The sequence below is a fragment of the Dromiciops gliroides genome, chromosome 1 (genome assembly GCF_019393635.1).
Source record: "Dromiciops gliroides isolate mDroGli1 chromosome 1, mDroGli1.pri, whole genome shotgun sequence".
Taxonomy (NCBI): domain Eukaryota; kingdom Metazoa; phylum Chordata; class Mammalia; order Microbiotheria; family Microbiotheriidae; genus Dromiciops; species Dromiciops gliroides.
The window spans coordinates 231,146,959-231,435,316 of NC_057861.1; the positions used below are offsets into that span (position 1 = coordinate 231,146,959).

At 39.4% G+C, this 288,358-nt stretch overlaps 1 protein-coding gene and 1 pseudogene across 1 annotated transcript; both read left to right on the forward strand.

The window, feature by feature from the left end:
• Positions 1-39,911: 39,911 nt before the first annotated feature.
• MYOM1 (myomesin 1) lies at positions 39,912-228,449 on the forward strand. Its single transcript, XM_043976239.1, is given in 39 exon segments — positions 39,912-40,168; positions 48,858-49,222; positions 64,805-64,945; positions 73,071-73,284; positions 73,760-73,917; positions 84,985-85,077; positions 91,316-91,404; positions 92,536-92,598; positions 94,025-94,189; positions 99,234-99,395; positions 111,424-111,565; positions 119,494-119,693; positions 121,345-121,401; positions 135,268-135,392; positions 148,997-149,180; positions 149,517-149,691; positions 152,240-152,361; positions 154,175-154,582; positions 157,790-157,986; positions 161,595-161,721; positions 164,455-164,639; positions 174,301-174,415; positions 188,008-188,164; positions 189,627-189,713; positions 189,715-189,731; positions 190,648-190,692; positions 199,233-199,369; positions 201,694-201,838; positions 203,325-203,384; positions 203,673-203,740; positions 206,715-206,828; positions 208,800-208,887; positions 210,449-210,487; positions 210,590-210,695; positions 217,423-217,586; positions 220,947-220,983; positions 221,220-221,242; positions 224,449-224,504; positions 227,650-228,449. Coding segments are annotated over 38 exon segments (5,058 nt in total). The 5' UTR covers positions 39,912-40,168; positions 48,858-48,923; the 3' UTR covers positions 227,944-228,449.
• A 21,373-nt stretch (positions 228,450-249,822) lies between these two features.
• LOC122747645 lies at positions 249,823-257,112 on the forward strand (annotated as a pseudogene).
• The last annotated feature ends 31,246 nt before the right edge of the window (positions 257,113-288,358 follow it).

Consider the following 288,358-nt stretch of genomic DNA (forward strand, 5'->3'; position numbering starts at 1 on the left):
GGAGAGACAGGTATACGTAAGTCCATGGTTTGCTTATGATGGTGACTATGTAGAGCACAATTACTAGGCACAGTCCAGTATTCATCCTCTCTCCCTCCTAATTTAACCTAATTTAACTGAACTTATTTATCTTTTTATCTCACTCAGTTGAATTCACCTGTGGCCTAGCACAATCACTGGCTGTCTCAGAACCATGAGATATGGTATGATAACCTTTCCATAACATTTTCAGGTGTCATGAACACATACTAAATTTGGCTTTGATCCAGACACATGGTGGTAAAAAGTGTTACACATTGCATAACTACCTCAACCCTCTATTACAAGTCTAACCATATAAAGGAGGGAATGTAATGGAATTTATTAATTTGATCATTGACAATGCTATGCTAAGGTTTTAAAAATACAGCAATTCAAACAGTTAAAGAAGATAATCCAGCTTTCCAGACCAGAGTCCAGAATCCAGTTTTCCAGACCAGAATCCAGTTTCCTCCTGATGACATCTTACCACTTCAAGAAGACAAGAGAACTCAGAGACTTTATATGAACTGTTTTGCTTTATTAGCTTTTACTATCTCCTTTCTGTTATAATATATACTATCTGTAACATGTACTCTCTGCAGAGGCTCTCCCTTTGCAAGACTAATGTCAAAGCGTCGGTTCATGAGGAAAAAAAAAAAAATCGCCCCTCTGGACAAAACTTTCCTCTCTTCCTTTTCTGTATTGTTGTTCGCATATTATTAGTCAGCAAAAGTTATTATATTCTTTTTACTGTTCCATCAAGGAAACATTCCGTTTCTTGAGGAAGCAAAGGGGGGAAATGTGGTAAAATATGAAAGTTTTTAACAGTCGGTTAGGATAACTGAAAGACGCCAGTTTTTCAAGGACCACCCTTTTGGGGAGGAGATGAACAGTCCGCCTGCTGCGCATGTCAGACTGCCTGCCGGGTACAGTCCGCCTGCTGCGCATGTCAGACTGCCTGCCAGGTACAGTGCGCCTGCTGCGCATGTCAGACTGCCTGCCGGGTTTTTTTTTTTGACTTCCGGGGTGGAGAAAAGGAGAGAGGCCTTTTTGCCTGCTTGGCGGGACTCCTGACGGCGCGGCACGGACTCTCTCTCCAAAGGTGGCCTTGTCGGTTGGTGGCCTTGTCGGTTGGTGGCCTTGTCGGTTTGGTGAGTTGTTATAAGGAATATAGACTAAGCTTAGACTTAAGACGATTTGTATTGTGTTTCTACTTTCCTATCCTTCTAACCAACATCACCTTGTGACTATCATAACTATAAATAAAAAGGTCTATCTAGAAAACCAAAACCTGCTTCCATTTACTAGTTTGGGAGATAAATTAAGGGAAAGGTTAAGTAGGGGAGATTTATGATCTAATATCCAATTTTAAATCTCACACTCCAATGACACTTAGTAGCCCTGAAGCAGAATCAGAGAATTGAATTGTGGGGATTGTTCAACATTGAGGATTTACGGGTTGGAAATGAAAGATTAAAGGGTTAAGTGATTCTATGTATAGTAGCTAATAGAAAATTGAAGTAAAAGAGATCTAGACTAGATATGGAGGTCAGTTATACAGGGGTCAAAGGATCAGAAGTCATCAGGGTGAAGAAGTAGTGAAAGAGAAAAGGTAGAAGAACATGAAGTTGGAGTCAGAGAGTAGAATTTCCAATGTGTGATCCTGCTCATGTGTGACTCAAGTGGGTTGGAAAAGGACAGTATTGGAATTAAATATTTTTATGAATTGAGGTCATTTTCTTAGAGTGGTCAACAAAATGATGGCTCTAAAAATGGTCAGGGGTTGGATTAGAGTGGAACACTAAGTCAGGTAATTAAGAAAATTGGAAAAATGATCTAGAAGTTGATGGATGGTGGGAACAGGTTGGAGAAAGGGATGGTAAAAGCAGGTTGCATGGAATTTAGAAGATGAAATGTCAAACAAGAATAGTGGTTCACTGGAGCCTCTCCTCATCATTCTGGACAGAAGTAACTCTTCCCATTGTACCCTCTAAAACATCATTTTTATCCCAAGTGTATCAGAGTGTTATGGTGAATAAGGAGCTGGCCTTGGAGTCAGGAAAGCCTAGATTCAGGTCCCATATCTGACATATTTGCTGTGTGACCCTGGGCAAGTCATTTAACTTTTCAGTGTCTCCCTTCCCCCCCCCCCCAGGCTACTCTCAGTTGCAGAATAGTTACTGTTATGTGTTTATAGAAGGAATTTCCTCATCAATTTTCTACACAATGAAATCACAAATCCTGTTTCTCCTTTTTGTGCCCAAATAAAAGCACTTACCAAATGCTACTCTATATTTTACTTGTTTGTAGAGAAAACTGTCTTTCTATATTGTAGGCTCCTTGAGGGCAAGGACTGACTATATCTTTTTGTTTGTTTGTTTTTTGCGGGGCAATGGGGGTTAAGTGACTTGCCCAGGGTCACGCAGCTAGTAAGTGTCAAGTGTCTGAGGCCAGATTTGAACTCAGGTACTCCTGAATCCAGAGCCGGTGCTTTATCCACTGCGCCACCTAGCTGTCCCCTGACTTTATCTTTATATTTATGGAAACACAATTTTGTATTTCTTGACCACTATACAGAGATAGCAGCAACTGGCTATCGCTGCTAGAGCAGGCCTTGATTACTGTGAGAGGCCATATACTTTGTGAGTAATATTTCCAATATGCCATGTGAGAGAAGGAATGGGGAGTCACTACCTGTTCCCTGAGACTGTCTGGATACTCCCTAGGACAAGGGAGGGGGTTGGGGGGGCTGGTGGAACAGAGCCTAAGGACTCAAGGGGAACTTGTTTCAAAACTGGAAATTATCGAGAACTATGTTGATGAATGAGTGAAACTGAGAACTGTTTTGTCATCATTCTGTCCGGAGCATAGTTGAACACCTATACACAAATACCTCCCCACTCTTCCCTTTCCCAGAAGCTGCAGGTATGGGTAGTTTAGTCATTTCTTTCCACTGTGACTTTCGTTTGTTTGTTTTGGTGAGGCAATTGGGGTTAAGTGACTTGCCCAGGGTCACACAGCTAGTGCTAAGTGTCTGAGGCCGAAGCCCTCCTGAATCCAGGGCTGGTACTCTAGCTGCCCCCCACTGTGACATTTAAAAAGGTTCCAGAGACATAATTTCTGGGTAATTTAACCATTGGATTAATAATGCCAATATTTTAATAACAATATGGTTATTTGGCTAGCTCTTTCTTAGACCAAAGACAATCATAGTGGGCTCATTGCTTACATGTTCTTTTTTTTTTTTTTTACATGTCCTTTTGGAAGAGGAATGTTCCCCAGGGTGGCCATCAACTCTGATTGCTTGACAATTAATGAGAGATTGGATATTACAATGAGGGGCTGGACCTGAACTTTGAGTATGTCATTTACTTCTAAGTTAATTAACCACAGCCTTGAGCAATCTATTCAAAGAATTTATTCCTATCCAAACCTGAGTGTAACACAATGGCTGCCCCACACGGGTGGGATCTGGATAGAGGAGAAGGTTATTTCAACCTTCAGAGACTGAGGTCTTGAAATGAGGGTTAAAGAAAAAGGAGGAAATCTAAATTTCCCCAAATCATTAATGATTAATAATCATTTCTTTCATCACCATCCTCAAGAAACAAGAATAAGAAGGAAGAGATTTGGGTACATGATGAGCAGATGGCTCTGTGGAGGAGAGCTTAACTTTTCTCCCAACCTTTTTACTCTGTGTAATACATTTTGTGGCCACAAAAAATTTAGTATCTGAGTCTTATGGATGGTGAGATTGTGACCATAGAGGCGAGAGTTCAACTATGAAGAAGGGGCCCTAAAGCTATAGATTTCATATTTTTTATTATTTGAGTAGTGTTCTGTATTATGGCCTACCTAAATTCTGAAGCTGGCCAGTATGTATTTAAATTGCTCATTGTTGAGAGTTGAAGTCCTGAATCTAGCAAAAGATGGGAGGGGAGGGGTACAAAACAGCCCAGGTGTCTGGCTACAGGCAATATATTCTCTGGTGGCCAAAAAGGACACTTCAACCTCTTGGAAGCTATCCCACACGTGCACAGGCATCCCTCGTGGTTTTTTTTTGCACTTTGCATGTATCGATTTTTGTTTTGTTTTGTTTTTGTGGGGCATGGGGGTTAAGTGACTTGCCCAGGGTCACACAGCTAGTGTCAAGTGTCTGAGGCTGGATTTGAACTCAGGTACTCCTGAATCCAGGGCCAGTGCTTTAGCCACTGCACCACTTAGCTGCCCCATTTGGTTTGGTTTTTTTACAAATTGTAGATTTGTGGCAACCCTGTGTTGAGTGTCTATCAGCACCATTTTCACAACTGCATGTGCTCACATCATATCTGTGTCACATTTTGGTAATTCTTGCAATATTTCAAATGTTTTCATTATTATTATTATATCTGTTATTGTGACCTGTGATCAGCCATCTTTAATGTTGCTATCATATATGTTTTGGCACAAACAGTGCCCATATAAGATAGTGAACTGTAGTGGCAGCTTAGTAGGCCTGGGTCCAGTTAGGGATACTCTGACTGTGAGGAGGACACTCTGACCATGAGAAATAATACAGTTAATCAGCTTGCTGGGGTCGGTTAGAAGGTACTCTTTCCTTGGAAAAGCAAAGCAGTCAATTGGAAAATCAAAGAAGTTAATTAACCAGATAGTGGTTAGTCAAACAGATAACTAAGCAAACACATCATGGGTACCCAGAAAGTTGGGTACCTTGAAATTTATAGCAGGAGTCTAACTGGAACCCAGATGTTCTTGACTAGGACCAGGTAGTAACATTAACCTTGTGGCCCCCAACTGTTTCAAGCATCCCTACTCTCCAACAGCTGTAACTTTTCAGTTTCAAGTCTCCCCCAAGTCCCCTATAAAAGAATTGTCTTAACTCTGGCTGATTGAGGAACATGCCAAAAATCTGCTCCTTCCCAGGAGTTAAAGTTCAGACTTCTCCTGGCCATATTCCCTTGTGCCAAATAATAATAAAAACTTACTTAAACTTTGATGGGATAGTGTGTGTGAGTAATTCTTTGATAGAGGGATATTTTCCGATCTAGTTTCATGGCATCATATTTTCTAATTAATAAATATTGTCTGTGTTCTGACTGCTCCAGCTACCTGTAGTTCCCTGTCTCTCTCCCTCTCCTGGGGTCTCCCAATTCCCTGAGACACAACAATTTTGAAGAATATTACATAAACGTAGTTGATAAAGCAGCAGCAGGGTTTGAGAGGATTGACTCCAATTTTGAAAGAAGTTCTACTGTGGGTAAAATGCTACCAAATAATGTCACATACTACAACCTCTGTAGTCTTCTTTTCTTTTTTTTTTTTTTAATTTTTTTTCTTTTGGGCTGGGCAATTGGGGTTAAGTGACTTGCCCAGGGTCACACAGCTAGTAAGTGTTAAGTGTCTGAGGCTGGATTTGAACTCAGGTCCTCCTGAATTCAGGGCCAGTGCTCTATCCACTGTTTCACCTAGCTGCCCCCTGTAGTCTTATTTTCAGAAATTGCCACAGCCACCTCAAACTTCGGCAACCCTGATCAGTCAGCAGCCATCAACATCAAGGCAAGACCCTCCATCGGCAAAAAGATTATGACCTGCTGAAGGTTCAGATGAAGGTTAGCATTGTTTAGCAATGAAGTTTGGTTGTTTTTTTTTTTTTTGGTGAGGCAATTGGGGTTAAGTGACTTGCCCAGGGTCACACAGTTAGTAAGTGTTAAGTGTCTGAGGCCAGATTTGAACTCAGGCCCTCCTGAATCTAGGGCCAGTGCTCTATCCACTGTGCCACCTAGCTGCCCCTGATGAAGTATTTTTTGATTAAGTTCATATACATGGTTTTTTAGACATAATACTATTGAACACTTAATAGACTATGGTATAGTGTAAACATAACTTGTATATACACTGGGACATCAAAAAATTCATGTAACTTGCTTTATTGTGATATTCAATTTATTGCACTGGTCTGGAATTAAATCTACAATATCTCTGAGGTCTGCCTGTACCATAAAGGCACTAAGGTGGATGCTGGGCAGGTGATTTAAGAGGAGCAGCACTAGGTGGCTTTTACACATTAGGTAGATAGCTCACATATCATATTCCCTGCATAGATAATTAATACAGTAACATGTTATCATCAGTAGACTTACAGAAAGTACTATATACACCAATTGCTAACATTATACTGTAACTACTTCAGAGGCTCAAATATCACCAGTGGAATGCATAAGTGTCATGTCTATGTTCTCTTCTGATTTCCTTTGATGCTATTTAAATTTTTTTCTTATTATTTTGATTATAAAAGATTGTTTATTAACCTAACTTGCTAAATTAATCTTCCTCAGACTAAAAGCAGTAATGTGATTTCCTCTTGCCTACCACATCAAGTTCAAACTCCTTAGACTAATTTTCAAAGCCTTCTATAATCAGTTCCGCCCAATTTATACGAACTATTTTTCATTAATCACCAACATAATACCTCAACTCTACCTGACTGGCACATTATTACCTGAAATATTTTGGACCCATTTATTCCTTTGTACTTATGTTTTTGTTCCTGTTCTCCTTGGAATGTCAAGTGGCTCTGCTTTCATGAAGCCACTCCTCAATATTATATTTATCTCACATTTTTCATTTCTCTGAACCCCTAAGGAATTTAGAATCTACATCACCCAGCTTAAAATAGCAGATATGCCTCTGTGTCAAGATAATGGAATGTGATAGATGAGATTTAGCAGATACTCAGGAGCCCACCTGGAGATTAATTTAAACTGATTGAATTGGATAAAGTGACTGACTGCTGACTGGATTACTGGCTGATTTCTAGTTAACTAGATTGTAAACACATCTGGCTGGTACTTAAGGGTACTTAATGAATTTGACACTAGCCAATCAGCTTGAAGAACCTCCCATTTCTGGGAGGGGAAGAGGAAACAGGAAGCTGAGGCAGAGGACTTGCTTGGGCCTCTTTGGCTACCAGACATGGGCGCGGTAGCAGTCGACTTCAGAAGTGGGAGCTTAGGAAGTTTAGGATCACCAGGTTATAGGAAATCTGTTCTCAATCTTTCTCTTTCTTTTACTATCTTTCAATAAACCCTTAAAAAACCCCTAAACTCGTTTATCAGTGATTTTAGTCAGTTTCCCCCCAAAACTGGGGGGACAGATTAGAACCCACATTTAGAATTTTAAATTACACACCCCTATAGATAGGAACAGATTTCTCATAATATCATGGGCATGAGGCACAGCCATTGATGGGAGGAGAGCAGAGATTGCTGGGAAGAAGCAGTCCAGACACATGTGAAGACGACTGAGGAGAGGGGGTGGAGGGAGAGAGAGAGAGAGAGAGAGAGAGAGAGAGAGAGAGAGAGAGAGAGAGAGAGAGAGAGAGGCTGTTATTGGACAAGTATACAGGGTTCTTGAATCAAACAAGGGGAACTGTTGTTCAGTTGCTTAGTGTCCAACTCTTCATGACCCCATAGACCATAGCACACCAGGTCTTTTATTCTTCACTGTCTCCCAAAGTCTATCCAAGCTCATGTTTGTTACTTCCATGACACTTTCTATCCATCTCATCCTCTGCCATCCCCTTCTCTTTTTAGCTTCAATCTTTCCCAATGTCAGAGTCTTTTCCAATAAGTCCCATCTTCTCCTGTGGCCAAAGTATTTAAGCTTCAGCGTCCATATTTGCCCTTCCAATGAATAGTTTGAATTAATTTTTTCAGTATTGACTGATTTTATCTCTTTGCTGTCCAAGAGACTCTCAAAAGTCTTCTCTAGCACCAGAATTTGAAAGCTTCGACTCTGAGGTGTTTGGCTTTCTTTATGGTCCAACTCTCACAGTCATACGTTACTACTGGAAAAGCCATAGCTTTGACTATAACTGAACTGTAGAAGCTACTTTAATCTGCATAGAGGTCTCAAAGCTATAAGGAAAAAGAGCTGAGAGAGATATAGTATATACACTGGGCATATATAAATGCCAGAGCGAGCAAGTAGACTTCAGAGAAAGCAGATGAGATACAGACCCAGCCTTTTGCTAAGATCTACAGATCTACTTGCAAGGCAGGCTTTTCATTAAATGATGTTGACTAGTTGTAGGAACCTTCAACCCAATTAAGGAGGAAATGGGTTATCATTCCTTTGCTAATGGGCTCAGGTACAGATCCCATTTCTGCTCTTTCATATTGTAATAAAAATGGTATATGTTCAAATGTTTATTAGGAGCTTGTTGCTTGTAGGGAGAGAGCTATAGAGGACCCAAATTCAGATGTTCCCATGGACATTGTGGGGTCAAACAGAAGTCAAACAGATATTTTTTCTACTTCTATTTTTTTTTATTTTTTAGTTCTTTAGGTTTTTTGAGTTCCAAATTTTTCTCCTACCCTCCCTTTCCTCCCTGCCCCCTTCCTGGGGCCAGCAAGCAATTTGATATATTGCACATTACAGTCATGTTAAACATATTTCCACATTAGTCAAAACAGACATTATTAAAGTTTCCCTAAATAAAAAACTATATTCCAAGAAGAGGAATATCTTCTTCAGCAGGAAGCCTAAAGTAACTCACTTTTGATAGATTACATTAGTAACAATTTTAAACTAACTTATTTTGTTCTGTATTGTTTCATGTGTGTTTGCCTTTAAAACACATTCCATGTATGACACGCATGGACCACACATGCATAGGCATGTTTCCCCACTAGAAGTTAAGATTAGAACATTTGCTGGAGAGGGTGGAGGGTGTCTATAACTGTACAATCCACCAGGTGGCACTTGAAGCTAGAACGATACCATGTCATTGCAAACAATCAGATTCACTTTACACCCTCTGGATTCTCTATATAATACTTAACATTTCAGGTTCAAATGTAAATCTAAGAGTATTCATTAATTTGCTCAAAATCATACTTATCAAAAAATATCTGGCTTCCATTCCCATTGGACTTCTCCAGTCTTTCTTTCTCTTCTCACTGTAGCCCTAAAAGAAATTACTCACTCAGCATTCAGACTAAATGAACTTTATTAAATTGCAATACTCTAGGCAAGAGGTAATAAAGGTCTAAACCAGAGCTATGGCTACATGAGTGGAGAAAAGAGAAAGGATACAAGAGATATCGTGGAGTTAGAATTGATGAAATTTGGCAACCTATTGGACATGAGGTATATTATTATTATTATTATTATTTGGAGGGCAATGGGAATTAAGTGACTTCACACAGCTAGTAAGTGTCAAGTATCTGAGGCTGGATTTGAACTCAGGTCCTCCTGAATCCAGGGCCAGTACTCTATCCACTGTGCCACCTAGCTGCCCCTCACCACCTAGCTGCCCCTGGACATGAGGTATAATGAGGGAGGATCTCAGGTTGTTACCTCAGGTGCCTAGAGGGATGATTTGAGTCCTCAATAGAAATACTAAAGACTGAGGGAGGTGTAGTAAATATTTAGAGGTGAAGATAAAGGTGCTATTTTGGAAATATTTGAGTTTGAGATGCTGATGGTGGGGATGTCCAGCAGGCAAAGTCAATGATATGAGACCTAAGAGAGATTAGGAATGGATATATAGATTCCAGAGTTATCTATGTAGAGATAATCATTTAACCCATGGGAACTTAGAAATAACAAAGAGAAAGACTGTAGAAAAGATGTTAAGATAATTTCCAGGATAAAACCCTGAGGAAACACACACCAAAGGAGCTGGAGATGTGATGATGATCCAGTATCATTGGTTAGATAGAGAAAAGAACCAAGGACAGAGGAATGTCAGGGAAGCTATGGATAACAAGTCTTCACTCTTTAGCCAACCTTTTAGCAATCTCTTCATACTTGGCTTGGCTGGTATTCAGAAGATATGTAGAGTCCTCATCATTAGGGCCATACTCTAAGTTTTTCCATTTTCATAGTAACTGCCCAAAGAATGTGCTAAGTTACTAAACTTAGAGCATTCAGTCACACATCAAGATGAGGTAGCAGAATAGGGCACAGGAGCAATAGTTCATAGTACCATTTAATAAATACAATCAAAGATAGTTAATTATGAAATAATTTAGCAATCAACACATGCTGCCACTCTGCCCTCTTGTCTCTGCCCTTGGGATTTCAGTTCCCATTGCCAAATGCCAAGAGGTACATCACAACTCCCTCTGTTAATTTAGCACTTCTCATCTTTTTACCTTTAGGACTGGGGCCCTAGCTTCAGTCATCAGACCGGGCAGAGATATTTATATAAAAGAATCTCAGGTCTTTTTTTACATCAACTGTTGTTTAGACATGTTTCCCTTATCTTGTACCATTTTTGAAACTAAATATCTCTTTTTATCTCTACTAGATTTCATTTTATTATGGTTGGTCTGTTATTCCAACCTTCAAAACCTTTTTGGATCCTTATCATCCAACATGTTAGCTAGCCCTTCCAACTTCATGTCATCTGCAAATTTTATGTGTCATATATGTCTTCAATCAAGACACTGATAAAAATGTTAACTAGAACAGTGCCAAGGGCACATCTGTGGGGCTCTCTGCTAAAGACTTCTCTCAATATTAATTAATGACTATTATGAATCTAAGCCATTCAACTGATTCTGAATCAATTTAGCTGTTTCATCATGTAGCCAGTATCTCTCTTCCCCTTATCCATGAAGATGATATGAGACACTTAGATGCTTTGGGGAAATCTAGACCTACTATGTCTCTGGCATCCCTTGGTCTACCAGTGTAATAACCCACTCAAAAAAAGAAAACGGTATAGCATGACCTGTTTTGATACTGGCTTAGTTAACATTTTTTTTTCTAAATGTTCTAGACCTGATTCTGACAAATTAAGACTTCAATTCTTTCTTTTTGGCAGCTTGCAATATTTTCTCCTTGACCTGAGAGCTCTGGAATTTGGCTCTAATATTCCTAGGAGTTTTCCTTTTGGGATCTCTTTCTGGAGGTGATCGGTGGATTCTTTCAATTTCTATTTTAGCTTCTTCTTCTAGAATCTCAGGGCAATTTTCCCTGAGAATATCTTGGAAGATGGTGTCTAAGCTCTTTCCTTGATCATGGTTTTCAGGTAGACCAATAATTTTCAAATTATCTCTCCTGGACCTATTTTCCAGGTCGGCAGTTTTTCCCAGAAGATATTTCACATTGCCCTCTATTTTTTTATTCATTTGGATTTGCTTTATTGTGTCTTGGTTTCTCATAAAGTCACTGGCTTCTATTTGTTCAATCCTCATTTTTAGGCAATTATTTTCATCAGAGAGCTTTTGTACCTTCTTTTCCATTTGGCTAATTTAACTTTTCAAGCTGTTGACTTTTTTCTCATGTCTTTCCTGCATCACCGTCATTTCTCTTTCCATTTTTCCTCTACCTCTCTAACTTTATCTTCAAAGTCCTTTTTGAGCACCTCTATGGCCTGAGACCAATTCATATTTTTCTTGGAAGCTTTAGATATAGGGGTCCTGATGTTGACATTGTGTAATTTAAGATTCTAAAATTCCAATTATTACAACATCTTCCTCTGAGGGTGCCCCTTGGTCTTCCTTGCGACTGAAGAAACTTCTATGGTCCTCACCTTTCTCTGTAGGCTCATCTTGCCTTTCTTTTACTTGACTTTTAGCTCCTTAAAGTGGGGCACTGTTTCCAGGCTGCAGTATCCCAAGCTTAAGAAGTCCCAGGTAGTATGATTTAAGGAGAATCAGGTTCTTCACTCACCCAGCCTGTTCCCTAGTCCTTAGATGACCCCGGACCAACTTGCTAATCAACCAGCTTTGTGTGTTGTGGTTGTTAGCTCTGATGAGCCTGTGCCCCTCCCCAACCTGGGCCACTGCTACTCTAGCCTACCTCCTGGTTCTCAGCAGGGGTGTAAAATCCAAGTTCTGCCTTAGCACCAGCATAGACCCCTATAAGTCTCCCCGCTGCCCAGGGCTCAGCCCATTCACCAGACTGTGAGCTTAGTTCTAGACAACACTGGCACTTCAGCTGATTCAGAGGCTCTGGGGGTCTGCTTCTCTGGTGAGGTCTTCCTGGGACTGGATCTGTGTCAGGGTGATTGTGGGGTTGGGCTCCACTCCTGTCTCAGCACAGCAGCTCCCTCCTTCTGAGCTTCCAAGCCATTCTTGGTTAGAAGATGATTTCAGCACATTCTTCTGTGAGTTTTGCTGCTCCGGGCATTTTCCTATGGTGTTATTTGGATGTTTTTTGGAGCGATCGTGTCATGAGTTCGGGAGCTCACTCCTGACAAATTAAGAGAAGCCTAAAGAAGTGAAAATGACAGAAGCCTTTGGAGACAGTGACTATGCTATCTTAGAGGTTCTGATAAAGACATGTTTAAGAGAAATTTTTCTAAAACTTCAGAGACATGAAACAAGGGAACAGTCCAATGAAGACTCATCTTTTTAACAATGATAATACATTCAAGAATATTTTCAGCCATCAAAATCAAGCTTGTTGGTCTACAGTTTGTAGACTCGAAATTTTTTCCTTTTATAAAAATGGGGACCACATTTATTATTCTTTAGTCTTATGACACTTCTTTCAAACTCCATGATCTTTTGATGATAGCATACAGTAGCCCAGAAACCATATTTTTAGGACTGGAATGTAGTTGTTTTGGCCTGGTGACTTGTATTTGTTGAGGACAACTAAGTGTCCTCTTACTACCTTTTTACATATCTTAGGTTTCAACTCTTTTAAAACTACTTTTGTTCTAAGAAGTTAGGTGGTACAGTGGATAAAGCATTGAGCATAGAGTCAGGAAGACCTGAGTTCAAATATGGCCTTAGACAATTACTAGCTATGTGATCTCAGTTTCTTCAACTATAAAAGGGATATAGTAATAGACCTACCTCCCACAGTTATTGTGAGGATCAAATGAAATAATAATTGTAAAGCACTTAGCACAGTGCTCATCACTTAATGAGTGTGGCATAAATGTTAGTTATTATTATTAATATTATTATTGTTATTATCTATGAACTCTAACTGGCAGATAATATTGTAGAGAACACATCAGAATAGATGTTTAAGCCAATAGAAATAGAGAAGAGCCCCACTCACCCTCAGAAGGAGATGAAGCCAATAACTTTGTTTGGGGACCTGACCAGTCAGTGAGAATAGGGGTTGAAATAAGGACCCTAGCTAATAAAGTGGACTCACTTGCCTCAGTTGGTAGAAGAATATGGAAGGGATTCCAGCTCCCAGACTTCTAGTGGATCATACTTACATGATTTCAGCCTAGTCTGATCCTCCTTCACTAAGAGCAGGACAAAACAAACACAAAGAGACAAAGAATAGAAGCTTGTATTCATATTCATCCAGGTAGAGAGGGCTCAAGGCATCTCCTCATCCAGGGGTTTATTGGATGTATTCCTCACTCAGAGTAGTCAGACAGGAAAAGAGAGCTGTTGCCTCCATGAGAATCTTTTGTTTACTTCCTAGTTCTGGTTCAGTAGCCAACCCCAAAAAGCCACTCTTCACCACAAGGTTAGTAAACCAGAAATAGTAAGCATATCTGTATTCAGAGATAGAGAATATTATGAAATGCAAAATGGATGATTTTGATTACATTAAATTTAAAAGTTTTTGTACAAACAGAAGCAATGCAGCCAAAGTTAGAAGGGAGACAGAAAGCTGGGAAACAAATTTTTACAGCCAGTATTTCTGATAAAGGCCTCATTTCTAAAATATATAGGGAACTAAATCAAATTTATAAGAATGCAAGTCATTCCCCAATTGAGAAATGGTCAAAGGATGTGAACAGGAAGTTTTCAGATGAAGAAATCAAAGCTATCTATTGCCATATGAAAAAATGCTCTAAATCACTATTGATTAGAGAAATGTAAATTAAACCAACTCTGGAATACCACCTCACACCTATAATATTGACTAATATGACAAAAAAGGAAAATAATAAATGTTGGAGTAGCTGTGGAAAAATTGGGACACTAATGCACTGTTGGTGGAGCTGTGAACTGATCCAAACATTCTGGAGAGCAATTTGGAACTATGCCAAAAGGGCTATGGGACTGTGCATACCCTTTGACCCAGTAATACCACTACTATGTCTGTATCCTAGAGATCATAGAAGAGGGAAAAGGACCCACATGTACAAAAATATTTATAGCAGCTCTCTTTATGATGGCAAAGAATTGGAAATTGAGGGGATGCCCATCAATTGGGGAATGGCTAAACAAGTTATGGTATATGAATGTAATGGGATATTATTGTGCTGTAAGAAATTATGAGCATGAGGATTTCAGAGAAATGTGTAAGGACTTACATAAACTGATGCTGAGTGAGAGGAGCAGAACATTGTACACAGTAACAGCAACGTTGTGTGATGATCAACTGTGATAGACTTGGCTCTTCTCAGCAGTGCAAGGATCCAAAACAATTTCAAAGAACTCATGATAGAAAATGTTCTCCACATCCAGAAAAAAAGGACTGTGGATTTTGAATACAGATTGAACCATACTGTTTCTACTTTTTGGCTGTTTTTTTTTCTTTTTTGAGATTTTTTCCCTTGTGTTCTGATTCTTCTTTCAAAATATGACTAATGCAGAAATATGTTTAATGTGATTGTACATATATAGCCTATATCAGATTGCTTTCCATATTAGGGAGGGGGGAGGGAAGGGAGGGTGGGAGAATAATTTGGAACTAAAAATCCTATGAAAACAAATGTTGAAAACTATCTTTACATGTAACTGGAAAATAATAAAATACTTTTATGATAAAAAAGAATATTTGTATTCTTCATTTCCTTACAGATTCTTTCCAGATTTCTTCAGGTAATATCAATCAATCAATTCTTCATTTGACAAACAATTATTAAGCATCTACCATGTGTATAGCACTATATTAGGGACTAAGAAACATACACCGTTTAGATAAGACAGTCTTTGCTCTCATGCAGCTTGCAGTTCAATAGAAAATAGGACTGTTAGCTCTACAATCCTTTCCCATAGTGCCCTTCCCATCTCTTTTTTTCTACCATATCTCATAAAGAGACAAATTATGGAAGGAAACTGTGGAAGCTGTGCATTGCATCTGCCGAATACCTAGGAGGACCCGATCTGATGGATAGAATTATACATCAGAAATTTGCTATATTTCATGAACTGACAGATGACAAATTCCCACACAACAAATACAGACCACATTGTGAACTGAAAACTTCTTCACCTTCTTAAGGGGAAGGGGGGAGGGAGAAAGAATTTGGAACACAAAGTTTTATTTTCTTTTTCTTTTTTTTTTTTTTTTAGTGAGGCAGTTGAGGTTAAGTGACTTGCCCAGGGTCACACAGCTAGTAAGTGTTAAGTGTCTGAGGCCGAATTTGAACTCAGGTACTCCTGACTCCAGGGTCGGTGCTCTATCCACTGTGCCGCCTAGTTGCCCCACAAAGTTTTAAAAATGGATGTTAAAATTGTTTTTTGTGTAATTGGGAAAAAATAAAATGCTAAATAAATTTTTAAAAGAAAGAAAACTGGGGACAGCTAGGTGGTGCAGTGGATAAAGCTCTGGCCTTGGATTCAGGAATACCTGAGTTCAAATCCAGCCTCACACACTTGACACTTACTAGCTGTATGACCCTGGGTAAGTCACTTAACCTGCATTGCCCTGCCAAAAAAAAAGAAAAGAAAAGAAAAAGAAAGAAAGGAAGGAAGGAAGGAACGAAGGAACAAAGGAAAATTCTATACCAGCTTCACAGTCTTGAATTGGCAGACATTTTCCACTGGACGCAAATATTCCCAATTGGCCAAATTGTAGACAACTAAAATGGCTCCCCGAAGGGAATAATGGTGTCCACTGCTATGTGAATTTTATTTCCCAACAGGGGAAAATAGCAGTGGGAAGCTGTCCACGTCTGAAGCCTGTGCCAAAGATTCAGTGGAGATCCAAGATTAGCTTAAAAGCAGAGGAGTGGGGCAGCTAGGTGGTGCAGTGGATAGAGCACCGGCCCTGGATTCAGGAGGACCTGAGTTCAAATCCGGCCTCAGACACTTTACACACTTACTAGCTGTGTGACCCTGGGCAAGTCACTTAACCCCAATTGCCTCACCAAAAAAAAAAAAAAAAAAAAAAGCAGAGGAGTACGGCTTTTGTATGAAATGAGTGAAATTGGGAAACACTGTATGAATTCCAAATTGATTGGATACCTGTTTCCTTGGATTCTTGTTTGACCTTAGGGATAATTGCCCTGATTTTGCCTTTTGGATTCTGACACGCCTACATTGCCAACCCTGGCCTCACAGAGTTGTGTGAAGCCTGTGGCCCAGAATTGTGGCTTTGGATTTGCAGAGACCAGGTTCAGTCTTGAGGACCTCTCACAAATCTCTAAAACAATTCATGACCCTACCTGTTTTCCTCTGGGAACATCAGGATTTGGCTCATTCCTAGGTCTCTGGAGAAAAGGCAAAAGGTGCCGAGCTCTCATGCAAGCATTCAGTCTAACAAAGGATAATGGAAGATAATACAGGCTTTATTCAGCCCGACAAAAAGTGCAGACATGCACCTGAAACTATCAATGGTCAAAATCATTCTTGTTTCCCCTTTGGTGAGATCCTCTTCCCCACCCCCAAAACCCTATAACTGTCTTCCAGAAATAAAATGCTGCCTTTGAGATGTTTCTGTCCTTCCTATGAAGAAAAGCTTAGAGTCACTAGAAAATCTGTTTTTATGTTCAAAGAGTTCCATTCTCTCAGGGACCTCTATGGTTACTTCCAGATGCAGAGATGCATAATAACCCCACCCTACCCCTGAAAGGGGAATGAACTCAGAGTCATAAGAACATTAACCTCTCCCTTCCCTTTCAACCTGGTCCTGCACAAACCACCGACCTCTGAGGACCAGTAAAGGGGAAGGTGGAGATAGCCAGCATTTATACAGTCATTGGCTTCACATAGCTCCAACTAGTGGATATTCATTCACAGAATTTGTGTAGCCTGATTTTTACTTCTCTTCTATCATAGACTATTATGTTCATTTAATTATACTAAGACATATCCCTCTTTCTTGACATATAAGCAGCACTCCTCCCCTGTGACTCCCCCAAAGGGACTCAATCATCACTTCTGGATTTCCTGCTTTTGTTGTTTATACTCACACAACAGCATAGCTTCTGTTCTCATCACTGGGCAAAAATTAACTCCACATAGCCACACTTCATCCTTGGATTCACATTTAGGTCTTGCTGTCTTTATTTCCTGGCAGTACCTATAAATTCTTCATTATCACTTCTTTGCTTTGACCTTCTGTAGTCTATCCCAGTTCTCATATGATCAGTCATCAGTCCTTAGATTGTCAACAGGAAGGTACCAAGCAAGGATTAGGGAATGGAAAATAGCCCTCATAGCTTTCCTTAAAGAATGAAATGACATTGGGCATTATCAGTCTGTGTTTCCTTGGACTTGAATTGGTGCTTTTCCAGGACAGCCTCTTTTACTAGTTTAATTCTTTGGCCACCATAACCCCATAACACGCATGCTTGTGTGTATGTATATATGTATAGCATATATATGTATATACACGAACACACATGTACACACATGTATATGCTGGTTGACTGTGGAGAATCTGGTAGGGGGTGATCCTCAGTAGGCATAAACTTGACCAGATGACCTCTGAGATCCTGTTCAATGCTGAGATTCTTTGATAAAGAAATTATCACTGTAGCCTGCATTGTTTTTCTTTTTTTTGTTGTTTTTTGTTTCATTTTTGCAGGGCAATGGAGGTTAAGTGACTTGCCCAGGGTCACACAGCTAGTAAGTGTCAAGTGTCTGAGGCTGGATTTGAACTCAGGTCCTCCTGAATCCAGGGCCAATGCTCTATCCACTGCACCCCTGTATTGTTTTTCTAATGCAAGCAGGTTCACTCTTTCTCAAGCAGGCCCTCTTCCTCACAAGGTGTTATCATATTGGTAAAGGATTTAGGATGCCTCCTAGGTTTCAGCCCTATTCAGAATCAGCTCACAAGATGCACCAACTTCAACACTCCCAGCTATGGTCCCTTTTCTTTTTTGCAGGGCAATAAGGGTTAAGTGACTTGTCCAGGGTCACACAGCTAGTAAGTGTCAAGTGTCTGAGGCCAGATTTGAACTCAGTTCCTCCCGAACCCAGGGCCGGTGCTTTTTCTACTGTACCAACTAGCTGCCCCTGTAGTACCCTTTAATAGCCCTAGGTTTACATGTCTGTGACTAGATCTGAAGTACTTAGGAATTACCAGGTAGCTACTTGTCACAGTATATAATAAATTACTCTGTTTATTAATGCAAAACATGCTACAGACAATTCTCTGTCCTTTCTTATAGGTTTGTGCTTGACAATCCCTCAGAAATGAGAGGGTTTTGTTTTTGAACAACAAAAGTATTGTTAGCATTGATTAATGGGACCTTTTTGTTAAACTTCTAAGTCATTAAGAGACATCTATAAACTGTTCTTCACATTTATATTATAAAAGGTGGACCTTTTGCATCAATAGCGATATAAAATTTCTCTTCCTTAATTCTGGGGTACAGTCTCTCCCAAACACATACAGTGCCAGTGGGAAGAGTGGGCAAATACCTATTTGCTGTTGTTGTTCAGTTGTTTCAATCATGTCCAACTCTTCCTGACCCCATTTGGGGTCTTCTTGGCAAAGAAGATACTGAAGCAGTTTGCCATTTACTTCTCCAGCTCATTTTACACATGAGGAAACTGAGGCAAAAAGAGTTAAATTAGTTGCCCAGGGTCCCACAGCTATTAAGTGTTTCTGAGGCTGTATTTGAACTCAGTTCTCTTGACTCCAGTCCTGGTGCTCTATCCATTATGTTACCTAGTTGCCCACACAGTGCCAGTGGGAAGAAAGGACATATAGCTATCATATACTATTAGAGAGGTACTCACTTAAGAAACACATATGGCAGGGCAGCTAGGTGGTGCAGCAGATAAAACAACGACCCTGGATTCAGGAGGACCTAAGTTCAAATCTGGCCTCAGACACTTACTAGTTGTATGACCCTGGGCTAGTCACTTAACCCTCATAGCCTCACCAAAAAAAAAAGAAAGAAAGAAAGAAAAAGAAACACATATGGCCAAAGTAACTCAAACCTCCAGCACTGATGGCTTTAAGCTGGAAGTTTGAGTTTGCTTTTCCCATGGTGTCTTCATGTTGCTCACCCTGGGTATAGCATTTCTTTTTGTTTTGTTTTGTTTTTTGTTTTTTAGTGAGGCAATTGGGGTTAAGTGACTTGCCCAGGGTCACACAGCTAGTGTTAAGTGTCTGAGGCCGGATTTGAACTCAGGTACTCCTGACTCCAGGGCCAGTGCTCTATCTACTGCACCACCTAGCTGCCCCCTGGGTGTAGCATTTCTGCTGGGCAAGTTGCTCCACTAGGTTCCCTAGACTTGGTCTTCCCTGAGACTCTCCTTGACACACAGATGGTCTGGGCCCAATCTTTTCTGGGCACAGCATCCCCTGCTGGTTGAATTCTCTGCTACAAGATGCCACTGCCAATGGGACATCGGAGGGGAGGAGAGCAAAATCCCTTTGCCATTGCTGTGCCCTAGAAAAGGTGCAGTGGAAAAAGGAAATAGCATTTTCCTCTCAAAACCTAGGTTCTTCCTCCAGAGCAGGCTCTTTCCTTAAATGATTTACTCTTCCCAGAGAGAGATGATTTTTAAGGTCATTAGACCTTAAATTCAGACAATGGCTTGCCATCCAATAACTCCATCAATTTGATTGAGGCATTTTTGCACATCTCCTTAAAAAGTAGTAAACAAGTATCCTTCTTTTCCTTCAGCTCATCAAAATCTTGTAAACCAAGGTGCCAATAGGTTACTCCCAGTTTTTCTGCCATTTACAATCTGCCAATATGGCACTCAAGATGTGACCCCAGACCTTTACAAGCCCTGAATCCAAATCTTCACAAGTCTTAAAAGGGCAAAAGTTTGATACCTCATTGTCACTATTACCCAGGATTAAATTAATCAGGGACTCCTTGATTCCAATTGAGTTCCTGGAACATAATTTGTTTAGTGACTGAAGTGCCTAATCTGAGGATTCAGCTTCCTGAATTCAAAGCTGACCTCAGATCCTTACTAGCTGTGTGACCCTGGGCAAGTCACTTAACCCTGTTTGTCTTGGTTTCTTTGTCTGGAAAATGAACTGGTGAAGGAAATGGCAAATCACTCCAGTATCTGCCTAGAAAACCCAAATGGGGTCAGGAAGAGACGTATATTACTGAAAAATGACTAAACAACAACAAATGGCTGGGCACATTGTTTTCAGCTCTGTGCTACTACATGAAATATTGCTATAAATATTAGGTGTATAAGGGACCATTTTTTAAAACTAGATTTTTTTCTTTCAGTTAACAACAAAGAGTTTTTCCCCTTCTCACCTTCTCCACAACTTTGGTTTAAAAAAAAAAAGAAAGTGGAAGCAGCTAGGTGTCAGACTCAGCTGATGTTTTACAAGGGATGCCTCTCTGGGGAGAGAATGGAGGAAGAATGTATTTGGAAACTAAGGCAATGTAAAAACAAAAGACAGCTGAGTCTGACAGCATATGCTATGTTCTACATCCATAAACTTCCACTTCTGCAGAGAAGGAAGGAAGAAAGGAAGGATTATGCATTTACCTCTTCTTTAGGGCCAAGCTTGATGATTATAATTACACTGCATTCAGTGTATCTTTTTCCTTTCTGTTTACATTATTGAAATCATTATGTATATTTTCCCTAATTCTGCTTATTTTACTTTGCATTGATTCATGTCTTCCCATAATTCTCTGTACTCTTCATATTCTCATAATTTCATACAGAACAGTAATATTCCATCATAATCATGTACCACAATTTGATTAACTATTCCCTGATCGATGGGTATCTACTTTGTTTTCAATCCTTTGATAATACAAAAAGTGCTACTATAAATATTTTAATGTGTATAAGACCTTTTTTATCTTTGACCTTCTTAGAGTATATGCCTAGCAGTGAGATCTCTGGGCCAAAGGGTATGACATTTTGGTCAGTTTAATCTTACAACAGTTCCAAGTGGCTTTCCGGAATGGTTATAGATGAATTCACAGCTATAACAACAGTATTTTAGTGTGCCTGTCTTTCCATAATCCTTCCCACATTGATGATTCCCATCTTTAGTCATGTTTGCCATTTTATTCAGTGCAAGTAAAACTTCTGAGAGAACTGAGTTTCAGTTCTCTTATTATTAATGATTTGAAGAAACCTTTCATGTTTGTTTGTTTTTGTTTTTGTTTTGTGGGGCAATGGGGATTAAGTGACTTGCCCAGGGTCACATAGCTAGTAAGTGTCAAGTGTCTGAGGCCGGATTTGAACTCAGGTGCTCCTGAATCCAGGACTGGTGCTTTATCCACTGTGCCACCTAGCTGCCCCGCCCCCCCATGTAGTTTTAAAAATATTTTGCTATTCTTTTTATGAGAACTATTTATTCATATTCTTTGACCACTTATGGACATGGAACTTTAAAATAAGGCATCTGGACCTGCTAAGGTTGCCATGCTGATACATTTAAAAGTATCTTCTTTCACTTGGATATCCAAGAGTGATTTTGGAAGAAGAAATTAGTAAGGTTAAAAAGAACATTAAGGCAGTCAAGAATCATACCTCCTCTGTAACAACAAAGGTGTGCATTAAATTACACTCATGATTTTTCTTCTGGCTAAGAACTATTGGCTAATCACCTTGGAAGGGTATCATGTGGTAGTGAAATGAATGCTAGACCAGGTGCCTGTGACCTAGGTTCAAGTCCTTGTTCTGACATGTTAGGTGACTCTAAGCAAGTTATTTAATTTCTTTAAACCTCAACTTACTCATCTGTGAAATAGAAATAAGGATATTTGTACTAATAGTGTCAGGACAAGAATCATCTAGTGTATTATGTAAATATGCTTTGCAACAGTAAAAATGGGTATAAATTTAAGTTACTGTTATGTCTAAAAACATTAGAAATGTAACAAATAGTTGTTCCTTTTTAGTTCCTTTTGAAAGATAATTCAATTGCAAAATCAGGATCGATTCATCGTTCTCCCTGATGCAAAACAGAAATTGTGCCATCTGGAAATTTAAATACATTATTATCTGAGAAACTTCAACAAACTAAAGAAGGAAAAAGACCAGTTCAAACAAAAAATGATGATAGCAAAAGTATGAAGACCAAAATAATTGATCCAAATTAATGAATATTCTGCTTGGTCTTTCTTAAATGCCCCAAATATTCATTAGCCATGCCATATCTTAAAAGTAGGAAACCTGGGGCGGAGCCAAGATGGCGGAGAGGAAGCAGCAAGCTGCCTGAGCTCTCCTTCTGTTCCCTCAAAATGAACATTAAATCAAGCCTCTGGACGGATTCTGAAACTACAGAACCTGCAAAGAGACAGAGAGACACAGTCCTCCAACCAGAGATAATTTAGAAGACTTCAGGAAAAGGTTGGTCTGACTCGGGCAAAAGGGAGGCCCAGCGCAGGGCAGCAACCCAGTGCCAAGGGGGTCGGGGCAAGTCAGCAGGAGCTGCGGGCCACAGCCGAACAACTGAGGCCCCTGGAACCTGGTTCAAAAATCTGGTGGCCAAGAAGGACAGTGAAAAAACCTACCTGCACCGGCCGAGAGGGCCACGAACGGGTCAGGCAGGATCAGACGCCGAGATCGGGCACCTGGCTGGCCGAGCACAATCAGACAGGAAGTGCAGGGTGGGGGATCTCCACACACCATAAAGGCCTCAGAGTAAAAAGCCAGTCACACAGCACCTATACCCCTGCACAAGAAGCCCAAAACAGGGACCCTGGTGCCCCCAGAGCAGACCTCAACTTAAACAATAAATAAATAAGCTGCAATAATGAGTAAGAAGCAAAAAAGAGCCCTCTCCATTGAGAGCTTCTGTATCAATAGGGAAGAAGCCAACACAAACTCAGATGAGGACAATAGCCTCAAATTGTCTACATCTGAAGCCTCACAAGGGAAGGTGAATTGGTCACAAGAACAAAAAGCCTTCCTGGAAGAGCTCAAAAAGGATTTTAAAAATCAATTGCAAGAGGTAGAAGAAAAAATGGGGAGAGAAATGAAAGCAAAACAAGAAAACTATGAAAAAAGAATCAGCAGCTTGGAAAAGGAAGCACATAATTTCACTGAAGAAAACAAAGCCTTAAAAAATTCATTTGGCCAAATGGAAAAAAAGGTGCATAATCTCATTGAAGAAAAGACTGCCTTAAAAAATTCACTTGGCCAAATGGAAAAAAAGGTGCATAATCTCACTGAAGAAAACAATACCTTAAAAAATTCATCTGGCCAAATGGAAAAAAAAGGTGCATAATCTCATTGAAGAAAAGACTGCCTTAAAAAATTTACTTGGCCAAATGGAAAAAAAAGGTGCATAATCTCACTGAAGAAAACAATGCCTTAAAAATTAAAATGGGACAGTTGGAAGATAAGGAATCCATGAGACACCAGGAATCAGTCAAGCAGAATCAAAAAAATGAAAAAATAGAAGAAAATGTGAAATACCTCATTGGAAAGACAACTGATCTGGAAAACAGATCGAGGAGAGACAATTTGAGAATCATTGGACTGCCTGAAAGCCATGACCAGAAAAAGAATCTAGACACCATATTCCAGGAAATTATTAAGGAGAACTGCCCTGATATCATAGAATCAGAGGATAAAATCATAATTGAAAGAATCCACAGATCACTTCCTGAAAGAGACCCCAAAAGGAAAACTCCAAGGAATATTGTAGCCAAATTCCAGAATTATCAGGTGAAGGAGAAAATACTCCAAGCAGCCAGAAAGAAGCAATTTAAATATCATGGAGCCACAGTCAGGATTGCTCAGGACCTGGCAGCTTCAACATTAAAGGACCGCAAGGCTTGGAATACGATATTCCAGAAGGCAAAGGAGCTTGGATTGCAGCCAAGAATCTATTACCCAGCAAAAATGTGCATTTTCTTTCAGGGGAAAAGATGGACATTTAATGACATTGGAGACTTTCAATCTTTCCTGGTGAAAAGACCAGAACTGAATAGAAAATTCGATCTCAACATACAAGACTCAAGAGAAGTTTAAAAAGGTAAACAGAGGGGGAAAAAAAAGGTTACTCTATTAGGTTAAACTGTTTATATCCCTACACAGGAAGATAATACTCATAACTCTTTAGAACTGTAAATGTATTTGGGCAGAGAGAAGGACTTTACATAGAGGGGATAAATATAAATTGTCTTTGATGTGATGATACAAAAAAGAATTAAGGGGTTAAAAAGGGAGTCTATGGGGAGGAGAGGAAAGGGGAGGTGGAATGGGATGAATTATATCATATGAAGAGGTGAAAAAAAAAACCTATTACAATAGAGGGAAAGAAAGGAGGGGGGAACATCGTTTCAACCCTATTCTCATTAGATTTGATTCAAAGAGGGAATAACAAATTCGTTCATTGGGATAAAGAAACTTAACTCATTCTTTAGGGAAGCAAAAGGGGAAGGGAAAGGGGGGGACTGATAGAAGGGAGGACAAAAGCAAGGGAGAAAAAGGTAAAGAAAAGAGAGGGGGTGATAAAAAGGGAGGGCAGATCGGGGGAGACGGGTAAGAAGGATGGGTGAGGAGGAATAGGGTGAAAGAAGGGGGGAAAAGTACAAAGGGGGTAAATAGAATGGAGGGGAATAGACAGTCAGTAATAATAACTGTGAATGTGAATGGGATGAACTCTGCTATAAAACAGAAGCGAATTGCAGAGTGGATTAAAAACCAGAATCCTACAATATGCTGTTTACAAGAAACACATTTGAAGCAAAGAGATACACACAGAGTAAAGGTAAAAGGCTGGAGCAGAATATATTATGCCTCAGCTAAAGTAAAAAAAGCAGGGGTAGCAATCCTTATCTCAGACAAAGTGAAGGCAAAAATAGATCTCATTAAAAGAGATAAGGAAGGAAATTACATCTTGCTTAAAGGTACTATAGATAATGAAGTAATATCAATATTAAATATGTATGAACCAAGTGGTATAGCATCCAAGTTCTTAGAGGAGAAGTTAAATGAGTTACAAGAGGAATTAGACAGTAATACTATACTAGTGGGGGATCTGAATCTCCCCCTCTCAGAATTAGATAAATCTAGCCGAAAAATAAATAAGAAAGAAGTGAGAGGTGAATAGATTACTAGAAAAGTTAGACATGATAGATGTCTGGAGAAAATTGAATGGGGATAGAAAGGAATATACCTTTTTCTCAGCAGTACATGGCACATTTTCAAAAATTGACCATGTATTAGGGCACAAAAACATCATAGTCAAATGTAGAAAGGCAGAAATAGTAAATGCATCCTTTTCAGATCATGATGCAATAAAAATTACATGTAAGAAAGAGCCAGGGAAAAGTAGAATGAAAATCAATTGGAAACTAAATAATTTCATTCTAAAGAATGAATGGGCCAAACAAGAAATCATAGAAACAATCAATAACTATATTCAAGAGAATGACTATAATGAGACAACATACCAAAATCTATGGGATGCAGCCAAAGCAGTGCTTAGGGGAAAATTTATAGCTCTAAATGCTTACATGAATAAAAAAGAGAAAGAGGAGATCAATGAATTGGGCATGCAACTTAAAAAGCTAGAAAAAGAACAAATTAGAAATCCCCAATTAGACACTAAATTAGAGATCCTAAAAATTAAAGGAGAAATTAATAAGATTGAAAGCAAAAAAACTATAGAATTAATCAATAAAACTAAGAGCTGGTTTTATGAAAAAACCAATAAAATAGATAAAATATTGGTTAATTTGATTAAAAAAAAGAAAGAAGAAAACCAAATTACCAGTATCAAAAATGAAAGGGGTGATGTTACCACCAATGAAGTGGAAATTAAATCAATAATGTGAGATTTAAAATTGGATATTAGATCATAAATCTCCCCGACTTAACCTTTCCCTTAATTTATCTCCCAGACTAGTAAATGGAAGAAGCTTTTGGTTTTCTAGATAGACCTTTTACTGTTATGGTAGTCACAAGGTGATGTTGATTAGAAGGATAGGAAAGTAGAAACACAATACAAATCGTCTTAAGTCTAAGCTTAGTCTATATTCCTTATAAAAACTCACCAAAAGAGAAGGCCACCTTTGGAGGGGGAGAGAGAGAGAGAGAGAGAGAGAGAGAGAGAGAGAGAGAGAGAGAGACAGTCTGTGCCGTGCAGTCAGGAGACCAGCAGAGCAGGAAAAAGCTCCACTTCCGTTCTCTCCTTGCCTTTTCAGCTCTCACCCCGGAAGTTGAGTGCACAGCAGGCAGTCTGACATGCGCAGCAGGCGCACTGGCGTGCGTAGCTCATGCCATTGGTCTCCTCCCCGAAAGGGTGGTCCTTAAAGAAAAACTGGCGTCTTTCAGTTATCCTAACCGACTGTTAAAAAACTTTCATATTTTTTTTACCACAATAATTAGGAACTATTTTGCCCAACTGTGTGCCAATAAATTTGACAATCTAAATGAAATGGATGAATATTTACAAAAATACAAACTGCCCAGGTTAACTGAAGAAGAAATAAAATCCTTAAATAAACCCATATTAGAAAAAGAAATTGAACAAGCCATTAATGAACTCCCTAAGAAAAAATCCCCAGGGCCAGATGGGTTTACGGGTGAATTTTACCAAACATTTAAAGAACAATTAATTCCAATATTATACAAATTCTTTGGAAAAATAGGGGAAGAAGGAGTTCTACCAAATTCGTTTTATGACACAAATATGGTGGTGATACCAAAACCAGGCAAAGCAAAAACAGAGAAAGAAAATTATAGACCAATTTCCCTAATGAATATTGATGCTAAAATCTTAAATAAGATATTAGCAAGGAGATTACAGCAAGTGATCACCAGGATAATACACTATGACCAGGTGGGATTTATACCAGGAATGCAGGGCTGGTTCAACATTAGGAAAACTATTAACATAATCAACCACATCAATAAGAAAACCAACCAAAATCATATGATTATCTCAATAGATGCAGAGAAAGCTTTTGACAAAGTACAACACCCATTCCTAATAAAAACGCTAGAGAGTTTAGGAATAGGTGGAGCTTTCCTTAGAATAATAAACAGTATCTACCTAAAGCCATCAGCAAGCATTATATGCAATGGAGATAAATTAGAGGCCTTCCCAATAAGATCAGGGGTGAAACAGGGATGTCCATCATCACCCCTATTAATTAATATTGTCCTAGAAATGTTAGCTTTAGCAATCAGAGAAGAGAAGAGAATTAAAGGAAGTAGAATATGCAAGGAGGAAACAAAACTATCACTCTTTGCAGATGATATGATGGTATACTTAAAGAATCCTAGAGAATCAACTCAAAAATTACTTGAAACAATTAACAACTTTAGCAAAATAGCAGGATATAAAATAAATCCACATAAATCATCAGCATTTCTATACATGACCAACAAAGTCCAGCAGCAAGAGATAGAAAGAGAAATTCCATTTAAAGTAACGGTAGATAATATAAAATACTTGGGAGTCTACTTGCCAAGACAAACCCAGGAACTCTATGAACACAACTACCAAACACTCTTCACACAAATCAAATCAGATCTAAATAATTGGAAAGATATCAATTGCTCACGGATAGGCAAAGCTAATATAGTAAAAATGACAATACTGCCTAAATTAATTTACTTATTCAGTGCCATACCAATCAGGCTACCTAAAAATTATTTTATAGAGCTAGAAAAAATAATAACAAAATTAATCTGGAAAAACAAAAAATCAAGAATATCCAGGGAAATAATGAAAAAAAATTCACAGGAAGGTGGAGCTTTACTATAAAGTGGCAGTCATCAAAACTATCTGGTACTGGCTAAAAAATAGAGTGGTAGATCAATGGAATAGGCTAGGCTCAGGAAATGCAGTAGTAAATGACACTAGTAATGTAGTGTTTGATAAACCCAAAGACTCCAGCTTCTGGGATAGGAACTCAGTATTTGACAAAAACTGCTGGGAAAACTGGAAGATAGTATGGCAGAAATTAGGCATAGACCAACATCTAACACTTTATACTAAAATAAGGTCAAAATGGATACACGATTTAGACATAAGAGGTGATACCATAGGTAAATTAGGAGAGAAAGGAATAGTCTACCTATCAGATCTTTGGAAAGGAAAACAGTTTATGACCAAACAAGAGATAGAGTATATTATAAAATGCAAAATGGATGATTTTGAATACATTAAATTAAAAAATTTTTGTACAGACAGAAGCAATGCATCCAAAATTAGAAGGGAGGCAGAAAGCTGGGAAACAATTTTTGAGGCCAATGCTTCTGATAAAGGCCTCATCTCTAAAATATATAGGGAACTAAATCAAATTTATAAGAATCCAAGTCATTCCCCAATTGAGAAATGGTCAAAGGATATGAACAGGCAGTTTTCTGATGAAGAAACCAAAGCTATCTATGAAAAAATGCTCTAAATCTCTAATGATTAGAGAGATGCAAATTAAAACAACTCTGAGGCACCACCCGACACCTGTCAGATTGGCTAAAATGACAAAAAAGGAAAATAATAAATGTTGGAGAAGCTGTGGGAAAATTGGAACACTAATTTATTGTTGGAGCTGTGAACTGATCCAACCATTCTGGAGAGCAATTTGGAATTATGCCCAAAGGGCGATAAAGCTGTGCATACCCTTTGACCCAGAAATACCACTTTTAGGTCTTTTTCCCAAAGAAATCATGGAAAGGGGAAAGGGACCCATATGTACAAAAATATTTATAGCTGCTCTTTACGTGGTAGCAAGGAATTGGAAGTTGAGGGGGTGCCCATCAATTGGGGAATGGCTGGACAAGTTGTGGTATATGAATACAATGGAATACTATTGTGCTGTAAGAAATGATGAGCAGGAGGAGTTCAGAGAAACCTGGAGGGTCTTACGTGAGCTGATGATGAATGAGATGAGCAGAACCAGAAGAACATTGTACACAGTATCATCAACATTGAGTGTTGATCTACTGTGATGGACTATATTCTTCTCACCAATGCAATGGTACAGAAGAGTTCCAGGGAACTCATGATAGAAGAGGATCTCCAAATCCAAGAAAAAAAAAAACTGTGGAGTATAGATGCTGAATGAACCATACTATTTCTTTTGTTTTTGGTGCTGTTGTGTTTTTTTTTCTATTTTGAGGTTTTTCATCATTGCTCTGATTTTTTCTCTTATAACAGGACTAATGCAGAAATAGGATTAATGTTATTATATGTGTATATATATGTGTGTGTATATCTATATCTATATCTATATAGATATAACCTATATCAGATTACCTGCTGTCTAGGGGAGGGGGGGAGGGAGGGGAAGGAGGGAGAAAAATCTGAAATTGTAAAGCTTGTATAAACAAAAGTTGAGAACTATCTTTACATGTAACGGAAAAAATAAAATACCTTATATGTTAAAAAAAAGTAGGAAACCTTCTCTTGTTCACATGGCTTTAAAAATCTCTAATTAGGAGTGAGTTAATAAAAACATTTTAAAAGCACCTACTAAGTATAAGTCTTTGTGTTAGATAATGCTATGAAGGAAGGAAGGGAGGAAGGGAGGGAGGAAAGGAGGGAGGGAAAGAGGGAGAAGTCAAATAGGTAAGAGGAGAGTCAGGAGAGAATAATGTCTTAAAAACCTAGAGAGGAGGCAGCTAGGTGGTGCAGTAGATAAAGCACCAGCCCTGGATTCAGGAGTACCTGGGCTCAAATACAGCCTCAGACACTTGACACTTACTAGCTGTGTGACCCTGGGCAAGTCACTGAACCCTCATTGCCCAGCACCCCACAAAAAACCAAAAACCAAAAACCAAAACCAAAACCCTAGAGAGAAGAGGATATCAAGGAGAAGAGGGTGATCAACAGTGTCAAAAATTTCAGAGACATCCAGGATGGGGATTGAGAAAAGGCTATTGGATTTAGCAATTAAGACATCATTAGTGGGGCAACTAGATGGTGAAGTGGATAAAGAACTGGCCCTGGATTCAGCAGGACCTGAGTTCAAATCCAGCCTCAGACACCTGACAGGTACTAGCTGTGTAACCCTGGGCAAGTCACTTAACCCCCATTGCCCTGCCCCCCCACAAAATACATCATTAGTAAGTTTCAAGAGAGCTGTTTCATTTGAATGATGTAGAGAGTGAGAGAAGAGGAAATGGAGGCACCTATTGTGCAAGGTCTTCTCAATGAGTTTAAGATAGGAAAGATATAAAGCCATGGTGGGGGATGGAAGTGAGGTTTTTTTGGAAGATGTGGGAGCCACAGGCATGTTTGTAGACAGTAGTGAATTAGCCCTTGGACAGGGAGACATTGAAGTTAAGTGAGAGAGTGGAGATGAAGATGGGGCAATGTGCTGGAGGAGACATGATGGAATGGGATCACATGCTTGTAGAGGTGTTAGCCTTAGCAAGGAGAAGGATCACCTCCTCATGTGACACAGGAGTGAAAAGGTGGTAGCCACACAAGGCATCTGGGTGATGTAAGATAAGAAGGAGGTCTTGGCAAATGGCTTCAATTTTTTTCAGTAAAATATGAAGCAAAGTTCTCAGTTGAGAGGGTGAGGGGGGAATGAAAAGGTTTAAAAGAGCCTCTGTAGTGAATGGGATAGTGAATTAATTAGGCATGGGTAAAAAAAATTGCCTAGAAGCAATGAGGACCCAGTTGAGGTTATAAAAAATAAATTTATAATGAATCCAGTCAGGATGTTTGTGTGGTTTTCTCCAGCTTTGTTCGGCAGCACAGACAGAGGAGCAAAGACAGTGGATGGTAGAAGTGATCCAGGGTTGAGGATTGGCAGAGTATCAATATGATAAGTAGGCAAGGGAGTCAAGAAAAGATGACAGTATAGAATTGAACTCTATACTTGGCTCACCAAGGGGTAAAGATGTAGAAAAGAGCACAGTGTGTGGTTTATGGAGAGGCAATGGCCTTGGAGACAACTGAGGGGTCAAGGGACTGAATGTTATAGTCAATCAATCAAGAAAAATTTAAGTGCCTAGTATGTGCCAGATACCACAGTAGACACTGGAGAAACAAAAAGAGACAAAAAACATTCCCTGCCCTCAAAGGGCTCACAATCTAATGGGAGAGACAACCATTTGTTTTTTGTTTGTTTGTTTTTGTTTCTTTTGGTGGGGCAATGAGGGTTGAGTGACTTGCCCAGGGTCCCACAGCTAGTAAGTGTCAAGTATCTGAGGTCAAATTTGAACTCAGGTCCTCCTGAATCCAGGGCAGGTGCTTTATGCACTGTGCCACCTAGCTGCCTCTGAGAGAGACAACCATTTGAAACAAATATGTACAAACAAGTTATATACAGGATAAAGAAAAAATAATTAACAGACAGAAGGCACCTTAATTCTAATTAAGGATTAGCAAAGTCTGCCTGTAGAAGGCAGGATTTTAGTTGGAATTTAAAGCTAAGGAAGCCAGTAGGAGGAGATGAGGAGGGAGAATGTGCCAGGCATGGGGGACAACCAGAGAAAATGCCCAGAGTTAAGAGATAAAGAATCTTGTTCTTGGAACAATGAGGAGGTCGCTGTCACTGGAGTATGTGGTAAGGAGTAAGGTGTAAAAAGACTGGAAAGGTAGGGGAGGGGCTTAGTTTATGAAGGGCTTTGAACACCAAACTGAGGATTTTGGAGGCTCCTGAAGGTGATAGGGAGCCACTGGTGTAGACAAAAAGCACAATTTGTTATTGGAATGCAGAGGGAGAAGTGGGAATCTAAAAGATTGTGGTGAGGGAATTTCAGAATCATGAACATAGAAGTGGTGCATTTATGGGTGATGACAAGGTCAAGGGAATGACTATTTCTGTGTTTGGCTAAGATGGGGTGGTGGAATACATTAGGAAATTAATAAGTTGATGAACTAGGAGGTTAAGGTGTTTGAGGCAATATCAATATATGTATTGAAGTCCCCTAGTATGAAGGCAGAAGTTGGTGAAGAGAGAAAGCTCCCTGATTTCTGTAGAGCTTAGTATAATAAGATCAACTATTGAAACAAGTAGCAGGACAAAGTTATGAATGAATGGGGTCTACTCTGTGATGAAATAATGAGATTTAGCAGATACTCAAACACACACCTGGAGATTAATCTAGACTGATTGAATCAAGTGAGAGTGATTAACTGCTGATTAGCCTATTTCAAGTTAACTGGATTGTAATCACACCTTGAGAACACCTTCAGAACCACATGAGAGGAATACATACAAGAGCAGGCATTGAACTCTCACAGAAGGGAAGACACTTATGAAGTCCAGGTATTGCACAGATGGCTGGAAGTTTTCATCCCACCCATCTCATTCTACACTTGGCTTCTATTCCCCTACAATATGCCTGATGCCATGGACATCTCAATCCCATGCATCTCATTAGGCCTGACTCAGTTCTGCTTCTATTGCCATAAACTGGGACATATTTTGCCGAAATGCAGAAGTAGACAGCAAGGTATTAATATGAGATGTGGAGATTTTAGATATCGAAATGAAAAATGCTCTAAATTCACTCAGAGAAATAATGTCAGTTCAAATGTTACATAAAGCACTGAGGTACCACTCAGGTAGAATTCATCAATTTAAAAACCCCAAATGCTATAGGTACTAGACTAGTGAAACATTGATGCTTTGATTTGGAAGTCTACTTCATGCTGTTTCCCTGGCAAAACATCCTCATGTGCTGGAAGCTCGTTATTTCAGACAGTACAGCAGCAGCCTTTCTATACACATGTTTTTCCAACTGATTATTTGATCAAATTATATAAAGTATTTCCTTGGTAAATTGATTACCATGACAAGTGTAAATTAATTCTAGAAATACTATTTTTACAAAAAATTATTTGTAATAATTATACATTGTAACTTACATTTTTTTGTGATCATTATTAATATCTGTATGCTTTAATAAATGTTTAGTGCCCAAGGACTGGTGCTAAACCTTCTAATTTAAGGCGACCACAGTTTAGATTTTAAACATCACAACTCCAAGTGACTGTAGTCTACCCCAGACTTTGCTACATTGATATCAAGCAAAGAATAAACCAGGAAGAGGTATAATTACCAAAGGTCTTTCTCACCATTATGGAGGATGTCTGACACAGAGTCCAAGTGAAACCAGGTTCCCTAAAGATAGGTTGTTCCTCCAGTTGGCTCTTTGTAGATGCTGATTGTATGACGACCAAAAACACTGCAGATCCAGAATCATGCAAATATTTCTCTAGCTAGTGAAATTTCAAGCTTCATTCAGTAGAGGGGAGAGGATTATGGAGGGGTGTGAAATAGAGACCTTTTGAGTCTTTTGAAATCATATAAGTGGGCAGTCACCTACTAGGTTTATGAGTAAGAATAGGACAGTCAACTTTAGTACAAAACACTGAATTTTAATACAAGGATAACACAGAAACAACAACTTTATAAAAAAATCTTTCAAAACCTGACCATGTGTAGAATTTAAAGTGTAGACATCTATGTATCTATGTATGAATATGTAATAGTTAATTTAGTTATTTCCAGATATACATTTCCAATCCCAAATGACTGCTTCCTTGTAACAAAAAAAGCAAGCACAGTATATGTAGCATCCTATACCTGTACTACCACACCTCTTTACCAAAAAAAGGACAGCGTATTTCCACTTCTCTTCTCCAGTCAAGATTTGTTATTATAATTACTCAACATTTCATTTCATTTTATGTAGTTTATTATTGTAGACATGCTTATTATTCTCCTGATTTTTCTTATTTCACTCTGACAGTGTTTTGATGTTTTTCTGATCCCTTCTATTCATAACTTCTCATGGAAATATTCCATTACATTAACATACTACAATTATTTATTCTCCAACCAATAGGCCCCACTTTGATTCAAATTTTTTCTTGACTTTCATACATTTCTGCTTAACTTTTTTCTCCATTGGATAAGGGAAGCTTCTACCTCATAAGATTGCTGTTAATAATCTTAGTCAATTATTTACATGCTATAGATAGTGTGTAATTTAAAATTCTAAATGTGGGTTCTAATCTGTCCCCCCAGTTTTTGGGGGAAACTGACTAAAATCACTGATAAATGAGTTTAGGGTTTTTAAGGGTTTATTGAAAAATAGTAAAAGAAAGAGAAATATTGAGAACAGATTTCTTATAATCTGGCAATCCTAACCTTCCTAAACTCCCACTTCTGAAGTCCTCTGCCACCATGGCGATCTCTCACACCAAAAAGCACAGACTCTCTCCCCAGTGTCCACTTCCTGCTTCATGTTCCCCTCCCAGAAATGGGAGGTTATTCAAGCTGATTGGCTAGTGTCATTCAAATTCATTGGTTCACTGGACCTGAAGGTAGTCTCAATGTAAAGTTCAAAGTTTTTAGCTTCTGAGAACAATTAGTTTCTTAAGTATCCTTAAGTACCAGCCAGATGTGTTTACAATCTAGTAAACTGGAATTAAGCCAGTCAGTCAGCAGTCAGTCACCTTATCAAATTCAATCAGTTTAAACCAGTCTCCAGGTGGGCCCCTGAGTATCTGCTAAATCTCATCTATCACATTCCATTATCTTGACACAATAGTGAATTTCATATTAGATTTGCTCCCTTTACATTCTTCTAAAATGAATGGTTGGGGTTTTGTGAAAGCACTGATCTTTTACAGGATCTTTTTGTCTTTGAGTATTGATGGTTCGCTCCTTCAGTGTCTTATATGGGTTTTCTTTATTGAACAACTAAAGTCAGCCACTCTTCAAAATATATTTTCCATATCAATTATTAGAAACAACTTATCTTGTTGTAAAAGAAGGAGAAAAGAAGAAGGAGAAGGAGAAGGAAGGAAGAAAAGAAAGAAAGAAAGAAAAGAAAAGAAAAGAAAAGAAAAGAAAAGAAAAGAAAAGAAAAGAAAAGGAAAGAAAAGAAAAGAAAAGAAAAGAAAAGAAAAAATCAATTTCTACATAATGTCTCAAATTGTTTCTCCCCTTATATATATATATATGACATTGTACCCAACTACTTCCAATTCTGCTTCTAGTATATGATGACTTCTACCTGGAAAGCTAAAAAAAATGAAATGGAACTGTATGTATATTTTGCAAACATATTATGGCTTCATAGTTATCTTACTGGTAGTGAAACATCCCTTTTATGCCTGTGAGATGTGAAATAGTGAATATGGAAGATGGTGATATCAATTCTCCTGTATCCAAAGCTAACTATAGCACTTGAGACAAACCCTTTGCAGGAGTTTCTAGACCTTTTCTAAAAATATAATCACCCCCAAACACTTAGTTATTTAATTTGCACTGTGGGAATTGAATCATCTAAAATTAACACCCGATTAGCCTTCCTTTGCTTCACTGGGGGGATTATATGACTTAAGGGAATCTAATTTTATCCGAGAATGAAGTCAGGAAAATTCATTTGAAAGATCTAAGTTTAATATTTCTCTTAAAATGTTGATTTTCTTTTGTAGAATACTTCCAAATGGAATATGTCCACATCCCCATGGGTCTGTTGAAGCTATGGTACAGGGGAAATAGAATGGAGAATGCAATGCATTTGGAGTCTGGAGACCTGGCCTTGAATCTTACTACCTATATTGCTAGCTATATGACCAGGTACAAATTCCTTCTCTGGCCTTCATTTTCATCCTCTGTAAAATGGGGATAGTTTTTATACTAACTAAATCACAAGGCAGCTATGAGGAAAAAACTCTGCAAACACTTAGGGTCTATTTAAATATATTATTATTAACTATCTAGTTTCTATAACTTTTAAAGATTAAATTCAGGTTAATATGTACCATTGTTCATTGTTGTCCAGTTGTTTCAGTCATGTCTAGCTCTTTGTGACCCCATTTTGGGTTTTCTTAGCAAAGATATTGAAGTGGCTTTCCATTTCCTTTTCCAGCTCATTTTACAGATGAGGAAATTGAAGCAAATAGGGTAAAGTGACTTGCCCAGAGTCACACAGCTAGTTGGTGGTGGTGATGGTCCTTCATTATCAAAGAGGGCCAATGACAGTATGGGGTGATGTCTTGACTCGTGTGTGAATTGGATATAAATGAGGCAGAGCTGCACAAAGTTGTCAACCTCACTCTCTTCCAGAGTCATCAAAATCCAGTGGCAAAACAAAAGTCAGGTCAACGGGCAATAGCCCAGAGTGCAGTGGCTGACCTTCATGCCTTCAATGTCTGACCAAGCTTTAAGAGTACCATAGCACCTGCTTCAGCCGCCTTCATGGCCTTTGGAGCAGATTGTTCTCATCTGCTCATTCTGCAGGAGGAAATCTTCACATACTTGGGATAGACATTCCCCTAACTCTCCATGGGTCTGAAGGAAGATTTGAACTCAGGTCTTCCTGATTCTAGGCCTGGCAGTCTATCCACTGTACCACCTAGTTGCCCTAATATATGTAATATATACCACAGGCAAGATCAATTAAAGCCAGTTCTTATAGCTGAGAATAAGAAAAGGGGGGAGGCAAGGGACTAATGAGGAAGCTTACTATCCACCCCCATAGAAAAAACTGATAAAAAGAGCACTTGTGGAGGGGAGAGAAAAATTTGGAACTCTAAATCTTATGAAAATGAATGTTGAAAACTACCCTTAAATGTAACTGGAAAAAATAAAATAAATGTTTGTTGCAAGAAAAGGCGGGGAGGGGGAAGGAAGAGAAAGTTCCATAAAGCCAATGCCAAATGCATTTTAAAAATCTGATATCATATACAGTTTCCCTACCAGTGGACCCCGACCTCTGCCAAGGAGTGGGGGAGGGGGAGACATCTTCTCATATCTCTTCTTTGGGGCCATCTTGTTCTCTATAATTTTGCAACTTTCAGTTTCTGTTGGTTTGTGGTTATTCTTACCATTTACATTGTTGTAGTCATTGCATATACTGTTTTCATGGCTCTATTTACTCATTTTGCATCAATTCACAGAAACTTTTCCATGTTTCTCTCTACTTTTCATGTTTGTAATTCTATAGCAAAATGATAGTCTATTATACTCATGTACCACAATTTCTTTCAGTCACTAATGGGCTTCTTTGTTTCCAGTTTTCACTACAACAAAAAAGTGCTATTATTTTATTTATTATATATTATATTATATTTATTATATTTTCGTGTATATGGGACCTTTCTTTTTGTCAGTGATCTCCTTGAGGTATATGCCTGCCAATGGGATCTCTGGCTTAGAAGGTATAGATATTTTAGTCACTTTATTTGCATAATTCCCAATTGCTTTGCAGAATGGTTGTACCAATTCGGAGCACTATCAATAATACATGAATGTACAAGTCTTTCTATAACCCCTTCAACATTGAATGGTCTCATCTTTTGTCATTTTTGCCAATTTGCTAGGAGTAAGGTAAGACCTTAATGTTGTTTTGATTTTTATTTCTTTTAGTCTTAATGATTTGGAGCATTCTTTCACATGGCTACTAATAGTTTAGAATTCTTTGGAGAACTGCTTGTTCAAATCCTTTGACTATTTATCACCTAGAAATGGCTTTTAGTGGTTATGAAAAACATTTGACATAAAGACATTCCCTTTGACAAAGCGTACTACTTCCTTTTTTACTTCAGATGTGTTCATTTTATTTGTATAAAAACATTTCAATTTCTTGTAGTCAAAATTGCCTGTTTTATTTCCTGTACTTCTGTTCTTTGCTCAAGAATTCATTCTTTACTCAAGTTATGTGTTCTTAAAAAGAATTGAATCAATCAACCAATTATTGGCTTCAGAAATGTGCAGGAATTTTTTAATGTCTGCTAATGTTTTTTCATTTCACAGAAACACCAAGATTGAATAAGTAATCCTAGGTGATCATTGATTTAGAGTTGGAAGGAGTCTCAGAAGTCATTAGTTCAACACTCTCACTTCATAGATGATGTCAATGTCATGGAAAAAATGAAGTAGTTTGGTTGCCAAGGGTCACACAGGGAGCAAGTAGCAAAGATGGTATTTCATCTGAGGTCTATGACTCCAAATCAATCATTCGTTTCATTGCCCTATGCTTCATATTCCAAATCTTTTATTTTACCAATGAGGAAAATGAGGCCAAGAAAAAGTAAGTGACCTTCCTAGCATTACATATTGATATTTGTATTAGGGGAGAGGAAGATTTGATCCCCTCCCCACTCAGCTCAGTTCATGTAATCACAGATAATGAGGAATCCTCCTCCACCGACACACACACACACACACACACACACACACACACACACTTTATTTTTATATTTTATTAGACTATAATGTAATCATTGCCAAATAAGAGTGTAGAAACCAAAAGCTCATAATTATGTTAACATAAATATACAGGTTGTTCCAAAAGTCTTCATGCAATTTAAAAAATGTAATTAAAATTTTTTTGTTACATTATAAGTTTCAAACTGTCTGCCTCTCACCCTCCTTTCCTCCCAATCCTGTACTAGAAAAGACCACTATTTCATACACACATGTAAACATTTTATATATGTATGTGTGTATACATATACACACATATATACATATATACACACACACACCCCATTCTATGAATGCTTTTTTTTTTTTTTTAAAGTGAGGCAATTGGGGTTAAGTGACTTGCCCAGGGTCACACAGCTAGTAAGTGTCAAGTGTCTGAGGCCAGATTTGAACTCAGGTACTCCTGACTCCAGGGCCGGTGCTCTATCTACTGTGCCACCTAGCTGCCCCTATGAATGATTTTTTATCAGTTCTTTCTCTGAAGGTGGATAGTATTTTCCTTCATAGGTCCTTTGTAGTTGATTTGAATATTTATGATACCCAAAATAGCTTAGTCATTCATAATTATTCTTCAAATAATATTGCTATTACTGTATACAATGTTCTATCTTTTTTTTTTTTTTTTGCAGGGCGATGAGGGTTAAGTGACTTGCTCAGGGTCACACAGCTAGTAAGTGTCAAGTGTCTGAGGCTGTACTTGAACTCAGGTCCGCCTGAATCCAGGGCCAGTGCTTTATCCACTGTGCTACCCAGCTGCCCCCCCACAATGTTCTCTCGGTTCTACACACACATACACACACACACACACACACACACACGTAATCAAAGAAACTTACTTATGCTACAAAATAAGAGATGTCAAACCTAAGTTTAATCCATGAATTTGGTAATAGTTTTTCTCTTTCATGGATAGTATTGTTGTTCCATTGTGTCCAACTCTTCATGACTCCATTTGGGATTTTCTTGGCAAAGATTTTCCATTTCCTTTTCCAGCTTATTTTACATATGAGAAAACTGAAGCAAACAGGGTCAAGTGACTTGCCCAGGGGTTATACAGTAAGTATCTAAAGTCAAGTTTGAACTCAGGTCTTCCTGACTCTAGGCCCCGGGCACTCTATTTATTTCACCATCTAGCCTACCCTGCAGCCTCTGCAGTAAGAGAAATAAAGTATGTTGTTTCACAGGACAAAGTGTTCAAAGTAGAATGAATCAGTCCTTTCACTGAGCCCGTGACCCGCCCTTTGTATGTGTACTAAATAAATGAAAGAAGGTTGTGACAGCTGATCTGCCACCACTAGTTCTATCACCTCTCACTCATTTCTTAACGACATTTGCCTCCAGTTTTCTCCTTTCTCCTCTTTCATTGTCTCTCCATTTATCTCTACTGTACATGTACTATTAACAGAACACTGAGGCCTGCAGCTTGGCATGAACATTCCAGTTATGTTCTGAGGTTCAGATTACTCCGCTTCATTTTCACTCCCAACATTGACTGTTCTTTCCCTGGGAACTTTCATATGCTTTAAAAAATTCTGATGACCAAAAAACTTCGCCCTCTCTCTTGTAGCAAAATGAAACTTTCCTTTTTGGTTAGGTGAGGTGAGGCCTCCCCAGAGGGCATGGTGTCTCCTCGAGGACTTGCCCGAATTCCTAAAGCTGTGACTGTCATCTGTGTCTGTTCTTTTTGATCTTCCCCCCTACCCCACCCCACTTGGTTGCTAAATTTATCCATCTTCTTGGCCATAAAAGGCCAGGTCTATGGCCCTGACTTTCTCCTGACTACAGGCATTATTTTTGTACTGGCCTCTAGGGTCCAGTCTTTAGCTCTGCCTCTTTTTTTTCCCTTCGATTCAACTTGGGTGGATTCTTCATTCTATCATTCAGTTCCACCACTACATCGGAACCTTTCCACCATCATTACTCATTTGGACTCTGGTAAGTAAGTATGACATTTTCCTGGAAGAATGTGCTTATTTGTATGTGAGTTTAACAAGCCTGGATTGATCATAGCTCCTTCTGTCCTCCAGGATCACCAGTTTGTTGAGGGACTTGTGGAAATAGCAGAGAAATAGAAAGGTGAAGATACTGGGAAAAAGGATAGTGGGACCGGGGACCAGCTTTTTTTTTTTTTTTCTGTCACAGTTATTCTTACTGAACATTATACTAGTTTTAAAGTAAGCTATTGCTGGAACTACAGGGAAGTAGAAATGCCTTTCTGTCTGAACAGTGTAAATCTGAGGTAATTATGCTTTTACCATTTAAAACAGAGTAGTCTTGAGGGGGTGGGAAGGGCAGGCAGGGGTTGGAATTATGTAGAATGTGAAATGGACAAGGGAACCTGAAATCCATGGGCTTCGTTCTCTCGTTAGGCGCACGGAGAGGCACAAAGTCACTGTCAGAAAATTTCCCTGCTATTGCTGCAAGAGAGAAGGGTGCCTTGTAATAATTCTTCCAAGACTATAAATTACAACAAAGAGTTATGGTTATGATTATATATTTAGAGCCAGAAGGGAGCTCAGGTATCATTTAATTTAACCCCATTGGTTTGCAGATTTGGAAACTGAGGCCCAGAGAAGTGATTTTCTCAAGTTTTCATAGTGAGTAACTAGCAGAGAGCTCAGACTCGCAACTAGGGCCTTTCTCTGATTCCAAATCCAGGGCTGCTTCCACTGTAACAGTGCTCAAATTAAATACTTCTGCCAGTCTGCCAATTAACCACTTATGCTTCCAGACACATTGTTAGCCTGCACACTTACAAAGACACTCTGGCCTCAGAGTTAATATTTCTCCCTAAGCACCTATCTTATCAAAGGCAGCTAGGTTGTGCAGTGGATAGAATGCTAGGCTTGAAGTCAGGAAGAAATGAGTTCAAATTTGACTTCAGTCACTAGCCACACTAGTGATTCTGGGTGAGTCAATTAACTTCTATTTACCTCCATTTCCTCAGTTATAAAACTGGAGATAATAATAGCACCTACCTCTCAGGTTGTTGTGAGAATCAAATGATATTTGTAAAAATGCTTAGTATAGTGCATGGCACATAGTATGCCCTTCATAAATGTTATCAAGAAATAATTAAGGCAGTCATGCCTTAGCAGGTAACATAGACATTTTTCTTACCAGCAACCCCTCAGATATTCTGGTTTGGGATTTTCTTTAGTAGATTTCTTTCTTTCTTTTTTTTTTTTTTGAGGGGCAATGAGGGTTAAGTGACTTCCCCAAGGTCACACAGCTAGTAAATGTCAAGTATCTGAGGCCGGATTTGAACTCAGGTCCTCCTGAATCCAGGGCCGGTGCTTTATCCACTGCGCCACCTAGCTGCCCCCTTTAGTAGATTTATAAAATGAAGATGATTTCTTAGTTTGTAGGTTAGACCATGAAAACAACTTTTTAAAAGAACATATATTGGATTAGTTGTAATAGAATTTGTTATTCAGTTATTTTAGTCATGTTTGACTCTTTGTGACCCCATTTGGGGTTTAACTGGCAAAGATACTAGAGTGGTTTGCTATATCCTTCTCCAGCTCATTTTATAGATAAGGCAACTAAGGCAAACAGGGTTAAGTGATTTACCTAGGGTCACACAGCTAGTAAGTGTCTGAGGCCAGATTTGAACTCAGGAGGGTGAGTTTTCCTGACTCAAGGCCCAGCACTCTATCCGTTGCACCAGCGAGCTGCCTATTGTAATAAAATAATGTAGGTTAAATATGTCTTTATTTCAAAGGGTGGCTTCGGGGGCAGCTAGGTGGCGCAGTGGATAAAGCACTGGCCTTGGATTCAGGAGGACCTGAGTTCAAATCTGGCCTCAGACACTTGACACTTAACTAGCTGTGTGACCCTGGGCAAGTCACTTAACCCTCATTGCCCTGCAAAAAAAAAAATCAGAACAATGTCAAAAGGTGGCTTCTTTGGGGGACAGCATGGAGTAGAGACTAGAGTTGGACCCAGGATCATGGGGCCCTGGGATCAAATCCTGCCTCAACATTCAGTGGTTGTAGGATACTGAGAAAGTCAACCTCCCAGAGTCTCAGTTTCCCATGGTAAAGGATGTGTATGTAGTTCATACTTAAAGGTTTATAAAGTGCTCCATACTCGTTGCCTAATTCATTACTCCTTATAGCTGTGAGGTAGGTACCTTTATTATCATTTCCATTTTTTATTGATGAAAAAACTGAGGTTCAAACAAATTAAATAACTTGTTCAGGGTCACACAGTCAATAATTTAGAGATAGAAATTAAAACCAAGTCTTCTTAACTCCAAGCCCAGCATTACTGCCATAATATCACATTTCTTCTCTATTACTATACCATATGTCCTTAAATATGAAATATAAAAATGATCTTTTGCTATAAAAAGAAGCAATAAAAATAGACATATGCATATTAAAACAACATATGCAGGACATAAGTTCTTAACACCTCCATGGGTTAGTTGGTCTCTGGCTTTGAACACATGGCACATAGTAATAGACTGTATAAGCTTTTAAGCTCCAGAAAGATTAACTCTGTAAATGTTGCAGCTCCTTAATCTCAGATATCCAGTCTCCTATCCTTAGGTATAATTGCACCTAAATGATGGTTAATATGACTTCCCACTTCTACTCTGGTGGGGTGGACATGGATGGGTGACATCATCTAGCTCATTCCACTATCCCCAGTAGAAACTCCTTTCTATTGTTAGCAGAATTCCCTGGATTTTTTGACCATATAACCATAATAATAGTAGCTAGCATTTTTATAGTGCCTACTATGTGCTAGGCACTTTACAAATATTATCTCATTTAATCCTCATAACAACCCTGGTAGATAGGTGTTATTATTATGCTCACCTTACAGTTGATGAAACTGAGACAAACAAATGTTAAATGACTTGCCCAGTGTCACACAGCTAGGAAGTATCTGAGGTTAAATTTTAATTCAAATTTGGGCCTGATTCTAGGCCCAGCATTCTATCCACTGAGCCATCTAGGTACAATTAATGTTTCTTTTACCTTCTCACTCTAACTGAAACCTGAAGACACTATATCCTTTGCAATTTTTGCCAGTGAAGGACACTTGACTTACAGTTGGGGGTGTATAGATAGGCATACTCCTTGCTCCTCACTTCTATTTTTAGACCATTTTTTTACCTGACCTTTCCTGTTAATGATCCTTTCTCTTTTAAAGTACATGCAGTTTGCTTGTATCATCCTCTCCTAATTCTTGTTGCAGTCATACACTATCTTCTAGGTCATTCTTTTTTTAAAGCCTTTATAACTTAGTTCATGGCCTTATTTTCCATAATATCCATTGGCATCATTTCCAGGAACATCCATATTCATGCCAACGGTCTATAAAATCCTGATCGCTTAGTTCTCCAACATCCTCAATTCTATTTTTTTTTTTTTTAGTGAGGCAATTGGGGTTAAGTGACTTGCCCAGGGTCACACAGCTAGTAAGTGTTAAGTGTCTGAGGCCAGATTTGAACTCAGGTACTCCTGACTCCAGGGCCAGTGCTCTATTCACTGCGCCACCTAGCCGCCCCCATCCTCAATTCTAAAATCCATTCTAGCCATGCACCAAGTTACCTGTCATATCTTAGACTTCCTCCTCCTCCTCCTTCTCCTCTCTCTTGTCTCTCTCTCTTCTTTCTGTCTCTCTGTCTCTGTCTCTCCTCTCTGTGTGTCTCTCAATCTCTCTCTGTCTCTCCCCTCTGTGTGTCTCTCTCAATCTCTGTCTCTCTTCCCTCTGTGTGTCTCTCAATCTGTCTGTCTCTGTCTATCTGTCTTTCTCAGACTTACACAGTTGAACTGGAAGTGCTACACTTGTTCTCTCCTCCCTGTTCTTCCTTGGAAATATCATGTATATCTATGATTTCAACTACCACCTCTTTGCTGATGATTCCCAAACATAATAACAAATAAAGCAAAAAGAAAAGGTCCTCCTGATACACACGTTGTGTATGTTCTCCCGTAGGCTACCATGCCACCATTAGGGTAGACTAGCAGACAGGTAACTTGTGGAGACTGTATGGCCAGACATACATGTGGAGATCACCAATTTAGGGACCCATGTGACATGGGTTCACACATTGCAAGGGCAGTTCACACTCCTGATCCCGAAGAGCTGTTCATGTCCTCTAGTCATGTCAATAAATTGCTGCTTGCTGGGTATGCCATCACTTCCCCTGGGTGTTACATTATCTCCATTCTCTGGTGTATTAGCTCAGCTGGGTATCTATCTCTACTGGTGTCATGGTTGCTGAGCTGTTCTTTGCTATCATCTGCAAGGCTTTAGCCATACAGACTCTTCAAGGCAGTAAGTGTGCAGCTCTCTGCTTCTCCCTACTAGTATGTAGTATTGGAAAGCTTCTCCCTGTTATGAAGGGATATAGCTTTTTTTCTTTTAATTATAGGATGGCAAGGTGGCCTAGAGTCATCTTACTTAGTGCAAATCTATCTTACTAGCTGTGTGACCTTGGGCAAGTCACTTTACCCTGTCTGCCTCAGTTTTTTCATCTGTCAAATGAGCTGGAGAAAGAAGTGGCAAACCACTCCATTATCTTTTCCAAGAAGACCCCAAATGGGGTAAAAAAAGAGTCAAACAGGACTGAACAACAACAAATAGTTTTTTTAGTGCACAGAAGAGCTAACACACCCAACTAGCCAACAAAAACCAGCCAAAAGACCAGCCCTAATGTAAGTCTATTTTTTGAATATTTTTTCCTAATAATAATTTGAAATCCTTGGTCTCAGACATATCTGAGTTGGAGTTAGGGAATTCCCTTCAAATTCTAAAAGTCCCTGATTGTGAAAATTCTATAGGAACTGTAGAGGAGCCTGGAGTGATGAGGTTTCTCTACTTCCAAGATTCTCCTTGCTTGGCATATAAATGAGGCCAGGGACAAAAACAAAAGGTTAAGTGAAGTAGGTATGGCCCTAAATCTCTGCCTCTGATTCACCTTCTTGACTTTATTATGTAGACTTGCCAGTGATTTCTGTGCCCACATTTTGGTCAGCACAAGCCTTAATAGTCTTTTTATATAAACTAAAGCTTTCTTCTTTGTGCTGGCACAGTTAGTAATATTTGCTTCCTTTTGGTATGTTTGTCATAAAAGATTTGATTAAAGAAGCTACTGTAACTTAAATAAATGGTATCTACAATATGGGCAGCTAGGTGGCACAGTGGATAGAATACTGGACTTGGAGTCAAGAAGACCTGAGTTCAAATCCAGCCTCAGATACTTACTGACTGTGTGATCCTGGGCAAGTCACTTAACCCTATTTGCCTCAGTTTCTTCATCTGTAAAATGAGCCGAAGAAGGAAATAGCAAACTACTCCAGTATCTTTGTCAAGAAAACCTCCTATGGGGTCACAAAAAGTCAGACATGATTGAAGCAAATGAACAACAAATCCATAATACTAGTATTAATAACTCATATTTATACAGAATTATAAGGTTTATAAATCACATCATCAGTTTTCATGGAGCACTGTATTAAGGTCTGGGTACTACATTTAAGAAAGAACATTGATACATAAGCTAAAATGCATTCAACAGAAGGTGAATAAGATCACAGTATATAGGACTCAATTGGACCTTAGAGCTGATCTTGTCTAACATTATACAGATGAGAAAACTGAGACAAAGAGAGATTAACTGAATTTTTGAAGGCTATGTGGGTGGAAAGTGGCAGCAACATGATTTGAACTCATTCCTGCTTAGGAGATAAAATCTATCATTCACAACAGGGTGCTATAAAAATGACTTCGCTTGGACTCAACTGAACACTTTCACAATTTTGGAAACAGGGAGAGATTTTTTTTTTTCCAACAGTTAGGGATGTATAAAATAGTGAAACTAAGTAGAAAACAAATAATCAAATCATCTTAAGAAATGAAGTCTTAAACTAGCTTAAACATAGTCTTAAACTATGCCAAGGGGAACAGCCTGGGGGCTTGCTCTAAGGAAGGACATCATGGAAAGCATTGCAGCAGTTAAAGTTTTATTAGGCCTTTTATGTTGTTGTTCAGCTGTTTCAGTCATGTCAGACTCTTCATGACCCCATTTGGGGTTTTCTTGGCAAAGCTACCAGAGTGGTTTGTATTTCCTTTTCCAGCTTATTTTATAGATGAGAAAACGGAGGCAAACAGGGTTAAGTGAAATGCCTAGAGTCACACAGCTAGCTAGTGTCTGAGGCCTGATTTGAACTCAGGTCTTCCTGACTCCAGGCCTATGGCACTCTATTCACTACATCACCGTTATCAGGATCTTCATTTGTAAAAAGAGAGTATTGAGCTAAATAATCCCTAAGGTCCCTTCTATTTTTCAACCTGTGATCCTACTGATCTGTGCCCTCTCCTTGCTGAAAGAAATTGGAAGTAGGAAGGGACAGGAGGAAGTGGAGCAGGCAGCATCAGGAGATATTTAGACAGCCCTGGAAGTCTTCAAGTGAAGATGGATGACTGCTTGTCAGGGAATGATGTAGAGGGGATATTCATGTACCAGTTGGACTCAATGACTTTGGAGATTCGTTCCAACTCTAACTTTCTGTAAGTTGGATCTAGTTATTGGCAGAACTCCAACTAGAATCCAAGTTTCCTGACCAGCCAGATACTGTCAAACTCAAATACATACTCTTCATTTCCCATCCTGCTGCCCTTCTTTTAACTTCATCATATCCCCTTGTCCCACTTTTCAGCTTCTCTTTATGTGTTGTTTTCCCCTATTAGATTGTAAGTTCCTTGAGGGCAGAGACTGTCTTTTTCTTATTTGTATCCCCAGAGCTTAGCATAGTGCCTGGCACATATTAGGCACTTATTAAATATCTTTTGACTGACTGGCATTCTCATTACTCTCAGTACTCTGAAATATTGTGATTTACATCCAATTGGTAAGTTTTACTTGGTCATCTCATTTTTCCTTTTAACTTCCATAGAAAAATAAGGTTGTTGTTGAGTCATTTTAAGTGTGTCTGACTCTTCGAGACCCCATTTGGGGTTTTCTTGGCAAAGATAATCAAGTGGTTTACCATTTCCTTCTCTAGCTAATGCTACAAATAAGGAAACTGAGTCAAACAGGTTTAAGTGACTTAGACAGGGTCACACAGCTAGTAAGTGTCTGAAGCCAGATTTTTTTTTTTTTTTGGTAAGGCAATGAGAGTTAAGTGACTTGCCCGGGGTCACACAGCTAGTACGTGTCAAGGGTCTGAGGCCAAATTTGAGCTCGGGTCCTCCTGAATCCAGGGCCAGTGCTCTATCCACTGCGCCACCTAGCTGCCCCTAAAGCCATATTTTTTAACTTAAGCAGATGAGTCTTCCTCACTACAGGCCCATAGCTCTATCCACTGCACTACCTAACAGTCATTAGTCAATAAATATTTACCAAGTACCTACATAGTGCTAGGCACTGTATTAAGCTCTGTAAAGGATTTTTTTATTTTTTTGCAGGGCCATGGGGGTTAAGTGACTTGCCCAGGGTCACACAGCTAGTAAGTGTCAAGTGTCTGAGGCTGTATTTTAACTCAGGTACTCCTGAATCTAGGACCAGTGCTTTATCCACTGTACCACCTAGCTGCCCCTGTAAAGGATTTTAAGATCCTTTCTAACTCTAAATCTAAGAACCTGTGATCCCAAGGAGTGCCAGTTAACTTCTTTGATCCTGGGCTAATTTTCCCACGTTGAAAAGAATATACTGGGGATACAATCAGCTTTGAACATTGGATAGTGATATTTGTTCCTATAACCATAATCTCCATATTTTGAATTGGGTGTAAAAAGTACAATCTTTTAGATTCCATAGATAACAATAGTTAACAATTATATAGCCTTTTAAGGTTTGCAAAACTCTTTGACATATATTATCTCATTTGATCCTCACTGCAACCCTATGAAGTAGGTGCTATTATTATCTCCATTTTCCAGATGAGGAAACTGAGGCTGAGAAAGGTTAAGTCACTTGCCCTGATTCACACAACTAGTATATGAGGCAGGATTAGAACTCAAGTCTTTCTAACTCCAAGATCTATCTAATGTACCCTATAGTTGAGAATTTTTGCACAACCAAGAGATTTATCAAGTACTGAAGAGCTGTTTTTTAATGAAGTAAAGTTAGGTGGCCTTTTTTTGATTAAATTTAACTACCCAAATGACTAGCATATGTTCCCAAGTGGCAAAAAGGCTAGTCATTGAGAAGACCATTTAGAGAGTTTCCTTATATATGAGTACTACCATTACCCGTAAAAACCAGGAGGCAAAAGACTGATTTAGAATGTCTAAGAAGAGAACCTTCTTCCATGTCTAATATGAATGGGGTGATTTCCTCTTTTTTTCTTTCCTTTCCTTTTCTTTTCTTTTCTTTTCTTTTTTTTTTTTTGAGGCAATTGGGGTTAAGTGACTTGCCCAGGGTCACACAGCTAGTATGTGTCAAGTGTCTGAGGCTGGATTTGAACTCAGGTCCTCCTGACTCCAGGGCAGGTGCTCTATTCACTGTGCCGCATAGCTGCCCCCATTTCCTCTCTTATTGAAGGAGAATCTAAGGAAGAAAGTATGACAAATAACGTCCAGCCAAAAGGAATATGTTGTTTCCCGGATTTAGCTTCTCATCTGTTTATTAAAATGGTTTTCATTTTCATTTTTTTGGTAGATCACCTGTCCCCTGAAGCTCCTGATTCAAACCTCCATAAAGACCTGTACCAAGTAGGAGCACACCATGTCTTTGCCTTTCTACCAGAAGTACCATGAGCACTATGACCGAGGGTACCGCAACAAAGATCTTCGGTCCACTATGAGCCAATATCAGCAAGAGAAGAAGAGTTCTGCCATCTATACTTATGGCTCAACAGCCTACAGTCACATGTCCTCGGCCCACCACCAGGCCTCTGAGGCCTATGGCTCTTCAGCCTATAGGCAGGGCTCCCAGGCCTACAGTCTTGGATCTACAGACTATTCCTTAGGATCCGAAGTCAGTAGCAAAGCATCTTCAGCCTATGATTATGGCTACAATCTTGGGTAGGTAAAAACAAATCTATAGAGACTGGGGAAAAGATATTATCGTTTCAAATAACTCTTTGAAATGATCGTTTTTGTCCTTCCCAGTTATCATAGCTATTTGGTACATGGAATAGTAGAAGGGAGTTCTTTCCTCTGAGAGGCCTGACTACATCAACCTGTCAAAGGGTGGGCCTCCCGGGGTGGAGAGTCAAGGCCATGCTGCTGTGGCGAGACCTCTGTTCCCGTCTGTCTATTTCCCTTTGCTGTCACAATGTGCAGAGTCTTCCATGTTTGCATGCTGGGATCTTGCCTGAGTTGTAAACTGTGGTATTTCTCCTAGCAGGGAAGCTCTGCCAGATGCTGGAAGAGCAGCAGTAGTCGACAAAGAAAACATGGTTTAAAATCTCATAAGAGGTTTCCTGGCTTTAGAAATGCTACTGTCTAAATCAAGGTCCAGCGCTTGGAACAATCACTTACTTGGTGAGAGAAAGGAGGCAGGGTAGCTGTCATTTATTCCATTTATCAGTAGAGAGGCAATCTGGCGATTGCTCTGGCTTTATTCAAGTAACAGGTATCATATCTCATTTCCTTTAGGGTTTGGTTTTTTTTTTGGTCTTTACAATGATATTTTTATTACATAGATTATTCTACTTGCTCCTCTCATCACTCTGCATCAGTTGCCCACTCTATCATTTGGCATTTCCTTTAGTTTTAAAAAACTTGTATTTCCTTTTTAAAAAAAAATATTCAGTCACTCAACAAAAAACTCTAAGGGAGCATAAGCATAGAGTGAATTCAGGGAATGATGACCAGTCCAGATTTGGGGGGGGGGGCAATGAGGGTTAAGTGACTTGCCCAGAGTCACACAGCTAGTCAAGTGTCTAAGGCCGGATTTTAACTCAGGTCCTCCTGAATCCAGGGCTGGTGCTTTATTCACTGTGCCACCTAGCTGCCTCTGACCAGTCTGGATTGACTGGAACATAAGGGGGTGAAGAGGGTGCTAGGAGATGAGGCTTAATGGGTAAGCTGGGGTCCAATTGTGGAAGACCTTAAATACCAGCCTAAAGAGTTTAGCTATGAAACTATGAAGTTTCATGGCTTAGTTTTAGTTTTGCCCATGAGCTAGATATAGATTACACTGAAAATTTACATTTAACAGAAAATTGTCTACATTTTTTTTTTTTGGCGAGGCCATGGGGGTTAAGTGACTTTCCCAGGGTCACATAGCTAGTAAGTGTAAAGTGTCTGAGGTCGGATTTGAACTCAGGTCCTTCTGAATCCAGGGCCAGTGCTTTATCCATTGTGCCACCTAGCTGCCCCAATCGTCTACATTTTAAAGCAAAATTTCAAAGCTAAGATGAATAACTAAAAGAAAAAGCCCTCTTTTTTGTATAGACTACCTTTGTCATTGAAAAAGGGGAGGGATAAAGGGGGGGGAGGAAAAGGGGAGGGGTTAGCCTAATCAAACCCTCTCATCCTGTCATTTAAGTTCTCAGAAAACTTAACTCCATCAAAATCTAGCCTTGTAACACATAGCACCATATGTGCCAGGGAAGTTAAAACATGTTCTGGAAAGAAAAATAAATGGTTTGATGAAGACACTTGCTGGAATGCTTGAAGGCAAAAATCCCTTTGCTTTTGGAATATGGCCCAGGATGTGGGGCTGCCATTTTCTTAGTTCACTCAGTGAACTCTTGGCAGCTGCTGGTATGTTCAGCCAGGATCTGTTAGTGTAGATGTGGAATTTATGAGGCTGTAGTTCTGGAATCCCAGTGTTAAATGCATCGGGATCATTTTACAGGCTTCTTTTCACAGGGTCAGAATCTGGCTTCGGATATTCCTAAGGGTTGGCCACAAATTCAGAACCACCTTCAGGGTAGCAATGTAAGCAGTGGCTTCAAGTGGACTGGCTGACAATGTTCACCACTTTGAAAGAAAAGTTGGGAAAGAAGTGACATGTTTTTTTCTTTTGCCTAAAAAATGCTCTGTGACTGTGGCCAAAAAAAGCCCAAACCCAGAAGGTTCCCCTTGATAAGGAAAACAGCTGTTGTGTCCTAAAGAAGGAAGGCAACATAGATATCCATTTTCCTGTACTGCCTGTGCTCAAGGAGCCTGAAGAAGATAGGTATTTTCCATAACATGTAACCATTAATCATTAATGCGAAAGTCAGCTTAGAGGTGTAACTCAGAAGACTTATTTGCTTTCTCAACCATTGAAGAATTCCCAAAGAATATTATATATTAAACATTCATGAAACTGCATGTCTTCTTAATTTGGTTCCTGATATCATATAAGAAATGAAAATTCTATGAGAAAAACTAATAGATAATATTTATCTGTCAATTTAGCTATTATGTTAGACATGAATAACATGCCTTTGGCATGTTGATTTTTTTTTTAAAGTCTTTTGGAAGTAAATAGCCTCTGGAATTTTTAGCTATTTCTAAAACCCAGATAAGAAGCCTCATGGGAAATGAGAATTCTTTCTCAAAGATAACCCGCACAACTCTTTCCATTCCTACTAGTCTTTTTTTTTTTAAGCAGCCTGTTATGGTAGAATGATAGTAAAAACATATATCTGACTTGTTTGAAATTACTCTTGTGAAAAGCAATACTCAGTTCCCAACCTGTATTCATACTGTCAATTATGTGAGGTTGCTGGAGTTGTTGGGCACAGAACAACTGTTCAGGAAGCCTCCACGCCCAAATTCTAACTTTGGGCATGGCTAGAATTCTGACTGAAAGGACCTTGAGCTAATAATGTAAGGGCTGAGACCTTCCTCACCTCCCTCCCAAAAGGAGTCAGGTGCCTTGCTAGCATTTTCCATATTCATCCCAGATAGTCACCTTGGAATATATTTCCCACCATTTATTTCCTAGAATCATAGAATATTAGAGCTAGAAGAGATCTTAGAGGTCATGTGGTTTAGTCTTTTCTTCTTTCTTTCTCTCATTTAGGAAAACTAGATTCTAGACTTATAACTAGGAAAAAATTTTTTCTCCTCAGGCAAACATAATTGAACAGGGGCTAAGGATGAGGTGTGAGTGGCATGGAGAATAGTCCAGCTCCAGGAAAATGTCACCTCCCCCCCAAACAGGATTTATTTTAATTTAATTTAATTTAATTTTATTTTATTTTTGGTGAGGCAGTTGGGGTTAAATGACTTGCCCAGGGCCACACAGCTAGTATCAAGTGTCTGAGGTTGGATTTAAACTCAGGTCCTCCTGACTCCAGGGTTGGTGTTCTATCCACTGTGCCACCTAACTTCCCATTATTTTATTTTATTTGCCAAACAGGATTTAGAAGGGGGAATGCAGGGGGATCTCCACTAGGACAGGACTCTGGGGATAAGAGTATTTTCAGTCAATCAGTCAGCCAATCAGCATTTATTAAGCACTTAATATATGCCAGAAAATGTGATCAGTACTGACAAAACAAAGGAGGCAAAAACACATTCTCTACTCTTAAGGAGTTCACATTCTAATTGGTGGGCAACATACAAATAACTAAACACACACAAAGCATATGCAGTGTATATGGAAAGTAATTTGGGAGGAGAAGGTCTCAGAGGTAAGGGGATGAACAGGAAAGCACTCCTGAAGGAGATTGGACTTGAGCTGAGTGTTGAGGGAAGCTAGGGAAACCAGAGGTAGGGAGGAGGTGTATTTTAGGCAAGGGGAACAGTCAATGCAAGTGCATGGTGTTGTGAGGTGGAGGGTTATGTGTGAGAAACAGCAAGTGGACTAGCACAGACAGATCACAAAGCACATGTTATTTTGTAAAGTGAAGGGAGGAAAGGACTAGATTGTAAAGGCTTTTAAGGATAAACAGTATTTTAGATTTGATCTTGGAAGTAATAGGGAGCCACTGGAGTTTATTGAGTAGGGGAGTGGCATTGTTAGACCTGTTCTATTGGAAAACCATTTCGTCAGCTAAGTGGATGGATGATGAATTGGAATGGGAAGAGACTGGAGGCAAAATTATTGTAATAGTCGAAGTATGAGGTGATGAGGTCCTGCATCAGGGTGGAGGCTGTTGCAAAGGAGAGAATGGGACTTTCATAAGAAATGTTGTGAAGATAGAAACAACAAGACTTAAGGCAGAAACACTAGTTAGAAGATTATTCCAAATAGTCTAGGCGTGATGTTATGATAGCCTTACTAGGATGGTTGCTGTGTTCATGGAAAGAAGGGGATGGATACAAGAGATGCTGTGAAGGTAGAAACCACAAGACTAGACAATAGATTAGAAATGGGGAGTGGTATGTGAGAGTAAGGAATAAAGGATGACACCGTAGTTGTGAGTCTGGGTGCCTGAGAGGAAAGTGATGCCCTTAATAGTAATCAGAAAGTTGCGAATATGGAAGAGTTTCTGGGGGAAAGATAATGAGTTCTCCTGCACCCTGCCTACCCTAATGCCCTGCTAAAGTGAGAGTTAGACTATATCCTCTCTTTGTGTGCCCGAATCCAAATCTAGCCCTGGCACAGAGAATCATGAGGTGCCAGCAATTCCTGTTGGAAGAAGCATGCCTTCCTTCGAAGGAAGCACAGATGTTTGAGTCCTAGGGCAAAACCTCATTCCCCTCATGCAAATTACGGCTTAGTTCAATTCTCTCAGAATCTCTACAGAGTTCTTTTTCACTCAGGGAGAAAGATCTCAGTCCTTAATGTCCATCAATCAAGCTTAAAGGCTGAGGTAGAACTCATTTGTTTCTGAATAAATTGACTTTTTCCTTTTAAAAAAATTTTATTTTATTTTCACTTCCAAATTCTCTTCCTCCTTCTTCTCCCTCCCCTGCCCATTGAGAAAGAAAAACAAAATCCATTATAAATATGTAGTCATGGGCAGCTAGGTGGCCCGGTGGAAAGAGCACCAGCCCTGGAGTCAGGAGGACCCGAGTTCAAATCCAGCCTCAGACACTTGACACTTACTAGCTGTGTGACCCTGGGCAAGTCACTTAACCCCAAATGCCTTCAAAAAAAAAATGTAGTCATGCAAAATAATTTCCACTTTAGCCTGTCCAAAAAAGAAAAAGAAAAAAGAAAGAGAAGAAAATAAGCTTCAGTCTGCACTCAGCATCCATTAACTCTATCTCAGGATAGAGAGCATGTTTCTTCATGAGTCCTTTGGAGTTGTGGTTGTTCATTGTATTCATCAGAGTCACTGAATCTTACAAAGTTGATTTTCTTTACAATATTGCTGTTATTATATTAATTATTCTCCTAGTTTTTCTCACTTCACTATGCATCTGTTTATACAAAGTCTTCCTAGGTTTTTCTGAAACTATCCCCTTTATCATTTTTTACAATACAATAGTATTCCATCATATTCATATACTACAATTTGTTCAGTCATTCTCCAATTAATGAGCATCCTCTCATTAATTGTGTCCAGTTCTTAGCTACCACAAAAAGAGCTGCTATAAAAATTTCTATATGTATGGATTTTTTTCCTTTCTTTTTGACCTCTTTGGAGTATAGACCTTGTATCAGTATCTCTGAGTCTAAAGGTATGTAGAGTTTAATGGTTTTGGGGGCATAGTCCCAAATTACCTTCAAGAATTGTTGGAGCAGTTCACAGCTCCACCAATCATGCATTAATGTCTGGGTTTTCCCACAGCTCCTCTAGCATTTGTCATTTTCCTTTCTTGTCATCTTAGTCAATCTGATGGTTTCTAGAACCATTGACTTTGGAGATGTACTTTAGAGGATCATAAATCTAGTAGATTAGTCTCCTTTCTAGCAGACTGTAGGTGGATTCTATGAAGGCTTTTGCTTTATTATAATTCTTTGCATAATTAATCAGTGTTGAAATTGTGTAACTCCTGAAATTTATACACTGATTCAACAGAGACACTGCCAGGAGAGTGAGAGGCCAGAGGAAACTCTAATGAGGACAGAAAGTCAACACAACCTCCTTAAAAGCCACTGAGTTGCATGAAGGATCATAAAGACCTAAATCCTTCCTTTATTCAGGAAGAACATTATTAGGATGGTCTCAACCCCCCTTTTCACCCTTTCCTCCCACTCTAACCTGATGTGTCTCTTGACCTTTTTGTTGGGAAAAGAAAGGTAGGACTCAACGGACTCTTTTCATTCTGTAAAATTAATTGGCAATTATTCTTTGCATTTTGGGTTTCCTTTGTTAAGGGTTAAAATTCTAGCTAAACTGTCTAAAATATCTAATGAGTGGTTGCCAATAAATTATAAGCTTTAGCAAGAGTTAGACTTTTAAGCATTTATTAAGGAGAATAAGAATTTGGTAAAGAGAGAGAAAAAGGCCTAGATTTCTATCTATTAAAGGGAGAGCACATTTCTAGCTCCCTTCTCCACCAGAGTCCAGAGGAAAAGAGCCTGAGACCGAGCGCCAGTCTCTTCCTTCCTCCTCCCACTCATCCGCGTCACTTCCTGATGCCTGGTCTTGCCCTCAAAGACCTTCGCTTCATGGGCAGAACTCCTCTACAGTAAGTATCCAGCAGGTGGCGTTATTCCAATCGTTACAGTCCCCCCTGTTGTTCCTCAAGAAACAAAATGTTTCCTTGACGGAACAGTAAAAACAATATGATAACTATTGCTGAACAACAATATAGAAAAGGAAGAGAGGAAAGTTTTGTCCAGAGGGGCGATTTTTTTTTTTGTCCTCATGAACCGACGCTTTGACATTAGTCTTGCAAAGGGAGGGCCTCTGCAGAGAATACATGTTACAGATGGTGTATATTATAACAGAAAGAGAAAAAAAACAACAAAAACAACAAATCAAAACTGTTCATTTAAAGTCTCTGAAAGTCTTTTCTCAGATGTCCTCTAGGTGTAGTCGTGGAATGGAAGTCTTCAGGGGTTGATGTGTGGATGCTGGTAATCAGCCAGGAAAATTTCCTACAACATTGAGCTTAACACAACTTTAAAATAGCTTTGTCAATAATCAAATCAAACAATGAAAGTTCTCAAAAACATGTTTAAGGGAATTCAGAACCTTAGTTGTTACACATGAAACATATAATAAAACAAAAATTAAAACATTCTTTAAAATTATAATATTACTATAGTCCCCCCCTTATGGAGGGTAATTGAGAAGACAATTGCTGCAATATTAATTATTAAAAGTAATTTTTATCTTTGTTTCATCACTTTTTGCATCATCTGCCTAATTATCCTCATGCCATTATGAGAAATTTTAAAATCTAATATAATTAGTAACAGATGTCAAGGCCAAATTCAACACTGTTATTTATCATGACACCTGAGATAATTATGGGGGTTACCATAAAAGAACAGAGAAATGATGGGATATGAGCATTCCCACACTTGAGCAATATGTACTGCCCATACAGTATGCCAGGCTTAAAATAGGTGGATGGAATATATGTCCATGCCACCAAACATATTGGAAGAAACTGAGTCAGACTTAATCAGATGCATGGGATTAAGATGTCCATGGCATCAGGCATATAGGAGGGAGCATAGAAGCCAGGTGTAGAAGTGAGATGGGTGGGATGAATACTTCCAGCCATCTGTACAATATTGTGGGGAAAAAGAGAATAAAATATTAAACCAAGAGAATCCAACCTCAACATTTGTCAAAAGCCGTTCCCTCGGCCATACCTTGACTTCATGCATGTCTCCCCTCATGTGACAGTTCAGTGTCTGCTCTTGCATGTATTCCTCTTGTGATTGGATGGCATCTTGGCCAACTGGCATCTGATAACTCAGAATAAAGGCAATTAATGTCTTAAATGATAAGTTCCCATAATCCAAGTCTCATATGGATTTAAAATTGAGGATAATAAATGATTGCAAAAAATGTGAATACATCTTGACTCAAAATATAATATATAATTATGCAACAATTTCAAATAATACCCTTTTTTTTTACTTAGTATACAATTACTTTTGTGAAAAATCAGAACATACTTAAATACAAGTTAAAGCACAACAGAATCTCAAAGAACTTTTTTTTTTTGAAAAAAGAAAACTTTTACAAATGTTCCCCTCTTTTTTTTTTTTTTTGGAATATGCTTATCAAAAATAATACTTCTAGAATCAATTTACACTTGCCATGGCAACCAATTTGCCAGGGAAATGCTTTAAAGAGTTTGATCAAATAATCAGTTGAGAAAAAATAACAAAAACAAACAACTCAGAATATGGGAGCACAATACTCCTAGAATTAACATTGTATAATAAAATCAAAACCATCTTGCAATGTTTCAAAATTAGATAGACAAATGAATAGAAGAAAATACACATGGAACAATAAAAGACAATGAAATTCAAACTAAGGAAGTCTAAATGAATGTGAACTTAATATTAATAAGAGTATTATAAAATATAAACTTGATCACATGACTATAAAAAGCTTTTACAAATATTCTCCTTGTTTTAAAAACTAAATATAAAACACAATCTCAAAAGCATGAAAATCTCTATGAAAATAAACCCATACCATTAATTTCAAAATGTATATGTAATAGCATAGAAATCCTATGTAACCTCTGAACTGATATTAATACTCTGAGTGAATTCAGAACACCTTTGATTCCGATATCTAAAATCCCCAACACTCGCATCAATACCTTGCTGCTTACTTCTACATTTCTCTAAAATATATACCCTTCCATGGCAAAAGAAGCAGAGTCTTGAACTATGTTGATGGTTGTCATTCTTATTCAGTTTAAGTTTTTCTTCTTTAACCCCTTTATATTGTCTGTCAGTCTTTTCACCATACAAATGCTTTATAAGATTACTAATTAAAGACAAAAGCAGGTTAGCAAAATTATGAACAAAACAAGCATATCTGGAATTTAAAGAGTTTTCTAAGATTGTCTCAAAAGCACAGCCAGGCCGGGGAAGGGCTGAGCCTGAAGCTGCAAATGCAGGTAGAAAAAGTTGAGCATGCGCATCAGATCTCTGGACTTCCCAGGCAGGGGAAGCAATGGGCTTGGCCATAGGAGGAGTAGAGGGTGGGGTCTGGAGAGGAGGGGAGGGACCAGAGCAATTTGAATCAGACTTGATTTTGAACTCAGGCCTGGATTCCTCTTCCCCCACTTTGCCTCCAGGTGCTAGGGGATTAAAAGCTTCTAGAGGGTGGGTCATTGCCTCCAGGCATGCAAAATTAGAGCAACAATTAGTGTTAGAACTGGGAAAAGCTGCGGGAATCTCTTCAGGTTTCTCTGAAAAAGCATGGTTGGGAGAGGGAGTGATATTTCCTTGTGTGAGTAAGTTGCTGGCTCTTTTAACAAAAATAAAAAGAAAAATAGAAAATCCACAAAAACAAAGCATTAACATGATCTTATCCCCCATTTGTCTGGTTAAACAGACTAAAATCAAAAATAGGGTAATTAGGGAGTTTAAAAGGTCCATTCGAAAAAATTTAAAGGAAAACACAGCCAGTACACCAGTACTTAGCAGTTAAAGGGAGAGGGAGGGGAAATTTCTTACCCAACCAGAAGATCAGAAGACTGAAGTTTAGCTTTCCTCTTCGTGGTCAGCCATCTGTTAAGGGTTAAAATTCTAGCTAAACTGTCTAAAATATCTAATGAGTGGTTGCCAATAAATTATAAGCTTTAGCAAGAGTTAGACTTTTAAGCATTTATTAAGGAGAATAAGAATTTGGTAAAGAGAGAGAAAAAGGCCTAGATTTCTATCTATTAAAGGGAGAGCACATTTCTAGCTCCCTTCTCCACCAGAGTCCAGAGGAAAAGAGCCTGAGACCGAGCGCCAGTCTCTTCCTTCCTCCTCCCACTCATCCGCGTCACTTCCTGATGCCTGGTCTTGCCCTCAAAGACCTTCGCTTCATGGGCAGAACTCCTCTACAGTAAGTATCCAGCAGGTGGCGTTATTCCAATCGTTACACCTTGTACACAAAAAATGACCTTAGAGGCAGCCAGGTGGCACAGTGGATAAAGCACCGGTCTTGGATTCAGGAGGACCTGAGTTCAAATCCAGCCTCAGACACTTTACACTAGCTGTGTGACCTTGGGCAAGTCACTTAACCCCAATTGCCCCACCAAGAAAAAAATGACCTTATTTTTCAGCTGCCTCTTGTATATTAAATTCATGCTTGATTTAGGTTGATATAATATGAGGAGCCCAGAGGGTGACTGCAGCCTTGCTTAGGTAAGTGAACCATGTCCCAGAGAAGGAATGCATTTCCTTTCATGTGATATGAATTGAGTGATTCAGCAGAAGGTCCAGGAGGAGCAGGGCTGTTGTTTTCCAGTGCCTCTCAGTTAAAATGTCAGGCCCATTTTTGCAGGGCTGCAGGCCCTCTGGAGTCTGCACCTTCCCTCTGGCCCAGCAGCAGCCCAGAGTAACTGAGCTTCCCCACACGAGTCCAGGGCCTCTTGGAGATCTGAAGCAGTCTCTACAGGGGCTTTGACCTTTTCTGTTACACTCTTTCTGGATGAAACAAGAGAAGGAAGAATCAACTCAGATGCTGAAAATGCAGTGGCCACTGGCAAAACTACCACAGTGACCACAGACTGTGGCAAACCACATAGTCTGTGATATGAGAGGATTTTATCTTCACATAAAAGGTGACAAATAATGTTTTAAAGTTTGTGGTAAAGGAGTTTGTGTACAGTATGTATGATCCTCACAACCATATTATGAGATAGGAGCTATTATTTTTCCCAATTTTAACTGAGGAAACTGAGGCTCAGAGATAATAGAAAAGATCAAATGAGGTCGAATAAGCCCATAAAAATGGTGAAATTGCCAAGAAAAGGAATTTAGCACTAAGAGTTGATTACTTGGAATTCCTAAGCCCACAGGCCCACTGTATCCTATGGAATACATACATAAGGATCTTGCAATAAAGCAAGTAGTCTGGATCTGTTTAAATGCAAAAAGAAAATATGAGCATTATTTCCCTAGTATTTGATAAAGTAGGGTATCCAAACTTGAAAGTTTGATCATATCTCTCATTTGCCACTTATTAGCCTTGATAGGGAGAGTCCTGGGCCTTTCCCTTTACTTCATTGTTTCTCACTAGCTGTGAAAGAATCAACCCAACATGAGAGATCCATCGAGACAGAGGAGCCAAAGAGAGAATGCAATCAAAGAGAAATTGGCTGAGGTTCTGGTGCCTGTTGCCTGTTTGAAGGTTCCCCATATTCTGGCTAGTTGAAAAAGTCTTCTCCTAACCATGTGGCTAGCAAACTAGAACCAGTTATAGAATCACTCTGCATGTTTGCTTTAAAATAATCAGTACCGTATCATACAAAACTGTCAGTGTCTTCAAAATGGCAGGTTCTTCAAGGCTACTGGGTTGAATAGATTTTTCTTCTTGATTGTTCTTTAACTTCAGATCTTAAGTCCTTTACTTCAAGGTTTTTCATGTGTTTCTTTGGAAACTTGTAGTCTCTTTTCTTAGTTGTGTTGTGTGGTGTTTTATTTTTTGGTATAGGGCTTCCAAAGAACTGATTTGAATGCTCTGAAAGCATAAACATTTAAGTCTCCTGATAATAAACTTTCCCTATTAAAAGAAATCTTTGGGGCAGCTAGGTGGCGCAGTGGATAGAGCACCAGCCCTCGAGTCAGGAGTACCTGAGTTCAAATCTGGCCTTAGACACTTAACACTTACTAGCTGTGTGACCCTGGGCAAGTCACTTAACCCCAATTGCCTCACCAAAAAAAAAAAAAAAAAAAAAAGAAATCTTTAAAATTCTTCTTTTTTAGGATTCAAGTGCTTGAAAAAATTTTTGAGAACATGATCATGATTTATCATTCATATATTCTAGATAGCACCATGTGATGGTACCAAGTTTGATAGGCAGCTAGGTGGTGCAGTGGATAGAATGTTCAAGAAAATCTGAGTTCAAATCCAACCTCAGACACTTAATAGCTGTGTGATCCTGGGCAAGCCCACTACACCTCTGTCTCAGTTTTATCATCTGTAAAATAGATACAATTTCTTCCAGGACTATTGTGAGAATAAAATGAGATCATATTTGTAAAATTCTTTGCAAACCATTAAGTACTTTATAAATGCTGAACAAGAGATATTGAGATAGATTGCTGGATGAATAGATAAAGCACTTGCTATATACCAAGCACTGTGCTAAACATATACTGCTATGCTGGAAGTACAAGGTGTAAACAAATGATACTATCTCTTACATCTTTGTAATGTTATGAATCATTAAAATTAGACTTGCCATCCAATGCAATAGCACTTTTTAAAAACACTTGCTGGGAGCAGCTAGGTGGCACAGTGGTTAAAACATGGGCCCTGGATTCAGGAAGACCTGAGTTCAAATTCAGCCTCAGACACTTGACACTCACTAGCTGTATGACCCTGGGCAAGTTACTTAACCCTCACTGCTCCAGAAAAAAAAACCCACACACACACACCAAAAAAATACTTGCTAACACTGTACTAGGTTCTGGAGGAATTGAAAGCTTATGATGAAACATGATTCTTTCTTGTCTAAAGCTTATAATATCTGCCTGCGTGTATGTGTGTGTGTGTGTGTGTGTGTGTGTGTAACAGAAAATATCCACAAATAGTTTTAATGGAATATAAAATATAATAGGTTCTGTGGTACAAACAAAATGTTATAAGAGGCCCAAGGAAGAAGAGAACATTTTGATCAAGGACTGAATACAGAGAGGAATTGGCATCCTAGGATTAGCAAATGACACAGACAAAGATGAGGAGCCAGGAGAGTAGAAGCATAGTAAATAATTGAGCTTGGTTAGAGCAAACAGTACATGAAAGAAAATAGTGGAAGAGATGAGTCTGGAAAATTAGAGCGGTACCAGATTGTGAACTACCCAAATATGAGTTTGGACTTTATTTCATCCTCAATAAGAAGCCAACAAAGGATTTGCTGCTGCTGCTTCTTTTTTTTTTAAGAAGAAGAGCGCATGCTCAGATTTGTGAGTGCACAAATAAGTGAAGTATCTGTGATGTCCTCAACATAGGGAACTCATGACTCAGCAGATTATAGGATCATAGCTTTAGACCCGGAAGGTATCTTAAAGGACAGCTAGTCCAACTCTCTCATTTTAGTGATGAGGAACTGAACCCCAGAAAAGCTTCAATCAATAGGGGTTACTTGACTTGTCCAGGGGCACACCCAATAACCATTAGAGATGAGCTCTGTCTGACTCAAAGCCCAACCGTCAATCTACTGTGTCATGTTGTCACTATAGATTTTACACTGGGAAGATTATTGCCTATTAGACACCTCCAGATGGGTATGCTATTCGTACTAGACTCAAATATCCAAAATATATTGTATTATCTTTCCCCCAAGTCTACTTTTGCTCCTGATTTCTTAATATCTGTTAATGGCACCATCATTTACTTAATCGCCCGTGAGTGATATTACCTCTGACTCTTCCTTTTCCCTAAGCTCCTATTATATCTGTTCTCTCCTCTTTATTTGTACTGCAAACACTCTCTTAGATCTTCATTATTAGAAATAACTTTGTCATATAGATTCTACTTTGAAGATCTTTAATGCCTGGAAAAACATTCTGATTTCCATGTTTGGGTTAACAAATGGGGAACATTGAGTGTCTTCTGTCTCCGGTAACAGAAAAAAAAGGAAATTCTTATTTCCACTACCTTATTATGTGCTCTCACTAGTTCACACCTGGAAAATTGCAATCGTTCCTTTGCTGATAACTGTAGCTACAGAATTGAATTAAATGGAATTTCTTTGTCAAGTCATTTACCCTTGAATTAACTGGTTAGGATAATGAGGGGACCTGAAGCCATTCACTAAAAAAGGTGCTGTGCTCTATGAGCAAAGCAAAATTGCAGTAGCTCAAAAGAAATGTGATATGTGAAAATTTAGAGACGTCTCCCTCCAAAATAGTCATATGGACTTTTTGTGCTCAACCTGTGGTAGAGTTTTCCAAGTTCCTATTGGTATAATCAGCCACAGCCAGACACACTGTGCATTGACCCTGACATTATGGTGTCATTTTATTTCTCTTTGAGCATGAAGGACAAACAACAACAATCTACTGATTCAATTCAGCAAAAATCAGTTGAGTGCCTTCTATGTAATAGACATCTTGAGAGATGCAAAGAGGGCTGCCTCCAATCTTCTCCTTATCTCCATGCCCAAATCCATTCTATTACTACTTCTAGATTCATCTTTTGGTTTCTCACACATTAGTCACCTATTCAAAAACCTTCACTGGTTCCCCATATCTACACAATTAATGTCCAGACACTACAGTCAATACCCTTCACAATACGGTTCCTACTTTCATCAGTCAACCAAACTAACCAACATTTCTGGAGCAGATGATCAATTTATACCAGGTACTGTTTTAGGTGCCAGGAAGACAAAGACCAAAATTTTCTCTACTCTTTTTTTTTTTTTTTAAGTGAGGAAATTGGGGTTAAGTGACTTGCCCAGGGTCACACAGCTAGTAAGTGTTAAGTGTCTGAGGCCGGATTTGAACTCAGGTACTCCTGAATCCAGGGCCGGTGCTCTATCCACTGCGCCACCTAGCCGCCCCATTTTCTCTACTCTTAAGAAACTTCCATTCTATTTGCGAGAGGAAATACTATGCACAAAGTTAGATAGATAGATACAAAATAAACAATTTTTGTACTGGATCTATGATCCCATCAGTACAGGGACCTTCCTCCCAGTGAGGAAACTCCCTCTTACCCATTCATATTGGTACCTGCTCCATAACTTAACATATAGTTTTACAGAGTTGCCTAGAGCATAGAGTGGTTCAGTGACTTGTCCAGGACTATACAACCAGCATGTGTCAAAGGCAGGATTTGAACCCAGGTTTTCCTGACTCTGAGACTGACTCTATCTGTACCATGCCACATGTTTCATGATAAGTTCCATTCTCTCCCACAAAATACATTTATGGGAGCTGACCTGTGGGAATTAGAGAAAGGCTTCACGTAGAAGATGGCACCTGAGCAGAGTTTTGAAGGAAACAAGGGGTTCTATTAGAGGATGAGCTCAGTAAGAGCAGCAAATGTGCTGGATTCTTTGTCTCTCCCAAAGTGTCTACTATATTCAAAGCATTCAAGTGATATTAATTTAATTTCTTTGTTGAGTCATCTACCCCTGTATTACTGGTTAGGATAATGAGGGGACCTGAAGTCATGCAAATAAATGCAATCAAGACTCGGATATAGGCTCTTTTGCTTAAAAAGAGAAAAATCTTCAATAGGGGGAAGGGGAGGGAGGGAGAAAATTTGGAACCCAAAATTTGAAAAAGGAATGTTAAATTGTATTTACATGTAATTGGTGAAAATTAAAATATTGAATTTAAAAAAGAAAAAAATTACTGAACATCTACTATGAGAGCAATAAGCAAAAGGAATCATTATAAAAGGCCTTTTTTTAACCTTCAAACCTTCTTCTAAGTTATTCTCTTTTTGGTTTAAAATGTAGCCTAACCCCTTTCTTTATATGCACATGGAAACATTATTTTCAGTTCCTTCTGTATGTGCCCACATTTAATGGGCTTCAGATTGGAAAGAAAAGTATTCAGGATCCAAAGTCCTATGAAATGTTTTCCAAGTTAAATCTCACCTTTTGTGTGTATGTTCTGAATGTATCTTTCCATATTGTTAGAGTCTAACCTCAGGGGTTTTATTGCAGACTTACAGATTCTGCCCTGAATATAGAAGATTATTCCTCCAAGTTGAGTCCCCAAACAAAAAGGGCCAAAAAAAGCCTCATCTCTGGAGAGGAGAAAGAAAACAAACCAAAAGACTACGTGGTACCTATCTTCTCAGGGCAGTATGTACGCTTTCTCTTTTTGGTATTATCATTATTGTAGTGAGATTCTGGACTCATTCTTGCAGAATGAACTTGGTTACATCACCCCCTCAGGTTTCCAGGGATGCTCCTGAAGCACTTAGAATGGCCTTCTCCGTTGCACCTACTCACATTCCCCTTTTCTGATGTGCCCTTGACTGCCAATTGCCAGTGATAAGCATTCTAGTTCTACTCCATGAATCAACATTGATTAGTCTTTACAAAAGGATACCTACCATGAAGATAGGGCAAGAACAGAAGTACAAACACTGCGCGCGCGCACGCGCACACACACACACACACACACACACACACACACACACACACACACACACACACCCTGGGGGCACACTCTCCTAAAAACACCCTGGTCCCTATAGAGAGTCCTTCATTCTTGTGGGTCCAGAGCTAAAGAAGTTTCTACCCAGTATTTACCCCATCAAGTTCACCTCTAAATGCGACACAGCTGCCAAATGACTCTGTCTCAGCTACTGTTTGGCCGTGTCTCAAAGGTCTCTCCTTGATAGGCCTGGCTGGCTACCAAATTCAGCATGGGGACCTCTGGTGGCTGGTCATCCTAATCTTTGGAAACTCGTAACGTCATAACCGTCTCCAAACTCCTTCCCCTAAAAGCAGGACAGAGCAGAGGCACTTATTCGTGGGTCACATATTGACCTCTGGCGGGGAGAGCCTGATGCCCTTCCTCATTGACACTAGAAGCTTCCAGAATATCTCTTTGAGCTGAACAGCAGCCCCAGGAAAGAAATGGCCATAGTGAAAGCCTCACTTTGGCTTGTTGGTGCCTTTTGAATGCATCCCAGTTCTGGTTCCACAGCCAAGCAAAAGTCCATCTCTTTGTGTCTGGCTGACCAGAACCAGTCTGGAATGTGTACTCATGCTCCAAATGGGGGAGCAGGGCCTTTCCATTTCATGACACTTTTTACCCTTTCCTGAAGACTTCCCATTCTCTTCCACATGGAGATTGTGTGAACCATGCAAACTGCACATGTTCACTAGACCCTCTCCCTCCTTCTGCTTGCCCCACCCCTCTTTGCAATAATTGCATTATTTTTGTACTTTTGGAGCTTATAAGAAGGAATAGGGGGCAGCTAGGTGGCGCAGTGGATAGGGCGCCTGCCCTGGAGTCAGGAGGACCTGAGTTCAAATCCAGCCTCAGACACTTAACACTTACTAGCTGTGTGACCCTGGGCAAGTCACTTAACCCCAATTGCCTCACTTTAAAAAAAAAAAAGGAAGGAATAGGAAAGATTATAAGAGAGGATAGGAAAGGTGGGGGAATCTTTCTGAAATTTGGTATAGTGGAAAAGTGACAGAGGACCTCAGTTCAAAACTCACCTCTGATACCAGCCACTTAATCTCCCTAAACCTCAGTTTCTTTATCTATAAAAGAGGTCTTGATACCAGATGGTCTTTGAAATCCCTTCTGGCCCTAGGTACTATGAACCTGAACTTATATAATTACTATATATAACATATAATTAATGGGTACATAATTAATTAATGGGTTCTTATTTTCTTTCATGACTTGTATAATCTCTTCTTGTCTTTTGTTTACTCATTTTATGGTGACTAGCTATTGTGGACATGGCATTCTTCTCAGGAGCAAGATTCAAGAAAATCATTTTTAAAAAACATTTTTGAAGGCTTTTATGTAAGGGGCTTTAAAGAGCTTTCCATGAAACTAGTCATCTGAGAAGACAGGAAGATTCTATATGGAAGAACATTTTTTAAAAAAACATTTCCGGGGCAGCTAGGTGGCGCAGTGGATGGAGCACCGGCCCTGGAGTCAGGAGTACCTGAGTTCAAATCCGGCCTCAGACACCTAACACTTACTAGCTGTGTGACCCTGGGCAAGTCACTTAACCCCAATTGCCTCACTAAAAAAACAAAACAAAAACATTTCCCCTATGGAATTCCTTAGAACTTGGAAGTACAGCATGCTTGAGATGATACTGGTCTGACTACTAGAGATAGAGTAGGAGAAAGGAATATTTAAGTAAAAAAACTAAATAAAATGAGGGGAATGGGAAGGATCAGATGCTCCACCACAATTTAGTTATCCCGAAAACTGCTTTGTTGGCTGATGTTTAATTATTATATTTATTAAGAAGAAAAAAGAGACACTGCAAACAAGAGCTAATAGTTTTGTAGACTTTTATCATGGAAAAAATCACTACATCACTTAACCTTAGCATCAAAGGTTTGGGTTTTGATGGAAAACAAATTATTTCCTTTTATTTCATAAGGGCAAACAACAAATGGGAGAAACAGATCAATTTCCAGCTCAGTGTAGAGTTCATTACTTTTGTGGTGATTTTCATTTGAACTTCAGTAGTGTCTTAAGCCTAGATCAAGGGCTAGAGGACTCCTCTGTGTCCTTTCCTATTTGTTTTTCTTTGCTGGGCCAATGATTCATGATCTTAAGGTGGCTGACCAAATGTCATCCTCTCAGGCCAAATGACATCAAGAAATGTCATGGAAAAGCAGAGCCTGGATGAAAGTCAGGAACTCTTTACATCTCTGATTTGTACTTCTGTTCTGTGTTGTTCTTTCCTGTTCTGACTGGGAACTTGCTTTTTGAAGTGTTCCACAGTCTAATGGAACTGTGCCTGGGGTGGAATTTGGAGAATAAATAAAATCCTTTCTTTTGCTTCCTTCTGTGTAGGATGTTATTTTTAGCTTTTTTACTTCAACTATCTGCGTTTTTTTAAGTGAACTTTTTGGGTAAACAGTCACATTTCTTACTCTAAATATGTTACTGCCTTCCTTGTGCCTTTTCACTATAATAATTTAGTAGATATTTCTATTTAATAGAACTTCATACAAGCTAAATACATATAGTTTTTGTGTTTTTTTTGGTGAGGCAATTGAGGTTAAGTGACTTGCCCAGGGTCACACAGCTAGTGTTAGGTGTCTAAGGCCGGATTTGAACTCAGGTACTCCTGACTCCAGGGCCGGTGCTCTATCTACTGCGCCACCTAGCTGCCCCAATACATATAGATTTAATATGTTATGTATAGTGTTTTAACTTCCCCTCCATACTGCCCTGCCACCCCCCCAAAAAAAAGCTTGGATTTTTTTGCCCTCCATGGCATTTTCTCTCTTTTCCTTTACAAATGGGCAGCAATCTTTATTTTATTTTGGGGAGGGCAATGAGGGCTAAGTGACTTGCCGAGGGTCACACAGCTAGTGGCAAATGTCTGAGGTTGGATTTGAACTCAGGTCCTTCTGAACCCAGGGCCAGTGTTTTATCTACTGTGCCACCTAGCTGCCCCAGCAGCATTCTTTAAAGCTATCCACATTTGTATTGCATCCAGTGTAATGTCTCACAATAAAGCTCCCAAGTATTTTACTTTTTTTTTCTTTCTTTCTTTTTTTTTTTTTTTTTTTTTTTTTTTTTGGTGAGGCAGTTGGGATTAAGTGACTGGCCCAGGGTCAGACAGCTAGTAAGTATCAAGTGTCTGAGGCCAGATTTTAACTCGGGTCCTCCTGACTCCAGGACCTATCCACTGCACCACCTAGCAGCCCCATATTCTTATTAACTATTAACACACATCGGGGGCGGCTAGGTGGTGCAGTGGATAAAGCACCGGCCCTGGATTCAGGAGTACCTGAGTTCAAATCTGGCCTCAGACATTTGACACTTACTAGCTGTGTGACCCTGGGCAAGTCACTTAACCCCCATTGCCCTGCAAAAAAAAAAAAATTATTAACACACATCAAACAAGTATCTATTCATACAACCCCTATAGTGTATAATAACAACAAAGCAATAATATCCACAAGTAGTATTTATATAGTGCTTTAAGGTTTGCAAAGCACCACAAATATTATTCCATTTTATCTTCACAAGAACTCTGGAAAGTAGGTACAATTATTATTTCCATTTTGCAGATAAGGAAACTGAGACAGGACTCCAGAGTAGTAAACCAGGCAAATTTCCACAATGTTTGTCTGTAGGTTGGGTTGTTAGAGACATCTTCTTTCTCCTTTCATTTCTGTCTCTCTGTCTCTGTCTCTGTCTGTCTCTGTGTATGTCTGATTTTCTGCAGAAATTAAAATAATAGAATGTAAGAGTTGTAAAGGATCATAGGGAGTGTTGAATGTAGTCCCCCATTTTGCAGATGAGACAACTAAGGTAGAGAGAGATATGAAGTGCCTGGAACATGTAAGCACTTCATGATTGCTTGTTGAGTGACTTGCCTGAGGAGATTCAATGAATCAGTTGTAGAGTTGGGTGAGGGATAAGGGGAAATCCATAAAAGTATATCCTTAGAATTTTAGAAGAGATGAATTCTACCAAGGCCACAACTTGGGTTTGTTAGATTCTAGGACAGAGAAAAAAATCTGGTTCTTTCTCTTCAACATTCAGCCACATATGCATACATTACTTACCTTATAGGATATGTGGCAAGAAAAACTATATGTGGTCTCCCTATTCCTGTCCCAAGTGTAGGGAAAATTATCTGGGGTTTATCATATATTTGTTACTTAGAAATTAGAGGCTCCTGCACCAGTTTGGGAGCATTAAGCATTTATTAAAGTATATTAGATATTAGTAAAGAGAGCACACATGGCTCTGAAAGATAGGATAGTAAAACCTAGCTAGGAAATAGAAGAGAGGAATAGAGAGAAAATGGGGAACCCTAGAGAGCTGCATCTGCATTCACCCAATTCCCCGCCAAAAGAGATCAAGTGTCTGTGCAAGCTCGCTGAGGACAGGAGCAGAGCCTGCCCATACACATTGTTCAAAGCTAATTGGCTAGCATCACTCAAATCTATTGGTTCCCTGGATTTGAGAGCAGGTCATGAGTAGAATGTGCTAAAGTCAGAGTTCAGAGAACACATCCCCTGGTGGGAACAAGGCTTTCAGGTAGGTGTGGTTTTGAATGAGGTAACTTCCTGACTCTGAGCTGACCTTAAGAAAGGTGAGGCCAGGCTCAGCAGGACCTCTGGGGAGTCCCAAAACACCATTATTTTCTCACAGATAAAATGTCAAGAATATGCAAATACAATATCTGCATGTGCTCTGTTCATAGCGCTAATCATTCCTCAGAAGGGGGTAAGAAAGCAGTGGGATGTGTGTTCCTTATCCACTATAATAGGGCTGAAGAAACTCTAAATTCTGAAACCCTGGATTTTTAGTGTAACTAAAATTAGCTGCATCCTGTCTAGAAGAAACACCCAAGGAAGTTGGAGAAAAGAGACTGAGAAAAATTCTAAAAATAACTTTAAAAAATAATTTTGAGGCAATCATGATTCGTATGAATAATAAATCCTGTGAAATGGTTGTATTGTTTGAATTTGCTGTGCATATTGGGCTGGAACAAAAACTATACTTATTTTACATGCAAATAATTATGACTTCAAATAGTAAGTGTGAATTCAAATAATGTGACCACTTAATGGGATCTATTGTTCATAACAGTAGGGATCTAGATGTGCAAAATGAAGATTCCATGGGGACAGTGCTTCTTGTAGAACTTTGTTTTCTCCTTTTTCCACAACCATCAACCAACAAACAAAAACATTTTGACAGGATGCTATTAGAAGTGACCACATTGGGGGGGGGGGCAGCTAGGTGGCGCAGTGGATAGAGCACTGGCCCTGGAGTCAGGAGGACCTGAGTTCAAATCCGGCCTCAGACACTTAACACTTACTAGCTGTGTGACCCTGGGCAAGTCACTTAAACCCAATTGCCTCACTAAAAAAAAAAAAAAAAGAAATGACCACATTGGGGCAGCTAGGTGGCGCAGAGGATAAAGCACCAGCCCTGGATTCAGGAGGACCTGAGTTCAAATCCAGCCTCAGCCACTTGACACTTACTAGCTGTGTGACCCTGGGCACGTCATTTAACCCTCATTGCCCCCACCAAAAAAAAAAAAAAGACCACATTGCTATCAGTACATTGAATGATTTGTTTGGTGGCATATCTTTTATTCTAACTATATCCATAAAAAAGTTTTGGGGGTTTTAGATCATGAACATTCCTGGTTGGAGGTCTAGTCTCTTCCACTACCCCTAATGGAAAACAGTTTAGCAAAAGTAACTAAACAGTGGTCCTGTCTGACAGTTTAGGCAATGTTTTGCCCCTACAGTTTCCTTCATTGAGACTGGGAATAAGGTGGCATTATCAATTTGACACTTTCAGTGGCCCCTAGTGGGGAGTGTTTGAAGAACAGCTTTTAAAGGCATGAAGGAGGCATGCATAAGGACTACTTCTCTAGCGATATAGTTTGGGGGGTTTTTAGGGTCTTGATAATCTAGGAACATTATTTAGTTTTTCCTCCAACAAATTTTACTATGACCTTCCCTCCAAGACACAGATCAACATGCTCTACAATAACCTGCATACCTTTTACTCTATATATTCCATGACCAAGACTGGCCATTACAGAGCTGATCAGTTTCCCAAATAGGAAATGAATAAATGCAACAGAGTTGTTAAGTTGAAAATGTGCACACATTTCATTTTCTCAGAGAGTTAGAGCCACATGATTGATTTCATTAGCACAAAGTCTAACTTATTTTTCTACACAATTGCTTTGAATATTATACCAACTAAGTGGTAGCCAGATGGTGCAGTGGATCAAATCTGGCCTCAGACACTTGACACTTACTAGCTGTGTGACTCTGGGCAAGTCACTTAACCCTCATTGCCCTGAAAAAAAATATATATGTATGTGTGTGTGTGTGTGTGTGTATTTCTCACACACACACATACATATATAGTACCAGCTTGTTTTTAAGCATCCAACTCTATCAAGCTATGGATCAAGGGTTTAGGCTTTAAATTGAATGGAGATGTGTCTAATTATAACAATTATAGTTAGCACTTATATGGACCTTCAAGGTTTGCAAAGCACTTTACAAATATTGTACAATTTAGTTCTCACTACAACTCTGGGAGGTAAAAGCTATTATTATTCTCATTTTATGGATAAAGAAACTGAGGTAAATAAAGGTTAAGTGACTTGACCAGGGTCACACAGATGGTAAGGATCTAAGGCCAGATTTGAATGTAAGTCCTCCTAACTCTGGGTCTAGCATTCTAACCCCTTTACCACCCAGCTGCCTAAGTACAATATTCTTAAAAATATGAATGTAGGGGCAGCTAGGTGGCGTAGTGGATAGAGCACTGGCCCTGGAGTCAGGAGTACCTGAGTTCAAATCCAGCCTCAGACACTTAACACTTACTAGCTGTGTGACCCTGGACAAGTCACTTAACCCCAATTGCCTCACTTAAAAAAATATGAATGTAAATAAAATCATATTTAAACAAATCAAGGAAGCATGCTTTTTAGTAGAAGTCAATGCCATATGGATAGCTAGGTGGTACAGTAGATAGAGCACTGAGCCTAGAGTCAGGAAGACCTGAGTTTAAATCCAGCCTCAGACACTTACTACCTGTGTGACCCTGGGCAAGTCACTTAACCCTCATTGCCCTGCAAAAAAAAAAAAAGTTTGTCTCAGTTTCTTCATCTGCAAAATGAGCTGGAAAAGGAAATGGCAAACCATTCCAATATCATTGCCAAGAAAACCCCAAATTAGGGGGCAGCTAGGTGGCGCAGTGGATAAAGCACCAGCCCTGGATTCAGGAGGACCTGAGTTCAAATCTGATCTCAGACACTTGACACTTACTAGCTGTTTGACCCTGGGAAAGTCACTTACCCCTCATTGCCCCACCAAAAAACCAAACAAACAAAAAAACAAAACAAAAACAAACCAAATTGCGTCATGAAAAGTTGTACACAACTGAACAACATTGGTGTATCCTTTTGTTTTGTTTTGTTTTTGTTTTTTTTTGTGGGGCAATGGTGATTAAGTGACTTGCCCAGGGTCACACAGCTAGTAAGTGTCAAGTGTCTGAGGCCGGATTTGAACTCAGGTACTCCAGACTCCAGGGCCAGTGCTTTATCCACTGTACCACCTAGCCACCCCAGTGTATCCCTTTGAAAGGTGAAAAATCTTTGCATAATGTGAATAGTGATCCCTATGTATTTTGCAAATGAATTTGGTACACAGGGCAAAAATGGGGGTTTGGATGAGCATTCACTGGATTTGTGTTTTTTTATTTGAATTTTAGCCAGGTAAATGTCAATGGCATTACTGATACAGAAGAGGAAAGAATCAAAGAAGCTGCTGCCTATGTTGCCCGGAGAAATCTTATGGCCACTGGTGAAGGCATCAGCACCACCAAGCAGTCCATGGTATCTTCACAGCAGGAAGAACTTTTTGAGAAGAAATCAAGGAAAGTGGCCATACGGGAGAAGGCAGAACGCCTGGCACTGAGAAAAACAGTAAGAGCAGACAAATAGGTCACGTTGCCAAAGGGGAACATGCATGCAATCCGTTTTAGGTACAAGATTTCCTTCAAGAGCTAAAACACATGAGAGTCTACAGGGGTTAAGGGAAGCAAGAGTAAAGACAAAATAGAAAATCAAAGGAGACAAAGTTAAACATTTCTCAACCTCCTCTTAAACTCTGAAATGCTTTGAAGAGCATTAAGAAATCCATTTAAGAGAGGGAGAATCCCTTATCCTTGTCTAGGGTTAAGAAAACCTTAATGAGCTTAAACCATTTGCCAAACCTACGAAAAGGTCATCAGGACACATTTTTAACCTTTTAGAATTAGCAAACTCGAGGCTCAGGATAAAAAAAAAAGTCAAACCCCAACAATTTAAAATTGTGATTTAGTCATCATTCTTTTTTTTTTTTTAAAGAGAGCTAGAATATTTTGATTTTGGAATCGTTTTGTTAACATGTTTTTTTCAGTTAGAAGAGACTGAGGAATTTCATAGAAAGTTGAATGAAGATAGCCTGCTTCATGCTCCTGACTTTGTCATCAAGCCTCGTTCCCACACAGTCTGGGAGAAACAGAATGTCAGATTACACTGCTCTGTGTCAGGCTGGCCAGAACCACGGCTCACATGGTAGGTTGTACCTTTATAAGAGTTATTGATAGAAACAATGTACATGACTTCTAATTTAGCTGTTACCACCAATGGACTCAATTTAGATTATCAGTGTGTAAAAATCAATGAAGACAGTTTCTAGTTTGAAGGATTGTCAGGAGGGATCATGATGCTGGGCTTATGCAAGGGAAAGAGAATGCTTTTATGATAATGACATTACTGTTCACACATCTTACATACAGTGTCGAAAGTTATTGAAAGCCTCTTACAGAAAATCAAAATCTCTGGCCACAACCAGAATAGGAGAGAACCTGAGAACTCTAATAAAAATCCCTTTCCCCTTTCATGCCAAGGTTTGCAAATACATAATCACTTTGACTAGAAGTAATGCTCTACTGTTTTTCTTTTTTTTAAAAAATGTATATCTTTAAAAAGAGCTACAGATGCCTACTCCTGTATGTCATCTCTGACCTCATTGTGCCTTCTCATATGCACCAGAAAATAATTATGTTTGAAAATATCCCTTATTAAAGGATCCAGCAAAATCATGCTTTTTGTCCCCAACAAAAGAAAAAGGTCTTTTTTTTCCTTCAGTGTAGATGCTACTATAGTTGTCTAACGTTTTTCTGAGCTCTAGATTGCAACCTGACCTACAACAGGCACTGGGGCTCTGGCCACAGGCCCTGAAAAGAATTAAGCCAATTTATAAAGAAGCTTTTTCTTTTTAATCCTTTGACACTGGTGACATGTGTGTGTTTTGTTTGGTGTTTCCTTTATCCTCACACGTGATGTGGAGAGCAATGCATGCTGAAAGAATAAAAGCTACATGAAAGTGAATATTCACCCGTGGAATTTCTTCCTTTCTTTCCTATGGTAGTCAATACTTTTGACCACTCACTAATGAAGATGGATGAAATCATTCACTTTTTTCTTTAGTTTTCCAAGGTTACTTCTCAAGGAGCAATTTGTAATTGTATATATGAACACACACACATATATGCAAATCCATTTGTGAAAGCATCTATAATTGGTGGTCTATTGGGTTTTCTTACTTTTATATAAACCATTCCACTAGGCTCATGAGCTTGAAACCCAGAGAATTATCAATTATCAAAGCAAACAACAGTGAGATCAATTAGAAATTAGATGTTGAGTGACATCATCCAATGAAGACAAAGGGCTTTTTCAGTCATCAGGCTTCAGTTCATTAAAAGCCCTAGTTATGGTTAGGAACAAATTCTCACTATGCCTCATCCTTCTCCATTATGGTAGCTGGGTGCACAATCAAGACCACTTCCTTTTCCCATTGAAACTGATAGGGGCAGCTAGGTGGCGCGGTGGATAGAGCACTGGCCCTGGATTCAGAAGGACCTGAGTTCAAATCTGGTCTCAGACACTTAACACTTACTAGCTGTGTGACCCTGGGCAAGTCACTTAACCCCAATTGCCTCACCGAAAGAAAAGAAACTGCTAACTATTCAGTTTACCTGGTATTGATTACAGCAGTTTCCTGGTTGTTGAATATTGAGTTCTTCCAGTGGAATGGGGTAGGAGAGAAGAGGAAGACTTTTTGGTGATGAACGTAGTAGTCACTGAAATGATAGAGATTGAGAGAGAGAAGGGGTGTGGGAGGATAGGAGAGAAGAATAACCCCAAGAGGCAGGTGCTCTTATTATCCCCATTTTGCAGATGAGGAATCTGAGGCTGAGAGGGTAAGTGACTTGTCCATGACCATACAACTCATAAATATCTGAGGTAGGATTTGAATTCTGGTGTTCCTTATTCCAAGTCCAAAACTCTATCCGATACTATACCCCTAACTGCCTAGCAGTATTGATACAAGGTAACAGTAATATTAATGTCCACATATGTCTTGTAGGATTACAAATTTCCTTGCAAGATAAAGAATTATTATTCCAATTTTAAAGGTGAGGAAACAGACTCAGAGAGGTCAAAGGTCACAGATAATTAGTGTCAGAACCAGTATCTTGACTCCTAGTCTCACTCTCTGGGTGATAGGGAAAAGGGGAGAAAAAAGACCAAATTACTCTAAAAAAAAATAGAGAGAGAATCACCTCTAGGTGGGGTACCAAGGAAAGCCTCTTAGAAAAGGCAGCTCCTCTTTTGGTCTTTGAACAATAGGAGGATTTCAATAGGTTGATATGAGGAAGGAGCATCTTCCAGACCTTTGTGAGCATGCTAAGATAAGAGGGTACAGGATAAAATACAGGGAAGACTATTTCAGTTTTCTAAAATACAGGAAAGACTATTTCAGTTTTCTTAAAATATAGGGTGTAGAAAAGGAGTCATATGAAATAAGGTTGAGAAAGTAAGTCAGAGCTAAATTTCAACAAGCCTTGAATTCCAAGTGAAAAAGTTAATTTCAACCCAAAGATAGACAATAGGGAGTCATTGATGATTCTTGAACAAGAGACTAACATGGTGGACATGTTTCAAGAAATTTATTTTGGCAGTCACACAGTCTGTCTCTGGAGATAACAGATTTCTCCATCATGACACCTCAATTTTTCCCTAAAGTCCACTCCGTGCTGGAACCAAGCTAAACAAAACTATGATAACCTTCTGTGAAATTTTCCCTTGAGTCAGGATGGTAGCTAAGTATTTGGCTTTCATAAGTCTTACCTGCTGATATGAAAATTTCATGGAAAACTAACATTAAAAGCCAGTTGTCAACAAAACAAGTAACTAAAAAAAAACTGTAGATATTGTCAGTAAAGGGGCAACTAGTGAATAAAGCACCGGCCCTGGATTCAGAAGGACCTGAGTTCAAATCCAGCCTCAGACACTTACTAGCTGTGTGACCTTGGGCAAGTCACTTAATCCTCATTGCCCTGCCAAAAAAAACTGTCAATAAATCTGAAATGTGAATAATCTCCTGTAACATGATTGAGGATTGACTATAGCATTTAACTATGACAAAGTATTCTTCCAAATTCCTTTGGATTCCCTAGAGATGGATTCCTAGTTTCCGGGACCATGAACTTGTTAGAAGCCTAAATAATTTTTAATAAAGGCAGAAAAAAAGTAATTTTCAGTAAAATATCATTCCCCTCAATAGCTAAGGAAACTTAGCGTTTAACAGATTTTCTTTTTTACCCAACTTAAATACTACTACCTTTTAAAAAAGAAAAAAAAATCACAGTTATTTCCTGATATGTTCATTGATCATTCCCTAGTTACAGAATTTAAGCATAATTAACGGGCAGGAAGGTTGCCCAGGGAATAGAACCTTGGGCCTGGAGTCAGGAAGTCCTGCCTTCAAGGAAAGATTTGGCCTCAGATACTTACTAGCTGTGTGACCCTGAGCAAGTCATTTACTTCGGTCTACCTAAATTACCTCAATTGTAAGATAGGGATCATAATAGTGTCTACCAGCCAAGGTTGTTATAAGAACCAAATGAGATTAGCACATGGTAGGCTCTTAATAAAATGCTTGTTTCCTTTCTGACTGACAAAGCAGTCAGACCTGACAACATACGCCACATTCTGCACAAGTCATCTCCAGGTTATCCATACAGAGGAGAGATGGGTCACATCTTCTGTCCTCAGAAGCCAAGATTGTTCATTGCAATTAAACTTTCCAAAGTCTTTTCCTGAATCTTGGGAATAATTCTATTTAACGATAGGAGGAACTTTAGAGACCATGCAGCCCAATCTCCTCATTTTACCAGTAAGGAAACTGAGACCCATAAACCTCCAATTCATCTGGGTCATATGGGGTCACATAACTGAATGTGGGGGTTGTGGAAAATTTGGCAGTAACCATTTGGTTTTTTTTTTGTTTTTTTTTTTTAGTGAGGCAATTGGGGTTAAGTGACTTGCCCAGGGTCACACAGCTAGTAAGTATTAAGTGTCTGAGGCCGGATTTGAACTCAGGTACTCCTGACTCCAAGGCCAGTGCTCTATCCACTGCGCCATCTAGCTGCCCCAACCATTTGTTTTGTATATCCATTTTATATACCTATATACCCGGGGTCATGTAATAATTTCTTGGGCAAAAAGGGTTTGTGAGTAGAAAAAGATGAAGAAGCCTTGCTCTAGGTGGTAAAAGAGATGGGATTTCAACATGGGTCCTCTAATTCCAAATACATTGTTCTTGCCACTAAGAAAGCCAGCCTGCTTTGGAATTAGCATCTCAGTAACAAGCATCATAGGCAGAGTCCCAGTGATTTTTTTTTTTTTGGTGGTGAGGCAATTGGGGTTAAGTGACTTGCCCAGGGTCACACAGCTAGTAAGTGTCAAATGTCTGAGGCCGGATTTGAACTCAGGACCTCCTGAATCCAGGGCCAGTGCTCTATCCACTGTGCCACCTAGCTGCCCCTTATCTGTGATTATTGTATTTATTATTATTACTATTATGCTTATTACACATGATCATACTTAGGAAAAATGCTTCCTTTTTTATCTGCAAATCCTCTTCATTTTCACCATCAGCTTCTAGCCTCTTTTAGCTGAGAAGGAAAACAGAGAAGGGTGAAGGAAATAGAGACACCAACCTCCACAGACTGGAGTTGGGAATGTTATGTGAAAAGAGCACTGGCCCCATTATCAGAAGACCTGAGTTTAAATCCTGCTTCTGATGCCTGCAGTTGGCAATCCCTGGGACAAGTCACTTAATCTTTATTTGGACATCAGCTTCCTCATTTATAAAATTAGGCAGTTGAACTAAATGGTCTTTGAAATCCCTTCCGGATTGAGAGCTATGAACCTGCATGATATGAATGTGCCAGTTCTGCAGTGAATCATAGAATTCTAGTCTGAGCCAGAAGAGATTTAGCAGTTTCTCATCCGGTCCAACTTCCTAATTTTAAAGAAGAAGAAACTAAGGATTTCAGAGGTCAAGTGACTTGCCCAAGGTCATGTCATTCAGTTATCTGCAAATATAACTAATAATAACAACTCATTTTTGTAGCACTTTAGGTCTTAAAAGCTTTCCTTTTAGCATCGCTAAGATCCAGGAAGGTCAAATTCTGTTATTTCCATTGTACGTATAAAGAAACTGAAATCTAGAGGGAGTAAGTGACTTTCCTAGGGATGAATAGCTAGTATATAGCAGGGCCAGAACTTGAATTTCCAATCCCCTGGACTCTGCAACATCATGCTTCAGTCTATTGCTCATGTGTATATAACATTATGCTGCAACTATTTCTGGTCCTAGTCACCCAATGCCACCAAATTCTCTGCCATGCTTCACAAGCACGTGGGGCTTGCATTGTGAGCCTTCCTAAATAGGGTGTTTCACATCTTCCACTGGGCATCGTCAGAATCCTAGCATCCCTATGGTCTTAGCAAAGGGAATGGCTGTAGTGCAGCTATTTGTCAGCCAATCATCCATTGCCCATCATATCTATTTCAATCAAGTCCAGAGCTTACCCTGCAGTTGCTAAATGAAACTAATAACCATGATTCCTCTAGACTAGATGGCAGGTATAATCGATTGATTGGAATGCAAAAAGTATCCCCTTCAGAATAATCAAATATATCTTTGTTAAGTAAGTATCTGTGTGTTCTGGGTATGCCCCAAATTGTTAGACCTACGTGGGCATCTTCCTGACTGCAAAAATCTAAGAGTGGATGAAAATGCAACACTGATGTCAGTAAAAATGAAGAGGGCATTTATTTTAATCTAAGGACACTTGCTTCCCTCTGAGCCTCAGTTTCCTGAATCTGTGAAAGGGGGTAGGAGAGGACGAGATGATCCCATCCAATTCTAACATTCTTGTAGTTGTTGCTGTTCGGTTGTGTCTTACTCTTCATGTGCTTATTTGGGGTTTTCTTTTCTTTTCTATTGATTGATTGATTGATTGATTATTTGGGGTTTTCTTGGCAAAGAGTGGTTTGCCATTTCCTTCTCCAGCCATTTTACAGATGAGGAAACTGAGGCAAACTGAGTAAAGTGACTTGCTCAGAGTCACACAGCTAGTAAGTGTCTAAGGCTGGAATTGAACACTGGTCTTCCTGACTCCAGGCCAGAGCACTCTCTCCACTGTACCACCTAGTTGCTGCAATCCTAAAACTTTTTTTGTAAATAAAGAAAAAATGCTGTTAATTATACCAAAAAAGTAAACTATTATCAAACCTAATCAAGTTCCTGAACTTGCAGCTCTTATAAATGGAAAATCTTGATTGCATTCTATAAGTAATGACACATTTCCTCACTAAGATTACTGGTAGTGCTGGATGGGCTTAATTAAAGTGTTTAAAATACATGGTTGGGGATTCTTCAGTCTTTTCTTTCTCTTTCCAAATATGGGGGTGGTTCCTGCTAGCTCCAAGGCTTTGGAAAATAGAAAAGGAAAGGAAATTGATGTCAAATTCTGCTAATGACACAATCTATGATTATGTGCCTATCACAGGAACATCAGTCTTTGGAAGAGAGGGTATCTCACTGGGGGAAAGTCTATCCTATTGAAGTTGGAAATCATCATCGTTATATTTCTTTATTATATTACAGTCATTTACTATATTGTCCAATTCAGTTACAATTCTGTCACACCAGAGAAATAATTACTTTAAAAACAGGATTACAGGCAATTACTTACATCTTATAATAACTTCCTCCAAATAGATGTTTTGACATTCTTCTTAAATCACTGCTATTCATTTAGTACTAAAATATATTTTAGTGTGACATGTGTCCCCCAGAGAATTAGGACTTGTCAGTAACAGCTACCACTCAAACATGAGAACAGAATTAGTATGTGAGTTTAATGACAAGAAACAGTCAAATTGGGGGATGGGGGAATTCCAACAGCAGTTCATTTGAGTTGAAAGATGGTTTGCCTGTCATTCTCTGATAACAGAAAAAAAAAAAGAATGTAGAATTTTATTCTCCTGATCATGTTTCTTAGTGCCTGGAAGCTTTTATTTAGTTATCAGGGTTAGGCCACCTTGCTCCTCTCTGAGCAAATCACTTGTAACATGAGGGAGTTGGACTAGATGATTCCTTCTAGCTCTGACTCTATGAAATATGAATTAGGTCCAAAAAGGCATTTCTATAAGCCATGAAGAATTGGATTGTGGTAAACACATGCTGCCTCTTGAGATTTTCCTTTTAGAAATTCTTGTGCTTATTCATTAATATTATTTTATAGGCAATGGCTAAAACAAATATGGAGGACTTTGGGCATCGGGACCTTTAGCGGGATTTCAGAAACCTTTTTGGCATATAACAACAGTTTACTGTCCAACATTAGCTGATGACTAGGCTGGCTTAGAAGTTCACTTTCCAGAAATAACAAACTGTGGGGTGTATTCTTTCTATCAATAAGTATTACAGATCAGGTAAAAATCCTTCTATTCTTGGCTGACTAGTCACTGATGGCACCTAGAGCCCTCCCCTCTCCACCTTCCCCCAACTTGAATGCCTGGGTTTAACTGCTCTGTACAATGTTCCCTGACAGATTCCCTACAGAGTGTAATTGAATGGTTCTCTGACTTCTGCCAATTTAAAATATAAAGATTTCTTTTCTTGGTAGACAGAATACCGAAGGAAAAGACATTCGGGGCTCAGTGAGAGCCTTGCCTGCTCTTTTGTGTCTGTGTTTTTTTAAGAAAAACAAACAGCTTTGATTCTCCACGTGATCACAACTGAAAGGGCAGGAACTCCCAGCTATAGGGATGGCATTAAATCACCAAGCCAAACAGAAAAGAAAGGCCTTTGGTGAGGTAATGTGAGGAAGCAGGAACCCCTGATTAAGCTAGAACTTTAAAGGAGGCTGACCACCATTGTCAATCAGAAGGCAAGCGGGTGTCACTTGGTTGTTTGTTTCAGCAGCACCCGATTACTGTCTCTCATGACCTCAAAGGGAACAACTGATGTTCTCGCACTTGGAAAAAACTAAAGTAAGACAAGGAACTCCTCTATTATATATGAAATAATCCAGGCCAGTAAAGCAATTTTGCTTTCTCTTTTGCATGCTCGTTCATTTAGTAGGTAGCCTATTTCATATAGAATAGACTTCTCAGAATTCTATGTCCTTCCAAAAATTCTATGTCCTGTCCAAATATTGTAGCTACCCTTGCTAGCCAGCAATTTTTATTATGAAATCAGGAGACACATCATGTAGGACTTTTTATTAGATGGTGAAGTAAAGCCTTTATTGTGGATAACTGAAAACTGGAACCTAACTAAACAGAATTCTCAGTAAACTGCACGCACGCACACACACACACACACACACACACACACACACACACACACACACACACACTACTAACCTTCACCACACTAAATTTCATTTGTAAGAAAAACAGAAGAGGCTGATGTCAGTTATTAAGTAAAAGAAAACACCGACGCCCCCCCCCCCACACACAATTTTTAGGGTCTATTGTTTAGTGACTACCCACATCCCCTATGCTATCAACAAGAATAGTACAACACAATCACAACTCATATGCAGTGGTATGACCCTGAGATTGGATTAGATCTTTAGCCTTCAAAAATAATCATCTGATCTATAACCTATTGTAACGAATGAGGTAGCAATATGAACTAATAGATTTAGGAAAGATTTTCAATAACACAGGTTGAAGCAAAACAATTGTTCCATTAACCCGTAGTTAACCAGCATCCCTGTTTCTCTGCATATGCTGGATTAGATTTCACTGTATAATAATACTATGAATACTAATGCAGTACTTTGGATTTCTATAGTCTTTTCTTCTAGGGAACTGAAAGCATCTGATTCCCAATTTATTGTTGAGTCTTACAACAACCCCAAGAAGTGGTAGGGAGTACTTGAATTGAACAGATGGCTTCTGTACTGCATTAGTGTTTATGCTGAGGCTGAAGCAAGGTTCTTGCTGCTTCTTTTTGTGATGTGCATAAATAAAATCATAGAATATAAGAGGAAAGGAGGACCTCTATGACAAGCTCATTCAACTCTCCCATTGTATAGCAATGCCTCAGAAAGATGGAGTGATTTGTCCAAGGTTATGCAGCAACTCAGTGGGAGAGCTAAGAGGAAAACCCAAGTCTGCAGATCTGGTTAGTACCAGTTTGCCCAAGCAGATTGTTTTTTTGTTTTTTAGTGAGGCAGTTGGGGTTAAGTGACTTGCCCAGAGTCACACAGCTAGTAAGTGTTAAGTGTCTGAGACCGGATTTGAACTCAGGTCCTCCTGAATCCAGGGCCAGTGCTCTATCCACTGCACCACCTAGCTGCCCCTTCCAAGCAGATTGTTAATTTTTCAATGTTACCATTTATACCTCAGAAATTAACAGACACTACAAATTGGGGATTGATACATTGTTTTGTTGATTTAGATTTAAGAAAATTATGGAGAAGATGTTAACAATGCAGATTAAAGTTAAAAATATTTGGTATGTACATTCCCCCACCCAGGGAGCTGGTTGTTAAACATTTACCAGCCAACCCTTGCTTCTGATGCCCCCTCTTCACTCTCCTATATTATAAAATCATGCCTTTTAGAGCCTTAGGGGAAATTATGGATCATTTAGTTCAGTCTCCTCATTTTGCAGTCAAGGAAATTTATGCCCAGAGGAGGGAAATGACTTGTTCAATGTCACCAAATGACCCCTCTGGCATTGCTCCTCCTCTGTAAGCCTTTCATTTTGTTATCTTGTCTCTAAAATTCCCAAATAACTAAAACACAGCAAATCAAGAACGAATGGAATTAGGATACAAGTATGAATAACTTATGAAGTAACTTATGAATAACATATGAATCACTTAGCCTCTGTATTTGAAAGTCAAATATTATGCACAGAAAATATGGAAAAGGAAATCCCTATTTGAAGGCCACCACCACGTACAATTCCAGTGCCTAAGAGGCACTTTAGACCTTAGCCAGAAGTGGTGATCAAAGATAAGATTTTTAGTACCATTGATTTGCTCCTCCTTGGCCTAGGAGGCCGCCCAGGAAAAAGAGAAAGTCTGTGGTATTTATTCAGAAGTTTTTTATGTGTTTTACATTATGATGTCTTTAAAAACAAAAATCATGACATTGTGTTGGATGATAATCCAATATTATTAATTATAATGATTAATAATAAGAACATTAAATAATGCAATTGTCAGAAATGATTATAACAAACTTGTTTTCAATCAGTATTCAATGGTGTTCAACTCTTCGTGATGCCATTTAGGGTTTTCTTGGCAAATATACTTGAGTGGTTTGCCATTTCCTTCTCTAGCTCATTACACAGATGAGGAAACTGAGGCAAACAAGGTTAAGTGACTTGCCCAGTCACTAGTAAGTGCCTAGGTAGTAAGTGCCTGAGGCCAGATTTGAACTCAGGAAGATGAATTCCTGACTCTAGCCCTGGCATTCTATCCAGTGGGCCACCTAACTGCAAAACAAACTTACAGACAGTAGGTATTTGACAAATTATTTTAATTGTATTAGTAATTATTCATCAATTTATTTTTAACAATAATTTGTCATAATATACAATCCTGTTAGCAACAAGGAAATTTTTATGCTAAAACCAGTCAACAAAATCACTGTTGTCTTAAGCACAGTGGCTGCTTAATAAATGTTTTTTGACTGACTGGCAAAAGACACAACCTAATCATGTGTATACTCTCAATACAGTCCCATTTCTTAGATGTAACCTTGATGAGACAATAAAAGCCCTGTGCATCAAACAGACATAATTTTTTTTTTCAAATGGATTGTTAAATTGGAGCAGCTGGGTGGTGGAGTAGATAGAGCACTTGGCCTGGGGTCAGGAAGACTCATTTTCCTGAGTTCAAATCCAAGTGTTCAGACACTAACTTGTGACCCTGGGCAAGTCATTTAACACTATTTGCCTCAGTTTCCTCATCTGTAAAACGACCTGAAGAAGAAAATGTCAAACTACTCCAGTATCTGCCCCAAAAAACCCCAAATGAGGTCACAAAGAATTAGACACAACAGAACAACAGCAAAAACTGTTAACTTGGTATCTAAAAATAGGTGATATTTTACTCAGAGAACCCTCCTAGGGGTAGAGTCAGAAGAGATTTTTTTTTTTTTGCAAAGCTCTTCTAAACTGTCCTTTTAACCATCAAGTGATTCATATTTGAGCATGTACTTAATTCTACTTCTGATGTTCCATAGGTACAAAAACCATGTGCCCATTAACGTCCACACTAACCCTGGAAAGTACATCATTGAGAGTCGATACGGAATGCACTATCTGGAGATTAATGCGTAAGAGAATCAAAACTTCCTTGGGTGTCCTTGAAAAATTACTTAGTGATGTGTGCATAGAGATATGTGGTTGTGTGTGTCTATGTGTGTATGTGGGTGGTCCTGTGTGTGTGTGTGTGTGTGTGTGTTCCTAAGCAAGAGGTATTTAAAATAAACATGTCATCTGAAGGAGATGATGCCTGGACCATCAGAGCTGAAAGGTACTTCGGATGTCAGCTAGTCCAATCCTTTTGCTTTACAGAAGAAGAAAATGAGGCCCAAAGAGCATCAGTGACTTACCCAATATCACAAAGTTTATTAACAGCAGGCTTGGTACTTCAATACAGTTGTCCAGGGTTCTTTGTCCTAATATGTTAATAAATTAAATCATTCCATTTTGACTTGATAATGGGGGTGGGGGGAAGCTCTCTGTTTGAGCTGAAGTTATATATGAGGTGGGTGACCTTGAACAAATTCCTTCACCTGTCTGAACCCATTTCTCTGCTTATAAAATGACTGGGCTGAAGAGATGATTTCTAAGGTCCCTTGAATCTAGTTTCTTATGGATCTTGTAAATTCTGAGCAGAACTTGGACAATGCCCTAGATAAGGTTTCAAAATTGTGACAGCTTCCTCCTCCCTGATTCTCCCTTCCCTCTCTTAAGGAAAGGAGAGAGAGGCTTTGAGCCTTCATTGTAACGTAAATAAATTGACTCCAATGGACCACTGAGTAGAATTTTCTGGCATTTAAAATTATACGTGCCATTAAGAAGTATCTTGCATTGGGTCGCCCTACTTATAACCTAGGCAGCCATTTACCCTGCCTACCCATAGGTGTACTTGTGGTTCAGAGCCTCAGGCAGCTCTAAGTGGCTATTGTGAGGGCCAAATCTAATATATGGAAAGTTAATTGGGTGACTCACCAAACTATTGGGGTCCCGGAAATAATGAGGGACCTCTAGGTTCAAAGCTCCCTCCCCTCTGAACTGCCCTTTTAGATATTTCTCCCAGGCCAATAAGAAAGGAGCCTTACAGCTTCTTTTCCACAAAAGGATCAGATTTTATTACTTGGGAACTAATTAAACAACAAAGATGAAATTAATAAAAATCAAAGATAAGGAAGTAGGGAAAAAGAAATACAGATAAATTGTCCTAGCTCTAACCTAAGTCTATACAATCCCCAGCTTGTTTCCAATTAAGCTAATTCAAAGGAATTTGTGTTCACTCACCACACCTGGGATGTCTGCAGTTGCTCGCACCACTGGAAAGGCAGAAGACATTCTGGAATGTTCCGGAAACACCTGAGCCTCTCCTCAGGGAGCATTCCATTTTCCTCCCCGAAAAGGGGAGGTCCTTCAAAAACTGCCTATGGAGAGGTTTCTCCTTCTGACCTCAGTAGCATACATAACTTCAGGGTGGGCCAGGTGTGGCCCCTCCCAAATGAGTCAGCTAAAACTCCAATAATTTTTACCACACTATGCATATTTGCTTTGCCTTGATACACATTTTCTCACTTCCTACCTGGACATAGAAAGCAAAATCATTCAGAAATGTAATTTTACCAAATCTTTGTGGTTACCTAAAAGTATGAATATTAGTGATATTATTCAGATTCTTGATACATAGCAACAGTATTTTATAATGCCATATTCATGTTACAGATAACTCAGTTTTTGTTTTTATCTCTTATAAGATGAGGGAAAAAAGAAAACTCTAAAATGTATATGATACATGTTCATAGTTATTCTTCTTTATGTGTTCCCTGAGGTTTATATAGAAGTGTAGCAACTTAAAGCTGTAATGGTCATTAGAGACCATCATTTTTGAGAAGAGGAAACCAAGACCCAATTTCTTCATTGCTCAAGGTCACATGATTTATTTCTGGCATAACCATGACAGGAACCCAAGTCTTCTGACTCTGCCAACTTCTCTTGCTTTTTCTGTTATGTCACATTGCGTTTTTTTTTTCCCCACAAAAACATGAACAAGAAAGGCAGTGTCTCAATTTTCATTGTGTAAATTGGCATTAAATTCATTTGTACCTCTTTGGTTCCAAAATGGCTTCATTGCCTCCCTTTGGTCAATAGTTTAAAAAAAAAAGTAGTAATGTTTTGCTTGGGAGGCAGACACCTCATTGGCAGAGTCTCTTCCCCCCTCTCTTCACCCTGATCATGACCATGAGAAATTGACCACATCTGTATATGTGCAATGGTACAATGCAATGAAACATTTCATCTCACTAGTTAGGCTTCATTCAGTTTCCTCATAAAGAACAGGAGGTTAGATAAGATGGCCTCTAAGTTCTTGCCAATGAATGATCTCTCATTTCAGGAAAAAAGAGACCCAAGTCATGGATTAACCCAATGTAAAGTTTGACATCAGAGTTCATTTCCAGCCTTTGAGGTATCTTCCCCCAAAGTTCATTTATTCTATTTAGGCAGTTTCAAAAAAGCTGCTTGGCATGGTAGATGAAAAAGGCTGAACAAAGTCCTTGCATTTTCAGTTCAGATAAAACCCAGGAAATCTGGGGATGTCAAAAGAAATTTTGCCTGTGGCCAGTCTCTGGAGAGTTGTAGTCTTTTTCTCAGATCAACTAGTCTTGCATAAGTTGACAAGCTTCAGATGTGGCTCCAAATGGAACCTTGTGAGATTGTCCTCAGCCTTGATCCTGACCCAAAGTCATCACAAATCTTCTGGATTGGCCAGACTCAGAGCTTCATGGCTCCACTGAGCTCCAAGGCTGCTTCAGTCACCTCTGGCTCAGCACATGCCAGATCCTCTGTGGCTATGGAATAAATGGAAAAAGGAAACTGCATTTAATTTACTCAGCTGTCAAGAACTTTACTATTGAAACCAATAACATTTTAGCCAGTCTATTTTATACTGACTAAGTGGAACTCAGAGCAAAGGAGCACATAAAGAAAAATATGATATATACATCAGTCAAAAAAGCACTTATATAAGTGTGTCAGGAACAGTGCTGAGTGCTCAGGACACAAAGACTTAAAAAAAAATCCTGTTCCGAAACACTGTGCCAGGTTGTCTATAGGATGGAATGATGGACTCTACCATTTAGGTTCAAATTCCACCTCTGATACTACCTCTAGAGGTCACTTAATCTTTTTTTTTTTTTGAGGGGCAATGAGGGTTAAGCGACTTGCCCAGGGTCACACAGCTAGGAGGTCACTTAAACTTTATGTGCCTCAGGCAATTCTCTGGGGCCTCAATTAAGTAAGTCAGTTGAGCTCCCTCTATTTTGGTAAAGCGAGTTCCCACACTGATAAAACTGAAATATTCCTTCAAACCTGTATGTATTTATATATACATAAATGCACAAATGTACTGTTCCTATTTAGAAATGAATCAGTACTCGTGTATATGTGTGTGTGTATGTGTTATGTGTGCACATGTGTGTACTATAATCTTGGGGAGAGGAGCCACAATGATAAGAAGAACATTCTACAGGGGGCAGCTAGGTGGCACAGTGGATAAAGCACAGGGCCAGTATTCAGGAGGACCTGAGTTCAAATCTGACCTCAGACACTTGACTCTTACTAGCTGTGTGACTCTGGGCAAGTCACTTAACCCTCATTGCCCTGCAAAAAAAAGGAAAGAAAAAAATGAGGAAAAGAAGAACATTCTACAGCAACATCTACTCCAGTGTTTTCTTTCTATCTACCTGCTACCCTACAGTAGAGAACTGAGCTATTTTCCTGGGTTACAACATACTTTGGGTGGGGAAATATTGGTTTATAACCCCCGGAGCTGTAATTAGAGACAAAACAGAACTGAGAATCTGGTGCAACTATGCCCATCAGGAACCAGGTTTTAGATCAGCCAATGGGGAGCAAGAGCAGATGTAATGACGTGCTGGGTACAGAAGATATTGAATGTCTTTCACTTCCACTGCTCCCAAGTAGAATTCATTAACTGTGGAAAGGGTTTCTGGTGATCTGCTCCACTTTTTATTTCATTATTTTTTGGAGGCAATTGGGGTTAAGTGACTTGCCCAGGGTCACATTAACACTTTTAAGGTTTTGGGGTTTTTTCTTTTTCGGGGCAATGAGGGTTAAGTGACTTGCCCAAGGTCACACAGCTAGTGTCAAGTGTCTGAGGCCAGATTTGAACTCAGGACCTCCTGAATCCAGGGCTGGTGCTTCATCCACTGTGCCACCTAGTTGCCCCTGATCTGCTCCACTTCTAAGGCTCCTTAGATTTCCTTCTATCTGCAAAAGTATGAAAGAAGGAAACATTTATTAAGTACCTTCTATGTGCTAGGTGCTTTACAAATATTATCTCATTTGATTCTCACAACAACCTTGGGAGGTAAGTATTATTTCCCCATTTTACAGTTTAAGAAATTAAGGCAGACAGCAGTAAAGTGACTTGCTTAGGTCCACACTGCTGGTCAGTGTATGAGGTTAGATTTGAACTCAGTTCTTCCTGACTGCAGGTCTAGCACTCTATCTTTTGGGCTACCTGGCTGGGAACTGACTCTAAGCTAAGCTACTGATAAAAGGAAATATTTTGTCAGCTATTTTACCAGTACTTTATAAGGATTGTTCACAAAACAAACATCTAGGTAGTACAGTGTTGGACCCAGAGTCAGGAAGACTCATCTTCCTCAGTTCAAATCTGCCTTCTGAACATTGATCAGCTGGTGACCCTGGGCAAGTCACTTAACCCTGTTTGACTCAGTTTCCTCATCTGTAAAATGATCTAGCGAAGGAAATGGCAAAGGACTCTAGTATGTTTATGAGAAAACCCCAAACAGAGTCACAAAGAGTTGGACTGAACAACAAGTTCACAAAGCAACTCAAAATGCTTCTGTTTGTGTAAAGACTGCTATCCCAGGACATTTTCTAAGAGGTCAGTCTGCCCAGTATGGGTCAAAAGCAAACATTGGTCCAGGCTAACTGGGGTGTCTATCCCCTTTGTTTTTGTAGAAGGTTAGGGAGAAGAAAGGAAGAAGAAGCAGTCTGCAAGTATGGTAACTGAAGAGGGAGGTGGCCCGCTAGGGGCATATACTACCTGCCTTAATTCTGATCTAGAAAACACCATCAGGTCATTGTGGAAGGACACAAAGGGTGGGTCAGTTTCTTATTTACTTCTGAACCAGCCCATTCTTCTCCCACCTAAATATTCCTAAGGCACTGGAAAGTTCTGCTTCTCTGAAGGGATGCAGAAATGCTGGGGTAGAATTAGACCCATGTATAGTTGTGGTGTGTTGTGTTCTTTCCTTTGTTGCTTATGTTGTCAGGGGAGAAGGAGCCTCAGGTTCAGAGGTGAGCCCTGTAGTCCCAGCCTTGGGATTGGGTAGAAAGGAAAGGTGTCCTTGCTGTTGGATCATGAGTATCATCTTCCTGGGCCTTTAACATGGACTGCCTTTCAGACTCTTACTTTAAGCACAGTTTTATCTAGCCAAGAAGAATCTGGAACCTTTTTTAAGGGTGACAAGTGATAACTCAGGAGAGTGCATGTAGGGGTGTAGCTAGTTATTTTCCTTGTGTCTTTCCAGTCTCCTCATAGTGTCTTCACTTTGCTGGGTGGGGGTGGGGTGCGGGGTGTCTGAGGGTAAGGGTGCTCAGAGGTCTTTTCATGGTACTTAACTGATGACAGCTGGGATGGCTAAGAGTGAATGGGGGGGGGTGGAGAAAGCTCATTCTCAGGGTAGCAGAGGCTAGGATTAGGGTCAGACAGTCTTTTCCAAGGACATTCTTCCAGGGCCAGAGTGTGGCCTTTGGGCTTTGGGTCTGTTTCAGCTTTCCAAATGAAATCCCTAGTCATTCACTTAAGGACAGAGAAAACTTCTTTCCCCTCAGTATCTTTAACAAGGCACAACATCAAAGTGAAATCTGGATGGTAGAATTTCAAGAGAATGGAACAGTTGAACTTAGTCTGGTTTCAGCTCTTGTCTTAGTTCTTGTCGCCACCGCTTTATCTTTCTGCTTCCCCGTGCATGCTGGGGCAATCCCACATTACCTTTGAGCAGCATAGATAGCTGCTGGAGCAAGGTTGTTCATCCCCCATTCCCTGCTCCTGGGTACCATCCTTACAATGAATACAACATCCTTTTAACTTTGTAAAGTCTCCTAATTAGCTGGATCTGAGACAGTAGCCTTAATACCCCCTCCCCAGAGCCATTTGTTAGACTCTCATTTGTAATTTCCCCCTGTTAACAAAAAGCTCTTTAATCTCAGAGCTGGTAATTAAGAGGCGTGTTGATATTATGGCTAATCGTTTGCATAATGTTCTTTCAGATGTGATTTTGAAGACACTGCTCAGTATCGGGCTTCTGCTATGAATGTGAAAGGAGAGCTCTCAGCTTACGCTTCCATCGTGGTAAAGAGTAGGTTTGCTAGATTTTCTACATTTCAGTTGTATATACCTATACCTATACCTATACCTATACCTATACCTATACCTATACCTATACCTATACCTATACCTATACCTATACCTATACCTATACCTATACCTATACCTATACCTATACCTATACCTATACCTATACCTATACCTATACCTATACCTATACCTATACCTATACCTATACCTATACCTATACCTATACCTATACCTATACCTATACCTATACCTAACCTATACCTATACCTATACCTAACCTATACCTATACCTATACCTATACCTATACCTATACCTATACCTATACCTATACCTATACCTATACCTATACCTATACCTATACCTATACCTATACCTATACCTATACCTATACCTATACCTATACCTATACCTATACCTAACCTATACCTATACCTATACCTAACCTATACCTATACCTATACCTATACCTATACCTATACCTATACCTATACCTAACCTATACCTATACCTATACCTATACCTATACCTAACCTATACCTATACCTATACCTATACCTATACCTATACCTATACCTATACCTATACCTATACCTATACCTATACCTATACCTATACCTATACCTATACCTATACCTATACCTATACCTATACCTATACCTATACCTATACCTATACCTATACCTATACCTAACCTATACCTATACCTATACCTATACCTATACCTATACCTATACCTATACCTATACCTATACCTATACCTAACCTATACCTATACCTATACCTATACCTATACCTACACTTATGCTTATACCTATACATATGCATATACTTATACATGTGCATATACACACACTTACACATGCACACATAACATACATGCGATACACACAACACATGCATAACCTATGTACACACACTTAACATACACACCCATGCCCATAACACATACCACATACACATATACATATACACATCTGTGTGTATACACATGTATAAATATATGTGTATCTATATGCATACATGTATGTGTGTCTATATGCATTGCATTTTTTCCCTGGTGATAAAATCAAAGTGGATGGTGCTAGTAAAAGCATATCATCCAGATTAATTCTTTCCTCTAATCTCCTCTAGGATACAAAGGAGAGTATGATGAGACTCGTTTCCATGCTGGAACTTCCACCATGCCCCTCAGCTGTAAGTTTGCTAAATTTCTCCTTCATTTAGAATTCATACAAAATCCCCCAAGAAAATGGGTAGCTCAGAGTTTTCAGAAAGTATGTGATCACTAAATCACACATTAAATATGCACTCTTGGCAATATTGTCATCGTGTGTCTGTGGCTGGTTTATTTTTTCGAGATTCTGTTGGTTGGTTTTTTGCTTTCTCCAAGTGCAGCAGAATTCCATTATAATTCTGGTGGTATAGGAGGGCAAAAAGAACATCCCCTTCATAGCTTTGCTGCTTTACAGTGAGTATGATGGAAGGCCATGGCAGCCAATACCTGTCATCAATGTGATGGCTTCTGAGCGTGATAGTTGTGAGCTGCAGTAGGGCTGTGCCAATTGGGTGTCCACACTAAGCGTGACATGAATATGAGGAGCTTCCCAGGAGCCAAGAGCTACCAGGCTCCCTAAGGAGGGGTGAAGTCCTGAGTAGTCATTGTACTTCCAGCCTGAGGGGTAGGTAGGGAAGAGAGAGACAGAGAAAGACACAGACAGTCAGAGACAGAGATATAGACAGAAACAGAGACAGACATGTGCTTTATTGTTTGTTTGTTTTGGTAGGACAATGAGGGTTAGGTGACTTGTCCAGAGTCACACACCTAGTGTCAAGTGTCTGAGGCCGGATTTGAACTCAGGTACTCCTGACTACAGAGCTGGAGCTCTATCCACTGTGCCACCTAGCAGCCCCCAACAGAGACAGACATATGAGAGAGAGATGAGAGGCATAGACAGACACAGAAAGAGACAGAGAGATAGTCAGAGACAGAGATAGAGACAGAGAAAGAGACAGACATGTGTGCATGTTTCCAGTCAGGGGGAAAATGAGGATTCAGCCTATAGTATATCAGAATCCATGGCATACCATGACTCTTTATTAAAGGATTTTCCTGTAGTTGGACATATATAGAGAGAAACTGGATGTGTGATTTCATTGGTACAGGAACTCCCAGATGAGAAAACTACTTCTATCAGTGAAGATCAACATCTTCTTGGTGACATATACTTTTGGAGGGTTGCCCAGGGCATTGAGAAGTTAAGTCACTTGCCTGGGGTCACTTAGCCAGAACATGTCAAAAGTGACTTGAAGGCCAGCTCACTAGCCACTGGGCCATGCTTCCCCCTGAACAAATGTTTGATGGATTATTTTGTTTTAATGTTAAAGGATGGCTTCTGAGGTACCCTCTGGCCCCACATCTATGATCCTCTGATTTTGGGATGTTGGTGTCCAGTGAGCCTTTGAAATTTGCTTCCCCTCCAAACAAGTAATTCTATCAGTCTTATCAGAAGCTGACCTAACTCCTTCATTCCTCTCCTATTAAAATTTTTGATGCCATTTAGAAAAGATAAAATAAATGACTGAGGGTTTTTTTGTTGTTTTTGTTGTTATTTTGGCTCAGTTGGCGTCACCCCATATGGCTTTGCTTCCAAGTTTGAGATCCACTTTGATGATAAGTTTGATGTATCATTTGGAAGAGAGGGCGAAACAATGAGTCTGGGCTGCCGTGTTGTTATTAGCCCTGAAATTAAACATTTCCAGCCAGAAGTTCAGTGGTTCAGAAATGGTGAGTATCAATCCTGACATCTCTCTTTGATGCTTCTTCATAAGCACTGCTAGTGGCCCCACAGCACGAGAGCAGCCCCAGAAAAAAAGGCGGAGCTTGAAATAAGGAATGGACATGGGGGCTAGCATGCCCTGAACATTTGCTACAAACCTAACCCAATTTGGCTCTAAGTCCAAACTCATGGACTATGTAGGGCTGACAGGTTTGATAAGGGAGTGATGGAGTTAAGGAATTACTCCTGCCTCCTTTCATCCTACCACTTATCATCCAGGTTTGTTTTTTCAGAAATCTTTTTAAATCAACTTCATCTGTAAAAAAGAAAGACATTTATTAGTTGATTTCTTTAAGTTGTCAACAAAGTATTTTCTATTAATATCAAACAAGATTCCTTGATAGGTATTCTTGTGAGGCATCGGAGGTGTCCAAACCTGTGATTTCATCAGAATATGGGACCCCTGGTATGAAAACTTCTCCCTTATAGAAATCACTGACTTGCCATGGTCACACAGCTAGTATGTATGAAAGGCAGGACTCCAATCAAGTTCTTCTACCTCTAAGGCCACTTCTGGAGCCAATAAACTGTGTTATCTCTCTCCTTGATTAAAAACTGCTTCAGAAATAACTTTGTTCAGTGATCATAAGTGTGCAGAGAGCTGGGCCTAGTGTGCCTTTGACACTTCAATGAAATAAGCTTAGAATTAGGGTTATGTTGTACCCCTAAGGAGAAGGAAAGGGCCAATGGTAAACTCACCCCAGGGTCACGGTTACAGCAATTGTCACTTTCCAGTTTTCCCTTTTTATTCAGCAAAGGTCCCACCTCTGATGTATGTCAGTGATCTTCCTGATTTGCTGGAGAATAGAGGACAAGATGAGCGATGGAAAAACAAAGTGCTATTTGTTATTCCTCCTTCTAGACTATACTTGGAAGTCTTTGATCATTGGAATTGGTTGAAGGGACCAAGAAGGGGGAAAAGGAAAGGGAAAGAGGGTTTTACTCACCCTGTAGCTAATTCATTGGTCCTGCTCTCACAGAGTTAGGGACATGCTCTCAAAACCTTAGCTGGACTGTGAAAATTTTTCCCAGAATCTAGAGAATTATCTCTTATACAAGTGGCCAAAAGTTCTTTTTTTGGGGGGGGGGGAGTTTAGTGAGGCAATTGGGGTCAAGTGACCTGCCTAGGGTCACACAGCTAGCGTCAAGTGTCTGAGGCCGAATTTGAACTCAGGTACTCCTGACTCCAGGGCCGGTGCTCTATCCACTGCGCCACCTAGCTGCCCCGCCAAAAGTTCTTAATAGGCCTCATGATAAAATAAAAATGAAGCATGACAGTAAGTTTTTCCATGACCTAAATTTTTGATTTAACTAATTCTCCAGAAGCAGATGCCAGATTCTAATGTATGCTATAGGTACAGTAAAAAGATTTACTTTGTGTTTCTTTGTTTAGTACTTCTCGAGGATCTTACATTTATGAAACGAAATATCTTGCATCCATGAGATAGGCCAGCAAGCAATCATGAATGAAGATATGCATATACATACATCTATATCTATATCTATATCTATATCTATATCTATATCTATATCTATATCTATATATCTATATCTATATCTATATCTATATCTATATCTATATCTATATCTATATCTATATCTATGTCTATATCATCTAAATCTATATATGTACCCGTACTTCTTTCTCTCAGCAAGTAAAATCAATTCATTTATATTTACAAAGGAAGGCTGGGCACTTGCTGGTACAAGAATCCTAAAAAGTAAACATATTTATATAAACATGGGTTATATTAACTATCTCAGACTTTACAAAATAAATTGCAAAAGTTATGGTTTAGCCAGCCCTGCCACAAGAGGTGGCAGATCTATTGAGGTGCTGACACAGCCAAATTGGTCTGGTCTAGATTTCCCTAATCTAACTCTGATATATTATGGATTGTTGAATATCAACATTTTTATAATGTATATCCATAATCTGGAGGAGTTTGGTAAATCATCAAGTAATAAATGGAAAGTAATGAGTAAAAAGGATATATGTTTTCTTTTTATAATTTAATTTGATTTGACATAGTACTTTGCCTTGAGGATTTTTCCTATTTTGTACATCATTTTAAGAAACTGATTTTTTAAGAATCTGATTTTATGGAGCATTAAAATGAGGAATATATTAATTAATTAGCATGAAGATAGACTAAGAAAAGATTCCAGACTGTTTCTGTTTTATTCACATTTACCAGGGGTCTTAGTCATTGTATCTGAATCATCTCTGTATTCTGCATGCAATAGACATATGACAATACAAGATGGCTGTAAGGGCAGCAAAAATATAAAGTTGTTTTTCCTTCAGCTTACTTTATATCTTGGGCCATAAGAAAAACAGAAAAAAAAAATCCTTCAAGTGTTTTCTTCTAACTGTGCCTTTTCAGAGGCGTCAAATTTGCAGTTAGTGTACCACAAACAACCAGTAAAACTCTCTAGTATGACCTGAACCAGATTAAAATGTAATTGGAAAATGTTAAACAAATAAATAAAAACACAATACCATATCACTATTGGTAATCAGTAATTTTCTAAGTCACAATCTGAGGCTTTGAGGGATCTTTTCTATTTGAGTTTGCTACCACTGTTTAAATAATCACCTAATGCCATAGTATTTCTGTCCTAGAAGAAAGTAAGGATTTAATTTTTCTTTATCATTTTATGACACATTCTTCAAAGTCTAAAAAATTATGCAAAAATATTGTTATCAAAGCAGGTGATTTAATTCAAACTTCAAGATTAATGTCTAAAACAGACATCACAAATCTTAGGTCATATATAAATACATGAGGATGTATCTCTACTAGTCAGTGAAAGGACCTAATGGAAAATCCCTACCTACTTATGTTGGCCTTCTCTACTTTCAGTTTAGACAGGGAAAAGATTATTGGCTTTCAGGAAAATGTCCTCCCTACCCAGTTCAATTTGCATGTAGGTGAGAGCAGACCTGAGAGAATCCCATGGATACTCTGAGCCAATCAGAAGATTCAGGAATCAAGGTAACAATGGGAAATAGTAGATCTGAAGAAAATAGTGCTGGCCCATTTTCTTTAACTTTAAAGTACGAAAATCTTTTACCTCTGGAGATTTCTGTGAAATTCTCAGAAACTTATTCTGGCTGGGAAGAAGGATATCAAAGACTCATTCAATTAATCAATTAAGTACCATTTATTGAGCATTATAAACGAAGCTACTGTCATTGACTATGTAATGCTGACTAGCCTGGCCCCCACTGCCTAAAGACCAAATGTATTAGATTTTACCATTCTCACTGCCAGGGTTCTCTAGGATCTTTAAGGGGCCTGGGGATCCTAAGCTCTCTGTCATTGGTTCCAGATCCCACAGATGATGTTCCTAAGCATGGGAGGCAGTCTCCTGCACCAGAGTTCCATTTAACTGTCAAATTAGCTTTCACACAGAAATATTAACTTCAAAAAGTGTAATCACAAATATACACATTCTCCCCAACACATGGGAGGCATAACCCCCTCTCCTTCCTTACACCTCAATCTCTGAAAAGAAGAGGATTTGCTTCACAGCTTAGCTTGCCTCCTATAGAGCACAATCCCAGTTCCAAGTCCAAAATCCTCTCAAGCTCAAATACCAGGCATTCTGGCTCCTCAGGGTTTCTATGCCAGGATGACTGACTGTACCACCTTATCTATGATACTGATACCAGTATCACCCTGGATCCCATGAGGATCCCCTCTAGCATCTAAAACTGAGGAGGACAAAAAACACAGAACAGAAACACCCTCCGGACCCATTTCTCGGCATCTGGGGTGAAAGAGAGGGAGCTGGGGAAGAATGGTCCTTCTCCTTTCACCAGTTCAGTTCATGGGGTCTTTGCTGTGGGGGAACTAGCACCTCCTTCTGAGCACAGCAGATAAGAGTGACCAAAAAAAAATGCAGCATAAAGAAGATGATGGAAATGACAAGAACACAGCCAAAAAGAGTGAATGGGTCAGTCTTGCCAGTTTTAAAGATGTAGGCGGCCAATGGGAAGAGGCTCCCCTATTCATGGGTAGGGGACATAGTGGGCTCCATATTGGGCACACTGGGCATGCTCGAAAGCCCCTCAAGGGCATATCTGCTTTAGAACTGGGAATTCACAAAGAAGCCTGGATCACAAACATTAAAGCTGGAAGGGACCTTAGGGAATTGTCCCTTCATTTTATAGTTGAAGAAATTGAGGTCTGGAGAGATAAGATGACTTACCTGAGGACACATAGCTTGAAAGGTGTAAAACCAGGACTGGAACCCAGTTTTCTGCTCTTTCCCCTATACCACTGTTGTAGAATGATCAAAACCTTCAGAAAATTCTTTAAAATTTTATAATATTTTTATTGATATAACATATTTTCTCACCCCTTCCCTACTTAGTAGACCATTCCTTATAATAAAGATTAAAAAAGAATTGGGGGAGGAGCAGCTAGGTGTTACAGTGGATAGAGCACCAGCCCTGGGGTCAGGAGGACCTGAGTTCAAATCTGATCTCAGACACTTGACACTTACTAGCTGTGTGACCCTGAGCAAGTCACTTAACCCCCATTGCCCCCCCCACACAAAACTTAAAAAAAATAAAATGAGACACAAAAAAGAATGGGGGAAAAAGGAGTTCAGCAGTCAGTCAACAAGCATTTATTAAATGCTTTACTTTGTGTTAAATGCTGAGAAAGAAAAACAGTTTCCTGCCCTCAATTTAAGGTTAGCATCCTTAAATTGGAGGTTCTGGGAGGAAGCAGACAATCAGAAGGTAAGGCTTCAGAGTCAGAGGGTACTTCTAGGGTGAGAAGCATTCCAGGGCTAGAGTGAGCTTCCAGGGGAAGGAGGTTTCTATGGCATAGTAGAGTCCCAGGGAAATGAATCAGCAATGCATCGACCAGGTCTGATAGTACATGCAATATTCCACATTCTAGGGAATTCTTGTAGAAGCCTAAGAGTGTATGACCACAAAGAAATCAGCTTCTCTGTTGCATTTTTGTTTTCCAGGGACACTTGTTTCTCCATCAAAATGGGTTCAAACACAATGGAGTGGGGATCGAGCAACACTGACTTTTTCCCATCTCAATAAAGAAGATGAAGGACTCTACACCCTCCGTGTGCGGATGGGAGAATATTATGAGCAATACAGTGCATATGTCTTTGTTCGAGGTAAGAGATGATAGTGTTCATGCTACTGATGTCAGTGAGATTTGCCTATGCTCAAAGCTACAGTAGAATTCTGGTGATGGTCTATTTTCAGGACCAATACTACCAGGACGTGTGGACGTGGGAAAGATGGCAAAGCCACAAATACAGTTACTTGACACACTATCACCTACAGAAAGCCCCTGAGTGACTCCCCAAGAGCAGATTCTTAATGGCTTTTATCATGGCCTTCCTCATGGACCAAATTATAGTAGTTATAGTACTGGTTCAGCTCTCTATAGGCTCAGTGGAAATATAATGAGTTCGAAGGAGAAAAAATTCTTAATTTGTAAATGCTACAACAAATTCTTCCATTCTGAGCCAGAATTAACAACAGCTGAGGCTTTGCCCCTGGTGCCAACATATGGGAGGCATGATTAGATTTCACTCTCCCCTCCCAGTAGAGCCACATTTTTGCCCTTCTTTCCTCCCCGTTACCAGATCAGTCGCCACCCAACAGTGTTTCATGTCCTTCCTGTTATTCTCCTGGGTCCTATCTATCTACTGGGGTTAACTGCTCCTCATATGTGCCTTGTCTGAGGCCCCAGTTCATAGAGGTGGGACGTCTGGGATCAGCAGAGGATCAACAAGGGGAAAGAAGGCAAAATGATTGATGAAAATGATTAAAGGGGAAAGTGATAAATGTTGCAAGGGATGTGGAAAAATTGGAACACATTCGTTTTTGGTGGAATTGTGAACTAATCCAACCATTTTGGAGAGCAATCTGGAATTATGCCCAAAGTTATTAAACTGCCTATACCCTTTAACCCAGCAATATATACTAGGTCTATTTCCAGAGATGATTAGGGGAAAAAGGAAAAGAATCTATATGTTCTAAAACATTTATAGCAGTTCTTTTTGTGGTGGCAAAGAATTGGAAATTGCAGGGATGCCCATCAATTTGGGAATGGCTGAACAAGTTGTGGTGTATGGTTTCGATGGAACACTACTGTGCTATAAAAAATTATGAGCTTGGTGATTTTAGAAAAACAAGGAAAGACTTGACAAAATAATGAACAGCAAAATGAACAGAATGAAAAGAATACTGTATAGAGTAACAGCAATATTATTTTAATAACAACTTTGAGTGAATAAGTTGTTTTGACTTATAAATACCCAAATTAACTATAAAGGTCATATGAAGAAAGATGCTATCAGCATCCAGAAAAAGAACTGATAAATAGAAGTATGTATAGAATAATTTTACATACATACATTTATATATTCCTATTTGTGTCTAATGGTAGCCTTCTCTTGGGGGAGCAGGGAAGGAAAAAAAGAAAAAATTTACATGATAACTTTATTGTGTATCTATATATGAATATGTATAAGGAATAGCAAGTTGTACATTATAGATTTGCTGTTTCATGTATAATTGTCTTTTTTATTATACTATGTTATGGAAATGCTCGTGTTATTCCATAAATTAATTTTTTTTTAAAGAATTGGGGTGAAAAAAGGCAAGGACACATGACAGTGCTACTTTCGTTCTTTCCACATAGTAAATTTAGGATCATCTAGGGAAGGCAGTAGGTTCTGATAGGTACCACCTTAGCCCCAAAAGAAACTCAACCTGTGGGGACCAATTTTTAATTGGGGAGTGCTAGCTAAGCAGTTGGGGCAAGGAAGGAGACCGGCAGCCTCCCTCAAAACAGAACAAGATTTATTTTAACAAGAATGAACTTTAAAAAAAGCACACAAACAGGATCAGTAGGATCAAGGGAAAGGAAATAAAATGGGATCAGGGAAATTATAATAACTGAAAAAATACCACCACCCAGGAAACAGCTGAAAATACGCAGCAGAACGCCTGTCGCTTTTCCAGCTTCCACCTAGAATGCCCAATTCTCCTCCCCCAAACCTAGAAAACACCCCACACAGCCCCAGCCAATGGGATGGCCGCTCTGACAGTCACATGACTGCCCTCACTAGGCTTCCAATCATTATAATTTTGCCAGGCCCATGTAGGCATCAGCGAGTGGTGATGACGTGAGGTGCCAGAGCCCTGGCAACGGCTACAACCAGTGGGTGGAGCACCGTGCGGTTTGCGGAGCCCCAGGCCAGTGCATAAAAACTTCAAATAACAATTAATTCTTTACAACCCTAACCCTCTCCAGTACTTAGCCTCCACTTTCTTCCCTTTCCATGGTGTCCTCTTAAAATTCTCTATTATTGAGATTTCATTGATCCTAGATCTCTACCTCTCACATTCCTTCCATCTTCTGGGGGTTCCTGAAACCTAGCTTTCTTCTGAAGACACTATATCTCCGAGATTAACTATTTCTGTCCCTAACACATAGAGTTAGAAGAAGCATTTGGTATCCTCCTGGCTCCAGAATGTGACTTTCAGACTGTCCTTTCCCACCACCATTGAGTAATCTTAAAGATTACTTCCAGATCCTTTTTTTTTTTTTAAGTGAGGCAATTGGGGTTAAGTGACTTGCCCAGGGTCACACAGCTAGTAAGTGTTAAGTGTCTGAGGCCAGATTTGAACTCAGGTACTCCTGACTCCAGGGTCGGTGCTCTATCCACTGTGCCACCTAGCTGCCCCCTTCCAGATCCTTATTGCTGACATCTCTCTCTGGACCTCCAATTTATTCCTCCTCCTTCCAAAAAAGCTCAGAACTTTGATCATAGTTCTACCCCTTGTAATGCTCTGACTTTCCAGTTCCTTGACTTGTTCAACTTCCATGACCTTTGTCTCCAGGCTACCTCAACCAAACACAGAAGTGGTCATGAACTTTGAAACTTCTCAATCCTCATCCTTCTTGACATTTCTAGAGCCTGTGAACGTGTCAGTCACTTTCTTCTCCTGGATATTGTCCCTCTAGGTTTTCATGACCCAGTTTTCCCTTGGTTCACTCCTACCTATTTGGCCATTCTTTCTCAATCTACTTTGCTAGACCTTTATCCTGGGCATACCCACTAACCATGGTTGTTTCCCAAGGATCGCTTCTGGGCTCTATTCTCTTTTCCTTCTATATCTTGCTTGGTGATTTCATCAGCTCCCACCAGTTCAATTATCATGGTTATACAGGTGATTTCCTGATTTAAATAGCTAATCCTACTCTCTCTCTCCTGTCCCACATCTCAAAGTAGATATTTTATAGGCATCTCAAACTCAACATATCAAAACATTGTCTTTTCCTCTCAATCACTGGGTCAAAGATATAGACATTTTAGTCAATTTCTTTGCATAATTCCAAATTGCTTTCCAGAATGGTTGGAACAATTCATAGATCTACCTTGTTGGTAGACTTGTCAAATAGTTCAACAATTCTGTTTTCATCTTTTATATGTATATTTTGGAAATGTAAGTTGTTCAGTGAGTTCCTTATGGGCACATCCATGTTATTATATTTTGACAACTCCTTTTCAGTCTTTTTTTTTTTTTTAAGTGAGGCAATTGGGGTTAAGTGACTTGCCCAGGGTCACACAGCTAGTAAGTGTTAAGTGTCTGAGGCCGGATTTGAACTCAGGTACTCCTAACTCCAGGGCCGGTGCTCTATCCACTGCGCCACCTAGCTGCCCCTCCTTTTCATTCTTATCAGGATTATTTCTAACACTGGTAGAAATAAAAACACAGTGTACTCTGCATGGCTTACTGGAAAATTCCTCTTGCCTTTTGTAATCGCTGTAACTGAGATTCTCAGTTCTCTGTAATTGCTGTTAGTTTTTGTGGTTGACTCTTTTGGCTAACAGTGGACTAATCCCAAGCAGTCTTTTGCATCCTTTCTCATGACATGATGTTACTTGTTTGCTTGCTTGGCAGCTCAGCATTCTTAATTAGCATATTCTTGCTAAAACCCTATTTCAAAGAGGAACTGTCCTCAGCTGTTGTCTGGAGGGGGCAGGTCTTACATGGAAATCCAAATTCCAGCCACTTCTCACCCCTTCCTTTCTCTTCTTTCCTCTACTTGTTCAGACTTCAGGACTTCTACCACATTCTCTTTCTTTTCCTCACTATTTCCCCGGTTGCTGTATTCCTCTAAAATGCCTGGTTTATGCCAAAGTATCTTCTTCAATTGCAAAAACCTAGCCAACCATCTTCTATCTTGATAGGATGTTTCCAAAAGCATTTTTTTCTTCCTTTGAAAAAAATATTCTAGCCTATTATTTTTCATCAGTACTAAATCTGGCTCAGCTGTTTAAAGCAGCTGAGGCTTATGTTGCTAATTCCAAACACTCTTGTTTTCTTGGATCTGTGACCACACCAAGAATGGCGCCACTTTTCCAAGGTAGGCCAAACTTCACAAGTTACTGACAACTGCCTGGCCTGCACTGTGTGGGAAATAAAAGTAAGGCAGGAATCATGGAAATTTGGACCAAAGCCATAAACATGAGTTTGCAAACCCACAAAAGAGGAAAACTTGGAAGCCGTCATATGCTCATTGGATCCAGAATGATTCTAAAAGGGGTATATTCCTGCATATTTTTGCTAGTTGCTAATATAAGTAACACAAGGCACAAACAACCCAAAGTTTCAACGGTCACGTTAGTTGCAAATTTAGAAAAAAGAATAAGACTTTGATAAAAGTTTTTCTCTGAATAGAATTTATCTTGAAAGCTAATTTACAAAAAACTTTGTATCTAATGAGCTGCATGATATAATCCATCTAAATTATTCACTGCCTGACTTAAATGGGACAGCGTCTTTTGACTACATTTGCTTTTATCTCGTATATTTTTATCACTTACAAAGTAGCTTCTGAGCTACCACGCAGCATCTGCAAATTCCTGTTTGACTACTGCATATGTGTCTAATTGTTTGATATTTGCTTGTTTGAGATTTTACACTAAAATTGTGTTACTCATAGGAAAGTTTCACTGTTTATAGTTTAAACAATTAACATTCATTAGTACTATATGTGTGTGTCAGCAGCAGGAGGTTATGCACACTACTTTCTACTTACTCATTATCCAATTAATTGGACTTTGGAAAAGCCAAAAGACTAAATGCACTTGGGCAATTCAAATTCACATCTGCAATCCCTAAGCATCTTCAATTATTTCTTTTCCCTACCCAAAGTCCTGCCCATCCTTGCTCCATCCAGGGGCAGAGCACACAGCATAGGGTAGCTAAAAGTTCTCTAGGGTTCCAGTTAAGAAGTCTCCCTATGTAGTAGTGCTGTGGGCTGGAGGCCTGTTGACTGACAACAGACTTGGGCCAGGGCAGAAGCCAAGACTTATCTGTAGCAAAGACATGAGCAAAAATAGGTCAGGCAAAAACAAATTCTGAGAGGACCAGAAACAGAAAAGGATGTCTGTATAAAGAAGGGAAGTTAGTTGCAGAGTTGGGCAACAGCAGGCTCCAAGAGGGAAGATGAATATCAAAGTCATGGACCAAAGCAGTAAATAAGCAACACAGGAAACAAGGCAGGTCAAGAAAGGGTTCTGGAGCAGATGCAAAGAACACAGAATAATTTTTTTGTCCATTAACCAGTGAGAAGCTTCTGTGATCTTTAAAGCTAGGACACAAAGCCTGGTCCTTTTTTCCAAATCTTCCCAAATTGGGGTGGGGGTGGGGGAGTGGGACAAGGATGTTGCTGCTAAAAAAAAATGTTGCTGCTAACCCTTACAATCTCCTAAACCACAGGCAGCTTTGTTTGGACCTACAGTGGATGTGGTAAATTAATAAGTCATGACTGTGTCCAAAAAGTCACCTCATGACAAATTGCAATCCGTCCTTTTAATATAGTCGCGCAAAGTCTTCAAATCATTATAATAGGGGCACCTAGGTGGCGCAGTGGATAGAGCACTGGCCCTGGAGTCAGGAGTACCTGAGTTCAAATCCGGCCTCAGACACTTAACACTAGCTGTGTGACCCTGGGCAAGTCACTTAACCCCAATTTCCTCACCAAAAAAAAAATCATTATAATAATAATAAATATCTATTAGGTGCTTACTACATGTCAGGCACTGTGTTAACTGGAGGGGAGAAGGGGATCCAGAGAAAGACAAAAGCAATCCTACCCTCTAGGTGTTTATATTCTAATGCACAACATGCAAACAGTTGTATATAATCAAGGTATACAAGATAAATAATCTCAAAGGTTAAGGCACTAATATTGAGGGCCTTAATGTAAGACTTCTTTCAGAAGGTGGTATTTTATCTGATTACTGAAGGAAGTCAGAGAAGCCAGGAGCAGAGATGAGAAGGTAGAGAATTCCAGACATGGGGGACAGCCTATGAAAATGCCTGGAGATAAAAGCACCAGCCCTGGATTCAGGAGGACTTGATTTCAAACCCAGCCTCAGATACTTGACACCGTGACACTTACTAGCTGTGTGACCCTGGGTGAGTCACTTAACCCTCATTGCCCCGCCAAAAAGAAAGAAAGAAACTCCATCTCCCAACTCCAGGCATTTAAATTTTTTTTTTCGGGGAAATGAGGATTAAATGACTTGCCGAGTAAGTGTCAAGTGTCTGAGACTGAATTTGAACTCAGGTCCTCCTGAATCCAAGGCCAGTACTTTATCCACTGTACCACCCAGCTGCCCCAGGAGATGGAATTTCTTGTGTAGAGAACAGTAAGGAAGCCATTGTCACTATATGTTAGAATAGGTGGAGGAGAGTAATAATTGAGAAGACTAGAAAAGTAGGAAGGGAGATATCTGTTTATGAATGGCTTTAAAAGCCAGGCAATTTGAGAAAGAATTTAAGCAAATATGGTACTCTGCTGAAATCACATTATATTTGGGCAGGGGGTGGGGGGAGGTTTCAAAACCTTGTATTTTATTTAATGTTATAAAGAGATAAATTCTGATATAGGATGAGATTTTAGTGATTGTGAATTATTTTTAAAAGAAACCAGTCTATGTAGGAGTTAACATGCTAGGTGGTGGTGGTAGTAGTGGTGGTAGTAATATTAGACATGAAGTAATGACATAGAACTAAATTTCTTAATTAGCATTTCCTATTGTTACTCAGTTTCTCCCCCTGATATTCTTTTTTTATAGAAAAGCAGGATGTTCTTCTAAAGCATCCTAATCTTTTTCTCTGTTAATCATACCTGTCGGGGGTGAAGCTTGGCCATTCAAAACATAAGGTCATGCTCTTGGAACCACCAGCCACTTGGTGGCAGTATATCAACATTAATGGACTAGTAATAGTCTATGGCACATAGGAAGTCAGCTGGTGGAGAGAGAGCTAGCCTTGTAAACTGAAATAAGTTATTAGTACAGTAGATACAGTGATGGAATTAGAATAAAAAAGACCTGAGTTTGAGTCCTATGTTAGATTCTTACTAGCTGTGTGACCCTGGGCAAATCAATAATCATTCTGAGCCTTAGTTTCTTCAGAGAGATAATAATAACAACTGCCTGATAAAGTTGTCATGAGGAGAAAATGAGATAATATATATAAGCACCACATATTGATAAAAATCATAATTAGTAGGAGTAGTATGAGACATGCTATAGTGAAACAGAATTAGAATCCTTATTTTACATTGTTCCCCCTTACCCAGTTCTTCTACTTGAAATGTTCCTCCTGAACTGTCTTTATTGATGAATTTTAGCCTATATAAACTCTGTGGGTCCTTAACCCAACGACCACCCATCTGACCCTATTGTGAAATTAGTTAGCTCCATAGTGTGAGAGTTTATTTAACAACATTAACCCAGAAACCTGAACTATCTTTACTATCAGTATCAAACATATCGATATCTGTATCTATATCTATATTATATTCATATCTATCATATTTATTAAATCTATATCCATATCTACATCTATATAAATACAGATATAACCATATCTACATCATCTGTATCTATATGTAAATCTGTATCTGAATCTATATCTATGCCTATATCCATATCTATCATATCTATATAATCTATAGTTATATATGGATCTAGATCAATATCTATACCTACATCTATATAAATATAGATATATCTATATCTGTATCTATATTGTTGGTGCCTTTGGCAATTATTGCTGTCATTCTATTCCACAGATCAATTGACTTGTCTTTCTGACTGTGGTAACATTAGGAACTTCAAATTTAACAATCCTTACTCCACCCTCCAACAATCTGAAAATTTCAGGAAAAAAAATAGCTCTCCCTTATAAAGAATGTATACTCCTAATCTATAGTATTAAGAACTATCACATTTGCAGGGAGGTTATTTTCTGGCAGGTTATTTAAATTCCACTGCTACCAGAGCCATCTAACTATAGCCTTAACCCTGAGAAATCTGACTGAGACAAGTTCTGGCTCATTGCCTGAGCAAGAAATATTATAGAAAAGGATATACATTGCATCTTTAATTTAATTGATGTAAAGTATAATTCCCACATGAGGAAATATAATTCCCTTTACAAATATAAATTGGAACCTCCTTTTCAACTCAGAGTATTAGAGTGAAAAAATAGATACTTTGTGTCTCAGATGACAATTTTTATATTTTCCTGGGGAGTAAGTAAGGTTTTCTGAATTGCAAATATTTGAATTATGTTCATTTCTGAATAATTATCTGAAATCCAAAATATGCCATTAGCACCTCAGTATTCCTATAATGAAACTACTCATTCTTGAGCTTAAACAGAAATATTGTCAGCTCCTAATAGAATATTTATCATTTCTTATTCCTGTAACAATTAATGGGCATTTGAGATTAAAAAATGAATTTAAAAGCATTAGCTTGAATAACTGGGTATATATTAGAGTATATAAATGGGTATAATGCCTTTGCCATTGAGATATAAAGGAACAAGTATGTATGTTCGAGACGCTTTACATTAGTACTTGATTATACTGAAGAAAATGATAAATGAGAAAGGGGATTTACCCTAGGAAGGCAGCAAGTACATTGGGCATGGGGAGAGAAGGTGTGTGAGAGTGTGAATGAGTGTAAGAGTGTGTGTACAGACACACAGAGAGAAGTCAAGAATGTGATTTTGAAGGTAATGAGCTGTTCACAGTAAAGGTTTCTGGGCCTGAATTGGGCTTCCAAACAGGCTTCTCTAGTTAAGCCTTGAGAGGTTGGGGTTTGCTCAGGGACACTTGGCCAGTCTGTCTTAGAGGTGAGACTTGACTCTAGGTCTTCATTATGTAGTACATAGAGACAGGCGCCATATCCCCTATGAAATTGATTGAATTCATTCATTTGACAGATTTTTGTTATATGCCTTTATATCCTTGTATATCTTTAGGCAAAACACTAGAATATTCGTGTATTGAACTTTAAATGATACTGAAACATTGAGGTTTGGGGGGAAGCAAAGAACAGGGAGGAAAAGAGACAGAGGTTTCAGTCCTGGTTCTGCCATTAACTTGGTTTGAAACTTTGAATAAATCATTTAACTACTCTGGGCTTTATTTTCTTCACTTGTAAATTATGGGGTTGGACTAGATCATAGACTTTCAGAGATGCGGGGGGATCTTAGAGCTCATCTTCCTTATTTTCCAGTTGAGAGAACTAAGTCTCAGAGAAGTTAAATAATTTGCCCACAGTTGCATGACCAGAAAGTGACAAGTTACAGCCGGGAAATCGAATTTAATTTTCCTGATTTTCCATGTTGCTGTCTTTCCATTAAGACCCTCTTTAATATGCTGCAATTTGAACGTCTTTGTGTAGCTAGCAAACATTTTCCCAACTTAGAAAAAAATCACTGAAAGTAAAAATATCTCAGAAAAAGAAAATGTTTGCTTAGCTAATATTTTGTTCTCCCTTGAGTGTGTGGCTCCTTGGTGTCTTAGCTCCTTGTAGCTTGTAAAGGTAATGACCAAATTCCGGGAGAAACTGGCAAAAAGGCCACGGGTCCCCAGAGAAAACATGACTTCAAGTCTTAGAGCTTTTTGCACAGGCTCTTTGGAAAAGTGACAAAGTTTTCGTTTCCATTTCCTCTTCTCCTGAAAACATAATCCTAGCTCAGGACCTCAACTAAGCCAGAACTCAGATCACTGAGTAAGCCCCTATGGAGGAGTATCGTATTTCAAAAACAGTTGCAGGCCCTGGTAAAGTCCTAGACTTTTACTATAATCAGATCAGATAAACTTGGATGTTGGTATTGTTTCAGAACTCCTTTTTTAACCACGGTTGTCTTGGAAACATTTGATTTCAATGAATATATGTTCCTTTATCTTCCAAAATCAAAATGCCAGCCTTAGGGATGGGCAAAACTAGAGGGTTCCAAAGATTGGTTTGCATATGCTTTCACAAAGCAAGGTAGGGTTATTCGTTTGTGGTTGCCTTTGGGGTTTTTGTTCTTCTTGTTCATTCCTAATATCTGAGTTATCAAAATTACAAAACCATATCCAACTGTGAGAAAATAATAGGAGTTTGGGGACTTCCAGGGGCCCCAAAACCACACCTACCTTGAAAGCCTCGTTCCCGCCAGAGGATCTGAGTTCTGACATCAGCATGACTGCGCTGAGCTGCCCTCAAATCCAGCGAACCAATAGATTTGAGTGATGCTAGCCAATGAGCTTTGTAGAAGTGGGAATCTCTTTCATTAACTTGAATACTCCCTGGGCTCCACTGAAGTCCCATACCAATACCTTGTTATAGCACAGTAGTAACTATAGGTCTTTGAATCTTATTCCAGAGCAGCACAATCTCTGGTAGGCTTGGCCAAGGTGGAAGGGTTTCAAGTATGTATGGTCTATTTTACAACAACTAGGCTAGTTAAGTTCAAAGAAGCTTGTCAAAAGGTTGACGACACAGTGCTGAATCTTTCAGACACAGCAAGTCCCAAACATATTTGGAGAGGAAGCAGTCTCCACACTCAGAGCTCAGTTAAGTATTTTTTTTAAAGTGAGGCAATTGGGGTCAAGCGACTTGCCCAGGGTCACACAGCTAGTAAGTGTTGAGTGTCTGAGGCTGGATTTGAACTCAGGTCCTCCTGACTCCAGGGCCAGTGCTTTATCCACTGCGCCACCTAGCTGTCCCTGCTCAGTTAAGTATTAAAATAAGGTTCTTGGAGAAGCAAATCTTGGTTAGAAAGAGCCATCAGCAGGCTGTTGTTTCTATGTTTTATGCCTCATATATTCTGAATATTTGTATGTGCATACAACATATATACATGTTTCTGGTGATAAAACAAAAAGATCTTTGAGGGTAGGGACCATTTATTTCTTGTCTTTGTAACCCTAGTGTGTAGCACACAGTCATCCTAAGAGAATCCAATGTTGACTTAAAGTAAGCATTTCTTGGGGGCAGCTAGGTGGCGCAGTGGATAAAGCACTGGCCCTGGATTGAGGAGGACCTGAGTTCAAATCCAGCCTCAGACACTTGACACTTACTAGCTGTGTGACCCTGGGCAAGTCCTCATTGCCCTGGAAAAAAACAAAAACAAAATTGTAAGTATTTCTTTCTTTCTAGGAAAGGAAGATTAAAAGCTCTTACTCAGGGATGCTTTTCACAGTAGGTATACGGGCTAGAAAGTTAAAGCTTGGTATGACAGGATATGGACAAAAAAATTTCACTACATGTATTAATTCGTTTAAAAATGCCAAAATTAAGAAGAAACAGTTTGACCACAGATAGGTTTCGATTCGTATGAACAATAACTTCCCTGAAGTAGTCGTTTATAGAGGCAGCTAAGTGAAGACCTGAGTTCAAATCCAGCCTGAGACGTTTATTAGCTCTGTGACCCTGGGCAAGTCATTTAACCTGTGTGCCTCAAGTTTCCTCATTTGTAAAATGGGGATAATAATAGCACCTACCTCCAAGCTTGTTGTGAGGATCAAATGAGATAATAATTGTAAAGTGCTTAGCACCATGCCTGGCATATAGTAAACACTATATAAATGTTAGCTGTTACTATTATTATCATTATTATTTGAATTTGCTCTATAATTATGAAAAACATGATAATTGATTCCATTCCAATGGAAATATGTAGTATGAGTTAGAATAATGTGATGCTTCAGGGGTTTCGTTATTCATATTAATGGACCTGGCTGTTATTAATGCTTTTAGTTAGATTTAGAGTAGCCTAGAGAAACCTTTAACAGAAATTATGTCCTTTCCTATATAGATGCTGATGCTGAGATCGCAGGAGCTCCCGCTTCCCCCTTGGATGTGGTCTGCTTAGATGCCAACAAAGATTATGTCATCATCTCTTGGAAACAGCCTGCTGTGGATGGAGGGAGCCCAATCCTGGGCTATTTCATTGACAAGTAAGTCAGTGTTCAGTGTGAAGTCATTTATTTATAGCTTTTTGAAGGACTCGAGGAGTCAGGAAGACTCACATTTAATTGGTTAAATTAATTACCATCTGCATGTGAAGCAATTTTATTTAACTACCTCTTGGTCATGTCAACAGCCAGTGTCAAGCTTTCTAAAGACAGACTTTGACTGATTCCCAATTCAAGTTACTTCAATACTTGAATACAAAGGGTTTGGGGTTTTTTTGGTGAGACAATTGGGGTTAAGTGACTTGCCCAGAGTCACACAGCTAGTAAGTGTTAGTATCTGAGGCTGGATTTGAACTCAGGTCCTCCTGACTCCAGGGCTGGTGCTCTATCCACTGGGCCACCTAGCTGCCCCGAATACAAAGGTGTTTAACCTAAAGTTGATAATGATGATAACTAATGGTTTTATAATGATTTAAGGTTTACATATGTTAACATATTTGAGCTCAGTGAGGTTGGTGCTATTATTACTCCTGTTTTATAGATGAAGAAACAGAGGCACAGAGAGGTTAAGTGACTTGTCATAGGTCACATAGCAATAACAACAACAGTATTTATATAGTTCTTTAAGAGCTTTTAAGGTTTGTAAAGCAATTTATGAATTTTATCTCATTTTATCTTCACAACAGCCCTGGGAGGTAGGTACTATTATTATCCTTGTTTTAAAGATGAAGAAACTGAGGCAGACAAAAGTCAAGTGACTTTCACAAGGCAGCATAGTTAGTAAGTATCTAAGGCTGGGTCTGTACTCACATCATCCTGTCTCCAGGCCCAGTCACCTTGTTAGAGATCACCTAAGGTAGGATTTAAAGTGAGGTCTTCCTGACTCTAGGTACTATACCACCAAGCTGCCATGGTCTATAGATAGATCTCAAAGGGATCCATGAATTCAGATGGGAAATAGATACACATACATCTCATGTATATGCACAGGGGGCAGCCAGGTGGTGCAGTGGATAAAGCACTGGCCCTGGATTCAGGAGGCCCTGAGTTCAAATTTGGCCTCAGACACTTGATGGTTACTAGCTGCGTGACCCTGGGCAAGTCACTTGACCCTCATTGCCCTGCAAAAAAAATTTTTTTAATCATGTATATGCACATATATGCACAGACATATCTTTATTGTCACAAATCACTAACTGAAATATAGCATTTCTTTCAATTATGAATTTAAAAAATTATTCTGGGACGGTCTGTAGATTTCACCAGACTGCCAAAGAGTCTCATGACACAAAAAGAGGTCAAGACCCAGATCACGACTCTCTCAAAGAGTGCCAATCACAAACCATCTATAAGTTTTCATCCTATGTCACCTTTATTGATATCCTCCCACAAATCCTCCGGAAACAATCCATTCAGCATACTGGAGGCATTCTTTGAGGCCTTTAAAAACAACAACAACAACAGCAGCAGCAACAACATTCTATGGGCTCCAGTATAACACCCAGACTCTCCATTATTCGCTTTTTTTCTTTCCTTTCTTTTTTTTTGGTGAGGCAATTGGGGTTAAGTGACTTGTCCAGGGTCACACAGCTAGTAAGTGTCAAGCGTCTGAGGCCAGATTTGAACTCAGGTCCTTCTGAATCCAGGGCCAGTGGTCTATCCACTGCGCCACCTAGCTGCCCCTATTATTCACTCTTACCACATGACCAGCTTGTCTTCTTTTTCTGGTCAGACATTTCTTGGATGTTATATTTTATGCCAAGCCATTACTGATAATAAAGTGCTAATTCACATCCACCATGGGTCTCTCTAGCGCCCTTCAAGTGAGTCTCAATTTTGATGCTTTGAATATCGTAGTCCTCTGTGTTTCATATACATATTACATTGTCAGGATTATACTGATGTCAGAAGGATGGGATTTTGTTTCAGGAAGCAGCTTGAAATCATTGAATGAGCTATGTACTTTTCCAAATGAAATCCAAAAGACTTTTTCCCTCCAATTCTGGATGCAGCTGATTGTCTCCCTGTAGTGCATGTCTAAGACATATATATGGATAAATAATTATATACTGATATATATAGTATTGATATACCAATTATAACATTAACATTATAGTATAGTATAATATGATATCCAATAAGTATAATATAACATTAATTATAATATTAATATACACACACATATATGTATGTACACTGATAAATCACTTGACCCCAATCACATATCATCATCTGGACATGTTATTTGGCAAGCATTCTATGAATCTGTACATTTACTTGAGGTCACTTTGAAAATTAAATCTCTGGATTGGGTGTGTGGCTTTGGGATGGTACTAACCTCTCTGTATCTCAGTTTAATAACACATAAATCTATATTCATATTATATGTGCAGTTTAAATATAATTACTATGTAGTTGCTAAGAAAACCCTATACATGATGCAATATGTGGGATTAATTTGACCCAAGGGAAGAAAGATGTTAGTATTAAACTGCTACTATCTAAAATGCTTAGATACCTTTATTAATAACTGTGATTTTGCAGGGCAAGTGAAGACCTGAGAAAATGATCTAATTAATTTGATTCATGTAGATAGCAGAACTGGATTCTTAGAACTAGCAAGATTGTTTTTCTCTCATTTTGCAATTTTTAAAGCCAGAATTATTAAGGCATTTTTCACCAAAAATGTATAAAATATGTCATGGTTTGTGCCAAGGAAATAAAATACTGTCTTAATATCCAAAAAGTTCTGCTGTCACTAAAAACCTCTGGCCATATGTACAATCCAGGGTAATGTTAAGTATCCTAAACAATGAAGTTAGTTAAGAGTCTCTCATATACAGCAGAGACTGTGCATTAGCAACCTTTGGCCTGACTTCATCTGTAATGGCCAATTTTTATCTTAGTGAATTGGGAACATTGAGTACATATTGTACTCCTGTGACATTAGTCACAGCATCTTCTTGGCCTTCACAACTATGTCTACCCAGGAATTCCCTTCTACTCATTACCCCCAGTCTCTGGGCCTCTCCTTACTGCTAGAGCCTGGTTTTATAGCTGATGATCTTTTGGTGATAAGAGGGTTCTCTTTCCTTTTCCACTCAGGGAAGAGCACGAGGAAATGATTATAGGGACTGTAGCAGAATCTTGGCTGTCCCTGAGGAGGGATGACCCACCCCACTATGCCTATTGAGAGATTGAGAGCATGCTCACACCTGATATGGGGTGACTAAGAACTTTTCCTTCTCTCCCCTCCCCACTTTTCTTTCCCTTCTCTGGGAGCCCCACTTGGTGCTTTTATATACCAGGTCTTGGCTCCAATAGCATGTGATAGACTGGTTCCTTAAGCAGGTAGGGAAGCTGTTTGACTACTGTGCCTTGTGAAGTATAAAGGGACAGAAGAGGCATGATGGTCAGAAGCTTCACCTCAGTTCTTGATGCCCTGTGGAAAATGTCTTCCTGATCTAGCTCACTGCTGAGTTGATTCTGGAGACACAGAGAAATATACTTTAAAATCAATCCATTAATCTTTTACTAATAAAGTTGGCTTTAATGGCTGAGTTGATCATTAATTTATGAAATTATGAAATGGGGGCAGGCACACCCAGTTATTTGGGTACTCTGGGAAAAACCATGATTGGTAGCAGGAAAAGGGGAGACAATCACACTTTAAACATGAAGAGTATAGAAACTAGCCATGAAAGGGTTAAAGAGGCAAATGGTAGGACAAGGGGTTGGGAAGGTGGGGAAAAGTAGGCAGTGTGAGGAAAAAGATGAGGAAGGGGAGAGGCAGAGAATACCACTCACATAACCATGGACTAGAATTAATAGCACTAGGCAGCATGGACCCAATGGAAATGGAAGAGTCTTCTTGGAAAAAGGCTTTTAAGGTGTCACTTTTATAGGGTTTTGAGGGGGACCGACTAACTTTTTTGGGGGAGCAGGACAGTAGGGTTAAGTGACTTGCCCAGGGTCACACAGCTAGTAAGTGTTAAGTGTCTGAGGCCGGATTTGAACTCAGGTACTCCTGACTCCAGGGCCGGTGCTTTATCCATGGCACCACCTAGCTGCCCCCAAACAGACTAACTTTTATTTTTGCTAACTTGGGGTTAGTTCATTTGTTGTTGTTCAGTCATTTCAGTCACATCTGACTCTTCGTGACTCTATTTGGGATTTTCTTGACAAAGATACTGGAGTGGTTTGTCATTTCTTTCTACTGCTCATCTCCCATATCCAAATCATTTTGAAGTTATCAGTAAAATTTCAAAGTTATCTCAACATTATCAGCACCTTCTTGATGTTTTGCTGGTCTGGAGCTGTGGCAGTCTGGAATTTGTATGGAAATTCCATATTATAGACCCAAGCACTTAGATGGCTTCTGCTGATTTAGTCCATGTTACCAGAATGTGAATCTTGGTTAATATATGATATAATTTGTAAATTATACTCTGATCTTTGGGACAGTTTCTGACTTCCAGGTTACCCTTTATAATCTTTTCTGCTATTGCCACTCTATACTGGCTATTCACAAACTTACTAAACTGACTCTCTTACTGTATTTTAACCCCCAAGGCTAAATTAATAGGTTAGCCTAGTTTTAGCCTGCCTTAGAATAAGTATCACAGGAGCTAAAACTGGAAGCGATCACAGATGACATCTAATCCTTCCCCCTTATAGGCAGGCAGCTAGGTGGCACAGTGGTTCGAGTGCTGGGCCTGGAGTCAGGAAGATTTCCTGAGTTCATATCCGGGTTCAGATACTTATTGGCTTTGTGACCCCAGACAAGTCACTTACCCCTGTTTTCCTCAGTTTCCTCACCTGTAAAATAAGTTGGAGAAAGAAATGGCTAAACCACTCCAGTATTTTTGCCAAACACCAAATGAGATCATGGAGAGTTGGACATGACTGAAAAACAACTAAACAATAACAATCCTCCTCCCTTATATTACAGATGAGAAAACTAAGGGCCAGGGAAGTTAAATTACTTACTTAGGGTCACATAGCCAAGATTCAAACCTAGAAACTCAGACTCCAAATTCAGTCATCTTGTCACTACTCCATTGTGGCTTAGACTTTGTCATTGCCACTCAAACTCCAACGCCACAGATTGGATGACAGTAGATAAGAAAAGCCCCCTCATTTCCTTGGTTTTCCCAGTTCTTTTACTAAGCTACAAGACTATGTGAAATGACAGCAAAGATGATCTAAGCCCTCCCTACCCACCCACCCACCCACACCCCATGGCCTCTTGAAACTACAGATTAGTTATTAATCACCACTTTACTTCCTGGGCTTTTATTGTCTTCATTCCCCACTAGTGATCCAGATCTCAGTTATAGGTGGCAGGGAAATTGTGTTGCACAGCAAACATCCATCAAGATATCTGATGGTTTGGGCCAAATATTGAATGAAGTTTAACCCTCTGCAGTTTAAAGGCCTTTGTAAAAACTGTGTGAGAGTTTCTAAAGGAAGACAGAATGAGAGGTGGTGCCCATTGGACTCGTTTCCTTTTGGAACTCCTAGGAATATTGAGAAAAATGTTCTGTGTCTGAACAAATACCACCCAAGTCTCTATGGAAGCAGTTTGGTATAATGGAGAGAGCACCAGACTTGGAATCTAGAAGATCTGGGTTTGGATTCTGACTCAGCCACTTACTAACTGTGACTTGAGCAAATTGTTCAGTGTCTTTCAGCTCCAGTTTCCCTACATATAAAATGAGCATGATAAATAGTAGCACCTACCTCATGAATTGTTATGACATTCAAATGAGATAATGTATGTCGAGCATTTTACAAATCTTAAAGCACCATACAAATGTGAGTCAAATAAAAAATTTGGTCATATAGCTGTTAGGTCTGGCCTCGGATACTTACTAGTTGTGTGACCTGGGGCAAGTCACTTCAACCTGTTTGCCTGAATTTCCTCATCTGTAAAATGAGCTGGAGAAGGAAATGACAAACCACTCCAGTATCTCTGCCAGGTAAGCCCCAAATGGGCTCACAAAGAGTGAGACACAACAGAATGACTGAACAACAGAAGCTATTACATGTGTATTGGAAATGTTTTGTCTGACTACTGTTCCCAGAGAAGTAACACTGAATAACTGTTAGTACATACTTAACATACTTAAATGTGATGTTGAATAACCTGTTATTCAGTCAAAATTGTGAAGTAGGTTTATTTTCTGTTTGGTTCCCTGGCCTTCCTTTTCCTTAGACTTTCCTACATTTCACTAGCTCTTCTATTTCCAGGTACCCAGAGAAAGACAGTGCCTGTAAAATTAAAGAAAGTTTTTTTTTGTTTGTTTGGTTGGTTTTTTTGTGAGGCAATTGGGGTTAAATGACTTGCCTAGGGTCACACAGCTAGTAAGTGTTAAGTGTCTGAGGCCGGATTTGAACTCAGGTCCTCCTGACTCCAGGGCCAGTGCTTTATCCACTGCGCCATCTAGCTGCCCCTATACTATTCTTTTTTTCTCCAGAGAAATACCATTTGATCATTTCAAGCTCAGTAAGGTATTGGGGACTCAACATATTTATCTGCCTTTAAAGAAGGCCAGCAAAGGACAACGGTTAGCATAAAAGAATAAATACTACTAGTACAATTTAAAGTATCATGATGGTGGAGAGTTATGGGATTTAGAACTGGAAGGGACATTAGAAATCTACTAGTCTAACCCTCTCATTTTATAAATATGGAAAACGAAGCCCAGAGAAGTTCAAATGATTTTGCCCAAAAGTCATTGGTCATGCCCACAATAAGGGAGTTCAACTCAGATCCCCTGATTCCAATTCTCATCCTCCAATAAGCATTTATTAAGCCTGGTTACGAGCCAGGCATTGTGCTAAGTGCTGTGGATACAAAGAAAGGCAAAAGACAGTCTCTGCCCTTTAGGAGCTGACCATCCAGCGAGGGAGAGAGCATGCAAACAACTATGTCCAAACAAGCTACATATAAGATAGACTAGAGATAATCAGTAGAAGGAAGTCACTTGAATTTAGAGGGATAAGGAAAAGCTCCCTATGAAAAGTAGGAGTTTAGCTGGGATTTGAAAGGAGTTAGTGGACCTGCCCCAGCAGCTGGTGGTGCTGCCCCTGCTGGAGATGCTGCTCCTGCTAGCACAGCTGCCGCAGCTGAGGAGAAAAAAAAAGAGGAAGCAAAAAAAAGAAGAATCTGAGAAGTCTGATGATGACTTGAGCTTTGATCTGTTTTTTGAAACATTAAATAAAAGGCTTAACTAAAAAAAAGAAAGAAAGAAAGAAGCCAGGGAAGGCAGAAGGCAAGGATGAGGGAAGTATTCCAGGCATAGGGGGCAGCCAGAGACAATGCCCTGAGTCAGGAGATGGAGTGTCTCATTACAGAAACGGTAAGGAGTCTGGCGTGACTGGATCTAAGCGTACTTGGGGATGTTAGTGGGGCAGGGTATATAATAAGGGTGGAAAAGTGGATGGGTCCAGGTTATGAAAGGCTTTAGTGCCTTTTCCACTCATCTTCACTTCCTTTGTTCTGCTTTACTCTTCTCAGATGCTCTGGGTAAGCCAATGCCGGAGCCCCCCTGGAGCTCTATATAGTCACGTTCCCCTCCTTTGCTCCCCAACCCTCTCCCACACAGGTGTCTCAACCTTGCTCCGTCCGCCCCAGCCTCCCAAATCATAACATGCAGGTAGCGCAGAATCACAGGTCTGCTGTGAAGGAGTTCAAAGGAGGTTGGAATGTACACGGAATAGACTCAAATTTCCTTCTCCTGGTTAAAGAAGTGACAGCACAGCTGGAAGGCCGCAATGGCAACAGTCACAAGATTCCTGACCTCTCCTTTCATTTGGATTGTATGGGCCGATGATGATGTTAGGTGCGGCTACTGGCCAGGTCGCTAGAGATCGAGCCTCTGATTGCTGGCAGCTATGTGCAGCTGGGCTTCCACTCCCATTTTCTGTTGATACTGCCCTTCTAATCCTTGCTCTTTTTCCTTCAGATGCGAGGTAGGCACAGACATCTGGTCCCAGTGCAATGACACACCCGTCAAATTTGCTCGCTTCCCTGTCACTGGATTAATCGAAGGTCGTTCTTACATATTTCGTGTCCGAGCTATGAACAAAACTGGAATAAGCATCCCGTCCCGGGTATCCGAGCCCGTGGCAGCACTAGACCCCGTAGACAGAGCCAGGCTTAAAAGTAAGCATCTTTAAACATCTTCCCTTAACAAACTAAAGCACCTACAAGAGGTTGTATTTGTGTTCATTCCCCTACACATCCACTAGAGGGAGGAGTAAGAAATCTTTTCCAGACAAATTCACCTGCAAGAAATCTTGCAGTTAACTTCCCGTTCTTTTGAGATTTGGCTTTGTTTGCATTCAAAAGTTTTACTTTGTTAACTTTGCTGCAAAGATAAGGGCCTAGGAACTTTTTTAAATGATCATACTAGCACATTCCAAAAATGAATGTTGGTTCGTTTGGTGGTGGTGTTGCTGTTTTTAACAGAGAAATTCTTTACCTAAAGGAGCCCCTTTGAAGCAAAAGTCCCATCCATAGCACATCCCAATTTCCAAGCAAAACAATTTTACAAATTAGACTGGAGGCCCTTTGGCCTTAGGTATCAAAAACATTTCTATTGTTTATGTACTAAACGTTAATATTAAATAAAGCCTTGATGTTGTTTGTCTTTCATTCCTGGAGAGGACCAAGAAAAGGGAGGGGGGAGGAGGAAGAGATGTCATGACTTGTAATGAATCGGATTTAAGTGAGGAAGGGTTGTGCAAGGTCACCAGCCTCACTCTCTCCTCCAGAGCCATCTGGGTCCAGTGGCAAGATATAGATCAGGATGACTGGAGATGTCCCTGGATGTTTAAGGCAATTGAGGTTAAGTGACTTGCCCAGGGTCACACAGCTAATAAGTATCTGAGAACAGATTTGAACTCAGGTCCTCCCAACTTTAAGGGCCAGTGCTCTATCCACTGCATCATCTAGCACTTAATTCCAGGATTTGTCTGAAAAGAGCACACCTAGCCTCCAGAGGATGAGTAGACACTGATCATAATAATAATAACAATAACAATGGGGGAGCATTTATATAGAATACTGGGGAGATAAGATATTGTTATCTCCATTTTATAGGATCTTTTTTTTTTACAGGGCAATGGGGGTTAAGTGACTTGCCCAAGGTCACACAGCTAGTATGTGTCAAGTGTCTGAGGTCGGATTTGAATTCACGTCCTCCTGAATCCAGGGACAGTGCTTTATCTACTGTGCCACCTAGCTGCCCCTTATCTCCATTTTATAAATGAAGAAATTAAGGCAGACAGAAGTAGTGATTTGCCCAGGGTCACACAGCTAGTAAATGTCTGAACCCAGATATCAATTCAGCTTTTCCTGATTCTAGGTCCAGCTCTCTATCCACTATGCCACCTAGCTCCTATATATATTTACATATATATATATATATATACACACACATACATATGGATATATAAAACACAAGGGCAACATTATTGGAAATCATCCATTTGGCTATTAATTTGAGCTCAAATATAACTGTTCCTCCCAGACGAATCCCCTACGAGGCAAGTGAGGTATCTTAAATAACCTTCAATTTCCTTTCCTTTACAAACATAAGGCTTTCACATAGAAGAGACCCAGTGAACTTTTTGTGGAATGACTGAACTAGTCACAATTTGGAGGTGGAGGGTGGGGAAGGGAAATCAATCTAACAATTCTTTAACCAGATTGACCAAATGAGTCACCCACAAAGTAAAAATAGTTGAGCTGAATGTGCAATGGCAGCAAGTTTTCATTATAGTTTCTAATTTTCAGTTTTTGCTTCTTTTAGGTCAACCTTCTGCACCCTGGACTGGACAGATCATTGTCACTGAAGAGGAACCTGCAGGTAAAGGTCATGATTTCCAAAGGTTTACAGCAATAAATGAAGATATGAGTTGTTTTTGTTGGTTTTATTTTGTGTTTTTTGAGGCAATAGGGGTTAAATAACTTGCCCAGGATCATACCACTGGTAAGTGTCTGAGGATGGATTTAAACTCGAGTCCTCCTGATCCCAGGGCCAGAGCTTTATCCAAAATTAAGATGTTTTTGTAGGCATAGGATCATTGATTTAGAGCTAGAAGGTACTCAGAAACAATCTAGTCTTTATTTTACAGATGAAGAAATTGAGGCTCAAGAAATTGAAGTAAATTAATTGCCTAAGATTATAAAGTTAGTAAGCACCAGAGGCTCAATTTGAATGCAGGTCTAGAGTCAGCAATCTTTTCGCAATGCCATACTGGTTCCCAAATTCAACATGTCTCAGATGGGACTCATTTTTCCTTCTAAATCCATCCTTACTCTCTGGATTCCTTCATGTCTCAGCAGAAGTCCCACTTTCTACAAAAAGCCTTTCCCAATCCTCTTTACTTTATTTTATTTGTGTGTGTGTGTGTGTGTGTGTGTGTGTGTATGACAATCAGGGTTAAGTGACTTGCCCCAAGGTCACACAGCTAGTAAGTGTCAAGTGTCTGAGGCTGGATTTGAACTCAGGTCCTCCTGAATCCAGGGCTGGTGCTTTATCTACTGCACCACCTAGCTGCCCCTCCCAGTCCTCTTTAACTTAGTGCCTTCTCTCTGAAACTACACCCCCATTTATCATCATAGCATATCGTATCATATCAAATTATATCAATCAGTATTATTTGTATATAGTTGTTTGCATGTTGTCTTTCCCATTAGACTATGAGTTCATTGAGATGATAGGCACTTAATAAATGCTAGTTGACTAATTGACTGATTCCAAACTTCCCCTTTTGCTGACAGTCATCCTTCCAGTCACACAGATTCACATCCATGGAGTTACCCTGGACTCTTCCTTCCCCCTCAAACCTCATAGCCAATCAGTTGCTAAACCTTGGTGATGCTACTTCCATAGCATCTCTGTCCAATAACCCCCTTTGCTCCATACACATTGCTTTAGTCATAGTTCAGGTTCTCATTACCTGGGCTGGAGCAGTAAACCTTCTAATTTCTTTCCCTTTCTAATGCATCTTCCATACAGTTGCTGAATTGATATAAAAACCAGATCTGCCTATATTACTCCCCACTGAAAAATCTCTATGACCTCTAGAAGAAAATGCATTCTTTGGTAGAAGCATCTAAAGCCTTTTGCCATCTGGCTCCTTCCTACTTTTCCAATTTTATTTCATGTTACTCTGTTTCCCCTTCTCTGTTCTAGTAAAACTGACCTGATTACTGTCCCCTGTGCTTAACATCTCTTTTCCTATGACTGTGCTTTTACTGAATACTCTCCCTTCTTACTATGGGGCCATCTTCAGTCATTCAGGTCTATATTTTGTCACTGGACCCAGATGGCTCTGTAGAAGAGAGTGAGGCTGGTGACTTTGCATAGCGCTGCCTCACTTAAATCCAATTCACGTTCAAGTCATGACATCTTCTTCCTCAAGAATGAAGGACAGACAACAACAGCATAGTCTTAATCAGTGAATGGGCATTGCCTCAGACAAAATGAATCCTGGGAAAGACCTTAGCTTAAAAAGACCAAGGTTCCTCATTGCATCGGGGCCATTTCCAGTCATCCTGATCTATATATTGCCACTGGACCCAGTTGGCTCTGGATGACTGGTGACTTTGCATAGCCCTCCCTCATTTAAATCCAATTCACTTGCAAGTCGTGACATCTCCTTTCTGATGTTGTTGGTCCTCTTCCAGAATGAACAACAACAACAACCCTTCTTACCTCTGCCTTAGCGAATCCCTAGCTTCTTTCAAAGTACAGCTCAGGGGCTTCCTGCCATAGGAAGTTTTCCCTGATTTCCATAGTGATTAACACTGTCTCCTTCTTGACATTACTTTGTGTATACATTATATTTACTTGTATACAAGTTGTTTTGCCTCTGGAGCACAGGAGCTCCTTAAGGAAAGAGACACATGTTGTTTTATGTCTTGTTTGGTATTAATTTTGTTGTTGTTTGTCCTTTGTTCTCAAAGAGGACCACGACATCAGGGTGATGTCATTACTTGCACTGAACTGGACTTAAGTGAGGAAGGGCTGTGCAAGGTCACCACACTCACTCTTTCCTCCAGAGCCATTTGAGTCCAGTGATAAGCTATATATCAGGAGGACTGGCCCTGGAAGTTTAAGGCAATTGGAGTTAAATGACCTGCCCAGGGTCACACAGCTACTAAGTGTCCGAGGTGAGATTTGAACTCAGGTCTTCCTGACTTCAGGGACAGTGCTCTATCCACTAATAATGAGAAGTCCACGGGACAAAGTCATCTCTATTTTTTTATCCATGAAGAAGTCTTAAATTATCTATTGATCATAATATATCTAGTACATTAAGGTTTACAAGGTGCTTTAAAAATATTATCTCACTTTATCCTCACAATAATCCTGGAATATAGGTCCTATTTTCATTCTCATTTTACAGAGGCAGACAGAGGTTAAGTGACTTACCCAGGTCACACAACTAGTAAGTGCATGAGTCTAGATTTGAACTCAGGTCTTCCTAACTCCAGGTCCAGAATTCTATCCACTGTACCACCATGCTACCTATCTATCTAGAGCCTTGTTTGAAGAAAGTCTTTAAAGCTACATTCTAGTCCACCAAATCACATGTTTTGTAGTCGTCAACAACAACAACAAATTAAGCACAACGGGATCACATATTTGCTCCATTTTTCAGTCAGTGGTGGGACCACAAAGATGTAGTCTTCTATGGAATATCAGTTATAAATGTTAGTCTAGGGGGCAGCTAGGTGGCACAGTGGATAGAGTACCAGCCCTGGATTCAGGAGTACCTGAGTTCAAATCCGACCTCAGACATTTAACACTTATTAGCTGTGTGACCCTGGGTGAGTCACTTAACCAATTGCCTCACTAAAATATATTTATATATAATGTTAGTCTATTCCTTTCTCATGTTTTCATCCAGGGTACTTTCAATACATACACATATAGGTATATATGGTATATCTATATATCATCTTCACAAAGGTTTTGTAGATATGAGAAAATCAACATATGTATCAAAATTATTTAACTTATGTCTTATCTTCTTCATTCCCCCATTTGGGTAGAAATAACAACTGTATTTTTTTTTTCAGTTATTTATTATCTTCCCTCCTTCAGAAATCCTGAGAATTAGTAACATTTCAGAGCCCTCATAATTATGTCACCTCTATTTCCTCTTCTGTATAATCTAGTGTACTAGTCTGTTTTCATTGTCCTTAGAGCAATTTCTGCTTCTTTGTATAGTACATTGGGAGATAATGAGATGTATTAGTCCCAGTGTGGGCGCTTCACTGTCATTGATGCAGCAAATAACTTGTTAAAGAAATGATGAGATCTTTCCCATTTTTTCCCCTATTTGTTGTCTTTCCAGTTTTATCTTTGAATGTTTTTGGGATAATCTGGACCAATTAGATCAACTTCATACAAGTTTTCTGTAAATTCTTTTTTTATCCTATAAAATTTTCCATTATTTGATGAGGTGATATGGCTCATAATCTTTCACCATCCTTTTCTGTAAGGTTTTTCAAATAAGTATGCATTCTAAGTCATTGTTGCTGGTGATTTTGGTCTTTGTTCTAATAAGTTTGTGGTTTAACTGTATACAGATGGCTGATTCATAAATGACTTTCATGTAGGTAATCAGTCATTTCCTGTCCATTACAATATGGTCAATTTCATATTTTGTGATATTTTCTGGCAATCTCTGGTTCTATTGGAAGAAAGTATTCATACTATCCAGCCATGAGACTTCTGAGTAATTTACAAGCCTTTGACCTCATTCTTTCTCAAACCTGAGCCATATTTTCCACTGTGAAACTGTAACAGTTTCAACCTGACAGTCAAACTATCAGTGCCAAAACATGGGAAATGCAAAAGACAAAAATATCAACCTTCATGATCACCAAAGTATAACCAAAATAAAACAGTTGCCACAGCAAGGTGACTTAAAGAGTCCAGAAATCTCATTAAGCCAGCAATCACTCGATCTCTGCAAAGTAGAGAGAATGACAGCCAAAGACAACACCCATTTTAGAATACAAACTTATTCATAAAGCACTACAGGAGATTCTGAAAGATTATGAGATTATTGTCTTCTGAAACAGCAAAAGGGGGGAGGGGAATCTTAGGAAACTAACTGTGAGACTCAAATGAATCACATGATCCCAAGAGCATTTATAGATGAAACTAGTGGGAGAATAACAAATGGATGGAAAGTGGGGGGAAATTGACAATATTTCTCTAACATTCTATTTTCATCATCAGTGATAGAGGAACTACCTCATTTTGACTCTAACATCTCAATATACAATGCACCACATGAAAAATGAAAAACGGCACTTAGGAAGACAAAGTTGGGACCAGACCAAGTAACAAAAGGAAATCCATTAGGTATCACCTTACAAGATATCTCACATCCCAAAGAAATATTTTTAAAAATCACTGATGCTATTGACTAAAAAAATGGAGAGAACATCAATAACTCCCACCCCATATGCCTGCTTTCTCATTTTTATAAAATCTTTATATGGATGCATTATACACATATTAAGTATGCTCAATGAAAGCGAGAAGGAATGTTCAGGGTTTTGCATATGATTCTCCCTAAAAAACAACATCTTTATAGTTGCATGATTGAAGGTTACAGAGAATATAACATTCCCCTGTGTTAATTGTTTGTTGACTATTTTAGGCAGTTGAATAAGATGAAGTCTCAAGTGTTATCTTCCAATAAAGAATGCCTTATGCATATGCTAAGGTTATGTGAGATTCCTTAATAAATGCAAGCACAGAGGTACTTCTGCTCATCAGCCCTCTGATTATTAAAGTCAAGTAAGGCATAAAACAAGGAATTGTATAATCACCAAAGATGTACCACCATCATCATATATGTCTTGTGAATCTTAGAATACCACAATCTCCAAGAAATCCAAGTTGCAGGTGACACAAAGGACAATGGGGAGATGCATGGCTGGTATTGTCAGGCTGCAGAATATTTTCAATGATGCCCTATACTATATATATTTTATATACAGTATATATTTATATGTATACTATATATTCTTGTTTTGTTTTGTTTTGGGTTTTTTGGTGGGGCAATGAGGGTTAAGTGACTTGCCCAAGGTCACACTAGTAAGTGTCAAGTGTCTGAGGTCAGATTTGAACTCAGGACCTCCTGAATCCAGGGCCGGTGTTTTATCCATTGTGCCACCTAGCTGCCCCTATACTATATATTCTTTTTGGGGGGGGGACAGGGCAATGGGGGTTAAGTGACTTGCCCAGGGTCACACAGCTAGTAAGTGTCAAGTGTCTGAGGCCAGATTTGAACTCAGGTATTCCTGAATCCAGGGCCAGTGCTTTATCCACTGCGCCACCTAGCCGTCCCTAACTATATATTCTTAAAAATTTAACATTAGTTTTAGAATTTTTAGTTCCAAATTCTCTTGCTCCTTCAGCCCTTCTCTACCCCTTGAGAAGGCAAGCAATATGATATCGATTATAAATGGAAATTCATGCAAAACATAATTCCATATTAGCCATGTTGCAAAAAAAGCAAGAAAATGTAAATTTTAAAAGTATTTTTCAATCTGCACTCAGAGTTCATTTTCCATTTTGAGTTCTTTGGAATTGTCCTAGATTTTTATATTGCTGAAAATAGCTAAGTTATTCACAGTTGATCGTCTATCATACAATATTGCTGTTACTGTGTACAGTATTCTCCTGGTTCTGCTCACTTCACTTTGCATCATTTCATGTTTCCCCAGGTTTTTCTAAAACCATACCCCTCATTATTTCTTAAACCACAATAGTATTCCATCACAATTATATACCACAATTTGTTTAGCCATTCCCCAGCTGATAAGCAATGATGATGCCCAACCAGTTACATGGGGATATGAGGAAATGTATGATCAACAAAGGAAGTGGACCAATGAGAGCAGGAGATAATAGATGAACAGCTGAAACACTCTACTTGTATTCAAAAAATGTAACAATCCTTGGAGGAAGAGATACAGAATATTGGGTGGATTCTCTATGGAGCATTTGTGGAAGAACAAGCAGACAAATTGCAGAGAATGAGAAGATGTAGATGGGCTCACTTATTTCATTACTAAATACTAGTGGATAAAGCACTGGCCCTGTATTCAGGAAGACCTGAGTTCAAATGTGGCCTCAGATACTTGACACTTTCTAGCTGTGTGACCCTGGGCAAGTCACTTAACCCTCATTGCCCCCCCCCCAAAAAAAAACACAGCTAAATACTAAACCACATTTTCCAACATTTTTTATTGTCGTACCTTTTCATTCAAGTCACTGAATACTAAAAAGTATGTGGTAATTTAGTTTTATTTAATTCTTTGCGGGGGGGGGGGGGCAATGAGGGTTAAGTGGCTTGCCCAGGGTCACACAGCTAGTAAGTGTCAAGTGTCTGAGGCCGGATTTGAACTCAGGTTCTCCTGAATCCAGGGCTGTTGCTTTATCCACTGTGCCACCTAGCTGCCCCTTTATTTAATTCTTTATAGAATTTCTCTACCTCCTCATCCTCCATAGTAGATGTTGGTATAACACAATCATCTTCATCACAGACTTTTTGTTTATACTTATCATGAGCACTGCAAGACAAGAGAACCAAGTTCAAGAAACAAAAAGGCTCTTACCTCCTCTGCTATATTCAGGTTCCCTAAACCTGTTTGGGCCCATCTCTGTTGATAGCCACTGCTCAGCAGCCCCATTTTCTAATTAAATCTCTTCAATTTAGCCAGAATTAAACACACTATTCCATAGTAGGGTAAAAAAAAAAAGGTCTTTCACTCAAAACCAAATGTTGGGTAAACAAGGAGTTAAAATAAGCAGCAGGTACCCCATTATCCATTTCCTAAAACTATCCTCTCTCAGATTTCTAGTCTTGGGAGGGTGAAAGTCTTGTCTCTACTCCTTCAACTCTCTCATCAGCACAGCAGGACAAACTAGGGAACAGAAAGGCTATTGAGGATTTGCTTGATGGAGGAATGCTGAAATCTCGGTGCCTGGGAAGGCTCCTCAGGATATCTCCTGCCATTACTTCCCACGTGGAAATGGTAAAGCTGGAATGTCCATAAGGTGCCACTGCTATTATATCTAAAAGTACTAGCGGGGCAGCTAGATGGCGCAGTGGACAGAGCACCAGCCCTGGAGTCAGGAGTACCTGAGTTCAAATCTGGCCTCAGACACTTAATACTTTTTTTTTTTTAATTTAATTTAATTTATTTATTTTTTTTAGTTCTCAACTTTTGTTTATACATGCTTTACAATTTCAGATTTTTCTCCCTCCCACCCCTCCCTCCCCCCTCCCCTAGACAGCAGGTAATCTGATATAGGTTATATCTATATATCTCTATACATATACATATAGATATATATATACACACACATATATATACACATAATAACATTAATCCTATTTCTGCATTAATCCTGTTACAAGAGAAAGAATCAGAGCAGTGATGCAAAACCTCAAAATAGAAAGAAAAAAAAAAACAACAGCACCCAAAACAAAAGAAATAATATGGTTCAATCAGCATCTATACTCCACAGTTCTTTCTTTCTTTTTTTTTTCTTGGATTTGGAGATCCTCTTCTATCATGAGTTCCCTGGAACTCTTCTGTACCATTGCATTGGTGAGAAGAATATAGTCCATCACAGTAGGTCAACACTCAATGTTGATGATACTGTGTACAATGTTCTTCTGGTTCTGCTCATCTCACTCATCATCAGCTCACGTAAGACCCTCCAGGTTTCTCTGAACTCTTCCTGCTCATCATTTCTTACAGCACAATAGTATTCCATTGTATTCATATACCACAACTTGTCCAGCCATTCCCCAATTGATGGGCACCCCCTCAACTTCCAATTCCTTGCTACCACGTAAAGAGCAGCTATAAATATTTTTGTACATGTGGGTCCCTTTCCCCCTTCCATGATTTCTTTGGGCAAAAGACCTAAAAGTGGGATTGCTGGGTCAAAGGGTATGCACAGCTTTATCGCCCTTTGGGCATAATTCCAAATTGCTCTCCAGAATGGTTGGATCAGCTCACAGCTCCACCAACAATGCATTAGTGTTCCAATTTTCCCACAGCCTCTCCAACATTTATTATCTTCCTTTTTTGTCATTTTAGCCAATCTGATAGGTGTCAGGTGGTACCTCAGAGTTGTTTTAATTTGCATCTCTCTAATCATTAGAGATTTAGAGCATTTTTTCATATGGGAATAGATAGCTTTGGTTTCTTCATCAGAAAACTGCTTGTTCATATCCTTTGACCATTTCTCAATTGGGGAATGACTTGGATTCTTATAAATTTGATTTAATTCCCTATATATTTTAGAGATGAGGCCTTTATCAGAAGCACTGGCCTCAAAAATTGTTTCCCAGCTTTCTGCCTCCCTTCCAATTTTGGATGCATTGCTTCTGTTTGTACAAAAATTTTTTAATTTAATATAATCAAAATCATCCATTTTGCATTTTATAATATACTCTATCTCTTGTTTGGTCAAAAACTGTTTTCCTTTCCAAAGATCTGATAGGTACACTATTCCTTTCTCTCCTAATTTACCTATGGTATCACCTCTTATGTCTAAATCATGTATCCATTTTGACCTTATTTTAGTATAAGGTGTAGACACTTAATACTTTTAACTAGCTGTGTGACCCTGGGCAAGTCACTTAACCCCAATTGCTTCACTAAAAAAAAAAAAGTACTAGCCTTAGCAAGAATGAAGAGAAGTCAAATGCTGCAATGGGAGTGAGATATAACCCAGGGAAAAGCCCCTGATTCCACATCCATTTTTCTCTTCCTTTTTGTTTTTGTCTTTTTTCTTCTCCTCTTCTCATTCCATCCCTTCTCCAAAAATTCCCACATCTTGTCTTTCATGTGAGACTTCTGTCTAGCCTTTCATAAGCATATGCAAGTGACCTCCTTCTAACTACTGTCTATGATGCTGTAATTCCTTCATTCTTTTTTTTTTTAAGTGACGCAATTGGGGTTAAGTGACTTGCCCAGGGTCACACAGCTAGTAAGTGTTAAGTGTCTGAGGCCAGATTTGAACTCAGGTACTCCTGACTCCAGGGCTGGTGCTCTATTCACTGCGCCACCTAGCCGCTCCATTCCTTCATTCTTATACCAGTGACTCTTGAGCAAAGTTCTGTACCATTACTGGCAGGGGAGATTGCTCCTATGCCATATTATACTTGTCTTGGGATGCATGATGAAACCAATTCTGCCACCTTCTTTATATGGCCTATGGGCCATATCCCACTTGGTTGTGACTTTTGTATCTCTTTTGATTTCTTTTTCTGTAAAATAAACTTTATTAATAAATTTTGGTTTTATGCTACGCAAATTTCCCCTTGTATTCTTCCTTTTTATCCCTCCCAAAGATTCTTTCCATAAAGCAAATAATTTTTTAAAAGAAAAAGAGGAAGGGGAGGATGAGCAAAACTGATCAATACATTGAAACAGTCTGATGATATTTGCAATGTTCCACACCTATGTACTCTACCTCCCACCCACCCCCACCCTCCACCCCTACCTCCCTGCCATCCTTGCAAAGGAATAGGAAGTAATGTCTTCTCATATCTTTCCCTTGAGGTTAATTTAGGTTTGTTCTTTGAAATTTTGCACCATTTACTTTTTGTTTTGTAGCTGTTCTTTTCATTTACATTGTGTATGTTGTTTTCTGGCTCTGCTTACTACATTCTACATAAATTGAAGTAGAACTTTTCATGCTTCTTTGTATTCATCATATTTATCATTTCTTACTACATAGTAATGGTCCATTACACTCATTTACCACAATTTGTTTAGTCATTCCCTAATTGATGAGCATCTGCTTCGTTTCTAGTTCTTTGCTATCTCAAAAAAAAAGTGCTGCTATAAATGTTTTGTTTGTGTAGGAGGCTTGTCTTTTATCAGTTATTTACTTGAACGGTATTTACCTAACAGGAGAATCTCTGGGTCAAAGGATACAGACCTTTTGGTCACTTTATTTGCATAGTTCCAGGTTTCTTTCCAAAATGGTTGTACTAATTCACAGCTTCACCAACAATGCATTAGAGTGCCTATCTTTCTACAACCTATTCATCATTGACTATTTCCATCTTTTGTCACCCATGTCAATTTTCTGGGTGTGAAGTGAAATTTCAATGTTATTTTGATTTGCATTTCTTTTATTATTACTGATTAGGAGCATTCTTTCATATGGTTCTTTATAGTTTATAATTCTTTTGTGAACTATTAGCTAATCTTCTTTGACCACTTATCTATTGGTGATTGCTTTTGGTCTTGTATATTTCTTTAAGTTGTTTTCTTTTTGGGAGAGGATTTGGGGGCAGCTAGGTGATGTGGTGGATTGAGTTGCGGCCCTGGAATCAGGGAGACCTGAGTTCAAATCTGACCTCAAACACTTACTAGTTTTGTGACTCTGGACAAGACACTTAACTCCCAATTATCTCTCCCCCCGCACCCTCCCAAAAGAGAGAGAATTTCAATATTGATATTATTTAATTACTAATAGTACATATGCCTGTTGGTTATTGGATAAGAATCCTATATAGAGAGCACCAGAAGCTAAATTAACTTTTATAGTTGGTATGAAAAGTGGGTGACTTTTGCACCCCTTGTTCCTTATTATGAAATATTGCTACTGTTGCAGCAGAAACAGAGAGTATATATAACTGAGAGCAATTTTTAATTTTTCTCTGTTTCATGGGTTGCAAAGACAAATAATTCATTTACTATCAGTATTTGAGATTGAAAAATAGAAGTCCAAAGCCAGTATTTGAATTGGGAATCAAGTTATTTTTCTTGTGTGCATTCTTAATCTGACGTATCCATTTTAGATTGATCATAATAAAGTAACTGTCCATCTATGTATCTGCCAAGCAAGTTCTGGTAAATGAAAATTACTGACTAGCTGTTAAATAGCATTTGCTAGTGGTCTTCAGAAGGTCATTGTTACTGAGCTAAATTCTCCCCAGTGCCTGTCTCTTTCTTGTGTTGATAAGCAAACTAATTCATGTCATCAGGGTAGTCAAGGTTAATTTTTTCAGGATATTTGCATAATCCAATACAGTAGTAATCTGATGTATCATTGTTTGAGTATGTTCTCAAGGTATTTATAGAGTGACATTAATTAATGGACAGGTATCTGATACATAGAAATGGGAAATGCACATCCCTAATCAAGCAAGCAAACATTTATTAAGCATGAATTGCATGACAAGCATTATAACTTCTATAAGTGAAAGACATAGGCAGTGGGAAAATTTTAGTTCATGAATATTATTCTTTTCTGGTTTTTTGGGGTTTTTTGTGGGGTTTTTTTGGTGAGGCAATTGGGGTTAAGTGACTTGCCCAGGATCACACAGCTAGTAAGTGTTAAGTGTCTGAGGCCAGATTTGAACTCAGGTCCTCCTGAATCTAGGGCTGGTACTTTATCCACTGGGCCACCTAGCTGCCCTATATTATTCTTTTCTAATATTAAAATGTCACAATAGTTGATCCTAAGGAGGGCTGCCTCTTCAGTGTTATATGTAACTGTAGATAGATAGATAAGTAGATATGGATCTAGCTATAGATATGCAGATTATTAGCCATATGACTTTGGACAAATCAATTAAGTTTTTGTTTTTGTTTTTTTTGTTTTGTTTTGTTTTGTTTTAGTGAGGCAGTTGGGGTTAAGTGACTTGCCCAGGGTCACACAGCTAGTAAGTGTTAAGTGTCTGAGGCCAGATTTGAACTCAGGTCCTCCTGAATCCAGGGCCTGTGCTCTATCCACTGCGCCACCTAGCTGCCCCTAAGTCAATTAAGTTTTGAGTCTCAGTTTCTTCAAATGTAAAATGGTCGTAATAATATCACTTATCATACAGGATTATTGTGAGAATCAAAAGAGATAATATATGTAAATCACTTTGCATACATAAATGTTAGCTATTATTAGATGGACAGAGAGACAGACAGACAGAATATGGGTAGATCCACTCTATGCTCAAAAAAATTATGATTCTTCTATTTGAAAGACTTCCTAGGCATTCCATCACACTGTCCTCCAAATATGCCTTGTTAATTTCCAACTCTTGGCCTTTAATAATCTTATTCCTATCCTTGGAATTTCCTCTCCCTTCTTCTTCACTTATTTAAATCCTACCCCTTCTCTGAAACCCAATGGCAGTGCAGGGAATGTGGGTGGTAGTGCATTTAGTGGGCACAAAGTGGAAGAGAAGACTGGGAGAAACAACAAAACAAAACAAAACAATTGATTGACTGATGATATACCTCTTGCAAGGACAGGAAATAATTAAAGTCATAGCCAGTCTGCAAAGGAATAGTTCTCTAGCACATAGGGTGAGTTTGTTTCTTTTATGAAACAGAAAGAACACTGGATTTGGAGTCAAAAGATTCACGTTCGAATCCTGGCTCTGCAATTTACTGCATATGTGAATTCTGGCAAGTTGTTTCACCATTCAGCTTCAGTTCCTTGTCTATAAAATGAGGTATTTGTATTTAGTGGCTTCTAGGGTCCTTTCCAGCTTTAAACTATGATGCTATAATCCTTCCCTGAGGGGGCAGCTAGGTAGTGCAGTAGATAAAGCACAGGCCCTGGATTCAGGAGGACCTGAGTTCAAATCCAGCCTCAGACACTTGACATTTACTAGCTGTGTGACCTTGGGCAAGTCACTTAACCCCCATCGCCCCACAAAAAAAAACCAAACAAAAAATCAACATCTCTAATCCTTCCCTGAACCCTCCAGTCCACAGTAATTTTTCCATTTCTCCAAACTTATATGGTGCTTATTTTCTGCTCTACTCATTTAATAATAACTAGCACTTTAAGGTTGAAAAAGTGCTTTATAGATATTATCTCATTTTAACCTCACAACAATCCTTGGAGGTAGGTGTTATTATCCCTATTTTACAGATAAGGAAACTGAGGCAGATAGCAATTAAATGACTTGTCCAGAGTCACATAGCTAGCAAGTATATGAGGCCAGATTTAAACTCATATCTTCCTGACTCTAGGTCCTTCACTCTATCCAATGTGTCACCTACCCATATCATCAGTCACCTATTATACACTGTCTTCTCTTATTATTCAATTTATCATATGCATATGTACCTATCATCTCTATAATCAGATTGGGTTTAGAAAGATAGATTTTCATGGGAAAATTCTGGCTCAGTATAGAGAAATCTAATCTAATACATTTGGGAATCAAGGAGTATTTACTATGTACTCATTATGTGAGCAGCACTGGTCCCAGGGGTACAAAGATGAGAGGAAACCTTATCCCTGCCCTCAAGGAGCTTATAGTCCCTGAAAATCAAAATTACTTCTCTATATAGCTAATATTTTTCTTACCATGAATCAGAGTTACAAAATGCCCAAGCATTCTTATAAATGAGAAAGAATTGGATCACTTCTCCTGTTAGGGACCACCTGTAAGCTCCCTAAGGCGGGGATCCTGTTGTTGCACAGACCTTTTTGTATCTTCACAGCCGATAGCTATTGCCAGGATGAGTGGTCAATAAATACGTGTTGCCTAAATGAATGTGTCTTACAGAAGGATTATGAAGATAAAGGTGGATTCTATGGGGACAAATGGATTATTCTTTGGAAGTATCATGTGATCTCTTGAGGATACCTGCATTATCCAGGATGTGCAACCCTTCTATTTATGTTAGTTTTGTTTTTCTTCTTCAGAGGGTGTTGTTCCTGGGCCACCTACTGACCTCTCTGTGACAGAAGCCACCAGAAGTTATGTCGTACTTAGCTGGAAACCACCTGGTCAGCGAGGTCATGAGGGCATCATGTACTTTGTGGAAAAGGTAATGTTTACCCTGATGATATTTCCTAAGGCTTTCCCTCAGGAGTCTTCCAAACTCAAAGTTTTCATTGTCCCACAGGCCATTAGTTACCTAGCAGAGTCTTTCATTGGCTCTCCTTAGTCTCTCTTTCCTTAGATCTGTTTATTTTTAACTCTTCTGCCATAGACTTTGGGTAATTGAATATGTGTCAGTAATAATAGATGAACAAAAAGGAATAGAGAATTAGAGTTAAAACAATGTTCAGTTCAGCTCAATATACATGACACAGACTATGTGCCCAACATGATTCTAGGAGTTATAGGGAGAAATGGAAACTTAAACTAGATCCTTCTGCTCTCTGCCCACCTACCTCTTCCTCTCTAATTTATTCATATAAATCTCCAGCCACAAAAGTTGTTCTCTTCTTGTCTGTGGTTGGTTAGTTCTCTGGATTAGAGCCCAGTGTTAATAAGGTCAAAGGCACAGGAGCTCCAGTGGAATAACCTTTGACTTGGGAGTCAAGAAACCTGGATCTTTTGAAACGTATTTGCTATGACCAAGGACAAGTTGTGTAAATAATTCCCACCCATTTACATACACATCTACTCAGTCACTAAGTACTATTAATGCTTCCTCTAAATTATGCTTTAAAAAAAAATTCTAGGACAATCACTGCCCAGTTTTTCCTATTACAAATATTAAATGGATTCCCTAAGTTTCTAGGTAAAATCTGTTTTTTAAAAAACGCCAGAACATTTTTCTCAGCAGTTGATGATAGGATGACTGGCAGGTCAAAACCCTAGCAAATAAATAATAAATTCTGTTCAAGAGAAAGGGAGAGAATTTTAATATGCACCAGCACATGGAATAAGCACACGGGAAACTTCTATCCTCATTATAAAAATATAAATACAATCTAATTGTGATTCAAGAAGCGTTTAATAAGCCCCACCCACGTGCAAGGTGCTGTGCTAGGTATTCAGGATACAAAGACAAATCACTCCCATAAATTGCTAATGCAATTCTTGCCATTAATTCTAAAGCTACAAAAACCAGAAATATTCTTTTAAAGGGAAAGGGATGAACCTGGGATTTCATTAATATAGGTAATTCCCGGGCAAGAAAACTCCCAGCCGTCTTGGGCAGCCCTGCTCTGTAATTTACAGTCTTAGAGAATTGCCTGGAAGACTGAGAAGTTATGTGACTTGTCCATGGTCACATAGCCAGTACATGGCAGAGGAAGAATTTGAGCCCACATCTTCTTGGCTTCTAGGCTTCTATGACTAAATCATGTGGAATCTTAAATATTCATAACATAAAATGAAATCGGATTATTTCTCCCAGGCCCAGTTGGACATATCTTGACTCAGGTTTGTGCAGACCACAGAGGGAGAAAGAAAGAACTGATTATTCCTCTGCCCAGGTAGAGCCTGGAGGGGAGGTGAAGAGAAGTATATTTGGTCTGCCATTGAGCAAGAAGGAGGATAACTCTCCCATCTCCCATTCCCAGAAAGTGAAGACATGTTCTGCTTTTTGTTGATTTGAATTTAGGAAAAGCGAGAAGAGAGGAGAACCAAAAGATTCCATAAACAAAATAATAAAAATATGAGTAGACGCTAATATTTATTTAACATGTACTATGTGCCAAGAGCTTTATAATTAGTACCTCATTTGAACCCTACAACCACCCTGGGAGGTGCTATTAGCATCCCCATTTTACAGATAAGAAAACTGAGACAAACAGAGGTGAAATGACTTGACTAAGGTCACACAAGCTACTAAGCATCTGAAGCTGGATTTAAACTCAAGTCTTCCTGACTCTAGACCCATATTCTAACCACTGCACCACCTAGCTGCCTCAGTCTAATTAAGTTCCACCAGCTATTTTGGTATTAATAGGAGCTAGCATTTGTATAATACTTTAAGCTTTACAAAGTGCAATTATATGTTATCTCACTTGATCTTCACAGTAACCCTTTGAAGTAGTTACTATTGTTATCCCCACTTTACAGATGAGGAAACTGAGGCTGAAACAAGTTAAGTTTCCAAGACCACATAGCTAGTAAGTATCTGAGGTAGAATTTAAACTTGAATCTTCTTGACTGCAAGTCTAGCATCCTTACCCCCAATACCACCTAAGTCATAGCTTCCCCCTCACATTGCTTTTTGCTCAAATCTAGGCCTACTTCTCAAGTGCTCCTTCTAAGAACTGAAAGGAGTCACACACAAGCGTTATGCAAGATATGAGGGACAAGTCAATTTTAAATTAAAGAAGTCCAACCCTGTTAACGAGAGAAAGCTTTTCTATTGATCCATCAGACCAGGTTCTTTTAGAGTTTGGGAAAGGAAACTCTGCCTGGGATTGGCATGAGGACAGAATCATTGAAGACAACACAGTAGACTGTGAATAAGTTTCTGAGGGGGTGTGGTATTGTCTGTGAACTAGGATGGGGAAAAATTACCTCTTTATTACAAGAGAATTGGTTTCCTTTGTAGTCCTATGTGTCTTATTTATGGATTTAAAAAGATTATTCTGAGAGGGATATATAGGCTTCACTAGAATGCTCAAGGAATTCATGACACAGAAAAGTATTCAGGCCTGTAGTTACCCACCCTGAGTCTGCTCAATTCTGGGGTGCAGAGTAGACTTATCCAAATAATTGGTATATATATATATATATATATATATATATATATATATATATATATATATATATATATATATCTGGAGGTATCCTATACCTTTTCAAGGCTAAGATCAGTAATGAGGCAGCCTACTCTTCCCTTTGTTGACTATCTCCTTTTTTAATCTCATTAGGGGAAGAAGGGCCCTTGAGAGATACATCAATCAATCAATCAACATTTATTAAGTGCCTACTATGTGCCAGGCACTGTCCTCAGCTAGTCCACATCATTTGCTACCAGGTTGTATAACTTCTACAAAGGAAGGATTTAGATGCTGAAGAAATTTTAGTTCATATTATTCTTGTTAAGTATTTAAGTATTATAGTACCTTATGCAGAGGAAGGTTTCCTCATCAGGAAACTCTATTATTAATGTATATCTTTTCACAGATGGTCATTTTCCAAGAGTCCTCCTCCCCCCATCCTGAGTTGCAAATCTTTGTCTAAATGCATATTAGATCTGTATCAAGTGAAGGCAATAAACTCTTGACCAAGTCTGTCATCTTTTTTCTGGACAGTCAGGTTAATACATAAATTATCATGTTAGACTAATACAAGATAATAAGCTTTATAAAAAGGACACAATGGGGGCAGCTAGATGGTGCAGTGGATAGAGCACCGGCCCTGGAGTCAGGAGTACCTGAGTTCAAATCCGGCCTCAGACACTTAACACTTACTAGCTGTGTGACCCTGGGCAAGTCACTTAACCCCAATTGCCTCACTAAAAAAACAAAAAAACAAAAAGTATACAATGGAGTATGGTGCTAACTACATTCATTCTTGTGCTAATGCAGAAGATAAATACACACATATGTAAGATAAATACATGAGTATATTTATTTATATATGTATGTATACATGTGTATATTCATGCATCATAAATACATACACACATTATGTATGCTATATATGTACATAAAATATGAGAGACAGAAGGACAGATAGACTATAGAGGTTAATTTTAGAAAAGGATGTGCATATACAAGAGAATATATGCTTTATTGCTCTGTAGTTGATTCTTCTCCTTCATTGTGCCCAGGGCCAGGCTGATGGGAATGAGGTATAACCAGAGCCTCTAAAGATGCATAGGTTTTCCTATGTTATTAGTGGGTGGACAGAGAATACTGAATGAACTTCAGTGTATTTAGGTATAACTGAAGAGAGAAATCTACCAGAAACTGCAGGCAGGATCACAGGACTTAGATCTGGAAAGGACTTTAGAAATCATCTAGGCTGGGTGCCTTACTTTACAAAAGAGGAAACTGAAGTCCAGAGATTAAGTGACTTTCCGATGTCTCACAGGAAGTAGCAGAGATGAGATTTCTATTTGGCCTTTAGGGCCACAGGTCACAACCGTATGGATATGTAGAACTAGAAGAAATCTTAGAGGCCACATCATCCTTCCTATTAATTTTACCAATGGATAAATTGAGGCCCAGAGAGGTAAATAACTTGCCGGGTAGGATATAACTAGTAAGTGCAGAGCTAAGATTTTGATTCTAAATCCAACACTTTTCTGTATACCATCTGCCTACTTCAAACTCAGATCATCATATTGGTGGCTACTTCTACCCAGACTAATTAAAATCAAACAGGACAGGACAAGCCTTCTAAAAAATTGACCAACCAGGATAGGTGCATTCCACTACACCTCCTGACAAGAGTCCTTCATATTTGTCCACAATTTTTCATCCTTGCCTGGGCCGGAGAAATGGAGCAGATAGGTGGCCCAGTGGATAGAATGCCCAGCCTAGAGTTGAGAAGATAGTCATCTTTCTGAGTTCAAATATGGCCTCAGACACTTAACTAGTTGTCTGACTTTGTGCAGGTCACTTAACCCTGTTTGCCTTAGTTTCCTCGTCAGTAAAATGAGCTGGAGAAGGAAATGGAAAATTGCTCCATTATCTTTGCCAAGAAAACCTCACATGGGGTCATGGAGAGTCAGACATGACTAAAACTACTGAACAACAACAACAAGCCAGTGATCCTAATGACCAGAAATTCCAGAGCACAAAGTTGTTTCAAAAGTTTCCTTGAGCTCCTGGATGAATCCTTCTGTTTTATTCAATAAAGTGTCTATTCCCAATGAAAAATGGGATAATCTAGCCTGTGGCTTATCCTGATAGTTGGGTCACTGTAGATGAAGGAGATAGGTCTTCAGGACCTAGGAAAATATTTCCTCAGCAGTCCCCATTACTGATACGTGTGCTGTGTACTATGTGATATGGCCCAGATTAGCTGGTTGCAAGCAAGTAACAAAAGAGTCAAGCAAATTACTTCCAAGGTTGGAAGTTGAAGCAGGTGTGAAGCAGAAAGAGAGGGAGGATAACGGCTGTGAGATCTTGGAAAGACTCTTGACTATACTGAAAATGTCCCAGTGATGGCATTTGGTGGGGAAAAATTACTCAGAGATTCAGGAGTCACATCTTAAGAAACCCCTACACAAAGACCATCTTGACCCAATCTAAGGGGATTCTCCAAAGAATGAAATGTATTAGCAATGAATGAATGAATGAATAAAAATGCATTAGCAATTTGATTTCGACCAGAGAGCCTGAGATGTCTGCCACCTACTGCAGACTATCTGGGAAATTCGTTATGCTACTCTCAGACAGGACAGCTGACTCCTGCTTCTGAAACTACTCACTAATTCCTATTAATCCATAAAGGCTCTCAGAAGGTAGCCAGTTCTGAAATCTCACCCAATTATTTCTGAGGCATATGTTCTATCTGACCTCACAGGTCCAAAGCCTTCAGCTTGAGGGGTTTATAGGTCAGCCAATGGCTTTTCTGTTGTCCAGGGTTGGAGAAATGGTTGTAACAAGAATGTTGTGGCTTCATCCCTGTATGGTGGAGGTCATAGATGGGAGTGAAAGAGTGCTAGATATTAAGGGTAGTTAATAGTTTCAAAGGCAAAGAACATGCTCTCTGGAAATGGGGCAAGAGATGGGGGGAGAGAGAGATTTTGTGTTGGTGTGGGCCCTGACATTTTATCATGCTGTTAGAATCATAGAATCATGAACCTTAAAGCTGGAAGGAATTTAGAGATCATTTCATCGAACCCTCTGATTTTACTTATGAAGGTAATACTGCATAGTGGGAAGAATCCTGGGTTTGGGATCAGGGGAGGCAGGTTCCAATTCCAAATCGACCATTTATTTTTGCAATCTTAGGCAAGCTCTTAACCTCATTGGACATCAGTTTCTTCATCTATAAAATGAGGAGGCTAGACTCAATGGCTTCTATGATCCCTTCTAATGCTGAATCTATGATCTGTAAAATCTGAGAATGGGGCTGACTGATCTCTTTCACCTATGATCCTTTGATGTGATGAAACTGAGGCTCTGAAAGTGAAATGACTTGTCCTTAATCACACTATTAGAGTCCCTTGTATATACATCTTGAGGTTTACTTTGACCTCAAAGAGCTTCCATTTTAGTAGGGGAGGTTAAAAAAAAATGTGGGCTCTGATACGAGATGTGTATAGATGAGTTGGTGTTAGGGGTAGCAATGCTTTGTTAGGTGGTCTTTGAGAAAGAAGAGTGAGGCAAAGAAAATAGTTCACTGGCCTCTTCTTACAACAGTATGGCGAAACTGACTCAGTTCACTGTCATTCAGAGGCTGGCCATGCTGAATGAAAGAAAAAAGTCAGCCAAGTCACCTTCTGATGAAGATTAGAAAAAGATGTAAGAGCTCAAGGAACAGAAATTAAAGAAAAGAATAGATAGTTGGAATTATGGTTAAGAATGTCTGGGAGTAATCTCTTGTTCTTATAGATGGCCTTTGGGGAAAAAGTGAGACAAATAATAGTTCATTGTACTACTGTGACTAATTGGCATAAGGAAGGGCAGCCTGTGGCATTCAAAGGGGGGGGGGAGTGGGAGAAATAGAGAAAAGTAAGAAAAGTTAAGATTCATTACAAAAACTATACCTTGAGATATAAGGAGAAGTGATTGTATCTATATCAGATTACTTGCAGTCTTGGGGAGCGGGGAGGGAGGGGGGGATGGAGAAAAATTTGAAACTAGCAATTTTATAAAAACAAATGTTGAAAATTATCTCTAAATGTAACTGGAAAATAATAAAATATTTGTATGGAGATATAAGGAGAAAATAGGAATAACAGAATTCTTCCAATACTTTAAAGATCCACAATTTCATTCATTTAGGTATTCCCTTTGCCAATGCAGATTGAAATTCTTTCATGTCTTAGGTGGGGTCTTTATGTGTTGCAGTGGCCAAAATGATTCATTATGTGGTGGTCAATTTTCTGATGAAAAGTCCATCCAAATTTAATTAGGTGGGTTCTCAGATAATAGAGATGTTGTCCAGCACAGTTCCCAGCTTTGAATCAGTCAATCAACAAGCATTTATTAAGCACCTACTATGTGTGAGACTTGATGTATCCCTAGCTTGTTAGGATCCACCAAATCTTGCACTTCTTTAGCATAGCATTCATAAGCCTAGGGCTACCTCCAGGCCACAACTGAAGCACTGAAGTAGAGCTTTAGTAGGGAAATAAAGGATTAATTTGGGGTCATAACTTCATATGACTTTGTAGTGTTTCATCTAGTCCTTTTCATCTTGCTTTCTTTCATTAGATTATTATCTTTTGTTTTTACATTACATGCATTTTTAATATGTCCCTCCCTCCTCTCTTGCCCTATGAACCTTTCCTTGTAATCAAGAATAAAAAAACAAAGAAAAATAGCAGTTTGACAAAACTAACCAACACATCAACCAACCGTGATAGCATATGCAGGGTTCCACATCCACAGCTTCCCACCCCTCCCTGCAACGAAGCAAGGGAAATACATTTTCTCATCTCTTTTGGGGGGCCAACTTTGGACATTTTAGTCATGCAATATTCAAATTTGTTCTTGTTTTTTCCACTTATATTGTATCTGTTATCCTTTTTAATTTTTTACTGTTATTCTTAAAGAGCTCTATTTTACTGTTTTTGTTTTTGCCTTTCTGTGTATGTTCAGTGCCTAATATAGTGCCTTGCACATGGTAAGTGTTTAATAAATGCTTATTAATTTGCTTACTAACTGACCTCCAGTATATAAATATAGATGGGACATTTCATTAGGGTGTGCACTTAGGGAATTTTATTTTAGGAAAGTGAAAATTTATAGAAACAACCATAAAATCTGTTTTTTATTGCTCAAACAAACCAAAGAAACTAAAGCTTAGCTAAATTTAATTTTTTTAAATAACTAAACTTTACCTTAAACATACAAACTTTTAAAATAAGAAATAAAATGTTCATTTTTGAGAGATTAGTGTGTGCCTAGGTATACCTGTACAACCTACATGGACACGTGCACCAAGGCTTAGATCAAGGTCAGTAATAAATAATATTTTCATACAAGACCTAGGATCCTAAAGAAATTCTGAAAACCTCAGAATAATCAGGACTAAGTGTCAATGATTGTTGGGAGATGGTACCCTCTCCTCCCAACCCTATCCCCAGTCCAAGATTGTAGCCCTCAGAGTACTCCTGTAGAGAACAAGTTTGGGGAATGTCTCCTCAAAGGGATTATAAACTTCTTGAGGATGAGCACAGTGTTTTCTCCCATTTCAATTCAATTCCACAAACATTTGTTAACATTTCTTATGATATTTCATCCCTATAGTAATTGCAGTTATGGAGAAGTAATAGCAAAGGAACAGAGGCAGGAATGAGCTTAGCAGGTTTGGGGGACACTCATGTCTTACTCAAGGTCTCCCAAGGTAGCTATGAGGCTGGTCTGACTGGAACAAAGGATTTGTCTGTCTTAGGGAGTAATGGGAAAATGTTGGATACTAAAAAGTTAGGCCAGGACTTAAATCATAGGATTATCAGCTCTAGAAGAAGAAGAGACCTTAGAGGTCATCTAATCTTATTTGTTTGTTTTTTGGCAGGGCACTGAGGGTTAAGTGACTTGCCCAAGGTCACATAGCTAGTAAGTAGCAACTGTCTGAGGTCAGATTTGAACTCAGGTCCTCCTGAATCCAGGGTCAGTGCTTTATCCACTGCACTACCTAACTGCCCCGAGGTCATCTAATCTAACCCCCTCTTTTTATAGATGAGAAAACCAAGGTCAAAAGAGATTATATATGCTGTGTGACCCTGGGCAAGTCACAACCCCAATTGCCTCACCCCCCAAAAAAAAAGAGAGAGAGAGAGAGATTATATATACTAGGGAAAGGAATATGAACCGGATCTGATAGGAAATAAACAAGGAGATGTTTTAGGTCTTTGAGCAGGGTTAATGAAAATAGAACTTTGGGGAGATTGATGTTAGCAGTGTATAGAATGAATTGGAATGTTTAGGATTCTGTAGGTAGGAAGCCCAGTGGGAAGTCTATTGTTGTTCTGTTGTTTAGTCAGTTAGTAGCGTCCAATTCTTTGTGACCCTATTTGGGATTTTCATGGCAAAGATATTGAAGTGGTTTGTCATTTCCTTCTCTGGTTCATTTTACAGATGAGGAAACTGAGGCAAACAGAGGTAAGTGACTTGCCCAGGGTCATATAGGTAGTAAGTGTCTGAAGTCCAATTTGAACTAAGGTCCTCTTGGCTCCAGAGCCCCTTGCTCTATCCACTGCACCTAGCTGCTCTTAGGGGTCTATTATAGTCATTTAAATCTGTGAGAACTCTAGTAGGGTAGCAACAGTCTATGTGGGTGTATGGAAACATGTAAATCAGGTGATGATTATGCATTATTGACATGCAAATGTTATTTCAGCTCTCCTTCAATGCCTTACACTTTCACATACTAATGAAGATAAAACCTTAGGGCCACAGGCTTCTCTTTATTAACTCATTTCTTTGTCAAGTACATCTTCCTTTTACATTAAGAAAGGGAAGAAGGGGGAAGCTAGGTGGCACAGTGGATAAAGCACCGGCCCTGGATTAAGGAGGACCTGAGTTCAAATCTGGCTTCAGACACTTGGCACTTACTAGCTGTGTGACCCTGGGCAAGTCACTTAGCCCTCATTGCCCCACCAAAAAAAAAAAAAGTGGCGGGGGTGGGGTGGGGTGGGTGGGAGGGGAGAGGACTCCATCACATACATCTTCCAACTTCTGATTAGAGGAAACGGAGATCTTGTAGCACAGTTTCTTAGAAGTTCTTTAATTTGGCACAGGTAAGCCTAGGATAGAGACAGAGCTAGACCTTCATACTGCTGCAGAAGGTGGGATGGGACCAAGCATTTATTAAGCACCTACTATGTGTCAGGTGCTGTGCTAAGCACTTAACAAATATTATATCAGTTGATTCTCACAACAAAAGAGGTAGGTGCTATTATTATCTCCATTTTGCAGTTGAAGAAAGTGGAAGAAAGACAGGTGAAGTGACTTTTTCAGGACCACAAAGCTTGTTAAGTATGATGACTAGATTTGAACTCAAGTCTTTCAGCAATCTATCCACCGTACTACCTAGCTGTCTCTAATTCTTCACATAGTTTCACTGATATCAGTCGGAGTCCCTGTTAATTACTTTCAAATTTTATGTAAGAAGAGAGTTCTGAGAAACCCTGAAGATGATCATTTCTATTCTTTTTTTTTGTAATTATTGATGGCTTTTGTGTTTATATCACCTTCAAATATATCTCCATGTCTTTCCCTTCCTCCCCTTCCCAGAGGGCCAATCTCAATACAAAGAATAAAAGAGAAAAAAGTCAGACCAGCAAAATCATCTAAAACATCAACAGAGCAGGACAGAATATTTAATGGTCCACAGCCATAGTTCCCTAACTCTGCATGGGAGGGAGAGAAGGTGCATTTTCTTAAGTCTTCATCAGGGCCAGATTTAACTGTTACACTTATAAAGAGTTTTCTTTCTTTCTTTTTCTTTTTTTCCATCCTTCCATCCTTCCTTCCTTCCTTTTTCTTTCAATTTATATTGTCTGTCAACAAGCATTTATTAAGTGCTTAGTATGGCACTTGCTTACCAGGCACCATACTAAGCACTGGTGATACAAAGAAATACAACATGTAAATAATTATTAGTAATAAGATATATACAGAGTAGATGAAAATTAATCTCTATGGGGAAGGTATGAGGCTGTAGTCAATATATATACATATACATATAGACATTGTCTTCCTGATTCTGTTCACTTTGTGTCAGTTTACATAAGACTTTCTGCACTTCTCTATCACCTTCATATTTGTTGTTTCCTTAAATATTTTTTTAATTATTAAACATTCATTTTTCCCCTCCCACTTCCTTCCAACCACTGATAAGGAAGGAAGGAGGAAGGAAGGAAGGAAGGAAGGAAGGAAGGAAGGAAGGAAGGAAGGAAGGAAGGAAGGAAGGAAGGAAGGAAGGAAGGAAGGGAGGAAAGGGAGGGAGGGAGGAAGGAAGGGAGGGAGGAAGGAAGGAAGGAAGGACGGAGGGAAGGACAGAAAAAAGGAAGGAAGGGAGGGAGGAAGGAAGGAAAGGAGGGAAGGAAGGAAGGAAGGAGGGAGGGAGGGAAGGAAGGAAAGAAGGAAAGAAAGAAGGAAGGAAGGAGGGAGGGAGGGAAGGAAGGAAAGAAGGAAAGAAAGAAGGAAGGAAGGAAGGAGGGAGGGAAGAAAAGAAGGAAGGAAGGAGGGAAGGAAGGAAAGAAAGAAGGAAGGAAGGAAGGAGGGAAGGAAGGAAAGGGAGGAAGGAAGGAAGGAAGGAAGGAAGGGAGGGAGGGAGGGAGGAAGGAAGGAAGGAAGGAAGGAAGGAAGGAAGGAAGGAAGGAAGGAAGGAAGGAAGGAAGGAAGGAAGGAAGGAAGGAAAGGGAGGGAGGAAGGAAGGGAGGGAGGGAGGAACTCCTGTGACACATAAAGATCGTTAAACAAAACATATTCCCACATTGGTCATGTTTAAGAGTAGATTATTTATTCTGCATATTAGTCCATCATTTCTCTGTCATGAGATGTATATCATTCTTTATCAGTACTCTGGAACTATGGTTGATTATTTAACTGATCAGAGTTCTTACATCTTTCAAAATTGTTTTTATAATATTGATGTCATGATTTAAACAATCCTTTTGATTCTGCTCACTTCACACTATATCAATTCACACAAGTTTTTCCACATCTCTTTGAAATCATCTTTTCCCTTATTTCTTATAGCACAATAGTATTTTATTACTTTCATAACTAAGTGCTATTATTACCTCCATTTTACAAATGATGAAGAAACTAAAGGCTAGAGATGTGTCTTGCCCAAGATCCTACAACTAATAAGCTTCAGACACAGGATTTGAACCCATATTTCTCCTAACCTTAGGTTCAATTGTTTTTGCCTTACACTAAATTATACCTTTTTTTAATGGAAAGGAAACTGCATTCTCCAGGTTCTCCAACATGTTTTCCCTCTGTGGACTTGACTCACTAGGAGGAATGGGAGGTGAAAAGGCAGGTGGAAGGAGGAAGGGTCCCCTAGATGAACTTTCATATTTCACTTCTCTGTATGGTTTTGATCATGGACCCTTCTTTAAGGAACAAAACAAAGCTTGAGCATATTTGCATATTGTCCTCACAAAATATGTTGTTCTTGTTTTCAGTTATGTCCAACTCTTCATGACTCCCTTTTAGGTTTTCTTGGCAAAGATATTGGAGTGGCTTGCCATTTCCTTCTCCAGCTCTTTTACAGATGAGGAAACTGAGGCAAAGAGGGTTAAGTGAGTAGCCCAGGGTCACGCAGCTAGTAATTGCCAGAGGCTTTGACTTCAGGTCTTCCTGACTCCAGGCCTAAAGCCCTATCCACTGAGCCACCTAGCTGCACCTAGGTATTAGGATTCTTAGTTACTGCTCTGGTTTCAAGTATGCTGTAATCCCCCCATTGGATTTCATGATTGTCATCCAAGAATTGCATAGCTAAGTATGGAGGAATAGGTTCATTTTAACAAGTCTGGCCTTGAGGTACTAAATTTTTCCAGCCACAGCAACTTATAAAACTGCCCATTAAAAGACAAAGGATTGGGGCAGCTAGGTGGCACAGTGGATAGAGCACCGGCCCTGGATTCAGGAGGACCTGAGTTCAAATCCGGCCTCAGACACTTAACACTTACTAGCTGTGTGACCCTGGGTAAATCACTTAACCCCAATTGCCTCACCAAAAAAAAAAAAATAAATAAATAAATTTTAAAAAGACAAAGGATTGGGCAGCTAGGTGGCACAGTGGATAAAGCACCGGCCCTGGATTCAGGAGAACCTGAGTTCAAATCCGGCCTCAGACACTTGACACTTACTAGCTGTGTAACCCTGGGCAAATCACTTAACCCCCATTGCCCCACCAAAAAAAAAAAAAAAGATTCTTAGAAACTGTGACAATGGAGAGAATACCAGTAATTGTGACATTATAAAGTAATGAAGTGACTTATAAAATCCCAGAGGCATTCTAGTGATCTTTTCAGTCAAGTCAAGTCAACAAGCATTTATTAAGTACCTACTAACAGGCACTTTGCTACTGGAACAAAGTCAAGAACTGCCTGTCGGGGACATATTTGCCTCCAGCCCTGGGCTCTCCCTCTCTCTCTCTCTCTCTCTCTCTCTCTCTCTCTCTCTCTCTCTCTCTCCCTCTCTCCCTCTCTCCCTCTCTCTCCCCCCCCCCCCTCTCTCTCTCTGACACTTCAGAGGATCATAGGATCACAAATTTAGAGCTAACAGGAATGTAAGACATCATTAGATCTAACCTTTCATTTTACAGGTGTGACAAAAATGAGGCCCAGAGAGGGGAAACGCCCTCTTGGGGTTAACACAGTTACTGTCTGCAGCAGGATTCTGACTCAGGTCTTCCTGACTCCAAATCTAATACTCTTATACACTTCTAATACTCTAATACACTTCTTCCAGATCCCAGTTCCAATTTTACCTGAGCCCTAACACATGGTAAAGCCATGTGGCACGACCAACCTGGCCCTCAAATTGAGTTCTTCCCTTTTCTGAGAGATTTTTGTTCCTCTGAATACAGTGTGTGGCCGATACAGAGAACTGGCAGAGAGTGAACACAGAGATCCCTGTAAAATCTCCCCGTTTTGCCCTGTTTGATTTGGCTGAAGGGAAATCCTACCGCTTCCGGGTTCGATGCTCTAACTCAGCAGGAGTCGGTGAGCCCTCAGAGGCAACTGATGTTACTGTGGTTGGGGACAAACTCGGTAAGTACATAGCCAAGCATGCATTTTATGACAACTTTGAAAGATCATTTGATTTCTTTTTTTATTTTTAAAATATATTTTTTAAATTTATTTCACTAAATATTTCCAAATTACATATAAAATTTTTTAACATTCATTTTGTAAAATTTTGAGTTCAGATCATTGATTTCAAGAACATTCAAGATGTTTCTAACTCATCAGAGGTGGTTCCATTTCTCATGGAATGGAATCCAAAATGATGCCTATAGCTACACCAGACAAGTATTTCATTGTTTTGGTTTCAGAAATGCATACTTAATTTCAAACAACTAATAATCTATTTTTCCTTCTTCTCAGATATCCCCAAAGCCCCTGGCCGAATCATTCCAAGCAGGAATACAGACACTTCAGTGGTTGTTACTTGGGAGGAATCAAAAGATGCTAAAGAATTGGTTGGGTACTACATTGAGTCAAGTGTTGTTGGATCTGGTCAGTGGGAACCATGCAACAACAACCCTGTGAAAGGCTCACGGTAATGGAAGTAAGAGTGTGGTCTTCTAGAAGGTGCTAGTGATCATGCAGTAAAGTTCTGCCTCCAAGCGAGAATAGAACAGATACATAAAACAGTTAAACTGATTAGGTATTAATGAAAATCTAAAGGGAAATAGAAAAGATATTTTAAAACATCATGAATTATTTACAAATGGACTACGGATCCTTGAAATGTTATAAACAATGCTTTTTCTTTTTTAACCTGCAATATCAAGTGCCTGACAACTCAATCAAAATTATCTTTCTGATTCTTCTCTCTCTCTCTCTCTCTCTCATCTGCCTTTTAAATTCTATTTCTTTATATAATATCCAATATATGTCTCTGGAACATAAAGACACACTTGGTGCCAAATAACACAAATTATGCGGGATTATATATAACATACAATTTGAACAGAAGAGGAAAGTATTAATATTTTTAAGATTCTAAACACCAGCATAATTAAACCAGTGGGATAATATCTGCAGGGATGGCATAACTTGGCTTTTTGTTAGTTTCTGTGCTATGTAAATTTTTTATTGCATCTTACAGATGCATTGATGTAGTGGAAAGAGAACAAATTTGTAGTCAAAAGAGAGCCTGTTCAAATCCTATCTCTGATACTGTCTAGCTGTATGACTCAGAGCAAGTCATTTGACCACTCTGAGCCTCAGTTTACCCATATATAGAATGAGGATGATAATAGGTACCTACTATATATGTACTGAGGTACCTGCTTACAGTACTATTCTGACAGTTATATAAGAAAATGTTTATTATGGACTAAGGTCAGCTATTATTATTACACATATTTTTACCAATGGATGGTGCTTTCAATTTCCTAGAGAACACCCTCAGAATTGAAGGTTCATTACCAAATTGAGGTAGGCTTGAGAAATCTTTCACTCTCTCAAAGGGTCTACTTCTGCCTTGGGCCAGCTTTGAATAATGAGGGTGCCATCAGTGATAGGTTAGTTCTTTTTTAGACCTCTAGTCACTAGAGAATAAAAATAAATTGGGCCAGAAGACAGAGTGTTAACTAACGCTTTTGCAGTGAATTCACTTTAGCCTGGATTAAAGGCACTATTTCCTCATCATATTTTTTTTCATTCTCCCAAACTTTGCTGCATCGATGTTGAAACAACCACCCCAGGGAGTGCCTTTTTGGGTGCATTCTATTCCTGGTGAGATCAACACATTGGTCTCTCAAGAACTAGGTTATAGTTTCTTGTAATAAATATTTTACAACCCTAATATTCTTAATGGTAATGATCATTAGCAGACAGCTGTTATTTCCTCTGCTTTGACAGCTCTTACTGATGGGATAGATTGTTATAGTGATTCATAGAATAACTATTTCTAGCTTAATGGAGTGGAAATGTGATAAGGGTAAAGCTGCCCCAGGACTTTGTCACTCATTACTGACTCCTTTATCTAAATGTCACAGAAAGATATCAGTGTGAAGTCAAAGTTACAATTCTGAAATCCATTTTTTGTCATCTTATTTTCAGTTCTTGGTGGAGCTTCCCTAGTTATTCTACCTTAGTTGAAACAATGTCAGCACAAGAAATGCCCCTTTATTTTATTTTATTTTATTTTATTTATTTTTTTTGCAGGGCAATGAAGGTTAAGTGACTCACCCAGGGTCACATAGCTAAGTGTCAAGTGTCTGAGGTCAGATTTGAACTCAGGTCCTCCTGAATCCAGGGCTGGTGCTTTATCCACTGAGCCACCTAGCTGCCCCCAGAAATGTCCCTTTAAAATAGAACTTGGCATTTTGGAATTCATTTTCTAAAATCATATTTTCAAGCCTTAGTATAACTTCCCTGGTTATTGGACTTCACATGAGATGCCTGGAGACAACAGATACTGAACCTCACTGTTATGAACAAACAGCTGATATCTTCTGTTGGTTTCCCTGGTTTTGAATGAATTAGGAAAACAATAATAATAACTAACATTTAGATAATACATACTATATGCCAGGCACTGTTGTGGTCCTTACAAAACCCCCCAGTTTAGGGGCTATTGTTATGACCATTTTACAAATGGGGAAAGTGAGATTAAGTGATTTGCCCGGGATCACATAGCTGTCTGAGGGCAGATTTTGAACTCAGGTTCTTGACTCTGGGCCCAGTGCTCTATTCACTATGCCACCTAGTGCCTTCATTTTCTCCTTATCTCAAATCCAAACATAACCTAGTTTGGGTTTAGATTTTTAAACAATAAATTTTGTTTTGTGTGAGGCAATTGGGTTTAAGTGATTTGCCCAGGATCTAGTAAGTTTCAAAATGTCTGAGGTCATATTTGAACTCAGGTCCTCCTGACTCCAGGGCCAGTGCTCTATCCACTGCACCACCTAGCTGCTCCTTGGGTTTAGATTTTTTAAAAAGACCACTTTCCCCAAGATCAAAAGTATTAAACTAGATTAGAAACACATATAATTCAGCTTTTTCTCCATCAGTTTTCTTAGGGGAAAAGGGGGGGAAAAAATCTCTTTTTTTTTCTTTCTTTTTTCTTTTTTTTTTTTTTTTGCTTCTTCTTTTAGGTTTACCTGCCATGGACTTCTTAATGGTCAGAATTATATTTTCCGAGTCAGAGCTGTGAATGCAGCTGGACTCAGTGAATATTCACAGGATTCAGAAGCAATTGAAGTCAAAGCTGCTATTGGTAGGTCTTCTATTCTTGTTTAAATCAGTAGGAAAAATCAATTTCAGTCTTTCTAATGAATAAAGCGGTTTTTTTCCCTTCCAGAAATGTTTTAAACTTCTTATATAGCCTAATGGTTCCATCCTCAGAGGATCCTTTGCTCTAGGTGACATCTAACATTTCATAGCTATCATTATGCAGTCATTCCATCACTTATCCAGTTTCTGTATACCTGTAGCCTTTTCATCCTGACAAATCCAAGCTTCCCCCAGATGTTTCTCATGAATCCTTGTGTGAAACTCCATTCTAACTTCATTCTCATCCTGGGAACTGTGGAGAGCCGGTCAGACTCCATGACATGGTATATCCATAATACACATCATCCTGCTGCCTAAAAAAAAAGCACTTCATCATCACAAGATCCTGGTTTGTTTCCATCCCTGATCCTGCTACTATCATCATACATCCTGTTCCATGCTACTGATCTTACATTCTGTTAACTAACTCTTCCAAAACTCCATGCATGTCATATAAAGCTGCTGGCTCATTCCTGTTTCATCTCCACCTGTATTTTTAATCTAAAGCAACTAAAATACATGTTCACTAACACTCATAGTATGCTTTCTTCATTCTAATCCTATCTGAGATGTACCTCCAATCTTATATTTATATTTTTTACAAAGGTAAAAGGAAGATAAAATGGGTATTGTGGTGCTATACCAAAATATTTATGTAGATGTTAATATTACTTAGTATGTTAATAATAATAATAATGCCCAGTATTTAAAGGTTTGTAAAACACTTGCTGTGTGAGCCTGGGCAATTCATTGAATGTCTCAATGCTATAGACAAATCCCTAAGACTTGAAGTTGCAGAGAAAGTGTCAGCCATATTGACAGAGAGAGGTTCCTCTTCTAGGAGTTCCCTATATCAATGAATTCACAGGTTCATTCCCTATCCCCTGTTTAAAATCAGTCACCTTAAGGGGCAGCTAGGTGGTGCAGTGGATAAAGCACTGGCTTTGGGTTCAAGAGTACCTGAGTTCAACTCCGACCTCAGACACTTGACACTTACTAGCTGTGTGACCCTGGGCAAGTCACTTAACCCCTATTGCCATGCCAAAAAAAAAAAAAAGTATAGGGGCGGCTAGGTGGCGCAGTGGATAAAGCACCGGCCTTGGATTCAGGAGTACCTGAGTTCAAATCCGGCCTCAGACACTTGACTTACTAGCTGTGTGACCCTGGGCAAGTCACTTAACCCCCATTGCCCAGCAAAAAAAATAAAAAAATAAACAAATAAAATCAGTCACCTTCCATGAGCTCCCAAGACTACACTCTTTACAACCCATTAAGGTTGGGAGGTACATCCAAGTGCTCTTCTTTGTTGATATATGTGAATTCTAACATCCATAAAACAGGGCTGCTTGTGTTCTGTCTATTATGCTCTTGATGTTCATTTCATCATCCTGTTGAATAATGGAGAAAATTAAGTGTTTTCTTCTGTGTAATGTATGAGACATGTTTTGCATATTTTAAAAAGCACTTTGGTTTTTGTAAAATCAAAATTGTTCATGTTCTGTCTGTGGTTCTCTCTGTATTTCTTCATTTGCTTGATTAATAGAGATGTTAGAATATTCCTTGGTGTAAAGTGTGTGAGACATATGGCATTCATATCTCTTGCCAATCCAAATGTATTCTGATTTCTGTAACAGTGAGATTACTCCTGTTCTGTCTCTTGCTGTTGTTGATGTTCTTCTTTTTCAGTTTGTTAAATAATGGCAGATCCATAACCTTTTCTGGTTCAAAGTGTTTTCTGTTGTTTTCTGGCACTTTAGGGGGAGGAGTGTCTCAAGGTGTGTGGCCTGAACTGAATGATAAAGCTGGTGGACTAACTGACTACAAGGGAGGCATGCATGAAGCCTCCCGGCCAACCTTTAAGAAAGCTGCTTTGCTTGATAGTGGTGATAAATTTAACCAATACACACCACCCAGTAGCTCTGATAGACTGGACAAAACAGAAGTCAGTAAAGTAAGTGAAAAAGTTCAGGATAAGCAGGCACCTGCTCCAGCATCGAAGAAGGCAGCTGCTAAGGGGAAACCAGAAGTCAAAGAAGTAAGTGAAACAGTTCAGGAGGATCTTACGCCATCAGCAGAACCTCAGAAAGCAGCTGATCAGGGGAAAAGTAAGTCTGACCCTGCAGCCCCTGCAACTTTGGAAAAAGGGGAAAAGAAGAAGGCTGTAGGTGAGAACCTCTAAAGTCAAGCTGTTCCACCAGTCTCCATCCGTCAGTGGTCTCTCCATCAGTGTATTCATCTCACTGTTCAAGCCATAATCATTTGTCACTTTCATCCATGTTTAGTTTTTTCTCCCAAGCTGATGGTTATCCATCTTTTGATCTCCATATAGAGCACTTTTATGCATGGGCTGTAAAAACCATTTCACACATTTCTTTCACCTGTACATTATACATTATATTTATTAACAGTAGAACACTCAATATCATTTGGGTAATGAGGTCAACATAAATTCCTTTTCCAACATTTAGTGGTTTTGAAACATTTGGTAACTTTATTTGGATTAGGAGTCATTCACTCAGTAAGCATTATTAAAAATCTACTATGGGGGGGGGGCAGCTAGGTAGCACAGTGGATAGAACACAGGCCCTGAATTCAGGAGTACCTGAGTTCAAATCTGGCCTCAGACACTTGACACTTACTAGCTGTGTGACCCTTGGCAAGTCACTTAATCCTCATTGCCCCACCAAAAAAAAGAAAAATGCTTTGGGGGAGCTAAGTGGCACAGTAGATAAAGCACTGGCTCTAGATTCAGGAGTACCTGGGTTCAAATCTGGCCTCAGACACTTGACACTTACTTACCCTGGGCAAGTCACTTAACCCTCATTTCCCCAGAAAAAGCAAAAAAAAAATCTACTATCTACTAGGCACCAGAGTACAAAGAGACAAAATCAAAATAGTCCCTGCCTTCAGGAATCTTACATTCTATGGGACCATAATGGGAATGATTTAATAGTCATTTATGGCCCACAATGGAGTTCTCATATAACATTTCTATTAATTTTATAAGATAAAGTGTTCACAAAGGAATAATTATGTGATATTAAGTTTTTCTATCATCCTAGGTATTATCTTTTGATGATTGAGGCTCAGATTTTCACCCTATACTTCAGCTAAAAGTCAGTCGCATCAAAGACATGATATGATGTTTTCCAGCATTAAACTTAAACTCAGGGGGCGGCTAGGTGGTGCAGTGGATTAAGCACCGGCCCTGGATTCAGGAGTACCTGAGTTCAAATCCGGCCTCAGACACTTGACACTTACTAGCTGTGTGACCCTGGGCAAGTCACTTAACCCCCATTGCCCCGCAAAAAAAAAAAAAAACAAAAAAAAACTTAAACTCAAAGTAAGCTGAAAATCTGGAAAGCTACCAAGAAAGAAGGACTAAATAGGACTATTTTCCTATTTAAGTTTAAATATTATATGATATTGTACTTTTCAGCAACTGAAATCTTAGTGCTATAATAGTTGGTTATTAGCCTACTGATTTATTTATAGTACTTGGGAGAAATCAGAAATTTCAATAATATATGGTGTTTAGCTGGACAATAGTTGTCCAGACTACAGAAAGCTTTATCCAAGTGGCCCTGCTCCTATACCTTCTCTACTCTACTACTCTGGTGGATTTGTGATGTCTTCAGTGAGACACACTTTCCACAGATGCAGGTCACAATACTTCCATACTATCTCATCCTGTGCTGTTCTTGTTTCTGTCTTTCCATAAATCCCCCATAAAGGAATCATCCACTCAATGGAAGTCTCCCTCTTATCCTCTGAATATTTGGGGAGGTACCAATGTATTATTCAGATTTGGTTCAATTGCTCCAGTAGGGTGTTACCTTGTGGGTTACTGTACAGAGATCACATGTTGCATACCAATGGTTAGATGAATCTTTATAGGTGGTAGATGAAACATGAGGTGCTAATGACCTTCTGTCCCATTTTCTGCTACTATACCACTGTCACTGCAAAAGTAGAAGGAGGTATGTCATGTGGGAATGAGAGTCATTAAGTGCTTTTATTAATTTCATGGGTTATGGGAGCCAGAAAAAAATTCAATCTCACTACCTTACTGACAATATTCCTTTATGTATTTAGATGGGCTGGTCTTTGGACTATAGACACACTGTCTGTTGCTAGATGTATACAGAAAACTTTTCCCATCTTGTAGAATCTGAAAAAACTCGGGCTTTGCTGCTATAGCTTTCTAGAATTCAGAATAAGGCTTCTGTGGAAGGCATTTTCTGTAATCCTTTTAAATATGGAGAAAATTATCCTTCATATCTAGATGATTTTTTCCTCAAGTACCATCATCTAAAATTACATTTTAATGACTTACTGATAAGTTAATGAGGAAGGGCACTCTAAATCACGGAAGACTTAAAATAGCCTCTGAATTTTATTCAGGTTTGACATTAAGCATGTTCAGCAGCTGAATAGTATCATGGGAACCCTGTGAAAATTATTCCACCACCATGATAGAAAGACTATAATAGCTAGTATTTGTATAGCATTTTACGGTTTGCAAAGCACTTTACAATTATTAACGCAGCTGATCCTCACAACAATTCTGGGAGGTAGGTGCTATTATTATCCCCATTTTACAATTGAAGAAACTGAGGCACACAGAGATTAAGTGACTCATTCAGGGTCACACAGTAAGTATTACAAAGCTGTTTTTGAACTCAGGTCTTCTTGACTACAGGGCCAGCCCCTCTATCCACTGCACCACGTAGCTGCGGTTAATAACAAACATTTACACACAGGGAAAAACTATAGTGATTATATGCGTTTAAAAAATGTTGCTTCCCACGAAGAGGGGGAAACATTAGGATGAGTGTTTATCTAAGCTCTAGTATCAGCTGTCCTCTACTTGCAGACAGATCACCATGGCTGTGACGTCTACCTTTCATAAAGGTAAGTTTGATGGAATAATGAAATAAAATGCATTTGAAAATACATGAACACCAAAACAAGGTACTACAGGTAAAAGGTGGTGTCCATCTCCTATTCTTGTTTGACTGCTAACAAAAATGAAAACAGACAAAACATGATGAGCCTGTGGGTGGAGAATTGAGTCATTTCTCAGAATGCTTCATCATTTTGCCCCTAGATTTTCTAGCCTCTTTTCACTGTCCAGGGAATGGAAAAAATAGTGACTTTCTCTTTTGAGAACTGATTATACCACATATTTTCTATTGCGTCTGCTTGATTTCTGGAAACTAAACTAAACAAAAATGGTTTTTTATCAATCACATTTTACATTTCATATTGAGTCTGATTGTCTTTATGAATGGCACCAATTAAATAAATACAGTATCCATAGAGTAATAAACTGATTTCTGTCCACTTATATGGTATTCATCTTGCAACAGCTGCTCCATCTCCACCCTATGACATCACTTGTCTTGAGAGTTTCCGTGACTCAATGGTTCTTGGATGGAAGCAACCGGAAAAGAGTGGTGGAGCTGAAATTACTGGCTATTATGTGAACTATCGTGAGGTTATTGGTGGAGTACCTGGGAAATGGAAGGAGGCCAACATTAAGGCTGTCAGTGACCAGGCATACAAGGTAAGAAGTACAATCTCACATTATCTTACCTGGAGTTTAGTCATAAGAGTTACCTAACATTCTAATGATTCAATGCATTTCCTAACCTTGGATTATTGCCCAGGGTTTGTATTGTAGTAGGATTGGAAGGAATGGTGTGGAACGTACCAAATTTAATAGAAGTGGTTTGGAAATTCAGGGATTACTTTTGTTTTCTAACTTTCTCTTATACACTTATACATAAAAGGCTAAATTAATGGGAAGACCAATTGTGAATTGCATACATAAGGTACAAAATAATATCTGCTTCCTGATTCTCAAAATACTGCTGGGAATCCCTGCTCACATGGTACTCTCCTGGTTCCCTAAGGGTACAAAATATCAATTTTCTTGGGTAGAGAGAAGAAAAGATCTTTTTCTCTTCCTCTCCCTGAGAGATTCTCTTCTCTGGGAGAAAAGTGGAGAGCATCCACAGGGAAACCAGAATGGAGAAGGCTCAAGTCCATGCCATATAAGAATTAGTTATAAAGTAGGTATTTTCAATGTGGGAATGTTTTCCATGACTACTCATGTATAACTTATTTTGAATTGCTTGAGTTCTTGTGGGTAGGGGGGGTGGGAAGGGAAGGAAGAAGAGAAGTTGGAACACAAAATTTTAAAAAATTGATGTCAAAATTTGTTTTTTTTTTACATATATTTTTGAAAATAAAATTCTATTAAAAAAAGAATTAGTTGAAGAAACAGGGGAAGTTTAGCCCTTGAGAAGAGAAGACTCAGAGGTTATGATAGCTGCTTAAAGTATTTGCAAGACAAATCTAGGCTTGATATAAGGTAGAACTTCCCAACAAAAGTAGAATGAATTACCTTTGGAAGTAGTGATTTCCCCCTCTCTGGATGTTTTCAATCACAGTCTGAATGACCTATATTTTGTATTACAAATAAAGATTTTGGGGGGCAGCTAGGTGGCGCAGTGGATAGAGCACCAGCCCTGGATTCAGGAGTACCTGAGTTCAAATCCGGCCTCAGACACTTGACGCTTACTAGCTGTGTGACCCTGGGCAAGTCACTTAACCCTCACTGACCCTCAAAACAAACAAACAAACAAATAAAGATTTTGGGCCGTGGACTGGGCTCTGGGCTAGTTTGTTGCTGAGGTCCCTTCCAATCTCAGCTGAAATTCTGTGATTCGTAAAATACTAAGATGTATGTCCCTGCCATCAAAGGAGTCTTCTTACTCTAATTTTATTTATTTTTTAAAGTTTCATTGGTTTCGAGGGGTGGCTAGGTGGCACAGTGGATAAAGCACCGGCCCTGGATTGGGGAGGATTTGAGTTCAAATCCAGCCTCAGACACTTGACACTTACTAGCTGTGTGACCCTGGGCAAGTCACTTAACCCCCATTGCCCTGGAAAAAAAAAAGTTTCATTGGTTTCTTATGCCACAGTCATTTCCTGATTTCTCCCCCTTCCCCATTCAACTCTCTCACTAAGAAATAAAAACAGGTAAACCAAACCAATCAACCCAGTACCCCTACTTTTAGCTGAGCATGGCTGCACCCTTCCCCAGAGGGCAAGGTTGCTGACTATGGAAACTAAGGCACTGTCTGGAACTACTTAGCTATCTCTTCCTTCTTGAGTCATCAGCTCTTGGTGAATTGTGTGTCCAGGGAAATGGATAGATGGAATAATGTCATACCAAGTCACTTTATCTCTAAAAGAGATAAAGGAGGAAAGACCATTGCTTTCTTCTGAGAGAGAATATTTCATTCAGATATTTAGAATATATTTTTGCAATCTGGTTCTAGCATCACATATTAGCAGCCCGAGTGACTATATCTCATCTCAAGTAAGTGATTTACTTCCTTCATTTGTGATTCCCCTCCTCCCTTCCACCCATATGTGTGTGTTGTTGGGGTGTTTTTTTTTTTGGTGAGGCAATTGGGGTTAAGTGACTTGCCTAAGGTCACACAGCTAGTAAGTGTTAAGTGTCTGAGACCGGATTTGAACTCAGGTCCTCCTGACTCCAGGGCCGGTGCTCTATCCACTGTGCCACCTAGCTGCCCCACACCCATCTGTGTTTTGAGGCCTGCAGAATAAAGGCTGCAATCTGCTGAAGTTGTTTAGTCCTACCAGGACATACCAGGACACAGAATTTCATCAGTTCTATGTCTTCATATTTTCCCATGTATATTTACAGTCCAGCCCTCATGAGTGACCAGTGTCATGTTTCTTACATTAATTATTGTTCAAATGAGGACAGCATTTAGAGTCAGAGGTCTTGAGTTTGAATACTGGCTCTGATACTACTTGTGTGACCTTGCATTCTCTGAGCCTCAGTTCCCTCATCTGTAAAATAAAGGGATTGAACTCAGAAGACGAATGTCTCTTCAGCTCTAAATCTATGATCCTCTGACCCAATGAACTGGGAATGTTTGTTTTGGGCTCTTTGGGTGGCTCAGTGGGGTAGGAATCATAGCATTGTAGAATTAGCATCATAGGGTGCCTTGAAGATGACTGAGTCCTAGCCCCCTCATTTTACAGATGAGAGAAATTAGGTCCTTTGTATATAATTTAAAGTATCCCTTATTCCCTGCTTACTAGCAAGAGATAAGACTTACTGCCTGCACAAGAGAAACACTTGCTTTCCAGGGCATTTGAATCTGATGAGGACTAAAATCACAGACGTGCATTCAGTGCTTCTAAGCATGTCATAAGCAGCTGGCCCTTTTTAACTTAGGCATTTCCTTCAATATCATTAAAATTATTTCAGTGTGGACCATTTATTAAGCATTTATGTGATGTCCAAACTGCCTAATGTTACATGGCTTTTCTGATAACTAATATATTTATCCATACTTTTCTTTCTAAAGTGCCTTCTCAAACATAATCTCATGTTCTCAACAACCTTAGAGACTCTGGTCTGGGTTTTGTGTGTCTGAATTTAGTATTCTTTCCATTTTTGAGTCCCCTAGGTGGCTCAGGGGATAGAATGCTGGGCTGGAGTCAGGAAGACCTGAGTTCAAACCCAACTTCAGACACTACCTGTGTGGCCCTGGGCAAGTCACTTAATTCTGTCTGCCTTGGTTTTCTCAACTGTAAAATGAAAATAATAGCACTTACCTTATAGAGTGATTATGAGAAACAAATGAGATATTTGTAAAGTGCTTAGCACAGTGCCTGTCACACGATGGGTGCTGTGAAAATGTTAGCTCTTACATAAGAAGCAGCCTGACATCATCATCATCAAACTCATATTTACGTAGCCTTTAAAAGGTGGCAAAGAGCTTTACCCATATTATCTCATTTGGACCTTGTAAAGTAGGTACTATTTTTTTTGGTGAGGCAATTGGGGTTAAGTGACTTGCCCAGGGTCACACAGCTAGTAAGTGTCAGGTGTCTGAGGCTGGATTTGAACTCAGGTACTCCTGACTCCAGGGCCAGTGCTCTATCCACTGTGCCATCTAGCTTCCCTGTAAAATAGATACTATTGATGCCATTTTATAGTTAAGGGAACTGAGGCTCAGAGAAATTAAGTGATTTGCCTAGGATTACATCGTTTATTATCACAATAAACAAATGAAAGTTTGAAGCCACAAAAACTTGAGGTCTATTATTTTCTTATTCTTGTAGATAAGCAACTTAAAAGAAAATATGGTCTATCAGTTCCAAGTGGCTGCCGTGAACATTGCTGGGGTGGGGACTCCCTCTGAAGCTAGTGCATCCTTTAAATGTGAGGAATGGACCATTGCTGTTCCAGGTAAAAAACAAACAAACAAAAAAGGTTTAAGATTCTTTATGTGATTAGGGTCCTCTAAAAATGCATTTAATCTGGTAGCCAGGAGTGCATTTGTGGTCTGGCCTGATGTTTCATCATTAATTTAAACAGAGTAAATAAAAGGGTACAAAAGAAACTCAAGAGCAAGTCAACTTCCATCGGTAAACACTCAGGAAGCAAAAAAACAAGCTCACCTTTCGCTGCCCTTTCTTTATCTCGGTTGATAGTTCTAAAGCTGCCTCCTGGTATTACTTTCAGTGGGAGGTACTCCTGTTGTGCATCGAGATGACCTTGAACTTAGGAATTTGTTTGCTAATTATATAACAGTGAGTCTGTCACCAAGTTCTTCAGGTCCCTGAAGAGAGCTAAAGAATGGGGTGGATCAGGAAAACCCGAGAACTCTTATATGGAAAAAGGAATAGAGAGAGTAGGCTAAGGAGGCAGTAGGGCAAATACTGTAACACAGAAGAGAAGGAAAATTCTCCTGCTCCCTCCTATCCATTCTTGGCTTGGTTCAGCATGACAGACAAGTCATGGAGAACAGATAGATTCTCTTTTCTGGAAAGCACCTCAGAGATCATCCAGTGCCACTTCTCATTTTACAGATTAAGAAATTTAAAAGGGGCAGCTAGGTGGTGCAGTGGATAGAGTACTGGCCCTGAATTCAGGAAGACCTGAGTTCAAATCCAGCCTCAGACACTTGATACTTACTAGCTGTGTGACCCTGGGCAAGTCACTTAACCCCAATTGCCTCACCAAAAAAAAAAAGAAAAAAAGAAACTCAAAAGACAGATGACTTGCCCAAAGGTGCAGAGTTACTTGGATATAGAAACTAGTCTAGAACCCTGGTCTTCTGAGTCCATGGCTGGTGTTTTCTCCAATACCACATTGCCACTTCAACTTCCTGTTTCTTCAATGATGACAAAGATAGGGGGCAGAGTCAATAGCTTCAGGAAAGAGGTGGGGTGTGCATGTGTGCACAAGGATGATTCATGTTAGTAATTGTTAAAAGCAGAGAAATGCTGGAGGCAGCTTAGTGTGGACATCCCACTGGACTTTGAGTCAGAAGTCATGAATCTGAGTCCAGGCTCTTGACATTGATTAACCATGTGACTTAGGGCCAATTATGTCACTTCTCTGACTCTCTGTTTCTTCATTTGAAAACACCAGAATGATAATACTGGCACTATCTTCCTTACTAGGTGGTTGTTAGAAATGTGCTTTATAAGCCATTAAGAGCTCTGGCAACATGAGCTGTTATACAATTGAGAAACACCATGACACAGCATGGTTGACTTGTTTGCTATTCTCTTCAAAGCTAATACACGTCATTGGTGGTTGATCTGATTGATGCAACAGAAATAATTTGCTAATAATGTCAAAATGATAGTAAAAACAGAGATTTAAGGTTTAGAGAGTACTTTTCTTAAAACAAAAAATTGAATTAGATTGTCATTATTGACTGGTGAGGAAAGTTGGCACATAGTAAGCAATTAATAAATGTTTATTAAGTTGAATGAAATTTAATTAAGTGATTTGCTTAGGGTCCTAGAATTAGTGAGTATCAGAGCCAGGATTCACACCTATTTCCCTGACTCAAAGGATCATAGATTTAGAGTTGGAAGGTATATCAAAAGTTTAACTAGCATTCTAGCATAGCACTCTTATTTTATACTTGAAGAAACTGAAGCCCAGAGAAGTCAGACGACTTGTCCAAGGTTCCACAAAGAGGAAGTGGCAGAACTAGGATTTGAATCCAGATCCTTTCATTCCCCATTCAGAATGTAGCCAGAAGGGGGCAGCTAGGTGGCGCAGTGGATAAAGCACTGGTCCTGGATTCAGGAGGACCTGAGTTCAAATCCGGCCTCAGACACTTGACACTTACTAGCTGTGTGACCCTGGGCAAGTCACTTAACCCTCATTGCCTCTAAAAAAATGTCCATTCAGTTGGTGATGTTCTTCTGATGATGATGCTTTACTGTGGCTTTTTGAAGGCATTATACTTACTAGGACAGAACTTGAGGGCCATTTTTTCTGGCATATTTTTGCCTTTGTGTAAATATGCAGATACTTATAAAATCACATTTCCCATTTTAAACTATTATACTTCATGTGCCAATCAATGGAGTTGTTTTCTTATTATTATTTTTAATTGGGGGAAAGTTTCAGTTTGCATTTAAGATATGATAAGCCAGTATAACCAAATTAGGTTTGTTTGGCAAGGGATAGATTGGCCAAGGAACCAAAAATTAGTCCAGAGAGAAGACTTTGTGTAGGGTCTACCATGTCTACTTGAGCAAGACACAATTTCCTGGTGCCTTAGTTTCATGGTCTCAGTAATGGGGGCTTAAAAATTCACATCAGAGCTGTTGTCAGGAAGAGACATTAAAATGATCATGATACACTTAGAAATATGAATTTTCCTTTGTACATCCTATGGCTTTAAACACATAGGGTTGGGTTTTTTTGTTTTGTATTTTTGTTTTTATTTTTGTGGGGGGGGGCAGTGAAGGTTAAGTGACTTGCCCAAGATCACACAGCTAGTAAGTGCCAAGTGTCTGAGGTCAGATTTGAACTCAGGTCCTCCTGAATCCAGGGTCAGTGCTTTATCCACTGTGCCACCTAGCTGCCCCCTTAAATACATAGTTTTAAGATTGTGTACATATTTAATCTTTATACTCTGTACTCATACCATTTATTTCTTTGTTTCTCTAGGACCACCACAAGGTCTAAAGTATAGTGAAGTCAGGAAAACCTCCCTGGTTCTCCAGTGGAAGCACCCAGTCCATTCTGGTCGCACTCCTGTAACTGGTTTCTTTGTTGACATCAAGGAGACGAAGGCTAAAGATGATCACTGGCGAGGGATCAATGAGAAACCAATAATGAACACATACTTGAAGGTATAAGTATTACCACATTTTAGAGTATCTAAAAACGTTAAAAAGTTATGATATATTAATTTTAAATGAAGTATAATTTCATTTCAAAGGATAGGGAAATGCAAAGAAACCTTTTATATTAATAAAGGTTCTCACAAAGGATTTTTCAAGTTTCATCACACAACTTTTCCCCAAAATGGGAATATTGTGACATCACCATTGGGGGGTGGAATTTGTGAATGTGCCCTGTTGCCTGGTATGTCAAATCCAAGCTAACTCTTCTGCCTGGCCTTGAAGGCCATCTATTTACCTCTTTTCAAGGCCTTGAAGAGTGGAACAAAGGACGAGTAAGTATTTATGGGGACAAATAAGAAAAATCAGCAAAAAGTGATGATAATGCTCTGATAATATTGAACTCTAGCCAATGCTTTATCAGAGAATAATTGTTTCCCTGAATCTACTGCTAGAACTATGAGCAGCAGAAATCTCTTCAAGAGTATTGGTTTAAAAATAAAAGGGTATTGGTTAAGAATAGTAAAGGGATTAAATTTTTTTAAAAAAACAATAGTTAAGGGATTCTGACTACCAGTTAACTCTGCCTTTTTTTTTTTTTTTAGTGAGGCAATTGGGGTTAAGTGACTTGCCCAGGGTCACACAGCTAGTAAGTGTTAAGTGTCTGAGGCTGGATTTGAACTCAGGTCCTCCTGACTCCAGGGCTGGTGCTCTATCCACTGCGCCACCTAGCTGCCCTACCATTTATTTTTTAACAAAAATAATTTAACCAAGAATCATTTAAGCTTCTCAAATGCCCTTACCAAGCAACCAAAGGTTAAAAAATACTGTTATTAAAAACTGCTGCCTGGGCAGCTAGGTGGCGCAGTGGATAGAGCACCTGCCCTGGAGTCAGGAGTACCTGAGTTCAAATCCAGCCTCAGACACTTAACACTTACTAGCTGTGTGACCCTGGGCAAATCACTTAACCCCAATTGCCTCACTAAAAAAAAAAAAACAAAAAAAAAAACTGCTGCCTACTGGAGAAAAGTTTCTTACGACAAAAAAAGTCAATGCCTTATAAACAATTATGGAGGAGAAATACTCATTTTTTAAAATAATAGTAAACATTTTTATTTAAAGTTTTGAGTTCCAAATTCTATCCCTCCTTCCCTTCCTCCTTTCTGCCCTCCCTGAGGCAGTAAGCAATCTGATATAGGTTATACATGTACGATTATGTAAAACATTACCATATTAGTCATTTTGTACAAGAAAACTTGAATAAAAGAAAAAATAAAAGAAAGTGAAAAATACATGCTGCAGGCTATGTTCAATCAATATCAGTTATTTCTTTGGAGGTAGATAATATGCTTTATCATTAGTCCTTTGGGATTGTCTTGGATCATTGTATTGCTGAGAATAGTTGTCATTCACAGTTCTTCATCAAACAATATTGCTGTCTTTGTGCACAATGTTCTCTTAGTTCTGCTCACTTCACTACACATCAGTTCGTACAAATCTTTCCAGGCCTTTCTGAAATCATCCTGCTTGTCATTTCTTATAACACAATAAAATTCCATCACAATCATATACCACAGTTTGTTTAGCCATTCCCCAATTGATGGGCATTCCTTTGATTTCCAATTCTTAGCCACCACAAAAAGAGCTGCTAGAAATATTTTTGTACAAATAGATCTTTTTCTCCTTCTGGGGATGTCTTTGGGTTATAAACCTAGCAGTGGTATTGCTGAATCAAAGTATGCACAGTTCCATAGCCCTTTGGGCATCATTCCAAACTGCTCTCCAGAATGGTTGGATCCATTCACAATGAGGGGAAATATTCGAAAGAAGAAAATCGACTATATTTATAGAACTGTTGAACTGAGTAGTTATTGACATTCTATTTATTTTCAACATAAAAGGGTGTGTCTGTATTCCATGACTAAATGCAAGGCTGTATATATTTATTTGTATATATACTTCATGGATCATGTCGCAAAAATCTGACTCCAAGAGGGGCATCACCCACAAATTACTCAGGTATCCAGTAAAGATGTGTCAGGTGACTGTGAGCCTGTTTTTCTCAAACAAGGAAATGTTTCGAGTCCTTTCTGTTTTGTTATACTTTATGTAAAGTAAATCTACAGTCTGTTGGCATTACTTCTAAATAGAGAATTAAATTGGCATTTTACTGGTTTATAAAATGCTCCCAAAATGCAAGTTGTGAGAAATGAATATTTTTCTCTTCTATTTAATAACTAATTATTGAATCAGGATAAAGTTTTCCTCTTTTTCTACTTCCTCATTCAGAAACCAACCAGTGTGGGAAATCTCTCTTAAAGATACCCAGGCCACAGGACAGTTAGGAGACACCAGTCATGAAGTCAGGTGGACGTGAGTTCAAATCCTACTTCAAACCTGGCACTCTATCTACTGTACTACCTAACAGCCCCTTCTTTATCTTTAGGAACCACAAATCACTGCTGGACATTAACACCTCGCTAGAATTAAGTTCTAAATCAGTCATTTTTAAAGAAAAAAAGTGAATGCAAGGGGCAGCTAGGTGGTGCAGTAGATAAAGCACCGGCCCTGGATTCAGGAGGAACTGAGTTCAAATCCGACCTCAGACACTTGACACTTACTAGCTGTGTGACCCTGGGCAAGTCACTTAACCCTCATTGCCCCACAAAAAAACAAAACAAAACAAAAAAGCCCTTTGTCACCCCACCTCCAGATTTCAGTCATCCTTGACACTTTCCCTCTTCTACATCTAGCTAGGCACTAAACTTTATGAGTTCTTTATTCAATATATACTCTGCATCTATTCCTTTCTTTCCATTTTTACTGTCACCCTAGTCCAGTCTCTCAATACATCATGCCTGTCATGTTCTCCTAATTGTTTTCCTTCCTTCTCTCTGTCTCCTTTCCAATCCTTCTTACTGCAACTGGAATAAGCAAATATGAGAAAGGCCTGTGATTTCATCCATCACAACCCTTCTGTGACTTGGGAAATAAGAACAAAAGACATTTCTTTTGTGCTTTAAAATTGGTAAAATGTCTTATATACACGATCTCATTTGATACTCACAAAGACCTGGTTCCCCAGGTGTTATTATTGTTTCCATTTTACAGATAATGAAACCCACGCTCATAGAAACCAAGAGGCAATTGGGCATAGTGGATAGATTTGTGGAACTATAGTGAGAGAAGAAGGGGGATCAAATCTTACCTCTGGCAATTGTTGGCTCTTTGGCCATGGGCAAATCACTTACTCTCTCTGAATCTGTTTCTTTATCTATAAAGTGGAATAATTATAGCCATAGTCACCACCTCACAGGGCTGTTGACAGGTTCTAATGAGATAATTTAAGTAAAGAACTTCCTTTGCAAAATTTAAAGTACAATATCAATGCCACTTATTATTACTAAATGGCTTGCACATAGTCACTTAGCCAATAAATATTAGAAGAAGGTTTTGAACCTGTCTTCCCATCTCCAAGCACAACACTTAGTCCACTCTGTACCACTGCTAGAATTGCTTTCCTAAAATATCAATCCATCCTCATCACCCCTCTGTTCACAAGTTTTCAATGTCTCCCCATTGCCTACAGTATATTGTCCAAAACCTTGAGCCTGGAATTCAAAATATTCCACGATTTGGCCCATACCTACCTCTCCAAACTTCTCAACTACAATGTCTCTATACATGAACCCTTTTCTCCCAGCAAACCGGCCCACTCATTGTTCCCCAAGCAAAAAATTCACATTCCCTGGGGATTTATATCTGTGGAAAACCTCCCCAACAACTTAAGGACCCAGTTCCTCAGCCTCCTCCACCCAATGACCTCCTCTTCTAAGATACTTCCACCCCACACTGGTCCATTAGACTTTTCCTTCTTTCTGAACTGCACTAATCTCTAAGATCTTGAATTTCTAAATTTCCCTCTCCCATCCCAACTTCCTATTCTTCTGCCTCCCCAACCTTCTCAGAAACTTTGAATATTCGTGTTGCCTATCTTGCAGTCTGTCTCCCCCACTCTGACTTCACTTGCTAGCATACCCAGGCTTGACCTTGTGGTCTGCCATTTCAAGTATTTCATGAGCCTCAACCATAGTGACTCTGACCTTCTGCAATTCTAGACTTGCTTAAGCCTCATTCTTGGGTAACCATGACCATCTGATTTCTTTGCTCCTGTTCTTGGGTTATCAAACATCAATAAAGAAAATGAATAGAGTGCTGGGCCTAAAGTCAATAAGAGCTTCTGGTTAAGTAACTAATTCCGTTCCTTAGCTTTTCTTTGCCTCCATTTTCTTCTCTGTAAAAAAGGGATGGAAATAATTTCACTACCTATCTCCTAGGGCTGTTGTGAGGAAAGTATGTTAGTCTTAAAATACTACAGACGTGCTTCTCTTCCAAAATGACTAATATGAAAATGTTTTACATGATCGAACAAATATAGCGTATATCAAAGTGCTTACCATTTCAGGAAGGGGAAAGGAGAGAGGAGGGATAGAATTTAGAACTCAAAACTTTTTTAAAAAATATTTTTAAATCATTTTAAATGTAATTGGGAAAGATAAAATATTATATAAGGAAAAAATAATATAGACATGAAAAAATATTCTCATGAGAATCAGTCTTTTGCATCTTTAAAAGGCCAATGTTATTATTTATTTCTCCCCCCCCCCCCCGGGGCAATGAGGGTTAAATGACTTGCCCAGGGTCACACAACTAGTAAGTGTTAAGTATTTGAAGCTAGATTTGAACTCAGGTCCTCCTGCATCCAGGGCCAGTGATTTATCCACTGCGCCACATAGCTTCCCCTCTACTTATTTATTTCAATATGAACTCCTCTCCTAATCTTCAAGGTACCTGATCCTCTCTTCCAATCCTCAGCATCTTTCTTAGCTCTCTATGGTCACAAAATCATCACCTACTTTCTGTGGTCACTCCCCTATGGTCACAAAAGAAGAGGCAGCCTATTCCTCACAAAGGTTAATTCCCTTCCCCACAACTGACTTTGACTTTGCTGACTGACTCTCTCATGCATTTTCTTTTTTTAAAAGTTATTTTAGGGGCAGCTAGCTGGCGCAGGGGATAGAGTACCAGCCCTGGAGTCAGGAGTACCTGAGTTCAAATCCGGCCTCAGACACTTAACACTTACTAGCTGTGTGACCCTGGGCAAGTCACTTAACCCCAATTGCCTCACTAAAAAAAAAAAAATTATTTTTCGGCAAAAAAAATTGTAAATTGAGGGAATACCCATCAATTGGGGAATGGCTAAACAAGTTGTAGTATATAGATGTAATAGAATACTATTGTGCTATAAGAAATGATAAGCAGGGGCAGCTAGCTGGCGCAGGGGATAGAGTACCGGCCCTGGAGTCAGGAGTACCTGAGTTCAAATCCGACCTCAGACACTTGACACTTACTAGCTGTGTGACGCTGGGCAAGTCACTTAACCCCAATTGCCTCACTAAAAAAAAAAAAATTATTTTTCGGCAAAAAAAAATTGTAAATTGAGGGAATACCCATCAATTGGGGAATGGCTAAACAAGTTGTAGTATATAGATGTAATGGAATACTATTGTGCTGTAAGAAATGATAAGCAGGGGCAGCTAGGTGGTGCAGTGGATAAAGCACCGGCCCTGGATTCAGGAGTACCTGAGTTCAAATCCGGCCTCAGACACTTGACACTTACTAGCTGTGTGACCCTGGGCAAGTCACTTAACCCCCATTGCCCCGCCCAAAAAAAAAAAAAGAAATGATAAGCAGATAGACTTCAGCAAAACCTGGAAAGATTTACATGAATTGATGCTAAATGAAATGAGCAGAACCAAGAGAACACTGTACATAGTATCAATAACACTGTGTGATGATCAACTGTGATAGACTTAACTCTTCTCAGCAATACAATGATCCAAGACAATGCAAAAAGACTCATGGTGGAAAATCCTCTCCACATTCAGAAAAAGAACTATGGAGTCTGAATGCAGATTGAAGCACACTATTTTCACTTTTGTTGTTGCTTTTTTCTTGTTGTTTATTCTTTCTTGAATTTTTTCCCTTTTGTTCTGATTCTTCTCTTACAATATGACGAATGTGGAAATACGTTTAACATGATTATAATGTATAATTTATATCAGATTACTTGCTGCTTCGGGAAGAGGGAGGGAAAGGAGAGTAGGAGGAAAAATTTGGAACTCAAAAAATATCTTTACATGAAATTGGAAAAAAATAAATAAAATAAAATTTGGGGCAGCTAGGTGGCACAGTAGATAATGCACTAGCCTTGGATGCAGGAAGACCTGAGTTCAAATCCTACCTCAGATACTTGACCCTTACTAGTTGTGTGACCCTGGGCAAGTCATTTAACTCTCATTGCCCGGCAAAAGAAAAGAAAATTGAAAGAAAAAAAAGATGTTTTATTTTCCCTCAGTATATATATATGTGTGTGTGTGTGTGTGTGTGTGTGTGTGTGTGTGTGTGTGTGTGTGTGTGTGTGCATGTATGTAAAGACAATTTTTAACATTCATTTTTTAAAAAAAATTTGACTTCCAAATTTTCTCTCTCTCCCTCATCTCCCCTCTCCCTGAGACAGTAAGCAATTTGATATAGGTTATACATCTCTCACACCTTTCCAATCCCTCCTCTGGCTCTTTAACATCTGCCCACACACATCATCTAGTCTTCTCAGTCTCAAATTTGTTTTCCCTTGACCTCATCTGCCCACCAGCTCATAATTCTTCTCCCCTTTATTAAGTTCTTTGAACAATTTATCTGTGTCAAATCTTTCACCTCCTCATCCACCCATTGTTTTCACAACCCCTTGCAATCTGTCTTCTGCTGAAACTACCACTTCCCTGTTGAAACTGCCTTCTTAGAGGTCACCAATGACCACCCAATCATCTAATCTGAAGATCTTTTCTGGTCTTCAGCTTCTTCAACCTTTCTGCAACATTTATCACACATTCATGCTTTTCTCTCTTTCCCTTGGCTTCAGAGACACCACAATCTCTTAGGTAGCTAGGGAGCAGGGAGGGGTGGGGGGGAATGGCAGGTAAAGTGCAGGACCTGGAGTCAAGAAGACTTGAATTCAAATTCAGCCTCACCCTCTTAATAGTTGTGTGACCCTGAGCAAGTAACTTAGCCTCTCAGCCTCAATTCCATCATTCTGTAAATGGAAATGATAATAATTATATCTATGACACAGGATTGTTGTTCCTACCAATGAGATGATATGTTAAAAAGTGCTTTGCATGGGGAAGCTAGGTGGCGCAGTGAATAGAGCACCAGCCCTGGATTCAGGAGGACCTGAATTCAAATCCAGCCTTAGACACTTAGCTGTGTGACCCTGGGCAAGTCACTTAACCCCAATTGCCTCACCAAAAAACAAAACAACAAAAAAAGTGCTTTGCAAACCTTAAAGTATATCATATGTTGTTATTCAGTCACGTCCAGTTCTTTGTGACCTCATTTTGGAGTTTTCTTGGCAGAGATAAGGGAGTGGTTTGCCATTTCCTTCTCCAGCTCATTTTGCTGATGAGGAAACTGAGGCAAAGAGGGTTAAGTGACTTGCCCAGGTCACAACAAGTGGCTGAGGCTGGATTGGAGCTGAGTTCTTCCTGACTACAGGCCCAGTGCTCTATTTTACCACCTTGCTACACCCAGGGGAACCAACTTCTTAGGTCCCTTCTGGCTGTACATTCATGGTGCTGGGATCTTTACCTGGCTGCCTCACTGTCACCTCAGACTTAACATATCCCAAACCAAGTTCATCCTCTGCCTCTAAAAACCTGCCCTCCTAAACAACATCACATTTGTTTCTGTGGCACCATCATTCATGCAGTTGAAACATTTGGTGATCTTGACCTTTATTGCTCCTCACATTTCATATTTAATCAGTTAAAAGTCCCATTAATTTAGACATCTTCACCCTCTCTCGATTCCACCCCAGGAAGGCCCTTTGTTACCACCTGCCTAGATTGGTTCAGTAGTCTCCCGATGAATCTTGCTCACTTTTTCCCTCCTCTTTTTCCCCCTTCTTCATGCTCTGCTGCCTGAATAATCCTCCTTTTGAATTAAAGAAAGGGAAATTCTATTAATTTTGAAGGATCAGTATGAAAGCATTTGTTTTTAATTCAACAATTTGTAAATCGAGGGAAACATTGAATACTTATATTTTAATCTCTCCCTGGCTGGCTGAGAATAGTTTATAAATGAATCACGTACTATTGCAAAAGCAGGAAAAAAATTCAGTATTAATGTCACCCTAACCACATGGTACCTTGGCTTCATGACTCAGGAAGGAGGAAGCAGACATTTGCCCATTGTTACTGCTACTACTGCTGCTGCTGCTGCTCCTTGATTAACAAGGAAGCAAGGGACATCTTAGTACAGTGGATAGAGCACTGACTTGAAGTTGGGGCATCTGCGTTCTAATCAAAACCCTGTGCTATTACACATGTGACTTTGTTCAATCATAATAACTTGTGTTTATATAGTATTTTAAGGTTCGCAGTACACTTTACAAACATCTCATTTTAACTTTATAATAAGCCTTGGAGGTAAGTACTATTATTTTTTTTTCTTTTTCTTTTCTTTTCTTTTTTTTTTTTTGGTGAGGCAATTGGGGTTAAGTGACTTGCCCAAGGTCACATGGCTAGTAAGTGTCAAGTGTGTGAGGCCAGATTTGAACTCAGGTGCTCCTGACTCCAAGTTAAGTACTATTATTAAAATGCCCATTATACAGATGAGGAAACTGAGGCTGAGATGGAATTAAGTGGCCCCATAACCACACAACTAGAAGTATCTGTTGGAATTTTAACTTAGACATTCTTTTTTTAAAATAATAAACATTTTTATCTATAGTTTGGGGTTCCAATTTTTATCCCTCTTTCCCTCCCTCCCCTCCCCCCTCCCCGAGTCAGCAAACAATCATATATGGGTTATACATGTATGATTATGTAAAACATACCATATTTGTCTTTTGTACAAGAAAAACTTGAATTAAAGGAAAAAAAGAAAGAAAGTGAAAATCGCATGCTTTCAGTCTAGATGTTCATCGATATCATTTCTTTCTTTGGAGGTGGATAGTATGTTTCTTCAGTATTCCTTTGGGATTGTCTTGGGATCATTGTATTGTTGAGTATAGTCAAGTCATTCACAGATCTTCATCAAACAATAGTGCTGTCCCTGTGTACAACATTCTCTTGGTTCTGCTCACTTCACAATTCATCATTTCATATGTCTTTCCAGGCCTTTCTGAAATCATCCTGCTTGTCATTTCTTATAGCACAATAACATTCCATCACCATCATATACCACAGTTTGTTTAACCATTCCCCAGTTGATGGGCATCCCTTTGATTTCTAATTCTTAGCCACCATAAAAAAAATTTTTTTTAAAGCTGCTATAAATCTTTTTGTACAAATGGGTCTTTTTCTCTTTTTGGGGATATGAACTTAGACTTTCTTGACTCCAAGTCCAGCTCTCTACATCTATGATCTTGAATGTGTGTTTGGGAGGTGGGGGGGGTGGAATAAAGGAGGTGGGCCTTTGGTGGTCTGCTACTAGACAGTAAGAGGACACACCCAGAGAAAAATGACTTGGAATCACTACTAGGGATGGAGACAATGCTATTTTAAATGTCATGAAACCTTATATTGCTTCTCTTCTTGCTTTTTTCCAGGTCCAAAACCTCAAGGAGGGTGTCAGTTACGTATTCCGGGTCCGAGCCTTAAACCAGGCAGGGGTCGGGAAACCTTCTGATATTGCTGGTCCTGTTGTGGCAGAAACCCGGCCAGGTTTGCTATCGGCTGCTCTTTCTGTTTTTCCAATCTTAAAGAAAGCCACCTTTGTATGAAAGAATTGGGAACTTAAAACTTACAACTTACTGTGCTCAATGCTGACTGAATAATTAACAAGTCTGCTTGTAAGCCAGTAAATGCATGAATACAGGCAGACCCTGGCAGGTGCAAAGCAGGCTTGGGAGGCTCTGTCCCAGTCCCCAGTGCTGGGTTTGTATCTCTATGAAGGAAAGTCTGGGGTCCTTTGGGGGTCCCTGGAGCAGCTGTTGTCATCACAGAAGGCTCTATGCCCCGACTGGTCACAAAGACACACAAAATTCCTGCCCAATCACAGGACAAACTCTGACTGCCCAAATAGCCTGCTCAGTCAATACATAAAAGCTGGGTTTAAGTACTTGCAGCTGCTGAGTTTTCCAAACAGCTGCTCTCAATGAATGACCTGGGAGCTGAGGCAGCGCTCACTCCCCAGCTCATTGTAATGCCTCTCCTAGAGTCTAGAAAGACATTCTCTCCCTTTTCTGGGTATTCTACGAAAGGAAAGCCACCGATTTGTTCTAGTGCACACGTGGTCATTTTGTGCCAAATAAACACTTGACAGTTAGGAGGGTGTTTTCTTGCCATTTGAAGCTGTTCGGGACTTGAAAACATCAAGCTTTTCTTTTCTTCTAAATAAGCTGTAATCATAGTTTTTATTTCATTCTTGTTTTATTTGGCTCTCATTTTTCTTAGAATGAATATGTAGAACGAAAAACACAATCCAGAGTGATCGCCTCAAATTAGACATTTTGGGAAACAGCAGATAAATTATCCACCATCTGAACTTAGTATAAAATAAAATTATAGAAAAAACCAATAACAATACAAAACTAAACAATGAGCAGTTGGGTTATTGTATTGAACCTATGTGTAATTTAAGCCATGGTGCAAGTTTGGGGCAGCTAGATGCCACAGTAGATATAGCACAAGGCCTTGGGTCAAGAAGACTTATCTTTCTGAGTTCAAATCCAGCCTCAGACACTTAACACGTACTAGCTGTGTGACCCTGGACAAGTCACTTAACCCTCATTGCCCTGTTTTAAAAAAAAGAAAAAGAAAATTAATTAATTCCCCATGTAGAAGTATGGGGTCAAGGGTATGACACCATTGTTAGACTAACAGATAGGAAATTTCCCTGACATATAATGAAACCAACCATTACTAAAAGTTTAAATAGTAACAACTGATGACAGACCAGTACTTTCTCCCTTTCCTATCTCAACTAATCAGGCCTCTTCTCCTTGGAGATGCTCAGAACACAGTTAGGTGTCAAATCCAAAAGCAAAGATACCAGGTTAGAGATTCTATCACTGTAAGCCTTCAACAGATTCCAATAAAAGAAAACTGAATTTATGATCCAGTAAAGCAAGCAATTCCTTAAAGTAGTGAGTTCCAAACTTTTCATCTGAAGAATACAAATGCATTTTAAAAATTTTCTCACCTGCCTGAATATTTGTCACCTCCCCCAGATAGAGAGATCATTCCTTGTTCCTTGAGAGCAAGGCTCCCATTTTCTATTTGTACCTCCAGTAAAATGCCTGGCATATAGTAGGTAATAACTAAATGCATTTTCATTCATTTATTCAGCAGGAGAAATTCTCAGGGCTGGCTGGTTGCACAGAGGATAGGCCAAGGATGACACAAGTGACTTCCTCACTGAAGCAATTTTGCTTTTAATGGAGCAACCACCAGTGGGCTCCTTGGCAAGTTTTGGGTTGCCCCAGCTTTGAAATTACTTAAAGAAGACCTTCTTGGGGCCATTTCATTACAAGGAAGAGATTGCCCTCAAGATTTTGTTATTATTCAGTCGTTTAAGTCGTGTTCACTTCTTAGTGACCCCATTGGGAGTTTTCTTGGCAAAGATACTGGAATGGTTTGCCATTGTCTTCTCCATTGGATTTCACAGATGAGGAAACTGGGGCAAACGGGGTTAAGAGACTTACCTAGGGTCACAGAGCTGGTGTCCTGACTCCAGGCCTGGCATTCTATCCACTAGGCCAGTCATTGGCAAATGAATAAATCTTTTCTCTCCACATCCAAGAGTGTCTGTAGCTACGGCTTTTCCCAAAGCACAGAAGGAAGGTATCTATGAGCACTAGAGAGGGCCACAGAATTTTCTTTGTTTACCACTGACTGAAAGCATAGAAATGAAAGCTAGAGTACCCAGAGACAAAAGTTCCTAACAGGAAGACGCATAGAAAGATCACTGAACTTGAAGTCAGAAAATCGGAGTTCAAATTCAAACTGGGCTGTTTAACTCCCTGTGTGACCTTGGCTAAGTTACATAACTTCTTTACAGCTACTTCCTCATCTATAAAATGAAGGAGTTGGACTAGTTAATCTCTAAGGTCCCTTCCAGCTCTAAATATCTGTGATCTAAAGTTCTTTACCAGTACTTACTCTGGTGTTAATTCTTTTCAAAAAACAATTTACTTAAAACCAAGGCTCTTGGTCTTTTTTATATCGTGGACCCCTTTGGCAATCTGGTGAAGTCCCTTCTCAGAATGTTTTAAAATGGATAATGGGACACAATAAAATAGAGATTAATCAACATGCCAACAAGCATTTATTAAGCACTTACTGTGAGCTAGACATCACAAAGGATACCAATTATACTGATATAAATATGCAATTTTTTTCATCCAAGTTCAAATACTCCCTATAATCTAACATCAGATCCTTAGGGGCTCCATAGACCTCAGGTTAAGAACCCCTGCTCTATCTACACAATGGCCCTAGAATTCACAAATGCATGAATATGGAGTTGGCAGGGACCTTTGAAGTCATACATTGGAACCCCCTCATTTTACAGATAAAGAAACAGAGGCAGATGGGATGAAATGACTTTGCCAAGGCCACACAGTTATTGAGTATCAGAGCCAGGATTTGAACCCAGATCATTTAAGAGTTAAGCACTGGGCAGCTAGGTGGCACAGTGGATAGAGCACCGGCCCTGGAGTCAGGAGTACCTGAGTTCAAATCCGGCCTCAGACACTTAACACTTACTAGCTGTGTGACCCGGGGCAAGTCACTTAACCCCAATTGCCTCACTAAAAAAAAATTTAAAAAAAAAAAAAGAGTTAAGCACTCTTTTTACTACCCCTCACTCAAGAGCTATATGGGATGGGCATCAGAAATTGGGGGTTGCAAGGTCCACTTATATTCAACTTAATTCAATACAACAAGCATTGGTGAAGTGCCTACTATGGTCCAAGACCGTGTTAGGTGCAAGGGAAACAAAACAAAACTAATGATCCCTGCAGTGTGGCATAGTGGATAGAGAATCTGCCTTACATTCAAGAAGACCTGGGTCCTGCCTCTGATACACACTAGCTCTGTGACTATCACTTAACTTCTCTGGGGCATCAGGAAAACTTTTCTATAGGAGGTGACTCTTGATTTGATCCTTGAAAGAAGCTAAATAATTCTGAGATGCAAAGGTGAGGAGGGAGTGCTTTAACTCTAAAGATATTTACAAGGTATACTAATCTTTTTTTTTTTAATTTTTATTTATTTTTTTTCAGGGCAATGAGGGTTAAGTGACTTGCCCAGGGTCACACAGCTAGTAAGTGTCAATGTCTGAGGCTGGATTTGAACTCAGGTCCTCCTGAATCCAAGGCCGGTGCTTTATCCACTGTGCCACCTAGCTGCCCCAAGGTATACTAATCTTACAGTTAGTAAAATTTTTCTGGTTGTAGAAGCCAAGCCTTCATGTTGCTGGAAAATACGAAGGGATTTCTCACTTATTCTTGTTGCCTCTGTGGCCTTGGTCAGGTGGCTTGACCTTCTGAGCCTCTACTTCCTCATCTGTAAAATGAAGGGATTGGATTAGATATGAGTGGTAATCAAAGTAATCTGGGGGTGCCTAAGTGTCCCCCAGATCCCCAGACAGGGGGACCATGAGGTCAAAATTATTTTCATAATAATACTAGGATTTAATTTTCTAATATGATAAATAGATGTAAGCTACACAAACAAAAGCTCTTTCAGGGCAACTGGGTAGCACAGTGGATAGAGCTGCAGGCTTAGAATTGAGAAGACTCATCTTCCTGAGTTCAAATCTGTCATCAGATATTTATAAGCTGTGTGACCCCGGGTAAGTCACTTAATCCTCTTTGCCTCAGTTTTCTCATCTGTAAAATGAGCTGGAGAAGGAAATGGCAAAACCACTCTAGTATCTATGCCAAGAAAACCCCAAATGGGATCATAAAGAATTAGAAATGACTGAGCAGGGGGCAGCTAGATGGCACAGTGGATAGAGTACTGGCCCTGGAGTCAGGAGGACCTGAGTTCAAATGTGACCTCAGACACCTAACACTTACTAGCTGTGTGACCCTAGGCAAGACACTTAACCCCAATTGCCTCACCAAAAAAAAAGAAAGAAAGAAAGAAAGAAAGAAAGAAAGAAAGAAAGAAAGAAAGAAAGAAAGAAAGAAAGAAATGACTGAGCAACGATAATTTTAAGAGAATAAAAAGGTCCTGAAACCAAAACATTTGAGAACTTATATATGAAACTGCTGAAAGAATACTGGATGTATATAATCAGAGGACCTGGGATCAAATCCTTTACTTAACCAGTTGCATAACCTTGGACAAGTCATTTCATCTTTCTTGGCCTCAGTTTCCACACCTGTAAGATCAATGATCTTTAGCATCCTTGACCTCTGAGTTCTACAATTTTCAGATAGAAATGGGTTATTTTATCTTAAGACAGTGCCAAAATGAAAGTCAGTGACCTGCTTTAAAGTTCAGTTTCCAATTTAAAAAAGAATCGTCTCTTGAGAACTGTTATTGAGATTCAGACTGAAAACAAACCTTATCATGTAATGGCAAACCCCAAACACACCTCACCAGACACCTAAACTGTAATTCTAATTAAATGGAAAGTTACCCGAACCTGCTGTAGCTGCTGGCATTTCGGATCTTGGTCTAGTCAGGAAACTTGCAAAGGGATTTAACACAGACATTTCTATGCATATTAATCACGCTAGTAACAGAGATCCCAAACAGCAAGATGAAAAATGTCCTGCTTTAGCAAGAAATCCATAACTTAGTAAAGATTATTCAACCGCTAAGATAAAAGTGATTTTGTGCTGCTCTAGAAATGCCTAACAGTGATGCTCTTCTTATCTGACTTTTTAAAACAGTATTTGTCATTCATGAGCTCACATGATACAGGACTATCCAGAAAGCCTTAGGCATGAATGACCTTGACTTGGACTTGCTGAGTGGGCCAGTTGCCTTCCCTCTCTTTTGTGGTGACTGAGTATACCTCAACCTTGGGATTCAGCTCTCTTGGCCTCTGGGGAAACAATGTTAAGAGTATAAGAGAGTGGGGCAGCTAGGTGGCGCAGTGGATAGAGCACCGGCCCTGGATTCAGGAGGACCTGAGTTCAAATCCCGCCTCAGACACTTGACAATTACTAGCTGTGTGACCCTGGGCAAGTCACTTAACCCCAATTGCCTCACCAAAAAACAACAACAAAAGAGTATAAGAGAGGGGTAGCTAAGTGGCGCAGTGTGGATAGGAGCAACCTGGCACCCTGGAGTCAGGAGTAGCTGAGTTCAAATCTGACCTCAGACACTTGACACATACTAGCTGTGTGACCCTGGGCAAGTCACTCAACTCCAAATGCCTCACTAAAAAAAAAAAAAAAAAAAAAGAGTATAAGAGAGGGTGGGCAGCTAGGTGGCGCAGTGGATAGAGCACTGGCCCTGGAGTCAGGAAGAACTGAATTCAAATCCAGCCTCGGACACTTGACACATACTAGCTGTGTGACCCTGGGCAAGTCACTTAACCCCAATTGCTTCACCAAAAAAGAAAAAAAGAGTATAAGAGGGATGGATGCAGAGTAACACCACTATGAGAAAAGCATAACCATTGATTTAGAGCTAACAAGGATGCTAGAGATCACTGAGCCCAGCCCCTTGCTTTTACAGGTGAAGAAACTGAGGCCAAGAAAGATGAAATAACTTGCCCATGCTTACACAACTGGTTAAGTAAAACAGATGGGAATTGATCCCCAATCCTCTGATTATATACCCAGTATTCTTGCTGCAGCTTGATATGTATTCCTTAGCAATGGTGGATCAGTAACCCTGTCTATATGGGAGGGTCTTCATGACCTATTCCAGGCCCAGCGCTCTATCCAATGTACCTACCACTGAACTGCCCATGATGGGTGACATTTTGTTGTAAAAGTCAGTTTTGGGGGCAGCTAGGTGGCGCAGTGGATAGAGCACCGGCCCTGGATTCAGGAGTACCTGAGTTCAAATCCGGCCTCAGACACTTAACACTTACTAGCTGTGTGACCCTGGGCAAGTCACTAAACCCCAATTGCCTCACTAAAAAATAAAAAAAAATAAAAAAATAAAAAATAAAAAAAAGTCAGTTTTGGTCTACCAAATCAAATGCTTTTTTAAAAAAAATCAACACATGATAATCATGATGGTATCTCCCTGTTTCAATTAATTGTGAGATGGTAAAGATGCAATCTACTCCTGGATACCATTTGGGAAAGCCTACTTGTTGAAGATGCCCCTGAATTAAATATATAAATGACTCATAAAGATTTTGTATAAATGAGAATAAGCAAATAGTAGTTAAGAAATTCTCTTGCTCAACTTTTTCACTGTTAATGGAGATCTGAAATTATTTCCATACCTTTTGTATTTTCAGTGTCTTTCAGTTATCTTTTGTATCGGTCCCTCAATTCCCCCACAACTTGTATCACCTCTGGCATGGGTCTCTTCTATGCTCGCTTGGTCTAATGCAGCTGCTTTTCCTGTTTTTATGTCTGTTTTGTGCCATTTTAATCTCCTCTATAAGCATATTTGAGACTGTGATATTAGGGTCCAAGTATAGTGGTTACACCATCCCATTCATCTAATTCTCTACTCCTCTGATCTAAGTTCTGAGAAGTCTTATAAACAGACAGAAGTCTAAGGAATAAGACCCATACAAAGTCTTTTCCTATCAGTTAAAATCAAATGCTAAATGTGGAGAAGTTTATTAGGTTGGCCATATGGAATGACCAAAGCTCAGCTTAAGGAGCACTATCTAATGTGGGATTTCTTCTTTTGTCTATGGTAAAGACTTTAAACATTCATCAGACATCCCTTATGAATAAATGAGCTATTCTTCTCTTAGTTCTTGAATTTTTTTAAAGTAAAGCCAAAATTCTTGATTCCATTTTGCTTGAACCTCATCTCTGAAGTGATGTCTTTTTTCTTTGGAGTTTATAGATGATTCCACTTTCATTAATCATCACCTATCCTCTGTTGCTTTCGAAGTTATCTTCACAAAGCATTTCCTCAAACTAGTTCCTTCCTTCCTTTTTTTTTTTTTTTTTAGGCAATGGGGGTTAAGTGACTTGCCCACGGTCACACAGCTAGTAAGTGTCAAGTGTCTGAGGCCGGATTTGAACTCAGGTACTCCTGAATCCAGGGCCGGTGCTTTAACCACTGCGCCATCTAGCTGCCCCTCCTTCCTTTTTTTAAAAAATTTTTTTATTTTTGGTGAGGCAATTGGGGTTAAGTGACTTGCCTAGGGTCACACAGCTAGTAAGTGTTAAGTGTCTGAGGCCGGATTTGAACTCAGGTCCTCCTGACTCCAGGGCCAGTGCTCTATCCACTGCGCCACCTAGCTGCCCCAGTTCCTTCCTTTCTAAAGGGTTGTGTAACACTTTGGCTAGAGTCACATTTGAAAAATAAAACATTCCCTGGGTTATTCATCATTATTAAGACAAGAATTGCTATAAAATATTCTAATGACCTATGTCACTCTCCAAACTACTGCCACATTGGGACCTGTTATTATAAAAGGAATGGAAGTTCAAGAAGAGAGCAACAGGATATATGTATGAATTTGGAAAACTATAATGTTAAGCTTCAGTGCTGGAGCCCATGGAACAGAGAGCTTACATACAGTTGAAACTTGTTGTGTTCAATATTTTAAATTCTCTAGCCAAAACCAGGCCTTAGGTTGATTTTGAGACACTGCTAATAGTTAGCCATAATTCAGCCAATTCCAACTCAAAAATACTGTGATGGCTGCTTAGTAACCCAAGAAACAAGCTTATCATCTTCTTAAGTACTAACTTGTCTCAACCCAGCACATTCCATGAGTCATAATGTCCTTGAAGTAGATGCTTCCCATTCCACTCAGCTTGAAGTAGTCAGTAATAAGCTTGATTGGAGGATTTTTATACTCAAGTTTCAAATTGTTTACAAGTCTCCCCTACAATCTTTAGAATTGTGTGCTTGCATTTATCCACATCTGACTAAAGTTTAGCACATTTTAATTTTTTTCTAAATAGTATTTAATTTTTTTCTAATTACATGTAAAGATAGTTTTCAACATTCATTTTTGTAAGATTTTGAGTTCCAAATTTTTCTCCTCCCCTTCCCCAAAACAGCAAGCAATCCAATATAGTTTATATATGTACAATCATGTTAAACATATTTCCACATTAGTCATGTTGTGAAAGAAGAATCAGAACAAAAGGGGAAAACAACAGGAAAGAAAAAATAAAACAAATAAACAAAAAAAGTAAAAATACTATGCTTCAATCTGCATTTAGACTCAATAGCTCTTTTTCTGGATGTGGAGAGCATTGTCCATCATGAGTCTTTTGGAATTGTCTTGTATCATTGTGTTGCTGAGAAGACAAAGTCTTACAGTTGATCATTGTACAATGTTGCTGTTACTGTGTACAATGTTCTGGTTCTGCTCACTTCACTCAACATCAGTTCATATAAGTCTTCCCAAGTTTTTTTCTGAAATCTGTCTACTCATCTTTTCTAATAGCATAATAGTATTCCATTACATTCAGATACCACAACTTGTTTAGCCATTCCCCAATTGATGGATATCCTCCCAATTTCCAATTCTTTGCCATCACAAAATATTTTTGTACATGTGGGTCCTTTTCCCTTTTTTTATGATCTCTTTGGGATATAGACCTAGTAGTGATATTACTGGTTCAAAATGTATGCACAGCTTTATAGCCCTTTGGGCATAATTCCAAATTGCTCCCCAGAATGGTTGGATCAGTCACAATTCCACCAAAAATGCATTAGTGTACCAATTTTCCCACATCTTCTCCAACATTTATCATTTTCCTTTTTTGTCATATTAGCCAGTCTAATAGTTGTAATGTGGTACCTCTGAATAGTTTTAATTTGCATTTCTCTAATCAATAGTTATTGAAACTTTTTGTCATATAACTATAAATAGCTTTAATTTCTTCATCAGAAAACTGCCTGTTCATATCCTTCGACCATTTCTCAACTGGGAAATTACTTATATTCTTATAAATTTGATTTAGTTCTCTATATAATTGAGAAATGAGGCCTTTATCAGAAACATTGGCTATAAAAATTGTTTCCCAGCTTTGAGTTTAGCACATTTTTGGTGAAACCAAATTTTTAAAGATAAAAGTTGTAATCCCTTTTGCTTCCTTTTCAAAATGGTAGTGTAGCTTTTTCTTTTCTTGGTGGAGAGATGGGAGTTGTTGTTGTTTTGTTCTCTGTTTCTCGAAGAGCGACCATGGAGGTGATGTTATGATTTTCATGAGTTTCGATTTAAGTGACGGGCAAGGCTGTGCAAAATCTACCAACCTTGTCTCTCTCCTCCAGAGCCATCTGGGTGCCAGTGGCAAATTCAGAAGACTGAAGATGGCCCCAGATATTTAAGGCAATTGGGGTTAAGTGACTTGCCCAGGGTCAGACAGCTAGTGTCTGAGGTGAGATTTGAACTCAGGTGCTCTCTACCTACTGTGCCACTTAGCTGCCCCAGAGAGATGGGAAACTATGATGAGTGCAGAAGGTTGCATACATTATTAGACACATTTGCAATGAGAACAGATTTTGCTTAACTTTTTAAAGACTTTAATACCCACTATTGGTTTTTTTTTTAATATAATAATCAATTCCCTACATGTTCTTGATGAAGCAATCCTGTGTTATGGTAAAGAGCCACATGATAATTGGGCCTTATAATAGACCTCAGTTTTTCTTTTAACTTTGCATTTTCCTATAAAGTTTTCAAAGCTTTTCAATATAGTAAAATCTCAGCTATCTTCAGATTTCAAAAAAATGAGTTAATCTACCATCCAAGAAGCATTTACTAGAGGGCTACTATGTACCAGTCACTATGCTAGGCACAGGAGAGATAAATACAAAAATGAAGCAGCCCTCAAGGGGCTTACATTCTATTAGAGAAAAAAAAGCCATGTACACATACAAATACATATTTTTAAAAAGCATAGGGACAGTTAGGTGGCACAGTGGATAGAGCACTGGCCCTGGATTCAGGAGGACCTGAGTTCAAATCCGGCCTCGGACCCTTGACACTTACTAGCTGTGTGACCCTGGGCAAGTCACTTAACACCAGTTGCCTCACCAAAAAAAAAAAAAAAGCATAAAAGGGCAGCTAGGTGGTGCAGTGGATAAAGCACCGGCCCTGGATTCATGAGTACCTGAGTTCAAATCTGGCCTCAGACACTTGACACTTACTAGCTGCGTGACCCTGGGCAAGTCACTTAACCCCCATTGCCCTGCCAAAAAAAAAAAAAAAGAGAAATGATAAGCAGATAGACTTCAGCAAGTCACTTAACCCTTATTGCCCTGAAAAAAAAAAATAAGCATAAAGTAATTTTGAGAGAGAGCACTTGTTGGTGGGGGGGAGGGAGGTGGGACAGTTAAGGAGGTATCCAGAAAGGTTAAATAACTATGTATTCTAGAGGAAAGGAGAATTTATCTATTCCCTTGAAGCACCCCAAGTTTTTTTTTACTTTGATCATTGTGAATTTTAAGATAGCATCTTTAAAATGTATTATACTTTTCTGCCTTCTTAAAAAGAGTATATGAAACATAATTTGACTTTCTTTTTTTAAATAATAATAAACATTTTTATTTAGAGTTTTGAGTTCCAAATTCTATCCCTCCTTCCCTCCCTCCCTTCCCCCATCCCTCAGGCAGTAAGCAATCACGTATAGGTTATACATGTGCAATTATGTAAAACATTAACATATTAATCATTTTGTATAAGAAAACTTGAATAAAAGGAAAAATGTAATGAAAGAAAGTGAAAAAATAGCATGCTTCAATCTGTGTTTAATCAATATTAGTTCTTTCTTTGGAGGTGGATAGTATGCTGCATCATTGGTCCTTCGGGATTGTCTTGGATCATTGTATTGCTGAGAATAGTTGTCATTCACGGTTAATCTGACTTTTTCTTATGACTCAAGATCATCATTATCAATACGAATTATTGTCTTGTGCTGTGATAGAATAATGCACTTGAGACCAACTGACGGTTTATGGACTTCTTGTGTCTGTACCAAATGGCCATAGATATCTGTGCTTTTGCTTTTTTAGAGGGTTTTTTCTTGTTTCCTCCTTTGTTGTCAGGTATCATTTTATTTGCTGCATATGGTATGCCCACTAGAGCAAACCTCTTGAATTTTGTCTGTTTCTGGATTTGAGTGGACCTTGGAAATTCAATGACTTAACTTTCCAGAATTATCTCTAAATCAGAATAATAAGCCTCTGGGTGAGATCCTAGGAGCTCAAATGGGTTGTCTTGAGTGGTCAGTGACCATTTTGCTTACTTCCTACTTCTTGACTGTGTTCTAGAAAGGTGATGTTGCCAAATAGCCAAGTTCCAGACAAATGGAATAAATAAGCACACAATAAATAGGGAGGAAAGTCAACTAAAATGTTCTGATTCCTTTGGTTTTGGTACTCCCTTAGTTGTTGAATAAACAGGCACTTCTCTTTAGTAAAAATAAGTTGCTGGGGCAGCTAGGTGGCGCAATGGATAAAGCACCGGCCCTGGATTCAGGAGGACCTGAGTTCAAATGTGGCCTCAGACACTTGACACTTACTAGCTGTATGACTCTGGGCAAGTCACTTAACCCTCATTGCCCTGCCAAAAAAAAAAAAAAAGTTGCTGAGCCTTAAACAGTATTTCTTTTAAGGCTTTAAATCAAACTCTTAGGGTAACAAGCAACACATATCCAATTGATTTAGTTTAGTTCCTTCTTGTTTAGGTCTACAAAACATAACATCTATACAAAGAAGTGATTAGGGTGCCCAGGCTGCCACTGCTTCCATCCGAAGTGTATACAAACAGCCAATTAAGGATTTAGTCTGGCTTTTGCCATTGTTCTTTCCATCTTCTCACACCACAAAGTACAGTGGAATCAAAGGATGCATTCCCTCTATGACTCAACCATGCTAAATGTGTCTGGTAACACTTCCTGGACCACAATGTGCCAAAGAGTGAGCTATTTTAAGATTTTTAAGCTCTAGCTGTAGGTTCCAAACGTTTATTGATGAGGGTTAGTGGGAGCTATGAAGAACAAAATGAAGTCTGGCCTCATTTGTTGAAGCTATTTTTAAAAATTATGTGTGGGAGGGCAGCTGGGTGGCGCAGTGGATAAAGCACTGGTCTTGGATTCAGGAGGACCTGAGTTCAAATCTGGCCTCAGACACTTGACACTTACTAGCTGTGTGACCCTGGGCAAGTCACTTAACCCCCATTGCCCTGCACACACACAAAAATTATATTTTATGATCTTAAATTGTTTAAGATCTTATAGATATAAATACAGCTCCCTCCCAAAACTGTAACCAAGGTGATATGACCAGTGTTTTGTCTCTGGACCTTGAAATTTAGAGGATGCTTACTGCACTTGTATTTCTTCAGCAGGGGCAAACAACTGAATTTAGGAAATAATTAAAAAGAATAATTAATTATAATAGGAAGCTCACAGACAGCTCACTTTCTCCTTTCCCTTTCTTCCTCCCTTGCATGGCCTCTTCCTGCTTCTTCCCTTCACTGTGTATATGAATCTCTTTCTCTTAGACCCATATTCTCTCTCCTACCCTCAGCTGGATTTTTCTTAAATTTTTTATTTGAGTGGACCTTCCCTACTCCTTGTTCAAATGTACATTTTATGGTCCTCACTCTTGGAGCCAGAATGGCTAATTATGATTCTGCTCCTTCTACCCTGGCTACTTACCTCTAGTTTTCCTGCTGTTTTATTTCCTAGTAAGTTCCCTTATTTATTTCTCCTTCCTCCTTTCCACTTCTTCTTTCTTTCCTTCCTTCCTTCCTTCCTTTCTTCCTTTCCCTTCCTCTCTTTCCCTAATTAGAGCACAAGGCTAATAAGACTAAAGTCACAGATCTGATCCCTGTGTAAACCAACTCTATTTTGTTTCATGGCCAAAAGTAAATCTGTGACATTGATCACAAAGAGGCCTGAATGTAAGAGTATAGATAGTTCCCCATGAATCCCACACTATTGGAAATGTCATCTCAGAATACAAACATACAGTTTATTTAAAGTACATTTTATTTAAATTTTAGTTTAGTTAAATTTAGTAACAGATGAGCCAATCACCAGGGAATAGACATTGGGGTTCTTTCCTTATACAAGATCAAAGAGTCTGAGGCATCACCAATCCAAAATCACAATAAAGGGTACTTATTTGATTGATTCCAGTAGAAAGTAGCAATGTACCCCCTTTTTTTTGTCTTATAGGAACCAAAGAGATTGTTGTCAATGTTGATGATGATGGAGTCATTTCACTGAACTTTGAATGTGATCAGAAGTCTGCAGACTCTAAACTCATCTGGTCCAAGGATTATGTACCAGTCGAAGATTCTCCTCGACTGGAAGTTGATGCCAAAGGCAATAAGTAAGAAATGTTTCATCAGCAATAGTGGTTTCTTCCTTACTTTCTTTTGTGATGACTTTGGCAGAAGGAAATGAAACTTAGACACTTTTCACAGAATTGTCAAAGCTCATACTTCAGTATTTCAAGGATTTTATCATTTCAGTGCCCTGAGTACATTCATCACCAATTCAGACTATTGTAGACTACAAGTTAGTAGACTCTATCATAGTTGCTATGACTGAAAAAAATTCATCACCTCATGGCTGTTTTCTGGTGATGAGTATCTCAAAACATAAAGAAGAGGACAGAACTCAAAACCAATATAAATGTTAAAGGATGCTGATTATAAAAATGGGCCATATTTGTATATAAGTACCTCCATATATATTTTTCCCATTGGTAATGTCAGATAAAATTTTGATTGGTGTTGTTGGAAGAACAGTAACCTTAGGAGTCCACTCCTGACTGCCATTTAATAACTATAACATTACAGATGTCACTTAATTTATTTGAAACTCCATTGCCTTATCTGTAAAATGGAGATAATAATACTATACCAGATTATTATGAAGAAAGTACTTTATCAGTTAGAAAATATTACATAAATGGCAATTATTATTGAATAAGAATTTTTAAGGACTCCTATTAATGCTAAAGATGTTGGGTCTAAGAAAGTTTCTCTATCAGAGAGAATATAGTATAGTAGAATAGTTGGTCCTGAATCGCCCAGTAATTCCTTATATGACCCTTGAGAAGTCACAAACTCTCTGGATCTCACTTCTTAAATCTTTAAAATTAGTGGATTGAGGGGCAGCTGGGTGGCACAGCGGATAGAGCACTGGCCCTGGAGTCAGGAGTACCTGAGTTCAAATGTGGCCTCAGACACTTAACACTTACTAGCTGTGTGACCCTGGGCAAGTCACTTAACCCCAATTGCCTCACTAAAAAAAAAAAAGAGTGGATTGAACAAGATACTTGCTAAGATCCTTTCCATGTCTAAAATTCTATGATCTCCCATTTTGGCTTTTATATTTTGCCTAAGTTTTGACATTCTATGAGGCCATGACTATTACATAATTAATGTTTTAAATAATAAAGCTAAATCAAAGTTTTAAAATATATGTGTATGGATATACATATATAAATATATACATACACATATACTCATGCATTGTATTCATACATACATACATACACACACATTCATGCATGCATACCTTTATAGGGAGATGCTAAAACCATAAAATCTGGTCAGCAATATATTTTTCAAACATAAAATCAAAAAGTACTTGGAAAAAGGCTCAATATATCTTCCCCAAAAGTTAATTTGACTAGAAATGCTTTTCCCTCAAATGCTTGCACACTCCCAATGACATTTTACATTTGTGGATTTTTTTTTCTCAGTTAGAAAATATAATGTACTTAATTTTTTCAAGATCTGCTTTTATGACTTCCTGTTCCATTCAATGTTTTATTTTTCAAGGACTAAAGCTACTTTTAAAGACCTTGGAATAGATGACTTGGGATTTTACTCCTGTGATGTCACAGACACTGATGGAATTGCTGCAAGCTTTAATAGATGAAGAGGGTAAGTGTAAGCTGTCCATCAATATCTGGGGAAATGATACAGTGCAAAGAGTGTTGGATTCAAAGTTCAAGAAATTCTATCACTTAATATCTATGTGTGACCTTGGGAAGTTATGTAACCTCTGTGGGTCTTATTGTAAAATGACGGGGCTGGATTTGGTGGGCATGCTGGAAACAGGTCATACCAACTTAAGAAGCTGATTATTAAAATTTCAGTATGATCATTTATACCTCAGAAATTGCTCGGATACTACTGATTTACTGTTATTGATTGCCTCGACTTAAGGAAAGTGATGGACAGGGGCAGCCTAGGTGGCACAGCGGATAGAGCACTGGCCTGGAGTCAGGAGTACCTGAGTCAATTGTGGCCTCAGACACTTGACACTTACTGTGTGACCCCTGGGCAAGTCACTAATCCCCATTGCCCCCACAAAAAAAAAAAGGAAAGGAAAGGAAGGAAAAGAAAGTGATGGATAAAATGTTAATAAGGAAGGCTACCTTAAAAGTGTATTTTCTCACCAAAAATAAAAAAGTGTGTGCTATGAGTACATTTTTAATAGAGCAGATTGTTAAACATTTACCAGCATATCTCTGGATTAAATGATCCCTAACATCCCTCCCATCTCTAAATCCTATGATTTCTAATATTTAATTGCCATTTTTGTATTATGCAAAAGATCAGATTGAACATTTCATGTAGCCAAAAGAGTGCTGGACTAGAAACCAGAACACCTGGGCACAAACAACATCTTCTGTTTCATGTGTGCCATGTAGACAAGCAATCTCTCTGAAGACCTAAGTTTTGTCATTGTAAAATGAATATGATAGAATTTGCTCTATGATAATGTATGTGAAACATCTTTGAACCCGTATTATTATTAAGTATTAACAATTCTCTTTTTTCTTTCTTTTCCCAGAGATGAAACGTTTACTTGCTCTCAGTCAAGAACACAAATTCCCAAGTGAGTATCACCTCCCCCTAACCCTAACCTTAACTGTAACCCTATGGTGAGCTAGTAGCATTGATGGTGCTGATAGAAATGGATGATTTGGGAACCATGATGAGACATACATTTTGGCAGTAACAGATGTATCATTTTAGTAGCACTTCTAGTAAATTAAAAAATCATATGTTTGCAATTAATAATAAGTTTCTCCAAAGGTAACTGAGATGCTGATGTAGTAAATGTTTCCTTTAGTCTACTTAGCACCCAAGTGGCTCTCATTATGGAGCTATAAGATCTGATGATGAAATGAATTTTAATATAATCAAATTAATCACTGGTTTATGGTTTTTTTTGTTTTTGTTTTTTTTTTTTAGTGAGGCAGTTGGAGTTAAGTGACTTGCCCAGGGTCACACAGCTAGTAAGTGTTAAGTGTCTGAGGCCGGATTTGAACCCAGATACTCCTGACTCCAGGGCCGGTGCTCTATCTACTGCGCCACCTAGCTGCCCCTGAAATGAATTTTTTTTAATCTAAATATTTTGATATCATGTCCCTGTCACTTTCTTCAGATATGTTCATTCCTATGTATCCATGGAGAGGCAGTATGAATGAGGTCATGCATGGTTAAAGGACTGGCCTTGAAGTTAGCAATCTATAGGTGGTCAATAAGCATTTATTAAATACCTGGCAAGCAGCTAGGTGGCACAGTGGATAGACCACCAGGCCCAAAGTAGGCAAGATCCTAGGTTCAAATTTTGCCTTGAATACTTACTATCATGTGATCCTGGGCAAGTCATTTAATCTCTTTTCTGCCTCAGTTTCCTCAACCGTAATAAATGAGGATAATAATAGCACCATTCCTCTCAAGGTGGTTGTGAGGATCAAATGAGATATTAATTTAATTATACATTATATAACTTTATATTATTATTATATTAATTATAATACTTATATAATTATAATTTATATAATATAATTATAAATTATATACTTATTAAAAATTATAATTATAAATTATATTAGACTGTGCCTGACACATAGTAGGTACTTAATAAAGGCTTGTTCCCTTCCCCCGTACCCCATACAAAGTAAATAAAACAAGGAAGGCCTGTCTTCAAGTCTTACCTGCAACACAAACTAGCTGTATGACTATGATCAAGTTACTTAACCTTTGGTGCCCAGGTAATTCTTCAAATTATAGGTTACAGATCGATGTTGCTGAGGTTGCAGTTCAGTGGAGGAAGTTTCCACGCTGGGATTTCCCCACACTGATGAAATCACAGGCAAGAGCCAAAACAATGTTTTCCTGCCCAAACTGAATTCTTTTTAAATAGTCTGACTTTGGAACTAAATGAAAACCCAGGGAAGGAGGTTTTCTCACTTTCAGACACCCTCAAAACTAGTCTTTGCCTGTTTACACATAAGGAAAGTTAATTAGACAAACTGGTCAAGGAAAGGGGTATAGAGGGTCTGTATAGTCAAGTTGGTTCATCTGATACATAGGTCCTAGCTCCTCTCATGACTTCTAGCACCCTTCTCTAGTGACCCTCTTACATGAAAGATGAGATGCCCCAGCTAAGTGTCAGGAGTATATAATAAGCCTGTAAGGACACTCTGAAGCTGCATTGACCTAAAGCATCTTTTGCCATTAACATTCATTAGCTAAGACACAGTAAAAACCTGTGGAAAGTTACTCCCCAGGACTTGTGTTAAAACAGTAAAATAGGAACTAATGCAATGTTGTTATAAATATGATCCTTGCAAAACTCAGAGGTTTCCTCTGCATTCCACATGTTAAAAACATAGCCTGCCTCTTTTAAAGGTCCAACTCTGCGTAACTTTAAAGAACTCCAAATTTTGTCTGCTCCATTAATGTCACTGAGAGACTAATAGTGAGAATCTATATAACAGGACTAAGGAAATTCTGATAGGAAGTTCCTCCCTATAAAACCATTGGAAAAAAATGTTATCAGTTTTTCATAGATAAAATTTGAAGGGAAAAAAGTGATGTTTTATAGTTGCCTTTTGTTTGCAGATGAAGCTCAAAGTATTAGGTCTGACTACTGGGTCTCTGCCACTGACTCCCTGTTTGACCTTGGGTTAAGTCAAGTCAACGAGCAATTTATTAAGTGCCTCCATGTTTCTAGGCATATGCTAAGTACTAGGGATTCCAAAAGAAAAAATTCCAATAGGCAAAAGATAGTAACCATTCATGAGGAACTCACAGTCTGATGGGGAAGACAACGTACAAAAAATTGTGTACTGAAAAGTTCTAAACAGGATAAATTGAAGGTAATCAATAGAAGAGAAGCCCAATGAATGGGGGGAGGGGCGGAATCTAGTAACTCATTTAACCTCTTCATCACAGTATCCTTGTCTAGAAAGTAGGATTTATAATGTTTGGTCCTATATACCTTATAAAGACCTGACAGGAATTAGTATAATATTGTTCATGAGCTTAAAAAAAGATACTGAGTAAATTTAAGAAAGAGTCCAAATCTTCCCCTTGTTGGGGAGAGGAAAATTATCAGAAAACCTTGTGGCTGGGACCAGCCTATTCTTTCATTCCAAGGGGTCTGAAGACATGTTGGAAGGCTGAAAATGTGTGGGGATGGTAACTTGTACTTGGGTTCCCATCTCGCACTAAATCAAGTGAGGATGAGTCAGTTATGTACCTGTAATTTGTTAATAACGAAGTAGAATCCGAGAAATAGTTATAGCCAACTTTCAGTTATTTGTGGAACCAGAAGGGGCAGCAATATCACTCAACCAAATTAAATGATCAATCAGTAAACACTGATTGAGTAGCAATGTCATTTACATTTGGCTATAACAATGGAGAAGAAAAAAAATGAGGGCATAGCAGATCGTGAGTCAGTCCTGAGTTAGGGATCTGTGAATATATCTGATGATTGTTAAATCATTAATAAAAATAGAATTGATCAAGGAATTAATTGAGGGATTTTGGGGGCAGTGAGGAATGGATGAAAAGCCTATGATTTTAGGAGACTATGCAGTGAGATAAGTGACTTTTTAATTTTTTATATGTTGTTTTGGGGAGACAGAGAAATGAACTTGAAAATTGTGTAGGTCAGGGGACCAAACATCATGATTTGTGTAACGATTGGAATGACACCACCTGCTGGAGACTTACTGTAGAAGAGTTCCACCCATGAAGCGAAGGTCTTTGAGGGCAAGACCAGGAGTCTTTTCTTTGGCATCAGGAAGTGACGTTGGGTAGTGGGAGGAAGAAGGAAGAGACTGGCGCTCTGTCTCGGGCTCTTTCCTCTAGACTCTGGCGGAGAAGGGAGCTAGAAATGTGCTCTCCCTTTAATAGATAGGAATCTAGGCCTTTCTCTCTCTCTTTACCAAATTCTTATTCTCCTTAATAAATGCTTAAAAGCCTAACTCTTGCTAAAGCTTATAATTTATTGGCGACCACTCATTAGATATTTTAGACAGACTAGCTAGAATTTTAGTCCTTAACATTTGTAATCATTAAGTCCATAGAAAGTTAATGTGTCTATCTAATAATATAAGGTTCAGTGCAGGTATCTATTTGTGACAGTAGAAGTTTCCTCATTGCTAGTTCCCTATAAGAATGAAATCATAGGTCTGATCATCCAAAAAGATATATATATATCTATATCTATATATCTGTAGAAAGCAAACATCAGTTCCTCAATCCAAAGGAAGCTATTTAGTAACCCTTTGAAGTAGCCTCTGTTAAATAAAAGCTTGTTGGGGCAGCTAGGTGGTACAGTGGATAAGGTACTGGCCCTGGATTCAGGAGGACCTGAATTCAAATCTGCCCTCAGACACTTGACACTTTCTAGCTGTGTGACCCTGGGCAAGTCACTTAACCCTCATTGCCCTCCCCCCCAAAATGAAACAAAAACATAAATAAAAGCTTGAAATCTTTTTATTTTCATTTCTAATATTAGGGTAATGCTCTTTAATGATTGTAGAGCATGGAAATTAGGTTAATACATTTGTATTTCAAGAGACCTGATGGTAGGGCATAAATGACACACTCAACTTTAACCTCTTGTAAATGCTGACTAATGGTAACTAAATTATTTTTAAAGCTACAGTTAGTTGTTAAATGACAGATACTTGGCACAGTGGATAGATGCTGAGTCTGGAATCAGGAAGATCCAAGTTCAAATATTGCCTCAAACACTTACTAGCTTTTTGACCCTGGACAAGTCACTAGACCACTATTTGCCTCACTTTCCTCATCTATAAAATGAGGATAATAGTAAACACTTACCTCCCAGGGTTGTTGTGAGGATCACATGAAATATTTGTAAAGCCCTTTGCAAACCTTAAAGCACTAAGTGCTGGATGTTGTTATGATTTCTTATGGAATATAACGAATCCTGGAAGTCCATTCTGCTAAAATGCCAAGTAATTCAATAAATTCTTCAGTCTAGAAATTTTTAAAAAATCAATTCAGAAACCTCTAAACCAGTCTCTCGGGAATGCAGATTTGTAGAAAAGCATAGGAACATGTATATTGTTCAGTTTAGACTTGTGTTTCCTACTTACGCAAAATAAACAGAAGTGAAAGTAAAGCAACATCATTTGCAGGAATTCTGGAGCCCAGAAAGTGGAACTGGTGGTCAGTGCCCCTGGTGATAGCTTTAGCTAATAGAACAGTTGTGGACATGGATGCCCTCTCATTGACCAGTCACTTAATAGCTGTGGTGCTGGTTCAAATTCGAATCTGCCTGAGGTGTTAAGAAGAGTAGGGCTGAGAGCAAGCCAGAAAAAGCAAACATTTAAGGCTAAAATTAGACACATTTTCATGTATATCTTGTGACATCGGCTACAGTGGGCAGAGGGGCAGGATGGGTGAATTTGTGTCTGTTTTCCAGGGTGATCTGTGCAGATAGAGAGAGGCAGTCCATTATAATGGATAGAGCCTGGAAGAATTGGCTTCAAGTATTGTCCCTGATACAAATCATCTGTGTAACTTTGGGCAAGTCATTTAATCTCTCCAAGCAATTGTCCAAGACTTTAAACTACAAATGAGTTGTGTTCTGCTTTAGTGTAGGGCACTTTTATAATGAGCATTCACCCAAATGATGAATTCATACATCTGGACTATGCAAAAATAAATGTATATATCTTTGTGGGTATCTGCATAAAGTCCAAAATGTGAATGGGCTTTAGTTATTACATCAAAGATTAAAAAGATTCTAGGTGGGGGCAGCTAGGTGGCACAATGCATAAAGCACCGGCCCTGGATTCAGTAGGACCTGAGTTCAGATCAGGACTCAGACACTTGACACTTACTAGCTGTGTGACCCTGGGCAAGTCACTTAGCCCTCATTGCCCCAAGGTGTGTGTGGGGGGGAGATTCTAGGTGTATAAATGTATGCATGTATGTGTGTATACATGTACATACATATATGTGCATGTGTATGTACATGTATATGCAGATATTTATACTTACTATTACACATGTATACAGCAAGTAAGAATCATTTGGAGGAGAAAAGGGTAATTATGACCTTTGCATGGGAAATATAATGCAAAAAATAATTTTAAAATTTCAATCAGTATGACCAGGATGCTGGATTTGCAATCACTGAGTTCAAATCTGGACTCTACCACTTGTAAACTATAATCCTGGGTAAACCAGTTCATCTATCTCATTTGTAAAATGGAGGGGTTGGACTAGATGACATTTGACAGCTATAAATCTACACTCCAATGACCCTTATGAACACATGCTTGTTGTTCAGTAGTTTCAGTTGTGTCCAACTCTTGGTGACCCCATTTTGGGTTTTCTTGGCAAAGATACTGGAGTTTGCCATTTCCTTCTCCAGCTCATTTTACAGATGAGGAAACAGGTGAACAGGGTTAAGTGACTTGTGCAGGGTCACACAGTAAATAAATAAATATCAAATCAGTCTTTCTGACTTCAGGCCCAGCACTCTATCCATTGTGCCACCCAGCTGCCCACCCAATAGCTGCTAGATGATAGTGTTTCCCATCGATCCCTATTGTCCTAGTAATGATAGAACTTGGGTATCTGGAACAAGAACTGGGTATACTTCTGAGACATGAGCATGTATGACTCCTGGAGCTTAACTTTTTTGGTAGTCTCTGCAACTCTGTAAGTGTTGACCACTAAACATCCCCCCCCTACACGTACACACAACACACACACACACACACAAATTTGTCTTATACCATAATCAATAAAAGGAACAGAGAAAATCTGTCAGTGACATAGCACGGGGACCTCACTCCATAATCATAGTTCCTGAACTTATCTTTCCTCCAGCTGGGATCACTTTAACTTTCACTCTGAAACTGAAGTGGTTAACCATTCCAGTTGCAAATCAAAAATGATATGTATAGATTTTAAAATTTTTTAGTTGAGCATAAACCCTTGATTTCAGTGATGTCAGGAACTCTCAGTGTAGAAATTATCTCCCTAAAGCAATCGAGCAATTCATCTGCAAAGTACATAGATGTAGCTCAAGAAAAAATTGTTTCCCTATATAAACAAAAGATCATGGAAAAAAGTCTATGTGCCACTACAATTTAGCTTGTTAATGGAAATTGAAGCTGTCAAATTTACAGGTAGGCAAATAGATAATGAGTATTTATTAAGTGCTTACTATGTGCCAGGCCTTGTCCTAAGCACTGGGAAGAAGAAAAATATTCCCTTCCCTCAAAGACCTTACATTCTAATGGGGGAAGATAATGTATAAGTGTGTGTCTGTCTGTGTCTGTGTCTGTGTCTTTGTCTCTGTGAAGGAATAAGGAATACTTGATTAGATGGCTGATGGCAAAATCTTTAGAGTCAGAAGAACTGCTGGGAGAGGAATGAAACATGAAAGTCTGAACCAGTCTCCAAAAGGGAAATCCAGAAAGTAATTTACCAGCATGAAAAGGGAGATATAAGGGTGAGATGTAAGGATATTGCAGGGTATGAAGATCACAGGCTCTCAGAGAAGTTCCAGGCTGAAAAAGCAGCTGAGTAATGTGGCAAAGGGAGCATCTAGGTGATACAGTGGATAGTGTATAGGACCTGGAGTCAGTAAGACCTGAGTTCAAATCTAGCCTCAGACACAATAGCTGTGTGACTCTGGGCAAGTCACTTAACCTTTTTGCCTCAGTTTCCTCATCTTTAAGTTGAGCTAGAGAAGTAAATGGCAAACTACTCCAGTGTCTTTGCCAAGAAAATCCCAAAATGGGTCAGGAAGAGTAGGACATGAGTGAAAAATGACTAAACAAGGGGCAGCTAGGTGGCACAGTGGTTAAAGCACTGGCCCTGGATTCAGGAGGACCTGAGTTCAAATCCGAACTCAGCCGCTTGACACTTACTAGCTGTGTGACCCTGGGCAAGTCACTTAACCCTTATTGCCCTGCAAAAAAGAAAAGAAGGAAAAATGACTAAACAACAAAAACAAAATTGTGGCAAAATCGTTAGAATCAGAAGCACATCTGGAAGAAGAATTTACCTTCTTTCGAAGTATCATGAAATAACAGTATTTTCCTAGCATAGCCCTAAGCAAAGGCAATAATGGAAAAGTGTATAATTTTAGACTTAGAGGAACACAAATTTAGATCAGGAAAGGACTATAATGAGCAATTATTTCAACCTCACAATTTTAGAGAAGAAAATTTAAGCCTAGTAAGGCCAAAGGACTTGCTCAAGATCACATGGTTAATTACTGGCAGAGCTGAAACTAGAACTCAAATTTCCTAGCCCTGAGTTTAGGTTTTTGGTTTTGGTTGGGGGTTTTTGGGCACAAGCTGCTGCTTCAGTTTTTATGCATACTTATGAAGAAGTAAAAAAGTTCCAGCTAATTTCATTTCCACTTAACATTTTCTACTTGCTGTCAACAATCTGTAGTCAATAAACATCTACTAATTGCCTACTATGTGCCAGGATGTCTAGGTGTCTCAGTGGATAGAGCACCTGTCCTAGAATCAGGAAGACTCATCTTCCTGAGTTCAAATATGGCCTCAGACATTTATTAGCTGTGTGACCCTTGGCAGATCACTTAACCCTGTTTGTCTCAGTTTCCTCATCTGTAAAATGAGCTAGAGAAGAAAATGACAAACCACTCCAGTATCTTTACCAAGAAAATTCCAAATGGGGTCATGACAAGTCAGACATGACTGAAAAACAACTGAATTGAACCATGTGCCCCACACTGTATTAAAGCACTGGGGATACAAGAAACACAAAAGACCCTGCCCTCCAGGAGTTCACATTCTAATGGGGAAGACTATAATCAGAGAACTCTGTGAAAACTAGCTATAGACAAAATAAGCTGGAGATAAGCAACAAAGGGCAGGCACTAGCTTTCATGGGGATCCACAAAGACTTCCTGTGGTAGGTGAGATGTTGACTAGGACTAGAAGAGAGTCATGGGAAGTGAAAGCATTCTAGACATGAGGAAAGCCAGTGAAAATTCCTGGAATCAAGAGATGGAATGTCTTGTACAAAGAAAAACTGGAAGAAAAACTACAGGAATTCAATTTGTTGTCATCACTATTACTGTCATTTTTTTTTTTCTTTCTATAGTTGTCCCACTTAAATCTGAGTTGGCTGTAGAGATTATGGAAAAGGGAGAAGTTCGGTTCTGGATGCAGGTTGAAAAGCTCTCAGGCAATTCCAAGGCTAATTACATATTTAATGACAAGGAAATTTTTGATGGGCCGGTAGGTATCATTCTTTTTTTAGTCTCTTCTGATATCATTAGAGCAGAAAGTGGTAGGGAGGGGGCAGCTAGGTGGCACAGTGGATAAAGCATCGGCCCTGGATTCAGGAGGACTTGAGTTCAAATCCAACCTCAGACACTTGACACTTACTAGCTGTGTGACCCTGGGCAAGTCACTGCCTCGCCAAAAAAAAAAAGAAAAGAAAGTGGAGGGGAAAGGTGTTTGTAACCTGAATTAATTATCACAAGATCATAGCGGGACATTTCAGGCAATATACATGTGGAAGAGCTGGGAGAATACAATTTCCTCATTGAAAATAAAAGCCTTGTTTCTGGGAAAAATTTTATGGGAACCTGGATCATTACATGAATTATAATAAGCAGGTTTTGATAGTGAACACAGACTTCTGCAAATTATGAAAAACTAGTACCCAAGACTTTCATGCATCAGAAAAATGCCATTTTATGATAATGATGTTGTGGCATCCACATTGAAGTTTTCTTCACATCAGCTCTTCCAACAGTAAATACATCTATTGTCCTCTAAAAACTATCATTCTTCTAACCCCAATTATCATCCATACTGAGACCAGAGTGAACTTGGGAAATTGAGGAAAAGTTGGGGATTTGTGTTTTACTGCCCCTAGCCCAACTCCACTAACCTGTCAGCTATTTCTGTCTACAACCACATATCCCTAGTCCTAGGTATTTAGAAACGGTAGGAAAAGATGGCCAGTTTCCACTATTGCCAGCAACCCTATCCAATCACCTTGGGGGTGAGGGTATGTGTATGATGATGCCTTCAAGCATGACAACTTGTGGGCAATATAACTCACTAGTGACTACATAGCAGCAATGATAACATTTTTTTAAAAGAGAATAAAGATGGGGGCAGCTAGGTGGTGCAGTGGATAGAGCACTGGCCCTGGATTCAGGAGTACCTGAGTTCAAATCCAGCCTCAGATACTTGACACTTACTAGCTGTGTGACCCTGGGCAAGTCAATCCCCATTGCCCCGCCAAAAAAAAAAAAAAAAGAGAATAAAGATGATGGAGATGTGAAGAAAGGGGACAGCAAAGAATATACACATGACTTATACTGGCTTATTAATAAAAAAATAGAAAACTAACATACTGCACATGCATTTAACAGCTTATGTTAATTAGGTTTCTTTAGTGCAAATTAGCTTTAAGCCGATCTCAAATTTATGGATATGTTCATTTGAGTGTGATTACACAAGGCAATATCATTAAAATAACTCATCACCTCACTTAATATATAATTTCCTTTTAAAAATCCCAGTAAGGGAAAGCTAGATGGTGCAGTGGATAGAGTGCCGGCCCTGGAGTCAAGAGGACCTGAGTTCAAATCCAGCCTCAGACATTTAACACTTACTAGCTGTGTGACCCTAGACAAGTCACTTAACCCCAATTGCTTCACTTTTTTAAAAAATCCCAGTAAAAGAAAGGTTCATGATATGATAAAGGCTCATAAAAACAATGAACAATCTACTTCAGTGACTCCATTTCTCCCCAGTATGGGTGTTCCTCCCCTTCTCAATGCAGATGGTCATCTAACTGTACCTTCTCATCCTGTGAGAGTCTTGTCCATGTTCTTTCATAAATTCTCCTCAAACAATTGACCCAGTGTGCCAAAGGCCTTCCTTAGCTCTTCCTACAAACTGTTTACTGCTTGGCCTTCCCTCTGCAGACCTCTAGATTTGGAATTCATGATGATTTGGACAGGAAATGGGCCAAATTTTACCTTTGTGCTATTTTTTTTTATAAAAAGATTTCCTAAGCAAATCAATAATGTAAAACTAATGAATATCTAAGAGAGCAAACTGTTTTCAAGCACTATCACTGACACAATTATGCTAGAATGTCCTTCAATGACCTGGTCAAAGTCCCGAAACTATTATACAACCAAACTCTGACATTATGTGCTATGATCTATATATGATATGCTAAGTAAAAATAATGCTTATCTATTAAGGATTGAGTACATCTTGTTATCCCCTTGTTCCTATAACTGCATGTGCTTGAAAGTAATAAAGCTGTATTTCTGAAATTCAGACATTTTACACATTCAGTTTGGCCTTTTCCTACCAATTCATCTGAATTAGTGAAGGTTTATTATATTCCCCATAATCTATTCTATTTTCCTGGATTTATGCTTGGAAGAGTATCACCATCTCACTAAAATTAGTACTCTGTTTCAATCAAGTTTTTTTTTTTCCATTTTAGTGTTATCATTTTCTTTAATTATATTACCACTGCTAAAAAATGTCCTTTTTCCCTCTCTGCTTTTCAATATGTGCTGAAGAAATATAAGATGCACATGGACCGAAACACAGGAATAATTGAAATGATTATGGAGAAACTTCAGGCTGAGGATGAGGGAACATATACGTTCCAGATCCAAGATGGGAAAGCAACCAACCAATCTACTCTTGTTCTCATTGGGGATGGTAAGAATTTTACTATATCTTTAATTGCCTTCAGGTTTTCTTACTTTCCTCATCAAAAATATCCCACAATACAAAGGCAACCAGTCATATGTCATTAGAAGTAATGGAGATGGGGGCAGTTAGGTGGCGCAGTGGATAAAGCACTGGCCCTGGATTCAGGAGGACCTGAATTCAAATGTGACCTCAGACACCTGACACTAACTAGCTGTGTAACCCTGGTCAAGTCACTTAATCCTCATTGCCCCGCAAAAAAAAAAAGAAAGAAAGAAAAGAAAAGAAATGGTTCCCTGGGACAGGGGAGAGAGAGAGGAATAGAGGGAGAAATATAGCAATGTAAAAATAAAATGTCAGTAAATTTTTATTTTTTTTTTGAAAGAAGTAATAGGATGATTTCTCAGCATTATAGATTCATTGTATGATTGTACATTCATGCTTTCCCTAGGAATGCAAGGCAGACAGGACTCTAAAGAGGTCACTAAATCCATATTTCTGCCTCTAGGCAAGACTGCACTTAAATTAACACAATAAAAATAGTTGCCTAAAATTGCCAGAGGACATTATTATACAACCTCCCTTGGTAAAAGAATCCAGGTGTTTTCCAACTAAACCTTGACATTTCCACCATATTATGACTTATATTTATTGTAAACAAGCTAAATTGAGAGAATTTTAAATTCTCTACATAGTAATATATCTGCCTCAAGAGGTTGTAGATTTGGGGGCAGCTAGGTAGTGCAGTGGATAAAACACTGGCCCTGGATTCAAGAGGACCTGAGTTCGAATTTGACCTCAGACACGATACTTACTAGCTGTGTGACCCTGGGCAAGTCACTTAACCCTGATTCGGGGGGGGGGGGGGGCCGGGATGAGGTTGTAGGTTCTTCCCTTCTTGGAAGGCAGAGGCTAGACAACCATTTGTCACATGTGTTATAGGGGATGTCTTTTCGTGTAATTCTGTGATAAACCCCAATCTTTCAAAGCATCTGGAATTCAGTGACATGGACACAACCCTGATGTTGATCATAACCATTCCACACATCAGTACGAAGTCTCATATGTAGTTGTAGCCAGAAAAAAATCACCACTTGATGGCCATCCTTCTGGTAATGAGATTCACTGAATTTAGCTAAATTAACAAACAGTTCATAGAAGCTTTTCCACACTGATCAGAACTGCCTGAGTTTGCATGTAGCACACTAGTGTAGGCTCTGAGAACCCAGGATCACTTGCAAGCAATGATAAGGCATTGTGGAAGCCCTGTTGATAGCAATGCAAAATGTGACACACATGAAATACATTCATAATAATTTTATCTAGATAGTGATAATCCAGCTAATGTAAGCAGGCATGGAAAATGCAAATCTTTAGAATGGACTATTTTTGCTTTAGATAATGAAAGGCAGGAACTTCAAATATCAGTAACTACAGTCTCCACCTCTTGCGTGCTCAGTTTTATCTCATAGTCTTCTTTGTATTTTGTTCCTAGTCTATAAAAACCTTCAGAAAGAAGCTGAATTCCAGAGGCAAGAATGGATCAGAAAACAAGGTAAAAGTAGAGAGTAGAAAAAGAAGTCCATCTCTTTGAATCCTAAGTAGATATGGACATAGATTTTTCTAGAATGAATTAAAATACAAATTATTTTTATGTAAGTAGTGTTGAATAAATATCGTCCAGGACACACATTTGAAAAAACACACATCTATTTGGAATATTTTTAAATGAAGAAATATAACATTTTTAAATTTAATTCAATATTAAGTCACCTTACAAAGAAAATGAAATTTAATTTTGTTCTTGTGATGAATATAGTCATGGCTGATATAATTTTTATAGGTCCTCATTTTGCTGAATATCTCAGCTGGGAAGTGACTGGTGAATGCAATGTGCTGTTGAAATGCAAGGTAAGAAACATCTGAATTTTTAAACATGATGAAGAGGAATCAAACATAAAGACAGACAGGAAATGAAAAATTCAATCAAAATATTCATCTCTTCAAGCTGAACCAATATGATGGAATATTTCTGTATGTGTCATATGTAATAAATGTCACTCAAAAGTTTATATATTACATATATATGCATATATATGTTTGAACTGTTGAATGACATTTAAGCACTTAAGCAATGTGAAATGCTTCAAATAAAATCACATAAAGCTGTCAAGAGAAAAAACACAAGTTTTTCCCCCCAACTTTAGTTATACCTAGGTTCATTCATTTTCAGTCCCTGGGGGTCTTCTTATATCATCTTTATTTTAGTCTGTGTCTACAGGCTTAGCTGCAGAACTATTCTGGAATTCTCTCTGCTACAATTTGCAGTTGAACATGTCAGTTGTGGTCAGCCTACAATAATGATGACCTTCTATACCTCTGAGTGTCTGCCAGTCATGCCACTGGGATGGGGGGTGGGGGATGACTTTGGAACAGCTGAGCTGATGTGCCTACACACAAATAGTGAAGAGTTTTGCAATTAGGCTGCTTTGGTAGGTAGGTACAATGGCTAACCTATTGTAAAATAATAATAATAATAATAATAATAATAATAATAATAATAATACTGCCTTTCATCCTATAAAAATAAATGAGTTTGCAGATAAACGAGACATAGTCATTAAATATGTTCCACCAAATATTCATTTAGCATTTACGATGTGCAAAATTGTTTGTGCCAAGGAGCGGGGGAGGGGAAGATGGCTGCTGACTTCATAGAGGTCAGTTCTGAGTAGCAACTGTGCCATATACAAATAATATTTTGCATCATGGATAGCAGAACTAGGCTCATTCAAATCAACAAATACTATTCATTAATAAACACTTATTAAGCACCTGCTACATGCCAAGCACTGTGCTAAGGCCTGGTATTACAAAAAGAGGCAAAAGACAATCTCTGCAAACAGATTTATGCAAAGCAAGTTATATACAAGATAAATAGGAGATAATTAACAGAGGAAAGTCACTAGAATTAAAAGGGGGATGAAATATTAAGGGAGGAGAGAGGAGAGTGGGTGATTATATTTCCTTCCTAGTGCCTACAAAAGTCATTAAGTGGGTTATTTGTTGAATAAATAAATTAATTAATTAAAACGGGTTATCTGATGTCATAGGCACTGGCATGGACTTAGTTAAGGTTAGTTGCAAGTTGAGGTAGTTACTATATGAAAATATGAGTGTATAAATGCATGTCAATGTATTTATAATCTCAGGTAATTAATGTGTGTGACCCCCTGTCAGAAACCATCAATCTAATTTTTGTCACAGATGGAAAGGTCAGTGAATGAGTGAATCTGTAGGCATCATCATCATAGCAATCTATTTTCTCTAGAGGAAATATTTCCAATTTGGGGTTGGTTTCAGGAGCCATCAGTTTTATATTTTATAGTACAAAATTAGCATACGGCAACCCTTGCTTTGGCCTAACCACCAGATCTTTACAGTCATACTCCATTTCAGTTAGTCTCATTTTCAAGAATCCCATGTTCCCCTTTTTAAAGCTCTCCCCTAGCTGAAATCCTATGGCAACAGCAGAACAGAAGAACTGGTCTACCAAGTCACCACAGTGGGTGGAAGACACTAGATTATAGTGATAAGAGCAAGCAGAACTGCAATGATCATTGGACCATTCTGCCACATGGCATAGGACTAGTGCACTGATGAGTTGGTTTGCTGTCAGAGCCTACTTTACAAAGGTTAAGGTATCTTTAGGGATACTCTAAAGTGGTCAGAAAGCAAGGAAGAATTCAATCTTGCCAAGGAGTATGGTGATGATTATGATAATATAAATATATATAATATAAAGACAAAAGGCATCAATAAACATATGTATTGCATATAACTCATACATATATTTGGATGTACAAAAAGAAGAAACTATTGTAGAATTTATGTAGAAATCCATAGTAAAGAAATGTTAAGCAAGCCCACTCTCTGCTATGAATCTAAGAGATTAAACCACATTTTGGTGAGGATTCCTAGAAAGTCTTGGGTGAAGTGGGAGGCCAGCAGACAAGGTTGCCAACATGCCTGAAGTCCTGGTCCATCCATGGCAGTAAAGTATATTTCATGAGAATCACATTCACTTTAAAAGCAGTAAAATGGTTTTTTTCTTTGGAGTGACCAATATTTTAAAATAGATTTTTATTGTTCTCTTTTGTTTTTATATCACTTAGACTTTCCTTAGTATCTTTCCCATTCCTCTTTTAGAGAGTGATACTTTTTAAGAATGTTTTTTTTTAAAGGAAAAAATCAGAAAAACCTATCAATATATCAAAAAATGTTATATGTGGTGTTCCATTCCTATGAATCCCACTCCCTATCTCCCATCACCCCCACCACCTGTATAAAGGAGTAAATGGAGGTATCTTGTCATAGTTCTTTTATAACATTCATCTTTTGTGTGTATATGTGGTTATTTTGTTCATTTACTTTGATGTAGTCATTGTAGATATGGTTTTCCCGGCTCTGCTTTACTTCAGTTTGTACGTATAAATGTTTCCATGCTTCTCTATATTCTTCATGTTAGTCAATTTCTTACTGTAGAATAATACTCCATTACATTCATGCTACCTCAATTTGGTTAGCTAATTGATGAGCATGTACTTTGTTTCCAGCTCTTTGCTACCACAAAGACTTCCACTATAAATATTTTGTTGACTATGAGGCTTTTCTTTTTGTCAGTGATGTCCTTGGGGGTAAATACTTAGCAGTGGAATCTCTAGATAAAAGAGTATGGATGTATTAGCCACTTTATTTGCAGAATTCCAAACTGTTTTGAAAATTATTGTATCAGTTTGCAGCTCCACCAACAATGCATTAGTGGGCCTGTCTTTCCATAACCCCTCCAACATTGACCATTGTCATCTTTTGTCATCTTTGCTAGGTGGCCAATATTAAGAAGGAAACACATATCGTATGGTACAAAGATGAGAGAGAGATAACAGTGGATGAAAAGCATGACTTTAAGGATGGCATTTGTACTCTGCTTATAACAGAGGTAGGTAATTCTCACAAATATACAACTTAGCCTGTTAATTATAATTGTTAAGGAAACACCAATTCCCTCCAGTAAGCTCTTTTCTCCATCACAAAGCTAAACAGGGAAGGTATAGCTAGATAGCAGTTACATTGATAAAGAATTAGTGTTTTAGGGAACTGCAAGCTCAGTGTGAGTCAACAGTGTGACACAGCAGTAAAATAAGCTAATATGATGTTAGGCTGAATTAAGAGAGGCATTTTACATTCGCTAGGGGGGTCATTGTTCCTCTGACCTGTACTCAGACCACATATGGACTATTATGTATGGTTCTGAGCACCATGTTTTAATAATTAATCAGGGGCAGCCCTGGATTTAGGAAGACCTGAGTTCAAATCCAGCCTCAGACACTTGATACTTACTAGCTGTGTGAACCTGGGCAAGTCACTTAACCCTCATTGCCCTGCCAAAAAAAAAAATACTTGCCAGAATTATTCCATCATAATAATTAATATGTAAGTTGGTAAGAGCCAGCACTAGAGTAATGGCAGTGTCAGAAGAGAGAAGGGGGTATATTTGAGAAATATTACAACAGGCAGGGGCAGCTAGGTGGCGCAGTGGATAGAGCACCGGCCCTGGAGTCAGGAGGACCTGAGTTCAAATCCAGCCTCAGACACTTGACACTAGCTGTGTGACCCTGGGCAAGTCACTTAACCCCAATTGCTTCACCCAAAAAACAAAACAAACAAACAAACAAAAAAACAACCCAGGCCTTGGCAATAGATGGAATGGGGTGGGGGGCAGTAAAAATAAGGAATCCAGGATGATTCCTAGGTTATGAGCCTGAGCAATTAGGAGGAGGATGTTGCTCCCTATAATAATCAGGAAAGTAAGAAGATGGGAGGGTTTAGGGGGAAAGATAATGAGTTCTGTTTTAGACATGATGAGTTTAAGATTATTGCACATCCAGTTTGAGGTATCTGAAAGGCATTTGGTAATTGGAAGTCAGCAGATTGGGGCAAGAAATGTAGATTTGAGAATCATCAGCATAGACATGGTAATTAATCCATCGGAATCGTTGAAATCACCAAGTGAAGTCACATAGAGGAGAAGAGAAGAGGACCCAGGACAGAACCCTATGGGACACCTAAAGGTCCTAAGGCATGATCTGAATGAGAATACAACAAAGGAGACTGAGGAGGAACAGTCGGATAGGTAGGAGGAGAACCAGGAAAGAAACATAGAGTAAATAAAGTATAAAGGAGGAGAGGATGATGAGCAGTGTCAAACACTGAAGAGAAGTTGAGGAGAATGAGGATTGAGAAAAGGCCATGGGACCGGCCTCAGACACTTGACACTTACTAGCTGTGTGACCCTGGGCAAGTCACTTAACCCCAATTGCCTCACCCAAAAAAAAAAAAAGGAAGTGACGGAGAAAAGGCCATGGGTTTGGCAGATGAGAGATCATTGGTAACGTAGGAGAGTGCAATTTACATAGTAAATAAGGTCAGTGGATAGAGCACTGACCCTGGAGTCAGGAATACCTGAGTTCAAATCTGGCCTCAGACACTTGACACTTACTAGCTGTGTGACCCTGGGCAAGTCACTTAACCCCAATTGCCTCGCTAAAAAAAAAAAAAAAAAAAAAAGCAATGCTTCTGAATGTCTTAAAATTTGGTTTTAATAAATGAAAGCATACAAGCTAAGGATCTTAGACTTCATTGTTTAAATCATTTAAAGTATCACAAGGATGACAAACCAAAAATGCTGGCTAGGTAAATTATAACAGGAAGGTTCTTCTGTGAGATTGTCCTTCCATCCTTCAGATAAGAAATTTCTGATTTAACTTATATTTATGCCAGATTTACATAATTCACGGGGCCTTAATAATTCAAATCCATCTTTTCTTTTTAAAGCTTCTCTCAACCCTACCACAGCTATTATTCACCAGGATGCTAAATATTTTTTCTTCCCCTTTCCCTATTGCTCTAGTTTTCCAAGAAAGATGCTGGTTTTTATGAAGTGATACTGAAAGATGACCGAGGAAAAGACAAGAGCAGATTAAAGCTTGTGGATGAAGGTCAGTCTTTCCTGCTGAGTACATGCTTCAGTTCATTGATATAGTCTTGTATTTAAGTTACCAGAATGATGTCTGATATCACACGGCTTTTCATTCATAGATTTACTTCAAATTAAAGTTCTGGAAGATGACTTTTTTAATTAGAAAGTCTCCCTAGAAATTGAACACATTTTGATCGAGCCATGTGTCTTCTCAGACATTATAGAAAGTTTAAAAGACTAATTCCAATGGTTATTTTTATCTTTGAAAAAAAATTTCCCAGTACAAAAACTCAACCAATAAAACTGACATTTATTAGCACTATAAGATTTGCAAAGAACCATACCTAGACAATCTCATTTGATTCTTACAACAATACTGTAAGATAAACACTACATTGAGAAAACCAAGGCTCAGAGAGGTGAGATTTAAGTCCAGATATTCCTAACTCCATGCCCAGCACTCTACGCATTATACCAAATATATGTATGTATATGTGTGTGTATTTATATATGTATGTACATGTGTATGTGTATATGCACATGTGTATTATATGTACACACACATAAAACATGTGTTTTTAAAACCAATCTATTCTCAAATGAAGACAAACAATTAAATGATTGATTATGATTATGTATAAAACTCCAAGTTATATAGTTATTGTGTAGGTAACAAGTCCCACCCAAATGCAGGCTTGCTCCTCTGAGGTCTTTGGGAATGAGGATATCTTGATAAATATTAGTCACTTATAAAGTATTGTGGTGGGCAGCTAAGTGGCGCAGTGGATAAAGCACCGGCCCTGGATTCAGGAGTACCTGAGTTCAAATCCGGCCTCAGACACTTGACACTCACTAACTGTGTGACCCTGGGCAAGTCACTTAACACCACCCCCCCACCACCCCCCACCCCCGTTGCCCTGCCCAAAAAACCAAAACAAAACAAAGTATTGTGGTATGGTAGCACTGGACCTGGGGGCAAGAGAGACCTCGGTCCAAGTCCAACTTCCTATGACTATGGGATGGTCAGTTGACCTCTCTAGGCCTCAGTTTCCTCATCTATAAAATAGGAATATTTGTTCTATTTATCTTACAGGGTTGTTGAGATGATTAAATGAGATAATTTATAGAAAGTCCTTTGTAAACCTTAATATTAATAATTCCTATCAGCAATAAATTAATAACTAATTGCTATCAGCAATTATTAAACAAACAAAACTATAATTTTTAAGGAAATGCCATTGATTTAAGTTCTTCCTACATCAAACCTTGCAGCAGAATGACTAACAAGTAATTGGTTTGAATCTTGGCTTGGATCTCTTGGGTGGGTATAGCATAGGATAGTGAAATGGGTAAAGAGTCAGAAAACCTGCATTTGAATCCTGGACCTGACATTTATTAACTATGTTGCCTTGGGCAAATCATTTATGTGCCTCAGTTTCTAAATCTATAAAATGGACTTCCAAATCTAAATCTTTTATCCTCTCAGACAAGCAGGGAAATTTGAAGCTAAGTTTTTATGTTTAATACAAACTTCAGTTTCTTTTTCTGTTGAATTTTTTTCTCTACATCTGTTTTCACAGCTTTTAAAGACCTGATGACCGAAGTCTGCAAGACAATTGGTAAGCTTTCATTTTTTTCCTCCGAAGCTGCATGAGTCATTCACTGTTCTGTTTTGTGGAGGAACATAAATGTGTGTGAAATAACCTTCCATCTCCCTTTAGCTTTGTCTGCCACAGAACTGAAAATCCAGAGCACAGCAGAGGGCATCAGACTCTACTCCTTTGTTACTTATTACCTGGATGATCTGAAAGTGAACTGGTCCCACAAGTAAGTAACTGGGAACCCCTTGGCCTCCAGGGAACTTTCTTCTCTTTACTAAAGAAACGTAAAAATCTCAACATTCTTCTTGGAAATAGATTCATGGCCCTCAGATTGGGACATATAAGATTACTAGTCAGAAGCAATGAATTTGTAACAGGCTATTTTTTTTTTCCTTAGAGACTAAAGTGAACTCAATCCAAGGCAATTAGTAGTTGAGGCTGGATTCGAACACAGGTCCTCTGATTCTATCTGAAATCTAAAAATAAAAAAATATATTGAAAGATGAAGGACTATATGGTTAACATTGTTACAAATCAACATCCTTTAGTGGGCCCCAGACTTCCCAAGATATGAACTAATGGTCATATTCTTCAAGGAAACTATAAAGCACCGAAGTGTCCTGTGGTTAAACTACCACTAATGGATGTTGTAGAACCTACAGCCCACGTCTCAGGAAAGCTTTTAAGGTTTAGGAAACAAGTTTGGACTGATTCAAGCTTGAAGGAATTTCTTCTAGCTATAGCCTAGCCTTCTGGTGATTACTATTATTATAATTTTTATAATAAAAATTTTGTATTTTAAAACCTTTCCCCTATTATTCTGAAAAATTTAATAGTTAATTAATGCTAATAAGTTATAGTAATAATATTTGCTCTAGTTCTTACCATTTACACACACATACAATTTTTGGTTTAGTTAACATTTCTAATATGGAAGAAGGTAGCACTGTGGAGAGAGTACCAGGCCTGGAGTCAGGAGGACCTGAATTCAAATGTGACCTCAGACACTTGCTGGTTGTATGACCCTGGGCAAGTCACTTAACCCTGTTTGTCTCAGTTTGCTCATTTGTAAAATGAGCTGGAGAAAAAAATAGCAAACCATTCCACTATCTTTGTCAAGAAAACCCCAAATGGGGTCACAAAGAGTTGAACACAACTGAAAGAACTGAACAACAACAAATATGGAAGAAAGCAGGAGTCCAGCACAGAATGCTCCATTTCTTCCCTTTGTTCTGACTTTTCCTCTTAGGCTACATTTTTGGAAGTAGTTGTAAGTTGAAATGGATAAAATTAGGTCACTGAATCTCTAGGAAACTTATCTGTGACATCTAGTACATTTCAGTGAATGAGTTTGAAGGAAATGGTGAGGTGCAAAGATAAGTCACATGGATATACTATGGAACTGATAGCTTTATGTTTTCTCCACAATAATTATCTGCTGAACAAGAAAGCTGGAGTATGTGAATGTTATTTGAGAAAGAAGGTGAATCACAAACTCTCCAAGTTACACAGAAGAGGCATCTAGTTTAGTTCATACCCAGATAACACATCCAGCCTCTGCTGTTGCTTGAAGACATCCCCTGAGGGGGAATCCACTGAGTCCCAAGGCAGCTCAATACATTAGAGGGAAGTTCTAATTGTTAAATTTTATTTTGTGTCAAACCTAAATTTTCTTTTTTGCAACATCCACACACCCTTCCTAGTTCTGGTCTATGAGGCCAAGCAGAACAAATTTAATCCCATATGAGAGAACGACTTGGTTTCTTCTCCAGGCTAAGCATGCTCAGTTCCTTCATCGGATCCCCAAAGGGCATGATCTCAAAGCACTATGCTATTCTTGTTGCCTCCTGCTGGATGTTCACCTCAATGTCCTTCCTAAAATGTGCCACCCAGAAATGAATGGGCACCATAATATTAGAGATATAGTTTGGCCAGGGTTAGAGGAAAGCCATCGACTTATCCTGGATACTGTGCTTGTTTTAACGGAGCCTAAGACCGTAGTCACACTACTGACTCATTCATCTTTTGATTCACTAAAAGACTATTATTTTTCAGATATGCTCAGGCCTATCATACCTCCCCCATTTTGTCCTTGTGAGATAGATTTTTAGTTCTAATTTTTTTGTTTGTTTGTTTTTTGGTGGGGCAATGAGGGTTAAGTGACTTGCCCAGGGTCACACAGCTAGTTAGTGTCAAGTGTCTGAGGCCGGATTTGAACTCATGTCCTCCTGAATCCAGGGCCGGTGCTTTATCCACTGCACCACCTAGCTGCCCCCGTGAGATAGATTTTTAAACCTGGGTATTAGATTTTACATTTCCTTCTATTTTACCTTATTAGATTTGATTCAGTGTTCTAGCCTATAGGGATACTTGTGAACACTGACTCTGTCATAATATTAGCTATGTCTTTTAGTTTTGTGTACTCTGGAAATCTGGTAAGCATGCCAGCTATCTATCCTTTTATACAAGTTATTAATCATTAACTATGTTAATAATAATAATTATGCTAAACAGCACAGGCCAAGCACAGATCCCAGAGGTACTCCACTGGAGACCTCCTTCTGAATTGTTATAGAATAATTAATTACTGTTTGATGTGGAAGGAAAGAAAAAGGAAAAAGGAAAGAAGAAAGGAAGGAAGAAAAATGAAAATAAGAGGCAGAAAGAGAGAGAAAGGAAGAAGGAAAGGAAGGAAGAAAGAAAAGGAAGGAAGGAAGAAGGGAGAGAGAGAGAAAAGGAGAGGGAAAGGGAGGGACAAAGAAAGGGAGGGAGGGAGGGAAAGAGAAAAAGAGAAGGAGGAAGGGAGGGGGAGAGGAGTGGGGAAGATAGAGGGAGAGACGAAGAAATTATTTATTAAGCACTATGTGCCAGGCACTGCACTAAGTGCCCTTGAACCAGCTCCATATACACTTAACATCTAACCCACATCTCTCTCTCTTTCCCACAAAAGGAACATGAGAAATCCTGTCAAATGCCAGCCTTTTTTTTTTTTTTTTGGTTATAGCCATTTTGCCAGTAAACATCAAGCACTTAAATGAGTATATCTAGTTCTTCAAACAAAAGTTTTCCCATTTATTTCTGGATCCTGTTAGGAACTCAGAAGTCAAAAGACTGACTTCAGTGCCTTCATAAGCCATGACATTATTTTTAAAACATCAGGGAAATTAAAGTAATTATTGTAGGAAATCAAGGAAAACTTATTCTTCTGGCTAATATTGCAAGTCCTGAGAGTGTGTGTGTGTGTGTGTGTGTGTGTGTGTGTGTGTGTGTGTGTGTGTGTGTGTGTGTGTGTGTGTGTGTGTGTGTGTAAAGTTCAATCACCAAGCATTTTTTTTTTGAGGGGCAGTGAGGGTTAAGTGACTTGCCCAGGGTCACACAACTAGTAAGTGTCAAATGTCTGAGGTCAGACTTGAACTCAAGTCCTCTTGAATCCAGGGCTTGTGCTTTATCCACTGAGCCACCTAGCTGCCCCACTTTTAAAAAAAATTTTTTTGGTGGGCAGGGAGGGTTAAGTGACTTGCCCAGGGTCACACAGCTAATAAGTGTCAAGTGTCTGAGGTCAGATTTGAACTCAGATCCTCCTGAATCCAGGGCCAGTGCTCTATCCACTGTGCCACTTAGCTGCCCCTTCAAGAAGCATTTATTAAGTGCTTACTATGTATCAGGCACTATGTTAAGTGCTTAGGATTTTTTGAAAAAGCAAAAAACAGTCCTTGCCCTCAAGATACTCACCTTCTAATAAGGGAAACATGTAAGCAATTATGTATAAACAAGATAAATACTGGGTAAATTGAAGGGGATTTTGTACCTCCTTCCCAATTATGTAAAATATAAAGTCCCCTTTTATTCCTCTTTTCTTCCCTAGTATATCTTCCCTCCACCCATTCCTTTCTTCCTTTAATATCATTAAAATATAACAAAAATCACTCCTAACTCTTTCATTTTATTTGACTCCTTCTAGGATCCTTGCCAATATCACAGTTCTTAGAGGATGCTTGTATCACCTCCATCCCACACTGTTTGAATGCAAACATTTATTAATTTTTTCTTATTGCTTGCTTGTATTTATCTTTTTGTTTCTCTTTACTCCAATATTTTTATTTCAAAGTTTCTACATAGCTCTGATCTTTTCATCAGGAATTCTTGAAAGTCCTCTATTTCATTAAAAATCTACTTTTAAGTACTGTAAGATCATACTCAGTTTTACTGGGTAAGTTATTCTTTGCTGTAAGCCTTTATCCTTTGTCTTCTGGAGTATGATTTGCCAAAGTCTCAGCTCTGTATAGATAGAGGTGACTGTCAAATCATCTATGATCTTGACTGTGATTCTTTATTCTTAAATTCTTTATTACTGTCTGTTTGTAGCAATTTTATTTCTTTGACCTGGAAATTGGATTCTGGCTCTTACCTTCAGCAATCAATGGTTTCATTTTACCCTGTGGTTCTAAGAAATCTGGGCACAGGCCCTTTTTTTGGTCATGGGTTTCAGATAGTACAATGATTCTTGAAATGTTTCTCCTTGATCTGTTTTCCAAATGAGTTTTTGAGATATTTTGTACTTTCTTTTATTTTGTCAATCTTTTAACTTTGTTTTAATATTTCTTGATGTCTTATGGAGTCGACTTCTGTTTGGTCCATTCTAATTTTCAAGGCATCTGTTACTCAGGTAAGGTTTTTTAACTCCTATGTCAAGCTCATAATTCTCTTTCCAACTCTCTCTTCCATAGTTTTCATTTTTTTCCCCAATTCTTTTCTCTATAGAAAAGCTCTCATTTCCTTTACATACCATTTTAAATTTGTATTTTTAAACCTTTGCATCATTTTTTCTAGGAATTCTATTTTATCTTTGGGCAAACTGTAGTTTTTCTTTGAGGCTTTGTTTGTTGATTTGGAGTTACCCTTCTTGAGCGTTCCTCTCTCCATAAAAGTTCTTCATCTTTTGTTTTGTTTTATCATTCTTTCTGGATCTGCTTTGAGCAACCCTGAGCCCTGAGGGCTGATTCTGTGATCCTGGCCCTCTTTGGACGTCCTTCCCTGCTTTTTTCCTGGGTGGCCTCTGAGCATGCTCAGTCCACACTGAGTCTGTTTTCTAAGCCCCTAACTGCTGGCCTGGGGCTGAGTCCAAGAAAAGCTCTGGACATCTCAACACTTCAGGCCTACCTCAGAGCTCTGGGAACTGAGTCTAGGCTCCTGGCCTTCCTGGGAAACCTTTACCTGTTGGCTTAGACTTGAGTCCCATGATCAGCTCAGGATTTCTCCATGTTACTGTCTTATCTTGGAACTCTGGCCACTGAATCTGTGCTCCTGGCCTCATCTATTGGCCTGGGGTCTAAGGACCTGGGGGTGGAAAAAGATATGAGTCTTCTCTGTGCTATCCTATCTGGGAACTCTGGGTACCACTCTGGCCAACCCCTTATTGTTGGCTTTGTGGAGAGGGGAAAGAGTCTGTGATCAGTCCGTACTGCTGGCCTAGCTTAGAATGCTGGGAGTCTATGATCCCAGACCCTCTCTGTTCCACAGTTCCTGCCCTGGTCACTTGCCTGTAGGTCAAATTTGTGAGGTTGACCAGAAATATGACCTACTCTGACTGTGATTTTCCGTTTACTACTTGGTCTGGCAGACTTCTTAGATCTTTGTTGGAGCAATTGTAGGGGGAGTGACTCTACTGCTTCCTCTTACTCCCCATTTTTTGGTAGGTCTCTCCCTATCATACTTGTCAAAAGGCTTGCACACATTTTTATCCAAAGAAACAATATTTCTATATTTGCAGATCCCAGATGAGAGGTTATGACTCTTACTACATTCTTGTCATTACAGACAGATAAATACCAGTAGCTGTTCAAGCTGACCTTGCCTTGGGAACGATTGTTCTATTGAGCACATCGTGTGCTAGTACAGAAGAATCTTCCTTCTTCATTCCTGAGACAGTTCTGACTCTTGTCCTTGCTCCCATACCCTGCTTCTCCTCTTTCCCAGGTGTCTTGAATTATTGGGCAACACCATTTACAAGTGGATTTCACATAGAGATGCCAGATTGCAAAGTGTAATCTGTACCCATAAAGCATCCATTTTGTCCCTAGGATAAAATATAAACTAACCTATAGCTGGGTCTTTTTGCCTTAGTGATTTTTTCTAAATGCAAATAAGCCCAACTAAAAATAATGATTATGGGGAGGCTAGGTAATGCAGTAAATGGAGTGCTGGGCCTGGAGTCAGAAAGACTTGTCTTTCCCAGTTCAAATCTGGCCTCAACTACTTACTAGCTGTGTAACCCTGGGCAAGTCACTGAACCCTGTTTGCCTCAGTTTCTTCATCTGTAAAATGAGCTGGTGAAGGAAACGGCAAACCACTCTAATATCTTTGCCAAGAAAACCCCAAATGAGAGGGCAGCTAGGTGGCACAGTGGATAAAGTACCAATCCTGGATTCAAGAGAACCTGAGTTCAAATCCGGCCTCAGACACTTGACACTCATTAGCTATGTGACCCTGGGGAGGTCACTTAACCCTCACTGCCCTGCCAGAAAAAAAGAAAAATAATGAGGTCACAGAGTCGGACGTGACTGAAACCAACTGAACAACAAAAATAATGACAATAAATATCACACTGCGTGTTGGAGGCTGGGGAGGGTACAGAGTAGGTCTGGTTCAAATAGTCGCTTTTCTTTCTGACCTCCAAACAATCATCTGGGGTGACATGTTTGGACAAACAGAGATTCACATAGGGTGACACATGCCAAAGCACGGTCCCATACCTTCTTATCACTGGTCATGCTAGAATCTTGTTTCAGAAGCCAGAAACATTTACTAAAACACAGGAGAAATTATTGCCAGGCCGACAGCCCTTTGAAAGTCTTTAGTACTTTTATGTTGGTCTCCTCTTATGGAGAAGTCTGAAGAAACAGGAACTCCTAATCCAAAGCAAGCATTAACGATGCTTCCTTTGTTTCCCAAAGTGGAACAGCTATTAAGTACACAGACAGAGTTAAGAGCGGTGTCACTGGGGAGCAGATTTGGTTGCAGATCAATGAGCCTACTCCAAATGACAAAGGGAAATATGTAATGGAGCTCTTTGATGGCAAAACTACCCATGAGAGGAAAGTGGATCTTTCTGGACAAGGTAAGGAATGTATGAGGGGAGGGAAGCACTAGACTTGAAACCCCAACACCTGGGTTCAAGACTTATCTCTAGCACTGACCAGTTAGTTGTCCGATCCAAGCCAAGTCATGTAACTTCTCCAAACCTCAATTTCTTCATTTGCAAAATGGAGACAATAATTCTTGCCTTTCCTACCTCACTGGGTTGGTCGTGAGAAAAAGTACTTGGCAAACCTTAAAGCAAATGTAAAATACCGTTACTGACCTCCCTGGGTGGTTGTGATAAACGTCATCTGCTGTTATCTCCATCTCTAAACTCCTCTCCAACAGGTCAATCCTATCTACCACCTTTTATGTATCAGCGATTTAAAACACTAAATTCTTCTCCACTTTATAGAATCATAGATTTACACCTGGAAGGGATCTCAAAATTCACAGAGCCCAATCCCCTCATTTTGCAAATGAAGAAACTGAGGCAAGGAATGAATTACTTGCCTAGGGTCAATCAGCTAGTAGGTGTTTCATGGAGGACCTGATAACTAAGTGAAGGTATTTTGCATAATAATAATAATAATAATAACAGCCAATATTTATATAGCACTATGTGGCAGGTACTGTGCTAAATGCTTTATAATTACTATCTCATTTGATCCTCACAACAACCTTGGAAGTAGGTGCTATCATTGCCCTCATTTTATAGATGAGGAAAACATGGCTGACAGTGGTTAAATGACTTGCCATGGGGTTACACAGCTAAGTAGGTGTCTGAAGCTAGATTTGAACTCAGGTCCTCCTGACCCCAGGCCTGGTACTCTTTCCACTGTGCCACCCAGCTGTCTTCAAAATTGTCTTAGTAGTATCTATAGGATTCTAGTAATTACTGTTTGTAGATATATTTTTCTAGGATCTATATCATTCCAGACTAAATTATTATATTATTAAATTTATTAAATTATAAATTGCCAAATTAAAAAAAACTTTAAAAATATAATCCAAGCTCATAATGACTGCTAATTACTTCCATTTCTGGAAAAAAAATGTCATTCACACATCTGTAATTCTTATCTGTATGACCTTAGGCAAGACCCTTAAGTTCCCTGTGTCTCAGTTTCCTTGTCTGTAAAATGAGGGGTTGGATTAGAGAGCCTCTGAGGTCCCTTTCAGCCCTGGATCTGTGATCCTATAAATTTACATTGTGACCCTTGGCAGATTCATTCAGCTCCAAGGATTCAGTTTCCCCTATAAGCACTGTATACTCTACAATGTAATGATTGTACTATCACAGAAGATCTTAAAGATCTTCTGTGAGAGGGGGGCAGCTAGGTGGCACAGTGGATACAGCACCAGCCCTGGATTCAGGAGGACCTGAATTCAAATCCAGCCTCAGACGCTTGATACTTACTAGCTGTGTGACTCTGGGCAAGTCACTTAACCCTCACTGTCCTGGCAAAAACAAACAAACAAACAAACAAAAAAGAATGAGAGGAAGAAAGTCAAAAGAGAAGACCCAGAAGGTAGAGTTAATATTCGGCCTGGTGAGAGAAGCTACATCTGTATCAGAAGATTTTCAGTGCCCATCACGCTACTAGGCTGGTGATCCTGGGCAATTTAGGTCTCTTTCCTTTTGAAATTCAGTTCCTTCATCTGTAAAATGAAGAAGTATGGGGAAGGGTTGGTCAATGAGATTCTCTCTAAGCAAACTTCCAAGTTCATGCTTCTGTGAGTACCTAATAACTGACAAATGCCATTGTTTGGAGCTTTTATTCAAAAGTGTTGGTATTGTAGACAAAGCACCAGCCCTGGATTCAGGAGGACCTGAGTTCAAATCCAGCCTCAGACACTTGACACTTACTAGCTGTGTGACCCTGGGCAAGTCACTTAACCCTCATTGCCCTGCAAAAAAAAAAAAAAAAAAGTGTTGGTATTGCTAGCTCCAGAAAAAATGAAGCAACTTCAGTGCCTTCAACTGTAAGGCACTGGGTATAACAGAAGAAAATTTGCCCCAAAGAACAAGGCAGAAAGAGTATGCCAGGATGCAATCAGCTCAGTCTCACCAGGTTTTTTTGTTTTGTTTTGTTTTGTTTTGTTTTTAGTGAGGCAATTGGGGTTAAGTGACTTGCCTACGGTCACACAGCTAGTTAAGTGTTAAGTGTCTGAGGTCAGATTTGAACTCAGGTACTCCTGACTCCAGGGCCAGGGCTCTATCCACTGTGCCATCTAGCTGCCCCTAGTCTCACCAGTTTTAAAGATGCAAGTAGCCAATCAAAGGAGACTACCCCAACCCAGGTAGTAGCAGATGAGGGTCTCCATGTTAGGAGATCTGGGGCACCTCCATTTTAGGCAAACTGGGCATGCCCAGAGAAACCTGGGTTACACTCAGAACTTTCCCAGCTCCTGCCTCCCTCTCTCCAGTCCACCTCATGGTCCCAACCCCCTGTCTGGGAAATATTGGTTCAACTGGAGCATACATGGAAATTAATCAAATGTCACAGGTCAGTACAAAGTCACATGGAAACTATACATATAAGGGACTAGATGAACGTGGGCTCTAGAATAGTTCATCATGGGATTCCAAACCTTGTTGTTGTTGTTGTTGTTGTTGTTGTTGTTGTTTAGAAGCTTTTATGGGTTGGGATACTGGGGGTTTTTTTGTTTGGTTTTGGCTTTTCTTTCTTTCTTTTTTTTTAAAGGTTTTTTTTTTTTTTTAGTGAGGCAATTGGGGTTAAGTGACTTGCCCAGGGTCACACAGCTAGTAAGTGTTAAGTGTCTGGGGCCGGATTTGAACTCAGGTACTCCTGACTCCAGGGTCGGTGCTCTATCCACTGCGCCACCTAGCTGCCCCTCTTTCTTTTTTTAAAAAAGAGACTGGGTATTCCTATGTCCCTCAGGCCAGAAGTACAAGGGCTAACTCACAGACCAGTCACATTCTGATTGGCTCAGAAATTTTGACCTGCTTAGTTTCCTGGTGGGCCCTTCAGGGGCCAGACTTATTATAGACACCCAAGTGCCATAGCCCACTACAACGCAGAACTTCTGAGCTCAAGAGATTCCCAGCCTCCCTGGGCAACAGGCGAGCATCACCGCCCAACCTCACACCTGATCTTTTCCACTGGCTGTCTTTAACAGGCCTAGTCAAGCTTTTCTGCTCACACTTAGTGCATGTCCATCCCCGTACACAAAAAGACCTTAAAATTTAACATTTCCTATTTGCCACCTGGGGAGCAAGGTTGGGTTTTTTTTTTCCCATTTTAAAGGAAATTCAAGTTTCAGAGCAGACAAAGACACAGTTGTAGGTAAAGTATAGGCAAAGGTAACTATTATAATTGAACTCTGTGGATTTTCCATGAGAAAACACTCTCATTTGTTTTTCTTCTGTTGGCAGCCTACGATGAAGCCTTTGCTGAATTCCAGAGGTTAAAGTAAGTCCTTTTCCTTGCAAGTGCCGTTTAAGTGCCCTAATTGAAACGGGAACACTGTGTACTGTTTCTGCCGATCTTCACTTTTTAAAAGGGTCTTTTTGCACGTAAAAAGCTGGGCTTCCAGCTGCTTCATTGTGCAGCAAGAGTTTTCTGAAGCAATTAGAGGCAGGCCAGGCCAGCTACCTTGAATCAACACTAACATGTATTTTTTTTTCCTTTTGTTCCTCCAAATCCAGACAAGTTGCCATTGCAGAGAAAAGTAAGTGAATGACTTTCACATTTGATTGCAGAAAAAATTTAGAGTCAGAATAACCTTTTACTTCACTGTTGAAGAGAGAATGCATGGTTTGCATGAACATTTTGCCCAGATGCATTTGTCTTAAGTACTTCTTACCATACCTTCATTGTGACCTGTGTGTCAGAGACATGCATGGCATGAAGAAAGGACCCAGGTTATTTTAGAGAATTGGTGCTTCCTCTTGGCTTGAGATCCTACCCAGAAAGCTAAGAGAATCTCTCTAGTGGAAAACCTAGTAGTTTAGAACCAACATTGCGGCATTTCTTAGAAGGGAATTTTTGTTCAAAGGGGCGGGAGTGTGGCGGGGAGAGATCTTATAAATTCTTCTGCATTAGGCAAGTCATAGTAACCTAAATTCCCACAGTCCCACCACGGACCCCAAGAAGTGTTGTCTAATATCTCCTATAGTTCTTGATTGGTTTTTCTTTTCATACTGGGATATACCATTTTCTGCTAGTGTAGTCTTCTCTTGACTAGTATGGCCACTGTATAGATGTCACCCACTCCCTCTCCTCTGGAGTGACCACTGGGTCACCTCTGCTGTCTTCTAGCTAAAATTTAGGTACAAGGGGGCAGCTAGGTGGCACAGTAGATAAAGCACTGGCCCTGGATTCAGGAGGACCTGAGTTCAAATGCAGCCTGAGATACTTGACACTTACTAGCTGTGTGACCCTGGACTTAAGCCTCATTGCCCTGCAAAAAAAAAAAAAAATTAAATTAAAATTAAAAAAAAATTTTTAAACAATAAAATTTGGGTATTGTGATGTCAGGGTTGCTAGCCTCTGGTCTGTCTGCCAGTGGAGTTACCTGCCTCCTATTCAAGGGTCTTCTCCTAGCCTGTAAAGTCCTCCAGTTCTTCATGGGCTCTCTAGATATTTGTACTGCAGATATCAGACCTCTTCTCCTGATCTACCTAGTGATTCTAACTTGCAACAGAGCACACAGCTATGGCGGTAAGGTAGCAGGCAGGCCAAGGATTCCCTCCTCTTGAGGTACTTGTCACTCCTGTGTTGGATGTTGGAGAGTTTTCTGTAAATACCAGAAAATTGCCCAGAATTCAGGTCATTCTTTCTCTTCCCAAAGTGACATGGTCTCCCCTCCTTCTTTTGGTGTGTCCCTTCTGTTCTGCACTAAGACTTAACACTCACTCCATTCAATGCCCTCCAACCTTGGTATAGTAGAATTGTACTCCACCCTGTTTTTCCAGGGGTTAGCAGGACACCTCAATTGTCTCCCACTTTTTAGTCAGTGGGAAGGAATAATTAAATTCCTCATGTTTACCAGGCGATTGACCACCATCCTCAAACTAGGTAGTGTCTCAAGGCATGTAAACTTTAGGGACTTACCTTTAGTTCTCCTCCACATGACCTCTGAGAGTTGAGAACTCCAATTCCTATCTCTGTCTAAGCAAGCCTATTGCTTTTCCAGGGTTCTAACCAAAGAAAGGGAAGTGAGAGTGGTATAGAGGGGAGGGGGCATTGGACCACTGGTTCCTTTAAAGCAAGGATTAACACACACACACACACACACACACACACACACACACACACATACACATACACACATTCTAAATCCAGCCTCACCTGGCCAGCTGGATTCTGTTCTGGAAGAAGTTTGCCCTTGTTTTAGGGATGTTCAGGTCCCATCTGTAAGGCAATCAGCTGTATTCACAAATATGTACTCTTTAGATGTAGAAAGGCATTATCCATTCCAGAAATAGTTCACCAATTTAACATTAATAATTGAGTGTAGGGGGGTAGAGCTAGGTGGCACAGTGAATAAAGCACTGGCCCTGGATTCAGGAATGCCTCAGTTCAAATCCAGCCTCAGATACTTGACACTTACTAGCTGTATGACCCTGCGCAAGTCACTTAACCCCCATTGCCCCATAAAAAAACAAAAAACAAACAATAATTGAGTGTACTTTTTTAGTGGGGAATCCCTGTTTTCATCTCTGTGTCTTCTATGATTATGCTAAATACTAAAATTATGGTGATATAGCTAAGTTAGGAGAGAAAGGAGTTGAAGATGAGGAATGAGATAGTGTGCCATCCTACCACTTTTTTATGGCCACAAAAATTCCTTTTTTTCTATATCATTTTAATTAGGGTTTGCTTTTTTTAAATTTGAGGCTTTAAACATGTCCTACCACTTTTCAGTCACTTCAAGGTATTCCAGAAAGTCTTGCCCATTCTTCTCTTTCTTTTCCATCTACATGACGGGGTTAGCCCCAAGAGCAGGGACATAAAGAAGTAGCAGAACTTCTTGCCTAAGTTTTTCCCATCTCTCCCTCCTACCCTGAATCCAAAAGCAATAGTAAATGAGGTTGAACCCCACTACCATTCTACGCTGAATTTTGGGAGTCCTCTACTCTCTGAGCTTCTTCTGAGCCCAGAGATCTCAAGGGTAAAAACTGCACTGGAACCAGGTCCAAACACGACCAAATCATAATACCTGGAGGTGCTTGTTTATGTTTACAGCCTGACTCTGAGAAAATGAGGGGGAGTGCATGGAAGGTCCAAAAAGCAGTCTATAGAAAATGGGAGACGTATTTAAATGTAGAAGAGTTGAGGACTGAGCATGAGGCTTGAGCTGGAATCATCTACCAGGGCCATGTTAGCCAGCTCCTGGGAGACTATGAACAAGATTTTTTAAAAAGCTTATAAATAAGTTCAATGTGTTGCAAGCCTCCAGGCCCAGATGATCCACAGTCCCCTACATGACTCAACTATTTCTAATCCCCGGGAAGCCCAGAATCTAAAGGAACCTTCTCTGCCATGTGAAACTCCAGATGTAGCTTCATTCAGCTCCAGAGTTATCTGAGCCAGAAACAGACAAAAGTTCTGGAGTAGGCCTCTTCTCTGATACAACAGAATGGTCTCAAGCCAAGAATGGGTTGCACTTGGGACAGAGTTATCAAAGATGTTTGTGAGAGGCAGAAAATGCATGTGAGCATGTGTATACCTTGCGTGTGTGTGTGTTTGTATTAGCAAATGAAAATCCCAAACTACCTGTTACATATATTGAAAACAAGTGGATCTTTAAAAGTTGTTTTTAAAAAGAGAGGGAGGGAAATGAAATCTAAAAATTACTTAATAGACATGATTTTATCTATAGAATAAGCCTTGGTAACTTTGCAGATACTTAATAGAAATATGTGTTTTCAGATCGTGCCCGAGTATTGGGAGGTTTGCCAGATGTGGTCACCATACAGGAAGGCAAGGTATGTCATAGAACACCGTGCACTATGCTAAGCACTGGGGATTCAAATACAAACAAACAGAAAGACAGTCCTTGTCCTCAAAAAGCTTACTTTCTAATGGGGAAAGACAACACATGAAAGGGAGTTTGAGAATGGGTGGAGGAAAGGGGAAAGGTGCATATAGGGACATGGTATTTGCATTAGAAAGTGAGTCAGGGGGGCAGCTAGGTGGTGCAGTGGATAAAGCACCAGCCCTGGATTCAGGAGGACCTGAGTTCAAATCTGACCCCAGACACTTGATACTTGCTAGCTGTGTGACCCTGGGCAAGTCACTTAACCTTCATTGCCCTGGCCCCCCCCCCCAAAATCACCAAAGTGAGTCAGAAGCTCAACCAATAATCAATAAACATTTATGAAGTACCTACTATGTGCCAGGCACTGTGTTAAGCACTGAGGATACAAAAAGAGGCAAAAGACAGTACCTGTCTTCAGGAGGTGTATAATCTAATAGAGAACTTACAGGTTGGCCAACCTGGGCCCTTCCCCAAAATAGAGGTCATGGAATAAATTCACCAGTGGGAGAAAGGGACCAACATGGAAAAGATGTGTTCTAATGTGAAGAGGCTCCAGGAGCTGAGGGAAGCCCCGGAGTCAGACGGCAGCTGTAAGACAGTTTTCAAGGCCTGCCAATTTCTACCTCCTAATTATTTTTCAGATCCAACCCCTACTATATATCTCCACAGTTACCATTCTACTATAGGTCTTTTTTAGCACCCACTTGTACTACTGCAGTAACCTTATAAACTACCATAATCTCTCTCACAACCATAATCTCTCCCCCAAATCCAGCCCTTCACACCACTACAAGATGCATCTTTATGAACAAATGTGTTGTGTTCATGTCACTCCTCTGTTCAAAAACATTCAGTGTTTCTTCTCTCTCTCTCTCTCTCTCTCTCTCTCTCCTTCTCTCTTCTTACTCCAGACTTGGGATTTCATCAGTTTAGGGAATTCCCTACACCAATGCAAAGCAGCAACTCTTCATAACTCACAGTCTTAGACTATAGCCTAGAGCACTGAAAAGTAAAGCAGTATATATCAGGGGTAGGTCTTGAACCTGAGTTTCTCTGACTCCAAGGGCTATTCTCTAACCACTGTACAGCCTCTTACAATGTGACTGAAGTTGTATTTGAAATTGAGGTGGGCTTCCCCTTAGGTATCTAGGGTATTTCTGTACATTTTAGTTGAAAAGCTGAATTCTACTCATTTGGTTTGAATCTATCAATCAGCCAATAAATATGTATTAGGTGCCTACTATGTGCCAGGAATTGTGCTAAGCAGTGAGGATTCAATAAAAGGTAAAAAACAGTCCCTGATTTCAATTCTAAGATGGAGAGACAATGTGTAAACCACCTTGGACAAACATTCTATATCTAGGCTAAATCGGAGATGATCAAAAAGGAGAAGGCACAAGAATTAAGAGAGACACTTACTAGCTGTGTGACCCTGGGCAAGTCACTTAACCCCAATTGCCTCACTAAAAAAAAAAAAAATAATAAAATAAAAAATAAAAAAAAGAGAGAATAAGGGGGCAGCTAGGTGGCACAGTGGATAGAGCACCAGCCCTGAATTCAGGAGGATCTGAGTTCAAATCCAGTCTCAGACACTTGACACTTACTAGCTGTGCGACCTTGGGCAAGTCACTTAACCCTCATTACCCTGCAAGAGAGAGAGAGGGAGAGAGAGAGAGAAAAAAAAAAAATAAGAAAGTCTTCTTGTAGAACAGAGGATTTTAGCTAGGACTGGAAAGAAGCCAGGGGAAGCCAGGATGAGTCTATCGTCAAATCAACAAATAAGTATCTTTGACCAGGATTCCATTTCCACACACAGGTCTCCTATATGTATGTCACTAAAATCAAAATTAACAAGACCATCCTTGGTGCTTCTGGAAACCCCTTCCCCTGTCAACAGAAACACCTCGAGGACAATAAAGACAGCACTATGACACATAATAATAATAATTACAATATGACACATAACAATTTATAATAAGGCAAATTAAACATTCCATTGTGAGGGAGGTTTGATACAGTAGGTGGTCTCTCCATAGGTGGAAAAAGATCTTTTCAGCCTAATCTAATTCAATACAAACCAACAAGCATTTATTAAATAGTGCCTATGTATAAAGGCATAGTGCTGGGCACTAGGGATATGAAAAAAAAAATGAAAAATAGCCTTTATCCTCAAAGAAGCTCCTTGTCTTTGATTGAGGACATTGGTAAGAAAAATGGTAGAATAGAATTTGAAATGTTAGCCATAGAGACATTTTCATCTAAGAGACTGGTATTTTTGACTCATTCTAAATTTTTGGAACCCAGTTAGGAGAACTGGGCTCTAATACTGTCTCTGGCATTTAGTACCTGTGCTGTGTGATCTTAGACAAATTACTTAACCACTCTGGTCCTCAGTTTCCTCATCTGTAAAATGGGGGTGAGGGTGGACTAAGTGAACTTTGAGACTCCCATCCAGTCAGAATCCTAGGATACAATGTAGAAGACCTGTTTTGATACAGGTGACTAGCAATAAATGGAGATGTTCTGTTTAGAAAAGAGTTTTGGCAGGACAGCCTTGGAACTTCCACATGTTGAGTGGGATTGGGGGGAAAATAGAAAAGAAATCTGAAAATAAGTTAGATTGTCCAAAGCAGATGCCTGCCATTCGGGGAATATGGTGGAAAAAAATACACAGGTGGTGATGGTGGCAATGAGAGTTCACTACTGTGGCAGAGTTAGAATTTTACATTACAGCAAAAGTGGCCAGTTGGTATTTAAGAAAGGGTGATGGGTAAGAGTGGAAGGAGCCATCATTCCTTGTGACATTTGAAGCTAATGACAACCATTAGGCTCCAAGTCTTCCAATGTCAGATTTCAGTCCTAAAGAATCAAATTTGTATAGTGGATTCTTAGGGTGAAAAGTTTCACTCAAAAACAGACATGGCACAGAGATAAGGACACAACAGGCAACAGCCACTGGGCCACAATGTCTCTGCTTCTCCTTCTTATTTGACCATGACAGAGGACTCAATGGATTATTCTGGAAACTATTACTTAAGTAAGATTATCATCCCTTTCATTGCCTTCTCTCCTCCATCAACTGTCTTTTTCAGGCACTGAATCTGACTTGCAACCTCTGGGGTGATCCCGCTCCTGAGATCTCCTGGTTGAAGAATGAAAAGCCACTGACCTCTGATGAACATTGTATCCTGAAGCTGGAGGCTGGCAAGACGGCCTACTTCACCATGACAGCTGTCCAAACTAATGACTCTGGGAAGTACAGCCTGGTGGTGAAAAACAAATATGGCACTGAAACAAGTGACTTCACCGTAAGTGTATTCCTCCCAGAGGAGGAGGCAGCAAAAGCTGCTTCTGAGACCCCAAAACAAACCAAGAAGACAAAGTAAATTTTAGGCTAAGGAAGAAAGGTGTGTGAGCAGAGCTGAGAGGGCCAGTGATAGGCAAAGTGGTTTGAGCCAAAGATTACAAGCAGTCTTTGTACTGTCCCCTGAGTTCTTACGTTAGCCCTGCCCCTGAGGGCATCATTGTGAAATCTCCCCTGAGTCCACAAAACCCATAGACAAGGGCCAACCTAGGTTTTCCTTCACAATCACATGATTTCCTAAGCAATTGACACAGGAAATAAGTAGCAAGATATAGTTTTAAGGGAAAAAGCAGGATGAGGTTGATGGGAAGAGAAGCCAGAGTCAAAGAGATGCTTTCTAGAGTATTAGAGTAACTGCACAGTCTTTAGCACAGAAGACCTTAGAGAGTGCCATTAGAATGTAATGTAGGGGGGCAGCTAGATGGCGCAGTGGATAGAGCACTGGCCTTGGATTCAGGAGTACCTGAATTCAAATCCGGCCTCAGACACTTAACACTTACTAGCTGTGTGACCCTGGGCAAGTCACTTAACCCCCATTGCCTTACTTAAAAAAAAAAAAAAAAAGAATGTAATGTAGGGGGCAGCTAGGTGACACAGTGGATAGAGCACTGGCCCTGGAGTCAGGAGTACCTGAGTTCAAATCCGGCCTCAGACACTTAACACTTACTAGCCGTGCGACCCTGGGCAAGTCACTTAACCCCAATTGCCTCACTTTAAAAAAAAAAAAAAAAGAATGTAATATAGGGGGCAGCTAGGTGTCACAGTGGATAAAGCACTAGCCCTGGATTCAGGAGGACCTGAGTTCAAATCTGGCCTCAGACACTTAACACTTACTAACTGTGTGACCCTGGGCAAGTCACTTAACCCTCATTGCCCCGCAAAAAGAAGAAGAACAAGAAGAACAAGAAGAAGAATGTAATGTAGCATACATAGCATGGCTCACTGGGACAAGGTGTTGAGCCAAGTGGTGTTTTTCTATGTGTGGCCCTAATGGAGATTTGCGAGTTATGTCAATACTGTTTTGATGTTGAAACCTCCTCCTTGTTGGTAAATAAAGGCTCATATACCTTTCTTTTTAACCATCGATTTGTTTCCCTGATTCTTGAAATGCAACTTCTTAGTTTTGTTGGCCATGATAGAACTTATCCAACAAAATCCCTTTTTTAAAAAAAAAAAATTCATTCCAGACTTTTAATGATATATTAACACTGTATAATTGTTCTCATGACATTTATCCAAGTAAAAGGTAGTGCCTCTGAGAAATAACTAAATCCATCATTTGCAGTCAAATGTGTGGAGCAGAAATGGCCAATTGTCACACAATCGATCCACTTACCACACTGTCAAACTCATTCACTCATTAAGTCTTCTATAATAATTGAACTGCAATGTGAACAATTAGGTCACTTTGGTCATTTTAATGGACAAATAGTATCCATTTTGCAATGATCATTCAATCAGAGCATGAAAATCACCTGTTTCTGGAGGGAAAAAAAATTTCCAAAGAGAGGAATGACCAGTTAATATCCCACTGCACTGTCTGGGAGTCAGAAAACAGAGCTAAGGCCTAGTTCACGTTGCTTGTTAGTTAAATGTCCTTTTGGGGTTTTCTTGGGAAAGATACTGGAATGGTTTGCTTTCTCCAGTTCATTTTATAGATGAGGAAACTGAGGTAAACAGTGTTAAGTGACTTGCCCAGGTTCACACATCTAGTAAGTGTTTGAGGTCAGATTTGAACTCAGGTCTTCCTGACTCCAGGCTTGGCTCTATCTACTGTGCCACCTAACTGCCTGCTTTATGAGTAGTATGGTGTGGTAGATAGGGAGCTGAGCTTAGAATCAGTTAAGGTATGAGGTCATATCTAGCCTCTGATATTCACTAGATCTGAAAACCTAAATAAGTGATTTAACCTCTAAGTACCTCGGGCAACTTTTGAGTACTTATATACCAAGTCAGAGGGGGGTTGAAATTTGCATTGAGGCAGGCAGTTCCAAACAGGAAGTTCTCTAACATGAGTAAATCATAGATCTTTCTGGTATTTCCATAATACTTGTATTACCTACTTCACAGGGTCATTATGGGTAAAACACTCTTGAAACCTTTAAGTGCTATTTAAATAAATGTAGGTTGTTAAGTACAGATATTTTTTTTTCTTGGTGAGGCAATTGGGGTTAAGTGACTTGCCCAGGGTCACACAGCTAGTAAGTGTCAAGGGTCTGAGGCCAGATTTGAACTCAGGTCCTCCTGACTCCAGGGCTGGTGCTCTATCCACTGTGCCATCTAACTGCCCCAAGGTTACTAACTCTGAAACAAAGTCCAATGTTCTTTCCAGTATACCATGCTGCTTTTATTAATAGCTAGTATTTAGCATTTTACATGACACAAATTTCTTCTCAGGGTTGTTGCAAACCTCAAGTGAAATGTTTGCTCTGTGCTTTGTAATTATATAGCCCTATATAGACATTGTTTTTAATCTCAAATTGTAGACTTTGTGCTGTGGTGTATTGGATAAAGTACTAAAATGGAAATCTGGAGACTTGAGATCTTGGGCTGGCCAGTAATTTGCTCTGTGATCCTGGGCAATATAGTTTACATTTCATAGTTTCAGTTATATCATCTGTAAAATGAAGAGCTTGGTTTAGATCTCTGCTATGTCCCTTTCCTTTGAAAATAGTCTATGAGGGGCAGCTAGATGGGGCAGTGGATAGAGCACTGGCCCTTGATTCAGGAGGACCTGAGTTCAAACCCGACCTCAGACACTTAACGCTTACTAGCTGTGTGACCCTGGGCAAGTCACTTAACTCCAATTGCCTCACACAAAAAAAGAAAAAAGAAAATATTCTATGAGCAGGGCATCTAGGTGGTGCAGTGGATAGAGCACTGGCCCTAGATTCAGAAGGACCCGAGTTCAAATCCAGCCTCAGACACTTGACATTTACTAGCTGTGTGACCCTAGGCAAGTCACTTAACCCTCATTGCCCCACAAAAAAAAAAAGAAAATTTTCTATGAGGGATAGAGAACCAACCTAAAGCTGCGCTGTAAGATTCACGGGTTAAAGGACACACTAGGTAGCCCCTGAATTACAGAGAAGTCCATGAAAATGTCCCTCCACAGTGCCAAGGCCATGAGGTGTTTGGGGATCCTTCTGTTTGGGGATGTGCAATTTAAAGTCTATAAAATAGAAGATTTCATCCTTTTCCATTCTCATCTCTTCCCATTTCAAAGAGCATTTGTCACTGAGTATAAACCTGCCAACAATTGTCATTAAAAATAAAAATAATATGACTTGACCTGAAGTAAGTAGTTCATATGGTGTTTCCCAAGATTAAGAAGGAAATTATTCTGACCTATAAACCCTAATCAGGAATGTGTCCAACACTGGTTGTCTGTCTAACCCATGACTCATTCCTGAAGGAGCTTGCCAATCAGGTATTTTAATCGCTGATGCGCATACACACTCAACCACTTCTGGAAGTTAATGATCATTTGTACCTTGCCTTCAATAAAGAAAAGAAAAGAACCTAGAAATAGTAAGTTGTTATACAGCAGTATGCTGGTAAATATTTACTCTGGGAGAAAAAAAAATATGTGTAAGATGTACTTTTTAATTTAATCTTCATTTTAAACATTTATTCCATTATTTTCTTAAGTCTAGACAACCATCAAAGCAACAAATCAAGCCCTGACTTGTAGCGTTGATATTCGAGGTATCAATGTACACACTTGAACATTTTGTAATTGGCTCTCTTAAACCACACAACCTGGTTCCAACACACCCCTGACTGTGTGCATTCCTTCAATTAATTATGCTCAGTGTCCAAGACTTTTGCAAATTTTACAAGGGCCAGGTAAAAAAATATTTTCTTGTTCTTTGCAGAAACACAGCTTATAACACCTTTGTGGATCAGAAGGATCTATGGATCACATTCAAGGCAAGGCAAAATGCTTGATTTTGTGAGTCCATAGAAGTGAACCACTTCCTATTACACATGCACCTCCTTGAGTCACAGATTTAGAGTAAAAAGGGATCTTTTAGATCATCTAATCTAATCATTTTTTAGACAACCGAAGCCCTATTATGATATTGATTAGTTATAAGAATTAACATCCCTTTTTCATATCTTGTTTAGTTTCATTCACTAGCAGCATGAAAATGTATATAAAGTCAGCCTTGGAGCATGAAGCCCTGGGTTCAAATTTTGCCTCTGAACCATAGTGGCTATGTGACCCTGGACAAGTCACCTAACCCTCTCAGTGTTCTAGGCCCTAGCTTCATGAACTGTGTGTGGTGACCCCATATGGTGTCATGTAACCTAATGTAGGGGTTGTGCAAAAGTAAAAGGTTATGCATACCTATTTTATTTTATTTTATTGGGGGAGGTGGGGTAATGAGGGTTAAGTAACTTGCCCAGGGTCACACAGCTAGTGTCAAGTGTCTGAGGCTGGAATTGAATTCAGGTCCTCCTGAATCCAGGGCTGGTGCTTTATCCACTACACCACTTAGCTGCCCCTTCATACCTATTTTATATCCCTATATACCCAAGGTTGTATAAAAATTTCTCAGGTGAAAGGGGGTCACAAGTGGAAAAAGTTTAAGAAGCCCTACTCTAAGCAACTCTCTAAGAATATGTTTCATAGAAGGTGCTAACCTACATTGGTAAAGGGAATTTCCTCCTCCAGGAGTTCCAAAGGTCAATGAAATCACAAGTCCAGTGCCTATCCCTAATTCACCTGAAAAGGTATTCCATCTTCATTGTCAGGATGCCATGGAGGGCTAAAAAATATATTTTTATAAAAAATTATAGACAGGGAGAGTGGGGAAAGTGTGTCACTCTATATATTTTCCCAAAAATTATTGTTGAAATGGCAGACAAAGAAAAGAGTTGTTAATAGTTGATATTTGAGTCAACCTATGTTCTAGATGATTCTGTCTTCATATATGAAGGAGAAATTAAGAGATAAATGTCCACTCCTATCCAGAATCCTCAAGCTGCTTAATTTCATTAGCGTTTTAAAAAATAAATAACTTCAGGATTTGGCACCTGCTGGCCATAATTCAAGATGGATATAGAGGATGCTGAGTTCCATTATTAAGTGCCAGGGACTGTGCTGAGTATGGGGGATACAGCAAAAGGCAAAAATAGTCCCTGCTATAAGGGAACTCATGGTCTTAGGGGGGAAACAATAGGGAACACCTCTGTACAAATGAGATCCATCGGGGCAGCTAGGTGGCGCAGTGGATAGAGCACCGGCCCTGGAGTCAGGAGTACCTGGGTTCAAATCCGGCCTCAGACACTTAACACTTACTAGCTATGTGACCCTGGGCAAGTCACTTAACCCCAATTGCCTCACTAAAAAAAACCAAAAAAACAAATGAGATCCATCCAGAATAAACTGAAAATAATCAACATAGGGAAGACGCAAACACGAAGAAGGACTGGGAAAGGTGGGATTTTTGCTAAGACTTGAAGGAAGCCAGAGAGGCCAGGAGGAGACGATGAGGAAGGAGAGAATTTCAAGTATGAAGGAATGGCCAATGAAAATGCACAGTTGGGGCCTCAGTTTCTTCATCTGTAAAATGAGGAATTTGGACTATATGGTTTCTGAGGTCCTTTCCAGTTCTGAGAACACTAATGATTTTCTATGCAATCACAACCATTACTCTTTACTTTCCTATACCCCAGATTCTTTACTTATGAAATGGAAACACTAACATTTAACACATAGTCCAACAAACTGGCTTGATTTTGAAAAGTAAGACTCTCAGGGTAGCTAGCTGGCAAAATAGATAAAGCACCGGCCCTAGATTCAGGAGGACCTGAGTTCAAATCTGGCCTCAGACACTTGACAGGTACTAGCTGTGTGACCCTGGGCAAGTCACTTAACCCTCATTGCCCTGCAAGAAAGAAAGAAAGAAAGAAAGAAAGAAAGAAAGAAAGAAAGAAAGAAAGAAAGAAAGAAAGAAAGAAAGAAGGAAAGAAGGAAGATAGAAAGAAAGAAAGAAAGAAATAGAAAGAAGGAAAGAAATAGAAAGAAGGAAAGAAAGAAATACTGCCATGGTTGGGCCTGGGAAGAACTGAATGTGTTGGAGAAAGAGATGTATTGGAAATCAATTGCCTTAGAAAATTTAAGTTCTATGGGGCAGCTAGGTGGCGCAGTGGATAGAGCACCAGCCCTGGAGTCAGGAGTACCTGAGTTCAAATCTGGCCTCAGACACTTAACACTTACTAGCTGTGTGACCCAGGGCAAGTCACTTACCCCCAGTTTCCTCACTAAAAAAAGAAGAAGAAAATTTAAGTTCTCTCAGTTTTAGAGAGATATACAATATAAAAGGTACATAAGCACAGAGAAATAGATAACATTATATAATCAATAAATAAGTATTTTTTAGCACCTACTATGTGCCAGACATTCTAAGGCAAAATTTAAATAGTCCTTGACCTCAGTGGACTTAGAGTCTATCACTAGACATATGTATATATAAAGTATATGAAAGTGTATGTAAAATAAATACAAGATAATTTGGATGGGGAGACTGTGGCAGCTGCGGGGGGAGGGGCATCGGGAGAAGCTTCACAGGGCAAGTGGTGTTTAAACTGAGTTTTGGAGGAAACAAAGGATTCTAAAAGATGAAGAGGAGGTGCATTCCTGGCATGGGGCACAGTCAGTGCAAAGGCTCTACGAAGAGAGATGAATGTCATGTGTGGTGAAGAGCCAAAAAGTCATTTTGGCTGGATCATACTGTGTTTGAAGAGGAGTCATGGATAAGACAGATATATTCAACTGTGAAAACATCAAATCAGCATTAACTAAAGAAATCATATATATCACATCTAGGCATTGATGCAGAAGATTTTCAGAGGATTGTTCGTATGAACTATTTGCCTCCTAAACACAACTATGCTTTGTTTTGCTGAATCCATGATTTCATCAGTAATGCACATTCCATTCCCCAATGCAGATCAAAAGCCATGCCTTCTCCTATGAGGTTCTTGTCCACGCTTCCCCCACAGAGGATCTAGAGTCCTCTTATTCCTCTTCTATCTCAGGGCACCAGTATATCTGTTGTTTCTCATTCTTGTTACAACTCATTCTCCATTCAAATAAACCCCTGACTATTTCTTTAAAACCTTCTCTTGGGGCAGCTAGGTGGCACAGTGGATAAAGCACCGGCCCTGGAGTCAGGAGTACCTGAGTTCAAATCTGGCCTCAGACACTTAACACTTACTAGCTGTGTGACCCTGGGCAAGTCACTTAACCCCAATTGCCTCACTAAAAAAAAAAAAAAAAAAAACCTTCTCTCAAATATAAGTTATCATTGGGCCTAATATGCATCTCTAGGTGGGTCATTTTATTAGAGTCATTTTAATTCTTCTGACATTGTGGTTTCCCCAATTCAAAGACAATGCACCAACAAGAAAATACTAGTATAAAAGGGGTGGGAGTTTACAGCCAAGAACAACTCTACAAACATTTAAGTGCTTTCAATGTGCAGGACCCTGTCCTAAGCCCCAGGGATATGAAGAAACAAAAGACAGTTCCTCTCATCAGAGAGCTTACCTTCTTCTCCTTGGGGAGACAGGAGGAGTACACAAATGAATTATATACAATATATGGCATGTTGGGAAGGGCAAGGGGGAAAGGGAAGGGAACAAGCATTTATTATCTGCTGTATGGCAACACTGTGCTAAGCACTTTACAAATATTAAGAAAAATCCAGACAAGAATTCTGTAGGAAAACTTGAGGAAGGAGAATCATTGAAAGTGCCAACCATTTTCCAAAATGTAATCCAGACCAATCTTCTCCACCTGCTCAATTCTGAGTGCGGATAATTATCCATTTTCAGTGTCTCCCTGAGACATACATATTGATGGGCTAATTTAACCCATTATTCATCCAGCTGAACCTGGCAATGTAGATGGTTTCATCTAGTTGATTTTCCACTGTGAACAGTTGGACCAATCTCTTGTGTGTTACTATGGATTTCTCCAGGGAGGTTTTGGCGTTTTCCTGAAATTATCACTGTAAATAGTAGCAGAGAACCTCACCATCCTTTGTCTGAGCCTTATGCAAAACATCTTCCATGAACAACTAGCAGATACAGCAAGCACATTACATTATCTCCCTGTTTAATGCTTTGCTTGCTGTCAATACTTAGTGGATCATTGCCTGTCACAGTTATACAGATTTTGAAACACGTTTCTGAGGAGGATGCTCTGAGCCAAATTCTTTCTAGAAATAAATTAACAACAAAACACCGCAAGATTTTACATTCCCTAGATCTCGGCATCAGTTGTGTGACTATAAAGATATGGCCTGCTGTTTTTTAAAAAAAACAAACCCGTAAAAATCTACCTGTTGGCTGTAAGTGGAACAAACCATTCTGGATGGAATGGAATTATATTTAGAAAGCCCACTGCAGGGCATATACCTCAACAAAGTCAATGTTGTGATAGAAAATGTTCTCCACATCCAGAAAAAAGAACTGTGGATTCTGAATGCAGATTGAACCATACCGTTTCTACTTTTTAGCTGTTTTCTTTTTCTTTTTTGAGGTTTTTCCCTTGTGTTCTGATTCTTCTTTCACAATATGACTAATGCAGAAATGTGTTTAATGAGATTGTACATATATAGCCTATATCAAAATGCTTTATGTCTTGGGGAAGGGGGAGGGAAGAAAGCGGGGGGAGAATAATTTGGAACTAAAAATCCTATGACAACAAATGTTGAAAACTATCTTTACATGTAACTGGAAAATAATAAAATACTTTAAAAAAACAAAGTCAATGATGGATTTTTAAAAGGTCTCTAATAAATATGAAATATTCATAATAGCACTATTAGTGATCATAAAAACTGGTAATAAATTATATGCTCCATGATTAAGGGATAACTGAAAAAACTGTAGTATGTGAACTTAATGGAATATCATTTGCCATAAGAAACAACAAATATGAAGGATTCATGGAAACATAGGAAGACGCATATGAACTGATACAGAATGAAGAAAGTAGAAACCCAAGAAAAATTTACACAATGACTACAATCATGAAATTGGAAAATTATTGAAAGGCATCAAAATTCAGGTAAATTACAATAAATAATTTTGCTTCCAAATTATTAAAGTTAAAACACACATCCTTTCTATGGAAGTGAAAGTAGCACATACTATCTTTTACAATCACTATATTATGCAGTTGTAACTCATTTTTTTATGGAAAGGTAGTATATAGTATTGTGTTAAGGGGCAATGATTGTTGATAAGTGACTGAGATGTAAAATCAAAGGGTATTAATTTACAATAAGGGGTAGAAAAGCTTATCTTTCCTCTTCTTGTATTTTCATTGAAGATGTCTACAGTATCTGCAATGACTGTTATTAATTTTAAAGCAGGCATGTGGGTTAGTAGTTGCTGGTGACTTCTCAGTAGCCTTTTCTGTTTTTTTGTTTTGTAAAATCAATCATCTATAATCCTTTTCTATTCTTCTTAAACCATTCCCTCTTTGTTCTATCCCAAAAATTGATCCCTACATATTTTTAGAAACGGAAATCCCTCCAAAACTAATTTTCTTCACTTTGGATTTAGTCAAATTCAACCAGTCTTTTTAAATACATCATCGTAAATGCTATTGCCATTTTCCCCCATAATGCTTCAGGTAAAGAAGTAGTGGAACCCAAGTGATATGATTTTTGCTATTACTGCTGATGAAAATAGATAACTATAGAAATGTTGGCCTACTTCATTTTGCATCCTTTGGTTGCTCTCACGTATTTAACCTAAAAATGATCTTAAGATAATATGGTTTTCAACTGAATCTCCAGCAAAATCCTCTAGAAGCTCATTTTCTTCCAGTTTTTTGTAAAGTGATACTTCTTATAATCTTCAGTTATTCTCCTCAATGGTGTTTTATAAAAGATTTCATCTCTAAACTGGTGTTGGTTTGAGCTGCCAGTCTTTCACACTGACAAGAGCGCCTATCTATGATTAAATGTTAAGGAAATTAAGTATTTCCTACCTAAAGCAGTCTCTAGGCTCTGAATTTTCCATGTTGTGGTAATTATCTCGAATTTATTTTATCTAATTCCCATTTCTTGGAATTTAAAGAAGTCAAGCTAGAATAGCTGTAATTGTAAACTGTGACTTCTCCTTATCTTTTCTCTTAATCTGGTGTTTACTTTTACTTCTGTCCTAACCAAGTGATGATTTGACTAGACACAAATTTTCTGAAGTGACTGCTTACAGCTGTAACCAGTTAGTTTCTAAGATAAAATCATATTTTTTTTAGTGTTCCACATCCATTCCAATTATTTTCTTAGAGAAACTATTCATTGTATGCATGTGATGCTTCTTAGTTTGCAAACCATGTGATCTTTTTATTGACTGATCCTGAATCATTTTTCTTTTTTTTTGTTTGTTTGTTTTTTGCTTGTTTGTTTGTTTTTGTGGGGCAATGGGGGTTAAGTGACTTGCCCAGGGTTACACAACTAGTGTCAAGTGTCTGAGGCCAGATTTGAACTCAGGTACTCCTGAATCCAGGGCCAGTGCTTTATCCACTGTGCCACCTAGCTGCCCCATCATTTTTCAACATAATTTTTGTTATCTCCCCCTGCATCGACATTTCCACAATGAAATCACTGATAATAAAAATGTTTACAAACACACATTCATGGAACACTCAAAGGTTTACAAAGTGTTCAGGTTAGAAGAGGGTCTACAGGCAATACAAATATTATCATCCATGTTTTACAGATGTGGAGACTGAAAGTTAAAGAGATTTATTGACTTGACCCAGTCACAGCCAAGGGTCAGAACTAGGAATTGAAACCAAGTATCCTGACTAGAAACAAACACTGCTGAACATCAAAGTATTTGTAAGCCAGGCTTCACTTATTTTCATAAATTTCTCCTCCCGGGTGAAAAGCAATAATGCAAATGGACTTGAGTCCCATCTTGATTTAGTTTGGAGGATCTTGTGAAGTTCTCCATAGAATTCCTCTACTTTTTCCTCCTTTGAGACAAATGTTGGTATATAACATATAATTATCTTTATGGTGGTTTGTTTGATTACCCACCTAGTAAATGCTGAAAGGCAGGAAGGCCAAGTATCACATTATTCTATCTGTCTCTGGGCACCAACTTAGCTAACTTTGCTATTTATCTCTTAAGAATAGCATGTGGGGGGCAGCTAGGTGGTGCAGTGGATAAAGCACCGGCCCTGGAGTCAGGAGTACCTGAGTTCAAATCCGGCCTCTGACACTTAACACTTACTAGCTGTGTGACCCTGGGCAAGTCACTTAACCCCAATTGCCTTACTAAAAAAAAGAAAAAAAAATAGCATGTGGGGGGCAGCTAGGTGGCACAGTGGATAAAGCACCAGCCCTGGATTCAGAAGGACCTGAGTTCAAAGGAGGCCTCAGACACTTGTTATTTACTAGCTGTGTGACCCTGGGCAAGTGATTTAACCCTCATTGCTCTGCCAAAAAAAAAACAAAAAAACATAGCATGTGAAGACAGCAGAGTACAGGTAGCAATATAGTTGAACTCTCCCATAATTCCCCTCCAAACAACTTTAACACAACTCCTTAAATCAAATTTTGGAGCATCAGAGCCAACAAGAGGTAAGAGTGAGTTATTTTTCCAACCTAAGAGAACTTAGGAGGTTGACAGGCAAGGTCTGTGACACAGTGTGAGCACCAGCTAGAGCATAGCATGCATGGCAACATCAGTAGTGAGCTTTGGAGGCAGCAGCAATAGCCACAGCAACAACAGCAGCTTTGGGAGCTCTTGACCCAGAGACAATAGGGTGACTGGATACCTGGTCAAAAAGAGAGTGAGTGGCACTGAGTACAGCTGGCACTGTTGGCATGCTCATATGCAGTTCTAGGTCATAGTTCCAGGGTGGAAAAGAGTACTTGTGGTTAGTCATAAGGGACAAGGGGCCCTGACTCCAATTCCAAGGCCAAGAGGAAAGCTAGTGCTTACAGCTGTAGGGGACCAGGAATACTTTCTAAGTAAAGACCAGATCATAGACCAGGAGAGCAGTGACCACACTGCTCCCCAGATGACTTTACTTTGAAAACACTGAAAATATGCAGCCCTCTAGACCTAACTCTTGTAACGATTGGAATAACGCCACCTGCTGGAGACTTACTGTAGAAGATTTCCGCCCATGAAGCGAAGGTCTTTGAGGGCAAGACCAGGAGTCTTTTCTTTGGCATCAGGAAGTGACGCGGGCTAGTGGGAGGAAGAAGGAAGAGACTGGCGGCTCGGTCTCACTCTCTTTCCTGAGGACGGTGGTGGAGAGCGGAGCTAGAAATGCATTCTCCCTTTAATAGATAGAAATCTAGGCCTTTCTCTCTCTCTTTATCAAATTCTTATTCTCCTTAATAAATGCTTAAAAGTCTAACTCTTGCTAAAGCTTATAATTTATTGGCGGCCACTCATTAGATATTTTAGACAGTTTAGCTAGAATTTTAGCCCTTAACAGATGGCGACCACGAAGGGACAAGCTAAACCTTGGTCTTCTGATCTTCTGGTTGGGTAAGAAATTTCCCCTACCCTCTCCCTTTAACTAAGTACTGGTGTACTGGCTGTGTTTTCCCTTTAAATTTTTTCAAATGGACCTTTTAAACTCCCTAATTACCCTATTTTTGATTTTAGTCTGTTTAACCAGACAAATGGGAGATAAGATCATGTTAATGCTTTGTTTTTGTGGATTTTCTATTTTTCTTTTTATTTTTGTTAAAGGAGCCAGCAAGGTACTTACACAAGGGAATATAAATACCCCCCCCCTCTCCCAGCCATGCTTTTTCAGAGAACCCTTGCACTCCTGTATTTTTTTCAAATTCTAATGCTGAGAGATTCTCTAATTTTGCATGCCTAGAGGCAATGACCCAACCTCTAGAAGCTTTTTATCCCCTAGGGCCTGAGTTCAAAATCAAGTCTGATTCAAATTGCCCTGGGCCCTCCCCTCCTCTCCAGACCCCACCCTCTACTCCTCCCATGGCCAAGCCCATTGCTTCCCCTGCCCAGGAAGTCCAGAGATCTAATGCGCATGCTCAACTTTCTCTAACTACATTTGCAGCTTCAGGCTCAGCCCTTCCCCAGCCTGGCTGTGCTTCTGAGACAACCTTAGAAAACCCTTTAAATTCCAGATATGCTCGTTTTGTTCATAATTTTGCTAACCTGCTTTTGTCTTTAATTAGTAATCTTATAAAGCATTTGTGTGGTGAAAAGACTGACAGACAACATAGAGGGGTTAAAGAAGAAAAACTTAAGCTGAATAAGAATGACAATCATCAACATAGTTCAAGACTCTGCTTCTTTTGCTATGGAAGGGTATATGTTTTACAGAAATGTAGAAGTAAGCAGCAAGGTATTGATATGAGTATTGGGGATTTTAGATATCGGAATCAAAAGTGTTCTGAATTTACTCAGAGTAATAGTATCAGTTCAGAGGTTACATAGGATTTCTATGCTATCACGTATACATTTTTAAATTAATGGTATGGGTTTATTTTCATAGAGATTTTCATGCTTTTGAGATTGTGTCTTATACTTAGTTTCTAAAACAAGGAGAATATTTGTAAAAGCTTTTTATAGTCATGTGATCAAGTTTATATCTTATAATACTCTTATTAATATTAAGTTCATGTTCATTTAGATTTCCTTAGTTTGAATTTCACTGTCTTTTATTGTTCCATGTGTATTTTCTTCTATTCATTTATCTAATTTTGAAAAAATTGCAAGATGGTTTTGATTTCATAATGCAATGTTAATTCTAGGAGTATTGTGCTCCCATATTCTGAGTTGTTTGTTTTTGTTATTTTTTCTCAACTGATTATTTGATCAAACTCTTTAAAGCATTTCCCTGGCAAATTGGTTGCCATGGCAAGTGTAAATTGATTCTAGAAGTATTATTTTTGATAAGCATATTCCAAAAAAAAAAAAAGAGGGGAACGTTTGTAAAAGTTTTCTTTTTTCAAAAAAGAAGTTTTCTTTGAGATTGTGTTGTGATTTAACTTGTATTTAAATATGTTATGATTTTTCAAAAAAGAAATTGTATACTAAGTAAAAAAAAGGGGTATTATTTGAAATTGTTGAATAATTATATATTGTTTTCTGAGTCAAGATGTATTCACATTTTTTGCAATCATTTATTATCCTCAATTTTTAAATCCATATGAGACTTGGATTATGGGAACTTATCATTTAAGATATTAATTGCCTTTATTCTGAGTTATCGGATGCCAGTTGGCCAAGATGCCATCCAATCACAAGAGGAATACATGCAAGAGCAGACACTGAACTGTCACATGAGGGGAGACATGCATGAAGTCAAGGTATGGCCAAGGGAACGGCTTTTGACTAATGTTGAGGTTGGATTCTCTTGGTTTAATATTTTATCTTATTTTTCCCCACAATATTGTACAGATGGCTGGAAGTATTCATCCCACCCATCTCACTTCTACACCTCGCTTCTATGCTCCCTCCTATATGCCTGATGCCATGGACATCTCAATTCCATGCATCTGATTAAGTCTGACTCAGTTTCCTCCAATATGTTCGGTGGCATGGACATGTATTCCATCCACCTATTTTAAGCCTGGCATACTGTATGGGCAGTACATATTGCTCAAGTGTGGGAATGCTCATATCCCATCATTTCTCCGTTCTTTTATGGTAACACCCATAATTATCTCAGGTGTCATGATAAATACACTGTTGAATTTGGCCTTGACATCTGTTACCTATTATATAAGATTTTAAAATTTCTCATAATGGCATGAGGATAATTAGGCAGGTGATGCAAAAAGTGATGAAACAAAGATAAAAATTATTTTTAAAAATTAATATCACAGCAATTGTCTTCTCAATTACCCTCCAAAAGGGGGGACTATAGTAATATTATAATTTTAAAGAATGTTTCGATTTTTGTTTTATTGTATGTTTCATGTGTTAACAACCAAGATTCTGAATTCTCTTAGACATGTTTTTGAGAACTTTCATTGTTTGATTTGATTATTGACAAAGCTATTTTAAAGTTGTATTAAGCTCAATTTTGTAGGAAATTTTCCTGGCTGATTACCAGCATCTACACATCAACCCCTGAAAAGACTTCCATTCCACAACTACACCTAGAGGACATCTGAGAAAAGACTTTTAGAGACTTTAAATGAACAGTTTTGTTTTGTTGTTGTTTTCTTTTTCTCTTTCTGTTATAATATACACCATCTGTAACATGTATTCTCTGCAGAGGCCCTCCCTTTGCAAGACCAATGTCAAAGCGTCGGTTCATGAGGACAAAAAAAATCGCCCCTCTGGACAAAAACTTTCCTCTCTTCCTTTTCTATATTGTTATTAACATATTGTTAGCATAGGTTATTATATTCTGTTATTTTTGACTGTTTCATCAAGGAAACATACCGTTTCTTGAGGAAACAAAGTGGGGAACTGTAACGATTGGAATAACGCCACCTGCTGGAGACTTACTGTAGAAGATTTCCGCCCATGAAGCGAAGGTCTTTGAGGGCAAGACCAGGAGTCTTTTCTTTGGTGTCAGGAAGTGACGCGGGCTAGTGGGAGGAAGAAGGAAGAGACTGGCACTCACTCTGAGGCTTTTTCCTTTGGACTCTGGTGGAGAGCGGAGCTAGAAATGTGCTCTCCCTTTAATAGACAGGGATCTAGGCCTTTCTCTCTCTCTTTACCAAATTCTTATTCTCCTTAATAAATGCTTAAAAGTCTAACTCTTGCTAAAGCTTATAATTTATTGGCGACCACTCATTAGATATTTTAGACAGTTTAGCTAGAATTTTAGCCCTTAACACTCTGAAAAAGCAGCACACACAAAAAGCCTGAAGCTTGGGGTAGTGTCTCCCCACCCCAAGGTGAACAGAGTCCAACTTTAATATGAACTTCAAAGTCAAGAAATAGGCTGGGAAAATTAGCAAAGAACAAAACAAGAACTTGACCATTAAAAGCTACCATGATGGCAGGGAAGACCAAGATACAAATTCAGAAGACAACAACAATTTGAAAACAGCTAAAAGCAAAGTCTCAAAGAAAAATGTTATTTGGATCCAAGCCCAACAAGGACTCCTGAAGGCATTAAATAAAGATATAAGAGTAGTAAAGGAAAATTTGGGAAAAGAAATGAGAGTGACATGAGAAAATTATGAAAATAGAAATAATAGCTTGATAAAAGAAGCTCCAACAAGTACTGCAGAAAATAACACCTTAAAAAAAATTGGATTAATGGTAAGAGGAGCACAAAAATTCACTGAAGAAAAGAACTCCTTAAAAAGCAAAATAGGGGCAGCTAGATGGCACAGTGAATAAAGCACCAGCCCTGGATTCAGAAGGACCTGAGTTCAAATCAGGCCTCAGACACTTGACACTTAATAGCTGTGTGACCCTGGGCAAGTCACTTAACCCTCATTACCCTGACAAAAAAAAATGGAAAAGAAGGTATAAAAGCTCATTAAAGAAAATGATTCTTTAAAAATTAGAATTGGGCAATTAGAAGCTAATGATTTCATGAGACGTCAAGAAATAATAAGGGGGCAGCTAGGTGGTGAAGTGGATAAAGCACCGGCCCTGGATTCAGGAGTACCTGAGTTCAAATCCGGCCTCAGACACTTGACACTTACTAGCTGTGTGACCCTGGGCAAGTCACTTAACCCCCATTGCCCTGCAAAAAATAAAAAATAAAATAATAATAATCAAACCAAATCAAAGAATGAAAAAAAAATAGAATAAAAATGTGAAACTGGAAAAAAAAACTGCCCTGAAATATAGATTAAGGAGAAATAATGTAAAAGAATTATTGGACACCTGAAATCCATGATCAAAAAACAGAAGAACCTGGACATCATATTTCAAGAAATTATAAAGGAAAACTGCCCTGATATTTTAGATCCAGAAAATAGAAAAGAAATTGAAAGAATCCACCAATAATCTCCTCAAAGAGATCCCAAAATGAAACTCCCAGGAATATTATAGCCAAATTCCAAAGAACCTATGACAAGAAGAAAATATTGAAAGGATCCAAAAAGAAACAATTCAAATATCATAGAACCAAGTCAGAATCACACAAAATTTATCCATTTCTATGTTAAAAGAGTACAGGGCTAGGGGCAGCTAGGTGGCGCAGTGGATAAAGCACCAGCCCTGGATTCAGGAGTACCTGAGTTCAAATCTGACCTCAGACACTTGACACTTACTAGCTATGTGACCCTGGGCAAGTCACTTAATCCCCATTGTCCTGCAAAAAAAAAAAAATCAAAAGAGTGCAGGGCTTGGAATATGATATTCTGAGAGGCAAAGCAGATAGAATTACACCAAAAAATAATCTACCCAACAAAACTGAATATAATCCTTCAGGGGAGAAAATTGTTATTTAATGAAATAGAGGACTTTTGAGCATTCCTAATGAAAAGGCTAGAGCTGATAAAAAATTTTTACATTCAAACACAAGATTCACAAGAAGCATAAAAAGGTAAACATAAAAGAATAATCATAAGGAATTCAATAAAGTTAAACTGTTTGCATTCTTACATGAGAAGATGATACATATAACTTCTAAGAACTTTGGCATTATTAGGGCAGTTAGAAGGAATCTATATAGACAGAAGACATGAATATAAGTTGATTGTGTTGGGATGATCTCAAAAAAAATTAAAGAAGGGAAAAGAGAGATGCACTGGGAAAAGTGAAAAGGGAGAGGTAGAATAGGGAAAATTTTGTCACATAAAAAAGGCACACAAAGAAGAGCTTTTATAGTGGAGGGGAAACTGGAGAGATGAATAGGGTGGACAATTTCAAACCTCACTCCCTTTGGAATTGGTTCAAAGAGGGAAGAATATCTATACAAACTCAGGTATATAAATCTATCTTTCCCAAAAGGGAAAAGGAGGAAAAGGGGATAAGAAATATCGGGAGGGAGGAGATGACAAAAGGGGGGAGCAAATTAAGGGAAGCATTGGTCAGAAGCAAAACAGACTTTTGAAGAGAGACAGGATAAAAAGAGAGAGAAGGATAAACAGAAGAAAATAGAATGATGGGAAATATCCGGTAATCATAACTATGAATATGAATGGGATAATCTCACCCATAAAATGAAAGTGGATAGCAGAATGGATTAGAAACAGAATCCAAGAGATACACTTTGAAACAGAAAGTTTCAAAGTTAAAATAAAGGGCTGAATCAGAATCTATTATGCTTCACCTGAAGTAAAAAAAGGCAGGAGTAATAATCATGATCTCACACAAAGCAAAAGCAAAATAAGACCTAATTAAAAGAGATAATCAGATAAACTTCTTGTTCATCCTTCATTCTTGAAGAGGACAATGTCATCAGGAGGGTGATGTCTTCACTTCCAAGTGAATTAGATTCAAGTGAGGCAGAAATGTGCAAAATCATCAGCCTCACTCTCCTCCAGAGGCATGGGAATCCAGTGGTAAGACATAGGTCAAATGACTGGCAGTGGCCTTAGATGCAGTGGGAGACTTTGGCCTTCTTAATCTAAGGTCTTTCTTAGGTCTGTTTGTCTGAGGCAATGACCATTCAGTAATTAAACACTTAGGTAAGAATTGAGGCAAAAGACAGCCTAGTTTGTCTTCCAGTCAGGGAAACTACATTTAACTAAAAGGTTCTATAAACAATAAAGCAATATCGAGCAAAACTCACAGAAGAATGTGCTGAAAACAATAAAGCAATATCAAAAAAACTTCATAGCAAGTTTCTTCAATAAAGGCCTCATTTCTCAAATATATAGGGAATTGAGTCAAATTTATGAAAATGAAAGTCATTTCCCAATTGATAAATTGTCAAAGGATATGAACAGGCAGTTTTCCAAAGAAAAAATCGAAGCATTCTATAGTTATAGGAAGAAATGCTTTAAATCACTATTGATTAGAGAAATGTAGATGAAAACAACATTGAGGAACCTCCATCACACCTATAAAAAATGACAAATGCTAAAAAAGATAAGGGAAAGTAGGTATACTAACAAACTGTTGGTGGAGTTCTGAACTGGTCCAAACATTCTGGAGAACAATTCAGAACTATGCCCAAAGAACTATAAAATTGTGTGTACCCTTTGTCTCAGCAATACCACCAATATATCTATATACCTAAAGAGATAAAAGAAAAAGAAAAATATCTATATGTACAAAAATATTTATAGCAGCTTTTTTTGTTGTGGCCAAAAAAATGGCAATTGAGGGGATGCTCAATGAATGAGTTGTGGCATATGATTGTGATGGACGACTATTGTGCTATAAGAAATGATGATGGGGGGGGGGGGCAGCTAGGTGGTGCAGTGGATAAAGAACCAGCTGTGGATTTAGGAGTACCTGAGTTCAAATCTGGCTGCAGACTCTTGATACTTACTAGCTGTGTGACCCTGGGAAAGTCACTTAACCTTCATTGCCCTGCCAAAGGAAAAAAAAAAAAAGATCTGTATAGTCTGAAATCATCAAGAGGAAAAAAATAACAGGGTACATTTCAATAGCACTTTACAGTTTGTAAAGTATTGTATATACATTATTTTATTTAAGCCCCAGAGTAATCGAATGAGGATAATACCTCTAGGTATTATAAGCCCTATTTTAAAGTTAAAAAAAAAAAACCTAAGGCTTGGAAAGGGTAAGTAAATTGTCTATGGTTACACAGTTAGTAACTGTCAAAGGCAAGATTGGGGGGGGCTGTCTTCCTGATTCCAAGTCCTGCACTCTATCTACTATGTCAGTGACTCTTTAAGGAATCAAATGTTTGGGTCACCAAAAGGAAGCAAAAAGGGAAATAAACATTTATCAAGCTCTTATTATGAACCAGGCACTGTTGGAAGTCCCAGGATAAACAGAGTAGAGGGGACATAGTTTTAAAGTCCAGGGGAAGTCAGAAAAAGGACCAGGAGGCGAAAGAAGTTTGGCCCAATAGCTAAAAGACTTACCCTAAAATTCAGGAGATGATTTGGTTTCTCATCACAATAATGCAACTACCTTACTTTGAACCCATCTCTATCCCATTTTCCCATCCATAAATAAGAAAGGTAAACCCCCGATTCCATCCCTACCTGGCATTGACACCAACGAGACAGAATCACTTGGGAAAATACATATTATCATTGTTGGCAGCTTAGAAAAAAAATTGCTGCACAAAAATCAAGCAACTGTAATGACTTACATTCTATTGGGAATAACTCCCTTATTTATACCTTTGATTACTTACAGGAACTTGCTGTTGTTGGGAGTGATAATATTCAGACAACAGGTTTGGTTGTTAGGAAATATCTGTTCCTGAATATTTATAAGTAAGGATCACATGAATATTATTTTGAAGGTCATGTTCTTGCCTTCCTGGACAAAAAAGAGAAAACAATAAGCATTGTTTTAAAACCATGAGTGTAAGAAACGACTGCTCCTGGAAAGATACCAGCTCCTCAAATTCCCTTTCCATGTTTGTAAAAGGTGGGGTCGGGGGTAGCTAGGTGGCACAGTGGATAAAGCACTGGCCCTGGATTCAGGAGTACCTGAGTTCAAATCCGGCCTCAGACACTTGACACTTACTAGCTGTGTGACCCTGGGCAAGTCACTTAACCCCCATTGCCCCGGAAAAAAAAAAAAAAGAGAGAGGTGGGGTTGATAATGACAGGGGACAAGAAGCAGGGGTAGATGGTACCATTTGTATGGACAAAACAAACAAACCGAGTTGGGGGAAAACCCTCCTAAGCCAAGTAGTTTTCTGTTGTCAGCACCAAAGTTTACTCCCTACTATAATTCTGGAACCATCGACAAGAGGCAAAGGAGCTCATTCCTCTTTCAGGGCAATGAGCTTATGCCTCCAAAGCAATATCACTGGGTGGGATCTCCCAACATTCCTCCCCCCTACTCTCTAGAATAGTGCATTGGGAGCACTGAGAAGAGAGACTGGGACTCTATTTGGTAACTGGAGTAAGCACTTAGAGTATGAATGGGCATTGTAATGCAAATGGGCACACATCTGGATGTTCAATTGGTATACATTACTGTAGGATGGGTTACAAATTGGTGTACTAATTGAACCACTATCATTATCTTGGTAGGAGCTAGACATTATGATATGGCTTTTCCAAAACCACTCTGTTCCTTGATCTATAATTGAACTTGTAGAGAATTTAAATGAATGAAAAACTATTATTATGCTTTCAAATTTCTGAATTTTGATCTAGACCTCAGGGCTTTATGCATGTTGCCCTGGAAAAGAAGCTTTTCCTGCAACACTCAAAATGCTTTTGAAGAATCAATAAGGTCACACGTTTTGGGTTGAAAGTGCCCTCAGAAGTCATTTATTCTAACCCCCTTATTTTGCAGATGCAGAAACTGGGCCCCAGTGAGGTTAATTAACTTTTCTGAGGTCATAAAGACAATAGGTAACAGAGTCTAGATTTGAACCTGGGTACCCTGCCTCCAAATTCAGTGTTCACCCCACTGTGCTACATTCAATCACACCATATTATTAAGTGGTTTTATGATCTCCTTTATTCAGAATCTCCCTCCAACAACGCAGATCTCAACCCATTCAGCTACTACATACAAATTTGAAATGTTAAGAAATCAAATGAAAGCTTTAAAAAAATTTGCAAGTCATTAACAACGGAATTTTTTAAAAAGACTTTAAATATTTAGCATAATGTATTTTTTAAAAGATGAACTCAGCCCAGCATGAAACAGGAAGAGGAGAGAGGCTGGATGTCTTTAGGAAATTACTTGTGCTTTAAATGGCCACAAGTTTCTCCCTGAAACAAGGGTCCATTATTTTAGCATCAATATTCTTCAGGCCATAAGGCTGTGAGCCATTAAAATACTACCATCTCTGAAAAAGTTCTTGGGCATGCAAAGGACAGTGAAGAGGTGCATGGTGGGTGTAAGTCAGCTGCAATATTTTACCAGTGAGAAATTGCACAAGGTGGGAGTGATGGAAAAGAGATCAGAGAAATGTAAGAACAGAAAAGGAGCTGGGATGGTCATGTGGCAACAAGAGAAAACAACATGTAGAAAGTCCTTGTGCTCCACTGGGACCTATGCAATGACGAGAAATTTGGAGGAAGCTCTCTTTTTATATATGTTGCTAGGGGGTGGGGAGGAGAAGGGAAAAAGAGGGAGAGAGAGAGAAAGAATCATAGACAACATGTAACTGGAAAATAATAAAATACTTTTATTTAAAAAAAAAAAGAATCAGAGACAGACAAAGAGAGACAGGGAGGGAAGGAGGGAGACACATAGGAAGGGAAGGAGAGGGATAGACATACAATGGACCCTTCTGGAGGACTTCTGGGAATATAGTTGCAAGAGTCAAATAGGATGAGAGAGAAAGTATAGGCTAGAATCTGCACCATTGGCAGGTGAGTATACCAACACTGATAAGGTCATAGATCCATAGAGAAATTGGAATATTTCAAAGGCAATGAAACAAAAACAAAATTAAAAATAAAAATATTCACTCTGGAACCTGTCCAGTGCCTGGGCCCCAAAGGCTGAGTTCTTGCTGCAAGCACCAGATGTAGAACCAGTCCTCAGATACTAGGCCTGACCAAGAGCCAAGTGTGTATTCCATATGAGTGTGCACAGTGATGTGCTTTCCAAAAACAAATATATGTATGACTTACTTTTTGGGGCAACAAGGATTAAGTGATTTGCCCAGGATCACACAGCTAGTGTCAAGTGTCTGAGACCAAATTTGAACTCAGGTACTTCTGAATCCAGGGCTGGTGTTTTATGCACTGCACCACCTAGCTGCTCCCCACCCATGACTTACTTTTAAGTTTATTCTACATTATTAACCTTTTTAGCCATCATTTTCTTTTCTTTCTTTTTTTTTTTTTTTTTTGGTGAGGCAGTTGGGGTTAAGTGACTTGCCCAGGGTCACACAGCTAGTATTTGTTAAGTGTCTGAGGCCGGATTTGAACTCAGGTCCTCCTGAATCCAGGGCCAGTACTCTAACCACTGCGCCACCTAGCTGCCCCTAGCCATCATTTTCTTAAGTCTAGAGACAATCAACAAAACAATAAATAAAGCCTTCATTTGTAGTGTTTATTGATTTCGGAGATATAAATGCTCAAACAGAAAATTTAACAATTGGCCCTTCAAACCCAGTTTGAGCTGGCTCTAGCACATCTGGGTGGGCATCTTCTGTTTCATTCCTCTTCCAAGTTTAGGATTAGGCAAAGGAACTGTTGCTAAGTATGAATTCAGTCATTCTCCTTGGGAAGACTTTGAGATTGTTTTAATTATTAGAAAGTTATTCTCAAACATCAAGCTTAACCTCTTTGCAACCTCTACTATTGTTCTTCCCACAATCACACAGAACAAGTCTGTATCTCTTCCACATGACAGTTTTTCATATACTTGAAGAGTCAATATGCCTTGCCCTGAGTCTCAGTTCCTTCAGTAGATCATATGACCTAGACTAAAGCCTCTCCCCATACCCTTCCCCTGGAAACTCTCCAACTCATTAATGTCCTTCTTAAACTGTGGTTTCCAGGACTAAAGACAATCCCTGGGGCAGCTAGGTGGTGCAGTGGATAGAGCACCGGCCCTGGAGTCAGGAGGGCCTGAGTTCAAATCCGGCCTCAGACACTTAACACTTACTAGCTGTGTGACCTTGGGCAAGTCACTTAACCCCAATTACCTCACCAAAAAATTAAAGAAAATTTTTTTTAATTGTAAATCTAAAGACAATCCCTAAGATGAGATCTGACTACACAGAATCCAGTGGAACTGTCCCTTTGCTCTTTGTCCTGTGGCCATTCATGCCTCAACAAGTCTCAACTCTGGGTTACTCCCAATATCTGGCTTTTCTGCTCTTATTCCTGGCTAGCACTAGAAAAAGTCACACCATTATGTTGGATGGGTCCGCTACAAATTCACGTCATCTTATCTCAACTGGACTCTTACTGACCTACAATAATCCTTTATTCTTCTTCAGTAAGTGTCATGATCCAACTCATTCTCCCTGAGCATCTGTTCCAACCTCTCGTCTCTCTGCCAATCCCTGCTCCCGCTCTCCTTGCCTCCTACTTTAGTGATGAAAGGAGCTAGTTCCAGAGGTCTGCATTTTTTCAGTGCTTCCAAATTAGAGCGATCTGGGGAGAGGTGTGGTCACTGTTCTCCTGGTCTACAAGCTAGGAAGGGCTTCTGGTCCCCTGCAGCTACAAGCACTAGCTCTCTTCTTGACCTCTGGACTGTAACCAGGGCCCCCTGGTCCCTTGTGATCAACCACAAGTGCTCTTTTTTGCCCTGGAACTATAACCCAGAAAATGATATGCCAGTAGGAAGAAGAGGAAGGGTTGCTAGCAACCCCAGGCCTAGCTGCTCCTTTTCAGGCTTGTATTTAGGTTGACTAGTGTGGCAAATGAGGCCATGATCAGGTTGAAAGTGAGTGGGATGGGAGTACACCCACTGACCCCTGTAATAGAGACTCGAGGAGAAAGGAGGCCGAAGCACTGATTTTATTTCTTTCGAAAGAAAGGTATACCACACTCACTGGGACAACCAGGAGGTGTGACACACCGGGATTAGAAATCAAGCAGTTTTTATACTTTTTACAGACATCTAATTTGAGCAAAATGCGGTAATTGGGTTCAGCAATAAATCACTTTTTACAGACATCTGATTTGAGCAAAAATGCGGTAATTGGGTTCAGCAGTAAATCCTTCTCCTGGGATGTTCAGTGATAAGTCCCTCTCTCCTGGGTCAGAGTGCCCCAACCTCAGGGGTTCAGCCATAGGTTATTTTGCAAAATTTCATGTTTCAGCAACAATTTATCATATCTACATAATGTCTCGGTGCAGACCCTATGAAGCAATTTTTAAGTTGATATGCCTATATTTTGAAAGGGGGATAGTAGCTTCCCGTTATTGCCTCTCTCTAGAGAAAAAACAGAGAGAGAGAGAAATAGGGGGCTTTAAGGGGCTTTAAGACTTTGAGATCAGATCACTAGGCCGAAGGGGGGGGCACTTTCCATCTCAGTGGAGGGTCATATCCATATGTCCCTCTCAAAAGGAACCCCTTAAACTCTAGCTTCAGCCAGCTAAAGCAGTCCTTAACCATTTAAGTCTGTCTTTTGTACTCCTTTTCCCTGTCTGCCATGGAAGAAGTGGTGCATCTCAGTCTAAACTCTTATATGAGTTATTGTGAGGGAAAAAACCATCCTCTTCTCAATAATTCTCAGGAACTCAACAGGGATGTGACAAAGGCTCTTTACTTTTTTCTCATGAGAAGGAGGCACCCTAGTGTGCAGCTAGTGGGTGCCAAGAAAGGGGGCTCACAGGCCCTGTTTTATACCCTAGTCCCTACCGAGAATGGACCCTCCCCTTTATCATCATTGGTCCAATTACTCAAGGGTTACAATCTACTCACAAAAACTAGCTAATCGGAATGCAGTATTCCCACCCCTCTTCCTTGTATTAGCATAACTCAGGAGTGGACCTTATACTTCCTTATATGGACACAACTCTGACCAGACCTTATTGAGACCAGGGCTCCTTGAACCATGTGACCTTGCTAGCCTGAGGGGGAGGAGGGGATCCAAGACCTTTGTCCTACAAACAGGTCAGGAGAAGTATAACTTACTGTGACATCCACATAGAGAGGAGACAACTACCCATTTTCTCAGTTATGGTAAGAACAATTTTTTTCATACCCCTAGGTTGCTAACCTTTTTGTTGTTGTTATTTTTCAGTCATGTCCAACTCTTTGTGACCATATGGATCACACACACTGTCCATGGGGCCTTCTTGGCACAGATACTGGAATGGTTTGCCATTTCCTTCACCAGCAAATTGAGGTTGACTCGTCCAGGGTCACACAGCTAATACAGGTCTGAAGTCAAATTTGAACTCAAGCCTTCCTGACTCCAGTGAGCCTCCCAGCTCTTAACCTGAGTCTCCTTCAAATTATCCTGGGAACTCTATTTAACAAAGCTGCAAAGGAAATGAGCATAGCTTTGGTGAGATTTGTTTCAACTCTGTCATGTGCCTATTTGCCATGCAAATCAACTCAGGAGCAAGATGAAATAGGATCAGGTCAGGTTGGTAGAACCAGTAAGCTCTACCCTACTTTGCATCAGCAAACAAAATCACTGTATCCACACAGCAAGAAAAATGGAAGCTATCTAATTATCTAAAAAAAAATCCAAAAAGCTTCTTTTTTTTAAGTCTATACCTCAAAATTCCTATTTTGCTCCCTTGGTTTTTTATGAAGAGGAAGGGTTGCTAGCAAACCCAGGCCTAGCTGCTCCTTTTCAGGCTTGTATTTAGGTTGACTAGTGTGGCAAATAGAGACCATGATCAGGTTGAAAGGAACCCCTTAAACTCCAGCTTCAGCCAGCTAGCTCACTAAAGCAGTCCTTAACCATTTAAGTCTGTCATTTGTACTCATTTTCCCCGTCTACCTTGGAAGAAGTGGTGCATTTCAATCTAAACTCATCTGGCAATTGAGTACACAAATGAAATCAGAAGCCCACTTACTAACCTTATGTTATCTGATCAAAATAGATGATTATTTCTCTATTTTATTAGGTGGGGTTTTTTTTAATCAATTCAGTTGTTTGGAAGTTTTTTTTTTAATTTCCAATTTTTATCCTCTCTACTAAGATTTTTAGAATCAAGGGGGTTAGGGATAACTTGGTTTTCTGCTATTGGTTGTAGCTTTTACTGATAGTGTCTCCCCACTGTAGGGGATATAGGCTCCCCCAGCATCCCGATTCCATTAGCTATTAGATTAGCTTTTATACAGAAATATTTACTTCAAAAGGTATAATCACAAATATACAAACATACTCCCCCAACACATAGGAGTTTCTTCTCCCTTTGCACCACCTAAGTTTCTGAGAGGGTGTGAGGAATTAGGCAATTGTCTCCTCTCAGTGAGAGTTAATTCAGAGGCTAAATTTCCCCTGGAAAAGTAGAGCAAACACTCAAATGCTAATATTCACAGATGAGGGTTAAATCAGAGAAATTTTCCACTGGGAAAGTTGAGGCAGTGGGGTGGGAATACTTCGGTCCACTAGCTAGTTTCCACATAGATTGTAACCCTTGAGTAATCAGAGCAGTGATGAAAAAGGGAATGGGCCATTTCATGTTAAGGATCAGGGGATAAAACAGGGCCTGCAAGCTTCCGTTTTTGGCACCCACCAGCTACACACTGGGCTGCCCATTCTTGTGAGAATGACAATAAATACACCTTTGACACATCACCGCTGCTGAGTTCCAGAGAATTATTGAGCATGAGTCGTTTTTCTCACAGAGGGGAAGGAGATTAACTTAATATCTTAGCAAGGTTCCCATAGAGCACAGTTCTAGTTTCAAGTCCAAAACTCTCCAGGCAACAGGCTTCTATGATGGGGCGGGGCTGGCAGGCTCACCGACAGCATGGCCCAACTGCAATCCAGGCTCTAAGGTCAGAACAGAGAATCAATGGTTCATTCTTGCCAGATTTAAAGATGCACACAGCCAATGAAAGGAGGTTATCCCTGTGATAAGAAGGCAGCCCCAGCAGTGGTAGAGGTGACTACAACCGTAACAATGGTGGCTATGAGGCAGAGGTAGCATGGGCATGGGAGGAAGTAATTGTGGTGGCTTCAATAAATTCGGTGGGCCCAGGGACCAAGGATCAAGCCATGACTCTGAACAGGATAAATCCAATAATAATATGATCTTCATCCAAGGCTTAGGTGAGAGTGTTACCATTGAGTCTATGGCAAATTGAAATTAATAAGACTAATAAGAAGACAAGGGGGACGACTAGGTGGCGCAGTGGATAGAGCACTGGCCCTGGTGTCAGGAGTACCTGAGTTCAAATCCGGCCTCAGACACTTAACACTTACTAGCTGTGTAACCTTGGGCAAGTCACTTAACCCCAATTGCCTCACTAAAAAAAAAAAAAAAAGAAGACAGGGAAGCCTGTGATCAACATGTATATTAGGGAGACAGAAAAGCAGAAAAGAGGCTACAGTATCACTTGATGATCCCCCCTCTGCCAAGGCAGCCGTTGATTGGTTTGATGGCAAAGAATTTTCTGGAAACCTCATTGGTGTGGAATGGAATTAGGGTCAAATTGATCATGAGTTGTCCCAAAAGAATTACAAGACTCAGTGACTCAGTTTGCCAGGTTTTATTGCAATACTGTGAGTGAACACAGGGAGAGAACCAGAAAAGTGGAAAGGTATCTCTCGAATAGTGAAAGAAAAGACTGCTATATTTATAGTATGGATAAATTGATTATCAGTCCATTATAATAATCTCCACCTTAGGGAGGTACAGGGAAGGGCCTATACTAATTTGGAGTTCCTGGGGGCCTAAGCCAACCCAAGGCAGGTACCTTTTTCTGTGGAGGTGTGTTTTGGGGGTTTACAAGTCATAAGGTGAATCTGGGGATAAATTTGGCCTTTTCTGTGCATGTCTCTTTCTGATTCCCATGCTTGGTTTCAAAACATCTTCATTTTTCATTTATTTCTAGTTTGAATTTCTCTAGCCTGTCAGTGTATTATTGTTATCTCTTAAGGTCTTCATGACCTACCTCCCCATGTTCCCGCTATGGGTACTGATTTATGTGGCTTGTATTAATGAAAACTCAAGTCTTAAGTTATCCATTAACTGGGGTCTGAATCCCTTTTAGAGGCAGTATCTGAATTAGAGCTTGGGTCTTAAGTTTTTCTGTTAACCCCTTTTTTGCCTCCTACATCACCATTAAAATCTCCTTTGCTACTCAAAGAGCAGACTTCAACGGAGGAGGCAGCAATGGCCTTGGCGATCCTGAACATGGAGGACCCATGGGCTCTGGAGGCTTTGGAGGTGGTGGCAGCCAAGGAGGATTCCCTAGTGGAAGAGGGCAGCAGCAATCTGGAGACTGGAACTGTCCTAATCCCACATGTGAAAATATGAACTCTTCTTAGAGGAACAAGAGTAACCAGTCCCAGACACCTAAACCCGATGAACCCAGATGGGGACCTGGAGACTCTCATGTGGGGGGTAATTTTGAAGATGATCAGAGAAATGGCAATGACTGTGGAGGGTACCAAGACAGAGGCAGGGATCATGGGGGATTCCAAGGGGGCAGGGGGGGAGGGGACAAAGGTGGCTTTGCACCTGGCAAAATGGACTCAAAGGGTGAATACAGACAAGACAGACAGGAGAGTCTGTATTAGCCTGGCTCAGTCATCTGTGGACCATCTTTCCTTCCAGACCCTACTGTTGATCCCTTCATTTTGGAACCTTACAACCCAGCTCCCTATCCTTGTTTTGTGTTGGATTTCATAATTGTACCCATGCCCCAGTTCCCATTAAATGCCATTGTTTTATTTTTATTTTTATTTTTTTGCGGGGCAATGAGGGTTAAGTGACTTACCCAGGGTCACACAGCTAGTGTCAAGTGTCTGAGGCCGGATTTGAACTCAGGTCCTCCTGAATCCAGGGCCGGTGCTCTAGCCACAGTGCCATCTAGCTGCTCCCCATTATACCTTTTAAAAATTAAAACAATGCAGGCAGCTAGGTGGCCCTACTTATTTGTAGCTATTGTGGGATTACCCTCTTCTTCTGTATTTACTCTTTGGGCTTCTCTTGCCCTACAGCATTTCTTCATTCTGTTCAGTATTTTCTTCTTTTCCTAGCTTCGGATTGAGATTTTGTGCTTGGGCCAATTCTCTTCAATACTCTTAGATGGATTGATATGTCTTGTTTGGTCTTACTCCCTCTGTAATATGGATGATACTGCTGCTACTGTTGATTTGTATAGTATTAGACCATACCCTCTGTCAGTCTACATTTATCTGGTGCTTATTATATTTATGTGCATATCTTCTTCTTGTTCTTCCTTATTTTTTTTTGTTTTTTGTTTTGTTTTTAAAATACAGTTTCATATGTTGCTTTATTTTTTATTTATTATTTTTTTTGTTGGGGCAATGAGGGTTAAGTGACTTGCCCAGGGTCACACAGCTAGTAAGTGTCAAGTGTCTGAGGCCGGATTTGAACTCAGGTACTCCTGAATCCAGGGCCAGTGCTCTATCCATTGTGCCACCTAGCTGCCCTCTTCCTTAGTTTTTAGTAGAAAGGTTTTGTTTTGGTGTGTGTGTGTGTGTGGCAATTGGGGTTAAGTGACTTGCCCAGGGTCACAGAGCTAGTAAGCGTCAAATGTCTGTGGTTGAATTTGAACTCAGGTCCTCTTGAATCCAGGGCCAGTACTCTATCCACTGGGACACCTAGCTGCCCCTCTTCCTTAGTTTTTAAAGAGGACCAATGACATCACTTGTTATGTCCCACGAGTAAAATGTTAACCCTTGGAGGGCAAGAACTGTTACATTTTTATCCTTGCACTCCCAACATCTATTACGAGGCCTGGCATACAGAAGAAGGTACTGTCGTGTTAAGGGTTAAAATTCTAGCTAAACTGTCTAAAATATCTAATGAGTGGTCGCCAATAAATTATAAGCTTTAGCAAGAGTTAGACTTTTAAGCATTTATTAAGGAGAATAAGAATTTGGTAAAGAGAGAGAAAGGCCTAGATTCCTGTCTATTAAAGGGAGAGCACATTTCTAGCTCCGCTCTTCACCAGAGTCCAAAGGAAAGAGCCCGAGACTGAGCGCCAGTCTCTTCCTTCCTCCTCCCACTCGCCCGCGTCACTTCCTTTTCCAAAGAAAAGACTCCTGGTCTTGCCCTCAAAGACCTTCGCTTCATGGGTGGAACTCTTCTACAGTAAGTCTCCAGCAGGTCATTCCAATCGTTACAGTCGATTTGAATTGATTACTCTCCTCATGATTTTTGTTTTATTCTTTTGAATATTCCTTTGGAACTGATTAACTTGTCGCAGAAAAGGGTTAGGCCAATTGGGCGTTGTTTGTATTAGATGTTTTTATAATTTAACTGAAGAGCTACCTGGGAGAAAACAATAAAAATTTCTTAATATCAGAGTTTTTGTTGTTATTTTTTTCTGGCTAGACCTGCATAGAGTGAAGAAATTACCCTCTGCCAATGCAAATGAGCAATCATAATCTTCAAGAGATGCCTGGGGGCACTGAGAGGATAGTTAGCTTGTCCAAAGTCACATTACCAGTTTGAGGCAGAGTTAGGATATAAATCCTGGTCTATCTGGCTGGCTCTGAGGCTGCTTCTTCATCCAGTACTCAATGCTTAGTTTTCTTATGTCAATTCAACTTGGTATAAAAGCTCCCTTTCAATTATTAGCCTACTGAGCATGTCCCATCACAATCAGAGAAGAGATCTCTAAAAAGTGGATGGATATCTACCATTAAATCAGAAAGTTTTACCTAGCAGCTCTCCAGGTCTTCTGCCATTCAAAGACATCTTTCTAGTGTGGCCCCTTATCCACAATTTGTCAGATTCCCTTCCAGGAGGAGAGCACAAGATCATTATGCGTTCTCTCAAGCTCCTCTGGGAAGACTCATGAGGCAGCAGGAAAGGAAGCAAAGGGAGAAGAGAGGCAGCTTACTGTAGCTTCTGTGGAAGCGGGATCACCAGCTGCTAAACCCCTACCTACTCTGGTCTGGATTTGGTCTTAACCACAATCAACTAAAGGTGGGGAAATGACATGAAAGAAAGAAAAGTCTATGGTATATTGAAAAGAGCTCTGATTATACAGTCTGTACATTTGGACTCAACTCTGACCCCTGATGCTTCACTGCCTGTCTAACCAAGTCAGTCTCCTTGGCCCTCAGTTTCCTTACCTGTATGATCAGAGCTTTGGACTAGATGGCCTCTGAACTTCTTCTAGTTCTATGTTGTTGTTGTTGTTGTTTATAATTTTTCAGTTGTGCCTAATTCTTCATGACCACTTTTGGGGTTTTCTTGGCAGAAATACTGGAGTGGTTTTGCCATTTCCTTCTCCAGCTCATTTTACAGATGAGGAAACTGAGGCAAACAGGGGTAAGTGACTTGTCCAGGGTCACACAGCTAGTAAGTGTCTGAGACCAGATTTAAACTCAGGAAGATGAGTCTTCCTGACTCCAGACAAGGAAGCCTATTCACTGTGCCACCCAAAAGGAAAAAGTATAAGTAGATGTGTTATATGAAAATAATTTTTTTAAACTTGTAACAATGAGGGGAAGCAGCTAGGTGGCATGGTGGATAGAGCACTGGCCCTGAATTCAGGAGGACCTGAGTTCAAATCTGGCCTCAAACACTTGACACTTACTAGCTCTGTGACCCTGGGCAAATCACTTAACCCCTCGTTGCCTTGCAAAAAAAAAAAAAGAAAAGAAAAGAAAAATAAATAAACTTGTAACATGGGGGCTTTTTACAAAGGAATGTTAACTTCAAAAGATAATAATAATAAATATGCAAATTTAGTCCCTCCAACACATGGGTAGCATAATCCTCTTCCCTCTTATATGACCACAATCCTGGGGAGGAGAAGGGGATTAGGTTTATACCTTAGCTCTGTTCTCATAGAACACAGTCTACCTTCCAAGTCCAGCTCCTCCCTCTGGATCCCCATCCAAGGTATCTTGGCTTCTCAGGGATTCCATGCTGAGCTGACTGGCTTCACCTGGCCTACAATCCTGGCTTCAAGGTCACAATGACTCAAACTCCTGGTCACATGAGAATCACCTCCAGCACCTGAAACTGGAGAAGACAAACAGAACAGAAACAAACACCACCAGACCCATTTCTCCAAGCTGGAGTAAAAGAAAGGCAACAGGAGAAGGCAAATCCTTTTCTTCCCACTGGTTCAGCTCATGGCATCCAAAATAGGAATCCTAGAAAAGAAGCTGGAAAAGATTATGAAAGACTCATTCTTGCCAGTTTTATAAGATACACACAGCCAATCATAGGAGGCTACCCCCATCCCTGTGGTAAAGGACCTATGGGCTTCCACACTTAGCAATCTAGACATGTTCCAAAGACCCCTTCAGGGCACTTACATTAGTTGAATTAGGCATGCCTAGACCAGCCAGGGTTACATGTGAGTGTAATGCAACATGGTATATTGGCAGTTGTCCTGGATTTGGACTCAAAAAGCCCTTGGTTCCCAGCTCTGCTACGTATTACTTGCATGAACTTGGGCATGTCATCAAATCTTTGGGGCTCTAGAGTCATCAGTTATGGGCAGCTAGGTGGCACAGTGGATAGAGTGCCTGGCCTGCAGTCTGGAAGAACTGAGTTCAAACCCAGCTTATGAGCTTTGTGACCCTGGGCAAGTCACTTCACCCTGTAATGATTGGAATGACGCCACCTACTGGAGACTTGCTGTGGGAAAGCTCCACCATGAGGAAAATGCCTCAGAGGCATTGTGGCTTTTCCTTGGCGTCAGGAAATGACGTTTGCTCATGAGTGCTGTCTATCAAGGCTACCAGCCAATCAACTTGAGGAGCTTCCTATGGTCTGGGAGGAGACAGGAAGGAGGAAAGGGAGCCTGCGCAGAGAAGGCTGGGGCCTTTTGGCTTCCTGACTTGATGGTGGTGGCGGCAGAGGACTTCACAGGAAATTTGAGGAAAGAATCTTTTTCTTTCTATTTTCCAATAAACCCTTAAAAACCTAAACTCATTTTATCAGTGATTTTTAGTCAGTTTCCCCCAAACTGGGGGAACAGATTAGAATCCACATTTAGAATCTTAAATTACACAACCCTGTTTGCCTCAGTTTCCTCATCTGTAAAATGAGCTGAAGAAGGAAATGGCAAATTGCCAAGAAAACACCAAATGGGGTCACGAAGAGTCAAACGAGATTGAAATGACAACAACAAAACCCTGAAATACAAAAGCTACTAAAAGAGCTTGCGATTCAAAATGTGATATAAAGCCTTTCCACATGTAGAGAAATAAAATGTTTAATGTTTTATATTTTAAATATGGGCCCACTAAAATGCCATCTTATTTTAACTCACAAGTCTGTGGCATTTTGTTGTCCCTCAAGTCCACCAGAATCTGACAGGAAACATTTTCACTGTGTGACATTTGAGCAGCTTTCATGAAAATGAAGTCGATGGGTGTCTTGCATAATGTAGATTCATAACCAATTCTTCCCACTCCAGGGGCACTAGCTAGCACAGGACTAGAGCCAAGTGAAGGGTCTTGTCACTTCTTTAAGGGTCCTGAAGCAAGATATCAGTTCTTTGGTGTCACATAAGGTAAGACACACAGGGCAGAAAAATTAGGATAAGTTAATAACACAAAGAAAGGAAACTTTAGTCTGGATACTTGTGTCTTCTGGACCATAGTCCTTCCAGGCTAAGGGACCATCCCTCTCCAAAAGAAAATTACATAAAGATGGGAAATATCATCTTGGGGAATCATTCCCCTTTTCTGTGCTAACAATAGTAACACCAATTCAGTTGTCCTTTATTTGCCCAGGAAGTGATTCATACCCTGCAGGAGAATTAACAATGACATCATTCAAGAAGAGAGTCAAAGAGTGGGAACTCCCTTTCCAAAGAGATGGAAACATCCAACTCCATGGTGGTTCTGTTTTTTAATTGGCTTTTACAATTCTTTTATGTAGAGATTACTTGGTTCTTCCACTACAAATATTTCTTTCTTTTTTTTTTTTGTTTTTTTGGTGTGAGGCAATTGGGGTTAAGTGACTTGCCCAGGGTCAGTCACACAGCTAGTAAGTACCAAGTGTCTGAGGTCACATTAGAACTCAGGTCCTCCTGAATCCAGGGCCGGTGCTTTATCCACTGCTCCACCTAGCTGCCCCACTACAAATATTTCTAACCAACACAATTGAGGTTGCATTTCTTTGACACTGGATTGAGGCTATCTTGGAAGAGGCCCTTGATTACTTCTTTCCCCTTGTCTTCTCTACTCTACCAGATGCCTCCTTATTTGCCTCCCCATCCCCATGTCTTTGTAGCCATGGGCTGCCACCCCAAAGGTTCTGATAAACTCTTTTCACCCTCAAGCTCTCTTCTCATCTGCCCCAAACCTCTATCCCTCCTCACCAACTGCAACCTCTCCTTTCATGCAGACCCACCAGTGAGGAAAGAGTGCTGAGAGAAATAGAACTCCAATAACTTCAGGAACTCAGCATTGGTGATGTGTCAGAGGCTCATTCATTGACATTCTCTTGAGAATGGGCAGCACCCTAGTGGAGTGGATCCCAAGCTTGAGGCTCGCAGGCCTTTTAGTCTGTAACAGACATTGGCCCCTCCCCATAGGGTTACAATCTATGCTCAGAAACTGGCTAACCAATCAAACACAGCAGCTGCCCCTCCGCATTGATTTTTCTCATGGGCACCTCTCTTGAGAAATTCTCTATTGTAAGTAACCCCCATTTGGGGATATTAGCATTTGAGTATCTCCAGCTGAATCTGAACCCACTCCCCAGATGTTAAATCACCTCTAATTGTTTTCTGAGACAGCTCCAAACCACTGAGAGGAGTCCCCATTTTCCCACAGTCCCATACCAATGGGCTTTGAGACTTGGATTACATTCAGATTTTGATGAGTCTTAAAGCCCAGTGGCATACATTAATTGCTGTGTATGTTCATTATAGAACTGATATTTAGTGGAAAGGGAATCTTGGATATAAAACTCAGGATCCTGCTTCCACCAATTAATGAATAATGATCAGAAGTTAGTCTGAACCTGAAAAAAAACATATCCCCTAGACTAACATTTTTTTGTGTGTGTATGTTTGGGTTTTTTTTTTTTTTTTTTGATGAGGCATTTGGGGTTAAGTGACTTGCCCAGGTCTGAGGCTGGATTTGAACTCAGGTCCTCCTGAATCCAGGGCCAGTGCTCTATCCACTGTGCCACCTAGCTACCCCCCCAGACTAACAATATTTAAAGGAACAGATAGTTATAATTCCAACATGGTACCCAATAGAATGCAAGCTTCTTGAGAGCAAGGGCTGTTGAATGTCTTTTTATTGATGTTGTATTGCATGTGATAACTACAAATTTACTGAGAACTGACTGATCCACACCTACTCTCCATTCCCAGGCCAATGAATTGCCTGGGGCTAACTAATCTTTGTTAATTCCAGACTCTTGATTGATTTATGGATCTTCCCCAAGAAAACTATCCCCTCCCAATGATTCCCCACCTGGATTTTGTCATTATGTTTTTTTTTTTTTTTTGGGTGAGGCAATTGGGGTTAAGTGACTTGCCCAGGGTCACACAGCTAGTGTCAAGTTTCTGAAGCTGGATTTGAACTCAGGTCCTCCTGAATCCAGGGCCAGTGCTCTATCCACTGCTCCATCTAGCTGCCCTGATTTTGTTATTATGTAAAAGGGTCCACCTATATTAAGCAGTTTCTATTTAAGGTTCATTTACATTAAGTAATTAGTAATTTCTGTACTGGAGCAGTCTTTTGTCCTCAGTTCCCATCTTTGGGTATTCCTAGCTCCTTGCTTTGCAATACAACAAGCTATAGTTCCTCTGTCCCTTATTTTCTCCTATATTAATTGTTTCCTTAATTTACAGGTTAACACATGTCTCTGGAGAGAGCAGAGTAACTAAACTTCTGACCCCAACCTCCTTCTCCTCCTGGCGGGAATTAAAGTCTCCCTTGAAGAAAGATAGGAAAAGAAGAGGCAGAGGGGCCGAGCCCTGGCTACACCAATATTTACCCAGGGAGTACTATTTCCTTTAAATAATCTGAATATTTGAAAACTAAACTATCATTATTATAATCATTAACAAATATTTACTGGGTGTTTACCACGTTCAAAACACTGTGCTGAGTGCTGTAGGGATGCTTTGTAAAGAAAAAAGAAGGGGCAGTTAGGTGGTGCAGTGGATAAAGCACCAGCCCTGGATTCACGAGGACCTGAGTTCAAATCCAGCCTCAGACATGTGACTTACTAGCTTTCTGACCTTGGGCAAGTCACTTCACCCTCATTGCCCCTCCTCCCCCCCAAAAAAAAACCAACAAGAGGTTATGGTTACTGCTCGTCCTGTTCATGTAATCTTGCTGGGGAGATAAAACATTCATATGAACACAAAATTCATCTATAAGCAGTATGGCTAACCAAAGGAGTGGTACCTGTAAGTGCTATAGGCGTGGTTACTTCACCTGAATCAGTGATTAGCCCAGATAAAGGGGAAGGGCTTTCTATTGACAAAATTCCCTTCCACATATGTAAATTCTGGACCACAGCCTCTGGATTTGGGGGCAAGGAGCTGGATTGGGGGCAGGGGTCCCAGCTAGAGCTCTGGTAATTCACAATTATCTGATAATGTTTCCATTTGGAATTCATTGTATCTCAAAATTTCTCATGCTTTGTTTCTTTCCAGCACAATCTTTTCATGCTTGTCTTGCCTTTCATTCTTTCTCCCATTTTCTTAGATTTATTTAATGCACCCTGTCCTCACTGCATTCATGCTCTGAATGTGTTTAGTACAGGTCAGAGCACAACAGAGCCAGCTCACTTGCTATCTTCCGACTCAGTCCTTAATGTTTGTTTAAATAAACTCAGATGGATGTTTACATTTTATAAATGTGTGACAGGTCACTCTTTTCTCCTTAGAGGCAGCATTATCGAAAAGGTATATAGCTCTGGAGTCAGAGGACTTGGGTTCAAATTTTACTGTACCTGCAACTTTGGGTTAAGTTCCTTAATTTCTCTGAGTCTCAATTTCCTCAGCTGAAAAAATGAGAGGATTTGACTACATGATCTCTGAGATCTTCCAGTTCTAAATCTATGATGCTACAATAGTTGATATACGCAGGGGTGTGCTGCAGCTAGCCTCTACTCTTCTCAACAGCAGATTGGTAAACATTTACCAGCACACCCATACATGAAGGCCTTCCTTGAAGCCCTCAGCTGCTAGTGTCTTACACACACACACACACACACATTTTTGTGTATATATATGCGTGTGTGTGTGTGTAAGATACACACATATTTATATATTGGGAATATGTAACTATATAGTGTGTTGAAAGAAGGTATTTTAAGAGCTAAACATGGTGTTTTGAAAGCTGACATTAACTGCCTCCATTTTGTCCTGTGTTTGCCATTTTTCACTGTGTATCACTTACTCCAAGGGATAGCTTAAAGCAAACTGTCTCCTTTGATCTCTGCCTTCCTCTGAAGGCTATGAAAGTTCTAGGAAGTCGTCCTCTTCTCAGTCACACTCATGACTAACAGATAAAGAAGGTATTTCTGGGGCGGCTAGGTGGCGCAGTGGATTGAACAGCAGTCCTGGATTCAGGAGGACCCGAGTTCAAATCCAGCCTCAGACACTTGACACTTACTAGCTGTGTGACCCTGGGCAAGTCACTTAACCTCAATTGCCTCACCAAAAAAAGGAAAAGAAAAAAAAAAGAAGGTATTTCCTTTGGTCTAGGTTAAATGGCTAGGCCAATAAAAGACATCTTTCCCTGGTTATAAGCATCTCTTTTTGTTGTAATAAGGACTTCTCCTGCTCTGTAATAAACACATCTTCTCTTTCATTATTCTTTCTGGCTCATGTAGCTTTAGAGGAGAGAATATATAAATCTCATCTGCTGACTTATCAGACACTTTGTCCTTCATCTTCTGGTGGAATATGTCACACCTGAAACGAATAATAGTCATGGCCAATCAGCACCCTGTTGGGGAATTTCTCAACCCAGAGATCCTGAGATTCCCCCAAAAGAATAATTACTCCCACCTAAGGTCTTTTGATTGGAGGTCAATAAATCCAGAGGCAAAGCTGAAAGATTAAAAGAAAATTTAATTAGCATCAGCTGATGGTCAGTTTCCAGGTGGCTAGCAACTCAGCAGAACAGAGGGAGATTGTTGTTGCTCAGTCATTTTCAGTCATGCCTGACTCCTCATGACCCAATTTGGGGTTTCCTTGGCACAGATGGTGGAATGATTTGCCATTTCCTTCTCCAGCTCATTTTACAGATGAGGAAACTGAGGCAAATAGGGTTAAGTGACCCACCTAGGGTAACAGCTAGTATTTGAGGCCAGACTTGAACTCTATCTACTGTGCCACCTAGCTATGTGTATGCATGTGTGTGTACGTGTACATGTGTGGGTATGTGTGTATTATGTACGTGTGTAAATATGTACTTATGTGTAAACATGTATGCATTTGTACATATATCCATGTGTGTGAAACGCACACTACAGTTGGTCGTATTCTCACACACACACACACACACACACACACACACACACACACACACACACACACACACACACGGGCAGCCAGGGAAGAAAGACTTTGACTTTCCTCTGCCCGTGAGATTCTTTTGTCAATACTCACTCCCAGTTCACCAGCCAGTCAAAAAATCTTTCCTTGACAGACAGTAAGTAGATAGAAAAAATTATAAAAAACCTGTTGATGTTTGGGGGTGGGGAGGGTAATGCTCTTGCTGGGGTGGAAGGGACCTTATTATTCAACACGCCCAGGATCAGACTTTCTACCCAGCCTGCAGAAGGGCAACTGCAGTATTCAAAACACTGTGCATGCTCAAAGAATGGGACTCTCGGCAGCTGGCTCCCTTCCACCTCCCTGCCCCCAACCAGACTCATTTTAAAATCAATGATCCACGCTATTCATCCGGCAGTTTTCTAAGCTGGGCTTGTTTCAGGGACTCGTTTGTTCCATATCCAAATTTTCAATAGAACCAGATGTCTGGGGGAAATCCTGACACAACTGGCCAACACTTTGATAGCAGAAAAGCTTTGTGTGGTCTGAGAACTACAGATTTAGTGAGAACTGATTCCCCACCCAGTCCCCCTACCCAGGCAGATTAATTGCCTGGGGCTGATGGGTTTTGTCATTTCCAGACTCTTGGATTTATGGACCTTCCCCCTAGCAATTTATCCCCTCCCAAAATTCCCCACTTTATTCCCTGGACTTTATGTTATTATGAAAAAAGGGTCCACCTACATTAAGTAGCTTCTATTCAGAGTCAGTAACGCCTATACTTAACTTAGGAGCAGTTCTATTGTTTCTTTTGTTAAAGGTTCATTTACATTAAGTAGCTATGTGTCACTGGAGCAATCTCTTGGTTCCCTTTTTGTTCTATTACCCCATAAAAACTCGGTCATAGGTTCCCATTTTTGGGGTATTCCTAGTTTTGCGATACCACGAGCTATAGTTCCTCTGCCCTGATTAAAGATCTTATTTTTACTATATTGATTGTTTCCTTAATTTCCAGGTTAACAACGTCACAGGAGAAAAAATGAACTTCAGACTGAATCCTAAGAATTTATTAATTCTTTCAAACAATTCTTTCTTATTAGAAGCAAACTGAGACCTGGGAAAGACCTTAGCTTAAAAAGTCAAAGTCTTCCACTGCATTGGAGCCATCTCCAGTTGTTCTGAATGTATATCTTGCCACTGGACCTAGATGTCTCTGGAGGAGAGAGTGAGACTGGTGACTTTGCACAGCCCTCCCTTACTTAAATATAATTTACTGCAAGTCATGACATCACATCCCAATGTCCTGGTCCTCTTTGAGAATGAAGGACAAAGGAACAACAACAATCTCATGACAGCCTAGTTAAAGGCAGGACCTCCTTCTTACTTTCCATCTCTCAAAAACAACTCTGGGTGTTCTGGGTGAGGAAAAGTAGCCCCAGAGAACAAGTGGACAAGTCACTTGTCTACAAAGAAAGAGCAGGTTAGTGGCCTGCAGGGGCTAAAGTGATGACCATCTGAATCCTTATTACATCAGAATGAGGCCAGTAAGACTCCTTATATTGTAATGTGTATTATGTTACCAAGTGTTATATTATCTGAAGAACCTAATTCCCACTCTCCCTGGACTGTGAAAAACAAATACATACAGAAGCCAGTGCCCTCCAGCAAAAATCTGGCTGGTGTTGGATTAAATAATTGATTATCTGGGCATTTCAAGAAAAATAAACCTTTTGCCTGTAAATCCTAGTTATGGGGGCAGCTAGATGGCGCAGTGGATAGAGCACTGGCCCTGGAATCAGGAGTACCTGAGTTCAAATCTGGCCTCAGACCCTTAACACTTACTAGCTGTGTGACCCTGGGCAAGTCACAACCCCAATTGCCTCACTAAAAAAAAAAAAATCCTAGTTATGCTAATAACTTGCTCTGTGATCTTTAACAATTGACTTTGCCTAATTATGTTCCATGCCTTGGTTTTGAAAAACTCCTTAGTAGGTAAATAAAAGTACTATAAATATACAAAATGTTGGGGGCAGCTAGGTGGTGCAGTGGATAAAGCACTGTCCCTGGATTCAGAAGGACATGAGTTCAAATTCGGCCTCAGATACTTGACACTTACTAGCTGTGTGATTCCAGGTAAGTCCCTTAACCCTCACTGCCCCTACAAATATATATGTGGGTGGGCATATACATACATACACCCAAAATGTTGTGGGGGAAAGGCAAGTCTTTGTGTAGTTTAGTGTTGGATTGTGGGGTTTTCTTGCTTGTTTAGATAATTTGAATAATTTGATTTTGTGGTTTTATTTTTTCAAGTGCCTTACATTTGTGTGGACCCAGGTATTTTTCTTTTCTTTTCTTTTTGTGAGAAATGGGTAATTGTCTCCTCTCAATGTGGATATAACAGTCAGTCATACTCCCCTGACCTGTTTGTAGGACAAAGGTCTCAGATCCCCTCCTCCCCCTCAGGTTAGCAAGGTCACATGGTTCAAGGAGCCCTGGTCTCAATTAGGTCCTCTCCAGAGTTCTGTCCATATAAGTATAAGGTCCACTCCTGAGTTATGCCCATACAAGGGAGAGGGGTGGGAATACTGCATTCTGATTAGCTAGTTTTTGTGCGTAGATTGTAACCCCCACCAGTGATGAAAAAGGGGAAGGTCCATTGGCGTTAGGGACTAGGGTATAAAACAGGACCTGCCAGCCCCCTTTCTGGGCACCCACTAGCTGCACACAAGGGTACCTCCTTCTCATGAGAAGAAAATAAAGCCTTTGTCACCTCGCTGCTGAGTTCCTGAGAATTATTGAGAAGTGGATGGATTTTTCCCTCACACTTTTTTTGTGGGGCAATGAGGGTTAAGTGACTTGCCCAGGGTTACACAGCTAGTAAGTATCAAGTGTCTGAGGCCGGGTTTGAACTCAGGTCCTCCTGAATCCGGGGCCAGTGCTTTATCTACTGTGTCATCTAGCTACAAAGTACCTGCTTCATTTTCACTTTGATCTTCACTACAAGCCTGCTAGGTAGACAGGGCAGGTAGTACTCTCATCATCACAGAAGGAAGAAATGATGGCTTGGAGAAATTAAGCAATTTGCCCAAAGTTATATAGCTGGTATATGGCAGAAGCAGGCCTAAACCTCATTTTTCTATGCTCCTAAACTAATGCTCTTTTCCTGATAGCACACAATCTCCCATGTGAGGTACCAGGCCTTTGAGTGTCAGTCTATGATGGAAGGTGAGAATTGTAATAGATATTTCCATAATTCTACACAATTATTTACATAACATACATTATGGTATCCCATAGAATTAATAACCTATTCTTCTAGTATTAAATGGTAATAACTCAAACTATAATAATTATATATAATAAATAAAATTATTATAATATTAACTCTACTATTTATGATTAACACTACATTTTATATCCATTATCTCATTTGATTCTTACAATAATCCTGTGAAGTAGGTTCTGCTACTGTCCTCATTTTACAAAGGAGGAAACTGAAACTGAACCTCAGAGAGGTCAGCCACTTGCCAAAGATCATACCATTATTTAAGCGTCTGAGGTAGAATTTGAACTCAGAGCTTTTGAACAGAGATCTAGCACTCTGCCTCTCTCCCATGTGCATGTAGTATTTCCTGCTTCACTCAGTCCTTTTCCTCCTGTTGACCCTATAAGGTAGATAGAGCAGGTATTATTATCTCTATTTTTTTTTATAGGAGTTATGAAAGGCTCAGAGATATTGAGTGAATCTCCTGCCATCACATAGTCTGCTTCTGTCATTCCAGCTGTCAGAGACATCTGGAAAAGGAATCACTGATAGAAAGAAAACCTTTCCTTTTCCCTCTTCCCACATGACAAGAAGCTCTAATTTACTACTTTGGGGAAGTTTCTAATTATTAACCACCTCACATAATACCCTTAATACTTCTACCAGGATTTCCTGTTGAGGTCAATGGTTGCTCCAGGATTGAAGGGAAGGAGGGAGAGGAAACAGGGGAGAGAGGTAATAATGACAGGGGGAGGAGGTAAAAATCAGGGTAAGAATGTTGTGGCTGAATGGCTTTTTTTACTGTCTTCATGGACGAAGTTGGCAGCCGCCTATAGATCTCCTTGTTAAAATCATGCTTCTGCTCCACACTTTCGTTTGTTGTGACAAGGAGCCAAAATACTTATGTAAATAAAAATACAGGATCGGAATCTTAGAATGTTAGAGCTGGAAAAGATCTTTGTGAGATCCTTCTATTTGCAGATGAGGAAAGTAAGGGATCAAGCAACTTGTCCGAGGTCACAGCTACTTAAGGACAAGGTTCAGATTAAAAACAAAGCCCCATGACTCCTAAGAGTGCATCTTTTCCACTATACCAGACCGATCTCTGAATATTGAGATGGCATGCAATGGTATCTCCTAACCTGAGCTATAACTAGAATGGGGCAATGAGGACTTTGGCCAAGGGCACACTGATGGTAATTGTATTTCTTCAGCAGATGCACAAATGAGCTTGATGCCTAGTTAATAAGAATAATTACTTTAAGTAGGAAGCTACCAGGTGCTGGGTTTCTTCCCCTTATCAGCCACACCCTAGGTGAGCTTCTCTTTGACTTAGTTTACCTTACTCTCTCCAGGAGTTCAAAGGTCTCTGTCTCACCACCACCTCCACTCTCCCTACCACCACCACAGGGTCAGTGTCCAGGAGTCTACTGTCTCATAGATCCTTTTAGCCTTCAGTCTGAGGTTCCTCCTTAAGGTTTCTTTCCCACACCCACCCTACCCCACTTCAGTGGGATTTTTCTTAACAAGTTGATTGTAGGTGGAGCAGTAAATTGAGCCTTGGGCCAGTTAGGAAGCCTTATCTTCATGAGTTCAAATCTGTCCTCAGACACATAATAGTTGTGTGACCTTGGGCAAGTCACTTAACCTAGTTTGCCTCAGTTTCCTCATCTGTAAAATGAGCTGGAGAAGGAAATGGCAAATCACTTGTGTCTGTCAAGAAAACCCCAAATGGGGTCACAAAGAGTGGGACACATCTGGAAAGATTGAACAACCATTTGTAGTGCTTCCCCAGGTACATTGTGGTGTTTTTCTAAGATACCAGAGTTTCTAGTTATAGCTCTGTTCCATTCATGTCTGTATTTCTTCTCTTTATGTCAGGTATCTAGTGTTTTCATGCTTCCTCCTAATAATAATAATGGCTTATATTTATAGAGCACCTACTATGTACCAAGTACTGTGCTAAGCACGTTACAATTTAATCTTATTTAATCCTCACAACAATCCTGGGAGATAGGTGCTATTATCATTTTCATTTTACAGTTGAGGAAACTGAGATAAAGATTAAGCAATTTACCTAGGTTCACATGCCTAATAAGTATCCGAAGCTAGGTTTGAACTCAGGTCTTTCTAACTCCTGATCCAGTGTTCTATCCACTGAGCCACCCTGGTGCCTACTTGAGCAAATCAATACAACTCTAACAGTTGATTTCACAACCAGCAACTTGGAAAAGATAACAAACAATGGGAAAAAACCAACATTAAAGGGTTCATGGAGTCACAGGCAAAATAAAAGACAATTTGTAGAGCTGTGATTTATTGTTCATGTTGTCAAAGAAATTTGAAATTATGTTAAAGAAGTGGCTAGAATAGCTTTACTCTTTGACCCAGAGATGTCATTGCTAGTTTACACCCCAAGGAGGTCAAAGATAAAAAGAAAGGCCTATATACTCTAAAATACTACTTTTTGTAGTAGTAAAAAACTGAAAATAAAGTAGATGTCTGTGAGGAAAAGGACTCCTGATCAATAATTCTCTAGAACTCAGCAGCAATGTGACAAAGGCTCGTTTATTGTCATTCTCGAGAGAATGGGCAACCCAGTGTGCAGTTGGTGGGTACCAAGAATGGGGGCTAGTCCCTAACTCGAATGGACCCTCCCCTTTTTCATCACTGGTCCGATTACTCAAGGATTACATTCTATGCTCAAAAACTAGCTAACCAGAATGCAGTATCCCCAACCCTAATTTCCATTTATTGACTATCTCTTCTGCCTCTTGGTCTAAATCTGTGAATATTAGCATTTGAGTTTTTGCCTCTACTTTCCCAAATGGAATAATCTTTTTGAGGGAAGTCTCTATTAGCTTCTGAATTAACCCTCATTGAGAGGAGACAATTATCCATTTCCTCACAATGTCCATCAGTTGAGGAATGCCTTAACAATTGTGGTACATAAGTGTAATGTAATATTTCTCAGCTGTAAGGAATAATGAATATGATGAATCCAAAGAGGCTTGAGAAGACATATATGACTTTTACAGAGTGGTGCAGGAAGAACCAGTAAAACAATATGCACAATGACTACAACAATGAAAATTCAAAGAACAACAAAATAATTGATATCAAATGCTGTGAAATTTAATGACCAAGCTTGGCCCCAAAGAAAAGAGGTACAAAAGGTACCTCCTTTCTTTTGTGCAAAAGTAGGGAAATATGAGTGCAGAACACTAGATAACATTAGACTTTTTCAATGTGTTGGTTAGTTTTACTGAACTTTTTTTCCTCTCTCTTTTTTTTTTGGGGGGGGGCAGGGCAATGGGGGTTAAGTGACTTGCCCAGGGTCACACAACTAGTAAGTGTCAAGTGTCTGAGACCGGATTTGAACTCAGGTACTCCTGAATCCAGGGCTGGTACTTTATCCACTGCACCACCTACCTGCCCCCCCCCCCCGCCCCTCTCTTTTTATTCTTTATTCTGGAAAGGGGAATATAAGTAATGTTAAAATGAAAGACATCAATAAAATTTCATTGAATTTTTTTTTGCCTTTTTTTTGTGGGGCAATGAGGGTTAAGTGACTTGCCCAAGGTCACACAGCTAGTGTCAAGTGTCTGAGGTTTGAACTCAGGTCCTCCTGAATCCAAGGCTGGTGCTTTATCCACTGCACCACCTTGCTTCCCCAAAATGTCATTGAATTTTTAAAAAATATTAATGTACTAAAGCAAAGAAGATGTAAGGGAAGGAGAGAGAGATAAATTTCGAGAAGGAAACAGCAAAGAATGTATGTGCAGGCCAGATCTAATTGCTACACACAAAATATTTGATTCTGTAAGCTCCTTTTTCAGTGTAATTATTGAGGATCTGAAAGCTTATGGAGTTTTGAAAACTTAACTAACCACTATGTGATATTCTCATTTTTCCTTTCCTTTCCTTTCCTTTCCTTTCCTTTCCTCTCCTCTCCTCTCCTCTCCTCTCCTCTCCTCTCCTCTCCTCTCCTCTCCTCTCCTCTCCTCTCCTCTCCTCTCCTCTCCTCTCCTCTCCTCTCCTCTCCTCTCCTCTCCTCTCCTCTCCTCTCCTCTCCTCTCCTCTCCTCTCCTCTCCTCTCCTCTCCTCTCCTCTCCTCTCCTCTCCTCTCCTCTCCTCTCCTTTCCTTTCTTTTCCTTTCCTTTCCTTTTCTTCTCGCAAAGGAATATTTATTGAGAAGATATAACAAGAACAAAAGTCCCACATGTCTCTCCCAACCCCTGGGTCACAATCTATGATCTATCATCTCAATTCTTGGGGAATGCACTTAAACATAGAGATGTTACTACAGAGGAATTACTACTTGGGGAGGGGGCAATCGGGGTTAAGTGACTTGCCCAGAGTCATACAACTAGAAAAAAATGTCTGAGGCCAGATTTCAATTCAGGTTCTTCTGACCCCAGGGCCAGTTCTCTATCCATTGTGCTACCTAACTGCCCCTAGGTTCACTTCTAGACATGACATATATGGCCACTGAATGAGTCTCTCCCTTACTGCAGCAGGATATAGCATCTCAGAATTGATCCCCTGCTGAGCTAGCTCAGGCTGGTCACTCCTCAGAGCTGCACCAATTCTTCAACTGACTTGGCTGTGGGCAAAGTCCGGTATGAATTCCAGTTCTCTGACCTCTCACAGTTTGCTCTTCTAAAACTTTCAAAGCTTACAAGTTAGCAGCAATCTTCAATACTCTTTCACCTAAGAGAAGGGAAAAAGAGACCAACAGACATAAAACAACCAGACCTTGTGTGGTTTCTTGGCAGCTCCCAGTGGGTGAGCGAGGACTATATATAGGACCCCGCATTCCCAGAAGTGCACAGTAGCTCATACTCCTTGCTAGCTCCTAGGGAAGGAAGGAACTGCTAAATAACTTAAGTAACCCTGTATCAGTCTCCTTCCTGACCTAGTTTTGGAGATTTCCCTCAAAAGTCTTTTTGATTCATGCGTTGCTTCCCTCAGAGTCTTAAGTTCTGCAAGTGTTCAGGTTAACATGATATTAAACAGACCAAAAAAACCCGACTTGTACCTGAGCCTGCGGATAGTAAATAACAACAAAAACCTTTCCTATTTCCCATAGGGACTGAGGAGAAGGAAATATTTATATAGTATCTACTATATGCCAGACTCTGTGCCATGTGCTTTCACAAATATTATCATTTGAGTATCACAACAACCCTGAGAGGTAGGTACTGTTATTAACCTCATTTTACAATTGAGGAAACTGAGGCAAACAGATCTCCCATCTCCAATTACCTATTAGACATCTTAAGCTAGATGTCCCAAAGACATCTTGAATTCAGCATGTCCAGAACTGAACTATCTCTATTCCATAAACCTTCTCCTCTTCCCAACTTGGCCAGAGTCACACAACTAGAAAGTGTCTGAAGCTGGATTTGAACTCAGTTCTTCCAGATTCCAGACCCAGTTCTCTATCCACTGCACAACCTAGAGGCATTCTTTCTGACTTTATGGTGCTACCTTGTGAGTATATCATCAGAAGTTGACCTTCCTAGCTGTGTGACCCTCGGCAAGTCCCTTAACCCCAATTACCTCACCCCAAAAAATAAATAAATAAAAAGACGTTGACCTGCCCATCCCACCCCTTCGAGGACTACACAATCCACAGGACTCTTTGTAAAGGGCAGGGCCCACGTGAGTTCCTCTATACGTAGGCTTTGTGTTTCATCTCTCCTCATTTTCTTTTCTTTTTCTTTTTTCTTTTTTTTTTTTAGTGAGGCAAATGGGGTTAAGTGACTTGCCCAGGGTCACACAGCTAGTAAGTGTCAAGTGTCTAAGGCTGGATTTGAACTCAGGTCCTCCTGACTCCAGGGCCAGCGCTTTAACCACTGCACCACCTAGCTGCCCCAATTTTTCCTCATTTTTAACCTATGTGCCAGGCCTTGCTTCCTGAAGTTCCCTGCTATACTGGCCTTGTTTTCCCTTCAATGTGTTATCATTTACATTCTGCTCCAGTGAACCTCTCTGACATGAGTTGCTTTCCTCCAGAGATGTGGCAGCTGTCACTTCAGGCCTATCTCCAGATGCACAGGTATCTCAGAGTTCCTGCCTGGCACAAGCTCCTTCCACCTAATAATGAGCAGATACAGTCCTCACCTCTGGGTCTACCTGCATCTGGATGACTCCATATGCCTCTGCCTCCCATCCCATGTCTGCCTCCTTCAACCCCCTTATTTCCTTTTATATAGATTCCCTGTCCATGAGAAGAGAAAGGTTTCATCCAGCTCCTCTTGGTCTGTGTGCACTATGATTTAAAAATAGACCTTTTATTTAAAAAGCTAAATATAGTGAGAAATAAACAGTAGAGCAAATAATTCTTATATAAATAGAGCAATAGTCATCAGGGAATTCCCTGATTTGCTTAACTGAGACACCTGCTATGGACCTGTACATGGGTCTTGGGGTACTTCCTGGAGGCTCATCCGGGATATGAGGGGTTGATGTTTTATATGTCATTGGAATGTCCACACACCTTTGGCACTCATCTAAGTTTGTTTGACTTATTTTCAAATAAGCCTGCTTGTCCTTCATGTTAAATGTTACAGAGCTCCACTGAGGAATTTTGCATTTCTATTTGTGCTTCAGGGACCCATTGGAAATATTTTTTGTCTAGTCCTTGATCTGAATTGTCCTATGTATCACAGGGATCCATTAGGGAAATTCATGTTTGCCCTGTGTGCTGAAGTTATCCGCTGGAGTAATTCTCATTTAGAGTAGTTTGGTTTCTCAACTATGGGTAAATGGGTGACTTTGATTTGACCCCAGTTCCCCAATCCCTTGGCTTCCTCCTGTGAAATCTGGCATACATTCTAGCTCCTTTCTAAGGAATATATGCCTTGCTAGGATGACACAGGGATCTCCTATTAAGTCCCCAGTGATTAGGGCTATACTAATGATGATTGCTAATTTAGAGTTGGGAGAACGAAATCTTATCAAGAGACATTTCCCCCTCAGTGGTCTCTAAAAGGAGTAAGGAGAAACAACTCTCCTTTCTTTTGAAACTCTTTTTTTCTCCCAAGATTTTCTCTCCCATGGACTTCCAGCAAAGTTTGGAGGAATAAACTTCCTTCCCTTGCCCCTAGTTGCAATGATGACTCGCAGCTCAAAAACATGGAAGCAGCAGATGTGTGTTTGCCTAGGCAAAATCCAAATTCCACACACCTTCCATCAGTGGTGTCCTTTGATCATTCCTGCTGCATGAGCTTTTGGTTTTTGTTTTTTGCCTTGCAATAAATATTTTTATTTATAGTTTGGGGTTCCAATTTTAATCCTTCTTTCCCTCCTTCCCCTACTCCCTCCATGTGGCAGCAAACAATCAGATATGGGTTATACATGTATGATTATGACATTTGTCGTTTTGTATAAGAAAACTTGATTAAAAGAAAAAATGAAAGAAAGTGAAATATAACATGCTTCAGTCTGTTCTATCAATCAGTTCTTTCTTTGGAGGTGTATGTTTCTTTGGATAGTATGTTTCACCAATAGTCCTTTGAGATTGTCTTGGATCATTGTATCATTGAGAATAGTCAAGTCACTCACAGTTCTTCACCAAACAATATTGCTGTCTCTGTGTACAATGTTCTTTTGGTTCTGCTCACTTCACTGTACATCAATCAGTTCATACAAGTTTTTCCAGGTCTTTCTGAAGTCATCCTGCTTGTCATTTCTTATAGCAAGATATATTCCATCCCCATCATAAACCACAGTTTGTTTAGCCATTCCCCAGTTGATGGGCATTCCTTTGATTTCCAGTTCTTAGCCGCCACAAAAAGAGCTGCTATAAATATTTTTGTACAAATAGGTCTTTTTCTCTTTTGGGGGATGTCTTTGGGCTATAAACCTAGCAGTGGCATTGCTGGATCAAAAGGGTATGCACAATTCTATAGCCCTTTGGGCATAGTTCCAAATTGCTCTCCAGAATTCTACCCCCAAATTTTAAAAAACTGTTTTAAGAAGGTAGAGAATCATAGTGAAAAGAGTGCTTGCTGAACTAACTTAGAAGGCCAGAGTTCTGGTTGGGGCTGTGCCACTAACCAGTTGTGTGACCTCCAAGTGGATTTGTCAGCTACCAACAGCATTCTTTTCTTTAATAAATATGGTTCTTTTTTTTATCTTGGACTTCTTTCTACTAATTACAAGAAAGTCCTTCCTTTGCCTTCCCTAGTACTTGGCTCTCTGGGTTCCAGTCTCTCTTTATAACTATAGAAGAGTCGTCAATCAGTAAACAATTATGAAGCACCTACTATGTGCCAAGTGTTGTGCTAGGTGCCGGGATACAAATATGACAAGGAAACATTCCTTGCCCTCAAGGAGCTTAACATTCATGGAGGGAGGCAACATGTCCACATATAACTATATATGAAATAAAGGTAATTTTTTTTTTTTGAGAAACTGTACAAAAAAAGAGAGAAAAGGATATCCCTTATGCAGAAAACATGCTGTCATTACTAGATCCTTTGCATTCAGAAGATAGTGCTCTTTGAGTAGAGTGGAGCAGTTTCTTTCAATTGGCTATTTACTTCTCTATCCAGACTTCTTAGCAATGGCCTACCAGACACCCAGCAAATGGCAGCTTTTACAGAATGTCTCTGCATCTTTTTCTGTAATTAATCTTACAAAGCACAGAACATTAAAAAAAGAAAAGAAAAACCACATACATTTAAATGGAAATTAAACAAAGGCTTTAAAACCCCCCAGAAAATATATGTGCTTTTTTATAACATGGAAGAAGCCAAATGGTTAAAATATAAGATTGAGTCAGAAGAGATTGGTGTATTTTCCTACTTCTACCCTGGTAACTTTTTTTTTTCCAGGGAAATGAGAGTTAAGTGACTTGCCCAAGGTCACACAGCTAGTACTTGTCAAGTGTTGGAGGCTGGATTTAAACTTGGGTCCTCCTGAATCCAGGGCTGGTGCTTTATCCACTTCGCCACCTAGCTGCCCCCGGTTAATGTGGCTTTAGAGCAGTCACATAACCTGTTCCCTCATCAATACATTATAGAGTATATAGTAATATAGGATCACAGATTTAGAGGGGGCAGGGATCCTAAAGACCATCTCATTTTGCAGATGAGGAAACAGATAAAGAGAATAGTTTTTATTTTTATATTGCTAAAGATATAGAACCAAGTTTTTTAAAGTGTGTGAGAAAATAATGGGGTTTGGGGACTCCCAGAGGCCCCCCGCTGAGAGAGCCTGGCTTGACCTTTCTTAAGGCCAGCCCAAAGTCAGGAAGTTACCTCACTCAAAACCACACCCACCTGAAAGCCTTGTTCCCACCAGAGGATCTGTTCTCTGGGCTCTGACATCAGCACTCACTGTGCCAAACCACCCTCAAATCCAGTGAACCAATAGATTTGAATGATGCTAGCCAATTAGCTTTAACCTATGTGTAATGGCAGGCTCTGCCCCTTCCCTCAGAGAGCTTACACTCGCTGATTGCTCTCTTTGGAACACAGGAACTTGGTGAGAGCAGACACAGCCCACTAGGGATCCCCATTTTCTCTTTTCTCTCTCTTCTCTTTCCTAGCTAGGTTTTCCTATCTTTCAGAGCCATGTGTGCTCTCTTTACTAATATTTAATATGCTTTAATAAATGTTTAATGCCCCAAACTGGTGCAACAGCCTCTAATTTCTAAGTAACAAATATATTATAAAGCCTAGCTAAATTCCCTAACACTTGGGACAATTATAGGGTGACCACATATAGGTTTTTTTTTTAGAAGGGGTTTTTTTTTTTTTGGTGAGGCAATGAGGGTTAAGTGACTTGCCCAGGGTCACACAGCTAGTGTTAAGTGTCTGAGGCCGGATTGAACTCAGGTTCTCCTGAATCTAGGGCCGGTGCTCTATCCACTGCACCACCTAGCTGCCCCCACATATAGTTTTACTAGCCACAAGTGGTGATTATGGACATGGTTGCTTTACTGATGACTTTTTTAGAAATACTTTCAGCAAAGTTTCCAGCAAAAAAAGGAAAAAAAAGAAAGAAAAGAAATTTGCATGATAACTTTATGATGTATTTAAAAGGAATAGCAAGATATACATAATAGAACTGCAGTTCCATATTCAATCATCTTTTTTATTATATTATGTTATAGAATCACTTGTTTTATTCCATAAATTAAAAAAATAAATAAATACTTCTAACACTTCTCATTTCCAGATAATGCTAGCTGGAACTTTTAGATACATACAATGTAAGACGTTAAGGAAATATATTATTATAAACATTTTTGTCCAATGATATGCCGATCGAAGCAATATTTTAAATTTTTAAAAAGAGAGAGAATTGCCAAGGCAATCTGCTTAGGCAGGATTTCAGTGAAGATCGTCCTGACCTATACTCCAATGCCCTATCCTCCACAGCTTTTCTTTATTAACAGGAATAAAATCCACTAATCTTACTGTGTTGTTGTAAGAATTAATATCTGAAAATAACTGGAAATTTTCATAGACTATATTTTTTTTTGTTTTTTGTTTTTTAATGAGGCAACTGGGGTTAAGTGACTTGCCCAGGGTCACAGAGCTAGTAAGTGTTAAGTATCTGAGGCTGGATTTGAACTCAGGTACTCCTGACTCCAGGGCTGGTACTCTATCCACTGTGCCACCCAGCTGCCCTTAAACTTTATTATTTATTAAAATATTAATTTATTAAAGTAACAATACTTCAATAAAATTGGGAAGGAATATTTTTTTTTAATTTAGTGAATTCTGTTTTAAAAACCCAAATTTCTTAGTTGTCATTTTCCCCCAAACCTAGCAAACCTCCATCTTGATTCAATAAACATATATTAGCACCTACTATATGCCGGGCATTGTGTTGAATGCTGCAGATATAAAAACAAAAAGGAAAGTCTCTCAAAAAGTTTACATTCCACTGGGGAGCCAGAACATAAACATATGGAGAAAAATGATTCAGGCAAGCACCTAATGTGCCAGTCTCTCTAACATAGAGATATATAAATGTAAGGTAATTTGAGAACAGGGAGAAAACGACCTTGAGCAGATGCTGGAAGAAGAAAAGGATTCTAACAGGTAGAGCTGAATAGGTGGTACATTCCAGACATAGCAGACAGCCTGAATAAATAAGTGAAGGCAAGAAGTGGCGTGCCAAACTTGGAAAAGAGCTAGTAGCCTGGGTTGAATAGAAGACATGAAAGGAAATATAATTAGAAAGCCATGGTAGAGTCAGCTTGTAGAGGGCCTTAAATGCCTGGCTGAGGAATTTTGGCAGTTTTTCTTCTTAAAGACAATAGGATTCTTGAGCAGGGTAGTGACATGGTCAGACTTGTACCTTGGATGGTTTACGTTGATAGCTCTGTTGAAAATAAATAGGAATGGGGCAGCTAGGTGGTGCAGTGAATAGAGCACCAGCCCTGGATTCAGAAGGACCTGAGTTCAAATCCGGTCTCAGACACTTGACACTTACTAGTTGTGTGACCCTGGACAAGTCACTTAACCCTCATTGTCCCACAAAAAAAGAAAAGAAAAGAAATGAAATAGAGTCAGTAAACTTGGTAGCTGATTGGATATGAGGATTGAGGGAAAATGAAAGTCAAAGACAAATCTGAAGAACTGAACCTGAGTGATAGGGAGAGGGCAATGCCCTCAAAATTTTACAAGACTAGTTGCTGGGGATACAAACGACAAAAATGAAATAGTTCCTGCCCTCAGTGAACTTATATTCTTTGTTACTGGTCAGGTGTTTGAGTTGGGTCTGACTCTGTGACCCCATTTGGGGTTTCTTGGCAGAAATGCTAGAGTGGTTTTGCCATTTCCTTTTCCAGCTTATTTTACAGATGAGAAACTGAGGCAAATAGGGTTAAGTGACTTGCCCAGGGTCACACATTTACTAAGTGTCTGAGGCTACATTTGAATTCATGAAGATTAGGTTTTCTGACTCCAGGTCCAGTACTCTATTCACAGTACCACTTAGCTGTCCCTACGTACATTCTACAAAGGAATAAAACAAGCGCACAAGTCTATAAAAACAAAGTACATAAAAAGAATAGGTTTAGGGAATGAGAAAAGATATCCAATCTTATATTTAACTAGTTCTTTTCCTTATAGTCACAGTTATAGTTATATTTCGTTTCTATTACATATATTTCCTATAGGTATTTTCTAGTCTTTTTATTCTGAACTAGATAAAAATTTATTAAAAATCTAGTTTCAATTTTCCAACAATGCTAGGTTAAATTTTTCCCCATAAGAAATATAGGCCATGACTTTTCACTGACTTCCACAAGTACAGTTTTCAATCTCTATCAAATGTTTTCCACTCAGCTCTTAGAAAACAGGAACCAAAGTTCATGCCAACTGGTCTTTGTCTTTTAACAAAGACATACTCCCCTTTGCTCTGCACTTTGCCTTTTCCTCTCCCTCTGACATAATCAGGATGATTGCAAAGACAGAATAGAATCAGAGAAATCATGAATAATTAACAAAATCACATTTTAGGCATTTGGGTGTCAGATCTCACGGTATTATGATTTGAAAGTACTACTCTCTATTGATGTCCCATCTCCTCTTATGTGATTGTCCGAGGAAGCAAGCCAAAAAATGTTTAAATGGAAGAAGACTAAGTATGGGAACCCTAAACCTCTTCAGATATATTTTCCAGTCTCAACACTTTATATGTGGGAAGTAAATGTACAGCTGCTTCTCATTTTTGGTAACATTGTACATATGTTCCTGAAACCATTTGTAGATATAAATAAAGAAGCAAACAAATAAACAAAATGGGAGGTTGGATCATATTCTAGATGCACTCAAAGAGATCACTATTTTATGACAATGCTATGAATCCCTTTATAAAGCAGAGGATTCTTTTGCAAAGTCTATAGAAGTCATTAATCTGTTTTGTGAATTAATTCTTCTATATGCTGGATTGTAAATGAGAGCCACATTTTATTTTTAGAGGTTCACATAGCACAAATAACTTGTCTGTGATTTTAACCAAGATTTTGTAATATCCCACCACTTGATTTTTTTTTTGTGATAATGGCAACATCTTTGAATTCCTGTGATATTTTCACAATAATTCACAGGTTGAGGAAAATGCAAACTTTTGGATATGCAGTATAATTATTTCTACTATAAACCTCACATTGGGGGAGGTGGGAGAGGAAAGGATATGGGCAGATTCTCATATAAGTAGAAGAAAATCCAACCAGGAGTGTGTTAGTAAATGTCTAATAATCAGCTCTCTAAAAAAAATTAAAAGGACACAATAAATTTTTAAATCTGCATTATTAATATTTTCTCTATTACTTTCTGAAGTTTAGACAATCAACAAAACAATATGTCATGCCCTGATTTGTAACGTGTTGATTTGGGAGGCTTACATGCTCACGCTGAAAATTTTAAGAATCAGCTCTTCAGAATCTGGACAGGCTGGTTCCAACACACCACTGTATTCAAGCTGCCAATTTCCTGTCTCTGACATCACAGAGGATGTCTGTGGGAGGCAACCCTATCAAACCGTTATCATAATGAAGGATGCTAATAGAAGCAACTAGGGCAACTTGAGACAGCTGGATAGCCAAGTTGATAGAGTGCTGGATCTGGAGTTAGGAAGACAGATTCATGAGTTCAAATCCAGGCTCAGACACTTACTAGCTGTGGGACCCTGGGTAAGTCATTTAACCCTGTCTGCCTCAGTTCCCTCAAGTGTAAAATGAGTTGGAGAAAGAAATGGAAAACCAGTCTAGCATCTCTTCCAAGAAAACCCCAATGGGATCATGAAGAGTTAGACATGAGTGAAATAACTCAACAATAAAAGCAGCAGTCTTTTGTCCTCAGCAGAGGCATAAATATTTGTTGAATGCCTTTTACCTGTGGAGTACTTTGCTATGTATTATTGATATTAATTCCATTCAATAAAGATTTATTAGACATCTATCATGTACTAGTCACTGTAGTAGATTCTGAGGTTACAAAGACAACAATTGAAATAGTCTGTCCTCAGGGAACTTACATTCTACTAAAAGATACACAATGAGCACATTAGTAAACACAAATTATATAGAAAATACCAAATAATTTCAAGGGGGACAACTGGGAGGATGATCCCTGGGCTTCATTTAGGAGGTGGTACTGTGGTGTTTTTTGAAGGAAGTTGCGGATTCTTCAAGGGCAGAGGTGAGGAGAGAAGGCATTCCTGACTTGGGGGGGGCACTTTTTCAAAGGAACAGTGGTGGCAAATTAATCAATCAGCCAACCATATACCAGACAGTATACTGGGAATACACAAAGACAAATGAGAAACATTCCCTACCTTGAAGAGCTTACAGTCTAGTTATAGGAGATAACATTTGCATATATAAAGATATGTAAAACATAAAATAGATACAATATAATGGGGGATTAGTAATAAATGTGAAAATCAGGAAAGACTTCATGTAAAAGATGGCACTGGAGCAAAGCTTTTAAATTGTAGCAGGGGTAAAGCATGTATAAACAAAAGTTGAGAACTAAAATAAATAAATAAATTAAATTAAATTAAATTAAATTGTAGCAGGGGACTAAGTCCCTCTGATGCTAACTTCAGAGGCTAGAGCACCTGTTTCTGATAGAGTTATGGAAAGTGTAAGGAAATGCCTTAGAGAGATTTTGGGTCATCTGTAGACATTTTGTAATTGCTTTTCATCTGCTAATCATGTGGTTAGGCTAAGCCTTTTTGATTGACTTTGTAGCTAGAACTGGAAATGCCTTCAAAGGCACTGGCTACCCAGAGCCTCAGGCATTCTTTTTGGCTGCTCTATTGGTGGGTCTCTGCTCCTTATTTGACTCCTTCATGGACAACATCTGGTAAGAGACAGTGCTCTAAAAGTGAGGTGGAGATGGGTTTAATTGATCAAATTGTTCCTGAGGCATCCCAAAGAATTACAAGACTCAGTGACTCAGTTTCCCAAGTTTTATTAAAACACTGATGATCACAGGGAGAGCACCCAAAGGAGTGCTCCAATAGGGAGAGGAAAATGGTTATATTTATAGCAAGAAAAAATTGATTATCTCCTCATTATCTTAGTCTCCCTCCTTGTGGGAGGTTCATGGGAGGTCTTATCCTAATTTGGACTTCCTGGGGTCCTAAGACAACCTCTGAGGCAGGTACCTTTTTCCCTAGAGGTGTATTTTTAGGGTTTATATGTCATAAGGTGAACCTAAAGACATATTTCATTCTTCCTGAGCGTGTTCCTAAACACATGCTTAAACTTGTCAGACCAAAGGGTTCTCTGTTGATGGTATCTCTTTACTTAAGATCTATTTTCTAGGTGTCCTGTTATCTAGGAATATTAGTGGATATTAATGGTTAATGAGGTGCAGTGGATAAAGCACCAGCCCTGGATTCAGGAGGACCTGAGTTCAAATCCGACCTCAGACACTTGACACTTACTAGCTGTGTGACCCTGGGCAAGTCACTTGACCCCCATTGCCCCACCAAAAACAAACAAACAAATCAAAAAGATAAAATAAAATAAAGGAACAACAAAAGTAAGGCATGATGTGCATAATGATACAACAATTAGATCAGGAGGAAGAAAACAAAGCGAAATCAACATCATTTTCCAGGTGAGAAAAAGAAGGTCTAGATCAGAGGTGTCAAATGCTCCTGTGCTGCCCAAACGAGATTAAAATGCACTTGGGGAATATTTAACAAAAAAACAAAATAAAAATACAATAAAATATAGATAACATATTCTAAGAACATCAATGTGCATCCCACAGAGATCCTTATGGATAGATTAGTGTACTGCTTTTCTTTGACACCACTGGTCTAGGTGTGCAGGATGGGAGAGGGTGCAGAGATGTGAAGTGATTTTTTTTTCAAGGCCACACAGATGGTAATACTTAGTTGTCAGGGAGGCAGAACCCATAGATAAAAACAGAAATAATTCTAAAAGTTTAGCAGAAACTAAGTGCAAAATTAGTGGTATGGTAAATAACACAGGAGTTTAGAAAAGGCAATTGTTACAAAAGACTGAAGTAGTCAGAAAGGGTTTTAAGGAAGAAGGGGAATTAGAATTGGACCTTGATAGAAGACCAGAACTTAGACAACTAGAGCATAAGGGGAGACCAATTAAAGGTGGGAAGGTAGGAATGAGCAAGACATCTTTATGAAGCAATACATTGACTGACCATAGGGCTCATGTTGATGTGGGATGGAATTAGGGTGATCAGATTGATCGTGAGTCATCCCAAAAGAATTACAAGACTCAGTGACTCAGTTTCCCAAGTTTTATTGAAAGACTGTTGACCACAGGGAGAGAACCAGAATATTGGAAAGGTATCTCTCAAATAGGGAAAGAAAAGACAGTTATATTTATAGTATGGATAAATTGATTATCAGTCTCATTATAATAATCTCCACTTTAGGGAGGTATAGGGGAGGGCTTATCCTAATTTGGACTTCCTGGGGGCCTAAGCCAACCCCTGAGGCGGATACCTTTTTCCGTGGAGGTGTGTTTTGGGGGTTTACACATCATAAGGTGAATCTGGAGACAAATTTGGCCTTTTCTGCATATGTTACCTCAACTTGCCAAGGTCAGAGTGCCCCTGTGCTTTTCATTGCCAGGCCCAGTCTCTGGGCATTAACATTTATCAGTAAGAATTTCCCTGTCTCGGGGCAGCTAGGTGGCACAGTGGATAAAGCACTGGCCCTGGATTCAGGAGTTCCTGAGTTCAAATCCGGCCTCAGACACTTGACACTTACTAGCTGTGTGACCCTGGGCAAGTCACTTAACCCCACATTGCCCCGTAAAAAAAAAAAAAAAAAGAATTTCCCTGTCTCTCTGTTTTTGTTGTAGTTAGGATCTCTACGACCTGCCTCTTTATGTTCTCGTTATGAGTGGTGATTAATGTGGGTAACAAGAACCTAGGCCCTGACTTGTATTAATGAAGGCCCAAGTCTTAAGTTATCCATTAATCCCTTTGGGAGCTGGGGTCTGAATCCCTCTTTTAGAGCTCAGATCTAAATTAGAGCCTGGGTCTTAAGTTTGTCTGTTAATCCTTTCTTTGCCTCATACATCAATGTTGGAGAGAAAAGGAGCAATAGTAGATAGCTCCAGAGAGCTAGGTACTCCTTGTACCCTGTGCAATGTCAAAAGTACTGTCTGGGTCAATTAACTTCCTCTCCTCACCTCCTGCTTCTTAGCTTGATCTGCCTGTTATGTCACTGGTTTGTTAACTCAACTTTGATCAGTTTAAAGGGAAGCTGCAAGATGAACAGTATAGATTATAGTGTTGTTGGTTTTTTGCTATGTGTGTATAGCATCTTTATCAAGTGTTTCTCCTAAAATCAATCTTGCCATAGTTGGCATTTGCCCACATATTGCTGCATGGGAGATCTTGGATCACTAATAGTTTGTTTCACATTCAGTATCATAATAATAGTTCCATTTTAATAGGAGCTTAGTGTTTAACAGAACCTTAGAGATGGCTTAGATCACTTTAGTTAACTCTGGTAGAATGGAAACAGGGAATGTATTATTTTTATCTCTTTATCCTATGACAAGACCAGCATCTGGATCAATATCTACCAGATTACTCCCCTTCCTTCCACCTAACATGGGTTAGGCTAGTTTTTTCCCTAAGAAAAGATTGTGCCAACAATCTTATTGATTCATAGATGGGGCAAGGTTCAATCCACATCCACCTTGATACAGCTTCCTAGTAGCCTCTGGCTATATTGATGTGGCCTCCTGGTCACTTATAGTTATAAAATGTCTACCCACATGGGGTTGGGACCCTTCAGTCTTTTTCTTTTTTTTTTTTTTGGTGAGGCAATTGGATTTAAGTGACTTGCCCAGGGTCACACAGCTAGTAAGTGTTAAGTGTCTGAGGCTGGATTTGAACTCAGGTCCTCCTGAATCCAGGGTTGGTGCTCTTTCCACTGCGCCACTTAGCTGCCCCAGATCCTTCAGTCTTGATGGATCTCTCGAAACCATGCAAGTCACTGGAAACTGTCCTGATGAACAGATGTGTTCCTGTGTGCACCAGAAAATCCTTGATGACTATTCTTTCTATGCTGTGTCTAAGTAAGTTAA